General features: G+C 34.9%; 1 pseudogene; it reads right to left on the reverse strand.

The window, feature by feature from the left end:
* Positions 1-72411: 72411 nt before the first annotated feature.
* On the reverse strand, positions 72412-228005 carry LOC150056903 (COP9 signalosome complex subunit 4 pseudogene; annotated as a pseudogene).
* Between the last annotated feature and the right edge of the window lie 60353 nt (positions 228006-288358).

The following is a 288358-nucleotide window of genomic DNA, read 5'->3' on the forward strand; positions in this document are numbered from 1 at the left end:
ATGGTAAGAGTGCTAGCCTTGAGAATGTCCATAGACAGTGCCCAGGCCCTGATTTCAAGCACAGGTCTGGCAAAAATAAATAAATGAATAAAACCCTAAATACAAATCTCCCATAAATTCAGGTATCTAATTCTGGGTACATAGCAAAAGGAAATTAAACAACCATACTATGTTCATTATGGCATAGTGCATGTTAATGTAAAACCAATGAATGTAGCAAATGAATGGATAAAAATATGTACAAATGAAAAGAATGAAACCTGTCATTTGAGGCAAAAAAATGCATGAACTTTATGATTCGTGAAAGAAACCTAGCTACAAGCTCAGGGTAGTAATATTTCATGTTCATATCCCTTTATGAAAGGTTAAAATGTCCTCCTGAAGGTTAAAAATATTACTCCTGATACCAGAAGATAAGATGTTGAAGACGGGAGAAGAATGGCTGGATTTGATCACTTCACTATATGTTGTAAGGAAATATATCACAAGGAACCTGCACATACAAAAGTATGTATTAATCAAAATAAATATATAAGTATAAATAGAATGAATTATCAAAGACATCATGCATATGAGTTTAAGTTAATTTCTGTTTGGAGACAAAGAACAAGAGTGAGGTTTTCAATAAAACTATTTCCTTAGAAATATAATTTAGGGGGTTATGGTATCTTATCAGCACTATCAAGCCTGGGCAGAAGACTAGGGAGCTTCAGGGGAGCTTGGGCTACTTAATAGAATCCCATTTAAAATCAAAACAAGAAGAGAAACAATAAAAGTCCCTTTAGAAGAAGAGGCCATTAATTATCTGTGTAGACCTCTTTCATTTGCAGAAATGATTACAGAAAGATAAAAGTCTGAATCAGGGAACTGTCAAGAGTATTGCTCTATTTGACTTGTTATCTTTACTCATAGTGTCCCACATATTGCAAGAGTGATATAAGTAATATTTTTAAGCTACCTGTTCACTTCTATCACCTTCTTTGGTTGAAATGCCAAGGGGAAAAGTCTTCACTAAAAGAAGAAAGAACTGAGAAACAATACTAGGAAAGAAAATAAATGTAAAAGTTCATTTTTAAAATTATGTTAGTCTAGAGACCGGGAGTGTGGCCTAGTGGTTGAGTGCTTGCCTATCATGCTCAAAGCCCCACGTTCGATTTCTCTGTAGAACATACACAGAAAAGCCAGAAGTGGTGCTGTGCGTCAAGTGACAAAGCGCTAGCCTTGAGTAAGGACATTAAGCTCAAGGAGGGTGACCAGGCCATGAGTTCAAGCCCTGCCAAAATAAATAAATAAATAAATAACTTAGTCCAGTATTCTATTTTAAGTTGAAATAGTATCTATCTATCTATCTTATTATTTGTCTTTCTAATGTCTGATATACATGCTACTTTATAAAACCAAGGGAAACCTATAATCTATCTGGATTTATAGGAGGTAGAAAGAAGAAAAGCCTTGTAGGATTGTGGTAGGGTTAAGGAATCACTCTGAAAGCTCATATTTAGTGATCACATTGACCATGAGAAAGCCAACCCTGAACAAAAATGAAAACCTCTCAGAAATAACACAATTTTTGTTTCAGAATTAATTTATGGGCTATATAAGATTAAAATATTGGGCATTTACTAATCCATCATAGTATACCTGTTTCTTAAATTACTAAATGTGAGAATAATAGGCTTCTAAGTAGTTCAAAAATGTATATTTTCATTAAAAGAATAGGTTGTCATGGGAAGTGTCTGAAACAAATAATAAATATAAAAATAGCTTCTTCAGATTCTACTTGCACAGTTAAGTAATAACACATGTAACTTAGAAAATAAAAACTTGCATTTCCAAAAAATAGAATTAGCTGGAATATTATAGTTTAATATTTGTCCATAATATACATCTCAGTGTAAGCAGTTACTCAAATGCTGAGCATTTTCTCAAAATGTTTAGTATATAATAAGATAGTGTCCTCAGAATTTAAGAAGATATGCATGATTGTTTTACAGATATAAGTATATATGTATATATATGAACATTAACAATAAATTAGATATAACATTCCATTTCCACAAACTGGCAAGGAATAGAAAATCTAAGAAATTAGAAAGTACCTATAAAGTATCTGCTGACTGTTGGGAAAAGAATAGGGATTCTTAGAGTTTATCAGGATTTTTTATTGAGTGAGGAATATTGATAGCCACGTCACTCTATGACTCCATGAAACCTTTTAATTATATAATTGATAGGAATTACTTGATGATATTTATTTTTATTTTTTTATATTTTTATTGTAATTAATAAAAGGGTTACATGATATTTGCCAGATAGAAGGTGCATTAATTCACATTCTAAAGTTGGATTCTTCTTTGTCACCCTGCACTAGAATTAACTCCAAATGGATCAAAGACCTAGAGGTAAAAGCTGACACACTGAAAACTTTACAAGAAGGGATAAGAGATACACTAAGCCTCCTTGGCACAGGTTGAAACTTTCTTAATAAGCACCAAGAATCACAACAAATCAGAGAAAGACTGGATAAGACTGCAGAGAAAGACTGCGGAGCTTTTGTATGGCAAAGGACATAGCTAGTAAATTAATTAGGAAGCCTACAGAATGGGAGAAGATCTTCACCAACCATACAATAGACAAAGGCCTCATATCTAAAATATATCATCAGCTCAAAAAAATTGAATCAATCCAAAACTAATCTCCAAAGTAACAACCATCCCATTCAAAAATGGGCCAAAGACTTAAAGAGAGTCTTCTCTGAAGAAGAAACAAAAATGGCCTATAGACACATGAAGAAATACTTGATGATATTTACTTTAAAGTTCAAGAAGGGTCCCAACAACTTAAGTAGACATTATAATAAGGCAAGGTTCTTCATTCTACAGACATTAAGCATTTTGTGGCCACGGATTGTGTTAACAAATATTGCTGTGATTACAAATGAAGTAGAATGAGTTTAGCATCCATTGAATCATATCAAATTCCTATTCCAACTTAATTATAGGATTAAAAAGTTTCAAATATTTTTGTTTCAGTCCTGGTGCTTAAACTCAAAGCCTGAGCATTGGCATTGGGCTTTCCTCAAGGCTAGTATTCTATCACTTGAGCCACAGCACCACTTCCAGCTTTTTCTGTGTATGTGGTACCAAGGAATTGAATCTAGGGCTTCATGCATGCTAAGCATGCATTCCACCATGAGGCCTCACTCCTGGGCCTTAAACATTTTTATAATAACAAAGAAATGAAAGACTGAAACATGAACAAATCTAAATAGTGTGGCTACCCACCATGACATGACACTGTAGCTGTTGAGAGTGTGTTTTCTTTCAAGTACATCTTTATCCTCAGTAAAACTTGAAGAATCTGACATAAAACTGGCTCCTACTGTTTATAACAATTTTTAAAGTATGGGGAGCTTTTGGAGGTAGTATACAAGCTTGCTGATCCAATTTTATATGTTAGTCATGTACTTTACAAGATAATTAACATTTCAACAATGAACATTCAGGATGGTGTTTGTAAATGGTTACAAATTCAAGCAGTATAAAACATGTATGTAAGTGTACATATATATGCATGTGTGTATATGTGCATATTTCAATCAAGCATATTATCTTCAACAAACTATAATTAAACAAATTGTTTGACAAATTGTTCTGTTCTTACTTTTTAATGAGAAGACTATTTTAATCATGGGGCATATAATATTTTCATTCAGGCTGTTTCTCCATCTGTGTTTAAGTGGCCTTCTTTGTACAATATGTAGCGATGATGGCAGAGAAAATAATAGCTGACAAAAATATCTTCTGTTCACCTTCCACTCAGCTTTGAAGGACTCTGAAATTGTCTGAATTAGAATGGAGAGCAGAAGAGCAAAGCAGAAGTTGCCACTTTCTTTATAACACTCTTCAGGTGTACTTCCAGCAAGAGTATTTCACCAAGTATTTCTTTCTACTTTCTTCCTCCCTCCCTCCCTTCCTCTCTCTCTGCTTGCTTGCTTGCTTCCTCCCTCCCTCCCTGCCTCCCTCCCTCCCTTCCTTCCAATCCTTCCTTCCTTCCTTCCTTCCTTCCTTCCTTCCTTCCTTCCTTCCTTCCTTCCTTCCTTCCTTCCTTCCTTCCTTTCTGTTAGGAAAATGTAAGAGAAAGGAAAGAAACAGGCTGGACTCCATCTTTTACAGGCAAGGACCATTTATTGCCAGTGAGGGATTGGGAAGAACCCTTCTCATATGAAAGAAATCTCAGCTATTGTTTGGGATGACCTATATAACCCATGGGGTTTGGAGAGGAGGTGGAGACTCTGAGGGGTACATGAGAACATGGGACTTTATCATGCTTGGCTAGGATTTATGGCTGCTGCCCAAATTGTAGGTAAGGGCCCAGGCCTAAAGGTCAGGTGTCCCAGGGAAATGCTGATTTAAGGTAAAGAGGTGGAAGCTAGCTACTCACTGTCTTAATCAAAGGGCCTAGTGTTGTTTGTGCAGATAACACACTAAACCATGGGAAATGGGGGCCCTAGCAGGGGGTGGGAGGTCAACCCTTCATATTACAGATTTGAATACTTAAAAAAATGGCCCAATGGACAGGCAAATCCTTTCCTTCCTTTCTTTCTAACTTCCTTCCTTCCTTCCTTTTTTCCTTCCTTCCTTCCTTCGTCACTTCCTTCCTCCCTCCTTCCTTCCCTCCCTCCCTTCCTGTGTCCTTCCCTCCCTCCCTTCTTCCTTTCTTCCCTTCCTTTCAGTCCTATAGAGGACATAACCACAGACACATATTTGGCAGATCTTGAAAGGCTGTACCTCTACTTCCACATTGCACGTTACCTTTAAATAATTCTCATACTTCCCTTTAGACAAAATCCTAGTAAGTTAATTAACTTTACTTAGCTCAATTTTCTGCACTAGTTGGTAAGTATGTGTTTTGTTTATCTGTGAGGCTTAGCAGTCAGAGAATACTTGTGAATATTGCATTTTTTCTTTATATTTTTTTTACTTGGAATTGCTGGGATTTGATTGAATTTAGGAACTGGTACTTGGTAGGCAAATGCTCTTACTAATGAACTAAGTTTCTGATAATGGCTAAGTGCTTTGAAATTGGGTATTGCTTCCTATATGAGTTCATTCCAGGATATAATTTACCCTTGCCATTCTTACTTTTTTACTAGTATAACAGGCATGTAGTGTAGTACCTATATATGGCTATAGTTTAAGGACAAGATTCATGAACCTATTCAATAAATGGTTCTTGAACTTCTTCTCATAATCTTCTTTTGTGTGCACAAAGACTTAAATAACACATAAATCGATAAAGTCAAACATTATGCGAGCTATTCTACTTACAATTTCAATTGAAATGACTTACACAGAGTTGGGTTATTATAAGATTTAGAAAAACTTCAAAAACTGCATTGCTTATTAGGTTTTGTATGAAAGGTAAAAGTTTTGGTATAACAGAATGATCGGAGTCTTCTAAAACTACTCACCAATATTTAGTGTTATCTTTAAATTTTTGCAATGAACTAAATTTCTCTTTATATTTAGCACCACCAAGATTTGGGCAAATTATTTTATAGTCAGATAAGTATCTGGACATATTTGCTGACATGTGTATTAAAGATCAAGGATCACATAGTAATATGCAAGCTGTGAGCTAGGCACAAACTATTATTTTGCATACCATTGAGAAAATATGCATAATTTGACATTGCTTGGCCCCAAGAAGATTCTCCAAATTTAAACAAAACATATATAAACCATTAATCAACACATTTTAATTTCCTTATAAACAGTTGTCCCTCCCTGACTTCTGGTTATCATTGAAAAGAATGACTACACGTGCCCCAATACTGCTGCAATGTGGATTGACCCTGACCAAATCATTCATTTCACATTAGTAGAGGAGTTAGAACTCTTCACTTAGCCACTGTGGCAAGCGGATTTCAAAGTGTTGCAAGAGGATTTTTTCCATATATTTTTTATTGTAATTAATAGAAGAGTTACATTACATTCGCCAGATGGAAGGTGCATTAATTCACATACATTGATACCCTTTCTCATGTCTTGGTCCCCATTTCCCTCCACCCCACCCCCACCCTCATCTTGTTGTCCCCTCTTCCCTATCCAATTTCAAATAACCAAAGATGCATATATCAGATAACAAAGTGAAATACTGTAACAATATGAGATAACCAAGGGACAGCAAAAGAGATGAGAGATAACATAGTACATTAAGGACAACAGTCATTCATTATATGGCTTTTGTTTCGATATCCTAGAGGTCCTTTCATTTAGCGTCATACTATATGGCCTTATGTAACTAGGTTTTGCTCTATTGCAAATCTCTGCTATGAGAGCCTGAGGCTTCTACTGATTATGACAAATGAAACCATTGAGCCTATGTTCCTTTGAATCTGGCTTACTTCACTTAATATGATTTTTCTAAGTCTTTCCATTTCTTTACAAATGGGGAGATGTCATTCTTTCTGACAGCAGAATAGAATTCCATTGTGTATAAATACCATATCTTGTTGATCCACTCATCAACTGAGGAACATCTGGGTTGGTTCCATATCTTTGCTATGGTAAATAGTGCTCCAATGAACATCATTGTGGTAGTGGATTTAGTCTGTCCTTGTTTCAGGATGATTGGGGTAAATGCCAAGAAGTGGAATTGCTGGGTCATAAGGGAGCTCTATGTTTAGTCTTTTGAGGAACTGTTATACTGCTTCCCATAGTGATTGAACAGGTTTGCACTCCCACCTGCAGTATAGTAGTGATCCTTCCTGGCCACATCCCCTCCAGCATCTGTTGTTAGTTTACTTGATCTTGGCCATTCTAACTGGAGTGAGGTGGAATCTTAGAGTTGTTTTGATTTGCATTTCTTTTATGACCAGAGATGTCGAGCATTTCTTCATGTGTCCATAGTCCATTCTTATTTCTTCTTCAGAGAAGACTCCCTTTAAGTCTTTGGCCCATCTTTTGATGGAATGGTTGTTTCTTTGGAGGTTAGTTTTGGAGTGATTCAATTTTTTGAGCTTTTGATATATTTTAGATATGAGGCCTTTGTTCATTGTATGGTTAGTGAAGATCTTCTCCCATTCTGTAGGCTTCCTAATTAATTTACTGGCTATGTCCTTTCCCATACAGAAGCTCTGCAATTTAATGCAGTCCCACTTATCCAGCCTTTCTCTTACTTGCTGTGATTCTTGGTCCTTATTAAGAAAGTTTCGACCTGTGCCAAGGAGGCCTAGTGTATCTCCTATTCCTTCTTAAAGTTTTCAGTGTGTCCCCTTTTACCTCCAGGTCTTTGATCCACTTGGAGTTAATTCTAGTGCAGGGTGACAAAGAAGGATCCAATTTTAGTTTTCTGCAGGTGCTGAACCAGTTCTGCCAGCAACACTTGTTTAAGAGGCTGTCTTTCTTTCATTCTATTTTTTTTTGGCTCCCTTGTCAAAAATTAGCTGGCCATAGGTCTGTGGTTTAATATCTGGGAGGGGTTACAGTTATATACCCCCAATAGAAGGAGCATTACTTCTCACATCTTGATACCCCTTCTTATGTTTTTGTCCCCATTTCCCTCCCCCCACTCCCTCCTAATTACCTTGCTTTCCCCGCTTCCCTTTCGTATTAAAAAAACTAACTAACTAAATATATATATATATATACATATATACATTATATCAGATAACAACATAAGATACTGTAACAACATGAGAATAACCAAGGGACAACAAACTAGATAAGAAATAACATAGTACATTAAGAAAAACATTTACTGATTATGTAGCTCTTGTTTTCATATTCTGGAGGTCCTTTCATTTAGCCTCATCTTATATGCTTTATGTATCTAGGATTTGAGCTACTGTAATCCTCTTCTACGTGAGTCCAAGTTTTGTACTAGTTATTACAAATGAGCCTAACCATTGAGCCTGTGTTTCTTTGGGTCTGGTTTACTTCACTTAATATGATTTTTTCCAAATTTTCCCCTGTCCTTACAAATGGGGTGATGTTGTTCTTTCTGATGGCAGCATAGAATTTCATTGTATATAAATACCACATCTTGTTGATCCACTCATCAACTGGGGGGCATCTAGGTTGGTTCCATATCTTTGCTATAATAAGCAGTGCTGCAATGAACATCATTGTGCTAACAGTTTAGTAAGTCCTTGTTTCTGGACAATTGGGTAAATGCCACGTAGTATAATTGCTGAGACATAGAGGAGCCCTATGATTAGTCTTTTGAGGAAACGCCATACTGCTTTCCTTAATGGTTGAAGGAGTTAACACTCCCACCAAAAGTTTAATAGTGATCCCTCTTGGCCACATCCCTGCCAGCATCTGTTATTATTAGATTTCTTGATCATGGCCATTCTATCTGGAGTGAGGTGTAATCTCAGCTTTGTTTTGATTTGCATTTCTTTTATGGCCAAGATGTCTAGCATTTCTTCATCTGTTTATAGACTATTCTTATTTCTTCTTCAGAGAAGTCTATCTTTAAGTCTTTGGCCCATATTTTAATGGGATCATTGTTTCTTTGCAGATTGGTTTTGTAGTGATTCAATATTTTTAGCAGTGGATATATTTTAGATATGAGGCCTTTGCCTGTTGTATGTTTAGTGAAGATATTCTATCACTCTAGACTTTCTATTTAGTTTGCTAGGTATGTCCTTTGCCATACAGAAGCTCTGCAGTTAAATCAGGAACAAGATAAGGATGTCCACTCTCTCCACTTCTCATTAACATAGTATTAGAATTCCTAGCAAGAGCCATAAGGCAAGAGCCAAGCATAAAGGGGATCCAAATAGGGAACGAGGAATTGAAACTATCCCTCTTTGCAGATGAAATGATTCTGTATTTAAAGAACCCTATAAACTCCACTCGAAATTGCTTGGGCTGATTCGAAACTTTGGCAAGGTAACAGGGTATAAAATTAACCCTCAAAAATCAACCGCTTTCCTTTATGCAAACAATGAGAGGATCAAGGCAGCAACACTTTTTGGAACTACCTCAAAGAAAATAAAGTACCTAGGAATTAAGTATGTAAATTTCCTTTATGTTGAAAACTTTAAAATCCTGAAAAAGGTAATTAAAGCAGAACTGAGGAAATGAACAAACCTCCCATACTCCTAAATTGGAAGAATTAACATCATGAAAATGGCCATCTTGCCAAGGGTTATCTACAAATTCAATGCAATACCCATCAATAACCCAGTGTCATTCTTTAAGAAAATAGAAGAGGCAATCCAAAATTTCATATGGAATAATAAAAGACCACATATAGCAAAAACAATTCTTAGCAGAAAGAATAGCCCAGAAGGAATTTCAATATCAAACTGATGACCCAGATATTAGCCTACAGACCTATGGCCACCTAATCTTTGATAAGGGAGCCAAAAAATAGAATGGAAGAAAGACAGCCTCTTCAACAAGTGGTGCTAGCAAACTGGTTAAGCACCTGCAGAAAACTAAAGTTGGATCCTTCTTTTTCACTCTGCACCAGGATTAACTCCACATAGATCAAAGACCTGGTGGTGAAAGCCAATACACTGAAAACTTTACAAGAAGGAATAGGAGATACAGGTCAAAAATTTCTTGGTAAAGACCCAGAAACTCAACAAATTAAAGCAAATTTGGACAAAAAGTTTTTTTTTTTCCTGACCACCCATTCCAGCTTTTCTCTAATTGGAGGTGGAGATTCTGAACCACTTCTGCATTTGTATTGCATTATTTAAGACTCCATTTGTTAAAAGACTTGTCAATTTTGATTGTTTCTTATTAGGTTTGAGAAAGCCACCAGAAATACCATGTGTGAGAGGGCATGATACCCAGATGAGTTCATATGCAGATCATTCCAACTGAACTGTCCACATCAGAATCCAATATAATCACCATCAATATTACTCATTAGAAATTGCTTCATATATTCTTAGCACTGAGAATTTTCTAATATTTTACTTTTTGTCGTTTACATGTTATCTTTGCTGTCAGTTCCATGAGCCTCAAATTCTATTCATTTGTTTTCTCTCCTATTTTCATTTCTTTTCACATTAAACTTTTATTATCATTAAGTTGTTGTGCAAAGATGTTATTAATACACATTTCTTTTCACAGGTATAATATATCATAGTCAATATCACCCCTTTTAGCATTCTTCTTCATCCCTCAGAACTCAAACATAGGATATGCTTTGAATATAATGACAGCTGAATATTTTGATAATATTTTTTGTTGATGGTAATGTTTCTTTTCTTCTGACTTAGATCTCCAGTTAACTTGGCAAGGAACAAAAGTCAGTTTCAATGAGGTTGTTTTTCCTTAATTATTTTATGAGCTATACCTAGAGTCTATCAAATAACCAAAGATGAAGCTAGCATCTTGAAGGAGATTTTATGAGGCAAATCTTAAGAGTAGAAATCTATGATTATTCACTATGTACCTTTAATCTCCTACTACATTTAGAGGTCAAGAAGATTTAAGAAAAACAAAGAAAACCTGTCTATTTATCATGCATTTGTTGCTTTATTTTTTTTTAACAAATGTTAAGAGGACACATGCCAAAGCAATTTGAGATTAGAATATATTTAAGTAGATCGTTATTATGTATATTACAGGCTATGAAGATGTTTACAAAGGAAGATGACTACATTTCAAAAAAGGAACAACCCCAGCCATAATCAAGAATATAATGTATTTAAAGCATCTAAAACAATGAGCAAATCCAGAACATATAACATTTAGGAATATTAGTTACTTAAAACATAGGAATAGGTTGAAAATATGGTTTCAAGGACCTTCTCAGGCTTGGCTTTGGGAAGGGCTATTTGTTTTTTTTAATTATTTTTATATTATCCTTTCTTCTGATTTGATTTATTCTCAAGTGAAAGAAACTAGTTACAGATAAAGACAAAGAGTGGCTAGATGTCCATACTGTAAGTTTCTAGGACAATTATGAATATCAAATATACACCAGATGTAACATGTTATACTTCCATGGCTACTGCCAATTCAAAATCTTTAACAAAAAATAGAGAAAACACAGAAAAACAAAAAGTATGACAGATATCCCTGTTCCTACTATACATAAATAGAAAGGTTCGCACATGTATACGACTCATATTAAACATCACATACAAAACTTCCCAAAGGACCGCTTACACATCACAAACTCTTCAATTTCATAAATGGTCATGTGTTCAAGTCAAAATATGTCTATGACTAGTTATCATTTAAAAGAACTTTAATTTAATTTAAAAATATTTCTTGAGAGATATATTTTATAACAGCATATTAAATAGCTCTGATGTATTAACTGCATTATTTATCATTTCAATATTAAAGATATATCTATAACTTAAGTGGATCAATAGAAAAAAGTCACTAAAATAAATGATATAAGAGGTACTCAGTCACTCAGAAAAAGAAGTCTTATTAAACTGATAAATATCATATACTATGCTTTCATGGTTGAAAAAGTTTAAAAGCTGAGAGGTCAGAGGAGAATTTACAAGCTAAAACCCTGACATAGAAAGGTATTTTTATGTATCTTAAAGGCCAAAAGTGTTAATGGAAGTCCTAGAGAATGATTTAGACACTACAAGGAGTTGTTCAAGCCAAGAATTTCTTAGGTGCTAGCCAAAAGGACAATTCTCAGTTTCTTCTATAACAATTTCCTAGGCATTACAGGTATTCATGAAATTGCAGACTAACTGAGGAAACTTCATTTAACTGACTGTAATCTATAACCTAATGTCAACAAGCATGAACAAAGATCCTAGAATTTATTAAACCACTCTGAGCCTTGAACATACATGGAATATAAATATTTGTGTACTGTGTTAGTGGAATTTATTTATAATGAGTAAACCAGGTAATTTTTAACGTAAGGCAGATGACATAAAATGCCTATTATCAAATGCTTGTGACAGTATTGTAAAATTATGACCTCATCTTAAATTTCCCATGTTCTTTCTTTACTGTTTAAAAGTTATCTATAATACAATGTCTAGAAGAAACTTTACAAGAAGAAGAAGACAGTTTTAAATAAGTAATATAGGGGCCAGGAGTTTGGCCTAGTGGTAGAGTGTTTGACTAGGATACACGCAGACTCGGGTTATATTCCTTGGTAATATGGGCAGGCAGGCCAACCTTAAGAAAAATGAATCCCTGTGAGTGGATTTGATTCATTATCCATGATTACTTGCAATGTGGGCCTGACTACTAGTAGTATTATGAGTTATAAGGAGCATCTTAGATTCAAAAGTAGACTGTCTATTGCATTGAAGGACATCATTGGAAAACTGAATATATTACCTTTGGAACTGAGAAAACTCACCCCAAATTATGTCACTAAATATGTAAGACAACTGATGGTATTTAGAATGCTGGACACTGGAAATACTTTTCTTACCACATAATTCATAGGAAGACCTTTACTGCTATTTTATATAGAAATCTATAGTGTTTTTGTGTCAGAATTATTTTGAAAATTTTGAGATAATGTACTTCCTATAAAGTAAACATTTCTATCATATATTCTATCACCATTTTTTTTGGTGCCAGTCCTGGGCTTTAGATCAGGACCTGAGCACTGTCCTTGGATTTTCTCAAGGTTAGAGCTCTACCACTTGAGCCTCAGCACCACTTCCAGCTTTTTTTCTATGCATGTGGTACCAAGGAATCGAACCCAGGTCTTTGTGCATGCTAGGCAAGCACTCTACCACTAGGCCAAACTCCCAGGTCCTCTATCACCATTTTTTAAACAGTAGTTATATACTTAGTAGCATTTGATAAACCTATGCCTTTATATAATTTGTCAGTAATATAAATGTAGCCGTATGTTGCAAGCACACCTAATTGCATAATAAATTCTCATCATTTCGAAAAATCTCTAATTTGTAACTATCATTCTCTGAGAGCATTCTTCTCTCTGCTTCTGTTAAACTGAAATTTTCTATTTCATTCTGAGGGATCACAAAGAAAATGGAATTATCTGCAGAGGATTTGTACTCATTGTACATTCACTGTTCTTCCTTCGTAGTTCCCTGCTTATGAGATAAATTATCAGATAAATATTGGTTCCTGTCTTCTTTAAGCACCTTTCATCCTATGCAGTATAATTTTATGTTAAGGTTTAGGGACACCGCAATTGAATTGCATAAATCTAGTCATTATATCATTTAAGTTTTGACTTTATATTGTAGCCTGTGGGAAGAAAGAGTTTTCCCATTTCTGCAGTCCCAATATAAAACCTAGAAATATGACCAGATGCTCTCATTAAGCACTAAATGAATAATATGCATGTACATTATTTCTTTCTTACACATAATATGCCTAGCTACTTTAGATTTAATTAAGTATGGATTTTCTTTTCTACATGGCTCATTCTCTAGACAGCTACACTAACTACAGTAATATTCTTAGTATTCTCCAATGCCATAGAAATTTTATAGTGAGTGTCTCACTGCGAGACCTCTGCAAGAAAGCAATGCCACTTAACTATCTTTCCACACAAACTGAGAACTCCAAAAATGAAGTCGTTTTTCAAATAAAACACTTCAAAGAAACATGTCCAAAATTCACGATTTATGATAGTTATCTCTTATTATGCAGACCAAATAAGATTTTCCATTTGTCTCCTCATAGGTGTAAATTAAATAAATTTCAGTAAGAACATGGTAATCTAAAACTTACTCAACCCTAAGTGTTATCCTTACAGCTTCGAAATAAAATGAACATTCATTCATCCAAGACAGTACAGCCAGTTATTTACTACATCTGAGAACCTGTGGCCCTCAATCAGGAGTCTGAAAATTAAAGAGCCAATATGTAATTCTTTAGTATATAAATCTGTAAAACATATGTATGACCAAAGATCACAATTATTGCCAAAGAAAATGGACATAGGATGTATTTTTAAAGATTCCACACAGGAAACATTTACTGAGTTGTTAGTAAAAACCTATTTTAACTATCACTACAAGATAGGCCAACTGAGAAAGCAGATATTTATACATGTGAGAACAAATTGTCTATAATCCAACGGGAGTGGTCAGCAGCAAAGCCTCATGCATTTCCAGAATAAGTGGAAAAATGTAGTAGCCCAGGATCTTGATGAACAGCACCCAAATTACCTGTGTGGAAGTTGACTTCTTGTCAATTTTAAGGATGCTGTGAACAGAAACTTCTCACCAGAAATAGCAGTGGAGGCCTTGCAGAATGATCCAGGAGCTTCTCCTATTTTCAACTTATGTCAATGTTTAAAAAGTACACATATCTTATTTCTTGACCAGAATTTTATAATTTTATAAACAAAATCTTCCCAGTCAGCTGGAATCATTTTTTTTGGTAAAAAGGGAATCATATTAATATTTCAAAATCTCTTTCACTATGTATAGTGTCTCAGAACTATGAGACCTTAGAATTGTCACATAAGGGTACTTCACCAATCGATTATTATTAATAATATTGTTGTTATTTTACGTTTAAGCTGCACTGTAAAACATGTGGTGATCAGTTCAAAAGGACTATGCATTAGACAAAGTCTTCTTTGTGTGAATATTTGCATGGGCATTAAAAAACACATGGACAGAGAAGCTGTCAAGCAGACTTGCAGGTTAAAAGTCATAGGTTCAGAGAGATAGAGACAGAGATAGAAAGTGGAAAGGAGAAGGGGACAGAAGCAGATAATATGTAATTATTTTTAACATTCACAGAATGTATAATTTCTTTTCCCACTGAATTGGCCTTGAAAAAACATCGAAGTGTTTCTCTACACTTGAAAATATCAAGAAGGTGAGTGAAGACCTTCTCCCACTCTGTAGGCTTTCTAGTTAATTGGCTAGCTATGTCCTTTGCCATACAAAAGCTCTGCAGTTTAATGTAGTCCCACTTATTCAGCCTTTCTCTAATTTTTTTGCTTCTTGGTCCTTATTAAGAAAGTTTCCACCTGTGCCAAGGAGAACTAGTATATCTCATATTCCTTCTTGTAAAGTTTTCAGTGTATCTGCATTCACCTCCAGGTCTTTGATCCATTTGTAGTTAATCCTAGTGCAGGGTGACAAAGAAGGATCCAACTTTAGTTTTCTTCAGGTGCTGAACCAGTTCTTCCTGCACCACTTGTTGAAGAGGCTGTGTTTCCTCCATTCTAATTTTTTGGCTCCCTTATCAAAGATTAGGTGGCTATCAGTCTGTCGGTTAATATCTGGGTCCTCAGTTCTATTCCATTGGTCTTCAGGCCTGTTCTTGTGCCAGTACCAAGCTGTTTTGTTTTGATTATTATAGCTTTGTAATAGAGTCTAAAGTTTGGTATTCAAATTCCTCCTGCGCTGTTCTTTCTGCTAAGAAGTGTTTTTGCTACACCGGGTCTTTTATTATTCCATATGAAATTTTGGATTGCCTCTTCTATTTTTTAAAGAATGACATTGGGCTATTGATGGCTATTGCATTTAATTTGTAGATAGCCCTTGGCAAGATTGCTATTTTCACAATGTTAATTTTACCAATCCGGGAGCTTGGGAGGTTTTTCCATTTCCTCAGTTCAACTTTAATTTCCTTTTTCAAGGTTTTAAAGTTTTCATCAAAAAGGTCCTTTACATTCTTAGTTAAGTTAATTCCTAGGTACTTTATTTTCTTTGAGGCTATTGCAAAAGGAGTTACTTTCCTGATTGTTGCCACGTTCATCTCATTTTTGGCATATAGGAAGGCAGTTGATTTATGAGGGTTAATTTTATACCCAGATACCTTGCTAAAGTCTTGAATCAGCTCAAGGACCTTAGGAGTGGAGTCTATAGGGTTCTTTAAATATAGAATCATGTCATCTGCAAAGAGGGAAAGTTTCACTTCCTCTTTCCCTATTTTGTTCCCTATTATGCTTGCTTCTTACCTTATTGCTCTGGCTAGTATTTCTAACACTATGTTAAAGTGGAGTGGAAAGAATGGGCATCATTATCTCATTCCTGATTTTAGAGGGAATGACTTTTGCTTTCGTCATTAAGTATAGTGCTAGCTGTGGGATGGTCATACACAGCCTTTATTATACTGAGGAATGTTCCATGGATTCCCAGTTTCTCCAGAGCTTTTAGCATAAAGAGGTGTTGGATCTTGTCAAATGCCTTTTCTGCATCTATTGAGACAATCATGTGATTTTTGTTGATGTGTTGAATTATATTAATTGACTTGCATATGTTGAACTAGCTTTGCATCCCTGTGATTAAACCTGTTTGATCATAGAGTATAATTTTTTGATGAGTTGCTGAATACGGTTTGCCAGTATTTTGTTGAGAAGTTTTGCATCAATATTCATCAAAGAAATGGGTCTATAGTTCTCTTTTTTGATGAATCTCTGTCTGGTTTGGGGATGATGGTCATGGTGGCTTCGTAGTATGAGTTTGGCAAAGGTTCTTCGTTATCAATTTTGTGGAAGAGCTTGAGGAGTATTGGTGTGAGCTCTGCTTAGCTGTGAATACGTCTAGCCCTGGGCTTTTTTTAGACGGAAGGTCTCTTATTACCATTTCTATTTCAGTGTTTGAAGTAGGTCTGTTTATTTGGATTAGGTCTTCTTCCTTCAGTGTGTGTATGTTGATATTGACTAGAAATTCATCCATTTCTTCTAGATTCTCAAAATTATTGGCATAAAGGTTTGAGAAATATTCCCTCATGATGCTCTGGATCTTGGTGATGTCTGTCCTGATATTACCATTCTTGTCTGTCGTTTTGTTTATTTGGGTGTGCTCCTTTATTTTTTTTGGTAAGATTTGCTATGGTTTGTCAATATTGTTGATTTAATCAAAGAACCAATTCTTGTTTTATTCATTTTCTCTATAGTTTTTTGGACTCCAATTCATTTAGTTTTGCTTTGATTTTAATAATTTGCTTCTTTCTACTGGTATTAGGATTGGTTTATTGCTCTTTTTCCAGGAGCTTAAGTTGCGACATAAAATTTTTGCTTTGCGATTTTTCCAATTTGTTAATGTGGGCACTCAGAGCTATAAATTTCCTTCTGAGTACTGCCTTTGTTGTATCCCCAAGGAGCTGGTATTTTGTGTGCTCCTTTTCATTATATTTCAACTAACCATACAACAGAAAAAGGTTTCATATCTAAAATATATCAACGACTCAAAAAGTTGAAGCACTCCAAAACTAATCTCCATAGAAACAACCATCCCATTAAAAGATGGGCCAAAGAATTAAAGAGAGTCTTTTCTGAAGAAGAAATAAGAATTTCCTATAGACACATGAAGAAATGCTCGATATTTCTTGCCTTAAAAGAAATACAAATTAAAAGAACTCTAAGATTCACCTCACTCCAGTTATAATGCCCATGATCAAGAAATCTAATAACAGTAGATGCTGGAGGGGATGCAGCCAGGAGGGATCACTACTGCACTGTAGGTGGGAGTGCCAACCTGTTCAACCACTATGGAAAGCAGTATGGCAGTTCCTCAAAAGACTAAACATAGAGCTCCCCTATGACCCAGCAATTCCACTACAGGCATTTACCCAATTGTCCAGAAACAAGCACATACTAAATCCACTAGCACAATGATGTCCTTTGCAGCACTATTTACCATAGCAAAGATATGGATCCAACCCAGATATTCCTCAGTTGATGAGTGGATCAACAAGATTTGATATTTATAAACAATGGAATTCTATGCTGCTGTCAAAAGGAATGACATTGCCCCATTTGTAAGGAAATGGAAAGACTTAGAAAAAAAATCATATTGAGTGAAGTAAGCCAGAATCAAAGGAACTTAGGCTCAGTGGTTTCTCTCATTTGTCATAATCAGTAGAAACCCTGGGCGCTCCTAGCACAGACTTACAATAGAACAAAACCTAGATATACAAGGGAGATAGTATGAAGCTAAATGAACGGACCATCAGGATATCGAAACAAAAGCCATATAATGCGTGATTGTTTTTCGTTGTCCTTAATGTACTTTGTTCTCTCTCATCTCTTTTTCTGTCCCTTGGTTATCTCATATTTTTACAATGTTTCACCTTGTTATTTGATATATTGTATATATGCTTGTTTGGTTAATTGAAATTGGATAGGAAAGGGGGAAACAACATGAGCTGCAGGGGAGGGGGGGAACGGGGAGCATGACATGAGAAATGGTATCAATGTATGTGAATTAATGCACCTTCTATCTGGTGAACATAATGTAACCCTTCTATAAATTACAATAAATATGTGTGGGGAAAAATATCAAGAAAGCATATTGTTTTTTTCTTCAAATAATCACAATTAGAATTATTTTAAGTTTTATTGTGAACTATGCTTAGTTCTTCAAGGAGGTCAATTTATATTTGTACATGTCATCATGCAGTTCTATATGCCTCCCATTCTAAAACAAAACAACTATAAAATATTAAGATTCCCAGTTTGTCCATTTCAGCATTTTGTCTTTCTGTAATCTCTTTTCTTTCTCTTAGCACTTCACAGGAAAGGTGTCAGTGAGACAACGCATAACAATCAGTGACATTTTCCTTTCATATTTGAATTCTCCATATTATGTGCTACCATTACTTCATCTATTTTTTCCATGAATTTTTTTCTTTGGTTTCTGTAACATTAGAATTATTGCCTACTTGTATATAATGGCATGCACTTTATAATTAATTTTATTGAGTCTATGGTCTTTTTATTCCCTCCTGATTCTGAAAAAAAAAAAAAAACAGGAAGAACCCTAAAATTCTTCGTCAGGGTTAATATAAAATCAAGTAGCACCTACCTGTTGATACCAGTTTGCAAGTATACATATCTAGGTTTGAACTAAATTTGAAAAGATTGAAAAGCCCTAATGTAACAAGTTTGTTGTATCACTCCTTGAAATTTATAGAGGCACTAAATGTACATTATTTCATTTGTATCCCATTATATTCCTTGAAAATATGCTAGCTTGTACCACAAGCAAGATACTCAATCCAGTAGAAATGTCTTCCATGAATCTGTTGCAAGTATGATCTGGAATATGCTAGCTTTTTTTGTCAAATATCTCCTCTGTGAGCTGTTAACATTGGGTCTTTCATATTTTACCCAAGACACTTGTTCAAACTGATACTCTCTTGCTTGAAGTCTTTCCAGAAATATAAAGAGAGGTAACCATTTTACAATAGAATAGATGAAAATATATGCTATTTTCCTTTTAGATCATCTGTCTAGAATATCTTCTGGAGCAAAGTAATTTTTAGAAAAGTCTGAAATTCACATACATGCCTCCATTATTAATTATCTATATGGAACAATATTATACAAACACTTTGTGAGGCAAAACTCTCTGAATGAATGAATTTCTATAACACTGACACTAAAGGAAAAGCTAGGGTATAAGAAATCAGTCACAATCCAAAATGAAACCGAGTGACTTAAAATTACTTTAAATTTATACTAGACTTTTAAATCAAGAAAAAATGAATGTGAGAAATTTCAAAAGGAGAAAGAAATGCAGAGTTTAAGAACGATTTTTACAAGATTTATCTTTATTAAAAGTTGTTGATCATCACAGTCTGTTGCTTGAAATTTAATATTAAATTTTATTACATAATGTTTCCAGTTTCATATCACATGTTTTTCTGTTATCTGATACGTTGGGGTTTGTTTACTGCCAACTACACTCGGTGCAATCCTATTGTAATGACAGCTCCTTATACTAATATGTTTTGAAAATTGCAAAAACAAATATGCAAGGAGACAAATTTGATACCCTACCATCCTTCAAAACATTGTGTGCTTAAGCAAAGACAGACAATTAAATTATTTTCTTACAGTGTTTTACAATGAGGCACCAACTCAATGAAGTGACATTTATGTTGCTGAAAGGCTGAGGCACAGTGAGCCTACTTCATTGCCAATAAACTAAAGATCAAAACAATCAACCAAGCTCCACTGGTAATAAATTGAAAGCCAGTGGAGCACAAAATATATTGCTGTTAGAATTAATTTTGGCACAATATGGTTTGTTGAGTTTTCCCCTATTCTTAAGACAAATCAACCCCTAGCAAATAGTTAATAGTCTGTTGAAAGTCAATTCAACAGAATATTCAGAAAAAATTGTTAACACTGCTTTAGTATTAAATTATAATTTAAGTGGTTTTTTGTACTGCATTTAAAATTTCTTCACCAATTTTTCAAAGTTTTCAAATCATTCAAATCATTGTTCATAATAATCTAGATGACTGTTTCACAGATATGTAGGATGTATAACTTATTGTAGAATGGAGATAAGTTAAACAGCTGAGAATATTAGAGCTATCTAATACAAAGTCAAGCAAAGGAAGCAGGGAGGTTCTCAGGATGTTCTGAAAGTGTGATGAGAACCCTCACCTCATACTTTCTCCAATTCTCTCCCACTGTCTCTTTCCTCCCTCTTCTTTCTCTAAACTCTCTCACTCTCTTCAGATTAGACTAGAATTTGAAGTGACCATACACTTATACACTTAAAGGATCTCACTAATATTTCTCTCCATATGTAGAATGTACTTTGATGAAGCTTACCCCATCTGTTAATTCTTTTTCTCAGTTTTAAGTAATTTTCCAGGTTTCATATTCTATGTTCATATATATATGCATATATATATATGTCCACTGGGCCTAGTCTAAATTATTTTATCACTATCACATTTCCTGTCCTCTGCCATACAGGTTTCCTCTCCAATCTGGTTTATGATTTTAAAACCATATTAATTATTTTGTTTAAAAATCTATATTCCTTATAAAGGAGAGAAGATACTACATTTGACTTCCTTAGTCTGATCTATTTCTATTGATGTCATACTATATTCTTATAAATGATATAATTTCATTCTATTTGTGACAAATTAATTTTTGATGCATATGAGCCACATTTTCTTCTTTTAAAATTTTTTTTCAAATATTTTTATTGTAATTAATAGAAGGGTTGCATTATATTCAGCAGATAGAAGGTGCATTGCTTCACAAACATTGATACACTTTCTCATGTCTTGGTCCCATTTCCCTCCCTCCACCCCCACCCCAATCTTGTTAACCCCTTCCCTAATCTATTTCAAATAACCAAATAGGCTTATATACAATATATTAGATAACAAGCTGAAATACTGTAACAATATGTTATAACCAATGGACAGAAAAAGAGATGAGAGATAACATAGTACTTTAGGAAAAGCAACCACTCATTATATGGCTTTTGTTTTGATATCCTGGAGGTCCGTTCACTTCCCACCATAATATATGACCTTATTTATCTAGGTTTTGCTCTATTGTAAACCTCTGCTAGGAGAGCCCAAGGTTTCTACTGATTATGACAAATGAGGGAAACCACTGAGCCTATGTTCCTCTGAGTCTGGCTAACTTCACTTAATATGATTTTTTTCTAAGTCTTTCCATTTCCTTATGATTCAGGCAATGTCATTCTTTCTAACAACAGCATAGAAATCCGTTATGTATAAATACCACATCTTGTTGATCCACTCATCAACAGACAGGCATCTAGTTTGGTTCCATATCTTTGTTATGGTAAATAGTGCTACAATGAACATCACTGTGCTAGTGGATTTAGTCTGTCCTTGTTTCTGGACAATTGGGTAAATGCCAAGTAGTGGAATTGCTGGGTCATAAGGGAGCTCTATGTTTAGTCTTTTGAGGAGCTGCCATACTGCTTTTTCCATACTAGTTAAACAAATTTTCATGCCCAACAACAGTGTAGTAGTGATTCCTGCTGGTCACTTCCCTTCCAGCATCTGTTTTTATTAGAATTCTTTATCCTGGCCTTTCTAACTGGAGCGAGGTGAAAATTCAGAGTTGTTTTGATTTGCATTTTTTCATATATTTTTATTGTAATTAATAGAAGGGTTACATTATATTCGCCAGATGGAAGGTGCATTAATTCACGTGCATTGATACCCTTTCTCATGTCTTGGTACCCATTTCCCTCCCCCCAACCCCACCCCTATGGCCAGAGATGATGAGCATTTCTTCATGTGTCTATTGGCCATTCTTATTTCTTCTTCAGAGAAGACTCTTTAAGTTTTTGGCATATCTTTTAATGATGTGGTTGTTTCTTTAGAGATTAGTTTTGGAGTGATTCAATTTTTTGAGCTGTTGGTACATTTTAGATATGTGGCCTTTGTCCATTGTATGCTTAGTAAAGATCTTCTTCCACTCTGTAAGCTTTCTAGTTAATTTGCTAGCTATGTCCTTTGCCATACAGAAGCTCTGCAGTTTAATGCGGTTCCACTTATCCAGCTTTTCTCTGATTTGTTGTGTTTCTTGGTCCTTATTAAGAAAGTTTCCACCTGTGCCAAGGAGAATTAGTGTATCTCATATTCCTTCTTGTAAAGTTTTCAGTGTATCTGCTTTCACCTCCAGGTCTTTGATCCATTTGTAGTTAATCCTAGTGTAGGGTGACAAAGAAGGATCCATCTTCAGTTTTCTGCAGGTGCTGAACGAGTTCTGCCATCACCACTTGTTGAAGAGGCTGTCTTTCTTCCATTCTATTTTTTGGCTCCCTTATCAAAGATTAGGTGGCCTTAGGTCTGTGGGTTAATATCTGAGTCCTCAGTTCTATTCCATTGGTCTTCAGGCCTGTTCTTGTGCTAGTACTAAGGTGTTTTGATTATTATAGCTTTGTAATAGAGTCTAAAGTTTGGTATTCAAATTCCTCCTGCGCTGTTCTTTCTGCTAAGAAGTGTTTTTGCTATACCAGGTCTTTTATTATTCCATATGAAATTTTGGATTGCCTCTTCTATTTCTTTAAATAATCACATTGGGATATTGATGGTTATTGCATTGAAATTGTAGATAGCCCTTGGCAAGCTTGCTATTTTCACGATGTTAATTTTACCAATCTGGTAGCATGCTAGGTTTTTGCATTTTCTCAGTTCTTCTTTAATTTCCTTTAGCAGAGTTTTAAAGTTTTCATCAAAAAGGTCCTTTACATTCTTAGTTAAGTTAATTCCTAAGTACTTTATTTTCTTTGAGGCTATTGCAAAAGGAGTTGCTTTCCTGATTGCTACCTTGATCCTCTCGTTGTTGGCACAAAGGATGGTGGTTGATTTTTGAGTGTTAGTTTCTTACCTTGCTGCCTTACCAAAGTTTTGAATCAGCTCAAGCAGCTAGGCAGTGGAGTCTATAGGGTTCTTTAAATACAGAATCATGTCATCTGCAAAGAAGGAACGTTTCACTTCTGCTTTCCCTGTTTGGATCCCCTTTATGCTTGCTTCTTACCTTATTGCTGTGGTTAGGATTTCCAATACTATGTTAAAGGGCAGTGGAAAGAATGGGCATCCTTGTCTAATTCCTGATTTTACAGGGAATGGCTTTAGCTTTTCACCATTAAGTATAATGCTAGCTGTGGATTTGTCATACGCAGCCTTTATTATAGTGAGGAAAGTTCCATGGGTTCCTAGTTTCTCCAGAGCTTTTTTGGATCTTGTCAAATGCCTTTTCTGCATCTATTGAGACAATCATGTGATTTTTGTCCTTCCTCCTGTTGATGTGTTGAATTATATTAATTGACTTGCATATGTTTAACCAGCTTTGCATTCCTGTGATTAATCCTGTTTGATCATAGTGTATGATTTTTTTTGATGAGTTGCTGAATACGGTTAGCCTATATTTTGTTGAGAAATTTTTCATCAATATCTATCAAAGAAATGTGTCCATGGTTTTCTTTCATTGATGAATCTATATCTGGTTTCGGGATGATGGTTATGGTTGCTTCCTAGAATGAGTTTGACAAAGAGCCTTCATTTTCAATTTCGTTGAAGAGCTTGAGGAGTATTGGTGTGAGCTCTGCTTTGAAGACCTTATAGAATTCAGCTGTGAATACATCTGGCCCTGGGCTTTTCTTGGATAGGAGGTCTCTTATTGACATTTCAGTGCTTGAAATAGGTCTGTTTAGTTGGATTAGTTCTTCTTGGTTCAGTGTGGGTATGTTAATATTGACTAGAAATTCATCCATTTCTTCTAGATTCTCAAAATTATTGGCATAAAGGTTTGAAAAGTATTCCCTCGTGATGCTCTGGATCTTGGTAATTTCTGTCTGATATTACCATTCTCATCTGTGATTTTGTTTATTTGGGTGTGCTCTCCTTTGGTAAGATTTGTCAAGTTTCCGTCAATTGTGTTAATTTTTCCAAAAAGAACTTGTTGTTTTGTTCATTCTCTCTATAGTTTTTTTGGACTCCAATTCATTTAGTTCTGCTTTGATTTTAATAATTTGCTTCCTTCTACTGGTATTAGGGTTGGTTAATTGCTCATTTTCCATGAGCCTAAGGTGTGAAATAAAATTTTTGGTTTGCAATTTTTCCAATTTGTTAATGTGGACACTCAGAGCTATAAATTTTCCTCTGAGTACAGCCTTTGCTGTGTCCCAAAGGAGCTGGTATCTTGTGTGATACTTTTTGTTAAATTTCATAAACTGTTCAATTTCTATTCTGATCTCCTCAATGACACATTGGTGATTTGACAATATGTTTTTCAATCTCCATGAGTTACAGGGTTTTCATTGGTGGAGATTGGTGTTCAGATCCAATTTGATACCTTTGTGATCTGAGAGAATGCAGGGAATGATTTCAGTTTTTATTCCTTGCATCTCTTGTTTTACATTGTGTATAGACTTCTTCAGCTACTTGATTTCCATGTGAGTGGAGAGCTTTACTCTCTTTGGACATTTATTGGAGTTCGGTCAACTTTTTGTTTGTGGATTTTATGAATTCATCCATTTTTCTTTGTCTATCTTCCTCATGTTCACGAAGCCTCCTTTTTGGCTTCCTCATGTTTATGTATCACCTTCTTCATGGTTTCATCTTGTTTAGATATGACTTCCTCACGTATCTCTGTCTGCATATTTCCAAACTTTTCATTAATCATGTTTATCAATGCATTTGTATAGCACTTAGAGGACTCTCCTCTAGTTTTGCCATTGACAACTCAATTGCCTGTTTATATTGGGTGGGAGATGGTATTCCTTGATTTTTCATGTTTCTTGGGTTTCTTGTTGTGCTCTTTTGAAAATGGGAGCAAGATTAATACTGCACAAGATTAGAATTTTTAAGATATAACCAACTTAGAGTTCTTTAGCTTTCCAGACAATAGAGGGTCACAATTTTATATTGGTATTATCACTTTCTCTCTCTTTTTGTGCACTTACTGATGAATCTAATGCTACCAATGAACAGTGTTTTATGACCAGAAAAAAAACCCTCAATCCAATTTGTATTGTATTTAAGACCCTCTGGACCTACAGTATAATTGAAAACCTAGATATGCAGTATTGCTTAACAACCATCAACTGTAGATCCTTGCATTATAAAAGTTGAAGGATGAAGAGAGGACCAGAGATAGAAAAATAGTATGAAAGACAAGAGGGGACGTAAGAAAAGAGCAATGTAGGAGTGTAAGATTAATATAGTAATGAAGAAAAGGGATAATGTAAGGATAACTGACCTAAGGTGAAAGAAGGGTAAAATAGTTGAATACAAAATTTAGAAAATACAAGATAAAACTTATGAAAATAAAAGAGCAATAAGAAGATTATATACAGAAAAGAGCATGGTATATGTAGGTGAGATCAATGATAAAAATTTTTAAAAAGTAAAAGAATAAAAAAGGTGGGGGGAGATCCCACATAATTGTGAGTTCTTAGACAAGAAATACTAGCGTTAAGATCCAACAGATTAAAAAGCAAGTGACTGTATCAATTAAAATATCATTTGTATCCAGTCTGTACTCAGTGCTGTCACTATGTTTCAAGGAACGACCAAAATGACAGCAGGAAAGCAGAAAAATAAATGGAAATAATCATAACATTAAAAAAAAAGGTGGAGGTCAAATGGCAGAAAAAAAAAATAAGAACACATAAAAATGCAAATGTAGAAAGGTAGAAAAAAAAGGGGGGTATTCTTCAGTTTTTTTTTTTTTTTTTTGGATGGGAGTTACAGGGTATGAAACTTGTGTCTACACTGCTTTTGGGATCCAAACACTTCAAAAATTCTTTTTCTTCTGCAATTTTTCTAATCAGTTTGCTTGATTGGGCAGAAAAAAGAAGTTGATGGACCTGGGAGCAACTTTGTTTACCAGGAGGATGGAATTTCTGCCCTGGAGGAGGCGGAGGAGGAGTCTGGCTAAGCTGCCTCTGGGAAAACCTTTGCCCTTTTGAATGATGGCGCTGCCAGCAACATTTCTCAGGCTCCAGTTGGTTTGGCAGGGTATTTGCCAACAATCAAGGTGGCGCTTTTGTCAGCTGGTGGGAGAGGGGGTTCCTTTCCAGTGGTGTTCCAGGGGCAGAAGTGGAAATGCCCATGGAGATACTTACAAATTGCTGGATTTTCTGATTCTGTGAAGCTGGCAGGTCTGGTATGGCTGGGTGATGGCTCTGGGCTCACACAGGCTCTGCCTGCTGTCTGGAGCCAGCAGGTCTGTGCTGCCAAGAAGAGCTGTCTGCCCAGGTGGCGGAGGGAGGCTTTGTCTTCATGGCAGCTCTGAGTGCCTGGCGCCATGCTGTCTTCTTGCACTGGTTTTCTGCCTTTCTCATCCCTGACTGAAATCTCTGTGGTGCTAAAGCTTACTTAGAATCAATCTTTGGGTATGAACTTTCCCCCTACGATGCTATCTTGGCGAGAGCTCAGATAGACTCACACTCAACCGCCACCATCTTCCGCTGATCTCCCACATTTTCTTTGTCTACCCATCAATGCATAAAAATCTCATGTGACTACATTGTATGGTTATTGTCAGTAGTGCTGACATGAGTATGTTCAACTGCTCAAATGTTTAAGGCTCTATAATCATTTCCTGAAAAATCCAGAACAACTGATAACTGTCTTATCGATGAGATTATAAGTAAACAAGACTATAGGACATTATTACATAGAACTTGGGGATTATAATCAAATATTATATACAAAAGGTATTATCTTTCTTATTCTATCCTTTAAATACAAAGTAGGCATATACTTTTCAAGGACTTTTCATGAAAAGAAAAATTCAAAAGTATATAAGTAAAACAGCTCTCCAGTGAACCCAAATTCCCAAATTCTCCCCAAATTGAATAAGAATAGCAGGGAATGTTAGTACATGACTCTAATTTGGCAAGCAAGAGATTGAGGCTGAAGGACTGCAATTCAAAGCTAACTAGAGCAGAAAAGTCCACCCAACTCCATCTCTAGTAAATCTGAAGAGTGAGTAAGTATAGGTATGGCATAAGTGATAGAGGGATGGCCTTTTGCATGAAAGTAAAGTACATGCTCCTACAAACACACTCAATGACACCCTGAAATTAGAAATGCCTATAATGACTTCATACCACTCTACAACATATATCCAAAGAAATATAAATACAATATTAACATATGAGAGTGAGAGAGAAGTTTGGGGACAGGCTGCGAGGGGCAGGGGGTTGGGAGAGGGGGGGAAAGAGAGACAGACAGAGAGAGAGAAAGAAAGATAGAGAGAAAGAGATTGAGAGAGAGAGATGCTGCTTATTTGCTTGTTTCATCTCTCTTCACAATGACCAGAGTGCACCAGAAAAATACATATATTTGTGTGTGTACATAAAGTATTATTGTATTGTTCAGCTATGAAGAATTAATTTATGTCATCTTCAGGAAAATGGATGGTGAAGAACAACATGTTGAATGAGTTAAGTGAAACTCAATAAAAACAAATACCTCAATTTTTCACTCATTTGGTGAATCCAAGGCCAAACAATAATGATAATAATAAATAATAATAAAAGATTATGAGACATAGGTCATAAAATAATGAGGCAATCTCCAGAGGGAATCATTGTGATGTGAGAGAGAGAAGATGATAAAATTGGGTGAAGGGAGTAAAAAGTATTTTACAAATATATGAAAATGGAATTATGAACTTGGTTCTGAATCCATTATTAGCATCTATGCAATTATCACAATGAAGCTTAGGCTTACTTTTAATTCATATTAATTAAAATATTTTTGAATCAAAGATTTTTAAGACTATAAAAAAGAGAATTAGCCGGAGTGTGATAGCTCACACCTATAATCCTAGCCATTCAGGGGGCTGAGATCTGAGGATCGCAGTTCAAATCCAGCCTGGTCACTAGAATCTGTGAGACTTTTATTGCCAATTAATCACTAGGTAGCTGGAAGTGATGCTGTGGCTTAAGGGATAAGATGGTAGCCTTTTGCTGAAGAGCTCAGGGACAATGCCCAGACCAGAAAAATAAAAAAAAAGAAAAAATGAAAAAAGAAAAAAAATTAATGTGTTCATTTAAAAATAAAAGAGATGTAAGAATGAGCTAAAATTACCAAATGACTTATAGCTCTGAAGACAAAAATTAACTACTGCTAATTTATTAGTTCTTTGATTTTTTTCTCATGAACTCCTCTCTTAAATCCTTAATTACTGTGATCCAATAATTGAAATCTCTTAAAATTATACATTTGTATATATTTCTTGCCACCCAGCACATTTACTCATAAAAATATAAGTTAAATTTAGTTTCCTTATACAAAAGAAAGCATATATCCATCGTTTCTCTGGGTCTGACTTACTTCACTTAATATACATTTTTCCATGATATTCAAGGATTCAATTATTGGTACATTGAAAGTAGGATGTAAGCTAGGAACCAGCATCTCACACTTGTAATCTTAGCTGAGATTTGAGGCAAGAAAATCTTTAAGACTCATATCCAATCACACACACACACACACACACATACACACACACACATACACACACACACACACACACACACACACACACACTTAAAAACCAGAAAAAATATTTCAGCTCAAGTGGTAGAATCCTAGACTTGAGCATGAAAAAAATGAAGGACAGTGCCCAGGCCCTTATTTAAAGTCCCAGAAGGGGAAATTATATATATATATATATATATATATATGCACACACACTTATGTCTTTCCTTTTCTATGTGAACTGCATATCCACTATTCAATATTTCCTATTGGGAACATACACTGCTTATATGATTGCCAACACGAGTAAATATAGATCCAGAAACCACATTCCAATTCCTAGTACCGTAAAATGTCAGCTTGTTATCTGGTTACAAGTATGTTCCTCTTAGAGAGAATTCAAGTATTTCAACTCCGAGTTTCTTGTTTTATGGTATACTACAGCTATGAAATATTTTTTAAAACAAATGATTTGTACTCCAATAAATTATTCCACAGAAGCAAGTCCATTCTCTCTGCATTTTACTTACCTAATTGTGCTCTTCTAGCTCCTCACTGAATACATTCTTAAAGATCAGGGACTGAGTTGTATGCTTCTTATGAATTCTGGGGTCAGATCTTCACTAAAAGAAGTTCATTTAAATCACATTGCAAGATATTATCCAATGTCACACTGAAGTTAAAGATAAAATGCAAAGATTCCAATTAATTCCCACATTTTTCTTTACTCATTCAAAAACCACTATCACTTTTAAACAGCAATTAAAATACCCATAATAGTCCTAGTGCTTTAGTATTTAGAATTTTAAGAGAATTAAAATGCCAGTTTCTTCTTTGTTCATCAGAACAATATTATATATCTGATAGTACTTTAGACAACAAATAAATTCTAGAATTTAAAAAAATTGTCCAACCTCAAGAATAAGTAAATTCAAAAAGATATGAAATTGTAATCTATCTAACAAATTCTAACCACTATTAAGAACCCATATTAAGAACCTTTATTTTATTTTATTTTTTTAATATATTTTTATTGTAATTAATAGAAGGGTTACATTATATTTGCCAGATAGAAGGTGCATTACTTCACATATATTGATACTCTTCCTCATATCTTGGTCCCCATTTCCCTCCCCCCCACCCCTACCCCTCATCTTGTTTCCCCCCTTCCCTATCCAATTTCAAATAACCAAATACAAATATATCCAATGTATCAGATAACAAAGTGAGATACTGTAACAATATGAGATAACCAAGGGACAGCAAAAGAGATGAGAGATAACATAGTACGTTAAGGACAACAATCACTCATTATATGGCTTTTGTTTTTATCTCCTAGAGGTCCTTTCATTTAGCGTCATGCTGTATGGCCTTATGTATCTGGGTTTTGCTATATTGCAAATCTTTGCTAGGAGAGCCCAAGGTTTCTACTGATTATGACAAATGAGGGAAACCATTGAGCCTACGTTCCTTTGATTCTGGATTACTTCACTTAATATGATTTTTTCTAAGTCTTTCCATTTCCTAACAAATGGAGCGATGTCATTCTTTCTGACAGCAGCATAGAATTCCATTGTGTACAAATACCACATCTTGTTGATCCACTCATCAACTGAGGGACATCTGGGTTGGTTCCATATCTTTGCTATGGTAAATAGTGCTGCAATGAACATCGTTGCACTAGTAGATTTAGTATGTCCTTGTTTCTGGACAGTCAGAAGATTCTAAGAACCAATTTTAGTTGTAGGTTGTTTTTAACAGCAAATGCAATTGTTTGCCAAACTTCTTTAAGATTTACTTTTCTGTAAATGCAATGTTTCATCACAAATTACACAAGCATAATAATTTCAAAATGAAAGAACTTTCTGATAGTGATATATATCTATAATAATATCCAGTATAAAATGTATAAGATCCTCCATAGTAAAATTTGTTTGGATAATAGTAAGCACACTTACAACAATAAAATAGGGTAGCAGTACTTAAAAAGAAATGTACTCCCAGAGAAAGAGTATCAATGTTTGTGAAGTAATGCACCTTGCATCTGGTGAATATAATGTAACCCTTCTATTAATTACAATAAAAAATATATGAAAAAAAACAAACTTGCTGAGATTGTTTCAGTAAGGAATAAAGAGAGTGAAGGTAGATGTCAAAGGGCAAAATGAGGTTATCTTACATTTTATGCTTCCTTATATATAAAAGTAAAATTGCCTTGTAAAACTAATAAAAATGTGGGGAAATAATAAAAAAAGAAATGTACTCATTAACTTACTTATGTGACTGTAACCCCTCTGAACATCAGTTTAAAAATTATAAAAAAGAAAATATAGGTCTGATTTGGCCAATTTTTTTATCTTCCTCCCAGGTATGCAGTTATTAAAACATACTTAGAATATAAATAAATAAGAGATAGGCTTGTTCATAATAGAAATACCCTATACATAAAAATCATTTCTACAATCTGTTGGGAGCCAGAGTGGAATCAAACTGTACCTTGACTTGCATCAGACGATGGCTATATTGTCTTATTGCTTTCTGGCCCTATTCTATGTAAATGACCTGAGAATTACCATATGAATGTAACACCTGGAGGTTCCCTGGGAGAGGAGGAGGGAAGAAGGGGGAGGGGAAAATAAACGCGGCAGTCTAGTCAGTCTTTGCCTGGACTGCGGACATCCCGGACCTAGTGTGTCTGTCTCTCTTCTTTTTCTTCCTAGTCCTTGTCCCCTATTTCAGGAACCCCAATCTGCGAACCCTGGTTTGCTGCCGGTTGGCCCCAGCATCTGGCGCCCGAACAGGGACCCTGAAAATCTGGGACGAAGGTGAAGGACCCCTCCCTGTGGTGAGTAACACATCGTAGGACTATTAAGAGAGTATAGTCAGGAGTAAAAATTATGGGTCAAGCTAATAGCCATGGGTTATTTCTACCGATCTTAACAAGCCTATTTGAAGCCCACGGAACGTGGGTGGAAGAGGGGGTGCTTCAGAGCTTCCTACAGTTTCTCAAGGAGGCATGCCCGAGGTCTATAGAGGAGGAATTCCAAAAAGCCTGGCAGCGGATAAGAAAAAGAATTCAAGATTATTATGATGTATATGGCCCCAAAAAGACCCCAGTAGAGGTTACTACTGTATGGAATTTAGTAAGTGAATACATAGATCCTCTACATGAAGATGCTGAACTTAATCTTGAATTAAGGGAACTTTATGAGTTAAAGGACCCTTCTGAAGAACCTGAGGCTGAGCCATATGCCGCAGCCCAAGAGAGTCTAAGTGAGATTTTGAAAAGGGAACAACAACCAGTAGATATTGAGTATCAGAATTCAGGTTTGAATATCAAGGAGGAAAGTTATGATGAGTCAATGGAGGGCCGAATGGCTACGATGGAGAAGAAGTTAGAAGAAATCCTACATTTTCTATCGAAAATGGGGACAGAGCAGAGAGCCCCCCCAGAAGTAGGAAAGAAATATGACCCTCAGGCCACTATGGTGTCTGATTCTAAACCTTACCCCTCACACCCACCGCCTCCGGCTGCAGCCTTACGGCCTCAATCCCTTTCTCAACCTTTAGGCAAGCCTAAAGGCCCTAGCAACAAGTCCCTTTTAACAGGCACTACAACCAGGCACAGTGCATCGCAATTAAACCTGACTCAGGCTGCTAGAGAGAGGGAAGGTATTTCAGGGCCTCGATGCTTCCCTAGTTTAGTTGATCATGATGAACAAGTATACCATCAACCTGTTCCTGTTAAACTATTACAGGATTTAAAAAATGCCTGCTCCCAATATGGGCCAACTGCCCCTTTTACTCAAGTAATATTGGAGGCCGCGTGTGCTGGTATTGCATGCCCAAATGACTGGAAGCGGCTTGCCAGAGCATGCCTTAGTGCAGGAGAGTACTTATTATGGGAGACAGAGTTCACTGCACAGTGTCGGGCTAAAATTGAAACAAATAGGTCTAAGAACCTGCCTTACACTGTTGATCAGTTGTTAGGAGAGGGAACCTATAAAAACACCAAAGATCAATTGGGTTATGCAAAGGAGGCCTATTTACAAATAAATGCTGCGGCGAGAGAGGCTTGGAAAAAGTTACGCAATTCCAATCATACAAAAAATCTAGTAGAAGTTAAACAGGGACCAAATGAGCCTTATCTAGAATTTTTGTCTTGATTAATGGAGACTGCAGACCGCCTAGTACAAGATGAGAATGCAAGTGAGATTATAGTTAGACACATAGCCTATGAAAATGCCAACGCCGCCTGTCAGGCAGCTATCAGACCCCATAGGAATAAGGGAGGAATCACGGACTTTATTTCACTGTGTGCTGATATTGGACCCTCCCATGTACAAGGCCTTACTTTAGCCGCCGCTCCTCAAGGAAAGACTGTTACTGAGTCTCTAAAATATAGAGGTCAGCGGCATTCTCGGGCTGCTAGACCCCCAGGGCGTTGCTTCTCTTGTGGACAAATAGGACATTGGATGACGCAATGCCCACGCCAGGCCAGGCAAAAGAGAGAAAAATCACCTGGCACATGTCCACGCTGTGGTAAAGGGAAGCACTGGGCTAAAGATTGCAGGTCAAGAACAGATCGCAATGGCCGCCCGCTTTCGGGAAACTGGAGGAGGGGCCAGCCCCTGGCCCCGCAAAACCATGGGGCAGTCCCTCCCTCTTCTCGGCCACAAGTGCATCTTCTAACAACCCCCCAAGATCAGTCTCCGGCCTCCTCCGTGCCACCCCAGGAAGTGCAGGATTGGACCTCTGTTCCTCCACCTGCTCAGTATTGACCCTAGAGATGGGGACACAAGCTCTCCCCACGGGGGTCTTCGGCCCCCTTCCCCCGGGAGTGGCTGGATTGCTGTTAGGGCGAAGTAGCTCAGCCCTTAAAGGGATACAGATTACACCTGGCAAAATTGACCAGGATTTTACTGGAGAAATCAAAGTTATGGCCTCTGCCCCGAAACATGTGGTATCGATCCCAGCCGGTCAAACATTAGCACAATTAATACTTGTGCCTTTACCTCCCGGGGAGACTGCTAATTCCCCATGTGGACAGAGAGGATTTAGATCTTCTGATATCTATTGGGTACAAAGCATAAAACAAGAGAGGCCTGAGATGACTATATTTATACAAGAAAAGCCCTTTAAAGGAATATTAGACACTGGAGCAGATGTGTCTGTGATATCTAAAAAACATTGGCCAGCCCAATGGCCCCTGACAACCTCTATGACTTCCCTACAGGGGGTTGGGCAAGCAACTGACCCACAGCAGAGCAGTGCGATCCTTGTTTGGAGAGATGAGGAAGGGCACTCTGGTCATTTTCAGCCATTTGTCTTGGATCATCTGCCAATTAATTTATGGGGTCGTGATATCATGGAAAAAATGGGAGTGTATATGTTTAGTCCTAGTGCTGCGGTCACTAAGCAGTTACTTGATCAAGGCCTCCTCCCCTTTAGGGGACTAGGCCGAGCAGCACAGGGGGAGCTAGAGCCACTCCAACCCCAGTCTCACCCTACGAGACAAGGATTGGGGTATCCCTTGACGGGAGCTGTCGTTTGCCCTCCCCCTCATGCTGATCCCATAAATTGGCTCTCTGAACAACCGGTATGGGTTGAACAGTGGCCTCTTTCACTAGAAAAGATCATTGCAGTACAGCAGCTGGTACAGGAACAGCTGGACTTGGGGCATGTGGCCCCTTCTAACTCTCCATGGAATTCTCCAATTTTTGTTATAAAGAAAAAGTCAGGTAAATGGAGGCTGTTACAGGATTTGAGAAAAATAAATGCCACAATGGAACTGATGGGGGCCCTACAGCCTGGCTTGCCTTCACCCATGGCAATCCCAAAGGATACTTATAAGATTATTATAGATTTGAAGGATTGTTTCTATACTATACCCCTGGCGCCTCAAGACTGTAAGCGCTTTGCCTTCAGCGTCCCCTCTGTTAATTTTAAAGAACCCAGGAAGCGATATCACTGGCTTGTGCTCCCACAGGGCATGGCAAATAGCCCAACTTTATGTCAAAGTTTTGTAGCTAGAGCCATTTCTTCCACTCGTGAAAAATTTCCTTCTGTTTATATTGTTCATTATATGGATGACATCTTGTTGGCTTGTTCTGACCCTATCGTCGTACGACAAGCCTTTGGACAACTAAAGCAAGATCTGAGCCTCTTTGGCCTTATAATAGCAGCTGAAAAGGTTCAGGAACACCCCCCTTTTACATATCTAGGCCATATATTAGGCCCACACTATTTTAAAAGCCAAAAAATACAATTAAAAACTTCCCACTTAAGAACTCTTCATGATTTTCAGCAATTCTTAGGAGATATAAATTGGCTTCGGCCTTATCTAAAGCTCTCCACAGGAGAGTTAAAACCCCTTTTTGATCTCTTAAAAGGAGATACCAACCCTACATCCTTGCGTGAATTAAATCCTGACGCCAGGAGGGCCATCCAAATTGTAGAAAAGGCAATTTCCCAGCAACAAGTGACCTATTGTGACTATTCTAAACCATGGGGAGTTTATATTTTAGCTACTTCTCACTCCCCAACTGCTGTATTGTGGCAGGATGGCCCACTTTTATGGCTTTATCTACCATCAACACCCGGCAAAGTGCTGACCCCCTACTACGAATTGGTAGCTAATCTGATACACATGTGCCGAGTGGATTCCCGTAAATATTTAGGTCAGGAACCTCATTTTATCTGTGTCCCATATAATTTACAACAACAAGATTGGCTATTCGCCCATTGCGATTCTTGGGCCATTGCTTGGGCCAATTATACGGGAAAAATTTTGCATCACTACCCGTCTAACAAACTTCTCCAATTTGCTGCGTGTTATACGTTTCTATTTCCTTCCATAGTACAGGCCTCGCCTTTATCTTCTGCCGCTTTGGTATTTACAGATGGATCCTCAAATGGAACGGCTGCTCTGACCATTAATGGGAAAACTCAATCTTGGGTTACAGGTTTTTCCTCCGCCCAAGAGGTGGAATTAGAGGCTGTTTTACAAGCACTCGTCCTGTTACAAGACGAGCCCTTTAACTTATACTCAGACAGTCAATATGTAATTCGTGCTCTTCAAGTCATAGAAACTGTTCCCTTTATTGGAACTACTAACTCCAATATTCAGACCCAATTTCGCCAAGTACAAACTTTGCTTTGTTCTCGCAACCACCCCAGTTTTTTTGGCTTTGTTCGAGCTCACACTAATCTTCCTGGCCCTTTAAGTGAGGGCAATGCAGTTACTGACTCCGCCACCAGAGTTTACTTAACTCAGGTTGAACTTGCTAAGCAGTCACATGCATCCATCATCAAAACAGTCGAGCCTTGCGCCGACAGTTCAAATTATCTAGAGAAGCCGCGCGGCAAATAGTTAAGACTTGCTCCAACTGTGTCCCTTTTTCACCAGCCCCCCATTTAGGCATAAATCCACGAGGACTGCTTTCTAATCACATTTGGCAGATGGATGTCACACATGTTCCATCATTTGGCCGATTAAAATATGTTCATGTTACTGTAGATACTTATTCTAATTTTATCTTGGCCACCCCCCTTGCTGGGGAAGCCACTAAACATTGTATCTCTCACTGCATTCGATGCTTTGCTGAGATGGGGATTCCCTCGCAAATAAAAACAGAAAATGGCCCTGGCTATGCAAGCCGAGCATTTCAATCCTTCTGCCATTCCTATAATATCACTCATATTACAGGCATTCCTTACAATCCTCAAGGTCAAGGCATCGTGGAGAGAGCTAATGGATTATTAAAACATCAAATTGCTAAAATACAGAAAGGAGAGTCATATCCCGCTACCCCTGTGAATATACTTAATCATGCTTTATTTGTTTTAAATTTTTTGAATTTGGATTCAAATAATTTATCTGCTGCTCAGTGATTCTGGGAAAAAAGAGCGCAGCGTCCTTTTGCCTTAGTAAAATGGAAGGATCCCCTAACTGGTGCTTGGCATGGACCCGATCCTGTTCTAACCTGGGGTCGAGGGCATGTATGTGTTTTTTCACAAGGAGAAAATGACGCCCGCTGGCTGCCAGAACGCTGCGTTCGGATCGTGGAGAGTGACAGTGGCCATCCAAGCAGCGACTCACTGGGCCTACACCCCCAACCCTCCAGTGGTGCATCCTGCGACGTGGGAAGGACCTGAGTTATTTGTGCATGTCAATCGGGACTGCTACTGATCCACTTGTTCCACACATTCATATGAGCTGTGTTTCTCCTCCTTTTACTATTATGTAGGGACCTTTTAACATATTTATTGACTCTACACAATTTAATATGTGACATTATTTTGTCTTTACCAGCCCTCTTCTTAATAACCTTTTTTGTAAAAGATGCCCAGGTGAAAAGCAAAGGCCTCCAGAGGTAAGTAGAAGTCGGCCGACCCCCTTGTATGTCAGCGTTTTATTTTATTTTATTTTATTTTATTTTATTTTATTTTATTTTTGTTTGTTTGTTTGAAAAGGTGCACTGTGGGCCTAAAACAGAGGCCTGGGTGGTCAAGGGACGCCTTGACCCCCCCTCCCCTTCTGAGTTTCTTGTCGATAACAAGGCATACCTGAGAGTCCCACCAGCAAGACATGTCTAAATCTAAAAATAACTGTTTGGTGAAAACATTCATTTGAGCTCATGTTTTTTGTGTTAAGTGTATCTGATTGAGTCCAATTTTCTTGTTATATGTCAATGTCTGATTATTTAAAAGTCTCCGTTTGTCTTGTTCGTGTTACATATTTTTCCTTGTCCAGTTTTGTCTTTAAAATTGGTACCATTTCTAAGTATGGATCCTTATGGTTTTTCTGTGCGTACTCAAGCACACATCCTTGTTATTTATTTGAACATTTCTGGGCCTAGTATGGCCGCTCCCCCATGTCTGCAGTTGTGACAAGCCCTGGAAAAATAAATTCCAGCTAAGTTGCCTTGCAAGAAGTTTTGTTTTGAACCTGGTTCTCACCTGTAAGAGTAAAATTGGCAAAACTCTCTTGAAACAAACTTCCAGAAAACGAACGGCCAATATTAATTTTGCGCACTTTATGATCTTTGAGTATGAATGTGTGTGAATGAGTGAGTGAACATGTTCAAGGTTAAATTGTCAGCATACTGTATAAAACAATGGTTGAACTCATTTGAAACAAAGGTAATTGGGTAAATCTAAGTCTAAACTTCAAGAAAATTATTATGCTTGAATGTTTCCTATGTCTTAAAAGTATTATTGCATTGTTTTAAAGAAAAACTGGTAAAAAGTATTTTTCTAAAGATCCTGAAATCTGCATTTTAAAAAATCTGGTATTGCAATACATACAGCTGTTTACATTGTAAACATTGTATCCTGTTCAGCACAGAGGTGTTAGGGAATTTGGGATTTATTACTTTAAGTTAAAGTTTGGAAACATGTATTAGAAATTTAAATGTAAAATTGTTCATTAACGTCAGAAATTTTGCCTGTCCTTTCTTGCAAACTGACACTAGAAATCTGATGGTAAAATGTGGATAATGTGATTAGTATTTTAAAGGAATGTTTAAAGGTTTATCTCCATGCTTTTGGGTGTATTTTAAAAAAGGAGAGGAAACTAAGTCCAGACTTAGACTTTTGGTGCACTGATGTCTATAGTTCTTGAATTAGGGAAAAACTGTTATTTGAGTTTAAACTGTTGTTGGAGTTCTAGACAGTAATCTAAACTGCAAAAGAGCCCTTTTTTCTAAAAGGCAAGAGGAGTGCCTTGAGCCTTAGAGGGCCTGGAGGCAAAGGGAATTCCTTTAGCCTTAAAGGTTTTTCAAATGCAAATAAAGACCAAAGTGTTAAGAGTTTAAGTTAAAAAGTGTAAAAGTTTTAAAGAAAATTAGAAACCATTTCTGAACAAAATTTAAAAGTAAAGTTGTCCTAAAGCTTTGTTTCAAAAAAAGAAACAAGGAAAATTAGGACTATCAAAATGGTTGCTTAATTGCTATTTCAGCTTACTCTTGTAAGTTACTTTATAGCAATCTCCAGAAGGCCCATGGAGAAGGACAGCAGATCCTCATTCAGATGTAAGTTTGGCCCTCACCAAGTTCCAGGTAAGATCATGCTTAGAGACTATTTCTGTATTGACCACCTTGTTGCTTCTAATTGGAGTAAAGTGGCCTTTTGTAGACTCATTGATCTGAAAGCCACAGTTTTGAGCCTGCCCGGGCAAAGCAAAGTCCCTGTGAGACTGTGGTGTCTAATCTGCCAGCAGGATGCTGGGACAGAGTTGCTTTGGAGCTCGAAGTGGCAGAGTGCTAGCTCTGAGCTGAAAAGCTGGGGGGAAGCACTCAAGCACCAAGCTCGGGACTCACAGTGGCAGGGCGCTAGCCTTGAGCTGGAGAGCTGAGAGACAGCGCCCAGACCCTGAGTTCAAATCCAGCAACCAACAAAGTGAAATGCCAATGGGATGTTTATCCCTGTGTGGAGAGACACTACCGGGACAGGAAAGCCTCTGCTTGGATGGCAGAGTTGGTGTCAGATCCTAGAGTCACACCTGCTTGGCCATTCAAATTAATCAGAGCCGGGAGGTCATAGAATAGTTTGTAAGCATGCCTTACTAATGCCCGTGCCTTTCATAACTGGGCAGGAACTTGTCAATCTTCTGTGATAGTGGGTAGTTTAAAGTCCTAATTGAGCGAATTTTTTTATTTTTGACACCAGCCACAAATTCAGGAAAAGTTTGTGGATCTGAAGCTTGTGTCTCTATTAATCTGTTTAGATCTGACAACTGAAGCATTGTTAAGGTTGCAGAAATTTAGTTCCCCAGACAATCAAGAAAAAGCCTTTGCAAATGGGTGCTAGGTAGGCTGCGCTGTTGTGGCCAAGGATGGTTTGTGCAGTTGTTGAATGTCAAGTATGATTTCTAGTTTGGAGTAGATTGTTGTTCCTGGTGTCTAATCCTTGCAACCCCTTGATAAAACAGGCTAGGCTTCTTAAGGTCCCTGGTCAAGCGTGGAGACGGCGCCCCTGAGTCAGCTTGAAGAAGTCACGGAAGTTGAATCTCCGCCCATCAAATCCCCGTTGGACCAAGGGACCAAAGTCATTTTTGGAAAATGTGACAGGATAAATTAGGGGTATAGAAAAGAGTAAAAATTTCACTTGTGTTTCTTTTAAAATAAAAAACGGGGGACATGTTGGGAGCCAGAGTGGAATCAAACTGTACCTTGACTTGCATCAGACGATGGCTATATTGTCTTATTGCTTTCTGGCCCTATTCTATGTAAATGACCTGAGAATTACCATATGAATGTAACACCTGGAGGTTCCCTGGGAGAGGAGGAGGGAAGAAGGGGGAGGGGAAAATAAACGCGGCAGTCTAGTCAGTCTTTGCCTGGACTGCGGACATCCCGGACCTAGTGTGTCTGTCTCTCTTCTTTTTCTTCCTAGTCCTTGTCCCCTATTTCAGGAACCCCAATCTGCGAACCCTGGTTTGCTGCCGGTTGGCCCCGGCAACAATCTATCAAATAGGCATATTATCAAACTCATTAATAATTTCCAAGTGTTCCAACCTAAAATAAAAGAATGTTTTGGAAAGCAACCCAAATTACAAAATTAAAATGTGCATTTATCACTCTAAATGATTTTTATTCAAAACAGAAAATCATTATAGTATGTTAAAAGGTGACAAAAGAGATTTGCCAATGTGGCTGCCATTTCATTAACCTTTTAATTGTGGTTCAAAGAAGTAAGTTCTCATGGGATAGGAAAGGGGGGAAAACAAGATGGAGGGTTGGGTGTGAGGGGAGGTAAATGGGGACAAAGACATGAAAAATGCTATCAATGTCCGTGAAGTAATGTACCTTCCATCTGGTGAATATAATGTAACCTTTCTATTAATTGCAATAAAAATATATTAAAAAAAGAAGTAAGTTTTCTAAAATTCCTAATTTAAATATTTGAATGACCACATAGTTGCTGTTGCAACTTTCATATTTATAATTTTCCTGAAATGTTAACCAATATTCTGAAAAGTTTTTAACTAGACATGCTGTGTTCTACCAGTTAGTGAAATAATTGTGATGAGGGAGAGAGTGTCTCAGACAGCACTTAACCATAACTTGGCATTTGAAAGAAGTCCTTATCAATTATAACATATGTTAATTCTTAAATGTTCAATGTAAAATGCACAAATTTTATGAGATAGTAAGACAAAGCCACTGTCCTTACATATCTAGCCATAACCAAAGAAATCTATAGCATGAATATTTTTGGTAGAAATTATAAGAAAAGTAAATAATCGTTTGATATCTTGGTGCTTTATCAATATCAAATATTTTGTATATTTTTAAAGAAATGTGAAACATTTTGTTTTTAATCTATGTACATTTAGATGTAGATACATCTAAACATATGCTAATATTTGTTATTTTTCCTGAATGATCTGATTTTTATCATTCCATAAATTTTATTGCCAAATATGTTGGATGGTCATGTTGCAAGTTTTAAGATCCATTGTTTCTCTCCAGTACTGAGAAAAACCATCTACTATACCTGAAATCCATTTCAAACTTGATGAAAATATTGTGGCAAGAAATTGGCAAGTAGATTTCTTCAGATGTCATCATTTTTGAAAGCATGGCCCTAAGTGGACAGAAGCAATTGCAAGCACTCTGGAGGAAAGTAAGCCAAAGAAAAGTTTCAACAGAGAAAATTTTATCTACACCAGTACTTTGCCAAGCTCAAATATTCAACTTTTAATTCTTGTACAAGAGAAAATTTCCATTTTTTAAAAGTTCATTTTGCAAAGAGTAAAGAAAAGTATAAAGTGAAAAAAATTATATCCAATAGCCCTGAAGTCTTAATATGTAATATGATCTAGTATAAGATGAGTTTCTGTCAGAGGATTTTCTATCCCCAAGAGGATTTTTTAGAGTAAATAAATAGCAACAGAATCTACTTGTGACATTGTCTTCCCTTTAACACACTAAAATGAGATACCCTATTCACAGATTTATTAAATATGTTTTTGAGCAAGGATGGTGGAAAAAAATGAATGAAAAATTTAAAAAAATTCCTAACAATTTAAATCATGTACAACAAATAAACAATACAATTGAAGGACAAGTTATTGTCCTTCATCCTGTTTTATTTAAAATTCGTCTGTCTGAATCATCACTTCCTAACCTTTAGTCTTGTAAAAATACTCCTTCACAGAAAGCTTAGATGACCCCAAAAGCAAGGCCAAGAATTGATGTGCTTAATTTAAATGATTAAGCCAAAAAATTAGACTTATTAGGTAGCAAGTTCTTAGCACAAGTGAGAGGATGTTATTAGGTGAATAAATCAAGCTTTGGCAATACAGCATTGAATTAGACACAAAGCAGATATTTTTAAAATTTATAACCTAAAAGACGTATTTATATTTCCAAATAAACTTGATGTCCATGATTGATTCCTCATTCAACAAGTCCCACGACACATTTTAGTTGTTACACATAGTTGACAAAACAAAATATATTCATTTGTTTTGAAAGGGTTAAAGTCATGAGAAATTGTAATGCAACTCATTATTTTCATGACACTTGTGGGTAAGAAGCTGAGATTTCTCTCCTTGGTCATCACCATTCCTGAGGTATTTCAATGAGGCTACAGGATACCTTGGCTGCCAATAATAGAATAGGGACCATTTTTAGGGTGGTGTGGGAACCTTTGAAAAACTGAAGGTGACTTGAAGCAAACTACAAGTTTATCTTCACCCAAGCTCAGAAAATATCCTTGTGATTACATTTACACTGGATGTTTTTGGTTACATTTGCATTGTTTTCGTATCCGCATTTGTTAACATGGCCAGCATTTTGGGTAGCCTTCACCTATTGGAGTCCTCACCTCAGGAGATAACCATACATGAATATTGGGTCTTTACAGAATCAGTTAAGTTTAAAAGTTTGTAGGTATGAATTCTAATCTAATATTATCAATGCTTCTGTGGGGAGAAGAAATTTGGACATAGATATATACAGGAACACAGATATATACACTGTCTTTGTATTTGAGTTGTAATATTAGCATTTCCCTGGGTCTCTGGTCTGCTAGGTTGCCTGCCTGTAGCCTACTATACTTTATAATTATATAAAGCAGTTCCCTAAAAATAGAAAAAAAATATATACTATAAGGAAAACATCTTCATCAACAAAGGAAAAGAGGACATTTTTATATTAGCCCAGACATAGTTTTCTTAATTATACTAGCACCTTCAATGAAGATCTTAGTCTCAGTAGTGGTCTGTTACTACAAAAATATTTGTAAATAATAAATTCTTGAAAACACTAATGCTTGATAAGTGATATCTGCTGCATTTGTTGAACTGGAGCAAAAGAAAAATGTATCCCCATAAATAAAATCAACTTTCTTCTTAAAGGAAGAAAAGGCCAGAAATCCTTACTTACATTGTCAGATATTATAGGCCAAAGATATGCAAGCTCTGTAGCTATTTCCATAAACTCATAAAGAAACATTTAATAGGAGACTGTTTTCCCTAATAAAATCTGTTGCTGTTGAGAAGGCACAGGAGATCATTATGCTAAGTATGTCACTCAAGGAAAGACAGCACAACATTTCATGATCTCATTTTTCTCACTTTGATCTTGTAAAATTATAGTTAACCAGGGCTAAGAGGTGGAACAAATACAGACTTAAGAGTATTCAGTTAGGTTGGAAGATGTTCAAGTGTACTATTTCATACTAAAGTAAGATTATCATAACATGCTATATAATTCAAAGAACATATTTTGAATGTTCCTTTCATACATAAGTGCCTAATGAGACAGTTATGATCCATCAAATTAAACATTATCATGTATGGGGACACATCACATATGGGGACATATCACATGATATCTGATTTGCATATATTATTCTATGAATTAGTCACAAAAAATTAAATTCAAAATACATACACATGAAAACAACACGTTAAATATTGTTTAAAGGAAGAAGCTAAGGGGAATTTTTTTTTTTTTTGCCAGTCCTGGGCTTGGTTGGGCTCAGGGCCTGAGCACTGTCCTTGGACTTTCTCAACGCTAGCACTCTACCACTTGAGCCACAGCACCACTTCCGGCTTTTTCTATGTATGTGGTACAGAGGAATTGAACCCAGGTCTTCATGCATGCTAGGCAAGCACTCTACTACTAGGCCAAACTCCCAGCCCAAAGGGGAATTTTTTAAAAAAGGATATGCACATAAGATGTAAGTGCATGTAAATATAAGCATGTAATATAATATCAAAATAATAGCCTTATATAATTTACACTACTAAAACAGTTTAAACATCCTAACATACTAAGTATATTAAAAATGCAAATCATTTTTTTGGTATTTCATTTTGAAATCAGTTTCTGTGATTATTACTTTTCTTAAAAAACATTCATAGATTCAATATGATCTAGAAGTCATGCTTGTCTGGTTCATGACATCATCCTTTATCGTGTAACTTGTTTTTTGAGATCGTATTGAAAATCCATGATCACCGCAAAGTCTGGCTCCAAGAAACAAATCATTAGAAATCATTATTCTGCATTTATTCCTAAATTTTGTTTTCTCACCCTTTGAAAAATAATTTATTCTGATCTGTTTCATTTATAGGTGAAGGATTTAATGGCTCCATGACAGAAAAATGTGATGTCATGATTGTTATTATTATACTTTTAAGACACAACAGATACATTGGAAATATTTTCATGTATTTTCTAGCTGGCACACCATCATATTATTATGTGCTATTATCTGGTTAATTATACTGTGAGAGACCTTGGCTCACTGGCGCACTGGCAGACCCAATACATCCCATTAACAGAAAAAAAATTATGAACTATATGTAAAATTCACATTTTTATTTCACTTTAAATATATTTGCTTTAACTAATTGAAAGGACCTCTAGGATATTGAAACAAAAGCCATATAATGAATGATTGTTGTCCTTAATGTACTATGTTATCTCTCATCTCTTTTGCTGTCCCTTGGTTATCTCATATTGTTACAGTATCTCACTTTGCTATCTGATATATTGGATATATTTGCATTTGGTTATTTGAAATTGGATAGGGAAGGGGAAAAAACAAGATGGGGGGTGGAGGGGAGAGAAATGGGGACTAAGACATGTGAAAGGGTATCAATGTATGTGAATTAATTCACCTTCTATCTGGCAAATATAATGTAACCCTTTTATTATTTACAATAAAAAATATCCAAAAATAAAATAAAATACATATATTTGCTTTAATTTAAAATAGTAAGGTAACATAAATTCTGCATATCATTATATAAAATCTATGTAATTCTGCCAATGTAGAGCTAATCTATTGAAATAAATATATATTTCTCATATGAATGTACACACACACACTCACTCTGATGTCTTCCTACATCCTTTCATCCCAAAATTTTTCTGAAGATTCTAAAGCTGTTATTATTTTATTTACACATGAAAACCTAATTTGCTTAACTGAGTACATGGAAAAACATTCATCTTTCTGCCTGAATTTTTAAAAATTGCTGTGAAAATGGCATTTTAAAAGAGAACTTATTTTGATAATAAATGCAAAGATTTGCCCTTATTAATAAGCAAGAAGAAAAATCTCTCCTACTTTCCTGATTTGAAAATATGTGCAATACCATTTCTGATTTTTTAATATTCATTCATTGTAAAGCAAATCAAAAACAAAAATAATACAGTCCTATGAATATTTTTCTTTTGAATATACATATATATTCATATTTGTACACCCATGTATGTGTTCATGTATACATATGTACCTATAGCCACTGTTTCATGAGCTAGTCTTTCTTAAATTTGGTTACTAATAATGTCTATGAGAGTACTGATAGTGTTTTAGATAATTACTGATTCAAAGACTTTATAGTACACTGAATACATATATTAAAAACAAAAGGATCAGAAAAGTATTTTGGCATCATTTCAACTAGTTCATTTTTAGGGTTACTTTAATTTACAAAATATTATGGAAATGGTTTTGTTAATCTGTCACAATTTAAACCTCCCAAGAGCATGCAGTTTTAATTATCCTCTTAAGTTCAGTTTATCACAAAATCAAATTGGACAAAAGTGTATCTATTGGAGCTTTATTGAGAGTACAAAATCACAAGCAGTAATAAGGATTTGATGTCATCATGGTAATGTATGTATGATTTAAAGAGCAATTAATCAGCCTGACACTATGGTTCATGCCTGTAATCCTAGTTACTCAGGAGACTGAGATCTGAGAATCATGGTTCACTTTTTTTTTATCTATGTGGAGCCGAATAATTTAATCCAGTGTTTCTTCATGAATGCTAGGTACATACTCTACCACTAGGCCACTCTCCCAGCCAGACTTTCTTGTTTTATCCTGTTTCTGTATGTATACTATCCAGAAGAATATGTTTGAGGGTAATATAGGAAATATTAGTAACATTGGAGAATGAAAGCCTAACAAATTAAGATAATTACTAACAAGTGATAATGGAGCACTTGACGAGAACCTATTACTAACAATCTAAAGAAAGAGACAATATTCAGGAGTAAATAAAGAGTTTAAAATTCTGCCAAGTCAAATATGAACTTTGAACAAATGATACCTCAGATGTTACTGTGTGAAGCTCTTACATCCTTAGTATTTCAGTCTGGGTAAGATGGAGTTGATTATTTACAAAGTCATGGAAGTAGTCATAATCCTGGCAAGTAGGGCTCTGGCTCCAGGGATAGGACCATAGCCTTGAGCTGAAGAGCTCAGGGATAATGCCCAGGCCCAGAGTTCAAGCCCCATGATGTACCAAAAAACATCTTATTCCAATATACATAAGAGAAATAAATAAATGAATGCTTACTATAGATCGAGAAAATACACAGCACAGTTTATCATGTGGTCTGATCATTTTGTTTTTGTGCTATATTTGATCACTGAGAGATGGGGAGGACTTTTTTTTTTTGAGAAAATGATGGCGATAGAGGCAGAGGGATAAATTACCCCAAACCTGCACAGCCACCGAAGAATTCTAATCATTGTAACTAGCACCTTTCCCAGATGGAGATCTAACAAATACTACTGGAGAAATGTGCTGGTCCATTCAGTGAATTCAAGGTTGTTCCATGTTTTCTAGCTTACCTAATTAGACATGGTGCCAGGACTCTCTGCCTTCCTCATTCTCCATCACTGTTTGTCTATTCTAATATTGTAACTAGAAATAGATATATAGCTTCATTATTAAAATCTCTGCCTAACTAAACAATTAGCCAGAGATTTTCAAGTTAAGTCCTTTAAAAGAGCCTAAATTAACATTTGATTTATATATAGAGAAAATGACATTAAAAGACTATCATTGTCATTCCCAATTTATAAAAATTAGTGAAATTGAAGACATTCCTTTTCTGCTTCATAACACATAGATGTAAAATATAAAATGAGGCATAGATACAAAATCAAGCAAAATAATGATCATAATGGTAGAAATGATATATATGCAAAAGTAACAGGTATATATTTTAGGGACAGTTTCCATGAAAATTATAGCATTTTTATTTAACTACAAGAATTTGTATTAAATTGTTTTCCATTACCTTATAGTAAGTGACTAAGGAAAGATTATTTGAGAGAGACTCAAGCTATAATTCAAAGGACTATCATAGTAATGGTATCATTACTATAGAATTGTAGAGATACAACAGGGAAGTGATCTTGTCTTTATTTTGTGGTGAGATAGTGAAGAAAATGCATTTTAATCATGATGTTAATATATATAGAAAAATAACTTTATATCAAATGGAAAATAACAATATTTAGAAATCCATTTAGGAGATATTGTCAAAGAAATATAGGTCATTTTCCAAATAATGTAGTTCAAAATTTTAAGTTTGAACTTTTATGTATTTATTCTAGTTAATCATAATCTAATAAATTTGATAGCAAAGTTTCTTTCTTCCTGTTGTGGGCCTTCAACTTTGGGCCTGGACACTGTCCCTGAGCTCTTCAGCTCAAGGTTAGTGTCACTTCCAGTTTTCTGGTGGTTAACTGGAGATAAGAGTCTCATGGTCTTTTGTGCTGGGGCTGGCTTTGAACAACAGTCCTCAGATATCAGCCTCCTGAGTAGTTAGGTTTCCAGGTGTGAACCATCAGAGCCCAGCTGCAAAGTTTCTTATAACGAAGACTTGAGTATGACGTGCTTTAAATAAAATCAGTGTGTCAACTTTTCTGTTCACATGATACACATTGCATGAGGAAGGTAAATATTCATTTGGATTTACAAGGGAACTTTTGTATGAAATGTTAGATGATAAACATATTTCTACACACTTAAGCACAGAAATGAAAATTTATGCAATTCATGTACTAAATCGGTCCCAGATTACTGTAGTGTTTTCTACTGTGGCCTGACATTTACCAAAACTCCAATATGCTGGGACCAAACATTTATTTTAGAATACCTGCTGCATATAGCACTATAGAAAGCAATATCATAAAAGTCAAATTCCATGTCAAGATATTTACATGTGACTAATGCAAGCAAATACTATTCTCAAAAAACTATAGTTTTCTTAGTAGTTATGAATTTTGAAATTAAATTAACTAAAATGTAGAAATTTTGATGGAGAAAAAGTAAAACAGATTAGCATAAAGACAATAAAAATTGTACTGGAATGAATGAAAAGTATTAAATATAATATTTAGAGAATTATAGAGGATGAAAAATGTCTAACATTTGAGCTACCTGTGAATAGTATAATATAAAATAAAACCATTTAAATATCATTATAAGCATATGGCTTTTAAGATGGCAAAGAAAGTAATATACTTAAGGTATTGAAGAGAGAAAAAATAAACTAGTATTAACTAACCATGTTTCAGATGTCAATACAAAAACACACTCCTTAACAACAGATTTGGAAAATAATCCAAATATTTAAATGCCTTACAAATTGAATTCTATAACTAATTTTAATAATATGTATTACATTTTATTAGACTTATGTGATTACTTACAAAGCTATATAAAAATATAACATAGCTTTAGAAACATTCATTGTAAATGATAATATATATAAAACTCAAGCATGAGAGGAGCTAAAATGATGTATAAAGCATATTATATATTATTTATGACATGATACATTTTATATTATATATATAATGAATACAGAGTGAGTATCTATTAACTATTTGTATTATGCAGCTATAACAAGAATCTTCGTAATAATACTGTCATGAGGAAATTTTTCTTACTCTATAATCAAAGAAACACTTTCCATAGATAGTACTTCAGAAATAATGTACAAATATACTACATTATAGCTTTCAGTTCAAATTCACTTTCCATCCATGTACATGGAGGGAGATTAAAAGCTTGATGGAGCTGGATGTTCATGGCCCTTGCCTGTAATCCTAGCTAGTCAGGAGGCTGAAATCTGAAGACTGCAATTCAAAGTCAGCCAAGGCAGGAGAATATGTGACATTCTTATCTCCAGTTAGATACCAGAAAACTAGATATGGGGCTGTGGCTCAAAATGGTGGAGTGCTATCTTTGAGCAGAAAGAGCTCATGGACAGGATCCAGGCACTGAGTTCAAGTCTTATGACCAAAAAAATGATGATAGACATGTAAACTTAGACACTAGTTTAGATCTGCTAAATTACAGACATTTTTTGCAGTAATAATTTATAATTTCATAAGGTCTTTGTGTCTTGAGGACTTTAAAAATATTCATTTCTCAAAAATTATGGCAATTATTACCTCATAAATATAGCAAATTTAAATATCTAAAGTTTTAATATACATATCATATAAAATATTAACACAAGGAAATACTAAATATATTATCAGATCAGTACATGAAAGTAGAAAACAGAAATAGAACACACACAAATCAAATGAAACACATAATTCCATCCATGTGTAGTTCCCAATGTAAAAATCCCAATGTAGTATTGGCAGATAGTCTGTTTTAGAATCTTAGATAAGTGTACCCATTAAAATAGTGAAACAGTGATATCACTCCATATGTTATTGGTCTTCACGTATTTGAGGATTTCATATTAAAGAGGATATAGATATACTGTGACATGTCAGATTACTAAACTAGGATAAAAGTGACAAAAAAGAGGAGGAGGAAGAGGAAGTGAAGAAAAAGGAAGAAGAGGAGAAGGAGGAGGAGATGTTAGAGACAGACAGGCAGATGGTTATCAATTCTTGATAAGTTAGGAGTTAAAATAGGAGTACTTTTAACTAGAGATATTCAATCCTCTCATATATATATATATATATATATATGTGTGTGTGTGTGTTTGTTTGTTTGTTTAAAAGATATTTTCAGATATTGGAGAAAAGATACATAAGATATTAAACATATAAGATATTAAACATATAGCAAAATCTAAGACTCAATACTGGATTTATGAAATAAAACAATATTCATTTTTGCAATTTAATTTCTCATCATTTAAAAAATATTACTCATTATTTTTAGGAATATTGCCCAATGTAAGATGTTCTTTTTATTGCTTTTTTTGTGGGTCATGGAGCTTGAACTCTGGGCCTGGGTACTGTCCCTAAGCTCTTTGACTCAAAGCTACTGCCCTACCTCTGGGCCTGGGGCTGTCCCTGAGCTAGCTCTTCAGCTCAAAGCTACCCCACACCTCTCGAGCCACAGCATCACTTCCTGTTTTCAAGTGATGTATTGGAGATAAGAGTCTCATCTTCTTTATTGTCCAGGCTGGCATTGAACCATGATCCTCAGATCTCAGCCTCCTGAGTAGCTAGGTTTACAGGCATGAGCCACCACGGCCAGCTTTCTTTTGATATTTTTTAAAATAGAATGAAACTGAAAAGCTTCAGTTATTCTGATATAAATCTATTTCAACTCAGTGGGGTTGGTCTAAAAATTATGTACAGCAGATGAAGAAAGGATTGTTAAAGGAAGTTAATAAATTCACAATCAGCCAGGGAATATTCACATCATTGAGTAGCTTATTTCTCACATGGGTGTTGTAGTTGTTAGTGGTATAGTCTTAGGAAGAGGCCTTGACTCTACCCATTAATCAGTTAAGGAATGTTGGATATGTTCCGTAGTCCCAGTAGGACTCTGTTCTTCCATCTCTGTCTAAAAGCATTGCTCAGGATGATCTCTAAGTCTATTCCATTTCTGTACTACAATTATTTCAGCTACCACATACAATCAAAGAAAGAGGAGAATATAACTTGCTGAGTATGGGTAAACGTATGTTAACACACTTCACTAGCACATCTGCAGTAGTCATTTTTCATATAATCAGTATAGTTGAAAATATAATTTTAAACATTTTGAATGCCATTTTCAGTATTGTTTCTAACCTTTAATGGAAAAAAATATAACTCCCCACATCAAGAGGTTGTGAGCAATGCAAACTTTATGTGAACATATGGATATAAAGTTGCATGTTCTTGACATGATTTTTTTCTAATCCCAGGATAATAAATTCTGCCTTTGTTGATTATACTTGTCATTGAAATTGAGTCTTTTTAGGGATAACTATTTTAAGAGTCCTTGATGTCTACAAGTTTAAAATAAGCTGTTTAAAGATGCCTTAATAGACTTTAATGCTTACACCTTAAAATAAATTGCTATTCTTTATATAGTAATTTAATATTCTTATTATTTTTAAACAGATAAATCAGTTAATAACAATTTAAAAACAATGAGCAAAATGACTTGTGGCATACTCATAAACTTCTTTTGTGCCGATTAGTTTTCCTTAATTTTTCATTGTAAATGAGATGTAAATGTGGGGTTACAGTTATATAAGTCAATTAATGAGTACAATATTTTTTTCCAGAGCCTGAACACAGTCCCTGGGCTTTCTCAAGTCTAGTACTCTACCACTCAAGCCATAACACCACATTTTGCTTTTTCTATGTAGGTGGTACTGAGGAATTGAATCACTCCACCACTAGGCCAAACTCCTGGCCCATGAATACATTTTTTGAACAGTATCACATCTTCCTTCAATCTCTCCCTATTTTTCCTTCAGGAACCCCCTTCCCCACAATTTGTATAGTTCATTTTCAACACAGTATCTAATGAGTATCACTACTGAATTTGTTCACTCTTCATCTTACCATTTCTATGCTCCCCTCACTGTACCCTAAAAATGACACTCACATTAAGATAAGATGTATAGAGAAAAAAAACAAAAAGTGACATAGGAGATAGAGGGACAGAGAGAGACCGGGGGTGGGGGGGAGAAGAAAAATTGTAAGAAACTTCATTTCCATTTCTTGGAGTTCATTACAATAAACCTCATTTTATATCATTATATTACATAGTTATTGTACCTTTATGATCCTCTCCTAAGATTATCCTTGTTTGGACTCATTATGTGAATGTTTAGAGTCCTGTATAATTTATCATGTCCAATGTGTAAACTTTGTCTTTCATCATCCAGTGTATTTACTTGTAGATTTAGATGCACATTCTAATTACCACAAATGATGGAAACCATGCAAACGATAACCAGGGATTTATACTGCAAGACATGTTGCCAATAGACCACAAAGAAGAACACACTAAATATGCCAGCACAACCATGTTCACTGCAGTATTGTTTGCCATAGCAATATATAGAATCAACTTCTATACCCCTCAGTGGACAATTGGATCAAGAAAATGTGATCTGTTTCCATCAGAAAGAATAATATTGCATCTTTGATAATGAAATAAAAACCTTGGAGAAATTTACATTGTGCTGCTTATTTTGGAGATAGTCTAGCATACTTTTGTCTCAGTTTCCTGTGTAGTTTAGGATTACATGCAAGAGCCATTTGCACATGGCTCCAACAATTGTTTTTATTATTCTCATCAGAAGGTGAAAATAAAAATTGACAAGTAGAATTACACCAGATCATGAAGTTTCTGAGTATTAATGGAAAAATTAAAAATCAATATATAATGTCTGCCTCCTTGAATAATGGAAAGTCTTTACAGGCTATGTAATGGATTGAAACTGATGTCCAGAAGATGCAAAGATATTAAAAAAATTAAACAGCAAAAGAATAAAAACATCCTGCAAGTAAATGTATAAATGAATTAAACAGGAAGCTCGCAAAAGAAATACCAAATGACTAATAAATATAGAAAGAAATGTTCAATGTCCTCAGTCATGAAAAAAAAAATACAATTCCACTATGTTCCACCTCACCCTAGTAAAAATGAAAACTATCAAGGAAAGAATTAATGTAGGTGAGGAAAATGTAATTCTTGTATTCAGTGATGATATGATTACTAAATCACTGTGGATATCAGTATGCCGTTTCCTCAACAAAGTAAAATAGATATATCTTATTACCCCACTGTTTGACATATATCCAAGGGAATAGTCATGGGATAAAGAAACTTATCTACCATATTTATTGTAGCTCTGTTCACAATAGTCCCAAAGTGGAATTAGCTTTTGTTCCCAACAACCCATGAATGCATCATCCTAGCTTATCACAAATCAGAAAGATTCATTTATAACTGATGGTTTTGTTCAGTGGAACAAGGTAATGAAAGACACTGAGAAAAAAATGTAAAGACATATTTTTTTTGCTCCCTTAACAAAGATTAGGTGGCCAGAGGTCTGTGGTTTAATATCTAAGTACTCAGTTCTATTCCATTCAAGCCTGTTCTTGTGCCACTACCAAACTGTTTTGGTCACTAGAACTCTGCAATAGAGTGTAAAGTTTGGTATTGAAATTATTCCTGTGCTGTTCTTTCTACTAAGAAGTGTTTTTGCTATACCGGGTCTTTTATTATTACATATGAAAGTTTGGATTGCCTCTTCTATTTCTTTAAAGAATGACATTGGGATATTGATGGGTATTGAGTTGAATTTGTAGACAGACTTTGGCAAGATTGTCATTTTCACAATGTTGATTCTTCCAATCCAGGAGCATGGGATGTTTTTCCATTTCCTCAGTTCTGCTTTAATTTCCTTTTTCAGGGTTTTAAAGTTTTCATCAAAAAGGTCCTTTACATTCTTAGTTAATATAATTCCTAGGTACTTTATTTTCTTTGAGGCTATTGCAAAAGGAGTTGCTTTCCTGATTGTTGCCTCATTTCTCTCACTGTTGGCATAGAGGAAGGCAGTTGATTTTTGAGGGTTAATTTTTTTTGCCAGTACTGGGCTTGAGCTAGGGCTTGAGCACTATCCTTGGACTTTCTTAAGGCTAGCACTCTACCACATGAGCCTCAGCACCACTTCCGGCTTTTTGCTATGTATGTGGGGTACCGAGGAATCAAACATGGGTCTTCGTGCATGCTAGGCAAGCACGCTGCCACTAGGCCAAACTCCCGGTCCCTTGAGGGTTAATTTTATACCCTGCTACCTTTCCAAAGCTTTGAAGCAGCTCAAGGAGCTTAGGAGTGGAGTCCATAGGATTTTTTAAATACAGAATCATGTCATCTGCAAAGAGGGAAAGTTTTACTTCCTCTTTCCCTAATTGGATCCCCTTTATGCTTGCTTCTTACTTTATTGCTCTGGCTAGGAATTCTAATACTATGTTAAAGACAAGAAGAGAGAGTGGGCATCGTTGTCTAGTTCCTGATTTTAGAGGGAATGGCTTTTGCTTTTGTCATTAAGTATAATGCTAGCTGTGGGATGGTCATACACAGCCTTTATTATACTGAGGAATGTTCCATGGATTCCCAGTTTCTCCAGAGCTTTTAGCATAAAGGGGTGTTGGATCTTGTCAAATGCATTTTCTGCATCTATTCAGACAATCATGTGATTTTTGTCCTTGCTCCTGTTGATGTGTTGAATTATATTAATTGACTTGCATATGTTGAACCAGCTTTGCATCCCTGTGATGAATCTTGTTTGATCATAGTGTATAATTTTTTTGATGAGTTGTTGTAGACAGTTGGCCAGTATTTTGTTGAGAAGTTTTGCATCAACATTTATCAAGGAAATGGATCTATACTTCTCTTTCTTTGATGAATCTCTGTCTGGTTTGGGGATGAGGGTTATACTGGCTTCGTAGAATGAGTTTGGCAAACAGGCTTGCTTTCAATTTCATTGAAGAGCTTGAGGAGTATTGGTGTGAGCTTTGCTTTGAAGACCTTAAGGAATTCAGCTGTGAACCCATCTGGCCCTGGGCTTTTCTTAGGTGGAAGGTCTCATTGCCATTTTTATTTCATTGCTTGAAATAGGCCTGTTTAGTTAGTTTAGGTCTTCTTGGTTCAGTGTGGGTATGTTAATATTGGTTAGGAATTCGTCCATTTCTTCTAGATTCTCATGTTTGTTGGCGTAAGGTTTGAGAAGTATTCCCTCATGATGCTCTGTATCTTGGTAATTTCTGTGGTGATATTACCATTTTTGTCTGTGATTTTGTTTATTTCGGTATGCTCCCTTCTTTTTTTTTGATAAGATTTGCCAAGGGTCTGTAAATTTCGTTAATTTTTTCAAAGAACCAACTCCTTGTTTTGTTGATACTTTCTATAGTTTTTTTTGGACTCCAATTCATTTAATTCTGCTTTGATTTTACTAATTTGGTTCCTTCTACTGGGATTAGGATTGGTTTGTTGCTCTTTTTCCGATAGCTTAAGGTGACACATTAAATTGTTGGTTTGCGATTTTTCCAATTTGTTATTGTAGGCACTCAGAGCTATAAATTTTCCTCTGAGTACTGCCTTTGCTGTATCCCAAAGGAGCTGGTAGAAAGACAGCCTCTTCAAAAAATGGTGTTGGCAGAACTGGTTAAACACATGCAGAAAACTAAAGGTGGATCCTTCTTTGTCACCCTGCACTAGGATTAACTCCAAACAGATCAAAGTCCTCGAGGTAAAAGCTGATACACTGAAAACTTTACAAGAAGGAATAAGAGATACACTAGGTCTCCTTGGCACAGGTCGAAACTTACTTAATAAGGACCAAGAAACACAACAAATCAGAGAAAGGCTGGAAAATGTGGGACTGCATTAAACTGCAGAGCTTTTGTATGGCAAAGTCCATAGCTAGAAAATTAACTAGAAAGCCTACAGAGTGGGAGAAGATCTTCATTAACCATACAACTAACAAAGACCTCATATCTAAAATATATCAGCAGCTCAAAAAATTGAATCACTCAACAACTAATCTCCAAAAAAACAAGCATCCCATTAAAAGATGGGCCAAAGACTTAAAGAGGGTCTTCTCTGAAGAAGAAATAAAAATGGCCTATAGACACATGAAGAAATGATCAACATCTCTGGTCATAAAAGAAATGCAAATCAAAACAACTTTAAGATTTCACCTCACTCCAGTTAGAATGCCCATGATCAAGAAATCTAATAACATGTGAAAGGGTATCAATGTATGTGAATTAATGCACCTTCTATCTGGCAAATATCATGTAACCCTTTTACTAATTACAATAAAAAACAAAAAAGGAAAAAAAAAGAAATAGGATAGTGAAGGGGGAAAAACAAGATGAAGGGGGGTGGGAGGAGGGAAATGGGGACCAAGACATGAGAAAGGATATCAATGTTTGTGAAGTAATGCACCTTCTATCTGGTGAATATAATGTAACCCTTCTATTAATTAGAATAAAAATATATGGAAAAGAAAAAAAGAAATCTAATAACAATAGGTGCTGAACGGGTTGCAGACAGGAGGGATCACTACTACACTGTTGGAGTGCAAATTTGTTCAACCTCTATGGAAAGCAGTATGGCAGTTACTCAAAAGACTAAACATAGAGCTCCCCTATGACTCAGCAATTCCACTACTTGGCATTTGCCCAATTGTCCAGAAACAAGGACATACTAAATCTGTTTGAACAATGATGTTCATTGCAACACTGTTTACCATAGCAAAGATATGGAACCAACCCAGATGTCCCTCAGTTGATAAGTGGATCAACAAGATGTGGTATTTATACACAATGGAATTCTATGCTGCTATCAGAAAGAAGGACTTCTCCTCATTTTTAAGGAAATGGAAAGACTTAGAAAAAATCATATTGAGTGAAGTAAGCCAGACTCAAGGAACATAGGCTCAATGGTTTCTCTCATTTTTCCTAATCAGTAGAAACCTTGTGCACTCCTAGCAGAGATTTGCAATGGAACAAAGTCTAGATATGTAAGGATATATTATGATGCTAAATGTAAACATGGACCTCCAGGATATGGAAACAAAAGCCATATAATGAGTGATTGTTTTCCTTAATGTATTATGTTATCTCTCATCTCTTTTGCTATCCCTTGGTTATCTCATATGGTTACAATATTTCACCTTGTTATCTGATATATTTCATATATGCTTAATGGTTATTTGAAATTAGATGGAGAAGGGGGAAATGAAGACGTGCCGGGGGAAGTGGGGAGGGAAATGGGGACCCTTCTATTAATCACAATAAAAATATATGGAAAAAATCTCAGTCATATCTGAATAAAGACATTGCTAATGAAAAGAAAAAATGTAAAGACAGTCACAGAGTAAATATTTTGAAAATTACTTTTCTTTAAATATCTGTAGAAGAAAGTCATCTAAAGAAACTATATTTTATGGAAATCTACATTAAAGATTTTCAGATAAAAAGCTAGAAGTTCATAATCATGGTACCATGGCATCTAAACCTGGCTCTAGAACAGAAATAACAATCATGTGCCAGGACATGTATTTAATAATTACTCTAAGACAGTAAGAGAGACAAGTTTCTTTTTTCTTCTCTTACTGCACAGGAGAGTTGGTTCTAGATATGTAAGATTTTTCTTTTCTTTGGTAATTAGGTGAAGAAAGATAGATCATATTGTGCCTTTAATCTATAGATCTTCAAACTTTGTAACTGAAGAAACAAAGCCAAACTTCTTCTATAGCTAGCCTGACTTACATAATGAGCTGCTAAATCTTGAATTTGGTTCTCATCTGATAGGTCTGAAAGATCTTGGTATTTAGGTAATGGAATCTGATCAATACTCTAATGGTCTTAACATGAATTATAGTAGCATGAAACACGACATTAAATTGTTTAAAATTTCTTTTTCTTCTTCTTTTTCTTCTCCCTCTCCCTCTCCCTCTCCCTCTCCCTCTCCCTCTCCCTCTCCCTCTCCCTCTCCCTCTCCCTCTCCCTCTCCCTCTCCCTCTCCCTCTCCCTCTCCTTCTCCTTCTCCTTCTCCTTCTCCTTCTTCTTCTCCTTCTTCTTCTCCTTCTTCTTCTCCTTCTTCTTCTTCTTCTTCTTCTTCTTCTTCTTCTTCTTCTTCTTCTTCTTCTTCTTCTTCTTCTTCTTCTTCTTCTTCTTCTTCTTCCATTCCTGGGGCCTATACTCAGTGCCTGAGCACTCTACTTGGCTTTCTCAACTCTAGATCTCTATTGAGCCACAGCACTACTTCCAGTTTATTGTATGTATGTGGTACCAAGGAATCCAACCCAGGTCGTTATGTATGCTAGGCAAGCACTGTTACCACTAGGGCAAACTCTCAGCCAAAATTTATCAATTTTGATACTCGTATCTAAACGCTCCTAGAATCTGTGCATAGTTGAGACTGATGGTCTCAAAAAAATAATATACCTTTTGCAAATGTGCACTGGCATAATTCCTCTTGGCATCTTTATACAACACACAGAAGGTCAAAAACTAGGTGCCAATAACAAGGGGTACTTTTTTGAGAATCCCAACTCATCTCAGTCTTTGAGACATACTCATGTTGTGACCAACCCATGGGGTTAATCTCCAGTACAGATCATATTAATCATTATGTCACATGGCCTAGAAATGTTCTGTGCCTGAATAATACTGGGAATTTAGTTATATACACTCAGAGATACTACAGAATTGTCAGAACAATTCTGTCAGTAAGTATTGTAGACTTTTGGACATATGTCTCACAGTAATAAATATTTGGAATATCATACTTTTTAATATAGAAACTTTAACAGATAAAATGAGTAAAGAAGAGTAATGAAGTTATGTGTAGAATGTTGTGTAATTTTCCTTGTGAAAATTGGAATATAACTGTGGAACCATTATCGTATTATTTTTACCACATGTAAGTTTCCTAGTGAGGCACCTTTTACATGTGATGACCCAGCCCCCAATTCTTGAAAATGAATAAATAATTTAATAAGAGGCCAGAATTGTTTTTTTTTTCTTTCTGGTCCAGGTCTGGAAATCAGGGCATGGGCACTGTCCCTGAGCTTCTTTGCACTCAAAGCTTGAGCTCTATTACTTCCACAGCACCATGTCCTGTTTTCAGAGTAGTTTATTGGGGATAAGAGTGTCATGAGGACTTTTCTGCCTGGGCTGGCTTGTTCAAGTTGTAAGAAATAATTTTTGTTTCCAGTGTTAGTTTTTATCTTCCAATTTCTATCCAAATCAAGCTCTCTAGCCCTTCCTAAAATCTGGTTTGATTAGAAAAGAACAATTTATGTATGACAGCTAAAAGGCAATTATGTAACTCTAGTAAATAAGTTGTAAACCAGTTGTGCCAGTATTTTTTAATTTAACCATTTTTGTATGTTTTAAGGTATAATTCTTTCTTTCTAGATTTGAAAATATCTGAAGGTGAGATGTTGAGAAATTAATTTTCTGCTTTAATGTACATGTATTTACAAAGGCTCTCTCTTCAAGTCCCCTTATGATTTAAGTGTAATTAGACTGCTTTTATGCTTCCTTTAAAACAAATATCGGTGTTCTGATAGAGAAATACCTATAATGCAAGCTTTCTCTTGTGATGAACTGAAAAAGTGTTGCCACTGACTGGATGATAGCTTGCCTCCTGGGGAAAAAAAACTGTAATTCTAGATTGGATTCTGATCAAAGACTTAACATCACACAAAATAAATGCAGTATGCATGCCTTCATTTGTAATCATTATCAAATTTACCAAAAGTGTGCTAAATTTGTTTTAAAGTTCCTCACTGAATTCTATTTGGAGTATGTTTGGCTTTAGGCCTGAGTCTGATATAGCCATACACAGTATTTTTTTAACTTCTGAAAATTATCACATACATAGCAGTAGTAATTACACAATATGTATAAACAAATATTACTTTATTACTTTATAATGTAGCTTATAGCAAGCTCCTATCTGCTGACTCCTCTCTAATAGACAGATAACAATTAACCATCTTCCTCAACCGTCCTTCCCTATTACTGACCCAACCATCCTGTCTCCTTCCGGGACCTGAGCTCTGGGTCTGTGCCTGTCTCCGAGCCTTTGTCTGCTTAAAGATAGTGATCCACGATTTGGAGCCTCAGCACCACTTTCAGGTTTCTGATGGTTAATTGGAGAAAAGAGTCTCACAGACTTTTGTTCCTGGGATGACTTTGAACCAGCGATTCTCCCATCTCAGTTTCCTGAATGGTAAGGATTAGTGATGTAAGCCACAGGTGCCTGGCAAAAATTTTGTTTTGACAATGTTCATTGCAGCACTATTTACCATAGCAAAGATATGGAACCTACCAGATGTCCTTCAGTTGATGAGTGGATCAACAAGATGTGGTATTTGTACACAATGGAATTCTATGCTGCTGTCAGAAAGGACATCGCCCCACTTGTTAGGAAATGGAAAGACTTAGAAAAAATCATATTAAGTGAAGTAAGCCAGACTCAAAAGATCATAGGCCCAATAGTCTCCCTCATTTGTCATAATCAGTAGAAACCTTGGGCTCTCCTAGCAGAGATTTGCAATAGAGCAAAACCTAGATACATAAGGCCATACAGCATGACGCTAAATGAAAGGACCTCTAGGATATAGAAACAAAAGCCATATAATGAATGATTGTTGTCCTTAACGTACTATGTTATCTCTCATCTCCTTTGCTGTCCCTTGGTTATCTCATATTGTTATAGTATCTCACTTTGTTATCTGATATATTGGATATATTTGTATTTGGTTATTTGGAATTGGATAGGGAAGGGGGGAAAACAAGATTAGAGGTGGGGTTGGGGGGGAGGGAAATGGGGACCAAGACATGTGAAAGAGTATCAATGTACGTGAATTCATGTACCTTCTATCTGGCAAATATAATGTAACCCTTCTCTTAATTACAGTAAAAAATATTTTAAAAAACAACTCAAAAAATTTTGTTTTGAAGTATAATCACATAAAAACATTCTGTGCCCTGAAAATAAAAGAAAAACATATTTCTGATACAAAATTGGCCAATTGGTACCCTATGGGACAACTGATATTTGTTTTGTATGATAGAAACAAATGGCGCACCATTATGAAAAGCTTGACTAATTTTACTAGTCTAAAATTTTTATGAAAAGAAGATGACCCTTGCTGGATGACCTGTCATTTGCTCAATGAAAATCCCCATGATTGTCCTGCATTAAGGACAATGTAATCTTTTTGATATAATATTATCCACTCCAAATTTACAAATTATCGACAATGATGATTATTAAGGTAATGAGATTTAAATCCAAGGATATGTTTCACCTTGCCACAAAGCAATCAAAATTTCCTAGAATTAGATATGTGCTTCTGAAATCCATGTAAACTTACTGTCATCCAAGTGTGCTGTTCAGTGGTCTCTATTCTAAAGAAAAAGAAAGAAAAATATATATTTGAATTTCAGATTTTCCAGTTGGCAAACCTGTTCACATTTTCAACTGTTGACTGAATATAAGGAGACATGCTACATAAAAAGAACAGAGCAATGAGTAATACAGACTCAGCATTCATTCACCCTTGAAGAAGTTACATTCTAGGCCAGAACAAACACACATTGAATAAATAATAACTGCTAAAAATCCTGTGGGGTACTTTGAAGGAATGTACTAGTATGTGGAAAACAGAAGGAAGCCTTACCATTATTCTCCTCTGAGGAAGTTGCCTGGGGAAATTATACATGACTCCAGGTCTGCAAAGTAATTAAGAATTAATCCACAGTAAGAGTAGTACGATTAGGTCTGTCCAACTTGAGGAAGAAATGCAAAAGCCTACAGTGAAAAGGATTTGAAAAGAAAGCAGTGTTTTAGGAGACTGACTACTCTTCAATAAGAACTTGCTGAGGAACCTGAGATATCATTATTGTGTATTATTTAATACTCAGACATACCAGCTGCATGAACTCTTACTTATCCTTATTTTTCTAGTCTGCAAGACGAAGAAAGGAAGGTATCTGTTTCAGAATTGTAATACACATTAAGCAGTAGATGTTTAAGCAAGGTTTTCACAAAACCTTGTCAGTAAAATACAGTGAGGTATTATTATCATCAGGACAATGAATTTTGTCTGCATTCCTTTTTCTAAACTACAGCTTTTGTAATTTTGCATGTTTTTAACCTATAATATATCAAACGATAAAGTATCAAGAATATTTCCTGTAAATATTTAATTCAATATTGTCATTATTTAAAAATTTAGCATTTGAGAAATGAGTAAATTGCAATTTATATAAGTGTTTATTTGCTATGTATTTCAGGACTGATTTTGCCCATTAAATGTCTTCCATGAAACTTTAAAATTCAAGTTTATGAAAATTGTCTGCTATTGGAGTAAAATTTATTATTTGTTCAAACATTTTCCAATGAAGACTTTAAGGATCAAAAGATACTTTTTTAGTATAAAAGAAAATGCAGACAATTTCGGAGAATTGTACCCATTTGGATCACAACCACACACAAACACACACACACACACACACACACACACACACACACACACGCATACACAAAACAAAAAGAAACTCATAAAACTCTATTAAAAATATGAAGGAAGCAGTATAAGAAAGGCAGTCTATGATAAACCCACAGCTAGTATTATACTTAATGACGAAAAGCTAAAGCCATTCCCTCGAAAATCAGGAAGAAGACAAGGATGCCTAGTCTCTCCACTCCTCTTTAACATAGTATTATAATTCCTAGCCAAAGCAATAAGGCAAGAAGCAAGGATAAAGGGGATCCAAATAGGGACTGAGGAAGTGAAACCTTCCCTCTTTGCAGATGACAAGATTCTGTATTTAAAAAACCCTATAGACTCCACTCCCAAGTTCTTGAGCTGCTTCAAAACTTTGGAAAGGTAGCAGGGTATAAAATTAACCCTCAAAAATCAACTGCCTTCCTCTATGCCAACAGTGAGAGGAATGAGGCAACAATCAGGAAAGCAATTCTTTTTGCAATAGCCTCAAAGAAAATAAAGTACCTAGAAATTAATTTAACTAAGAACGTAAAGGAACTTTGAATGAAAACTTTAAAACCCTGAAAAAGGAAATGGAAGCAGAACTGAGGAAATGGAAAAACCTCCCATGCTCCTGGATTGGAAGAATCAACATCGTGAAAATGACAATCTTGCCAAGGGCTATCTACAATTTCAACTCAATACCCATCAATAGCCCAATGTCATTCTTTAAAGAAATAGAAGAGGCAATCCAAACTTTTATATGGAATAATAAAAGACCCGGTATAGCAAAAACACTTCTTAGCAGAAAGAACAGCACGGGAGGAATTTGAATACCAAACTTTAGACTCTATTACAAAGCTATAATAACCAAAACAGCTTGGTACTGGCACAAGAACAAGCCTGAAGACCAATGAAACAGAACTGAGGACCCAGATATTAAACTACAGACCTATGGCCACCTATTCTTTGACAAGGGAGCCAAAAAAATAGAATGAAAGAAAGACAACCTCCTCAACAAATGCTGCCTGCAGAACTGGTTAAGCACCTGCAGTAAACTAAAGTTGGATCCTTCTTTGTCACCCTGCACTAGAATTAATTCCAAATGGATCAAAGACCTGGAGGTAAAAGCTGACACACTGAAAACTTTACAAGAAGGAATAGGGGACACACTAGACCTCCTTGGCACAGGTGGAAACTTTCTTAATAAAGACCAAGAAACACAACAAATCAGAGAAAAGCTGGATAAGTGGAACTGCATTAAACTGCAGAGCTTTTGTATGGCAAAGTCCATAGCTAGTAAATTAATTAGGAAGCCTACAAAATGGGAGAATATCTTCACTAACCATACAACGGACAAAGGCCTCATATCTAAAATATATCAACAGCTCAAAAATTAAATCACTCCAAAACTAATCTCCAAAGAAACAACCATCCCATCAAAAGATGGGTCAAAGACATAAAGAGAGTCTTCTCTGGAGAAGAAATAAGAATGGCCTATAGACACATGAAGAAATGCTAGACATCTCTGATCATAAAAGAAATGCAAATCAAAACAACTCTAAGATTCCACCTCACTCCAGTTAGAATGGCTAGGATCAAGAAAATAACAACAGATGCTGGAGGGAATGTGGCCAGGAGTGATCACTGCTACACTGCTGGTGGGAGTGCAAACTCATTCAGCCACTATGGAAAGCAGTATGGCAGTTCCTCAAAAGACTAAACATAGAGCTCCCCTATGACCCAGCAATTCTGCTACTTGGCATTTAACCAACCTTCCAGAAACAAGGGCATACTAAATCTGCTTGTATAACGATGTTCATTGCAGCACTATTTACCATAGCAAAGATATGGAGCCAACCAGATGTCCTTCAGTTGATGAGTGGATCAACAAGATGTGGTATTTATACAGAACGGAATTCTATGCTGCTATCAGAAAGAAGGACATCTCCTCATTTGTAAGGAAATGGAAAGACTTAGAAAAAATCATATTAAGTGAAGTAAGCCAGCAAGGAAGATAGGCTCAATGGTTTCTCTCATTTGTCATAATCAGTAGAAAACTTGGATTCTTCTAGCAGAGATTTGCAATAGAGCAAAACCTAGATACATAAGGCCATACAGTATGGCGCTAAATGAAAGGACATCTAGGATATAGAAACAAAAGCCATATAATGAGTCATTGTTTTCCTTATTGTACTATGTTATCTCGCATCTCTTGTTGTCCCTTGGTTATCTCATATTGTTATAGTATTTCACTTTGTTATCTGATATATTGGATAAATGCATATTTGGTTATTTGAAATTGGATGGTAAAGGGGGGAAAACAAGATGAGGGTCCGGGAGAGGGGGGGAGGGAAATAGGGACCAAGACATGAGAAAGGGTATCAATGTATGTGAATTAATGCACCTTCCATCTGGCAAATGTAATGTAACACTTCTATTAATTACAATAAAAATATATGGAAGAAAAAAATATGGAGGAAACAAAGCAATTGGAATGTAATAAACTGGATAATTTGTTCTTAGTATACTGTATATGTCAATAGAATTATCACAATCAATGTCTGCAAAATCAAAATAAATTAGACTGGCCTTATTTTATTAATTTATTATTAATTACCCTTAAAATATCAGAAATGACAGCTGTATGCTATTTGTGGAACACAATGTGTAATAGAAAAGACCAAAGAATCTCCTGGTCTAGTCATGTTTATCATAGCTGTTGGTTAATGTGTAGAAGGATATATTTTGAACAAGTTGGAAAATCACCAGGTCTCTGACACCTTAAGTAATCATTCACTGAACATTTCATTTTCACCTCATTTCAGAAATAAGCACCTAATTAGCCTTTCAGGAGTTTTGTCCAATTCCCTCTGTCCTTATTTTTAAAATGGCAATCCTCTCCAGCAGACTTGTGCTTAAGAAAAATAAGCGCATTAGGAAGGGAAAACTAAATTCTAACCAACCAAGGAGCATTGTCATCTGCAGTTTGCTGATTAGGAGATTGATATCTTGAGTATGACTAGAAGGACCAACAAAAATTACATCAAGAGACGTAATTCTTCCTGATAAAAATTTTCATACAAAGCATGATTCTTCCTACTGAAACTAAAAGAATACCCTATTCAGTTTCTTAGAACTTTTCAGCTGTGAAAATGCCAGTTGTATGTACTTTCTACTCCTTTAAACGAAGTAAGACTACATTCAGTTATAAAGGTTAGGAATCTTTATCCCAAAAACATTTAAGCCATCACTTTGAAATGAAAACATGAAGAGAGACAGCACCCCTATTTCTCTTTTGTTGGAGGGTAGATTGTAGTATGAGTGGGTACTTTACAAAAAGTGTAAGTCATTAAGATACACAAGGACTAATTTTCCTTAAAATTAAGTGAGTTAATGTAGTTGATCATTCTACTTATCAGGTAAATTTCACAAGCACCATGCATGATAAACAACATTGATAAGTCTTCTTACTGAAGACATAGTTATTGTTTGCCTTTTAATGTGTTGTATCTTCCTGGATAGATAAAAGGGAAAGAATTCTTAATGTTTCTGTAATCTTTATCAGGCCATGTGTAGTTTAGATCACATGCTGATTTAATATTATTCAACGTTAATTTTATTTCTCTATTACTTTATAGAGAAAACTTTGGTTTTAAGGAAATTTTTTTAATTTGCAATTATATTTCTTCACTGAAATTATTCAAAGTAAGTGAAATGTGAGGTAATATACCATAAAATTTTATGAACTCAAATTCCCTCAAGTGAAATATGCTTACTACATAAATATTCATACCATTTGTGTATGTGTAAAGAAAAAATTTGTAGTAGTGCGAAATGTATAGTATAGCATAAAAAATCGTCAGCAAGGAAACTAAGCTATATAGATCATGGTTCAGAGTCAGCATGGGAATGAAATTCCATAAGACCCTTATCTCGAATTAACCACCAGGAAACTGGAAGGGGCAATGTAAGCTCAACTAGTTTGGTGCTAGCCTTGAACAAAAGAGCTCAAGACAGCACCTAGGCACTGAGTTCAAGCCCTACCAACCCCCCCACAAAAATACAGAGATTAAAAAAATTATAATTATGAGTGTCTAAAGAAATAGTCATATCTGGATTAATTGAAAGAAAGAAATGAGGATAAATATGATAGAAAAAGTATTTGATCTATGGACCAGAAATAAGATTTCCTATTGTGTTTTCCAAGTGCACAACAGTAATATATTTCAAGAAGATTATTTTCCTTATCTGCATAAAGCATCTTAGCAACATAAAAATGTAAACAAAAACAAGCAAACCATTTTCTATCATTTGTAAGTCAGTGTTTTCATCACTAGACTCTTGTAACAATATTCATTCTGCCCAAAGACTGAAAACCAGGTGAAAGATTCATACATTTTTAACTTTCATATGGATTTGTCTTTGTATTTTTGCTATCAATACAAATAAATTGAAAACACTTAATTCAATCAAATAAAAGCTTATAACATGTTGGATGCTAGTGGCTTATGCCTGTAAATCCCAAATACTTAAAAAACTGACATTTGAAGATTGTGGTTCAAAGAATCCCAGGCAGGAAAATCTGTGAGACGCTAACCTCCAATGAAACACCAAATAGGAAGAGGTTGAGGCCTTGCAAGACATCAGCTTTGCATCTTAAATAAATAAATAAACAAATAAACAAATAAATAAATAAATAAATAAATAAATGTCTGGGTCAGTGTCCGGAGTCTGATTTTTAAGTCTCACTATGAACACAAAACCAATAACCACACACACACACACACACACACACACACACACACGTGATAATCCTTGGTAGCAATGAAGTAAGATAAGGAAGAAACGGAACCTATACAGAATACAAAAAAATGGAGTCTGTTATGATTGCTGGGAATCTCTTGGGAAGTTTGGATGCTGGACTCTTCTGAATAAGCTCATATCTTTCTCATGAATATCCACAGTATATTAAAAGCTTATAAGGCCTTCAATGATATAGAGTAAAGAAAATCAGAGAGAATATAATTATTCTTCTTTTTAAATAATCAGGGTAATTAAAATAAATTTCCAGAAAATCATTCTGGAATCCTTCTGATTGCATAAAAGGTTCTGTGAAATTTAAACTACATGTGGGCAATCTTCTCTAACTCGACCATTGACATAAATGAAGAGAATAGAGCCTGAACCATTCCCATTTAAAAGGATTGGAATGTGTGTTGAAGACATCTACCTATTAACCAGAGAGATCTTTTCTTTTTTCTGTTAATCCTGACCCAGTTCATCCCAAATAATTTTATATTTAGTGTCTGAACAAATTTATTTCCTTCTTACTTTGGGTTAATTTACCAACTTTCTTATAGGAAGTACTAAAAGTTGTCAAAACTCCACGTACATTTTTTTCATTGAAAGCAGAATAAGGCAAGTTGGACTGAATATGTCAACCTTCACATAACAAGTTTAGGAACATAGATGCATTTTTAAGTTAGCTGTATTTGTTTCTTGACATTCCACAAAGCTAGAGTTGCCTCTAGTTTCTGGTTAAAACTGGGCTCTGAATGTTTTAATTGTAATGGAAGGACATTTATAGGGTACCAAAAGACATGAATCTGTCAAAAAGATTGTATCTGCCCTTTTATTCCCTTTGGAATTCAATAAACAGAATATATTTAAATAAAATATACACCATTTTTATCTGTCTGTATGACAGGAAGATATTTCACTTGTCAGAGAATCCTGAACCCCACAGCCTGGCATTGTTTCTTTGTAATTGAGAAATGATAACAAAGACACCCTCCCACATACCATGTGTTTGCAGAAACTGAGCTATGCCTCAAGATACATGGACTTTCATTTTGTATTTCATGGACAAATTATAGCCAAAAGTTCATTTCATCCACAACTTCTACCAATGGACTACTTTTGTTAAATATGCTTAGGCAAAATCTCTTTTTTAAACTCAAAGTCTCCTCAGTTTAGGGAGATAAATATACAGGGTGCATTGGCATGCAATATTTATTTTGTTTTACAACCTGTCTCCTATAAATAAAGATGTGATACCTTTAATTAGAACAATAGCTAAAATTTACTAGTCATTTTTATTCTTTTAGAAAGGATAAGACCATTGCATTGTGGCTGTCAGGGAGATAAAGTCTCAGGATCAATTCCCTAAGGGTTTAGCGTAAACCCAGTTCACAAATAGCTACTTTAGTTCAAGTGATATGCAATGTATCATTGCCAATTATTTCTTTGTCCTCAAACTAGTCCAATTATTTTTACATGAGTTTAAATTGGTCATTCTAAACAAAATTCTGAAGTAAACAGACTTCTACGATTATGCTTATAATCCTCTGACTTATTCTACACATGATTCCTCATAGTATAATTTATCAAGTGTAATATTACAGTGTAATGTAGTTGTTACAAAACTGACAATAGAAGCAAACATTATGCATACCCTAGCTTTCTGCTAAAGGAAAATTAGTCCAATACATAAATAGCTGTAAGATTTCCCTCTAAATGGAGGGAACGGCAAACCATAAAGACCTATGTATGGATGTGCTCAATAAATTTTGAAAATCCCTATTCAAAAGAAGACTAATTGCAGTCATATTTTTATAATTCAAAGAAATAAGAAATAACATCTAGGAATTTGGGTGGCCAACCAATTTTTCTAGTTCAAAATATTTTCTTTATGCATGGAAATGCATGAAGAGTGAAAGATCTTTTTACCTTCTTCCTTTCAGAGGAATTTCATGAGAATTGCATGCTAAAGTAATAAGTGGCTAAGCACATGTGCAGGAAAGCAGAAGATTTTATAGAAGAACTAGGATGGTTTAACTGGAGTTTACCAATGACAATACTGAGAGCGAGACTGTCAATTATGACATGGGAAGTGCTGCTAAATGCCATCAAGAATGTACTTTCCTCTTTAATTTAGGGACATTGGTAAATTATAAATATCATGTAAGCATGTAAGCAACAAGTCTAGAATTATGCATAATGAGTTCAATCTGGCAACAGAAAAATCAAGGAAATGATGGGAAAGCAGAATATGCATTGTACAAAAGTGTACTGGGGCAAAGAGTAATGCCTTAAGGTTCAAGACCACCCCACTCTTCAAAATATGACGTTGCATGGACTACTGAGTTAATCTCAAAATGAAATCAGTGTGAAACTTGTGATCACAGGTCTTAGAAGAAAGTGTAGGAAGAACAAATAACAAAGGAGGTGCTATGATGACGGAGAAAATTTGTGTGATATGTCTGTAAACTGAACAGCTTTCAAGGATTGTTGGCAGCTGTCAAGAACTAGGAGAAGTTAATTCCTAAGAACCATCAGTGGACCAACCTAGATGTCCCTCAGTTGATGAGTGGATCAACAAGTTGTGGTATTTGTACACAATGGAATTCTATGCTGCTGTCAGAAAGAATGACATCGCCCCATTTGTTAGGAAATGGAAAGACTTAGAAAAAATCCTATTAAGTGAAGTAAGCCAGACTCAAAGGAACTTAGGCTCAATGGTTTCCCTCATTCGTCATAATCAGTAGAAATATTGGGCTCTACTAGCAGAGATTTGCAATAGAGCAAAATCTTGATACATAAGGACATACAATGTGAAGCTAATTGAAAGGACCTCCAGGATAGTGAAACAAAAGCCATATAATGAATGATTGTTGTCCTTAATGTAGTATGTTGTCTCTCATCTCCTTTGCTGTCCCTTGGTTATCTCATATTGGTATAGTATCTCACTTTGTTATCTGATAAATTGAATTTATTTGTATTTGGTTATTTGAAATTTGATAGGGAAGGGGGGAAAACCAAGACGGGTGGGGGGTAAGGGGGGGGAGGGAAACGGGTACCAAGACATGTGAAAGGGTATCAATGTATGTGAATTAATGCACCTTCTATCTGGCAAATATCATGTAACCCTTTTACTAATTACAATAAAAATAAATAAATAAAAAATAAAAAAAAAGAACCATCAGTGGGAATTAACCCTACCAACACTTTGAATTTGAACTTCTGGAATCTTACAGTATGAGAGAATAAATTAAGTTATTTTATACTAGTGGGCTTGTGGTGATTTGTTTTGATAACCCTAGGAAATCAGGAGTCAAGGCTACCACCTATATTCAGCTGAAGTATAATGAATATATGACCTAGAGAGGTAAAGAGAAATAAAAAGGAGCAAATAAGCACAAATTGTACTATAAAGCTTAGTAGGGGATCTTTATTGCACAAACTTCTCAAAATCTCAACCAAACTGTGCATAAAATACATGGAAATATTTACATAAAAGACCCAAGTCAGATAATTAAGTTGCTAGTTTTACAAGTCCTACATCAGCTCTCTCTCCATGACATGGAAACAATTGATCTAGTCAAGTAAGTTCTAGAATCAAAACAAGTACTTGACAGTCTTAAAGGGGAGGGGACCACCACAATGATAAACTTAATTCTAAAGGAATTTGGCTTTGACTTTTGAGAATACAAAGATGTTTCCAAACAACTCATGTCTACTTACTTTTCAAGACAGTTCACTGGCTATTTAGCCTGTAGTATGTAGGTTGCTGAGCCCTGGTACTAAAGGAAATAATTATTAGTGAAGCATGGTGTGAGCTATAATAGACTATTTGTATAGTGCAAAGTAGGCACAAAGGTGGGAAAGAGTTGACTGCTGCAGAATATTGCAGACTTTCTACTTTCTATTGTGAATTGTGTCTAAATGGATGCTTACAAGAAAAAAAATATTGACCTGGTTTAAGAACACAAGCACCTCAGAAAATGTTTGGTTTTCATTTTTTAATGTTTATCTCTCATCGTCTTTAGATGCTCATAATTATACTGAGCAGGTCCAACACTTAATGAGATTTCTCTGAAAATAATTGGGAACTGATCACTGAACATAACTGTTAAAGTTATGGTCTTGGTCATAAGGAAAATACAGAGACTGGATTTTGGTAATCAATACAGCTATAATTGCTGCAAGGGCACAGCCCTCGAGTGAGGGAAACATTACTGCAAAGGATAAGACATGAGGGTGAATTTTGAAACACATGACTATCATATTCATTGTGAGAAACACAGAGGCATTTTAGCAATGGCAATTGTAAAGCAAATGAGATACTTTTCATAAATATATCCAATAAGTTTGCAAAGCAAATTCGTATGTGAGTGTGTGTGTCTGTGTGTGTGTGTGTGTGCAAGAGAGAGAGAGAGAGAGAGAGAGAGAGAGAGAGAGAGAGAGAGAGAGAGAGAGAGAGAGAGAGAGAGAGAGGAGAGAGTCTGTCTTTTTCTTTTTTTTTTCTTGTTTGGTCCATCACTTACAGGAAATGTCAAGAGATTCTGAGGACCACCTGGAGTTGCTTTAACTTCAGTCCCCAGAGAAGCCTGTAAAGGTCAAGTATCCTGTCCCACTGGTTCTCAGATTCCTTTACATGATACAGTTCCTAGTTAATCTTCCTTGTCCGTGTGAAACTCACATGTGAGTTTTCTAGATAGAAATGATACGCATTCTTTTCGCTCTGGAAACTGAGATATTTCTTATGGACTCAAGGGGTTCCTCTTACATTTTAAAGATAGAATTTAAATTATTGAAATTAAAAAGATGAAAAGATTAAATTAGCTATTAAAAAATTCTCTGGGAACCCATTATGCTGTAGTACTATACATTGTTTTAAAATATAAGAATTCAGATTATAAAGGAATGTAAGGAATACATTTAAGTGAATTTAAAATTACATATCTACCATGACATCTCAGTGTACAAAAATATATCCATATGCATGAATGTACAGACACAGGAACCCAAGGTCACATAGAAATCAGCTCAAAATATCTTTTTTGTTCATTTCTCCATTTTATTAGAATGACCACATTTGGAGAGGCACAGAGCACTTAAGTTTTACATGACTAGAAAGTTATCACAAATCCCAAACCTTTTATTCACAGATATTTCACCTCTGTTTAAAGAAAAAGCTTTCAAGACATCTGAGTTAGCTTGATACCAGACCCTGAATATATGGGAACTACATGTTTAAATGCTTGGACTTTCTGCTCTATTATCCTCTTTAAACAGAATCCAGCATAAAAGGGAGTGCAATGTGTAAGGTTATGATGCAAATGCTTCAGAGGGACAGCGGAATCAATCTGCACAACATGGAAAGGACATAGTGTGCACACAAGTTCTGCAAGGATTCACTGAGCCATCTGGGCCTCCATGGCTTGTGCTGTTTGTTTGTTCTGGTGCTGTTTGAATAATTTTCTTCAGTAAGTTATTCCCTTGAAAACAAAGTGATTGGATCTGTTTGTCCCATGTTGGCAGGGCTTCTCGGGTTTCAAAATGAACTATTCCATCAATCTGGTCATACGTCCTTCCAATATCATTTGAGATGCTATTTTTTCTGCCTTAGCAGCAGGGATCTCTAAAACAGTTCCAAGTTCTTCAAAGGTAATATTATTATGTAACTTGCTTGCAGACAACAAATTGTGTTCAATAACAGCTCTGTCCAAGATACTAGAACCATCAGCTGTAGTTGCTTTCTGGTGAGACATCAGCATAGTTGCAAATTCTTGAAGTTGATTTCCTCTGATGATTCTATCTAGGTACATTTTCTCTAGAATCCCATATGCAGCCAATTGCTGGCACTTTTCATCCTTGAACAGAGTAGCCAGCATCCTAGAACGCTGCTGTCCTGCTGATGCTAAGACGGTACGGTGCAAAGCATGTTTTAAGGCCTCTAGCCTTTCACTTTCGTGGACTCTTGTCTTGTAAGAGAGCTCATTGTATCTTTGTGCAGCTTCAATGAATTTTCTTCTATAATCAAGAACATGAGCATAACATACCTTATAATGTATCTGCAACTGCTCATTGGTTGATTCATTCTGAAGCAAGGATGCTCGATTTATGCAAGCCTCTGCCTGAACAGGATCATCATCCTCCAGATATAGCCTAGCAATCTTCAAGTAGGCCTCCAGTTTATAATCTACATTGTACTGTTTTTGTCCGGTTTCCAAAGGAATTCCTACCAACAGTTGGGCTGCATTTCTCCAGTCTTCTTCTTCAGTTCAAAATATCTTAATTAATAATAGCAAAGTGTAAAAAAATAATGAAAACAATAAATATTTGATTGGAATGACGTGTTCCAGAGCAATCAATGAGGTAAATTCCTCCTATGTCCGTCTTCTATTCTGTTCGAAATGCTGAGTCCACAAATATGCTAACATCAGCTTTGTGAAGCGAACGAAACTCACTTCATGGAGTTTACTGATATATGGTGATTATCACATTCAGAAATACTGTCACAGATACTCCTAGGACAATGTTTAATCTGGGCGTCTTTTGATCTGTCAAGTTGAAACATGAAATCCATCTACCCAGTAAAGAATCTCACCAGCTTTCCTCAAGGAACAGTTTGTTTTGACAGACAAGAAAAATATTAATCCTGCAATTAATTTATGCATTGGATGTAAAAGTACAGAAGAGAAATTAGGGTAAAGAGTAATTAAGGATTGACTCCCAAGTTGACATAAGGCAAATATGACATTACAGTATTGATTCACAAATGGAAAAAAGGTGCAAGTTCAAAGTCCACAAAAGTCATTTTTGATGGGGCATATTGAAAATCTATGATGAACATGAAACTTTAGTTTCAGTTCCCTACTTGCTCTTCAGTGAAATTAAAATCCAAGTCTACAAATTTTTCTCAGCCTCATATCCATTCTGAATGGATTTTGTAATTTCTTTTTTTCTGAACAATGATAATATTAGTATAGCAGGTAATAATGGAATCAGAAGTATCATGAAGGTCAATATTTATGTCAATGTGCCATATTCAGGACTTCCAATTTGTTCTTCTTACTCAGTTATGCAATTAGTTCTCACAGTTGGCCTTAGTAATTTGCACAATGCTCTTCCTTATATACAAGTTAAGTGCTACCAAAACTTTTTAAAATGCCAACCAAATTCATTTGCTTTGGCTAAACCTTGAAGATTATTTTAGCCAGGACCAGCAAATGATTCTGTGTCAAACACGCCAGAGATCATTTGAACAACAAATAGCTTTAAATGATTTATTTGAACAACAAATAGCCTTATATGATAATACTTTCAAGTAAAGAAGACAAGGGAAAAAAACCTAGGTTTTTAGCATCTCTTGTTCAACTTATAATATAAATTAGGCTGGGTCACTGAATGTCACTGAATACAAGTTGACTTCAAGTCTGTGTTAAAGTTACTATGACTTTCATCCTCTAACTGTATAATACTGCAATATTATAAAACCTAAAAAAAGGAAACTCTGAATGAAATGTGCGGAACTGTAGCACAAACTGCTTTCTTTGGGAAATAAGTAAATTAACTCATTAGCTAAATTAAATCTGAATAAAATGTCAACATACACGCAAAGACACATAAACACACATATATAGAAAGGCTTGTATTTATGAATAGCACACATTATTTCCATGGCTTGATAATTAAAATATTAAACCTTTTCCATGTGAAGACATTATTTATTTTTGGATGCCATCACTCTTAGAAGCAGCACATCTATACAAAATAGATTTGAATAACAATTCACAAAATGAGTACCTTTTATTCCCAGGCTCAAAGGTTTTATTCAAATCTAGTAATTTTGTTAGTTTATCCTATTTTTCCAATAAAATAGGATTATTTAATCAACACCATCAGGTTTCATTCTCTACGTTACTAACAGGAAGTTATTACACAATAATATACTACTATACTAAGAAAGGTGTTTATTGATGGTAGTGGTGGCTCGCAGCCATAATCCTAACTACACAGGAGACTGAGAGTTAAGGACTATGATTCACATTAGCCTGGGCATAAAAGGTTCCCTCTTTAAGTAGCAAAGAAAAAGAGCGGACTGAAGATGTGTCATAACTGGTAGAGTATCACCTATAAGCCGACATTCAGCAATAACACAATCCCATGAATTTAAGCTGTGGTTTAGAAAGAGAGAAAGAGACAGGAATAGAGAGAGAGGAATATAGATAAAGTGGAGAAAAGAAGGGAGGAAATAAGGGAAAGAACTTTTTGATACTCTAAACCTTGTTCCTTGATAGTGAATCTGAAAATCATGATGTCATATGGAATATTAGTTATAAAAATATGCTGTAAGGTTCCAGATAGTTTTAAAAAAGTTATTTTAGGGAGGCAATCACCATTACTTGAAATCAGAGCCTTATGGTTAGCCATGAAAAGACAGCACTTGTGTTGGGAGTTTGGCCTAGTGGTAAAGTGCTTACTTAATAATATGCAGGAAGAACCAGATTCCATTCCTCGGTAGCACATACATTTAAAAAAAAAAAGCACTTTAGTTCATCTTTAATCTTTTAACTGTTAAGTAGAATAACAAAAGCTGGGGGCGGGGAGAAGCATAGAAGCATATACAATTAAACAATTTTAGTCCCAAGTATTTTCAACTAATTTCTGGTGGTCAGAATTGTAGAGGGGATATAGTTTAGGAAGGGCAGGGTGGCCTACACCTAGTGTTTTGGGGTTATACAGGTAAGATTTAGTTATAATGAGTCATTCAGCAAGCAAGTAGTTTAAGGTCTTGTCTACTCCTACACAGGTCCAAAAAGAGAGAATGGTTTAGGGACAAAGAAATAGATACAAAATAGAGGCTGAGACACCAAGCAAGCTTTGTGGTTTAGATAATTTTGTGTCCAAGTAAAGAATCAGTGCTATTCAACAAAAATGTTTAAGTACCTGTTACAAAATCTTGACCATAAAACCAAGTTTTCAACAACTTCTTCACATTCTTAAATAGTTCATAGATCACTTTTATAATTCACATAAACATTTCTCCAGTATGGTACTAGACATACATAAATCTATTTAGAGATATTTGAAGATTACAGTAGACAAATTATTTTCAGAGTAATATTTTATAGCAAGAAAAATAGGAAATAATGTTACAATTGGCAGACACAAATGATAGGTTAATGAAGACTAATCAGTTAAATATTAACAAAAATTTATTCAGCCCTCTTTTAACATTGATATTTCTCCTTATAAGTATTGCCTTACTTTATCAATAATCCTGTTACACAATGTAGAGAGAATGCTTTACCTTTGTATCATATCATCTTTGACAACTGAACAGACTACTCAGCTCTGAATAATTTCTGTGAGCAATACTTTATTACCTTACCTGTCCTCAGGGAGAATCACTTTGCTCTGTTCATAAAACTCCTCCTACCTTTAATGTTTCACATTAGTAATTTTCCATCAGCCAATAGCTTTCCCTACTCTTGGGTTATGAATGTTTGCATGTTATATTAAAATCGTATTCAGGGCTCCACTGGGGACTCTATCATATTTCCCACGTAAAATTTGTTTGCTAATTTATCTATGTTACACTCCAGTATATATATATATATATATATATATATATATATATATATATATTCTTCTTAGCACTGCTCACATGCAGAGATAACACAAGGAAAGGAATGAGTTTTGAGGATAACGACATCATATCTACAGTGTTTTCCCTGCCTACATTAAGAACCTCCTTTGCATGGAAGTGTTTAAAATGAAAATTTGATTCCAAACTGGCAGGAGCATTGCAAAAATTTGGGGGTTTATCAGCCTACATTTGAAAGCACACAATTATTTACTTAACTTCTTCAAAATATCTAAATAGTCAGGCTAAGTAGTGATGGGCTGTGTCTTTTAATATTTGAATGAAAACTATCTGTAGCTCTGAAAATTTACAGAATCAGTCTGCTTTGGTTCCCAAGTACTTAGCAGCTTTGATCAGGTTTTGCTGTAGCTAAAACAATATCCTTATTTTTTGTACACTAGCTTTGATGAGAGGTAAATTTCTTTGGAGAAGAAAAATATGAAAACAGTTTGATCCCCAATCCCATCTCTTCAGTGTAAACCAGTGTTATCATCGATAATGTTCTTATGGCATGAGATTGTATTGTTCAAAACTGCATTTCATGAAGCAGTCATAAGAGATTTTCAAATACCATCAAGTGAACACTTTGAATAGTAAGATAACAAAAGCAGAGTTTATCTCTTTTTGATAATAAGTCTTTTGTGATTTCACTTGTGTACTTAAGAAACCATTTACATTAACTGCAGCAAAATAACAACAACCACAACCCATTTAACAGTAGGAGAAAAATGAGCCCCTCAGAAAGCTAAGCTTGTGACTTGCAGACTCTTTAATTCTTATTATGTAATATAGACTTTTATCATGTACTATAAATGATAAACTTTGCAAGCCAACAGAAGCACATTCACTCCTATCAAAATGCTTTGCTAAAAACCTATGCCACTTCTTTTTCACTGATTAAGGAAATACATTCCACTGCCCACATTCCTACATTAGAGACACTCCCATTATTTTCCATAAGATCTAATAGAGCGTTCTTGATTTCAATCAGGTCAGACATGCTGTCAGAGTCTCATCCTGATGCATCAGTGACAAGGTGCATCAGAGCCGTCAAAAGTTTATAACATGTAATAAAAACGGAACTAAAGTCAAGCATGTTATCCTCTCACAGGCCAAGGGGGACTCTAGGCAACTAGTGATTTGTAGGCTCCATTACATCCCAAATGCTCAATGTATCTGGCCCTTGGCAGGGTGTCAAGGACAAGAAATAATCAGTCTTTAGAGATCACTTTTGAAATGCTATGCACTCAGCTTCCTTCAGGTGAATCATTCTTTCCATGTTGTCAGGATCCACTGATGAAAGCTGACGACTTTCAATCGCCGGTGACAAGTGAAGCATCAGCTCTCCGTATGTAGAAAATGATATTGTGTGCACAGCTCTCACCAGGCGTGCAATGAGTGATGAGCCAGGGATCCTAGTGAACTCCCTTTTCAAAGCCAAAATGAAAAACCAGAAAGATGGATGTGATTCTGTACCCTACCGCCCAGTGGTCCTCAGAAGTATACACAGGAGGACACCTACATTTTTATTTACAGATAGTTTATGTCTACAAGATGTCAGAAGACAAAATTAACTCAACTTTGAGACCTTAATTGGCTATAACTCAGCCACCCTTCATTACATAAAACCTTCATTATAGAAGATATTGCAATGAGCCAAATGAGCAGTGTTTTATCATAGAAAGAAAAGAGCCTATAAAAGGAGAAATAAAGAAAAGTAAGCTGGGAACCAGTGACACCAGCCTGTAATCCTAGGTATTCAGGAGGTTGAGATCTGAAGACAGTAAGAAGCCATAATGCACGTACCTCCAATTAAGAACTAAACTGTTAGAAGTGGAGCTGTGGCACAAGTGGAACAGAATCCAATGCCTAGGCTAGGAACTGGAGTCTTGATACACACACACACACACACATACACACACACACACACACTCACACACACACTCATATTGTTCATTCAAACTTATATTCTTTATAAGGTAGGCTCAGGAGACAGACAGGAGAAAATACATTGAAAATAAAGTAATTAAGACAGGTATAGTAGTAAGTGCCTGTAACACACAATAATCAGGGGGCAAAGGCAAAAGGATTATGAGTTCTTTCTGCTCTAGGTTACAAAATGAGTCTTAAAATAATAATTGGTTAATATCAAATGATATAGGCAAGACTGGCATAAATTGCTTACATTTAGAATTCTAGTTACTCAGAGAGATTGAGATCTGGGGACTGAGGTTTGAAGCTAGCTGGGGTAGGCAAATCCAAGAGGCAAACAGATTATTTTTAACTCATTGACTTGAGATTTGAGCATGAGTGACATCAGGTTGATTCTAACCTAGTATATGGGTCCTGGTGCATGAGTTTAATCATAAGCAATGGGAACTTGTTTATTTTATTTAATAAAAATAAATTGTGTCTTTATGCCTAATTCTTTCTCTGTCCTCTCTCTCTCTCTCTCTCTCTCTCTCTCTCTCTCTCTCTCTCTCTCTCTCTCTCTCTCTCTCTCTCAAAAGGTCAATGGTTTATTTGAAGGTAAAAGGAAATCTATGAAACAAAGAATTAGCAGTATTTGGAGGTGTGGTTCAGTTGGTAGAAAAGTGGCAATTGTGAGAATGTCGCATGTACTTAGTTTGTGTCTAGGTCTTGAATCCCAAGAAGAAAAGAGAAAATAACTAGCAGATTCCTCAAGCAGGTAGAGGATAACCCTGTCAATCCATGAGAAAAATCAGTAACTGAATCTCTTGACTCATAACTATCGATTGATACCAAGTGTCTAAGTCATGTGGAAGGGAATGAAGCAAAGTGGCTTCATTGCATTACCTTGCACTGTGTATAAAATATGAGCTTTAGTCAATTAATTTACACATCCTAAGGAATACTTCTAAACAAACAAGATAAATAAAAAGACTGAGATTTATGCTACTTTACTTTCTAAACTGTGTAACATGGTTTACTTCTAGGACTCTTGACTGGATAACACTGTAGAAAACTGTGTCATCACAATTGTAAGTAATTGAAAGCTTTCCCTTGTTTGAGTCCTGTATCACCTAAATTAACCTGTCAGAAACAACTTATTCTTGTTTGATGATCTCAGGCAATGAGATGCCTTTATTCTTAGTATCCCAAACATCTTATGTTTAAAAGTATGGCAGGTGCTTTTTCATAACTATATATATACAGGTGTTATTGATTTTTTTACCTAGCAGGTTTTTTTTGAGTTCTCATGATAGATTATTTTGGCTCATTAGAATCCCAATCACAATAAAATCAATACTATTTACACCAAAACATATTCTGGAAGAAAGTTCAACATCACAGAAAGCTGAAAATAATTATAAGCTCAGAAAAAGAAATCTATGTGTGTATTAAGAAGCCAAAGAACAGAATTCTTTTAAATAATATTGCAAATGGAAGAAAATGCAATGCTCTCTTTTAAATTCTATTGATCGATATATTGATTGATCAATCAATCTGTCAAAACAGTCAAGATTCAGGATATTGGCAATCTTTCAAAAAAGTAATGAAACTCCAGCAAAGTACTTTCCTGAATCTCCTGACAAAAAAAGGCTTTACTTCTCTCTGGCTGCCCTAAACTTTACACTGTGTCCTTTCTCACTCTGGGTCCCTGACCTCCCTTTGTGTGGAGCAGTTACTTTTTAGAAGTTGTCAATGTGAATTATTTCTTTTCCCCTTGAGAAGTAAATCCTTTCTTAAAAAAATACCAAAGATTTTTACAGCCCAGAAATATCTTTCAAGACTTGAGAATCATCTTCTCAAATATATCCACCAAGCAAAGTAACTCTATCTCTTTTCCTTAGCACGAAACTTTTGCCAAGTTGGGAAAAAATTTTCCTATCATAATTTAGGATGTGAGGAGCACACTTCCTTAAAATGAATCAACCCAGTAAATATTTATTATCTTCCAGTCATTTTGGTCATGTGATCTTTCATTAAGTCAGTCAAGTTAGTTCTCTCTCTCTCTCTCTTTCTCTCTCTCTCTCCCTCTCTCTCTCTCTCTCTCTCTCTCTCTCTCTCTCTCTCTCTCTCTCTCTCTCTCTTCTCTCTCTCTCTCTCTCTCTCTCTCTCTCTCTTTCTCTCTCTCTCTCTCTCTCTCTCTCTCTCTCTCTCTCTCTCTCTCTCTCTCCTCTCTCTCTTTCTCTCTCCCCCTCCCTCCCTCCCTCTCCTTCTCCCTCTTTCTCTTCTTTGCTTCAGTTCAATCTTTCGTTTGTCACCACTACAAAGTTTCTACTTACAAGGTAGAAGGTACAGCATTTTAAAACAGAATGTACATCAGGAAGAAGACAAAGGGAAACCCTTTTCTAATAGTGAAATATACCCCAAATACTATCTTCATGAGAATATGTGGAAGTGAAAGTTAGCATGTAGGCCAGCTCAGACTGCCTCAACAAAATACTATAGACTGGGTGGTTTTAAAATATCAGATATTTATTATTTAAAATTTTGGAGGCTGGACAGTCCAAGATTAAGGTATGGGTAGTTTCCAATGAATATCAGTAAAGGTTGACAGAAATCTTTCAGGAATTTTCCTTTTCACTGTATTCTTTCTGGCAGAAAAAGGGAAAGGAGAACAGAGAATTCAAAAGTAAAAGATAGGAGGAAAAGAAAAGAGGAACGGGGAGAGGGAAGAAGGGAGGGAAGGAATTGAGAAGAGGGAAAGAGGAAGGAGAGAAGCTGGAGAAAAAGAGGGGGGGAAGAGATAAGTGCAGGGGAAGAGATAAAATAATCTGTTCTTCTACCTTTATAAAATTATTCACATCGTGGGAATAACAGGGTCTGACCCTCACAATTTGTTCTAATTATATTTATTTAATTAAATATTTATTTTTCATGCGTATTCATTTCCTGAAAGCATCATATCTAAATATAATCACTTTGCTGGTGAGGACTTACCTTATGAATTAGTTGAAATGGGAGACAAATGTTAAGCTCCAAACTGAAAATATGATTACAAGAGAATCAGACAAGCGGGTAAGTTGGACAGGGGAGAAAGAACACAAGTAGAGCCTGTAGATATACTTAGAATACTAGGAGGAGATGAATATCTCTACTGAACTATTGCTAGGATATTTTGCTATTAAAATATTGCTAAGATGTATAGAAAACTAAGTCCAATTACTTATTCCATTGAAAATTATAACTTAGACATGAAAGAGAATCTGAACGTTAACCCCAGTTGGATGTGCTCTCATTATGACTGTCAGCATTGCAACAAACAGACTCATTTCGTTTACTAGCATGTCAGATGCAGTATCCATATAACATCATTTTGTCATTGGCAAGCTCTTATCACTACCAAGTATTGAATTCTGATAATATATGTGTATATATGTATATATATGTATATATGTTATCAGAATACATATAGATATAGTGGCTTTACCACTGGATCTTCCAAATTACTCTATAGCCATCTGTATATCAACTTTGTTTGCCTTGCTTTTGTCCTAAATGAGCTAGTTTAGGAGTTCAGTCTCACCTTTATGCCCTTTCACTGCACCCCACCACACTCATTCTCAGCAATTCCCCCTCTTACCTCACAGAGACTGGATAACATCAGATCACATCTCTCTTTCATATTCTTCAATCCTGCACCCTCTAATATATCTTAATTGTCGCCAATGCGTCCTCCCTTCTCTCTTCACAGGAGTGTTTGGAAACTAGAACTAGTATATTATTGTTTCCATCTCCTTTATGTGCTGAATTACAGAGCACTATATATGGTAGAGCTCTATTGAATGTACAAATCCCTTAGTGTCCAGAAACACATAATAACACACCACAATGGATCTTAGCTGCTAGGGAAGCTATTAAAAAGATTAATAATAGTATTTCTAATATTTAAGCATTTTTACATGTTGAACATTTTTCCCCAATCAACACAATCATATCATCCTTCACTGCTATTAAGCAACATTGATAAAAACAAAAACAGAACAACTTCTAGCTTTTCACAAGATAATTAAATATTCTTGAGGATATTCATAGGTGGTGATATATATGTCAGCACATTCTGAAATTTAGAATCAGTAGTTCCTCATTTATCCAGTATTAAACTCTGAAGGAAACTAATTGTAGGAACGTGACCCCCCTCAGTTTTCATGGCTCTAGTCAGGCCTTATCTTATTAGTGCTTTTAACATGCTCAAGTTTCTCTCAAGATAAAATATAGCATTTCAGGATTGTCCTTCACAAATTTTCCTTTCATCAAGGTATTATGAATATTTCAGCCCATTTATTTATCTGTGTCTCTTCCATCATCTAATTCTTCTATCATTCCTTCTTCTCTCCATTTTTCATCATCACTATTGCAGTCATCTGACTGATTCCCTGATTACTGGGGCTTGAAAGCAGGGCCTGAGCACTGTCTTTGAGCTTCTTTCCATTCAAGGCTACACTCTACCACTTGAACTACAGAGCCACTTCTGGCCTTTTCTGTTTATGTGCTACTTAGGAATTGCACCCAGGTCTTCATGAATGATAGGCAAGCATTCTACCATTAAGCCACACTCCCAGCACAAGCATATCATTTTCAATGCAGGCAATTTGATCAAACTCTAGATATCTCTCCAGTGTTTTCAGGTATTTCTCCTTATACTGATATCTTTCTGATTTCTTTTTAGACTTATTTTTACAGCTTGAATATGTGTTTTTAGTCTATGGTTAAGTGACTCACTGTTGGATCAGTTACTCATCGCTTCTTTCGAAAAAAAAGAACTTATCAGAGATATACCTAAAAATAAAATAAAAAGCCACACTTCGTGTTATTAATGAGCTATTTCATGCATACACTTCACCTGGGTGGTTTTTGTGTCATCATCCTAGTTGATCAGCACACTAGCATGCAGATGACATGTTTTTCCAACATTTGAAAACGCAACCTGAGTGGAATTCTGTATTTGAACTACAACCAATTTCTTACTTCCATTTATTTATACATTTGATGTTTATTTTTTTTATTTCTGCTTTGATTGTCAAATAGTTTTCCCTTCTGTGAGTTTATAGCTCTGCATCAAGAGTGTGCATTGTTCTAAGATCAGATTTACTTGCTTTTATAGGCAATATAGTAGGAATCCTGTGTTTTGTTCCCCACTATTGCCTTTTCTTTTCTTTTCTTATTATGTCTGACACTGTGAAGAAGATTTGGATTCATACACAGCTTCAGTCAGTCTTAACAACGTGAAACAACATATTGATATGAGGATTGTGGGCGCAATTTACACAAATGTCCTACTTGAAATATTCTAATGGACCTGCTGCTAAAATTAGCATGCTTTGATGAGAAACACTGCTTTTGAGCAGGAAAAAATAAACTAGAAAGTGAAATCCTGGCTTTAATTTACAGTGACACATTGAAAAAAATGATACTTTCTAAATTTTACTAAAGCTTGCATGTGAAAGACCTCTAAAACTTTTTCTACACTCTATTATTATATATGTTGGGACACAATTGATTTTTTAAAGAAATTACAAACCATTCAAAGTTCAAACTATGAAAATTCCTATGTAGAAGAAAAATGCAGATATCTCTCAGATGGATTAGAGATGATGGATATTGACCTATAATGACCAGAGAGTAATATATATTTGCTGAGAAAAAATGGCAATGATTTCAGGTGTAGCTAAACTTAGTCTTATGCTAAAATAACTATGATTTTGTCAGTCAGTATGTTTCAGTGGGTCTAGGAGAAGTGGTGCACAGTATCTAGTAATTAAAATTACTAGATATACTGACAGAAGAGGTTTGTAAATTCCAAGCCTCTGTCTCAAAAACAACTGAATCAACCAACAAATAGGATCGATCACAAGGTTGAAGTGTTTTCTTGACCCTAATTGAACTAGTTGAAGCTGATTTCCGCCTGCTGAAAATACATCTACTTTTGTGGTTCCAACCTCTGTTATTAGTATTCAACCTGTTAAATGGTTTGGGTTTCTGGTTTGGTTTGTTCATTTAACCTCTCCTAAGGTTAACAAGTCTGTTATGTGACTGATTTCAATAAGACTCACATGGCAGTACATATACCAACTATCTCCTTTTGAGCTATGTCTCTTTCCTACACATAATTTAGGTAATTTAAGACAAAAAAATGGTTTCTGTAGGGAAGAAATATCTTTATTGGTTTTCTCTGAGATATATATTTTTCCACTGGAAAGAATTTGGTATGTAAGATTAAGTCCATCAAAATGTTGCTAAATGGATATTCAAAATATATTCTCAGTATTTATCCTTAATCTTCAGTTTTATGTCACCTTTTTTTATTCTACTGTTTTGTCAGTTTTGCACATTTTAAGCAAATAGGATCAAACTTTGTTCCAATGCAGAAAACCCTCCAAGTTTGTGCACTCTTTCTTTTGTTTAGATTCTGCTGACGAATCAGTTTTCTTCTAAATTCATCATTCTTGCAGTATCCTCTCTGGTGCAGCAACCAGAAACAAATCCAGGCTCCATCCACATTGTTTTTCACCTCTTCATTAGTAAATTAAACTCCTTAGTGTATCTCTTTTCTATGTTGTCACAGAAATGGGGACCAAGACATGAGAGTGTATCAATGTATGTGAAGTAATGCACCCTCTATCTGGTGAATATAATGTAACCCTTCTATTAATTGCAATAAAAACTATGAAAAAAAGAAATGTATTCATTATCTGATAGATGTAACTGTAACCCCCTCTACATCATATTTACAATAATAGTAAAATATATTTGAAAAAAGAAAAAAAAACAAAAAAAACTTGTGCTCAGAATCATACATGACAACCTCGCTGACATTCCACTGATCAAAGCTAGCAATTTGACATATCATCTCATATTAAAATTGGAACATCAGCATGTAAATGAAATTTGGATAGAGGTCTTTATAGTTAAAATTAGTGTAAATGATGCCATAAACTTCTTTAATGTTTCTAAATAAAATGACTGGTATCCTTACCTTATTTAGAAGTCATGTTAAGATGGACAGAGAGTCAGTGAAGTGTGGCATATGGGGATTAAAATTGAGATGGAAGAGATTAACCTGAAAACCAAAGAACAAATAGTGTTGTTGCTACGTATCAAAGACTGCAAAGGAGATAGAGGACACTTTCTCCCTTGGGAGCTCCAGAAAGAACTAAACCTATCCCCAAATTGGAATTCTGTCCTTCTAGGATTTTTTTTTCTGAACTACCCAATACCACTTGCTGCTATGGCTTCCCTAGGAAATAAATTTACACAGGATGATGGAATTCATCAGAGTTTGGATAAATAGCCTTCCCATAGATGAGACAATAAAAACAGCCCAAGTTGATATCATAGATTATTTTTATATGAGTGTGACTATAATAAGGAGACTTCAAGCCTATATTTTGAACTGATGGTCCCGATATTTCTTGTTTTCTGATTTCTGAGAAAACTGAATTAAAGTGTCATGATTCAAGTTGATAATCTGACAGACAGGAATAAATGGCATTCACAAAGGCAAAGAGATACTTGAGGAATGACATAACAGCTCTGAGGATTTTTTTTTCTGTGTAATGATACATTTTGTTGCTGAAAGTGAGCTATACAACTTGTGAATAGGGATGGGAGGGAAATACTAGGGGAGAGTGAAGGAAGAGGAGACACGATCCCAAAAGAAATATACTCATTACCTGGCTTATGTAACTATAACCCCTCTGCATATTACATTTATAATAATTATTTTTAACAATGAAAACATTTTAAAACAACAAATCTTACATTATAGGCTACATCTCTAATATTGACCAAATGCATAATGGGGTGTGATATATATTGCTGGCACCTGGTGCCTTTGACTATAAAATATCTCTGACATAAGAGGGATATTAGTCTCACTGGACCTTGAAGGCACTTTCTTTGACCTCTTACCAGTAGCATGAGATTTGCGTAAGTGATATATCTCATAGTTTTACAGGGTAACTGAATGTTGTTGGAAGGTTTTAGGGGATCTTGACAAGGAATACTCCTTTTCTACTTTTGGTTGTTCTGTAATGACTCAGGAGACATGAGCTTGTATTGGCTTCTTCTTTTGGATATGTGTTTCTAAGACCTCTGCTGTTGCATTTTTCCTTCAGGTTTTACCTACCTACCGTTGGTCTTTCTCCTATTACATTTTATACCCTTTGGGTGTCTAGTCATGTGAGAGGTTTATATCTGAACTATATAAACTTGCTAAGATAAAAATCCAGTAAGCACACACAATGCTCTATTGAAAGTTGGCTGTAGAAAAACAAATTCTTTCCAACTCTTAGAATTACTGACCAAGACACAGACAGTGGGCAATGTCTAGAGACACCCCTAGTGGTTACAGCTTTGAGACTGAGTATTAATATCTGATGTATGAATCCTAACATGCTGGTAAACATTCCACAATGCATAGGAGAATCTCAAGGATTGAAGAATAACCCTGTCCAAATGTTAACTCCCAAATTTGAGATGTCCTGTTTTAAAAACATTTCTTTAACAAACTAAAAAAAGCATTTCTTTTCAAATCCATTATGGAATTAAATTTGTACTATTGCTGTTGTTTGGGAATGCCTTGATATATAGGGTCAACTGGCTTTAAATTTCTCCTCCTACCTCAGCCTCCCAAATGGTGGGATTACAGGTGTAACCACTAAATTTTGGTTTACGATGAAATATTGATGTCACTGATTTTTCCCTCTTCATTCTAGCCACAAGTTATGTGGAACTTCAGCTATCTGCCATGTAAGAGCTTTCAAATAAATACCTGAGAATTTCCAATTTTGAAAATGTTTTCTTTATTTTAGTCATTTAGAAATCAAAGTGATATATTTACCATAGCTCAAGGCACTAAAACTGTCTACATCACTTTCAGTCAAGAAAGATTTTTGAAAGCTACTAAATCTTGCCCATCCCATTACATTCCACACAATTACATGCACAAAGGTGGTTTGGGGATTTGGGCTTTATTAACATATCTTTCCTTTTTGAATGCTAATTATAATTTGGCATACATTTTAACATTTATTATTCCAGTATCGTCTGATGTTCTAATTTACACTCTATGTCAGCATCTAAATTGCTGCTAATCTTTCTTAAGAGTTGAGTAAAGATCCTGGCAACTTTGTTTCTTTAAACACTGCTACTGATTTGGGAACTCCCAACATCAAAGAAAAAATTGCCTTGGCAGCTTCTCACTGAGCTGGACACTCTACACCTGTTCACTTACTGCTGGGAAATGTTTACACTCTACTGACACAGACTTTATCTTCCCATCACTGAGGTCTAAAGTAGAGTAGCTGAATATGGATAATTCCTCCTGATGATGTTCCATCCTAACAGAGGAATTTGTCAGTCTTATTCTGCCTTTTCAGAAAACAATGCCTGGGCCAAAAAAGCAGGCAGGTATTGCCTCTAGAACAATCAGCTCATCAAAAGTCAGAGAACAGAAGGTTTCAATTGTACCAAAGCAATCGGCACAGTTGTGGGCATGTTAATTAGGGAGACAAGAGCACTTTCCTCAAGCTGCCCAGACTAGGGGGCCATCTGCATGACAAAATTGTCTCTGATGACATATGCAAACAGAGCTTAGCTAGATATCTCAAGGGAAAGCTCACTGACCTTCCTACTTTAAAGAATACAAAGAATAAATGAAACATTGGATATACTCGTTAACTGAACCTCATTTGTAGTATAATTCTCTGAAATAATTCTCTGAAATATTTCTTATAGTCTTGAATTCCTATAGACTTTGGTTTTGTTATTTATTTAGTAAAACCCATTTCACTGATTCATATTTTATTGATAGTTGTCCTTATTCCTAGTGTATGGATGCCCTGCCACTTCTAATATAATATGCTAGGTATTATGATTAAATTTGTAGATTCTTTCTCCCCCACTTGCGTGAGCTTACTGAAGAGAGCCACTTATGCCTACTGTGTTTAATTTTATGTCCCTCTTTCTTAATACAGATCTGGAAGATTGTGGAATAATGGTGATGATTCTGAAATGTTTTATTTGCTTTTCACAAGGTAAAGCTTTTACCTTCCTCAGGGGGGGAAATATATATATATATATATATATATGTATATATATATACAGCTTTGTAAACAAGCATATCTAAGACTACTTTGTAAATAATGCTTGATTACTTACTATATGTATATCCTAAATGATGTATAATAATAGCAATACCTGAAAACTATGGGCATGCTTTTTCTATTGAAACCAATATGGAAGTATAAATATCAGTCCTGTGTGTTAACAACTGCTTTAATTTTACTTCCTAAAGTTCTATTGTTGCAAACATCATATGTCTGTGTAAGGAAGATATGATAAGGAGCCTCTGGGTTCTGTATGCTTTCCTTGTTTACTGTTCTATCACTATCATAAGAGAATAAATCTTGCTCTCAGGAAATTCTGTGCTCCGTCTGCTCAATACTAAGAGAGACAAACAAATAGAAATAACACAGTTTGTCACTGTTTCCTGGTAACCTCCTTGCTGCTTTCTTGGTAGGCATAGGTGCTTATTTTCAGTGTTATCATATTTTCTGAGCTCTTAAAGTCCCAATCATATGCATGCCTATGTACCCAAAGAAATGGTGAATCTTGAAGCCCAGGGTTCTACTGCATATCTCATTGAATATAAATTAAATGCATATATTCACAATAGCAAAATAACATCATAAAGGCTGCATGCAGAATAATTCTGATTAATCGAACCAGGATGTTTTTCAGAAGACAGTAAGATTGTGTGTGTCACTAAGAAGTCTTGTAGACTTTTTCCAGAATTTTATAGAAATTGCTTTGATTTATTGATTTATTTGCTTTGTAGTTTTTGGAATAAAGCAGGCATTGTGACAAGAACAAAGCAAGCCTCTATAAAATAAGTAGCTGCAACTGAAATAAACTCTAAATCAATTTTTCTATTCTAAATTTGCATAATTAACTTGTCCTTTTAGGAGTCCTTCATTCCTTCTATACCTTTTCAACTATTTAGGAAAAAGAGGAATTCTATAATCACTATTTTGAAATTACATTGGAAAGGTTTAAACTAAAATAAGAAATAGACCTTTCAAATATACGAAAAGAAGAACCAACAATTGTATCAAACAGCAGCCTGAGTATGTATGTGGAAAGCAAAGAAAAATCTATAAACAAACTCTGTGGATTTATCAAGTTTGTGGTATACCTACTTGGTTTGTGATATATATTAAAACTAAATGTTAAAAGAAGAATTTAGCATCACTTTCCAGTTGCATGAAATTGTAGTGTCAATGGCCTAAGAAAGAATCTAGCAAAAAAATGACAAGCAGAGAAATAGGGCTTGAAACATGGTAAGTGGTAGACTGCTTACTGGAACACAAAGAGGAGAAATAACCTGAGTCACTTGTGCTTGCTCCATCTAACTGTAAGCAGTGGTTCAATGTAATCATACTATGCACACTGAAATAACTACAAAAACCTGCATATGAGTTAGCATTAAAATTCAAAGTTCAATTTATCCATCTCACCAAATTATGAAATGTATAGGAAGGGGTGGGTTGAGAGGGATGGATGAATGGGTTGGAAAGGGTAACATAATTCAAGGTTCATTGTATTCATAAACTGCTTTGTTGAATGGAAACTCCTGTGTCCAGCTACTTAAAGTACTTTTTAAAACCATAGAATATCTAAATCTAATGAAGCTCCGAATTTCTGTATGACTCTTAGCAAATTATGTTTTGAATTATCTATGAAGAAATAATTGTGGAGTTGGATAAGAGTAAGCAGAGCAGTGTCTGATAGATGATATTCAAAGAGTTAATACCTTTTTTATAAGATTATAACTCAGATTCAACACCATTTATATTAATACTACAAAATTAAATTAAAATATCCCAAATACTCAAGAGTGATCTATCTCAATTCATCTAATATCATCATCAAATCTTCTAGACTAGTTTAAATGTCATGTAGAATTAGAACACATGAGCACTTATAGATTGTTATATTGTTATAGTATTTACATGTTTTAAAAATCATCATTTTAATATGCCTGTAATTTCTAGTAATATTTCTCAGAAGAAAAAAATTTATATATGTTATACTCATACATTGTTTTATTGAAATAAAATATCATTTTTGGTCTCAGCTATGTCATAAAAATTATTTTTCAAATTCAAAATTGTTTATATTAGAAACATGGTCAAGTTGGTATTTACAGAGTAATATTAGTTTACATTTATAAAACTAGTGAAATAATCAATTAAATGACACCATACTCATAGAAACTAGCATGCTTGCTTTCACTAAATACAGATTTAGTAATTTTGTACTTTAACAATAGTCATCAAGTTCATTGATGTTAGGATAATGCTTTGAAATGCTCAGGAATTAACCCCCCTCCAAAAAAAATCAAAAAAGCAAATAAGAGAGAAAATGTTTCCATGTTAAATTTCTTAGAAAATAGATAAAGACAATACAGTTGGAGGACTAACCAGCAATATCATATGTGAGGATTGAAAGGATTCTTATTTTAAGCATAATAAGAAAAGTATCTCATGAACCAGGTATGGTGGCTCATGCCTGTAATCCTAGCTGCTCAGGAGGCTGAGATCTGAGGATCTCCACTCAAAACCAGCCCAGGCACTAAAGTCCATGAGACTCATCTTTAATTAACCACCTGAAAACCAGAAGTGGCACCGTGGCTCAAATGGTACAGCAGTAGCCTTGAGTTGAAGGGCTCAGGGACAGTGCCCAAGCCCAGAGTTCAATGACTGAGCAAAACAATAACAAAAAACAAAACACAAACAAAACAACAGCAAAAAACAACAAAAAAATTAAAAAAAAAACAGAAAGAAATAAATAGATCTCATGAAAAGAATACTGGATGATTGCCTCGGGTATTTTCAAGGGTAATTGTCAACATATGGGCAACGAAAAAAGTTAAATATCAATTTTTTTAATACAAGAAATAATTGTTGATAACAACCTGTAGGAAAAAGGAGCAAATAAAATCATGGAATACATAGATACGGCCGGATAAAATCCTTACAGTAGAAACACAGGGAGCTAATTAAATTTTCATCTCTTCTCATCTCATTTCCTGGAGTTAAGATAGTTCTGTTGCCCATCAGGTTGAGACAGGGACTGAGCAGATGACGGCTTGAAGTAAATCCAGCTCTGTGATTTCTTTTGTAGTCCTTCAGAGAGTTTATTGTGGTTTAAATTTTAGAGTGCCTAGGTCATTAGAAAACCAGAATTTTGTCAGGGAAGTTAGACTAACAGATGTGTACCCAGCTGCAGTTATGGAAATCATTCGCAGCTGTGTGACTTCTAACGTAATAATTTTACTTTGGATATACTTGTAACATGATTATCTTCCATTTCAAATACAGACATTTTCCAAATATTTTTCAATTTCTGGTTTGATTGTTACCCAAAGGCAGAATCAAAGAAGTGGCTTTTATATTGCTACTTTTAGAAGTGGCTGAAAGATAGACAATAGGATCATTAGCAGTTTTGCCTTCAGCTCTGAACTGCATTTATTTTCATTGGCCTCTTCAATATTTCCCATTGGAAGTGAGCCAAGTGATGCAAAGATTGCCACAGAATCATAATTTGAAGAGAAGTTGGATTCATCCAAATTTTCCTCACATAGTAGGTAGGAAACACAGAAGAGTATTCAGTGAGGTTGAAAACAGAGTCAAAGAAGAATAAATAATGGAAGGGAAAATAGTGGCCAGAGAAGAATACAGGATATGAAAGAAGTCTATATATGTGAGTCAGTGTTTGAGGTGAACAGAGTACACTAATAATTTGCTTGTCTGTGTCAGTCACTGGTAACATTGATGCTGAAAAAGGTGACATTGATAAAGATATATTTTATTCATGAAAGGCATTGTTAAACATCAGCTCCTTTGTACAATCACCTAAACATAATAATAAGGAAAAATGTTCCATCAATACATATATTACATTTATATTATAGGGAACCTGAAAGAAATACTTGCCAGTATTAAGCTTTATGGCTTTGTAATCGATGAAGTGCTTATCTGATTAGTACTTAAGTAACTATGAAATTTAAGATTATATATAACACCTATATGAGAACAAATCAAAATTAGACTACTTGAGTTTAAAGAAGGCAAAATTCTTTGTCTTCTTGCCAGTTTTCCTTCTCCCTTTGGAGAGACCTTTATTATGTAATAAGAGCGTTGAACATTTTGAAAGGAAATACATTGATTGTACATATGTAAATATATATCCGTGTGTATGTATATGTATATATGTATACATATTTATATAATTCCCTTTCTTCGCAAATTTTACCTTTGGTATATTTCTACTTGATTGCAAACAGTGCTAATACTTAGCACTATTTCCCCAATTTTTTTATCATACTATCCCTTTTCTTTTCCTAATATATATGTGTGTGTATGTGTGTGTGTGTGTGTGTGTGTGTATTCCATTACTATTTTCCCAAGTTCATTTAGTAATAACCCACAGACATAGATGTATTTTAAAACAGAAACATCTTTCCAAAACTAATATTTCTGGCTGAAGGAGCTCCTTCGTTTGAAGTCATCTGCTTCCTGCCACTTCAAATGATAATCAACTATCAAAAGACGCCCTCCAAGAATGTTGCCAAGATGAACAGCTAGATATAAAGAATGTTTCAATATCCTTGGAATAACTGATAGACATGATTTTTTTGTTGCTTTGATGACTAAGTGTCATTACAGACCTGAATAAAACATGGGTTTTCTCCTCTCTAGATGAAAGTGGATGTTATGCTACAGAACCCATAATCAAAATAGCTTTCTAGAGAACATAAGCCAGAAAGATACATGATTTTGCTTCAGGTAACATGATCTTTTATGTATATAATTGCAAGATTTTTTTCTGCTTAAAATAGTAACATAAGGACTTCCATCTTTTGTGTTTAGACTGTGGGGAAAGAAACAATTTGGGAAAAAATAAAAATATTGTTTTTACTCAGTGGACGAGCAAAAGATACATCAGAGTTGCTTCTGGGTATGCTATGGAAATGTGGGAAATGCAGAGGAACTATAAAAAAATAATTGAGACTTGCAGAGTAATTCTTAGAGTATCATTCATTGCCACATTTTTCAAAATTGTTCTCTCTACTTGAACTTAAAAGAACTAAGCAAGTTTTCCAGCTTCTCTCAAGGTCATGTTTTCTTTCTCAAGTTCATTTTCAGTCTCAATCTAAAGGAAAATAATGAGGCGTAAGGGATTTGTTTGGTGCTTCTACACTTGGCTATACATTAGATTCATATGGAGACTTCTTTAAAGTAATGCTTCCTAGGTTCTACTCTTAGAAAATCTGATTTAGACAGTTGAGGCATCATTGTATTTTAGATTGCACTTGGTGATCATTAAACACAGCCCTGATTAAGAACTAACTAAATAAAAATAAACCCTTAGAAGCTGAATGCCAGTGGCTTACACCTAGTTAATCAGGAGCCTGGGATCTGAGGATTGGGGTTCAAAGACAGTCCAGGCTCTTAAGACTATGTTGTTCTTAATGTACTATGTTATTTCCCTTCTCTTTTTTTGCCCTTATGATTAATCTCATGTTGTTACTGTATCTGACTTTGGTACCTGGTATATGTTACACACATTTATTTCATTATTTGAAATAGGGAAGGGAAGGGAGAAAACAAGATGATTAGGAGGGGTGGGGAAAGAGAAACGAGGACAAAAATATGAGAAGGGGTATCAATGTGCAAGAAGTAATGTGCCTACTGATAAACAAATGTAATTGTAACCCCTCTATACATTATCTTGCCAATAAAATAAAATTAAAAAAAAACTATTGATCCAGCAAATATCCTGAAATACTTGGGGTGAATTCCTGGGAATAAAATTAAATCTTGTGTACAGCCTATCATATTTGAACTTTACTAATTAAATGAAAATATAACAAGTTCATCATACCTCAGAAAACATGAAAATGACACTCTTGCCAAGGACTATCTACAAATTCAACACAATGCCCATTAATATCCCAATGTCATTCTTTAAAGAAATAGAATTTGCAATCCAAAATTTCATATGGAACAATAAAAGACCTTGTAAGCAGAAACAATTCCTAGCAGAGAGAACAGCACAGGAAGAATTTCAATAACAAACTTTAGACTCTATTTCAGAGCTATAGTGACCAAAACTGCTTGGTACTGGCTTTAGAAGAGGCCCGAGGACCAATGGAATAGAACTGAGGCACCAGATATAAACCCACAGACATATGGACACCTAGATTTTGATAAGGGAGCTGAAAAAAAATAGAATGGAAGAAAGACAGCCTCTTCAACAAGTGGTGCTGGCAGAACTGGTTAAGCACCTGCAGTAAACTAAAGTTGGATCCTTTTTGTCACCCTGCACTAGGATTAATTCCAAATGGATCAAAGACCTGGAGGTAAAAAAAGATACACTGAAAACTTTACAAGAAGGAATAGGAGATACACAAGGTCTCCTTGGCACAGGTCAAAATTTTCTTAGTAAGGACCAAGAAACACAAAAAAATATGAGAAAGTCTGGATATGTGGGACTGCATTAAGCTGCAGAGCTTAATGGCAAAGGACATAGCTAACAAATTAACTAGAAAGCCTACATAGTGGGAGAAAGTCTTCACTATCAATACAAGGGACAAAGGCCTTATATCTAAAGTATATCAACAGCTCCAAAAACTTGACTCACTCCAAAACTAATCTCTGAAGAAACAACCATCATATTAAAAGATGTGCCAATGACTTAAAGAGAGTCTTCTCTGAAGAAGAAACAAAAATGGCCTATAGACACATGAAGAAATGCTCAACAACTCTGGTCATAAAAGAAATGCAAATCAAAACAACTCTAAGATTCTACCTCACTCCAGTTAGAATGGCCAGGATCAAGAAAAGTAATAACAACAAATGCTGGAGAGGATGTGGCCAGGAGGGATCACTACTACACTGTTAGTGGGAGTGCAAACTCGTTCAACCACTATGGAAAGCAGTATGGCAGTTACTCAAAAGACTAAATATAGAGCTCCCCTATGACCCAGCAATTCCACTACTTGGCATTTACCCAATTGTCCAGAAACAAGGACAGACTAAATCCACTAGCATAGCGATGTTCATTGCCCTTCCATTGCTGTGCCCGCTCCTCTGCCAATGACACATAATCAAGGAAGGTAAAAGGAAAAAGCACCTTGGCCATCAGAAATACTTGGGAAAAAACTATATAAATTGAAGCAAGGCAGAGCCAAAGAAACATAGATTTCATGGCTTCCCTCATTTGTGGTAGCTAAAATGTGCTAGTAAAATTACAAGTAAATAGACTAGATGATAAAAAGGACTTGAGAGGTGATGAGAAAAGTACAATGCCTATGTGCACCTGGTCATATAAAGCAATATTTATTAAAATGAACTACAAGAAATGGAAACAAGATTGTTTTTCTGTTATTGTTGTTCAAGTGGTAGAAAGCTCACATTGAGTGATAAAGCAACCATACCATGAATTTAAGCCTGAGAAATGCAACAACAGCAGTGAAAGATATTTATTGGACAATAACAATACTATTTAATGATGAAATCATGGCCTTACATAAATTTCTATACATTTACATATGATAGTGTCATTTTTAGATTATTATGAGTTATTATTTACCTGACATTTAATATTATTTTTATTCTGAATAAATCATTTCTACATATTTACTCGAAAGACAGATTATCACTTCAAATTTCTTCTTTACATAAATCTCAAATATTAGTCATTCATATCATTACATATTATTACAGTTTAATGATAACTCAGGAGCCTGATTCAGGTGGCTTATGCCTGGAATCCTTCCTACTGGACTTGAGAATTGTTGTTTAAAATTAGCCTAGGGAGGAAAGTCTGAGAGACTTTATTGCCAACAAACTGCTCAAAAATGTTGGAAATGAACACAAAGAGGATCAAGAACAGTGCCCAGGTCCTGATTTCAAGCCTCACGATCAGTGGGGTGTGGGGGGAAATTATTTGGAATAAGGCAACTGATAATACAAAGTATCTAGCTGTTTATAGATGAAAATAGAAATGGTATATTTTCATATATTTCTATGCATAAAGAGTTCATCTAGAGGGAGGAGATTTATGGTGAGTCCAGTATCATCAGGAATAAAAAAGACACAGAAAGCCACACTGATAAATTTTCCAAATAATTGTAGACAAAAACAAACTCAAATTATGGGGACAAACATGAGGATTATTTTTGTTTCATTTTAATTTAAGTCAGAGAAGATTAGAGTTGTTCAAGAAGTAATGTACCCACTACCTGATGAATGTAACTGTAAACTCTCTATATATCACCCTGACAATAAAATACAATAGATTTCTAAGGAGCAAGAAAAAAGAAAATAAACCACTACTTTTAAACTTTCAAGGTAATATAATCCCAAATTACTTGATATATCAAGCTGATTCTTCAATCATACATGAGAATAAAATTGAAAAGAAATCAAGTACATACATATAGGATAATTATTTTTGCTGTTCATTATCTTAAAGAAGAAAACATATGAGATACTTTATATAAAAAGTTTATAATGTTCTATAACACAATACTAATCAGGAAGGATGGACCTCATCTCAAAAGAACAGCTGTACAACACACCTGGAAAGCAACTATTCCAGAATGGGAAAAGATCAAAAAAAAGTTCTATTTCTAATAGAATTGATTTTTTTTTGCCAGTCCTGTTCTTGAGCTCAGGGCCTGAGCACTGTTCTTGGACTTTCTCAAGGCTAGAGCTCTACCACTTGAGCCTCAGCACCACTTCCGGCTTCTTCTATATATGTGGTACCAAAGAATCGAACCCGGGTCTTCATGCATGATAGGCAAGCACTTTAACCACTAAGCCAAACTCCCGGCCTCCAGAATTGATTTTTAAAAGTCTAGTAGGTTATTATATTTTATATTTAATTTGTGGGACAGACATTTTTTACTTTCTTTCAAGAATTTTGGGTTGAATACAGACAGTTTTGGGTTGAATAAATGAAGGAAATGATGTCAACTCTTACCCAAGAGTCAAATTAAATAATAAAAAGTCACAAAGTATTGCATAACTTACTATTGAATAAATAATAGCATTATACTAGTAAAACAAACACTAAGCAATTTTAAATGAAAGCTGATGTGGATACATAAATATAAGAGAAAGGAAAATGGAGCAGGTAGAATGTCATGAGTGCTTGCATGGTGGTGATGGAGGGTTGGATGGAAAATTAAATGTAAACCTTTCAGAGAAGGAAATTGGCAGTATACTGCTTTGAAATATAACATTAAAAAAATAAATGACAATCACCAAAATGTTAAAATGACTTGTATATTCCTATATGGTATTGGATAGAGTTGAAAGAAGAAATAATCAACATATTTTTCCTCACCAATCTATTAAAATATTAAGATTTTAAATTTATATATTATTTAAAATTTGTATATTTAAATAATATATTTCATATATATTAATTATATATTACATATACTACATATATAGAGAAAAATGTACTTAACATAATCATGGAAAATCATGACAGGATTTTTTTCACTGAAAGCTCAGTAAAAATTTTTATACTTCACCTAAAGTAGTTATCACTGAAATAAGAATTTAGTAACTAAGAATTGCTTCATGTGCACATGGGCCATGAGATGTTCAAATAGATAGTATTAAACTATTCTGTCTCACCTGCCAATGAAATTCAGTAAGAGCTTTCTAATAATAAATTAATATTGACTTTCAGATTTAATGGTTTCATTACAGTTTTCACATGTGTAATACTGAAATTCACTATGAAATATAAATTTGATTTATGACAGATATTAAATTGTGCAATTAACCAATTTCATAAAGTCCTGCTTACACCAGGTATCTGTTGCAGTTCCCTTTTTTTATAATAAATGCTCACATTTATTTCTTAATGAATTTCATCATGTTTTATTGGAGTGACAGATATGGAATCTTAATTTATCTTCTTAAATACTTTTTTTTACAAATAGCATTATGCTAGTGTTATTCACACATGAATTAAGACACTCAGCTACTGCTTTCCCCAATTTTTCTTCTTTTATTGTAAAGATGATGTGCAGAAGAATTACAATTAAGTAAGTTAATGAGTATATTTCTTGTTGGGATGTCTTCCGTCATTTCCTTCTGCTTTCCTTCCCCACCCCCTCCCACCCCTCCCTCTGAAATTATAAATTTCATCTCCAACATAGTGTTGTCTAGTGAGTATGGCAGTTACATTGGTTCACTCTTTTTCCCACCGGTGATTCCCCTTCCTTTCCCCAAATCATGTATAAAATACAAAGGGAACAAAAATCATAAATAGTGACCACAGGGCATAAACCAGAGGAGCAAAAAGAAGAGAAACAAAAGGAATAACTGCAAATACTACACACATACAAAAGAAAGAAAGAAGGGGATGTGACCAGGAGGGATCACTACTACACTGTTGGTGGGAGTGCAAACTCGTTCAACCACTATGGAAAGCAGTATGGCAGTTCCTCAAAAGATTAAACATAGAGCTCCCCTATGACCCAGCAATTCCACTACTTGGCATTTACCCAATTGTCCAGAAACAAGGACAGACTAAATCCACTAGCCCAGCGATGTTCATTGCAGCACTATTTACCATAGGAAAGATGGAACCAGCCCAGATGTCCTTCAGTTGATAAGTGGATCAACAAGATGTGGTATTTATACACAAGGGAATTCTATGCTGCTGTCAGAAAGAATGACATCACCCCATTTGTAAGGAAATGGAAAGACTTAGAAAAAATCATATTGAGTGAAGTAAGCCAGACTCAAAGGATCATAGGCCCAATATTCTCCCTCATTTGTCATAATCAGTAGAAACTGTGGGCTCTCTTGTCAGAGATTTACAATAGAACAAAATCTAGAGACATAAGGCAAAATAGTATGATAATAAATGTAAGGATCACCAGGATAAGGAAACAGAAGCCATACAATGAGTGATTGTTGTCCTTAAAGTACTATGTTATCTCTCATCTCTTTTGCTAGCCCTTAGTTATCTCATATTGTTAAAATACTCCACTCATCAACTGAGGGACATCTGGGCTGGTTCCATATCTTTCCTATGGTAAATAGTGCTGCAATGAACATTGCTGTGCTAGTGGATTTAGTCTGTCCTTGTTTCTGGACAATTGGGTAAATGCCAAGTAGTGGAATTGCTGGGTCATAGGGGAGCTCTATGTTTAGTCTTTTGAGGTACTGCCATACTGCTTTCCATAGTGGTTGAACGAGTTTGCACTCCCACCAACAGTGTAGTAGTGATCCCTCCTGGCCACATCCCCTCCAGCTCCTGTTGTTATTAGTTTTCTTGATCCTGGCCATTCTAACTGGAGTGGAATCTTAGAGTTGTTTTGATTTGCATTTCTTTTATGACCAGAGTTGTTGAGCATTTCTTCATGTGTCCATAGGCCATTTTTATTTCTTCTTCAGAGAAGACTCTCTTTACGTCTTTGGCCTATCTTTTAATGGGATGGTTGTTACTTTGGAGATTAGTTTTGGAGTGATTCAACTTTTTTGAGCTGTTGGTATATTTTAGATATGAGGCCTTTGTCCATTATATGGTTGGTGAAGATCTTCTCCCATTCTGTAGGCTTCCTAATTAATTTACTAGCTCTGTCCTTTGCCATACAAAAGCTCTACAGTTTAATGCAGTCCCAGTTATTCAGCCTTTCTCTGATTTGTTGTGATTCTTGGTTCTTATTAAGAAAGTTTTGACCTGTGCCAAGGAGGCCTAGTGTATCTCCTATTCCTTCTTGTAAAGTTTTCTGTGTGTCGGCTTTTACCTCGAGGTCTTTTTGAAGTGTTTGGATCCCGAATTTAGTGGAGACACAAGTTTCCTATCCTGCTCCCCCCCAAAAAACCTGAAGAATACCTTTTTATTGTTCTTCTCCTTTTCATTTGCAAAGAACATTTTTTATGCATGTTGTTAATTAAAAAGCATAATCAAACAAGAAAGAAAAAGGTGAAAATATTTTCTTCTATCTAGTCTCTCACAGAAATATTTGCCTACATTTTAAGTATTTATGTAAGAAGAAAAAAATAAAAGTTCTTTTCCTGCAATACAATCAAAACAGACTTAATAATTGGATTTTATCACTGTCAAATCTATGTTTCTGCAAAGATCACAGAGAAAGACAGTACTGTCCCTTTTTGAAGGGATTGTCACATAGTGACCATTAAGCATGGCTTTGGCAAACATCATTGCCAACTCCTTTTGTTCTGGAAGAATTCCAAAAGAGGCACTTGAAAAAAACATCCTTCAAATTATTTCAATTTGTTAGCACTCTGAAATTTCACCTCATTACTTTGAAAACTAAGCAATTAATTAATAAGGAGATTTGTAAGAAGAAACGAGCCCTTCCTGATTTTGGCAAGGCCCCAAAGCAACATAGTCTAGTAGTGTTAAGAATTACAGCAGGGGTGTAAGGAAATTAAGTCAGTTTAAGCCATTACAAGTTATTATACCCTAAGTAATGAGGCCCAGTGTAGGCGTCCCATTAAGGCTGACACATGGGGCTGTGCCAGTTGCCACTGTACAAAGATGCCTGGCTGAGAATCTGCACAAACTGGCCCAACCAGATCTGTAAGATTCTTAACTTTGTATTCTAAAATGTGCTGCACCCTCTGGAAGAACGGATGTGCTCTCTATTTCATCTGCCCAAAGAGGCTGCGTTTTCTGCTGAGACCAAAGGACTCTGTATACGCTAAGAGTAGGTCCTAGCTTACATCCACAACAACACGGCCTCATTGAAATCAGAGTAGGGTATGATATCTCATCCGTTTTACCTGAACTACTAAGGAAGCAGAGATTGGAAAGTTTATGGCTCAAGGCCAGGTTAGACAAAACATGTACAGACCCTATCTGAAAAAAAAATCCCTAACAAACTTTATCCCCAAAATGTCAAAGAGAAGAAAAGGCAAGGAGAGGGGAAGGGAAATACCAAATATTAAAAGTATACCTGTAGAATTTGCTCCAGTTTACTTTGGGAATCTAAATCTCATAAACATTAGCACTGAAAATGGTTGAATGTAAGAATATGGGATAATGCAACCCTAGAGTGGGGGTTCTTATGACTTCATAGAACAGGAAGGAATAAGAAAAGGTTTAGCTATGCATATTGGAGTAGAAACACTTCCCAGCCCCTTTGAATCTCTGGTGGGCTATTATGCTTTGGAATGACTACCTGTCATACACGAGTCTCTTATCCAAGGATCCATCCTTGTCCTCTGTACTTGTTTGACATTTCCAAAGCTTGTGCCTCAATCTTATGTCCAAGGCTTATGATTACATGATAAATGGTAAAAATAAAATTTCAAATTGGATTTATTATGCATAATGTCTTTTAATGTGTATATAGGTATATATATATTTATGTATGTGTTTGTACCTCATACACATATACACTGCACAAACAGGGTTAATATATTGACATATAATCCCATGCATATGTATTTGTGTACACATGCATGTATGTAGGTTTATGCCTAGAAAATGTGTTTCTCTTTCTGTATGTGTCATTTATTCTTAGCTTATCCTCTAAGTAGAAACTGATGTTAGAGAAAATAATGTTCATAGTAAAATGCAATGACTTTTCAGTATCTCATTAAGAATTATCCTTGAAACAAGTAGTCAAATTGTATTTACCATGGAAGCTTGCAGAACAGAATTTTAACATATATGTGTTCATGTATGTAACAATTTGCTTTCATTGGAAATATATGTGGACTGACAATTTCTTCAATCATGGAGAGACAAACTTGTGTTTAAAGTGAGATATAATATGTATTTTAATAAAAAATTAATCTTAACTTTGGTGAGAATTAGTTATAAGTAATTATAATTATTGAGGACCAAAGATATTTAAAAACAAATTTTATTTTCATGACCACAATCTTCATAACCTATTAAGGAGTATCCTGTTATAAATATAATATTAAAAGAACAAAGAATCCAAGTTTTATGTAACTTTTCAGGCTGAATCATGATTCATTTTGTTGACACACATTGCTCCAATCTTTCTAATTGTGATCTTGTGAATCTCATTATCTGAATGTATTATATAACATGTTACATTCCCATTTTTTCCATTGGTAAGAAATAGTGTGTTTATATTTTTAACTTCAGGCAAAATATTTGTTCTATGAAAAATAGTGAAATAATGTCAATCTGCTAATATTGAAATTTTGAGGGACTTGATGCCTAAAACAATATCCAAATAAAATCCTACCCAATCATGCATAAGCTAAACCTGCTGCAGTCATTGGTGAGTGTTAAATGTCAACTGTGATGGATATTTATACAGAAAACTAAGAAAAGGTGGAACAGTGGCATTATGGATCAAAGTTTTTCCAAGTGACATTGATATGTTATGACAGATGAGAGAAATAGCAAAATACTTTACAAGAGATTATAAAGTTAAAAAATAAGGGAAGGAATTTGCACCATGATCTTTAGGCAACTGCCTGAAGGCTAACAGTTACTTATTTATGAATAAAAATTATTTGTCAATTATATAGTATATTGCTTTCCAAGTAGGTTATCAACAGAACCCATGGGTAATCCTGGAGATAAAATACTGTTTCAAAACAGCCAACCATTCTGCAAATTTAGTTGATCATGTAGAAGAGAAATCATTCATTTTTGACAACCCAGTGGACAAAATTTTTAAATATAGCTATTCCTTCGGTTGAAGTGATTTTATCCCCTTATAAAGAATGTAAAACCTTTATAAAATAGAGATTATATGTAAATACAAAGCCACATATGATTCAAAGTTCTAAAAGTGACATGTAATCATGACATTAATGATGTTCAGTTTACTGTAAACAGACCTTTGATCACAATAACAACATTATACTTTACAATATTTCACTCTGACCAGAAAAGGACACCATCTGGGAGATAAATTAAATATGCTTACTAATAATATTAATCTGAGTAACTTCAGGTCTTTTAATGAACAGTGCAGGTCAAGTGTCCCTATCATATTTGCTAATAAAATCATATCTGGTGAGTAAGAATTCCCACACAGACACATGTACATATGTTCAAGTATCAAACAGTAGTCCTTTCGAAATCAGAACACTTCTCTAGTTCTAGGAGTTGCAAGCATCATTCCATAGCCTGTGTATCAGCCAGTAATAGTGGTTAAGATGGCACTGGTGATCCAGAAATATTTCCTAAATAACTCAGAAAGGTTTATCAACCCATTCCATTTTCCTTTTACTCTGAGAATAACCCGGTTAAGTCACATATTCAGAGGCATCAAAGAGAATGCATACTCATTTTCCATGGTTATACAAGTCTCTGTGAGTTTGTTGGCACGGGAGGACAGCAGTCTGTGCATATGTATTGCACTTAAAATCATCCCCACAGAGGTAGTAACAAAAGCAATCACCAGGTTCTTTTCTAAGATAATGATATATTCTTATCTGGTTATAGAATGGAGCAGGAACTTAATGAAACAAATCAGTTTTCCAGATGCTTTTCTCTTTTGCTAAATATATATTATGACAGATTTAAGATACTGATGAGATTTCTGTGCTCCAAAACAGTCAACTATCTTATTAGTTTCATGGATCTCCTAGAAACTTTATAGTCTTTTATGACCCAGGAAAAAGATAGTGTTTCATTATATCTATCATTGGACCAGTCAAGGTAAGTGATGGCAGCTTTGACAAGAAACTTGAGTATGGCTACTTAACTCAGAGACTCTGCTGTGTGAGGAAATAAAATCAAAGATAACCACCTTTCCTTAAAAGAAATACTACTTTGTTTGCATCACCCATTCTAGTTCTGGAGATGTGTCAGTTTTAGCTGACAGAAACAGTGAAATTGAATGTATATCCAAAGACCCTGGAATGTACTGGAAAAGAATATAAGAATACACACACACACACACAGACACACACACACACAGGGAGGTGCAACAATTTGTGAATGGGCTACTTCTTAGTCACACCTATAACATGAAGAGGAACTATATTTTAACTTTGAAATATTTGTCATGAAAGGTATTGACAAAATTTTTCTTTTCAAATATAATTTTCTTTTCCTTTTCTTCTTTTCCTTTTGTCCCTTTTATTTTCTTCTTGTTACTGGAAGTGGAAATCAAAGCCTAGGAAAATATGATGATATCATTTGAATCATAATCCCAAGTCCCATTATTTTGCAACGGGAAAAATCTTGGACAGGAGTCTTCCTATTTGTATGTATCCTAGGTAGCTAGGGCTACAAGCATACACAGTCATATCTAATATATGCTCATTCATTCTTAATCACACAATAATTTACAACTATACATTATTTTGTGAAAAATTAATTATAAGTTTAGTATTATCCAAAATCAAACAGATGGACATAGGAAAAATGGATGCTATTATCTAATGTCAAGCTATTATATTACATAAACTCTTCAATTATATAATGTTTTTATATTATATAAATTCTGAAAGAATATCATGTAAATTTAGTACCAATAAATTAGTGCTATAACAGTTCTAACTAAGCTGATAGGTTCATGAGTTATAATAGTTATAAATGCTGGATTTTATCAGTAAATGAGTTACTCTACCCTTCTTCATCTATATTTATCAGTCAAAACACAAGCAATAGAATAGATCAGTATCACAGCGTAGGCTGTTACTAGTAACAAATAACAAATAAACAGAAAAGGTGAAGATTTGCATACAAAATGTAAGCAAAGCCAAGATCCAGTGGATTGTTTCTAGAGTTCTTTGCTTTTTCTGAAGCTTAAAGATGGTAAACCTAGGTGTAGATTTGAGTATTCTGCCTTCATGGCATTTTCTTAGCTTTTATTATCTGTAGTTTGAAGTCATATTGAAATTTGGGGAAAATATTATCAATTTAACTCTTGTTTTCTTTCTTAATTTTAGGAAAGATATATGATCATTTCTTAATTTTGAAAACAATCAATTGCTATTTTAAATTTCTAATTTGGGGAAATCTATTGTTTCAATTTTCTTTCTAACTTCCTTCCTTCCTTCTTTCCTTCCTTCCTTCCTTCCTTCCTTCCTTCCTTCCTTCCTTCCTTCCGTCCTTCCTTCCTTCCTTCCTTCTTTCCTTCCTCTCTTCCTTTTTTTCTTCCTTCCCTCCTCTCTCTCTCTTTCTTTCTCTCTCTCTTTCTTTCTCTCTTTCTTTCTTTCTTTCTTTCTCTTTCTTCTTTTCTTTTTCTCTCTTTCTCTTTGTTTCTATTCTAGCAGTCCCATTTTGTATTTGTTATAAATAAAACATCTGCCTTTTGATTTCTGGTTATTCAACTCTGTTTCTAGATTTTTCTCTGCTTGATTTTTAGTTTCAGCTTTTTCTATTTAAATTATTTTAAAAGTAAGAGATCCTCTCCTTGTGTTTGTGAAGTCTACTAATAAATTCATCAAATAGTCATTATTTCTCTTGTATTATTATTTATTTCTGCCATTTATTTTTGGTTCGTAGAGTTTCCATCTGTCTGCTTACACCTGCCATCTGTTCTTGCATGCTGTCTACTTTATCCATTAGAGCCCTTAGCATATTACTCATACGTCTTTTAAACTCTCAGGCTGATACTTTTAACATCTTTGCCCTATTTGAGTAGGATATGATTCCATTGCTTGCACTATACCTTAAAACTATGCTTCTTGGATTTTAGCATACATTTATTATTTTTCTTACATACCTGGACACACCATAACGGTTAGGAGAACTATTATACATTGGTCTTTATAACTGCTGGTAAGGTACAGAGAGAAAGAGAAACATACTATATTACTATGATGAGATTTTATACTTCTCTTGTGCCTTAAGTCTCTGGGCAAAGAACTTCAAAGCTGCTTCTCAGCGCACACACACACCTTACTTGGATAAGACAGGATAGCCACAATGCATTGGAATTGAGTATTATCCTTCCCCTGAATCAGTAAGGCTCTGATAAAAATCCCAGCACCTTAGGATCTCAATAAATGATTTTTCCTCAGATAAAGTCTGGTTAAGAAAAAAAAAATGTATTGGGCGAGGCACAGGTGGCTCATACCTGTAAGCTTAGCTACTTAAGAGACTGAGATCTGAGACTTGGGGTTCTAAGCCAGCTGGAGCATGAAAGTTCATGGAACTTTCATCTCCAATTAACTATTAGAAAACTGGAGATGGTGCTATGGCTCAAGTGTCACTAAGCTCTTCAGGCCTAGATTCAAGGCCTGAAAAAAAAGAAAGAAAAAAAAAAGTTTTGATCTATTCCAAAATCATCCCAGTCTCTTTTCTACCTGCCAGATACAGGACATTTTTCTCCAATAGAAACTATTGTGCTCTTGGAGCTAAAATTCTTACAAGAGGACTGGGAAAAAAGGTCTTCTGATGACTGGGTTTTTCTGGAACCTTAACATCTCATGTTAGTTCACACTGTTTCCAGTAATATCTCTACAATAGTTTTAGTTCCTCTACTTTGACACTGGCTCCCATTAAAGTTGTAATAAGTTTGGCTCTAATCAGTGCCTCTGTTAATTTTTGTTGACTTTGTCTCAGCAAAATACATTTCACATTATCAGCAGTAAACATATTCCCTTAGTTTTTATGTTTTTAATTTTTAAATTATTTTTACATATTTGTACAAATGAGCTGCCATTCACTGAAGCAGTTTATGAATACAGTATCACATCTTTCAGCATTCTCATCTACTACTCCCAACCCACCCCTTCCCTTACTTATCTTAATTTTAAGTTCCATATTAAATATTTTGCATTTAGCAAAGATATTTGTGTGTACAATCTATGTCCCACTTCAGTATCTTCCTTCTCTTTAACCTATCCCTTCATTTATGTTGCTCAATAAAACCTTGCCCAACTTTTCCCTTCCCCCTTTCATTCTTTTTCCCCTCTCCACTTGGCCCCAGCCTCTTTTCTTGTAAGTGCCCATATCCTGAAACTTCCTTTGTTTGGCCTTGAATTAAACTTTTTAAATAATCATACTATTTTTATTTTTCATAGAGTCTATTACACTTCATTTAATTTAGTTATAATTCTTGCTTACCACCCACTGTGTTTTCTTGTAGATTTGTAACTACTTTGTAGCTACCACAAATGATGGAAACTATGGCTTACATTGTTTAAAATAAAATTTCCAAGTCTTTCTATTTCCTTACAAATATTGCGATAAATTCTGATAATTCTAAGTGAAATTTTGTGTCCTGGTAAAAATCACCATGTAGTGATTATTGCTAAATATCTGGAAAACTTTGAAGTGCCTTTTATCTTGGTATGTGTGAAAGAACAAAGAGGCATTTCGTATTTTGAATCAGACATGCTATTGTCCCTGTGATATATAATCTTATCAACAGGAATAAGGATAAGAGGAGGTAGCTGTCCTCTATGCCTGGCTGGTTTAATGTTGGACGGAACTGGTATTTTATCACCACTCTAAGAAAGTGTCATCATCTAGGTGTAGAAGAATTACTCAGGTAAACTTCAGTATAGTCAAGGCTTGGAGACTTGCACATTCTATAAATCAATCAAGAAGTCTTTACCATTCCTTTAGCTTCTCCTTGAGATGAAAAAAAATTAAAAGCAATATGCTCAGGTGAAATGAAAAGAGACAGTTGACTGATGATAGTGAATCCAGTTCTCACCAATAAATTTTATCTTGACTTATTTCATAATGATTTTTCTTCCTATGTATATCTATTGACAGTTGAATACAGCTCTTGCTCTGTTTATCATCAAAGCACTGAATATGTTAAGAAAACTATCTCAGACAAGCAGGATTCTAAATTTTTTTTTGGGGGGGAAAGATCTTTTTAAGAGAAGACAACATTTTTGAACCTAAGCTTTTGCTGTCAATGCATTGACAACAAGTGAAAATACAACTCACACTTGTTTTATGAAACAAAGATCATTGTTAGTCCAAGAAAGACCCATTTAGCATGATGAGCAAGGAAGTATTAAAGAGGGTAGAAAATAGAAGTTACTGTCTGTCTAAACTTACCTAAAGAGAAAATAATTTATTTGAGTAATAGCAGCATTTGTTCAAAATTGCATTTTAACAAGGAAACAAGAGCTTTATCTTGAGTGATTGTTGTTCTTAATGTAGTTATTTTTCTTCTCCTAGGTTGCCCTTTGGTTAATCATATTGTTACTGTATCTGTCTTTGTTACTTGGTATATTGTATATATGTTTATTTGAAATAGAAAAGGGAAGGGGAAAAAACAAGATGATTGGAGGGTGGGGGAGGGAAATGGGGACACAAACATGAGAAAGTGTATCAATGTGTGAGAAGTAATGCATCTACTATCTGGTGAATGTAACTGTAACCCTTCAATACCCCAATAATAAAAAATAAAATAAAAAAGTACCATGTTTAATAAAATATTTGAATAAAATGTTAACAATATTGCTGCTTAAGAAAAAAATAACATTATTTTTCTTTTATAAAAGTATGACTAATAAACAATGAATAGTAACTAATATGAATGAAAGTATTAGAAATGAGTTGATAATTTATATAGATATCTGTTAAGCACTAGTAGATGCATATTTTAGCATTTATCATATAGTAGCTGCAAATGTGTTTGGGTGAATGATCGTTATTGTGTATCCAGTAGAATTATATTCTTTTATATTCCTGATATTGAATGATTAATTTGCTTTCAAATACTCAAGATAAATTCTATAACTCATTTACACTTAATTAATAGAACTGTCATGGCCAAATATTACAGTCTGAGAATCTTAGAACCCAAAAGGTATTCTTTTCCCTTCCATTTAACTATTCTCCTTTGATTCTCATTTATTTTTTCTGTCTCATTATTTTGTAATTATCTTTTCTTCACCATAGCTTTAACACAGGTCCTTGCTTGGCTTATTTCCTTAGTTTGATATTATCTTCCTTTAAAATTATGTATGGAATATTCATGTGTGTATCTTCATAAGGATTGCATGAGGAGTACAGAACTCAAGCTAAAAAGGGAGAAAAGTGCAAAGGTGTGGTTCACTAGACTGGAAATTGTGCTATACAATGAGTTGATGGAGACTACAGGGATGGACAGGGAGAGAATGAGGGAACAGGAGACACTTTATGAAAGGTAATGTACTCATTCCCTGACTCATGTATTTGAAATTCCTCTATACATCACAATGATTACATTTATGAGAATATCTGGGTAAAGGAACGTCAACTAAATAATGCATATACAATTAGGAAAAGTCTAAAACTAAATTGAGGTAATGCAATGATCTCCAAGAACTAACAACCAAATCATTACTGCTCCCCCCTCCCCAAAATGAAATTTATTACAATGTGACTAAACCTTTTATATATGGAGAACATATATGTGAATACCCCTACACAAACATCTTATCTTCGGTTATTGTTAATTTGGAAAATATTGATGTACTGAGCTAGACAGATCATCCAAATACTGAAACACAAAGTGTTAAACCAGTTAAACTCCCATCAATTAATATGATAACAAAACCCATCAGAAAAGTGATGGACAACTGGAAAGCTATCAAGTTCACAACAGAGGATATAAATCTTCTAAGCTTCTGAGTGTTGCTTGAAAGCTTGAATTTGATGAACAGCAACAAATATTATCAGTTGTTTTCCTTAAATTGACAGGCTCACTTCATTTTTAATATATTTTTTGTAATTAATAGAAAGGTTATATTTTATTCACCAAATAGAAGGTGCATTAATTCATATACATTGATACCCTTTCTCATATTTGGTCTCCATTACCCTCCCCCCACGACGCCCCTCATCTTTTTTTCCTCCCTTCCCTATTCAACTTCAAGTAACCAAATATGGATATGTACAATATATCAGATAACAAGGTGAAATACTATAACAATATGAGATAATCAAGGGACAGCAAAAAAGATGAGGGATAACATAGTATATTAAGGACAACAACCACTCATTATGTGGCTTCTGTTTCTATATCATGGAGGTCCTTTCATTTAGCATCATTCTACATGGCCTTATATATCTAGGTTTTGTTCTATGCTGCTGACAGAAAGAATGACATCGCCCCATTTGTAAGGAAATGGAAAGATTTAGAAAAAATCATATTAAGTGAAGTAAGCCAGGCTCAAAGAAACAAAGGCTCAATGGTTCCCGCATTCGTCATAATCAGTAGAAACCATGGGCTCCCCTAGCAGAGATGTACAATAGGTTCACTTAATTTTTGAGAAAATGTCTGCCGAATTCCCAAGTCTAATTAAACATAATTTGTCATTGGTTATTTTTTCATATATTTTATTGTAATTAATAGAAGGGTTACATTAATTCACCACATAGAAGGTGCATTACTTTACAGACATTGATACCCTTTGTCATGTATTGTTCCCCATTTTCGTTCCCCCACACCTGCCCTACATCCTGTTCTCCCCCTTCCCCTGTCTGATTCAAATAAGCCAATAAGCATATATACATTATATCAGATAACAAGGTGAAATACTATAACAATGTGAAATAACCAAGGGACAGCAAAAAGATGAGAGATAACATAGTACATTAAGGACAAAAATCATTCATTATATGTCTTTTTTTTCTATATCCTGGAGGTCCTTTCATTTAGCTTCATATTGTATGACCTTTTGTATCTAGGTTTCATTCTATTTTAAATCTCTGCTAGGAGAACACAAGGTTTCCACTGATTATGAGAAATGAGTGAAACCATTGAATCTATATGTTCCTTTGAGTCTGGCTTAACTCACTTAATATGATTTTTTCTGAGTCTTTCCATTTCCTTACAAATGGGGCAATGTCATTCTTTCTGACAGAAGCATAGAATTCTATTGTGTATAAATACCACATCTTGTTGATCCACTCATCAACTGAGGGGCATCTGGGTTGGTTCCATATCTTTACTATGGTAAATAGTGCTGCTAGTTGTGCTAGTTGATTTAGTATGTCCGTGTTTCTGGACGATTGGGTAAATGCCAAGTAATGGAATTGCTGAGTCATAGGGAAGCCCTATGTTTAGTCTTTTGCTGAACTGCCACACTGCTTTCCAAAGTGGTTGAACGAGATTGCACTCCCATCAACAGAGTAGTAGTGATCCCTCCTGGCCACATCCCCTCCAGCACCTGTTGTTATCAAATTTCTTTATCATGGCCATTGTAACTGGATTTGATTTGCATTTTTTGTATGGCCAGAGACGTCAAGCATTTCTTCATGTGTCTATATGCCATTGTTGTTTCTTCTTCAGAGAAGGCTCTATTTAATTCTATGGCCCATCTTTTAATGGGATGGTTGTTTCTTCGGAGATTAGTTTTGGAGTGATTCAATTTTTTTAGCTGTTGATATATTTTAGATATGAGGCCTCTTTCTGTTGTATGCTTAGTGAAGACCTTCTCCCACTCTGTAGGCTTTCTATTTAGTTTGCTAGCTATGTCCTTTACCATGCAGTATCTCTGAAGTTTAATGCAGTCCCACATATCCAGACTTTCTCATATTTGTTGTGTTTCTTGCTCCTTATTAAGGAAGTTTCAACCTGTGCCAAGGAGACCTAGTGTATCACCTATTCCTTCTTATAAAGTGTTCAGTGTATCTGAAATCTGCTTTTACCTCAAGGTGTTTGATCCATTTAGAGTTAATCATGGTGCAGGGTGACAAAGAAGGATCCAACTTTAGTTTACTTCAGGTGCTTAACCAGTTCTTTCAGCACCACTGTTGAAGAGGCTGTCTTTCTTCCATTCTATATTTTTGGCTCCCTTAACAAAGATTAGGTTGTCAGAGGTCTGTGGGCTCATATGTGGGTCTTCAGTTCTATTCCATTGGTCTTCAGGCCTGTTCTTGTGCCACTACCATCCTGTTTTGGTCACTATAGCTCTGTAATAGAGTCTAAAGATTGGTATTGAAATTCCTCCCATGCTGTTCTTTCTGGTAAAAATTGTTTTTGCTGTACAAGGTCTTTTATTATTCCATATGAAATTTTGGATTGCCTCTTCTATTTCTGTAAAGAATGACTTTGGGACATTGACATGTATTGTTTTGAATTTATAGATAGCCCTTGGTAAGATTGCAATTTTCATGATGTTAATTCTTCCTATCTAGGAGCATTGCAGATTTTTCAATTTCATCAGTTCTGCTTTATTTTCCTTTTTCAGGGTTTTAAAGTTTTCCTCAAAAAGGTCCTTTACATTCTTAGTTAAGTTAATTTCTTGGTACTTAGCTGGTATGATTTTTTTAGGTGCTATTTCTTTGTCAGTATCACATTTGTGTTGGTATTCAATGCGTAGAACATCTTTCAGAATTTTCTGTAATGCTGGTTTGGTTGCTACTTAATGTTGCAATTTTCCTTGGAATGGAAAGTTTTTATTGTTCCCTCAGTTATGAATGAGAGCTTAGCTGGGTACAGTATTCTTGGTTGGTAGTTATTTGACCTCAGGACATGACATATATTCTTCTAATCTCTGCTTGCTTGCATGGTCTCTGCTGAGACATCTGGGGTTATTCTGATTGGTTTGCCTTTATAGGTGATTGTTCTCGTCTCCCTGGCTGCTTTTAGGATCCTTTCTTCGGTCTCTATGGATCCTGTATGGATTATAATGTGGCGGTGTGATGTCCTTTTCTGGTCAGGTCTGTTTGGGGTTCTAAAAGCTTCTTGTATCTGGATGGGCCTGCCCTTCTGGATATTTGGGAAGTTCTCTGAGATGATTCCCTGAAGTATATTTCCAATACCATTGACCTCTTTCTTCAGGCCCTCCTCAATACCAATTAGCCTTAAATTAGGCTTCCTAATTCTATCTTGGACCTCTTGAAGTGTTCTCTCATATTTCCTAGGTTTGGTTTGACCCATTTTTTGTTCTTTCTCTATAACAACTAGATTATCTTCAACCCAGGAGATTCTGTCATTTGCATTGTCTAACCCTGCTATCAACACTTTCTACTTTATTCATCTCCCTCCTTCACATTGCTCATTTTTGATGTCTTGCATCTCTTGTTTTAGATTGTGTATGGACTTCTGTAACTACTTGATTTCCATCTGTGTGTTTAGGTCAGCAGCTTTTTTCTCGTTGGCATTGTTGGAGTTCGTTCAGCTTTTTGTTTGTGGATTCTATGAATTGCACCATTTTCTTTGTTTAGTTTCCTCATGTTCACATAAATCTTTATTATGGCCTCCTTTATGGCTTCCTCACATTCACATATCACCTTCTTTATGGTTTCATCTCATTTAGATATGTCTTCTTCATGTGTCTCTTTCTGTATGTTTTCAAACTTTTCATTAATTATGTTTATCAATTGCAATTGTATAGCATTTAAGGACTCTCCTCTAGTTTTGCTATTGACTGCTCCATTGCCTGTTTATATTGGGTGGGAGATGATATTTCTGGATTTGCCATTTTTCTTGAGTTTCTTGTTCTGCCCATTTGAAAATAGGAGCAAGATTAATACTGCACAAGATTACAATTTTTTCTATTTATTTTTTCTATTATTTATTGTAAAGATGATGAACGGTTACATAAGCAACGTGATGAGTGTATTTCTTTTTGGACAATGTTTCTCCCTTCTTCATTTTCCCCTGCTTTCTCTCTCCCCATTTCCCTTGCCCCAAGTTGTAAAGTTCATTTCTAACTTGTATCTATTATCATTGTTTCATTAGTTCAATTTTTAAGATATAACCAACCTAGAGCTCTTTAGCTGGCCAGACAATAGATGTTCTCAATTTTAGATTGGTATTATCACCCTGTCTTTCTCTTTGTGCACTTACAGAAAAATCTAATACCACCACTGGTCACCGTTTTATGACCAAAAAAATAAACCCCTCAATCCAATTTCTCTTGTATTTAAGTCCCTCTAGACCTACAGTATTATTGAACACCGAGATATACATTATTGCTCAACAATCATAAACTGTAGATCCATGCATTGTAAAAGTTGATGGATGAACAGAAGAACAGAGATAGAAAAATAGTATGAAAAACAAGCAGGGATGTAAGATATGAGTAATGTAGGAGTGTAAAATTAATATAGTACTGAAGAAAAGAAATAATGTAAGGATAACTGACCTAAGGTGATGGGAAGCTAAAATAGTTGAGTACAAAATTTAGAAAAAAAAAGATAAAACTTATGAAAATAAGAAGAGTAAGTAGAAGAATATTAAAAGAATATATACAGAAAAGAAGAAGGTATTTATAGGAGAAATCAATGATAAAAATTTAGAAAAGTAAAAATAAACAAAAAAAGAAAAAAAATGTGCGGGAGATCCCCCACTATTGTGAGTCTTAAACAAGAAACACTAGGGTTAAGAACCATCAGATTAAAAATCAAGTTAGTATATCAATAAATATATCATTGTATCCAGTCTGTACCCAGGGCTGTCACTATGTATCTAGGAACTACCACAATGACAGAAAGAATGTGGAAAAAAAATGGCTCGAATCATAACATGAAAAAAATAAGGGGTGGAGGTAAAATGGAAAAAAAAATAAGAACACATGATAATGTACATGAAAAAAGGTAGAAAACAGAAAGAGGGTATTCTTCAGTTTGTATGTTTGTTTTTTTGGGGGGGATAGGTTATGAAATTTGTGTCTCCAATAAATTCAGGATCCAAACACTTCAAAAAGTCTTTTTTCTCCTGGGATTTGGCTTTTGCGGTTTTTCTGATCAGTTTGCTTGATTGGGCAGAAAAAAAAAAAAAGCCAGTGGAACTGCAAGGGGTTTTGTTTACCAGGAATGAGGCCTCACCCAAGAGGAGGAAATTCTGCTAGTTCCGGGTGGACAGCCGGCTAAGCTGCCTCTGGGAAAACCTTTCCTCTTTTAAATGAAGGTGCTGCCAGCACCACTTCTCAGGCTCCATTTGGTTTGGCAAGGACTTTGCCAGTAGTCAAGATGGCAGTTCTCTTGGCTGGTGGGCCAGTGGATTCCTTCCCAATGCTGTTCAGCAAGCAGAAGTGGAAACATCCACATACATACTCGCAAATTGCTGGATTTTCTGGTTCCGTGAAACTGGAGGGTCCGCACCACAGCCAGTTGACTGCTCTGGGCTCGTGCAGGCTCTGTCTGCTGTCTGGAGCTGGCAGGTCTGCACTGCCAACAAGTGCTGTCTGCTCAGGTGCTAGAGGTTGTCTTTGTCTCTGCTGCATCTTGGAGCAGCTGGCACTGCTCCATGCTGTCTTCTTGCACTGGTTTTCTGCCTTTCTCTTCTCTGACTGAGATCTCTGTGGTGCTAAAGTTTACTTAGGATGGATCTTTGGGTATGAACTTTCCGCTACGGTGCCAGAACTGGTATCTTGGCGAGAGCTCAGAAAGATTTACTCAACTGCGGACTTCTTCCCAAATATTTTCTTTAAGAATTTATCTTCAGTTTTGTTTTCTGTAGTTTTAGTTAATGAGTCAACTTCAGTAGTGTTTAAATAAAGGAGTTCAGAAAAAAAAAAGAATTAAGTTTACATCCCATCTCCCTACATATAAGCACATAGTTTTATTGTTTATTTATTTATTTATTTGCCCATCCTGGACTTCATATCAGGGCCTGAGTACTGTCCTTGGACTTTCTCAAGGCTACAGCTCTACCACTTGAGCTTCAGAACCACCTCCAGCTTTTTTCTATATATGTGGTACCGAGGAATTAAGCCTAGGTCTTCATGCATGCAAAGCAAGCACTCTACCACTAGGCCAAACTCCCAGCCCACACACATATTTATTTTGATGGTAGGGATGGAACTCAAGGCCTTTGCATTGTCCCTGAGCACTGCTCAAGGCTAGTGCTCTGCCCCTTTGAGCCACAGTCCCACTTCTAATTTCTCTAGTGGTCAGTTGGAGATAAGAGCCTCATGTACTTTTCTGACCTGACTCGATTTGAACCCTGATCCTCAGATCTCAGCCTCTTCAATAGCAAGGATTATATGTGAGAGCCACCAGCCCTGCAAATACCCTTTTAATCAGCATAAAATTCATTATCACCCACTGTATCTAACCAGGAAGTAAGTCCTCTTTTATTTAATACATGCACATTTAGTAGCTTCTTACCTCACAATCATTTAGAAAATGTCTCAATTATGCAGTCAACTGTTGGTTTCTAGTAACACTTATTCTACTTAATATTGACCCTAAAGTTCAAGCATCATCATACAATTCAGAGATGGCAATACAAGTATGCCAGACAGAAACTGCAATCTCTTTCATTGAAAATTTGAAAAAATACTTTAAATTAGAACAAAACAAGTGTGTGCTATATTTGCTTACATTCATGGTAAGACTGGCTCTCCTAAGCTATGAAATTGTGAAGAAAATTTTATAACTTATGCTATTGTAACTCAAACTGAAGAAAATTATGAGTGGCATTCAGATCAATTTTAATGCTCTATTTCATTATAATATATTTTATTGTTTTTAACCTCTTCCTGTTTCTCACTTATAATTAAATTCTGTCATAGGTACAAGCACTACGGAGAAACTTAGTAAATACAGTGTTCAGAATTATCTGCATTTTCCAGGCATTTACCTGGAATCTGGAATGCATCCCCTAGGAGTAATAGGAAAATATCATTTTAAAACTTCAATTTCATTTTTTTTTCCTTTAGGTTAAAGTCAGGGACTCAAATTTGGTACCTGATCCTTTGATCATTGGCTGGAGCTCTACCATGTGAATTACACCACCCATCCTCAAATGGCCTAGATGCATATGTAAAACCCATCTTCATCAGTAACTCACCCCATTCATATTCTCTCCATCTCTCCTAAGCTCTTCATTTTCTCTATGACTCCATTTTCATACACACACACACACACACACACGCACACACAGAGACAGAGAGAGAGAGAGAGAGAGAGAGAGAGAGAGAGAGAGAGAGAGAGAGAGAGAGAGAGAGAGAGACTTTCCTACCCTTTCTGTCACAACTGATTAGGAAAAGTTTAAAGCTAAACTGAAGCAATGTAGTCCTATCCATTACCTCTCTTTAAAAAAAAACTATTATAATGGAATTATACAGATAGGTGACAGTTACAAAAGGAAGGTACATTTCTTCTTGAACAGTTATACCTTCCCTTATTTTCTCCCATTTACACTCCCACCCAACACAATTTATAAAGTTCAATTACAATAGTGTCTAATGAGTATCACTGTTGCATTGATTCACAGATCGCCCCATGGTTTCTGGGACTCCTCTTCCCCTCCTCAAACCAGATAAAATTATATACAAGACAAAGTGTATAGAAATAAAAAGCAGTGACAACTGTGAATAAATAAAAGAAGAAAGGAGAAGAGGAAAAAGTAATTAACTATAACCAGTACATAAAAACTTCTTGTTTCCAGTTCTTGGAGTTCATTTCAATAAGCATCATTTTATACGGTCATATGTGCATAGCTATTGAGCTATTGTGAGTTATCACAAATGAGAAAAATTGTGCAGCCTATGTTTCTTTGGGTCTGGCTTGCTTGGCTTAATGTAATTTTTTCCATGTCTTTCCATTTCATTATGCATGGGACAATGCCATTATTTGTGATGGAAGCATAGATTTAGTTCCAATGTGCATATATACCACATTTTCTTGATACATTCATCTACTGAAGAGCATCTGGGTTGATCCCATATCTTAGCTATGGTAAGGTAAATAAGGTCCTTTTGACACTACTCCACCCAATTCACCAAAGTTCCAGCAACCTGGCATTCACTTTTGTAAACTCAAAAATCAGTAGTTTAAAGGGATTACAGCATTGTAATCCTGCCCTGCACATACCATGCTTAGTGGATATATATTTCAGTATATATATATACATATATATATATAATATATACATGCATTTAATCTTTGCACGAATTCTTTTTAATACTACCACATGTGTAAATTTAGCATTTCTCTTTAAACACAAATCTAGATATTCACATATACATGAATATTTAGAGGGCTTTTCATTGCTTAGGGAGCCAATATTAGACAACATCTTCAGGTACCAAAATCCTCTAAATCATTCAATTTTGTCTCCAGTCTCAATCCCTAAGTATATCTCAAATTAAGACTTAGAAGAAAGAAAAGCTCTTCCCAAGTTCCCTCGTGATATTTCCTCTACTTTATGCTTTTTACTGATAATTGAATCTCTACTGATGTTTTAAACACAAATGCTTCTATTTCTACTTACAGGTAAATATTCAGTAAAAAAAATCATAGCTTCTTATCTTTTGTGCATATCATAACTTACTCATAATGCTTCTGCATTTCCCTGTATCTTATGTTATGCATATGAATATATTTATTTTCACTTGTGTATGAAAAGCCAGCACTTAAAAGAGGGAAACTATGCTTTCATAATTCTGAAACAAATCTCTCTTCTTATCCCTACCTCTTGATCTCCTTCCTTGAATAGTATAAGTGTATGTTCATTGAGCATGGGCTAAATTTGAATAAAACTTTAAATAACTTCATGAAATTTGCTTACCAATTTCATTTTAAATTCCTATTGTTCATCCTTATTTATGTAGTCATTAATTGTATGAAAGCCGAACTTACTGATGTATTTAGTAGTAACTAAATTGAGTAGATAGCTAAATAATTTCAGGTTAAATAAGACATTGAAGCTGGCGCTGTGGCTCATGCCTGTAATACTAGCTACTCTGGAGGCAGAGATCTGAGGATCAAGGCTCAAAGAAAGCCCAGGTACAAAGGACCTAAGATTCTTATCTCCAATTAACCTCTAGAAAATGAGAAGTGGGGCTTGTCTTTATTGAGGGTGGTAGCCTTGAGCTGAAGAGCTCAGGGACAGCTCAGGGAAACAGTGAGAAATACAATTTTTGAAGAGCTCGTCTTACATCAGGCAATTGTATTAAATATAAGTGATATTCTTTGAGTAGATACTTATTTTATTGCATATTTCCCTTGGAAAAAAATGCATTAAAAAGTTTAAAGAGTTTTCCTACTGTTAAAGCTCCTCTTCCCACTCAGAAAGCCTATTTTCTTGCATTTGAGTCACTTACTCAAAGGAATATGAGGAGAAGACAAGGGGACTCTTTTGAAATAGAGAAAGCAAATTTTATGGGCGAGTTGAACTTAAAACAATTCTGGGAGACAAAGGCTCTCTGAATCAGAGCAGACAGCACTTCTTGGCACCACAGACCCACCGGATGCAGACAGAGCCACACAGAACCTGCGCAAGCCCAGAGCCGACACCCGGCCGTGCATGGACCTGCCAGAATCATGAACAATCCAGCAATTTGCGAGTACCTCCAAGGAGAAGTTTCCATCTCTTCTCTTGGAACAGCATTGGGAGGGAGCTACTCCCCCTCCAGCTGACAGCAGCACCATCTTGACTGCTGGCAAAGACCCGGCCAAAGCCATTGGAGCCTGAGAGGTGTTGCTTACAGTGCCATCTTTCTAACTGGCAAATGACTTCCCAGAGATTCCTTAGCAGAAAACCTGGCCCCAGCGCTGCTGAAGTCGGTCCTCTGCGCCGGCCACAGACCTGTTAAACAAAGCCACCCGCAAAGCCAAATCAAAAGAGAAAAAGAGTTTGTGAAGTGTTTAGATCCTGAATTTAGTGGAGACACAAGTTTCCTATCCTGCCCCCCCCACAAAAAAACAAAACTGAAGAATACTCTTTTTTCTTCTACCCCATTCCATTTGCATTTTAGATGTTCTTATTTTTCTCTTTGCCACTTAACCTACACCTTTTTTTTCTAATGTTATGATTCATTACTTTTTTTTTCTCCTCTCTCTTCCCGCAAACCTGCTGTCACTGTGGTTGTTCCTAGAAACACAGTCACAGCTCTGGGTACAGTCTGAATAAAAGCGATATCCATATTGATACAGTCACTTGCTTTTTAAACTCCTTGTTCTCAACCCTAGTATTTCTTGGGTAAGAGAACAGTGAGAAATACCACCCAACCTGTTCTTTTTTTATTTATTTTTTGTTTTGTTTTGTTTTTTGTCTCTGTTTTTGTTTTTGTTTGTGTGTGTGTTCTGTTTTCTTTTATTTTGTTGTTGTTTTGTTTCCTTTTTTCTTTTTAAAATTTGTATCATGGAAATCTCCTATATCTATTTCCCTCTTTTCTCTATATATGCTTCTTATTACTCTTCTTATTTTCATAAGTTTTATCTAAGTTCATCTAAACTTTCTACTCAAATACTCTACCTGTTTATCACCTTAGGTCAGTTATCCTTACACGATACCTTTTCTTCATTACTATAATAATCTTACATTCCTGTATTATTCTTTCCCTAACTACCTTCTCATCTTTCATATTATTTTTCTATCTCTGGTCCTCTGTTCATCCTTCAACTCTTATAATAATGCATGGATCTACATTTGATGGCTGTTGAGCAATGCTGTGTATCTAGGGGTTCAATTGTACTCTGGGTCCCGAGGAACTTAAATATAATAGAACTTGGATTGAGGGGCTTATTGTTTTGGTCATAAATTGGTCATCGGCGATTGCATTAGATTTGTATGTAAGTGCACAAAAAGAAAGAGAAAGTGATATTACCAATCTAAAAGAGCGAACATCTATTGTCAGCCAACTAAAAAGAACTAGGTTGGTTATATCTGAAAAATTATAATCTTGCTCCCATGTTAAAATGGGAGAAAAAGAAACTCAAGAAAAAATTCAAATCAAGGAATAGCATCTCCTACCCAACATAAACAGGCAATGTAGCAATCAGTGGCAAATCTAGAGGGGAGCCTTCCAAGTGCTATACAAATGCAATTGATAAAAATCATTAAGGAAAAGTGGGAAAATACAAAGAAAGAGAAAAGGGAGGAAGCCACAGTTAAACAAGAGGAAACCATAAACAAGGTGATATGTGAAAAAGGGGAAGCCAGAAAGGAAGCCATAATAAAGGTTTTTTCAAAGAAAAATGGATGAATTCATAGAATCCACAAACAAAAAGGTGACTGAACCCCAAAAAATGTCCAAAGAGAATAAAGCTGCTGAGCTAACCACTCAAATGGAAATCAAGGAGCTAAAGAAAGCCATACATGAATTAAAACAAGAGATGCAAGGCATCAAAAATGAGCAAATAGAAGCAAGGGAGATGAAGAATAAAGTAGATAGCTTTGATGCAAAGTTAGACAATGCAGAAGAGAGAATTTCAAGGGTTGAAGATAATTTAGTTGTTATAGAGAAAGAACAGACAATGAGTCAATTCAAATCCAGGAAATATGAGAGAGCGCTTCAGGAGGTCCAAGATACAATTAGGAAGCCTAAATTAAGGCTAATTGGTATTGAAGAGCATCTGGAGAAAGAGGTCAATGGTATTGGAAATATACTTCAGGGAATCATCTCAGAGAACATCCCAAATATCCAGAAGGGCAGGCCCATCCAGATACAAGAAGCTTTTAGAACCCGAAACAGACCTGACCGGAAAAGGGCATCACACCGCCACATTATAATCTGAACTGTATCAATAGAGACCAAAGATAGGATCTAAAAGCAGCCAGGGAGAAGAGAACAATCACCTATAAAGGCAAACCAATCAGAATAACCCCAGATGTCTCAGCAGAGACCATGCAAGCAAGCAGAGATTGGAAGGATATATGTCATGTCCTGAAGTCAAATAACTACCAACCAAGAATACTGTACCCAGCTAAGCTCTCATTCATAACTGAGGGAACAATAAAAACATTCCATTGCAGGGAAAAGCTTTAATATTATGCAGCAACCAAACCAATATTACAGAAAATTCTCAAAGATGTTCTACACATAGAAAACCAACACAAATGTAATACAGAGAAAGACATGGCACCTAAAACTCATAACATCTAAGCACCACAAATACTATCAAGACACAGGCCTTAATGAAAGCTTGTAAAAATGTCAGGAACTAATAAATATTTCTCAATCCTGACTCTCAATATCAATGGACTTAACTCTCCAATTAAATGACATAGATTATCTAGTTGGATCATAAAGCAAGATCCATTGTTCTGCTGTCTTCAAGAGACACATCTAACCCAAAAAAACAAACAGTTTTTGAAAGTGAGAGGTTGGAATAAACTCTATCAAGCTAACAGCCCCCATAAACAGGCTGGAGTTGCCATCCTCATTTCAGATAAAATAGACTCAAACTAAAATTAGTGAGAAAAGACAAAGAAGGTTACTACATACTGCTAAAGGGATCTTTCCTCCAGGAGGACATAGCCATCCTAAATATCTACAAACCTAATCCCGGAGCTCCTGAACTTCATCAAGCAAACTTTACTTTCACTGAAACCATATATAGATCGAAACACGGTGATTGTTGGTGACTTTAACACATCACTCTCACCTGTGGACAGATCAACCAGGCAAAAACTCAACAGAGAAACCTTAGATTTGAACAACTATATAGATCAACTAGATCTAACAGACATTTGCAGATTATTCCACCCAGCAAGAACAAAATATACATTTTTTTCAGCAGCACATAGAACATTTTCCAAAATAGACCACATTTCAGGCCATAAAACAAACCTGGACAGATTCAGAAACACTGAAGTTATTCCCTGCATGCTCTCAGACCACAAAGGCATCAAATTGGAACTGAACACAAATCTCCACCAACGAAAACCCTGTAACTCATGGAGATTGAACAACACATTGTTGAATCACCAATGGGTCATAGAAGAGTTCAGAACAGAAATCCAACAGTTTATGAAATTTAACAAAAAGGAGGACACAAAATACCAGCACCTTTGGACATAGCAAAGGCAATACTCAGAGGAAAATTTATAGCTCTGAGTGCCTACAATAACAAATTGGAAAAAACACGAACCAACAATTTAATATGATACCTTCAGCTCCTGTAAAAAGAGCAACAAACCAACCCTAATCCCACTAGAAGGAAGCAAATCATTAAAATCAAAGCAGAATTAAATGAATTGGAATCCAAAAAAACTATAGAAAGAATCAACAACACTGAAAACTTTACAAGAAGGAATTAGGAGATACACTAGGCCTCCTTGGCACAGGTCAAAACTTTCTTAATAAGGACCAAGAATCACAACAAGTCAGAGAAAGGGTGAGTAAGTGGGACTGCATTAATCTGCAGAGCTTTTGTATGGCAAAGGACATAGCTAGTATATTAATTAGGAAGTCTACAGAGTGAGAGAAGATCTTCATCAACCATACAACAGACAAAGGCCTCATATCTAAAATATATCAACAGCTCAAAAAATTGAATCACTCCAAAACCAATCTCCAAAGAAACAACCATCCAATTAAAAGATGGACCAAAGTCTTAAAGAGAGTCTTCTCTGAAGAAGAAAGTAAAATGGCCTATGGACACATGAAGAAATGCTCAACATCTCTGGTCATAAAAGAAATGCAAATCAAAACAACTCTAAGATTCCACCTCACTCCAGTTAAATGGCCAAGATCAAGAAAACTAATAACAACAGGTGCTGGAGGGAACGTGGCCAGGAGGGATCACTACTACACTGTTGATGGGAGTGCAAACTCATTCAACCTCTATGGAAAACAGTATGGCAGTTCCTCAAAAGACTAAACATAGAGCTCCCTTATGACCCAGCAATTCCACTACTTGGCATTTACCCAATCATCCAGAAACAAGGACATACTAAATCCACTAGCACAACAATGTTCAATGCAGCACTATTACCATAGCAAAGCTGTGGAACCAACCTAGATGTCCCTCAGTTGATGAATGGATCAACAAGATGTGGTATTTGTATACAATGGAATTCTATCCTGCTGTCAGAAAGAACAATATCACCCCATTTGTTAGGACATGGAAAGACTTAGAAAAAAATCATATTAAGTGAAGTAAGCCAAACTCAAAGGAACTTAGGCTCAATGGTTTCCCTCTTATTTCATAATCTGTAGAAACCTTGGGCTCTCCTAGCAGAGATTTGCCATAGAGCAATACCTTGATACATAAGGCCATATAGTATGAAGCTAAATGAAAGGACCTCTCAGATATACAAACAAAAGCCATATAATGAATGATTGTTATCCTTAATGTACTATGTTATCTCTCATGTCTTTTGCTGTCCCTTGGTTATCTCATATTGTTACCGTATCTCACTTTATTACCTGATATATTGGATTATATTTGTATTTGGTTATTTGAAATTGATTAGGGAAGAGGGGAAACAAGATGAGTGGTGTGGGTGGGGGCGAGGGAAATGGGGATCAAGACATGTGAAAGGGTATCAATGTATGTGAATTAATGCACCTTCTATCTGGCAAATATAATGTAACCCTTCTATTAATTACAATAAAAATATATGAAAAAATTCTGACTATGGGTACATGAGTTTGAAAATACAAAAGGAAATTTTCCTAATTTAGGAGAGTGTGGTTATTAGTAGATGGGCTTATGTTCTTCCAATCTCTTCTTTTCCCAATAGACAAATTTACTTCTCTGGTGAAATATAAAGCACATTCTGTACATCTATATTTTACAATATCAATCTCTACGACCTACTTGCATATTGGAAGTTGTAGTCTGAGAGGCACTTCTTTGGGCTCACATTTCACTGTAATTGAAGATGACTATTCCTCAATGAAGGACTGACTTCCATCCTGTTTTTACCAGGTGCATACAAATACCAGGCAAGCCAGCAAAGGCAAGCCACCAAGGCCTGATGCCAGCAGGGGAATCTCCCTAAGCCTAGCTGCAAATTGTTTGCCCAACCTGTAAGCCCCCACCTCCCTTGACCCAGTGACTTTTGCATTAACTTCTGCCCCATTTGTTTAGAGCTCAAAAAACCTAGGTCCTATCTCAGCTCAGAAGCACAACCTGTAATCCTGTGGGAAGATCTATGGCCCCTAGCTGTTCCTCAATAAGCAGTCCTCGTCCACTGATGATTGAATCCAGCCTATTCCTTTTCTGTTCTCTTCCATTTTTGTTTCAATAGACCTCACTGTGAAGAAAATGGCAGATTTTTTTATTTTAAATTAATTCAATCAGACTCCCAAGTCTAAAACTTTAGGATTACTTTGAGAGGGAGGCTCAGAATCAACAAGGTTCCATGACCTTTTTTGAACCTTTTTTTTCAGTATATCCCTTTACACATCTTGATTTTTTTTTAATTTTAAATTTGTTATTTATTATCAGAGTGGTGTATAGAGTGGTTACAGTTACATTTGTAAGGTAGTGAGATTCTTTTTTTTTTGCATTTTTATTATAATTAGTAAAAGGGTTACATGATATTTGCCAGATAGAAGGTGCATTAATTCACGTACATTGATACCCTTTCACATGTCTTGGTACCCATTTCCCTCCCCCCCCACACCCCCCGTATTTGGTTATTTGAAATTTGATAGGGAAGGGGGGAAAACCTTTACACATCTTTAATTCTTAAACTTTAACTAATAAAGAGTAATAGATCCATTACCTCTGCCTTACTGAGTTTAATACATTATTCTGATTTGGCCAGAGATTGTAGTCTGTTAAATTGTTATTCAGCTACTACTTCAGACTTGATGAACTTTTTCAAAATAATTGCTAAGGAAAAGATTCTCTGGAAGAACGGGCAGAGGCGCCAGAATTGTCCCTCCTGTCCCACCCCCACCTGAAACAAATCCCTGTTTATTGAAGATAACTGTTTCCCAGAAAACTAATCCAATGGTTTTTCCGTATATCATTTATTTGCTCTATTATCTTCTTTCTACAAAAGATTTCTTTGCAAGTAACTAGGACACAATCAGCTAGGATGTCCTTCCTGTATTACTGGTTTGGTTAAGTTTTAGTAGGCATCCATTTCATGACTAAAGTCTGAATCTTTCTATAGCACCTGGATTTCATCCTTTCCAACTGTAATCTGCAGCAAAGATGGTACTCTGGTCTCTCAGTATCTGTGTGTGAGTTCGGAGGTTAACTTCAGGGGAATGAATTGGTAAACACAGATAACCAATCACTTCGTCAATCTTCTCAGAATTCTCCAGTGTATTTTCTGTTATTTTACTTATTGTAGTGTAAAAAATCCTTTCACCTTTTGTTCCCACAAAGTTGAGTTGAATCTCTCTCTCCTATTGCAATAGCTTCAACCCCTATCACAATAGTCTTCAAGAAACTCCTCTGGCTGTTTAAATATGTGCTGTGCAGGTTTTTTTTCCTTGACACTAACAAAATAAGGAAAAACAAAAATGGATCAGTGTTCTAAATATTTTATGGAAAAATGGAAGAAAGAATTTTTTATGAAAATAAAAACTATTTCCACATAGGCATACATCTGCATTCACATTGACTTTGGGTGGAGAAAGTTAAATCCCAGGCTGCTTTGTTCACTTAGGTGCCTGCCTCACTCTATTGGTATTTGAATTTGTGACCTCTGGTTTATATTTTTACAAAAGCCAGAAGGAGGTTATTTTCAAGTAGCTTATGCTTTAGGCCCTGAAAGGCCCCTGAGGCAAAGAAACACAAAGGCCTGCTTAGAACAGAAAGAAAAATGCAGAGCATAAAACACAGTGAACTCTCATTCTTTCTGATTGTTCTTAGGCAGAGCAAACAAAACACACATACATTTTACAGTAAATTATCCTGCCACACATTATTAGTGAAGTGTCCTATTTTTTTTACTCACCTTCCCCATTTCTGTCCCCATCTGTGAATAAGTTTCCAAACAAAGTTCCTAAGTAGCATTCTTTCTATGTTGTAGGGTTTTTTTGTTTTGTTTTAATAAAGTTAGAGGACACTTTTTTGGTAACTTTTGATCTGTAGGATTTAAATTACAATAAACATGTTTCATGTTTGAAAGTCAACTTGAAATATGTCTAAATGTACTGAGATTCTCCTCAATGGAAGGAAGTAGATAAATTCTAATTCATTCTAAACTACTTGACACTTGAGCTCCTTCTGTGGTTGTTAAAATGCCTCCTGTCTTTATTGTTTATCTCTCTGGGATGCTGCATACTGCTTTCCACTAATCTGCTCTGTAATGTCATCTTAACTTACATTTGCTGCAGGTGAAGCCACTGCTCAGGAAGGAGTCATAAATCAAACAGGCACTCGTTCACACATCATTCTCATTTTTCAACATCAGTTTACTCACTGCATCTTCAACGCTGGGAATTTGTACTAATTAGAAATTTTAAAGCTGGTGAAACAGTGCATAATATAATAACCTTGTGATTCTTAAAAGAAATGAAACAATGGAGTTACAAATATAGGCCTGCCGTTTGGTTCTCTAAAAGTCTTTCACTACAGTGATTCATCCTTTTCTTCCAAAGGAAGTTGAAGATCATGCACAAAGTACAGTCTCTCATAATCGCTGTGTTTCCATTTTTTTGTTGTTGTTTGATGTATTTGTTTTGGTTTTAAATTTAAGCATTCCTTTCACACTCAGGAAGATGGAAAGATATTGCCTGAAACGTAATACAGCATAATTCTGAGAGACTTGCAAAGACTGTATGGCTCTATCTGATCTCTACTCATCTTAGGTTATTAATTAATATTTATACACATAGGCATCTCAGGTACATAAACAATCCAGAACCCCTATACAAATAAAACCTGCTGTATTCATGTGGCTTTAAATTGTGATTGTCTAGATATGATTGTACAGCATTTGGAATAGGGAAGAAAATTCACTTAGCCAACCCTGCCTACAATAATTTGTCTCAGTTTATTTCATTTGCAATAACACTTACAAGAGAAAATATATTTCTGTCTGAGTTCAGGAGGCTTACAGGTCTACAGGTACCAATGTCTCTCCCAAAGGCCAGCTAACATGACAGACGAGCCCAGAAAGGAAATACATGTCAAAAAGAGAATGGATTGGCCTTGTTTGATTAAAATCTACTCCAGTGATAACTGAGTCATCAGCTTAGGATAGGTGCTGAACTCTTTTGATCATCTAAACACCTCTTACCAGGCTGGAACTCCCCTACTCTCAATGTCCAATGACCCAACAATGGCTTCCTTCTTTAGAGATTATACCCCCTCTTTATAATAGTTTAATGGGCACAAATAATGTTTTTAATACATCAGCTTTTGAGGAAAGTTCTAGATTGCATGGTAACATACAGTTGTAGGGATAATCCTATAGCTGAGCTTCTAAATAATGTACAGGGTTCAGAAACAAGTCCTTACTGCTAAGATTTGGTCAAGAAATTAATCTTTCTCCCTCTCTGCCTTCCTCATCATCATGAACATAGTCAAACATCCTGAAAGTTTCTTCTGTGTTGTGCTGCTTGTTTGCCTTTTTATTTTACTATGGTGATTCTTAATTTGAGTTAACTAGAAGATTTACTGTGGAAACAAATTTTTTTCATCCTTGTAGTTCTTGAATATTTGTGCAAAGTAGAGTTTAAGGTTCTAGTCAGAATACCAGATATATTGATAAGAATATGTGAATATAAGATATTAAAACTGGAATGATTGTAGGTCAGCATTTCAGCCTCAGGTTTTCTTTTGATGTTATTCTTTCTTTTTTAAAAATAAATGGGTCATGTATGTTTTCACATTGATGTCATTATTTCTAGTACGGATTATATTCTTGCTGCTGTTTTTCCAAATATCAGATACATCAAAATATAATCAGACATACTTGAATATATTTCACTTTAGTAAGTTCATTTAGAAATAAGTGTGTAATATGTGTGTATGTGCATGTGTGTGCCTACTGAGTAAACAATAAGGGGTTTGCTTCATTTCTGAAAGCAGCTGTAAACTCTTTCAGATTTATTGGAAATAGTGAATGTAGAATAATTGGTCTTAAGTGTATTAACCAGATAAGTACATTCTTAGACTCAAAAATAACCAAACCTGTTAGACTGTAGCTTGTAATTCGGCTCCTAGCTACTTGCAATCTAGCTCCTAGCTAGATGGATTGTGGTTCAAATACCTGTGTGACAGATTCTTATCTAATGTCTAGGTGATGGCACATACCTTTCATCCCAGCTACAATGGAGTCTGAGATCAGAAGGATATTAGTTCTAGAATAGACTAGACAAAAATTTTGTGTACCTCTATCTCAATGAAAGCAGCGGCATCAGTAGCCCACATCTGTTATTGCATCTGCAACAAGTAGATAATAGAATTGTGGTCCACTTACAGGTCTAGGCATAAAAGCAAGACTCTTTCTCAGAATAACAAATGCATCTAATAGCATCACGAATAGCTCATCCATCTAGCCAACCTAAGACATTGACTGAGTTCAAATCCAATGCTACCTAAAAAAAGAAAAATAGAAAAAGATTACAAAACACATTGTGCTTATTTTTTGTAAGTGAAATCTCAAAATTCTCTTTTTCACTCTTAGCTATTTCTTCCTGCTTAGTCTCACAAGAATCAGTTTCAGACATTGGTCCTTGTATGTGATGCTTTCACTAATCTTTCTGTGAAAAGTCACGATACTTCAAGTGTATTCATTTTGGGACAAAAAAAGTGAATTTCAAGACATTTAAAATTCATCTCTGGATTGGGGTATTAGCTGACTGAAAGAGCACTTACCTGGCAAGTGCAAAGGCCCAAGTTCAGTGCTCAGCTCTGGAAAATAAAATAGCAATCACAGTAAGAAGGTTATAGGAAACATCTAAACAGAGAAACTTATTTTAAAATATCATCATATTGTGCCCAAAACTCACACTCAATTGTAACTAAGACACAGACACTAAGCTCAATTCTATCCACATTCTAATTATGGCCTTCTTGATTATTTAAACCCAAACTTAGAAATTTATAAGTAGTGCCTGAATTTAAAGGAAGTTAGAAGGCATTGACTGTCATCTGGTGAAATATACGCATTAGTGAAATGTCCTAGGCCTTCATGACAGGTAAAAAGCCACAACACAACTTCCAGATTTTTTTGTCCCCAATTATGTAAAACAAAATATTTTAGGCAGATTATATTTATGTTGATATTAAAAATACCCAAACTGACTTTGATCTTCACAAACTAGAAAAATCAGGAGAGAGGTAAAATATGGAAAGGTTGATTGACAAGTACTAGTTACATCAACCTGGACATAAGAAGGTTTGGAATGCAAATGTTCTAAAGGATGACTATAGATAATGACATATATTACAAAGAAAGCCTCTTAAGTCATTTAAGTTGTTTTATTAATTTTAGTAGGCTCAGAAATTAACAACTGTGCTACATGTTAGTAAGCATTGTTATATCTGACAAGGAGAAAGTTATTTGTTCCAGATATTTTGACATTGTGATTCATGAAGCAAATTTTAATAGATATTTCAAGCAAGGCTTGATTATAAAACAGTCTACAAACTATTCAGCAATCTCACTGTGAGGTTCAACCAAATGAAGTAGAAAGAGAGAATTGCCTGAAACTATAGGTTATTGGAAAACTATTGATAGGCAAGTCAAAAACATGAATGTTTATCTGTTCAACAGTAACTAAGAGGGGAATACTTCCTTTTGATTTATTTTGCTATGGCATTATGGAGTGAATCCACTGATTTTTTTTGAAGTATGTGAAACCACATCTGAGAAAGTCACTGAGAAATATCAGATTACTGACAACTTAAATTTGTACTACTTAAAATGTGGTTTGCAGCACTCTAAATTAAAATTTTATTTTGTTTCATTCTAATTCCTATCCTTCACTAGAATATTTCATTCATCACTCTCTATCTATTCTCTGAGTCTTTTGTTTTTTTCCTGTAAAATTGCTTAGTGCTGTTTATCTGGGCAGCTGGTTTCTCAGTCAATCTGCCATAGGGGTAGCCTGTCCTGATGAGATCAGAATAGCCATGCTTGCAGGTGCCTTGCAAAGAGCATCTTTGCAAGGTGCTAGGCCTACAAAGGGCTCTGTTTTTTAGCCACTCACATCCTGGCCACTCTCGGAAAGACATAATATTTTTATCTTTTATTTTTATGCTCCTGGAGCTTGTACCAAGATTCTGGAAGCTCTCCCTGAACGTCTTTTTGTTCAAGATTAGTGTTCTACTTCTTGAGCCACAGCACCACTCCCAATTTTTTCTGAGTAGTTTAATGTTGATAAGACTTTCCTGCCTGGACTGGCTTCAAACTGTGATACTCAGATCTCAGCTTCCTGAGCACCCAGGATTAAAAGCATGACACCTGAGAACCAGTTAATACCAGTTTTAAATGCACTAGTGTCAAAGTTATTTGGTTATATTTTTATGTGTTGAGTTATTGATTGAAATTGGTAAACATGTATTATTTGTGAAATTTTCCAATATGACAGATATACTTAAAATAGGTATGTTTCTCTTTAAGAATACACTGATACTTTGAGTCCCTTTGTGACATCTGGTATTTCAGATAATCATCCATATATTTGAGTGTTCTGCATATAAACATGATACTTTGTAGCTCTCACAGTTTCAAAGTGGTTCTCAAGAATATCCTGCACTACCATACTTCATGGCATCAATGAGACCTTCTAATAATTATAATTATAATTGTGATAACAAATTGATCAGTGTCCCAGTTGGAGAACAGATGGAACACTGAAATACTTGAGTAGGGTTTAATAAAGGTATGGTTTACAAAAGCATGAACTGTCATACAAAAATCCACTTAAAGCATTTAAGCATACATAAGACATGATAGAGAGGTGACACCATTAAAAGTCAAGAAAGGATTAGCAAACCAAGATCACTACCTTGTTTTTTCTGTGGAGATAGGTGAAGATGAGATGAAGATAGCTATATTTTGTAAATATGGTGCTCACTGTTATTTCTGAATGGGTCATTTACATAACTTAAATATTTCTTGGTTATATTGATTCAATTTTCAAAACAGCAGTTCAAGTCCTCATAAGATTTTATAAGGATAAAACAAAATTGGGAAAGGCTAAAGTCTTCGAAAGGTAGTCAAATGTCAGTAGCTCATTCCTGCAAGTCTTTCTACTAAGGAGGCTAAGATCTGAAGATTGTACTTCAAGGCTCGTCCCAAAGTCCTTGTAATTCTTTTCCCTGAGTGAACATCAAGTGATAGAGCGCAAACCTTGAGTGCAAAAGTCCAGAGACAACACCCAAGCCTGTAGTTCAGTCCAAGAAATGGCACACACACACACACACACACACACAGACACACACAGACACACACACAGACACACACACAAAATGTGAATGAATGGTAAGAAAACAAAAATGTTAGGAAAAGTACTTAAAGATTATCTAAAAGCTAACAACAATGAAAATGCTCCTTTCTTAAGTGTGTATTCTACTTTTGGCCTAATAAATACATATTTTCTTTCAAAATATGTTGACTTCAGAAAGTTAGTAAGCTTTAGAATGGAGAGAAAAGATAAGTAAATTGAAATGGAATAGAACAGTGAGTGAAACACACTGAAAACAGTTTTATTTATAGTTTCCAGCACAAAACACAAAATCACTGTGAATGTATTATAAAAGTGAATAAGTAAGGGACATTCGTGGTTATTGCCTGATGTTTTTGTATATGACAAATGAATAATTTGTTTAGTAATTGCCAAATCACATACTTCATGAAATTCATAGCATATTCTTAGGAAGACATATTTACTTGTAAATTTATGAATATTTCAAAGCACATATATATGTACATACTTTGAAATATGTATACATATACATATACATATATATATATATACACACACACACATATGGTCTTTCTAAATTCTATTCCAGAGAATGACATTGTGAGATAGCTTGCATCTTTCCATGTTATTTTGTACATGCTACATGCTTAAGTTTGTGTGTGTGTGTGTGTGTGTGTGTGTGTATGTATGTGTGTATTTTTGTTAAGGGGGTCAAGGAGGTGTCCAAGGGCTTGGGCACTTTTCATGAATTATTTTTGCTCAAGCCATGCTCTACTATTTGAACCACAGTTCCAATTCTGGATTTTTGCTGATTAATTAGAAATAAGAGATTCATTGATTTTCCTGCCTGGGTTGCATTTGAAGTATAATCCTAAAAGCTCAGCCTCTCCAGTTACAAGGTACATACACTTGGCTTCATGGTTAGTTGTTTCTATGTTTCAGAGTTTATATGATATACAGTCTATTATATACTACTAAGAACTAATTTTGGGTTTGCTTTCTCATCCTATTATTCAGGAGTTTGAATTCAAGAAGTTTAAGCTCACTTACTTGGCCCTATGATTGCCAAATATATATTTGATTGAACCTAGAGACATGACTTCATGATACTTTATCCACAGTTTTAGGGCAAGTATCAGCTAACACTTCGCCAGCTTAATGAATACAAAATTTTAGCCAAAGTGAGGGATCTAAAACCAAGAGTAAAAGACCAATTTGCTTTCTAAATTGTTGCATTTTCTGGAGATGTGTTTTATTCACAGTTAATTATGATGACAGAAATATATTTTATAAAATATATTTATTGTAATTAATAGAAGGGTTGCATTATATTTGCCAGATAGAAGGCCTATTACTTCACAAACATTGCTACCCTTTCTCACGTTTTTGTCCCCATTTCCCTCCTCCCATGCCCCTCCTCTCATCTTGTTTTACCCTTGTCCCTATCCTATTTCAAATAAACAAAAAAACATATATACAATGTATCAGATAGCAAGGTAAGACACTGTAACAATATGAGATAACCAAGGGACAACAAATTGAGTAAGGGGCTAAGGTTCTATGTAACAACGTGAGAGCAAGGTATTATGAAGGAATGTTTACCATTGCTCTGTTTTATTCTTGTAATACAATCTCTCAACACTACCTCAGGGAATAAACTTGTATTTCTTTTTGGAATTTAGGCAAGCAGGAAAAATTCTCTTTGGAATGATTTATTGGACTTCCAAATATAAATTAGGCACATGCTAAGAAATGTATTGCTCAATTTTTGTCTTTCAAGATAAATCTTAAAATATAATTTTTTATCAGAATCCATTGTAATATTTGGTCAGCTCACTAAATTTCAGGCTTTTGCTTTTTTATATATTTTTATTCTAATTAATAGAAGGGTTACATTATATTCTCTAGGTAGAAGGTGCATTATTTCACAAACATTGATACTCTTTCTTTTGTGTTGGTCCCCATTTCCTGCCCCACCCATCCATCTTGCTTTCCTCCCAGTTTCTATGCTTCTTCGCATAGTTCTGACAAGATATTTAATTACATTGTAAGCCACATATTCACCCTTTCCCAAATTCTAACACTGCCATAAATTCTTAGAGCATATATATATATATATATATATATGTGTGTGTGTATATATATAATCTTTAGAGAGTTTTAGACATTATGATTCATCTTTCTTCAAGTCTCTACCCTTTTCTAGAAAGAATGGAAATAAATATAGAGTTTATCATTTAGGTAATACGTAAGGATGTAACTAAATATTTTTTATACTCAATGATTTTCTATATATTTTAGATATGGTCCTATGCATGTGAATGTCTCAAAAATGGCTACTGAATTGTTAAAATTTGGGACAGTGATTTTTCAGACTGTCAAAGTTGCCCCTATTGTAGATCAGGACTAACTTTTCCTAGAATGAGCACTTATGCTGACAATGATAAAAGAATCTGCTCTTAATAATACCCAGGTTTCCTCCTTATCTTTTTCATTAATTAGCTGTGAAAAATAATTGAGTTCTTAGTATGTATACTACATATACTTCTATTTTATGAAATCAAACAAGGAACCAATGCATAAAAACAAATGACATGGAATACTGAAAAAGGAAACAAAATTGCAACATCATAAACCTAGTATGCAAATATTAAATGCTGTAGGAAAGTTCAAGAAGGTCTAGAAAATGATCAAGAGCAGCAGAAGCAAAGAGAAGAGACAGCTAGACTAGGAAGAAACAATAAAGCAAAAAGTTAAGAAAAGCTTGCCTTTTGGGAAAATATAGAGAATATGATATAAATCTTATGATATAGCTTCACTTCTTGTGATCTGAGTGTGATCTAGACTAAGATTCTATATCAATCCAGCCACTATACACATCTATGAAAGAAAAAATTTTCCTTTGTTCAGTCTCTCACAGCATGTCACTTAAGTCTTTCATAGACAGAGAAGAATTAAACATAATTTGATTTAAATATCCTTATTAAAACCTACAATGACCAACTTTCTACTAGAGTGAATGACCACATAATCAAAAGGGGTGAGGCAACCTAAAAATTGCATATAAATAGCAGGATCCATTCAGGGGCATACCCTTATTATGCTATGCTATCTTACTATCTTTTTAGCCTCCTTCGAACACAATGAACAAAAAGTACATCACACTTACTTTTATATTTTGTAATTGAACATTATTTACCAGTACAAATATTTGTATTCATATATGAAGTTTTTTCAACTTGTAATGTCTTGTAGCATTGTAGAACCAAAGTTTAAAAATGCAGTAATTCTTTCTGAATGACATTTCCTCATTTATAAGGAAATTGAAAAATTTGGCAAAAAAATCATATTAAATAAAGTAAGCCAGACCCAAAGATATGTAGGCTCCATGGTTTCCCTCATGTGCAAAAATTAATACACATCTACAGTTCTCCTAGTAGAGGATCACAGTAGCTCAAAAGCTATGTGCATATGGCCATATAAGATGAGGCTAAGCAAAATGAACTCCAGGATAGGGAAGCAAGAGGTTTATCTTTGTGACTGTTGTTCTTAATGTAGTATGTGAAGTTATTTCTTTTCTCTATTTCCTCCTTATGATTTATCTCATGTGGTTAATGTATCTGACTTTGTTACCTGATATATTGTATATACATTTATTTAGTTAGTTGAAATAGGGAAGAGAAGGGAAAAATAAGATGATTGGGAGGGTATGGAGCAGGGAAAGTGGAAGAGAAATATGAGAAGGGGTATCAATATTAAGAAGCAATGTACCCACTACCTGACAAATGTAACTTTAACCCCTTTTTTACATTACCACGACAATAAAATCATATATTCATATACCACATAGTAAATGTCATATTAACTGTGAGTTTTAAGGTTATTTTACCAAGACTTTGTAGCCATCTTAGTTGATCCAGTTGCACTCCATGATGTTTCCAAGATGAAAAACTCATCCAATCATATCCCTTCAAAAATAATCCTTGATTTTAATACCAAGAAATAGTAACTTAACTCGTTTACCTCAATTTTGATGTGGGTACTATACTCCTGTTGGTCAAGCTTTGCAGAGATCCAGCTTCATGACTCAAATCACAATGTCTTTTCCTGGTGGTCTCATTCAGCTACTCTTGCTAAAGGAGTCCAGAGATTTTTGGAGATAGTATTCAAAGCCATACTATTAAAATAAAAAAGCACACTCTTTATATGTGGAGAAGTATCTACTATGTATAACAAATTATTTATCTGTCCAGAAAAAATCAATTGAATAAAATCACTGATATACATGCATAAATATTACACGAAGCTCCAACAGCTAACCTATACTTTAATAATAATGAATTTTAAGAAGGTGAGTATTTCCTGTCTGGGACTTTGGTACTACTTTGTGTATACAGAAGGAGGGGCAAGGACTAGCAAACATAGCAAACAGAGAGGTTGAAGGAAGGAGGGACAATATGACCCATGTATAAGATTGTGTGAAAATGGAAACCTGAAGTTTGGTTTGGGAAAATGAATAGCAGAGGAGGAAAAGTGATGGAGTGAGTCTGGCTAAGATATATGCATGCATAAATGAACATGTCAAAATAAAACCATCTTTTACAAGCAAATGACATTAATGAAAACAGCAAAAAAATCCATCTATATGTTTTTAAGTCTGGTATATTATTTATAAGATGGAAAATGGGTTTTATTAAATGACTCAATAATGGTTAATAGGAAAGTATTCTTAGAAGGTTCTAAGGTGAATCAAACCCAGGCTCTCAGAACCTGCATCCCTCTTCTGTTTCTCCATTACTCTAGGTAATGAGTTTTCTCTTGCCATGTAGTTCTGTCATGATATTCCATCATAACACTTACCCTAAAGCAGTTTGAAACTTCTGAAAATGCAAGTCAAAAAATAAAAATTTAAGCCAGACACAGTGGCTCATGCCTGTAACCCTAAATATTCAAGAGGCAGAAATCTGAGGATCGTGGTTCAAAGCCATCCTGGGCACTAAAGAATATGAGACTCTTATCTTTTCCCTTGCCATGTAGTTCTGTCATGATAAAGAGTATTAGTTGCATACTGGGATTTTAATAATGGCTAAAATAATGGGTAAAAAGATTGTGAGAGCAATAAGGAATGAGAGAATAGAGGGAGAGATAAGGAGAGGGGAGGGAAAGAGAGACAGAGAAGGTGGGAAGGAAAGGGTTAAGGAAAGAAAAAGAAAAGATATTTTTTAAAGTTAATTTTGTTTATTCCTAGGCATAAAATAAATTAGGACCCTAGTCACATAGAAGTCGAATCTGATACAAATTAATATATTTTTAACTCTCACTAATGAATAACCAAGATAAAAACTCCCATGAATATATATATATACATATATATATACTGAACAATATGTCGGGGATAAATATAAAATATCTCTTCATGATCCATCTGCAACAAGAACCCACTGAATGTGGACTTGAACATAAAACTATCATGACTTTCTGTTGGATTATGATCTCCTCAGCCAAGTTTCAATTTGAAACCTATGATTCATTGTGACAGGTTTTTACAAAGTTATTTCTTTTAATTGGGTGTGCTCGCATATAGGCTCTCCTATCTCTGAACTTATCACGGAAGACTTTCATAATCGTCCTTCAAAATTAATGAATCAAACACTTGTGAACACATGGATTTCTAAAGCACATTTTAAAATGATGCAGAGGGCTTAGAAGTCAAAGATGATAAGAAAGAGGATCAACTAAGTGCTACAGCCAATAATCTAACTCACTTCTCACTGGCTTTGAATTTCAAATTCGAAGTGTTTCACTACACCTGAATTATTTGAATTACTTCGGCTCAGTAAGTAATTCCAATTGATCAACCCTAGAGATAATCTTCCAACTTTAAATTTAGACTCACTGAAATGCCTGCTCTCATCAAAATATCATTTTACACCTTGAGAATGTTGTCCTATGAAGATCTAAGGAGCTTTATGATGAAAAACACATTAGGCAGATTACATTGCATGCATAATATAAGCTTGACTCACTTCTCAAAGTTTCACACCTTTATCAAGTTATGCAGTTGAAATACAATTCAAGGAACTCCTCATTATACTTACATCTCTCTAAAGGGAAATGGCAGAAATAATAGTTATTGTAGTGATACACTGCTGAAGAAGACTAATTAACTTTGGTCAAAGGATATAAAAACAGAATACAAAGTAGTTAGTCAGATGAAGGAATGGATTCTAAGAAGGAGGAAACCAGAAAAATAAAACTCAGGTTTGGATATATTCTTCATGCATTAAAAGAAATGAAGAATAAGTAGTAAGGACTTTCCATAAATCTAGCCATGTATCTAATCACTTCCCAATGGCATGTCATATTTGCCATGTCCAGAAATTACTAGAGAAGCTGAACACAACCATAGCAACAATGAAAAAGTGAAAAATGATTTTGATGAACAAATGGACAGTAAATCAGACAAGCCAGTCAGGTTCCACATAAGGAAACACAGATGATACAGTATAGTAGCAGAAGCAATATGGTCACATATTGAAAAAAAGGATTACAGGTAGTTCTTCCTTGGCCCATAGGTTATTTGCAAGCACCTTCCTTAATCAAGTAGTTCTCCTGTTCTGAAAGGTAGACTTTTTTCTTCCTTTTCTTTTTAAATTTCATTCCTCAACTGAAGGTTTTTTCCATGACTAGGGAAAGTGCATAGTCTGAAAAACTCATTTGATATCATTATTAATCCTAGGCCAATATATCATCCCACTTAAAAATGCATCCCATTGTAATATTGGATAAGTGTAGATTATGGAATTATCTCAAAGGGTAGAGTAGTGAGTGAAATTTAGACATTGTAATCTATTACAAAGGGTAAAGTTAGAAGATGATTCGTTTGTTTTTCTATAGACTTTTAATGTGCAAGATAAAATAAAATGGATACTAACATTTTGCTTTAAATCCTTGTTATATACATACAAACCTTTGAGTTCATCTGTGTATCGCCTCTGAAATTGTTAGTTAATCCTAGGAATGATTGAGATACTAAGCAACAATTATTAATGTTTTCCAGAGGACTATTATCCTCAAAAGCCACCTGAATAATTAATCTCTGTAATACATACTTAATGAAAATAACTTCAACTTTGAAAAGTTCAAGTTTACATCTGTAGGATTTATGGGGTTAATGCCTACTAATGGTTGTTTTAAGATACCAAATAATTGTGAATATGAATACTTTTTAAATTAAAGAAATAAATCAGTTCTCAACAGGCAATGATCTAAGGATTGCAGTTTGAGGACAGCCCAACCAATCTTATATCTAATTAATCATCCCCAAACTGAGAAGTGATACTGTGTCTCATGTGGCACAGTGTCCATCTTGGGAGGAAAAACTAATCCAGGATCCAAGTTCAAGTCTCCATACTAGCCATGGGAGGAAAAGCTATTCCTCGATCTAAGTTCAAGTCCCAGTATAAACACACAAATGCAGACTCATCAACTGTATTGCTCTTTCCATAAGCGGTCTTTTCTTTGATTTATGAGATGAGGCAATATGTCTAGAGATCTAGGATCTGGAACTTAGAGCCGTAGAGATTAACAAAATACTGAGGGCAATTTGAAAGTAATCAAATGAACACTGAAAGAATTCTAATGAAAGTAATACCCCTGCTATTATGATCAACTTTAAAAATAATTAAAAGATACCATCTGGTGAATATTATACTAAAAATATATTGTACAAGTGATACAAATATATTTAAAGGCTATCTTTTCAATAAAATTCCTAAAGTCATACTGAATACAGTCTCTTACTAGAAAGTGCTCAGCAAATAGATACAAACTAAAAATTCTTAGAAGAGTCTTAGAACTTTTAGGACATCGACTTAGCAGGAGTGGCCATGCTGTTTTAGGCCTAAATTCACTTGCATTGCAAATTTTCTGCATTGTATTCTTGACAGATCTTGAAAACAACTATTTAAAAGAAAGTAGATGAAAATAGTTCATTGATAATCATGCATTTACACCAAAACAACTGATAACCTTATATGAAATGTAAGGTATTTCAAGTGAAATAGTGTTTTACATGAAAAACAAAAGGCTTTTTAAATCTTATGGGTTTTTCTGTTTTTGTTTTGTTGTTGTTGTTGTTGTTGTCTTTTTGCCAGTCTTGGGGCTTGAACTCACAGCCTAGCATGTCCTTGGATAATTTTTGCTCAAGGCTAGCTCTCTGCCACTTAAGCCACAGTGCCACCTCCAGCTTTTTCTGTGTATGTGGTAACAGGGAATCAAACTCAGGGCTTCATATATGCTAGGCAAGCATGCTACCACTAGGCCACGTTCCTGGTCCCTAAATTTAATAGTTTGAATTAATGTTGTAGTTGTTCTTAATTTCTATGCTACAAATGTTAATTGTATCGAACCAAAAAATCAATATTTAAAAAAATACTATATGAAAACAGATGACTCTGATGAATTTTACTGACATAGCATTGGTATGGCCATTGAACTTCTGAAAGTATGTCCTGTAAATATTACTAGCTAGGAAAAATGGCATTTTAAAACTCATCATGTTTAAATCAATAGTACTAACAAAAATATTTTTCTGATCAAAAATCTAAATGAAATTCCACCTCCTATATGAGTTGTAATAAAAAATAAATATATAGTTCAACCTTGAAGAACAATATAATGAACATTTTTAAAATATGCTTAATCTTAAAACTAAACTCCAATTTTTAGATTCCAACTGAAACGATGATAGAATTTAAATATTAGCCTTTGCTTTTTCATTTGTCTTTAATTTACATTATGCTCTCATAGTTTGAGACTGAGAAAGAATACCATAAAACATCATAAATATCAATTATTTTCAAAGTGAAAATAAAATTAAAATTATACTATTATGCAAACAATACTATAAGGACTAAGAAGATTTTAATGATAACATATCAGATACTAATCTAAAATACTTCAAATATATTTAAGGAATATGCTTGAAAGTTCATTAAAGAAAAATATTTCAAAACACATTTTTTGACTACAGCTGAGGAATGGTCATCACAACAAATCATCATCAATTAGATTCCCTTCTTGAATCCTTGTCTGTTAAACATGACATTTGAAATTTTATGAAAAACGTCAGTATCAATAAAATCTTTAATAAAAATAAAACAAGAAACAAAATGCATCTAAATATAAATTTCCTCTTTGATTGTTAGTAAAAAAGGAAAGTTTTACTAGATGACTTAGGTTATTTTTTCTTTCCTTGTAACCCTACAGGAAGAACTGCAAAGAAATAACACACACACACACACACACACACACACACACACACACATGACTTTTCCAAAGTTCCAAATATTATCAGAAATAATAATGAGTGATTACTTTGGGGACAGTATTCAGTGCACATGACTGTTTCAGGATGATAAAATGAAGAAGTAAGCCAAAGATGGTCAATGAAAGGTCATTTATACAGTAGGATGTTCAGCCAGATTAAAGTTTTCTACTTCTGTATTTGTAACACATTGGATTTCTCTGAAATACAAATTTAATGCAGTGATATATTTATTGTACCAGTGCTACTCCCGTGGCAGTTATAGAAGTACAATTGGAAGACATGAATGACATATCACTGCTCAGGTAGGATAATGACCAGGGACAAGGATCATTTATCATGCTTTAACCAGCATTTAAATGATGATGAAAGTGTGCTGAGACTCAATTCTGCTGATTTCATTAGAATGTTGTCATATCCTCCTGAGGCAGGCATTTCAGTTCACGTTCCCCCTTTGGCAACTTAGCAACATTACAGGACGACAAAATGAGCCATGAATGATGAGAAGGGTATTGAAAATACTAGAAAATACTGGAAGCTAAAATAGGCTTTATTATCTTGCTTGTTTAAAAGTGATAAGGGCAAGTACATGCATTGTTTCATTTGTTTTAATTGATAAAATGTTTTCCGGTTATTAAACACAGTCTGTGCATCTAAGTTTGTGACCTAAATAACTCAATCACAAAATGGATTTGGCAAAAGAAAAAGACTTCAGGATTTTATTGGTGTCCTGTACTTAATCCTTCAGTATTATGGAGCAGACAGAGTAACACATGCATAGCCCTCCTATTCAAATTTCCCACTTCAGTTGAGGCTGAACCATGTGGCACATAGTATATGAAATACCAAATAGGTTACAACAAATAAGATTGCATTTCAGGCACTAATGTTTGAAGCAGATGAAATTGATTGAGATACAGGTAAGGATAGTCTCTGGGAATCTATTGTACACTGGGTCCCAGGAAAAGTCATTTTGTATTTGTATTAAAAGCTTTTTTGCCAGTTCTGGGGCTTAAACTCAGGACCTGAGCACTGTCCTTGAGCTTACTCAAGGTTAGTGCTCTACCTCTTGAGCCACAGCACTACCTCTGTACTTTCTGTATGTATGGTATTAAGGAATCGAACCCAGGGCTTTGTGCTTGTTAGACAAGCACTCTAATAATAGGCCATGTTCCAGGTCCCCAAAGACTTATTTTTTGATAGTAGTTTTACATTGGTATCAAAATTAAGAGAAATCTATAACTATGTCCTACATGTTCCTTCTCTGTGCATGCACAGCATTCTGCATCACAATATCCTCCATAAAATCCAGAGCAGCATCTTTGTTGACTGAAATTGATGAACCTGAAATGAGACATCATAATTAATATTCATTGTTACTAGGGTATATTTTGTGCATTTGAAGCAGTGTGTGATAGGCATCCATCAGTTAAGTAACACAAACTATATTCTCTTTTTAAAAATATTTTTATTATCTTCAAGTAGTTATACGAAAAAGTCATCAATGACTCTAAACTTCGGGCTTCTATTTATTCCCCCTATCTGTCCCTCATCCCTAAAAATCGGTAATTAGTTACCTGAGATTTTTTTTACTTTCTCCATAGTTTTTAAGTTAAAAGGTGTCAGTGAATTTAGCTTTATTTGGATTTTTAAAATTAGTAGAATGCATTTATGGCAATAATTTAATAGCTTATTGTTTGTGTGTCTGTGTGTGTTGAATAATATTCCAAGCTCTTGGCATACCACTGTTTATCTATACAGAGTGAAGAATATCTTCCATGTCTTGATCATTATAAATAAAATTCACATAAATATTCATATGAAGATGTATACGTGATGAATTTTCATCCACTCCCTCAAGTAAACATCAATATCCACTGTTACGGACATGATAATGGAAATATAAACATAACTATATAGATAAAAAACCTATGACTATAGAAAAAAAAGGCTGATTACTGGAATGTATGGTTACATTCTGCTTTGTATTATAAGAAACCATTTACTTCTCCTAAATTTTACCATTGTACATTCAGATTCCCAATGACTGCTATTCCAGAATTAATTACTCTAATAAGGATGTTATACTATTTTATTGCTACATTATCTTGCATTTCCCCAATAACAAGAAATGTTGAGTCTAGCATCATGTATTGATTGTCATTGCAGTCTTGGTTGTTTTTATTAGGTTTGGGGCCTACATTTTAATCAGGCTATTTATACCTAATATTGAGTTTACATAACTCTTTGTGTATTTTGGATAGCATTTCTTTATCTGAAATAACTTTTAACAAGTTATTTCTTCTCTTCTGGAACTATTTTTTCATTCTCAGAGCAGAAGTTTTCAATAGCAATAAAGCCCAGTTTTCAAGTTCATTCATAGATCATATCTTTTAAAATATATCTAAAATCATCAACATAGGGTCAATATATTACTTTGTCTCCTGAAATGTGTAAAAATATTAGTATGTTCTTAGAAAAAATTCTATTCAAAAGTTATTTTTATTACTGGATATACTTAAATTCCTTTTTCCTATTTCTACACTACATAGGACTCCTTGTATTGAAAAGGAGATACAGTAAGAATCATCCTTGCCTTCCTCTCTTCTTCCTCTTAAATTTAATAGGATATTACCACTGGAATTTTTAGACATGTTCTGTAGGTTGAAATTTACCTCTAGTCCTACTTTACTGGGAGTTTTCTTTTGTTCCTAATTATGAACAGGTATTGGGATTGTCAAATTCCTTTTCTGTATCTATTCCTGTCTCTATTCCTATTCTGTAACCATTGGTAATAATTTCATTTTTTGTAACCTGTTGATGGGATAGATTCCTTTTATTTTTTAAAATATTAACCCATTTTTATATCATTTGATGTAATAAATCTTAGTTGTTCTTTTTATATAAGAAAACATTCTACCTCACTCCAGTTAGAATGGCTAGGATCAAGAAATCTAATAACAACAGATGCTGGAGGGGATGTGGCCAGGAGGGATCACTATTACATTGTTGGTGGGAGTGCAAATTCATTCAGCCACTATGGAAAGCAGTATGGCAATTCCTCAAAAGACTAAACATAGAGCTCCCCTATGACCCAGCAATTTCACTACTTGGACCATTTACCCAATGGTCCAGAAACAAGGACAGACTAAACCCACTAGCACAACGATGTACATTGCAGAACTATTTAACATAGCAAAGATATGGAATCAACCCAGATGCCCCTGAGTTGATGAGTGGATCAAGATGTGGTATTTATACACAATGGAATTCTATGCTGCTGTCAGAAAGAACTACATTTCCCCATTTGTAAGAAAATGGAAAGTCTTAGAAAAAATCATATTAAGAGAAGTAAAGCCAGACTCAAAGGAACATAGGCTCAATGGTTTCCCTCATTGTTCACAATCAGTAGAAACCTTGGGCTCTTCTAGCAGAGATTTACAATAGAACAAAACCTAGATATATAAGGCCATACAGTATGACACTAAATAAAAGGACCTCCAGTATATAGGGGAAACAAAAGCCATATAAGTGATTGTTGTCCTTAATGTACTGTGTTATCTCTCATCTCTTTAACTGCGTCTTGGTTATCACATATGGTTATAGTATTTTACCTTGTTATCAGATATATTTTATATATGCTTATTTGATTATTTAAAATCGGATAGGGAAGGGGGAAAAAAAGATGAGGGGTGGAGGGAGGGAAATGGGGACCAAGACATGAGAAATGGTATCAAAGTATGTGACGAAATGTGCCTTCTATCTGGTGAATATAATGTAACCCTTCTATTAATTACAATAAAAATATATGGAAAAGATGTCTAAATAACTAATAATGATTATGCAGTCTTTTAAACATACCAAAGTTTGACATACAAAATAGGAATTACAACCAATATTAAGATTTGGTAATATTTGATAATAAAGGAAGATATTATGGACCTTTAAAAATACTGATTAAATAAATCAACACAATTTCAGCACTCATTTTTCACTTTGCACTGTGGAAATATATATGCTCACTGACTTATTCTCACAAAGGAAGCAAGACTATACTAAAAGTAAACTTGTAAATAAGTATTAATTACTAAGTAAAATGGAATAAAAAATTATGCCTTATAATTATTCAGGGAACTGTGATGGGTCTAAATTTCAATAACATGATGCTGTTCTGTAAATATTTAATGTGCAGTAAAGTTAGTTAATAATTCTGAAAATAACTGAATGTGCTTAACTGCTTATTTTGATTCATGATAGCTTTTATCAGAATGTCTTGAAGAAGCTTTACTTAGTACACCTCTCCTGAGTCTGAAACTGAAATAAAACCTATTTCTGTCTGTCTCATGGAGACACATTGCTCATATTTCTTTGATAATGCAAGTTCAAGAAACATAATTGGGCTACATTCATTCTTTTAAATTTCATGGCATTATCACCTGATAGATTATGAATGTTATTTATCTATGTCACTTCAGCCACAGTGAAACAAGAAAGAAAGCATTCAAATTGGACTCTTAAAATTAGTACCTTTAATGATCTTCCTCACTAAACATAAACTCATATCATCAATGCTATTAAGGATATTAGCTCTTTATTACTAACCTTTAAGACTGCAAAGAAGCTATATTTATCTTTTGCACCTCTGAAAACTCATCATTTGTTGTGGGGTACCCGTTATATTTTTGGAAAATCAATAGATATTTGCTGAATGACTATTGAACAAATTATTTGAAACAATAAAACAGTATCTTATTTCAAAAGTAAACAAGCAAACATTTTTGGGGGGATTTTATCATTAGTATTTTCTTTTTTTCTATATTTTATTGTAGTTAACAGAAGGGTTACATTATATTCACCAGATAGAAGGTGCATTACTAAACAAACATTGCTATCCTTTCTCATGTCTTGGTCGGCATTTCCCTCCTCCCACCCACCCCTATCTTCTATTCCCCACTTCCCTATTGGAATTAATATGTCCTTGTTTCTGGATGCTTGGGTAAATGCCAAGTATTGGAATTTTTGGGTCATAGGGGAGGTCTATGTTTATTCTTTTGAGGAACCGCTATACTGCTTTCTATAATGGTTGAACAAGTTTGCCCTCCCATCAATAGTACAAAAGTGATCCCTCGAGGCCACATCCCCACCAGCATCTGTTCTTATTAGATTTCTTGATCACTGGAGTGAGGTAGAAACAGAGTTGTTTTGATTTGCATTTCTTTTATGGCCAGAGATGTCGAGCATTTCGTCATGTGTCTATAGGACATTCTTATTTTTTCTTCAGAGAAGACTCTAAGTCTTTGGCCCATCTTTTAATGGGATAGTTGTTACTTTCAAGATTAGTTTTGGAGTGATTAAATTGTTTGCGCTGTTGATATATTTTAGATATGAGGCCTCTTTCTGTTGTATGGTTAGTGAAGACCTTCTCCCACTCTGTAGGCTTTCTAGTATGTTTGCTAGCTATGTTCTTTGCCATACAGAATCTCTGCAGTTTAATGCAGTCCCACTTTTCCAGACTTTCTCTGATTTGTTATGTATCTGGATCCTTATTAAGAAAGTTTTGACCTGTGCCAAGGAGGTTTAGTGTATCTCCTATTCCTTCTTGTAAAGTTTTCAGTGTATCTGCTTTTACCTCCAGGTCTTTGATCCATTTGGAGTTAATCTTAGTGCAGGGTGACAAAGAAGGATCCAACTTTAGTTTTCTGCAGGTGCTTAACCAGTTCTGCCAGCACCACTTGTTGAAGAGGCTGTCTTTCTTCCATTCTATTTTTTTGGCTCCCTTATCAAAAATTAGGTGGCCATAGGTCTGTGGTTTAATATCTGGGTCCTCAGTTCTATTCCAATGTTCCTTCTGCTAAGAATTGTTTTTGATATACAGGGTCTTTTATTATTCCTTATGAAATTTTGAATTGCCTCTTCTATTTCTTTAAAGAATGACATTGGGATATTGATGGGTATTGTGTTGAATTTATAGATAGCCCTTGGCAAGATTGCCATTTTCATGATGTTATTTCATCCAGTCCTGGAGCATGGGAGGTTTTTCCATTTCCTCAGTTCTGTTTTAATTTGTTTTTTCAGGGTTTTAATGTTTTTCTCAAAAAGGCCCTTTACATCCTTAGTGAAGTTAATTCCTAGGTACTTTATTTTCTTTGAAGCAGTTCCAAAAGGAGTTGCTTTGGTAATTGTTGCCTCATTCCTCTCATTTTTGGCATATAGGAAGGCAGTTGATTTTGAGGGTTAATTTTATACCCTGCTACCTTGCCAAAGTTTTGAATCAGCTCAAGCAACTTGGGAGTGGAGTCTCTAGAGTTCTTTAAATAAAGAATCATGTTATCTCCAAGTAAACGTTTTCATTTATTTTTAATTAATAATTTAATAACATTGAATTTTACATCATATTTCAAATGTCATGATTAACAAATATTCAAGAAGGGAATCTATATACAATTACTGGCACTTAGATTTTAATACATAATTAAAATTAAGCTGAGGGTTTGCATGTCATAGGTACATATTAATGTATGTAATAAAACATTATGTCTATAGCGATCTATTTTTATGTCTATGTAGTTATATTTATATGTCCATGACCATGTCCATGACACTGCGTACCCAAATAATGAGTCATCACTCTTGTATTGTTTGGATCTAATATTCATGTATTAAGGATTCCATGTGCCTTTTGTTCCTTTGGTCTTGACTTATGTCACTCAACATTATTCTCTCTAGATTCATCCACTTCCCAGCAAATGCCATTATTTTATCTTGTCTATTGGCTATATAGAATTCAAACTTTTTGTGTCCATTCATGTGCAGTAGGGCACATGGGTTGTTTCCGTCTCTTGGCTATTTGTGAATAGTGCAGAGATGAACATAGCAGAGCAGGTGTCCTTATCATATCCTGGGTTATGATGTTTTGGACTGATGCCCAGGAGTGTATGGCAGGTTTGTATGGAAGGTCTATTTTCAGTTCTTTAAGAAACCTCTAAACTGCTTTTCAGAGTGGTTGAACTTTTTTATATTCCCACCAGCAGTGCAACAGGGTTCTTCTTTCTCCACAACCTCACCAGTATTTGTCCTTGTCTGAGTTCACAATATTGGCCATTCTAATTGGGGTAAGGTGGTATCTTAGGGTTGCTTTTTTTGCATTTCCTTAATGACCATGAATGATGAGCATTTTCTCATAAGCTTTTCTGCCATTTTAAACTTTTCTTTTGATAAGTATCTCTTTAGTTCCCTTGCCCATTTAGTGATTGGTTTGTTGGGTTGGGGGGGGGATTAGTTTCTTGAATTCCCTATAGATACTGGATATTAAGCATTTGTCTTATGTAACATTAGTATATATCTTTTCCCAGTTGGTTAGTTGTCTTTCTACTTTAGTAGCTATGCTTTTATCTGTGCAGAAACTTTTTATTTGTTTTACCTTAGGTGCTAATAACTGAACTTACTTTCTGATTAAACAATGTTCTTTTGTAAATGTGGTAAATTACAAGATATCTTTCTTCGATCTTTGAGGCTCTATTTTCATTGTGTTTGTTTATATTATCTATTAGGTGGGATTGTGATAATTTAAGAAGACAAGGCCCCAGAACTTCACATCACAATCACTATAACAAGGAAGCAATACAATTCATGATTATAAACTGTGGTGAGGGTAATGAGAGAAGAATAAGTTCTTAAACAAGTTCACAGGCTGAGCAAACAACATTGTTTAAAAACCCAGACCTGTAGAAGAAATTCTATTCAGAATAAGAACTGAAACATTAATGAATTGGACTGAGAAGAAGGTAGAAGATGAAGATGAAGCATGCTGTGGCAGGAAAGATTTCCATAGGGATAAGATGCAAAAATACCAGAGAATTGTAGAAAGTGAATTAAAAAGGAGTATATATAGCCAGTATTCACTGCCACTAAACACACTCGGTCCAAATACAATTTATTCCAGTTACTTTTTACTTTAAAATATAGCCAAATAAAATAACAATTCATTCTAGTAAATCTTCCTCTTTATCATGTATTTTACTGTTACTTAAGCGTTTCTTTCATCAAGTCCTATCAACAACACACTGTTCCCAGGATTGTTTTTTTGTTTGCTTGTTTGTGTGTTTGTTTTTGTTTCTTTCTTATTTTGCTGGTTATTTTCAAGACAGAGTCAGACTTTTGTGCTAACTTCGAACTGAGATCCTCACTATAACATCCTAGGATTCATTATCCTAGGATAATGAGAGTAAAACTTCAGCACTATTAAGTTTTACAAATTTTGAAATTGCTACACCTTCATTATTCAATTTTTCTATTTCTAAGTATGTATTACTTTATGTTCCACGCATAGAATGAGTGGAAGGCTCAATTATTGTCTAACTACAAGTCATGTCTATGTATACATGCATGTATATTTAATCTTCATGATTACATTTTATGTATTAGTGATCGCTTCATTTTTACAATATCAATTGTGTTGTTGCCATTAATAGCTTTCCTAAAAAACTAAATTTATATGCATTATTTTTACCAAATTCAGTATGATTTTGATTTTGATGATTTATGTATTTTTACAGTTTAGGAAATTTCTCTGAATGTCCCTTAAAACTGCCTCTCACATACTAGATTCTCTCATCTTCTATTATAAAATAGTTTTAAAATCAATCAGCTTTCTATTTCTTACCTTTATTTCTCTTAACCTGCCTCTGTATTTTCAAAAATCTCCCTTTTATTTAGTCATTATTCTTTATTTCCCCAAAGTAACTCCATTTGTGTTACTTTTTACCTTCATGTTCTAAACATTTCGATCTTAAAAGCTGTGCTGTTGTGTACTTTTTCAAATTGTCCCAATGCTTTGCTAAAAAATAAGAGTTGTTTTTATTTTAGTTTATCATAAAAATATTATATGGCTTTATACTTGTGGTATTTGAATGAACTTGACAGCATGTACTCATTTTGAAATCAAGGCCACCCACCTTAGTCATGTAGTATAGATTTCTTACATGTCTTTGAAATTACTAAAACCAAAAACTCACCAATTTTTACTTTCTAATGAAATTTAATATAATGATATAATTTTTATGAAGATTACCAATTCAAATAAGGAGCAGTTAAGCAATGTAAATAAACAAAAGTAAACAAATAATATAGAAAACCCTCACAGTCTATAAAATAATCTGGTAATTCTTTTGATATGGGTATTGTTATTTCCTGCAACCATCATTTGAAAGAGTTATCACTAATCAAGATATATCATATCCATATACTGCTTTGTTAAATGGCCATTCCTTTGTACAGCCACTTAAAGATAATACAGGCTGGGCTAGGTGCCTCATGCCTGTAATCCCAGCTACTCAGCTAGGATAATCCTTTGTCCTTTGTCTCATCAAGTTCTTTTTCCCTTTCCTTCCCTTCCCCTGATTCAAATAAACAAATAAATGTATATACAGTAAACCAGGTACTGAAGTCAGATACAACAGGGGATAAAGTTTAAGGGGGAAAGTAAAACAATAACAGAAAAAAATAGAGTAAGGAAAAAAACTTCCCATAGCACATAGTACATTAAAAAGAACAACCACCAGAATAAATCCCATTTATCAATCCTAGAGTGAATTTTGATTAGCCTCATCTATATGGCCATATGCACATAGCTTTTGTGCTATAATGGTCCTCTGCTAGGAGAATCCAAGATGTGTACTATTTATTGCAAAAGAGGAAAACTATGGAACCTACTTTAGTTCTGCCTTACATCATTAGATGTGATTTTTTTTCAAGTCTTTCCATTTCTTTATGAATAGAGAAATGCCATCCTTTCTGATGCTCATATAGAATTCCAAGAAATGTTTGTGAGCGTTGGTCATAAAACAAATGTGAATCAAACCAACTTTGAGATTCTGCCTCACCCCAGTTAGAATGGCCATTATCGAGACATCTAATAACAGATGCTGGTGGGGATGTGGCCAGGAGGGATCACTACTACACTGTTGGTGGAAAGTAAACTTGTTCAACCACTCTAGAAACCAGTGTGGTGTTTTTTCAAAAAACACTAAACATAAATATCCATTCTGACCAGCAATTCCACTCCTAGGAATTTACCCAAATGTCCACAAACAAGGTCATACTAAACATATCAGCACAACCATGTTCATTGCAGCATTATTTACCATAGTTAAGATATAGAAGCAACCCAGATGCCCCTCAGTAGATGAATGGATCAAGAAGATGTGGTATAAATCCACAATGATAATTTGATGTTCTTATAAACTTAATGACTTACCTTTCTTTTAATTTAAATTAGACAATATCACAGAATATCAAAAAACTTAGCAAATATCTAGTTGTAAATAACAGTAGAGGAATGACAGGGACAAAACTCAGATTTAAAAGTATTCACTGTCAGGCTGGGAGTTTAGTCTAGTGGTAGAGTGCTTGCCTAGCATGCACAAAGACCCAGGTTCAATTCCTCAGTACCACATATACAGAAAAAAGCTAGAAATGGTGTTGTGGCTCATGTGGTATAGCTCTAGCCTTAAGAAAGCCCAAGGACAGTGCCGAGGCCCCGAGTTCAAAGCCCAGGACTGGCCAAAAAGAAAAATATTCACTGTCAACAACAGAAAACATTAGGTTTATAGAGAATCTTTTAAGCGTTTTGATCATGTGGATGTTGTAATAAAAATTTCTATTTCAATAAATTAAAAATATTTTGTGAAGAGACTGACACATATTTATATTATTTGTTAAATATCATAATATTCTAATCACATGTCTGTATATCTATCTATCTATCTATCTATCTATCTATCTATCTATCTATCTGTAGTGATGCTTCTGGGTGGAATATTCTGTAGATGTCTCATAAGACTATATGGTCAAGAAGATATTTATACAGGTAATTCTATTAAAACTCTAAGAAACTGCCAGGTGCAGTGGCTCACGCCTGTAATCCTAGCTACTCAGGAGGCTGAGAACTGAGAATTCAAAGCCAGCCCAGATATTAAAGAAGGTGAGATACTTCTCCAACTAACCACTAGGAAACAAGAAGTGGCACTGTGGCTCAAAGGGAAAGGTGGTAGCCTTGAGCAGAAAAGCTCAGGGACAACTCCCAGGCTCAGAGTTCAAGCCAGATGGCTTAAAAAAAAAAACCTAAGAAAATCAGAATAATTACACATATAAAGAAAAAGGATTACAGATATGTGGCCAGAAGAACTCAAAATAAACATATATAAACAAGTAATTGAGACAAAGCAGCCAATGTAAGATAGGAAATAGAAAGTTAATGTTCAGAAATACTAACAAAAAGAACAAAATTCACTGAAAGTTTAGAGATAAAAACTTCAGTGATAAGCATCTCCAGGAGAATACATAGACAGAATGCAGAATTATAGATAGGACTTTGATAACATAAAACTTGTAGAAAATTCAGAAAAAAATTAATGAAACAGCTCCCTCTAACCAGCCAAACAGTTTTTTTCTTTAATATTTTTAATGGCAACATTCTAGAAGCAGTTACATCTGAATTATTCTTTGCTTAGAAATAGAATGGGATGTCTCTGGAGACTAAATTCAAACCTCATGTTAATTATTGGAAATCCAATTTGTTGTCTACATATCATTAGAAATGTAAGGTATGTGGTATATAATATTCATATGAGAGTAATTTAATTGCCAGTGCTGCTAAACCATTGTTTAAGGAATTCTTAACAATTTGAAAGGCAGACAGTTGGAAGGCTATAATTAAATTTCGTATTTGTTTTGTAGTTTTCTTCACCATTACATCGTATATGTAGGATTATGAGAGTATTAACTTCTTAATTCTGTTAAAAAGCAGGATATTTTTCATAATGAAATGTCTGAATTGCAGAGGTACTTGGAAAAGAGAGAAAACTTATTTTGAAAGCATACTTGCAATTAAGTTAAAGAGTAATTATCATGCTATGCTATACAATAAAGCAGAGACCTGTAAAACAAAATGAATGCTTTTCCACTAAATTATACTATACTAACACTCAAGAGCATTATGGTAGGCATAGTAAAAAAAAAACAGCAATTACAGAGAAATTGAAATAGTTGCTTATAAATAAATTAATAAATTACAATCCTAACATTTAAACAACTGCATCAGGGTACACATCTTATATTCTAAGTAATGCTACAATTTATAATCAACCATGTCTTTAAATCTATTATAATATCTTAAAAAAATCACTTGGAAAAACATTGAATTAAAGCGTAAATTTCCATTTGAAGAAAGTTGTTTAACTCAATGATTTTAGAGATTAAAAAGCAAAAGATAATATAGAATGGATATATCCACACTTAACATTTATTATGCATCTAAAATATAAACAACTTTAATACATTTTGCTATTTTGAATCTTCAAAATATTATGTAAAAAGATTCTTACTGAAAGTTTAATCATTGCTGTGAAAGTTGATATGGAAAAAGCATTAATGAGCCACATTTTACATGTGTGTACAAACAATAAAAGCTTAATAAACTCCCTCTAAAATAAAGAAAAAACGTAAGTACTCTCCTGATTTGGTGGATGAATTTCTAATAAACAACCCTACTAATCATTCTGTAAATATTGAAAAGTTAGAAACACAACAATAAAATCAGTTAGATTGTTTGCTGAATATGAATAAAAAGAATCTGATGTGTTTAATAAAGCATATTATTCTCAGTACATTTGAGGTGCAGTAAATTTTCTTCTGTAGTAACAAATGAAAGTTTCTAATTATCAAACAATATTAGATAACATGAGGCATACAAGCTTCGAACCAGAATAGAGTCCCTGGCTATATTCAATATCTATTATTTAAAATAATTATTTATACCTTATCTATAATGATGCAATTCCTTTCTACATAACACAGTGGAAAAACCATGTTTATTGTAATCAAAGGTGCTCATATATATAGTCTCACAAGATGCCTCAAGTGTCTGAAATTTTTATATTATCCCCAACACTAATTTTCTATCTGGCTACAAGGAATTTAGGTCACATGTAGTAGTGGGCATTCTTGTTTCTGCTTGTTGGCAACTCTGCCTGCATTCTTCATGCAATAGTAAATGCAAGAGGGATGTATCACATAAGCTCAGGTTGTTGATTTTCAAAATGCTCCCCAGTTCCAAATCTGACCAGAGACATAAAGATGGGGACACTGACAAAGCTGAATGAACAGAAGTTTTCCACTCCTATAAGCATACTAGAAGGAAGAGAGATCAGCCTCTTCTCCCATTGACTGGGGATCTCCAGACTGTTAGAAGGCCAAGTCCACTGAAGATATGCTACTGGTATTGATCCAGGTGCATTGTACTCATGGATTGACATGTTAAACTGAAATCTTTTTTTTTTTTTTGCTAGTTCTGGGCTTGTGCTCAGGGCTTGAGCACTGTCCTTGGGCTTTCTCAAGGCTAGAGCTCTACCACTTGCGCTACAGCACCACTTCAGGATTTTTTTCTATATATGTGGTACTGAGAAATCGAACCCAGGTCTTCGTGCACACTAGGCAAGCACTCTACCACTAGGCCAAACTCCCAGTCCGAAAAAACTGAAATCTTTTTGTATAACAACAGCATAATCTTAAAAATGAAGTATAAAAACTAAAGCAAATCTATTATGAATGAAAGAGACATTTTAAGGCCACTTTCACATAATCCTAATAGCCCTGTTTCTTCAATTGTATGTCCACAGTTTTCCTTTTCAAAATCAAACCAGCCAGGAATGGATTAGCAACTCACAGCTAGATTTGAAGTAATATTCCTTTCTTGAAAGATGTTTTTGCAGATAAGAGCAGGGGGTGAATTATACACTAAGAACATTGTAAATTAAGGCTATTATTCTTTGACTTATTTTTTTCACTTCATAGAGATTATCATTAAATTGATTCAGGTTGGTCCCAAGAATCAAAGTAAAATTAAAAAGCTATTTTATAATACAGGATAAAGCTAGATGACAATCTATGGGATTACTACTTCCTTATTACTTAGTTGATATTATTACTGTGTCATCCAAATTGTATTGATTGCTCAGTGCTTCTGACACTGTAAAGAGCTTTGTTTTTGTTTCATCTCATTCAACTTCACAGGATTGATTAGAGTTGTATTCATTTCACTATTATCTGAAGTTATAAAGGAGAACAATACATTGATCAGATTTAGAGATATCATCCAACTTCCACATTTCTCTATTTTCTGTGTGTGTGCAAAGGCGGAACGAATCAAAATGGCAAGGCTTCTGGACATTTCAAGTGGATCCAGGAAAAAAGTACCAAGCTGTAACATGAATGCTAGCCCTGTGCAAGAGAAAAGAAATCATAGTTGATTTTACTGATTTACTTTTAATACATTGTATGTGTTTTACAACAATGTAGTGGGTATCACTTAGATATTTAGGATTTATAAAATAATAAAGGAAGAACTGGCATATCATGTTTGCAATCTAATATGACAATATTTACCATAAAAATTCATTTAATAAATTTGTGTGCTAAGAAAAATAGAAGTTATCATAAATTCATGTGATGCTATGACAATAAAATTCTTTGACAGAATTAAAGGGATATACTGGTTCTCAAAGAATTAAGAAAATGGCAAGATAGAGTGATTCTCTTCACCTGCTATATAGCCAGTTTTCAAATACTCCTTATCTGCTTTTAGTTCTAAATTTGGACATAGCTTTTGCAGGTGAATTTCTTATTTGTTTATTTGTTTTGGGGTCAGTTCTAAAGAGATACATAGATAGATAGATTGATTATATAGTTATATGTTCTGCATCTTATAGATATTTAATAAATAAAAGATAAATATACACACATATTTATACATATACATATGGATGTTTATATATTTTTTGGAAAAAATTTAAAACTGTATTCTGGGGAAAAGCTATATTCTCCTTCTGTTCTGGCTGTCAAGATGATTTAAAGTGTGACCTCTCAATCAATGGACACAGGCTACTGTGTGTCTAAATTACTTTTTCATTCTGAATCTCTTTTGTCTTTTGTTCCCTAATGTGCCTTCTGAAGCAAAGTCTTTGAGTTGTTCAAAATTGGCCCATTTCTTGAATTGTCTTCCCCTTTCAAACTTTCAGTTAATGTTTCTTTAATGGTTACTGTCAGAATCCTTGCCAAAAAAGGTATGCCTATGAGTTTATGTCCTCACTAATGCACATAATCTTGAATATTTAATAATACAATTCTTTGAAAGGATGCAGTTTTATCTAATTGCAGGCTCATTTTCTTGTCCTTCTTGCTGTGAAATTTCTGTTGGTACTTTTTAATCTTAATTTTGACTTCATAATATAAAAAATACTTGGGAGACATTCTTTTTTGAATGTCAAACATAATTTTACTTTCAATAAGTACTGAATGCAGATGAGGGAAATGCAAAACTATCTAACATTTATTGACTGTTCTGCTAACTTTTTCCCTATGCTAGCTAGCATATTACTTGATTTCGTTTGGATTCCGAGTTTATACAATTTGAAATCTGAGTAACAAAGTTAATAATACACTAAGTTTTCATGAGAAAAGAGAAGTTTAAATCTTTTGGAAACTGTTCTTGAAAATGAGAAATATTTTACACATGTTATTTGTGGTTTAAATATTCCATTTGTTCTCCTGTAGATTGTGGAAACAACAGTGCAAAGTACTCATATTTTTGCTTTAAGACTCTATTCACCCCAAGTTTACCTAAGAAATATTTTTTTCAGAATACTGCTGTTTTTTTGTTCAGGCTCATGTTTACTGTGAACCAATTTTTCATTTTTAAAAGTATTATATTTTCTACTATTGTTTCAATGTCTACCATTGTTTATATGTGTGTGTATGTTTGCTAAAAATTGCATCTTAATCCAGTTCATCTTTCCAAATAAACCTTTAGATATGCAACACCAAGTTGAGAGGGGGTGGGGAAGACCACACATAATCAGCCCCTTTGTATATTGCTTATGAAAATGAGTTTACAGAAATTATCCTCAGAATTACCCTATAATGTGGCAATTGCTATCCCATATATTTGACCAATATAAAAGGAATTCAGACAAAATGTGCATACAAATGTGCATAAGCTGCAGAAACATTTGCTAGGTGAAAAATACAAAAAAATCATATATTGTATATAATATCTAGAAAAATCCCATCTGTGTATATGGAAAGCAAGTAATATTTGGAACAGAGTTTAGCTACAAATGAGCATGCAGAATATTTAATAGTGATAAAAGTATTCTAAAACTGGATATGGCTGCTCAACTCTACATTCTACTGTGTGTGTGCTTGTGTGTGAATATATGTATTCTCTCTTTCTGCTCCAGCTAATTACAAGAACCTACTTAGGTAGCTTCAAATGTCACAGAATAGTCACTTAAAATTTCTCTAGTTTCAAATTCCAAACCCGTAGAAACTCACTAGGCTAAAATAAACACCATGCAGTGTTTCTTTCTGGAGATTTATGAAGATAGAATTTTATTGTTCTTCACGTATTACCAGAATTCAGCTTCATGCAGATGGAAAACTGGGAGGTGTTTCCCCAGAGACCAGATCTTCCATCTTTGAAAACAGCCTCTGCAGCTCTAAACCATCAACAGCTTAGGAGATACTCTGGCTGCCATCTGCATGATCTACCCCAGGTCACAACATCCCTTTTGTTCCAACCAGAAAAGGTCCTAAGGTTTTGAAGGCTTATTACGCTAGACAGGGTCTTCATCACCTCCTTGTTATTAAACTTAAAATACATACATGTAAATTTTCTTTTGCCATGATATGTAATTTCTGTCATTTCAGTGGTTAGGATATGATGCATTCAGAGCTGCATTTTTCTGCTATCAAAAAAGGGAAGGGTAGCAAAGAAAATGAATGAGTGGGGGGGAAAAAACCTTCAGAGTTTTGGATCAAGATACATGTATCATATTATTGTTTTTACCATTGGAAAAAATGCGATTCAAAAGATGAATGAACATATTAAGTTAAAGAGTAAAAATTAAACTAGTATATATTTCCATGCAATGGTTTAAACTATAGTCCATGTATAGAAAATTCTTTACATATGGAAAATATATTTCATCTATGAATATCCATCTCCAGATGAGGTGTGCTTAATTTCTTCTGATATCTAAATCCTTACTTTTTATTTTCTCATCTCATTTACCCCAAGCCTTTAAGAATTTACCTACTGTCCCCAATTGAACATGCCAGAATTATCTTGATTCTTCTATTTTTTTTCCCTTTAGTTCCACATGAAATTGCTCCATGGGTCCTAACAGCTACATCAAGACATGTTTAGAAACAGCACAGTTCTCCATATATTTTCAAAAAAGAATTTCATTGACAAATCAGATAATAAAGTATGTGGCTTGCTTTATGGCCTTCTTTAGAGATCTGTTCACTTGTCATTTTACCTACTCTCTTTACCTAGTCTATTTTTCTTCTAATAGTTTGAGTAATCACTTAAAATCATGATTAAAAGAGTTCAATATTAATAATTCTCCCCACACAATCATACAGCCACTGCCGACACATATCAAATTGTAGGAGGTAATGAATAAGCCAATTAAAATAGATTCTGGTAATCATATTTCTGTATATGTCAAACAGTCTCCGTGTATCAAAACACCACAGTAAACACTGTACATGTATACAATTTTTATTTGCCAATGATGTCTCAAAAAAGCAGTAGAAAAATTAAAAATAAAATGTGTAAATATCAGTATTCATCAGAGTATTTAATAACTGTAGTTTTACCAATTGAATGAAAATATTATTATAAATGCATTTAGATTGGTTTTCTTTTCATATGAACCCTAATGAAGTAGGTTTTATTATAGTACTTATACTTGCCTATTCAGCCATTTAAATCATCGAATTAATTTAGTTTTCACTGGAGAAGCCATCCAGGAAGTTCAATAACCTTGATTTGCAGATAAGGCCATTATTCCAAAGCTTATTGTACTCATCCTCTTTGTTAAAAGGGGTCACTCTGGTCTAGATGCATTGTATTCATGAAGTGTGTTGTTAAATGGCAACTACTTTAGACAACTACTTAAAGACAGAAAAGAAACCGTTGTACCTCCGTATCATTGCATCAAGGGCCTCGCGGAAAGCAAGGAGAGAAGTGCCTAGCTTCCCTTCCACAATGCTAAACAACAAGCAGGTCTTTGACTGTGGTGCTGCTGTAAGGAGAGATTGCCTGCTGTTTCTCAGCTGGGTAAGTGCCAAGTGGTGGATTTGTGCCTTTCTTGGCAGGGGAAAAACAATCAATTTAAATGTCCAGAAACTGGTATTCCTACTGTTTGACAGTTACAATGACAGTATGGTTGACACTCCCCCCCCCCAAAAAAAAAAATGAAAAGAGGTGTGAGGGGAAGGAGCTGATTAGAAATTTGGTCCGTGGGGAGGACTTAAAGTCTTCTAATGAAGTCACATGCAAAAAGGTCAGCGGTACAGTGCCTGCCACCTAGTGGCAGTGATCTCTATCAGTGCTGGTCAGATAAGCACCAAGAATCATCAGAAAGGATCCAAACCCCAAAGATACTGATAAACTACCATTTGTCGTTTTCTCTACTCCTACCCAAATCTCTTAACATTGTGGAGGAGTTACATTTTAACAGAGAGAGAATTGAATACCCAACTTCCATCATGAAACAAATCAGTTTTGAATCAAATGTGTCAAGAAGGGCATCTCTGAGGAATAAAAATAGAACATCATTTGAAGAACATGACTTACATTCTTAAACCTTCAGATACAATATTTTATAGTTACCTTCAACTATGATATTTTATTCCATAATTAATTGCTTATTAAAGCCTCAAAGGCTTGGGAGATCAGACTCACACGTTAGCACTAAACATACAACTAATCATTGTACAACCTCAGGGACTTTTACACAGGCATTTCACAGGTTTTCCTCCTATTCATGTTTCATAACTTAGCTGTTACATTTTCAAAACAGCTTTTTTTTTCTGAGAATTCTCTCTATAAGTTGTTCCTCCTTTGACCCAAAGTCCATGTTGTTTTTATCAACCTATGTTGGTTTATTGTATTCATTGTTGTTTCTATTTAGAGCATTCAGATCCCCTCCCCCAAAATTAAGTACATTAGCACTTCCATCCATGCCTAGACCCTGACTCCAGGTTTTTTAGGAACTTGGAAATCAATGACTGAAATTGATGCTTCTCTATTAGCAGCCTTATGCTTTCAAAAGTCAGACACACAGAAATTGCATGATATTCTGGCATGAAGTCATCTATTCTTTAGATTCCTCTCCTGAATCTTATAATCACTTTGTAAAAGATTCCAAATTCTGTACACCTCTGCCATGAAATACACATTTCCTTCTATTTTCTTCCATTTCCCAATTGTATTTCTCATCCATTTGCTCAGATATAAGAAATGAAATGTTGCATCCCTGGGGAAGTAAAAAAAAAAAAGAAGTAAAGTTTTGTTGCTGTAAATCAAGGTTAAATTGTGACTGTATCATTGATATATTTGGTGCTGAAAAATCTGTTGCACTATGAGATTTGGCTCACTGAGAAGATTTTCCTTTCCAAGTCAAATGTTAAGCATGGTGATTTAAAAATATTTGCACACTGTAGCATGGTACAGCAACAGTTTTTGATTAGCTCTTATGTGCATGACCTAGGCGTTTAATTCCACCATTCCAGCCATCTGCTTTTTAGAAATGTACTATTTTCCGTCTGCATTGAAGAACAAATGTGGCTTTTGAAACATGTCCACTGCTCTATTTTATTAAATAGAATGGGTGGTGAATGTGACAGTAAGTCTCTTTAAGGATTCACTCCAGCATGGCAAATGTCATAAATGTGAGTTAACATTCTGGAGACCAGCCTTTCACAGACAGAGGATATGCAGAGTGAAATAGTATGCATCTGCTGGAGGCGTACCCACCGTCCTATCAAACCAGAAAAAGACAGAATCATTATTCTTCTGCAAAGTGAATACCTAGAAAGGAGCCCTGGTGTGCATATTCAATTCCTGGTAAATATCTTCTTCATACACTAATCACTTAACACATCTCTATCTAAAGACCAATCTCTCTCATTAAAAACTAAAGAACCATGCTTAGTCCCCTGATTCTGTTTAGTTAGAAAATTGAATTACTTTATGCTTTAATTCGTCATTTGTCATTAGCAATTCATAGCCAAAGGCAGAAATAAATGATACTGTAGAAATGTATAACTGTTGTGGCATTTATAATATCCAATAAGAACAATTAAGATGTAAGGTGGAAGTAGTTAATTATGGGAAATAATGTTTCACTAAATATCAAGACAGGTTCCCTCCCAGAGACATTTATTTTTAGATTATTTTTTCATTAGCATATATTCATTGTACAAAGGGGTTTTATTATTAAAATTTCATGCATGCAGATAATGTACTTTGATTATATTTTTCCTAATACATAGAGACATCCAACAATGTTTCAGTTAGTGATACTTAGTGGTGCACATGAAAAGAGATGAAATAGTCATGATGATTTATATTTCATGATATGATATGGAAGCCATTAAAAGCATCATCATTTTCATCTTGAGAGTAATCATATGGGATACATATTATCATCCAATTTATAGATATAGAAAGGAAAGCCTAGAGAGGCTAAGTGACCTACCCAGAGTCCCAAAGGTGACAATGAAGATAAGGAACTGAATTCATCTTGGACTGTGATCAGTAACACTAACTCTATATTCACCCGCATAAGACGAGAGAATAGTACACGTTATGATTCTTTACAAAAGAGAAGGTAAGTTGGATGCCCATGTCTATAATCCTAGATACTGAGGACCACAGTTTCAAACCAGACTGAGAAGAAAAGTCTTATCTCCAACTAGTCTCCACAAAAGTCAGGAAGTGGAACTGTGGCTCCAGTGGTAGAATGTTAGCCTTGAGCACCAAAGTTCAGAGATAGCATCTATGCCCTGAGTTCAAGTCCCAGGTCTAGCACACATGCACACACAAAAGCAGGGGTTAGGAAAAAGGATGGGGTGAATTATAATAAAGCATTAACATGTGTGAAAATACTACATTCAAAACCCTCTATACAATTAATGTATACTAGAAAAAAGAAACATGTAATTGAATAACTACTATTGATTTTATAACCTGAGTCTTATTTCTAAGAAATACAAATATAGATAAGACACAAATTATATATGTACAAATGAAACAAGGAACAGAAATGAAACATCAATGAAAGTGAATTAATGAATGGTGGCTATTGTTTAGAGAGCTGAGGTGATATCTACAATACCTTAGTCTGAAGAATAAGCTCCACATATATAGTGAGTCAAGTTCAGGCTCAGTTGCAAGCAAACATTAATGTATAATATACAACCACTACTTCTGCACATGGAGCCAAGGGTGGGATGTTCAAAATGAAAGCTGTGGCCTTTTAGATTGGATAAAAACAGTTTCACATGCAGCTCATTTCTTATAAACAATAAAAATCTTCAGTGTATTTTTCTCCCAACATCATGTTTACTCTTTCAGACAACAATTTCTCAAGACATAGTACCAACTTAAGACTAATTTAATCTCCAAAAATATGCAAAGCCCTGCAGGAGAGAATATCATTATCAGAAAGGCAATGCAGATTCTTTTACTTCTTCATTGTGTTTTCATTTTTTTATTACCTTGCCTTAGTTCATGCCATGCTTTTTTCTCATGCTGACTTATAAGAAGCTGAAAAAAGAGCTTTTAAAAAAGAAAGAAAAAAAATAACCCATTCACAAGGCAAGAAATGTGGTACCTGCTGATTTTATAGAGAAATAATCAAAACATTTAGATATCTGCCTGTTGACTGTTTAAAGGAGTGAACATCAAAATAAGAGTCACTCAGGTATTTGAAGAAGTTTGCTTCTGTGCTTCTGAAAGTTGTAGGCCATGATCAATTCACTGCTGATGCTTTTATATTGTCACAATCTACAGCTAGGCATGCCCACAAAGCTCCTGTGCTTAGTTCAGTAGCCCTTTAGGAAGTACCCCATAACCACAGTCCTTCTCCACCCACATGCATTTAGCCCAGTTCAGATTATCACCTGCCAGCTGTTCCGGTACCCTGCTGTCATCCATCCTCCACGTGTATCCAGCCCAATGGAGCTACATTAAAGTGAGCAGGGCTTGACTGCTGGGAGACTGGCTGCTGGCCAAGACTTCATTATTAGCGATCTTTCATACCTCTCATGTTTCATAGGCTCTTCAGTGACACTGAATCAGGTTTGTGAGAAATTCAGTGGAAAGTTGTGGCAAGCCCACATTTCACTGCCTCCTCTCCTGAGATGCCAAGCATGACTGGTGATGGGTATATCCCTGTCGGTAACCTGGAGTTTCTAATTCTGTATATACTAACGTGATTTGGCAAGGGGAATGGTTAAGTACACCTGGCTTAGCACAAAACTACCTCATCACAATCCTGAGTGATTTTAGGTTTAACTACTCTGATATTGAAGGGTAGCTTTTTACTGCTATTTGCCAAAAGTGTTTATCTGATTTCTGAGTTGCTTTGACTGTGGAAGTTTCCTTTCTTTGTATAGCAAGGTCCATTGCGGGCTATCGAAATGACTGAGGAGGAAAGTTTTCATTTGATCTAGATGAGCTACATTTGTAGGTCTTTGCAAGCTCCTAAACTGAAGAGTGATCCCTGTACATATCTGTGAAAAGGGGGACAAATAGACAGTTCTGCACTGGCCTGGAAAGAACTGACAGATCTAGTTGCTTTCTTGTCTTCTCTCAGTAATTACAAAACGCTGTCCAGTATTTTTCAGTCTCTATAGATAAGGAGGGTGTGCAAGTTTCATGACTCTTGTGTGCTGATTTGCATCTTCAGTATTTACAGCACACCTACTAGGATGAAATTTCCAGAAGCCAGGACTCTGTGCTTTTGAGTCCAGTAGGACCATTCACATTTCTCTCAGCAAGTAGATGCTGGGGGAGGGATACTTCTATCTTTTATACAGTTTGGGGAATAGAGCTTGATCTTGTCCAGCAGTCAGCCTATGATACCACAATTTTACATACCTTCTCAGATCCCTGGGATTGTTACTACTGTCAGTTAAATTCCTTGTTCTTATCTTTATGCTTTCAGTCTTGACAGAGGACAAGCTGTTAGATAACATCGGGTTTTAGATCAATACTCTTTCAGTGACTCATGCCTGTGGGCAGAATTGAGCAGGAACCAAACTCCCCAACCTCCTGAGAAAAGTCAGAGAGGCCAAATCTCGTCTTCACACAGGGTCTGTCTCTGTGCTTTCATATTCAAGGCTAGCACTGTACCACAGATGTCCGTCCTTCCTCCCTCCCTCCCCCCCCCTCCCTCCCTCCCTCCCTCCCTCCCTCCCTCCCTCCCTCCCTTCCTTCCTTCCTTCCTTCCTTCCTTCCTTCCTTCCTTCCTTCCTTCCTTCCTTCCTTCCTTCTTTCCTCCCCTCCCTCCCTCCCTCCCACCCTTCCTCCCTCTCCCTCTCTCTCTTTCTCATCCATATATTTAATCATCCACTGGGTAACTGTGCTCAAGTGAGAAGTCAATGTTTTTGTAGCAAAAACACCTGTTAGAGATTAGCTTGAAAGATGATATTCAGAACTGAGTTTTAGCTGATTGTATTTGTTTTCTGATATATGGTATCACTCAGCAGAAATGAAATTATTCTTTTCAAGGTACAGCTTCATAAATAATGATGTTTCACTTCTGCCTACACCTTCACATGTTTAAAGTATTTCCCCACATCTTTATCATCTGTTCCTCATGTTTCAATCATAGTATGCAAGTCCTCTGTCTCTCTCCTTCCCTTCCTTCCTTCCTTCCTTCCTTTCTTCCTTCCTTCCTTCCTTCCTTCCTTCCTTCCTTCCTTCCTTCCTTCCTTCCTTCCTTCCTTCCTTCCTTTCTGGTAGTTAATTAGAGGTATGTGTCTCAGCTTTCTTGCTCAGGCTCACGCTGGTTTTCAGCTATGATCCTTAGATATCAACCACCTGATTAGCTAGAATTACAGGTGTGAGCCAACAGCCTCTTACCCAAAAAGCAATTTTTTTAAATCTACACATATGCTATTAAGAATACTGTAGACAAGACTGCTTACATTAACATAAAATTCAAAGACATTTGTGTGTTTCATTCATATGCCCAATCCCTGTGAGGAATGGACAATCTCCAATGTTAGTTTCCACCCTTTTTAAAGATGTTTTTTTAGATAAAGACTATTTCAGTGACTCTTAATAAATAATGAAAAATTTTCTCACATTGACCTTTTAGAAACTATATCAAATACACTAAATTACTTGTCAATTTCTGGCATAGTGTATCACCACTGAATTGATAAATATAACCACTGTTTCTACTGACGTGCTTAGCAATGCTTGAGTTGTCATTAAATAAATATTTTTGTGTAGTCTGAAAAATTCTATTGTGATTATGATTTATATTCTCTGTGAATGCCATTGAAAATCCATGTGAAACTCAGATACACTGTTTTCCAACAGTTCACAAACAGTGACATGGTTAAAACATCTTGAAAAAGATGAGGAAACAATAATGCATGTTAGATGACCTCAGAGGAAATCAGTTCTAAACATTTCAGAAAATGTATGGTCCAAATTATAAACTAAAATATATGACTCATATTATAAATCATCGATCATTCTTATTAGCATATGGACAACGTAGGGGCTAGATGCTAGAAAACCTGATATACATCAAGAAAGGTTTCTGTGTATATTTATCATGCATATGACTATACTTTGACATTCAGTACCTGTATGTTTTCTGAATAACTGTCAAGATGTTCTCTAAATAATATGTATTCCAGGATGTCCTCATTTTGTTGTTAAAAACCAGACACATGATTAAAGGAAAGAATGTACTAAATTTATTGTGGGTCCAGGTCCCAAACACAGCCCTCCATATGATAGTGCCTAGATAGTGTCAAGTCACAGGAATACTTCTTTTTGTTTTTTTGTTTTGGTGGTACTAAAAGTTGAACTCAGGGCCTTGAGTTTGCAAGGTAGGTACATTCCAATTAATCTAATCCTCCAGTCCCCTTTCTGGGTTGATGATCTTGAAGATAGAGTTTCACTATTTCATGCAAAGGCTGACCTGGGCTCTGAACCCATTACTTGTGTTTCTCTGTGTTGAGATACCAAGCACATACCACTGCTTTCAATCACCATGATTCTCATAGCTGGGATAGCAGAGGAGTATCACCACACTCAACTGTTGAGTCAGATGAGGTATGGCAAATTTTCATGGAAGGACTAGCCTGAAACTGTGAACCCCCAATCTGTGTCATTTTTTATTTTGGATAATATGCTTGATCTACAGAGCTCAAGAAACATTATGGGTAGCATGAATTAACAACAGACAAGTATGCTGATTTTCTGATAATTTCCATCATAGGAAAAAGTTATTCCTTCCAGGGCATAGATGGCTGATGTGCCATGCCGTATCTTAAGAATGAAACAGAGATGATGAAGAAGTGGTGTAGGGGAATATGGAGAATATGATGAAGAATAAGGGTCATGGTAGGATGGAAAGGGATGCTGGTGGGAATCAAAGCAGAAGTTTTGGTTATTGGCCTTGCCTATGTGGTCCACCTACAAGGAAGAGGCTAGCTATGACTGCTGGAGAGAATCTTTTCAAACTTGGATGACCAACTTGTATGGATGCTCGTGATCAAAACAGCAGTAGTATCATCAGAAGCCTCATATGCAAAGCACAGAAATAAGCTGCAATCCTCATGGAGAATAATGTTTGTCTTTCCCCTTCTTTGTGTATGAAGAAACCCACATTTACAGTGCTTGTTATGCTGACCATAACAAGAACACAAGTTTGAAGACCAAAGAGACTGAGTTTCACCAGACTCTTTGATTGTATTCAGTATATATCAAAGCTTTTAACCATTTCAGAGCACCAATCTACTGAGTAATAATGAGTTTAATATGTCACACTGCTGAATTCAGCTTGGCAACTCAGAGATGGCCAGGGCAGATTATTCATGATGCTCTAATAGAAAGAAAGTTTCTTGAGGCAGCAGTAAGGTGCAAAGATATTTGAAGCCCAACTAAATTGACCAGTAACTCATAGCAAAAGTAAGTTAAGCGATGACAAGATTTTGAGGATTGTAATGATCATGTAAAGAGAAGGCAAATTATGTACAAACTCTTTCAAAAAATTACTTATTATAAATTCATGTCTTTTTAAAGCACTGGTATTTCTAAAACTAATGATAAATTTTAAAGCACTAATGTTTGTTACATTAGATATCCTCTCACGTTTTCTCAAATTGTCTAAATACAGAGGTTTATTTATATACTACAATACAGGATAGTGAACAAGTATGAATTTCCAAGGAAGAGTATGAAATATAATACTGGTCAAGTGTTACCTAGATAACATTCATAAAATTGCCAATTACCATTTTATGCCTAAAAGGTCATTAAAGCATTTAGAAGTGCCTGTAATGCTACTTCTATTCATATGACTTCAGTATTTCCAATATTTTAGCAGAGTACATTACAATTCAGTATTAGTTTAAAACTGATTTGATGGAGAAAGGTTCTAGGGAAAACCGTTTGATGAGAAGTAGCCATTTGCAAATATGACTTTCATGACTGCACTGAGAGGTCTTGTGTAAATGTTGATGTAAAATTGGCTTGTGTTGCAGTTCTATTTGTTTTGAAAAATATAATTTGAACACTCTAAAACAGATTTCATTTGCTAAAGAACTATGACCTTGGTAATTGACATTGTCCCCAGTATTTTTTACCCTACTCTTTTGAACATTTTAAGCACTTTTTAAAAAAATGTTCTTCACATTAAGTCATTTTCTTTCCATATTTTTACAAGAAATATAACTTTTATGTTATTGTATATATGGAAAAATAATCATCTTTTATTTGATTTTCAAGTTAGCAAGATTCACCAGAATTGGAAAATTATAAGCTCCAAGAACATCTACTCTACCAAATCTCTCATGAAATCTTCATAAGTTTGCATGTGATTAGAGAAACTCACTTCCTGTTTTCCATTGTCTGATTTCTTATGAAGAAAGAAGGAATTTTCAGTTTCCAAATAGAAGTGATGCTTCGTAGAGAAGATTATATTTAGTATAGATTAAATAAAGCATAAATGCATCTGTTTTCTCATAGATATTAATTTCTCTATATATCACTTGCAGTAGCTTTTAATGTATTCCTGATTTACAAGTATAATCTTTACTTAAATCATAAGTATAATTTTATATGGCATCTCTCACTTAATTTTTCCCTGCATTGACAATCTAATCAGCAGATAAAATATGATATTATTAGCACCAAGAATCATGTGAGCATTAGAAAATAATATACTACCTAATGATGAAATACATGAGGTTTACAACTGTTACTTCCTTTTCCAATTTCTTAAGAACTAGTAATATATTAGCTTGAGGTGGCATGCCACAGACAGCTGTTGAATAGTCAAGAATCGAGGTGATTATTAGCAGCCTAAAATCCAACAGGATGGAGGAAAGTTTAATACATCAATCCTGTATATGTTTTTATTGAATTGCTTTAGCAGCATGCCAATGCTAAGCAAGATTGCTAAAGGTTACATCTTTGAAATGTACATCTCTAAAATTCCTTATTTATTACCAACATGATTTTTTTCATTCCTGTCTTACCTACAAGTGTTATCATTTCTGGCCAATCACATTAACTCCTAGACTTTCGCCATATTTTCTTTCCTCCTTAACTACTCTTTCATTCACTGTTCTTGAATTACCTTTCATCTTAATCAGCTTGGACTATAATAACACAATGCCATAGGTTTTCTGCCTTAAGCTACACATGTTTTTCACATAATACTTGAGAGTGTAACTTAAAGACAGTTTCCCTAGATAGATCTGAGTAAGGTCTCTCTTCCAAGTTGTAGTCCATCATATTCCCTTTGCATCTTATCACACAGAAAAAAAAGAAGAGCTAGCTATTTGGCCTCTTCTTCTGAGAACATAACCCACTTCAGGAAATCTTCATTCTCATGAGCAAATAGTTTCCAAGTTCCACATCAAAATGCCATTAAATGGTAGATTAAACTTCCCCACGTTAATTTTTTCCAAGTGCACAAACAAGTGTGCTCCAGTTGCATAGCTGAACACTGAGGAAATATCTGGCGTTATTCACCTTTATTAGATTGGGTCTCCCCAGTGAGTGGTGCCTCATTTACTTCCAGTCATCTCTCTGACTGACCATGAGAATGATGTTGCCCTTTCAAAGTTAGGAAAGAGTAGTTTTTAGGACCTGCACCCTCGTGAGGGTATATTTTTAAGTATGGTCTTGCATCTCATTTTGCAAGATGGTTTTGCTATCAAATAGTTTTCTTTTTTATGTTTTTTTTCCAGTTCTTTTTATTTATTTGTAATGTATTAGCTTTAAGTAGATGAATAAAAGAGACACCATTTAACAAAGAAATTTATGAATACAATGCATCATGATCTATGTTTCCCTTCAACATTCTCATCTTCCCTTACTTTCTTTGCTTTATTTTATTTTATTTTTTTTAAATTTGATTTTGTTTAATTGTAAAGATAATGCATAGAGGGGTTACAGTTACATAAGTCAGGTAATGAGTACATTTCTTGTCAGGTAATGCTACCCAACTCCTTTACTTTCCCTCTCCTCTAGCCTTCCTGCCACCGCCCCTCCCTACAACTTGTAAAGTTCAGTTCTAACATAATGTTTTATGGATACTGTTACTTTGTCCTTTGTCTCACCATTTTGTTATTTCTCCTCCCTTCCCCAAATCAGATAAACATATTCAAGACACGTAGTACCAAAATACAAAATGGTGACAAACAGAAGATAAACCGAAGGTAGAAAAAAGAAACAACTTCACATAATACGTTAAACAAAAGGAAATCTCTTGTTTTCATATTTTGAAATTCATTTCAAATAGCAGAATTTTATACTCATCCTTCCCTTATTTTCTTAATTTTGTGTGATATACTTCAATTTTTGTTGCATTCTTTTCACTTCTTCTATTTATTAATCTATACCTCTCCCACCCCTTGGTACCACCACACCACCTTGAAATTACCTTTGTTATTGTGCATTTTACCTCAGCCCCAAGGATTTTTGGAGTTCTTCTTTTCTCTTTCTACTAAACCACTTGGAAACTGTTATTAAATTTTCACATGAAACTTTCTCTCTTAATAAATGATGTCATTTCTCTATTACCATGGAAGATAATCTAGTCAGTTAAAAATGACTGAGAGAAAATGTTCAATTGTTTTTTCATTATACATCATTACCCATTAGAGAAAAGCAAAACTTATGAGATGCTGCTGTTCATCTGCTACAATGGATAGTATCAAAAATGATTCCCATTCTGACAGGAAATAAATGCATTTATTAGTGATGATAATCTAGAGGGTCAACAATGTTAAGGACATAGTTGGAGTTTGCTTCCATGTTACCATGCTACCAGGAAACGCTTTCACTTTGAAATATCTAATGTATACACAAATTTATTTGTGAAAAATACAGAGAAGCATTGGATATTGATTGTTTCAATCTAGTAATAACCAAGACATCCACAGACAGCAGTGTATTGATTTAATGCAATTGCCATTGCCAATAAATAAATTAGAATGAAGTTATAATGTATCAGTCTCTATAATAATATACAGTGCAAAAGTAGCCAAACATAAAAGAACACTGCTTTGTAATTCCATTTAATAATGAATAAGAAAATCATAATGAATGAAATGGTAATGAAATTGGGGTGAGAGCACTTATTTTAAAAGGATATGGAAACTTTCTATGCTCTAACATTTCTTTAGCTGGTCTCAAAATCATTTAAAACTCCCAGCCTTGCTTTTTAAGTAACTGAGATTACAGCTGTTCACCATTACATCTGAACAATTCCTATATGTTTTCAATTTAATTTATAACTTATGACTGCCTGTGAAGTAGTAAACTTTCCTGTACATGCTAGAAAACAAAAATTTAGAACTGACCATGTATCATTAGTGAGTGTATATAATTTGGACAAAATTTATATGAAAAGCTGTTTTTAAGGCTATTATAGGTGAAATTGAAATACTACAAGTTCTAAATTAGCTAGTGTGGCTCAAATTCCAAATGAGAATTCACATCCACAAGTGAAGACTTCCTACTTTCCATATCTATGGCCATGTTAATTAATGGTCTGTTTCATTTTAAGCAGATTGCTGCATTATCCATCTCCAATGGTCCATTAGAGAATTAAACAAAATTTTCTCGTTGTATACTGAAAGTGCTAATGTGCACAGCCACCTATGAAGATAGCTGGCCCCAAGACATAAAGCCATACAAAAATGTATTTGAAAACATAAATGGAAGAAGAGCAATGTGCAAAAGAAAATTTGGACTGGCAGATTTTCCTTCTAGCAGACATCAATACAGAAATCAGCATGGCAGCTCTCACCATGAGCATATCTCTGTAGAATGTTTGGCTTTGCCTGTACTGTATGCCATCTACTAAGCAATGTTTTTCTTAAACTCAGAAAGTCAAAAGTGAAACTCTTAGTTCACTTTTGTTTTCTAAATACAAATATGCTACATACTCATTAAGGTCTCTCTTTGGTTAAATTTCTCAATCATTTTTAAAAATGGTTATTTCTATGCATGTCAACCAAGGATCAAAATAATGTTTCTTTAAGTAATATCTTACCTATTTGTGTATTCTACTCACTCTTACTAATTTAGTTGATATTTGCTGAGTCCTAATGACTTCAAGTTAAAATAATAAACTTAAACCAGAGATGTCTCACAAAACAAGCATATAATGAAGCAGTTATACAAAATACATAAGAGCACTTACTAAATGAATAGTATGTGACACTAAAATAAAAAAAAACTAGGAGTTCAAAGGAGAACTATCTTTGCTTATGATGGGTTAGTAGGGTCACAGAAAAATGGAGAAATTCTTACACTTTGACTGACATTATTCTTTTGGAATAGCAGCTAACACAAAGCATGTACACTGAGTAGTGGTTCTTCCTGATGATTAACACCCTGCCTTGTAAAACACTTATTTTAAGATGAATGAACTTTGGATGGGCTTGAGAAGCTCAATGGAAAGTAGTTATTTAATACCATCTTCAACAAATAAAATATCAGGAAGTTCCCTAGCTTCTGTACACACATACACACCCCTCAGGAAATGATCAAAATACACATCAGATAGGAAGAAATATCAGCCTTCCCTCAACTACATGTTTACTTCTTAGTTCAGTTAATACTTGAATCTGACATTCCAAGTTCAGAATGGTATGCATTTTACGATTACTCCTAAAACATGTAGAAATAAAAATCAATATTCCTGTACTTCAAGGGTATGTTAAGATAAATGTCATGTGCCATGTACTTGTATTCACTATCCCAAAATGAACTTGGTGTGATGGTATATACCTTTAATCCTAGAACTCAGGAGGTGGGAGTATCCCAAGTTCAAGGTTCATTATGTATCCTTGGCTACGTAATGCAATTCAATAGCACTGGAACTACATAATAAGATCTATCCATAAATAAAATAACAAACAAAAAACTTAGCAAGTACTTTGGGAGCACTTGATAAAATATTTTGTTCTCAATAAGTCAATGAGAACAAAATAAAATAAAATTATATAATAAAATTAAAACACTATAAACAAACTTTTGAGCAAATGATCAAATTATTTAATCAGTATTTAATATTTACATATTTGTGCAGTTTACAGTGGGAAGGAGGCATTCAATTCAACATGTCATTTCATGAGTGTAATGCATCAGTCAATGTCATGACTTCCAACATTCCCCTAACTGACCCCAATCCCATCCATATCCTCCAATTACCTGATTCCATTTTATATGTACATTGAATCTTGTGGCTGCCCAAAGATGTCTTATTCCTACATCATCACTTAATAGTTTCATACCGAACAGGCTCCACTGAAACTACAAGTTTCCTTCCTTCTCCCCACTCACAAAATATTCAGATCTTTGTTGGTTTAAATGTGAGTTCAATTTGATAAAAATTAAGTGATGTTCCATGCTTTCTATGATTTTTTCTTAAAATATTCAATATAGGCTCCACGGCCTGCATTGCTGGAAATATTCCAATGTGCATAAAATTCATCATGCGGTAATTTTTGAAGTCTTACCACCTTGATTTCCTAATTTGTAATTCTGAGTTTATTGCTATCATTCAGCTACATGTTGATGGTGGAGAGTTATGCTGTCATTGCTTTAAGACAAATTCTCATAAGGAACATGTGTTTCATTCACCTCTGGAGAGACTGCATCTGATTTGCCCTTTGGTATTAATACTTGTTTAATGACAATAGGGCACAGAAATTTTCAAAGAACCCTTTTAAGTAAATACTTTTTTTTTTGCCAGTCCTGGGCTTGAGCTTGGGGCCTGAGCACTGTCCTTGGACTTTCTCAAGGCTGGAGCTCTACCACTTGAGCCTCAGCACCACTTCTGGCTTTTTTCTATGTATGTAGTACAGAAGAATCGAACCTGGGTCTTCGTGTATGGTAGGCAAGAACTTTACCACTAGGCCAAACTCCCAGCCCCCCAAGTAAGTATTTTAAATCTTGCTTTAAGAATGGTGCTGTCATTCGGATAATGTATATTTTCTTTAAATAGTAAGATTATAGAAAGCTTGGTGAGACGCTCTGGAAAACTCCATGCAGCTCCATATAATTATCGATATGTCCTAGGATAAATTTCCAGCTGTGTATTTTTTCTTTTAAATCAGTTAAATATAGCTTATAACTGTCTTTGTGATTCTGACTTTTCAAATCTTCAAAGGCTATAATTTGGAGTTCCAGATAAGCTTTTAATGTGTTTAATTTGGTTAGTAATCTAAATTTCTATTGGAGTTTGCCATGACAATGCAATAATGGGGTCACAGAACACAGCTCCATTTAGCCTCCATTTAAGAGGTTTGAAGAAATTGCTTGAAAATTATTACCCAAGTTAATAACTATGATGTGATCATACATATACTTTCTATTAATGCAATTTGACAACATTTTACTGTTTCTAGGATTACATGTGACAAACATAGACATATTCAAAGTACAAACAGCAATATGAACTCAGAATCTAGAAACTATGCACTGGGAGCCCTTCATATATTTTATTTGAATTTCCAGAATGCCTTAGTTATTTTACTCCCTTTTACTTAATACATGCACACTTTTAATGTTATGGAATATATGTTTTGCACATATGTATTTTTGTGTACATAATACCCTTTATAATTGTCTTATGATTACAAATGAACACTCCACTTTCTTAGCTGTAGTTTATGTTTAAAAATAGGAAGGTAAACTGGGCACAGATGGCTCATGCCTATAATCCCAGCTACTGCGGAGGATAAGTTCTAAGGATAGCCATTAGAAGACAGCTTGGGATGACACATCTGTGTGAAATTGATGTCCAGCAAACCTGCAAAGAGATGGAAGTAGAGATGGAGCTCATTTGGGAGGAAGGTCAATCTAGTGTGAAGAAATCGAGTGGTGAGTTCGAGTCATGGTCTGTTCCAAAAACAAAACAAACAGTAGTGACATACATGACTATATTTCAGTTTTTTAGAGACAGGGCATCTAAGAACAAGTGGCATTAATCCAGTACAAGGGAACTATTTCCATGAAATTGCAGCTATATGCCTTTCCCCAACAATGAAAGTCTTTGAGCCCCCAGCTCTTAAGCTTTCATGTTTAATGCTTCTTTTTGACCCTAAACAGTATTTTCAACTCCCCCATGTTTCTAAATGATTTTAGTGTGTTCATCTTATCCTTTCATTTGTTCCAAAATTTCACACATCATGCACAATATCTTGTGGCAGTGGAAATTCAATAAACTTTTAAAAAATTATTTATTTGACTTCAATAGGGGAAGCTAAGCATTGAAATTTCCACATCGATCTGGAGAATAATTGAAAATATTATGTCAAGAACCCTCAACACTCTCCCCAGAGTGGATAATTTGGTAGAAAGAGGGACAGGAATTTTTAAACCTGTTAACTTACATTTGTGACATGGACACATTAGGATGGGCATGAGAAAATGACAGGAGCGGAAGAGGCAGGGGGAAGGCAAAAATGAAAGCTTTAATGGCCCCCTTCCAGCTGTGTCAGAGGACTCACTTCATTTTCCTAGCAACAATATGAGAAAATGGGTGTAATGTGTTGCGAAGCACAAAGGTCATTCAGTCTGGTGTTGGAGGTTTTATCTGGAATGTGTCATAGGCAGGCACTCCATTACCAGACTCCATTACTCAGACTTCAGACTCCTCTCAGCCTTCTTTCTCTAACCCCCTAATCTCTCACCCTGTTTGCTCTCCACCTTCCCTATATCCTGAAGAATAACAGATGTACACAATCAATCATTTAGTATAAACTCAGGGTCTCCTGAAGTCTTTGTTGTCCAAAATTATTCTACTTAGACTTTCACAACTACAAGGTTTATATGCAGAACTTCCACAAATTATCTCAAGCCCCCACAAAGCAGATTATCTTCTGATGGTGCAGTGTTCCCACAATCCCAATCTGCTCAACAATTCAGTGTGGTGTCCTAACACATTCACACCTTGAACAATTTAAAATTATATGAGGAAAATATTGAAATTATTGGCCCATCCTTTCCCAGTTCCTCATAACACAGTAAACCTTTTGTAATGCATTCTTGAGATATATATGCTCATTCTCTCTGGTATGCTAACATGTAGATTGCTCACTGCCTTATTTTTAATAAGCAATTTGTTTTAGAGAGTTTTCCATATAAATGCATAAATGAAATAACATTTAGTGATACCACAAATGTTCTCTCTATGCATATATGTATATTATATAATGATATTAAATATGTGTTATAATACTAAACATGTTTAAGGAGTTTTCAAATTTTGCAATATAATAATGTTATGTAGATATTTTGCATGCACTATATATATACTATGTTTAAGTAGCTTTTAATAGTTTGTTTCAGAAATCAGATTCCATGTTACATTATAGACAAGAACATTTGAAAGGAGACTACGGGGTAGAATGTCATCAGTTTATATTTCTCCAGATTGGAAATTGTGATTTGATTTTGATAGATATCTCCAAATGAACTTTTATCAGAGTTTGCTAATTTATACTCAACCATGTTCTAATTATGATGACATTAAATCATCAAGGATGGGTTAATTATAAATTTCTAAATGCCAGCAACATTTTAAGCCATAAATTTGAAGCATCAGACCTCAGACTGGGGCAAGCAGCATTTACCAATGCCAGTGTAACATAGCAGCAAGTATAGTACTGAGAGAGAAAGAATTCAAGTGCCACACTTGGATTTTCATTGTGTTGTTTTCCTTGTTGAATCCTGTTCTTTATTATAGATATATTTGACAATGAGGTCCACAGATCTTTATCTTTTACATTTCTGTGACACATACAAATAAATGGTTCAACCAAAATAAGATAACATCAAGTAAGACTTTAAATCACTGTGAATTTCAGATCTGACTGTAGTCTCAGTTGTCATTTGGATTATAAAGATTTCAGGTTCTTAAAACTGCACAGTTTCCTATGAGGAAAATCATTTTTTTCTAAAATAAAACTTTTAGAGATGAAATATTTTTAGATTTTTCTCTAAATATAACTAGAGAATAGAATTGCTATTTTAAATAGAGCAGAAACACATTTTCAACTAATTTTATCTAGAGTGTGAGGAAAACACTTCAGTAAGTAAACTCATATTGTCTTCATTCCCATGACAATACTTGACCGTGCTGTACAAACTCCTAACACTTTTCTACTTACATTGGATTCCTAGCTTTTCCTTGCCATTGTCATTTCCGACACAAGAACAAGACCTCAGCATTCTAATACCATTTATATATTTTCTGTGATTCTGGCTAAGCAAAATTGCCAGCAGGCTATATTATTGTAATTCTGTCTTTGTGAGTCCTGTGGCTGCAAGTTTTCTCATTCATGACAAGTTACATGAACATATCTCTCCTAGTTGGAGCTTCTTGTGAACAGACTGACTACCTGTGGCAGGTAGAAATATTAAAAGAGTATCTTCAAAGAAATCACTTACAAGCTTTTATACTTTGAGAAATTTCTGTGCTGGTGATCTGCATATATGAAATCTTTGTCCCTTTAGCTTTCTGAATTATAGAGTGTTTTTCTACAGCAAGTAATTTATTTGTTGTATGTACTACCCACAGATTGAAGAACTATCAAAATTTTCACATGTCCAGAGTCAGATATTTTATTCAATAAATTATATTGGATTTTTATTTCTTTATTTAAATAAAATAGAAGCATATTATTATTGTTGATGTAAATTATAGATGGACATGAATTATTGATCATTTAAAAGTGTATTACTTTGTGCTCTGCAAACAAGATTAGTTTTCATTTTATTTTTCAATAATATTTTACTGAATGACGCTGAGGGAATAGATATTGAGAGGAACGGCTTTTATTCTTTTTGAATCACAAGATAGGAAAGGATCTATGAAGATCTTTCACTGAAACTAAGAGCGTTAAATAAAGGTCTCCATCACTTAATGGGGAAAGAATTCTTATAATCTTTCATTGGCTTTGACACATGATATCATAGTGGCACACTCCTTGAGTCATTTGTTTTCTTTTTTTTCCCTGAATTTTTAACATTTGTAAACTTCCCAAAGTATAGATTAATGCTCCTCAAATGAAGATGTTTCATAAACTTTACAATTAATTGTTCACACATGTGCTTGTACACTGAAAAGCATTGAACACACAAATCTAAAATGTATTGAAGCTAAAAGATCATTTCATCCATCATAGCTTGGACTCTGAGCCTGGGAGCTGTTCCTGAGCTCTTCAGCTCAAGGCCACTCCCTATCCCTTGGAGCCACAGCTTTACTTCTGATTTTCTAGTGATTAATTGGAGATAAGAGTCTCAAGGTCTTTAGTTCCTGGGCTGGCTCAGATCTCAGCCTCCTGAGTAGTTAGGAGGCATGAGTAGTTAGGTGGAGTGAGCCACCATGCCTGGCTCTTTCTTCATTTTTAACTGTATTTGTATTACCTTACCTGGTGAACATGTACCTTACTGTCACATCCCTAATTCCAAACTTAAAAAAAAAGCATACTTCCAAACTCTGCTTGAGTTTTTGTCCTTATTCTATAAAATAATTCCATGCATGCTATTTCCTCATCACTCTGGAAAAAGTAACTACTGAAAATGTCAGAAAGTAGATCTTTGTTAACATAGAAGTTCCATGCACATGCTAAATTAGCCCAAGGGACATAAATAGTCAGGATATGTTCTTAACAAAGAGTAATACATTTAAGTAAACAATGAACTGAATTCTGTATAGTATTTTAGATATATTTGTACACGGAGTCTATACATCTTGATCTCTTACATTCCTGTGATACATACAAATATAGTATTAGTTCTACCCAAATAAGATAATTCCAAACAAGAATTCCCTTAGTGCTTAGCCAGGTATCAACAAATTTCCAAAGGAAGCCCTTCTGAGAGCAAGAATTTTTATTAATTCTTTTCAATTGTAGTTCACAGTAAGGAGAGAAAACAAAGGATTTTATTCTTCATTGGCTACTGATTGGATCTTAATGGTATCCAGAATAAAAATGAAGAACCACTGTATTTGGTTATGAGTGTTAAATCAGCATGCAATGGTTAGGAGCTAGGCCCTCTAGTTCATACCTTAATCTCAGCATTCCTGAGGTAAAGGTAAGAGGATTGTAGGATCACAGAACTTGAGAAATGCCTGTTTTGTATAGCAAGTACTTTCCTCAAAAAATCAAAAAGAAAATTAAGGAGAAAAATGATTTAAATAAAACACTTACAAAATCTGGGCAGGAATAACCATTTGCTTTAAATAGCCACTCCCCAAATTCACTTTTGTCATTAGTTATTGATACCGCAGTATCTACTTTAAGGTGAACTTTACAAGCCTCTGGGAAAGGTAGTTTGAGAAAGAGCTGGGGTTTTGAAAAGTGAAGAACTGCAAGGAATTCAACTTTGCACTTATATAATAACTGCTTTTTAAAATAATTTTTATTGTGATTAATAGAAGGCTTACATGATATTCACCAGATGGAAGTTGCATAACTTCACAAACATTGATACCTTTCTCATGACATGGTCCCCATTTCCCTCCCACTTATCTTGATTTCCCCCCTTCCCTATCCAATTTCAAATAACCAAATAAGCACATATAAAATATATCAGATAACAAAGTGAGATACTGTAACAATATGAGATAACCAAGGGAAAGCAAAAGAGATGAGAGATAACATAGTACATTAAGGACAACAATCACTCATTATATGGCTTTTGTTTCTATATCCTAGAGGTCCTTTCATTTAGCATCATACTATATGGCCTTATGTATCAAGGTTTTGCTCTATTGTAAATCTCTACTAGGAGAGCCCAAGGTTTCTACTGATTATGACAAATGAGGGAGAATATTGGGCCTATGTTCCTTTGAGTCTGGCTTACTTCCCTTAATATGATTTTTTCTAAGTCTTTCCATTTCCTAACAAATGGGGCAATGTCATTCTTTCTGACAGCAGCATAGAATTCCATTGTGTATAAATACCACATCTTGTTGATCCACTCATCAACTGAGGGACATCTGGGTTGGTTCCATATCTTTGCTATGGTAAATAGTGCTGCAATGAATATCATTGTGCTAGTGGATTTAGTATGTCCTTGTTTCTGGAAGATTGGGTAAATGCCAAGTAGTGGAATTTCTGGGTTATAAGGGAGCTCTATGTTTAGTCTTTTGAGGAACTTCCATATTGCTTTCCATAGTGGTTGAATGAGTTTGCACTCCCACCAACAGTGTAGTAGGGATCCCTCCTGGCCACATCCCCTCCAGAATCTATTGTTATTAGTTTTCTTGATCCTAGCCATTCTAACTGGAGTGAGGTGGAATCTTAGAGTTGTTTTGATTTGCATTTCTTTTATGACCAGAGATGTCGAGCATTTGTTCATGTGTTTATAGGCCATTTTTGTTTCTTCTTCAGAGAAGACTCTCTTTAAGTCTTTGGCCCATCTTTTAATGGGATGGTTGAATAACTGCTTTTTAATTAACACTTCTTACTACAAGCCAACTTCTATGGGCTGAAATGTAGCTCAGGAGTGCAACACTCAGCTAGCATACAGGTCTTCAGTTCCATCAACCAACACTTCAAAGCATTACAACATCAAAAATATTATATGTATATATACATTTAGATATGCACACGTATGCATTCATCTATGAATGCACATATACACGTAGTTTCATCTATATGTACATACATATAATCAGTCTCTAAAACATTTTTACAAGAAAGGATATATTTACTTATAGTATATATACTTAGAAATGTATTTATATTCTTACATAATATAAATATAATATAAATGATATATATTTTACAAATAAGCATGTACATATATAATCATTCTCTAAAACATCTTAACAAGAAATTACTCTATGTACAAGGATGTAGGAAAATTGAGCCCAATGTTTTCCTGCATTTAATTTTTTCTTTTGAATATTCTAAGATTTCAAGTGCTTTCAGAAGCTTCCATACCATTATTCTTCCTCTGGTATTATTATTAGAGGATGAACCTTCTATCTTCCCTCAAAATTTTTTAAACAGGACAGAAAAGTTTTCTTTAAAGAATCTTTACTAAGAAGGGCCAACCTATTCTAAAATAGCTACACTGACAGCCCCACACCTTTTCAGAACTAAACTTAAGCTGTGTCTTCTCCCTCTCTCTTTTAAGGTACTGAAATAATTGGAAGAATATTTTTATTGTACCATCTATCTGGAAAAGGAAGAGTGGGATACTATGAGAAGGGCCATTCTTTGTTGTGGTATTTTTGGCTGTGACTCGAGGTGGAATGTTTGATATGTCATGAGAAAGATGGCCCTCATTAGATTTCCAGCCCATTTGCACAGGCACCAGAAGAGCTCAAAGGAGCAAGATCAACATTTCATCAGTAACCTACAAAATTTCTGCCTTTGACTTTTGGCTCGCACTTTTTCTTATGCCAGAATCTTTTTTCTTCTCTGTGAGTATTCTTTTGTCTTTTTTAAAAAGCTCTTTCCCTGTGTCTTTCTCTCATTTTCTTTTTTTTTCCTGTGCTGCTTTTTACCCTGAGTCTCTTACTAGTCTAACCACATGCCCAGGACCATGTGGCACTTTATAATAATAGTAATAATGCATTCTTATGCAGGATGGTTCCCTCTGGAGCTCTAAGAACTCCATAGATGCCATCCTGTTCAAACTGGTAACTTCCCTGATGGATGTGGTTGTAACACCTCCTAGGTTCCCCAGTGGAAACCTGAGATGTTCAGAAATGTGTACATGTTTATTCGCATCAATATTATGGTTGGTTTATTGTACAAAAATGGGATATGACAAAGAATCCCGTGAACTCACTAATATGACCAAGTTAACTATAAAATTGGTCTCTTTTGTTAGTTTGACACTCATTTGGACAGAATCTAATGTCACTTTGCCTAGCTAATTGGAAGTATTGGATTCTTCTCATCAAGTATCATCTATCTATAATTAGAACATGATTTTCCCTGGATAAATGTTTCTTTTTCCTTGCAATAATTTTAAGTGACAGTAATATATATATACACATATATAAGTATATATGAAACTTTAGCAGAACCCAAGATGGTTAGTGTATTTGATATAAACTCTCAAGTAGGCTTATAATTCTTGTAAAAATACTAGTCAGTGTCAACCAGATGATATATTCAGGTTTTTCTGTTGCTCACATAGGTACCTATCTGAGGAATTCTGAAAGCTCTATATAAAATCATACTACTTATACTTGAAGGAAACATTAGATTGTTCAGTGAAATATTTCTTTTCATAACAAAATTACCATTCTAGGACTTATACATATGGCTGCACTAGTGGATCTTGGTAGAAGAGAGAACAAAGACATTATTTTTAAATCCACACATAGATTTAGAGATTATTAACCAATGTTATAGCCCAGCTGGACTATGAAAATAGCCTTACTAATTTATTCTGAACAACTTATAAAGATTTTTATATCACCGAGATCAAGTTGTCACAGTTTGCACACTAAAGAGCTTGGATTTGCAATGTCCTTTAATACTCATATGTAGAAGGCTCTGAATCCTGCTGGTGGCATTAGTGAGTAGAATAGTGAGAAGATGGGGTCTAGATGGATGAAGGAAGTCACTAAGGATATGGTGTTAAGGGTATAATTTGACCCCTGTTCCTTTCTGTCTCAGTTTCCCAGATGCCATGAAGTAAACAGATTTTTCCTTGCCAGTACCTTTCCACAAACTTGAAAGAAATGAAACTCAAAAACCATTGAAAGAATTTTACATAAACCATGAGCCAAAATAGACCTTGCCTTTAAAAAAATTATTCTTCTTGGGAATATTGGCATGACAGATGAGAAGCCGCATTAAAACTGTCCTCGTATGGCAGAAGGCAGCAGAGCAAAAGGCCTGAATACATAAGAAGCCTTTTTATCACATTCAGAAGGGGGATTCCTCATGATCTACTTGGTTCTTAAATATTGACTTTTTAAGTGTGTGTGTGTGTGTGTGTGTGTGTGTGTGTGTGTGTGTGTGTGTGTATTTGGAAGGGTGCACAGTCAAACTTTAGCACCGAAATACTTATCAACCTAGGTACTAGTTTCTGAAAAGAATTAAAAATGAACAAATTGGGCCAGGAGTGTGTCCTAGTGGTACAGTACTTGCCTAGCATGCAGGAAGCCTGGACTTGATTCCTTGATATCACATACACAGAAAAAGCTGGAATTGGTGCTGTGGCTCCAGGGTAAAGCATTAGCATTGAGAATACTCAAGGAAAACCCCCAGGCCCTGAATTCAAGCCCCAGGACTGGTACCAAGAAAAAAGTTAAAAAAAATAAAACAAATTAACTGAAGAGTAGATTTCAGAAAACGTACTCGCTGTTAGGTTCATCTTCTTCTATCTGTGTGTGTAGAGGGGTCTGGAATTATTGAACTTTAGAAGTTTCAAGGCACAACTCTGCAAGCCAAAAATTTATAGTGCTAAATAAAGGCTCCAACGTGGTCTTGCTGATGTCCTTCAGTTCCAAGGGGACACATCTCCTCTCCATGGAGCTCATAGACTGCTGGCCTCATGCTGATATGGTGGGGGTGAAACATAAAAGGTGACTGGTATAATAGCTAGCCTGGCTGGTAGATATTAGAAGTGACAAATGACCAACTTCTATCAGTCTCTATTTTATTTCCTAGGTATACAAAATGACACAACCTTTTCCATTGCTCTTTTAGCCTTCGTTCCCTTCACACTTCATGGTTTCTATATCTTAGGTCCCATCTTGACTCCTGTTTCTAATGCCATGGAAAATTTCAAAAGCAGATTTTAATTTCTTTCTTCTATTTTCACCACTATGGGATGAGGAACCATAACTTGAACTGTGTCCTACCCTAGGAGAAAGTAACTACTACTAAATGAAAACACAACTCCAGGGTCCACACTTCTGACAACAGTCACCTACTCTCAGAAATATTTCAAGGTTTTTTTTTCAAGGATAGTAATTCATAGTCTTCATAGTTTTCTCAGTCTGACCTGGTGGATAGTCAGTAGGCAAAATCTGTCACTCCAAAAAGAGGTTTATTCATTGACAATTTCCTCTCAAGCTGGTGAACTTGCTGTGTGTAACCCATGATGAAATTTTTGTTACTTCCACTCAAGGTCCTATATACCCTCATTTTAACTACAAACATTGGATCCAAAGATGGGACACACATTCAGACCTAGATCTATTCCAATAAGTTCTAGATTTTCCCAGATTTTATTCCGTATGCCAACTGCATTAGCATTTCTAGGAAGCTTGTGGGAGAAGCTGATTTCAAGATCCACTTCCGTATCTCTTGAAAAAGAATCTGCATTTATTGTAAGCATTCTCCACGTGAGGATCCTCATTATTCCTTGAGAAGCTAAGATGTTTTCCCAAACTCTGTTTTATTCAGCTTGGTAAATTACAACTTCACTGAAAAAAGCCTGTCCTTGCACATTTCTACACTGTGACTTTTTGGAAGTAAGTGATCTTTGATGATGGTAGTTAAATTCAAACTCAGACAGACAACTTGGTCACCCACATGAGAAGTTGATTATTTGTAGCTTCTTTTATAAACTAGAGTATTTCTTATATATAAATGGTAACATTACAGACTAAACTCTATGATCAAAAAATAAACAAAACAAAGCAGATGCCAAGACTGCCAGTATTCAATCTTTCCATTCAAACAAAAATGTCTCTAATTGCCCCTAAACATAATAACAGCATGGCATCTTTCTAACAAAGAGAAATGCATGACTAATAGACCTTCTCTAGACTCTTTCTTAGACTAAATTCACTAAATGTTGTATTATATCACGTTAGACATTTGGTTACAAATTTAATGTGAAAATTATGTTTCAAATGGAAATCAGAGTGAATGTTATACGTGTACAGAATTTATTTTCATATTCTGTGTTTTTGAAGTATTGCTTCTCATTAGTTCATAATTTTACACATTCTCTTTTAATTTGTGTTCATTCTTCATTTGGGTGTATAAGTATGGCTGGAATGAATAAAGACATGCACAGCACTGCTTTCATTGCTTTAATATGAGATTAGTTGAAATTCCTACTGAAATGTTCTGTCTTGCAAAGACCTAATTACTATCCTAAAGGCTTAAAAGGGAAAACTTTTGAATTGTTACTCTTAAAAGTATTGAGCGCCCTTTTCTAATTTGAGAGCCAATGAAATTAGTGTTCTTAGATTATATTTTTTTCTGAAACATAAACTAAATATGGCTAAATGACACAGCACATTTTTGTTATTAACTAGGTTAAATGTAGCCTTTGTGTGAGGCATGTGAAAACACAGGCATTCGCAAAACAGGAAGCTTTTCAGGCATAGAGAAGACCTGTTAGGTTTTTCTTGACACTCTATGTGTTTTGTAAGCCTATTATATGGTAAAATTTTAGTTGAGTTCCTGCTTGTACTATACTCATTTTAATCTCATTACCGTTATGCAAAATAAAAGAAATAGGCATAACACTTCAAAATACTGTTCATTTTATGTTCTATAAAAGACAAGCTTACATAAAGGTTGCTATAAGTTTTTCAAGCACTGAAATGTGCTTTTATGACATGGGGAATTAAAACTCAGAGAACTTTCCTTTCATTGAAATGCCCCTTAGAAGCTGTGTTTTCATAAGAAAAGCAATTCATTTTTGATCTGCACAGAAAATAGGCATTGATTTGTACACAAAATGTTTATGATGTAGCTACTATGAGCTACCTTTGTGCATTCTACTAGCAAAAGCATTGGGCTCAACATCGTGAATAATGAACTGCCATGAAGGAAGGAAAACAACCAGTACATCCTTAAAATATGATTTCAAAAATATGGTGAACAGAAAAGGACAAGTAAATACCTAATTTTCTTAGACGACTCCAGTTAATTAGAGAGATAAGAACTTAAGAAACTTTTGAAAACCTGAGGGAACTTGAGGGGCATATGGAAGAGAATTATAGAATTTCAAGTTTATGAATAACAGAATTTATAATACAGGTCCATGCATACTGTCCCGAGCATGGATATTGAGGTTTGTATCTAAAGAACAATTTACAGGGATCAAAGTTGCATGACAGGAAATTATTGAAATTGTTTTTGTTCTTTTAATTTTTTCTATTGAGGAGTTTTACAAATGGGTTTAATACCATAGGTCAGTTAATAAGTATAATGTTTCTTAGACAATGTCACTCTTTCCTTCACTTTCCCACATTTTCCTCTTCCCTTTTTTGACTGTAAGTTACTTAGTTCATTTTCTATGTCATGTATATTGAATACCATGTCTGCATTTAAAAAGTTCATAGCAATGGACATTAGATAGAAATAGAAAAAAAATTAATAGTCATTAGACTTCTTCTTGGCTAGTACATAGGACATATAAAATAGCTTTAACGAATGAGCTCATCAAATTGGTGTCTTCTTTTCCTTACTCAATACGAAGATTTGGATGCAGAATTGTCATTAATAATGCATAAATTCCACCTACTTACCAACAACACTTTTCTACTTACAATATAGGTTTGTTTGTTTTTGTTTTTGTTTTTGTTTTTGCCAGTCCTTGGCTTAAGCTCAAGGCCTGAGCACTGTCTTTGGACTTTCTTTTCTTTTTCTTCCATATATTTTTATTGTAATTCATAGAAAGGTTACATTATATTCACCAGATAGAAGGTGCATTACTTCACAAATATTGATAGCCTTTCTCACGTCTTTGTTCCCATTTCCTGCCCCCCACTCCCTCCTCTCCTCTTGTTTCCCCCCTTCCCTTGGACTTTCTAAAGGCTAGAGCTCTACCACTTGAGCCCCAGCATCACTTCCGGGCTTTTTTCTATGTATGTAGTACCATGGCATCAAACCCGGGTTTTCATGCATGCTAGGCAAGCACTCTACCACTAGGCCAAACTCCCGGATCTACAATATAGGTTTTTGAATTTTAGCCATTTACTATTTTCAAATGCAAGTAATATTCAAGATTTTATTGAAGGAATCAAGAAGTTATTTGCAACGATGTTGGGGATATTCTTATAAACAGAGGGAAATTTAACAAACTCAGCTTAGGAAGACTCTTAGAACTTACAAAATTAGAGCAGGAACCTTCACACACCAAGGTATTATGGCTAGATAAAAACTCAATCGCATTTTCTACTTTCATACTGTTTGCTTAGAATTCAGTATCCCAGGATAGAAGATCTGATTATATATTCCTTTGTTTTATCTCTTTGCTGCTTCAAGGGAAAGAACTTCTTAAAAACTTGCGGAGGATCTGTTATATTTCATGGTGAGAACTGATAATATTCCTTAAATTACAGTCAAACTCTCACTGCATGAAACAGGGAAGAGATAGTTCTCCAAAGGGAGACAGATGCTGAGTAACTACCAATCTAAAAATAGTCTATAAAATATCTATGAAATAAGCCTGCTGATTTAAATGCAGGGGGAGAGGGTATCTGGCTTTGATGTTTCAATACTAATTTGAAGACATTTCTTTTATTTCCTCCATGGAATGGAATCTAGAATAGATTCCATAAATATAAGGTGGTATTAATTGCAGTACATTTAAGAAGGTGGTGTATTTAGCTGATGGAATGTAACTAAAAGTGATGACAATATTAAACTCTGATTTTCACCTAGGACCAGTGTTTCTTGAATATTTGGTTGAATCCTAATAGTGGTTTGATAAATCCCCTTAGAGAATAATCTTCAATCACTTTTATTTTTTACCTCATTTATGCCAAACGTCTGTTCAGTCCAATTCCTCTGTTAAGTCATACTAGAACTACCATTGTCTTTAATCTATTGAACAATTTTTTACATATTTTACAAATGCTGAAAAAGAAAACTGTTGCTAAGTGAGAAATTAGTAGATGAGCAAAGAGAAAGAGAAATAATTCCATCGCAAAGAATGCTGTTGAAGACTTCTATAAGGTAACATTTAAAAGTTAGCATCTAATACAGTAAACTGCTTGTTTCTTGTGAAAGAATAAACTGTACTCTGAATTTTTCCCATTGGCTATATGGTAACTTGGGGATTACTTTTCCTTATGTTTGATGTTCTGTTAAATATTTGTTAAGGAGTATTTCTCTCCTTTGTGGGAGTTTAATTAAATTTACTATAAATGTAGCACATATTAATGTTGTAGGCATAATAAGATTTTAGGAGTACAGTTGCAGAGAAACGGTAACATAGAATTATTGGAAGCAATATTACATAGTGACTATCAGCCATGGTATTGCAAATATTAGTTTGGATCTTGTTTCCTTCACTTATTTGTGTGTGTCCTTTGCAAATAATATTCTCAGTCATACTGTTTACATATGTAGAATGAATGTTAAAAAAACAGAATTACTTTTTGGGAGTCAGGTTTAGTCAAGTATCTAATAATCTAGTCAAGTATCTAATAATTGGCATCAATGATGATGATGATGACAATGACGATGACGATGTTGGCGGTTATGATGATTATATGAAGGGGCATGATAAGACTAGAAGAACATCCTACTGTAGTGTCATGAATGGAACAAGAATCAAAATTGAAAAAGAAGCAGAAATTCATGTAGAATCATTAATGAAATAGCAGCCTGCCTCAGAAAATTCAGCCTGTCAGTTAATAACTAAATTTTAAAAAACTTGACAAAGTTAATTGTATTCCATAGTATTAACTTTCTTCCTTCAAGCAAACTTATTAAGGCAGGTGACAGGATTGCTGGTCAGGGAAAGTTATCAGTGCAGCACTGGACTGTTAGTAACCAAAGCAATCCCAGGAGAATACACAAATGGTTGTTTTTTCTCCCTAGTGAATTTAACAGCATGAAATCTCAGATAGTCTTTCCTGCCATATCCAACTTCTTTAAAAATAAAATAAAGTAAGATTACAGGCTGCCTATTTAATGAGAGAGCAAGGATGCTATCCATATCGCAGCATAATTCTTGTCAGGCAGTAATGCTGGGTATAATTTTCTACATAAATGGGAAAAACTAATCTTATCTCCAGCATATCCCTCTTTTGAGTTATGCCAGTTTAGCCAGGTGAAAGTTGTTGACAGAAAATTCAGCACTTGGATGAAAAACAAAGATGAGAAGAGGTATTGCAACCTTGATGGAAAAGCTTTATATAATGAGACAAATCTCAGCACCTCTGGGAACTCATTCTGTATGGAAACCATTTCATGTTTCTTTCATTGTGGGGATGATACACTGTCTATTAAAAGTATAGAAGTGAGATTGTCTAGACAGTTATTTTAATAGGGTGACTAGCTCTGCATCTTCATTTGGTTTTGCAGATGACAGTGCTCAAGCCTATTTTTCCCCAGCACCATGCTTCAAACAAGTCCAATCTATCATAGTATGGTGGAGTTAGCACCTCTTATTATATAAACTTGTCAGGGCATTACAACATAAACAACACATTCTGCCCAGCTGCAAAACACTTATTCAAGGAGTCCATTTAGTTTCATAAACTTTTCCGAAGTCTCTGACACCTTCAGCAAACTATGACAGGCATTTATATTGTATGCCAAATAAGAATAATTCTCCATGTAACATGTAGCTAGTGACTAACTACAAAAGAAAAGTATATGAGATAAAATAAAACTCAGGGGGGAGGGGATAAAATCAGACATATTAATTCCTAGGAGAATACTCACTTTATTTCGTGTCACCAAAGCATACCATGACAGAGGGTAAAATTTAGCTTACACAGAGCAATCTCTTCTGAATTTGGTTCTACACATTTTTCTTCTCTTGGTAGTGATATCATGCTGATGTAAATATATATCCGCCGATTCTGTGACTGAAAAATATGTGTAAAAATGTGCATTTGCTTAAAAAAAACTGGCAGCTTTTTCTTCCTCTGGGGTGTGTGTGTGGGGGGGTGTTTAAAATAGCAGAGTAATGAATCAAGACATACTATCCTGGACTCACATATACGTTTTCTGTAGAGTAATTACTCTTCGCTAAACTGAATTTCCTATCTGAAATATGCCTTAAGGCAATTCTGTATCATAACAGCTCCCAAATTTTCCAAACCATACCATTTAGACTCTCTCTCCAAGTATTGACAAGAATGAGCCAAAACTGTTCACAGAGGATAGCAAGCTTATATGAAGAAAGACAAGCACACTTTCAAGGGACTAAGATTTGAAATATTGATATAGTCACATTAATTGAATTTTTGCCTTGAGAAGTGATTACAAAAATGTTGCTCCAATATTAATTTGTATCTGCTTTGGATAAGATTAACATTAATTTCTTCACCGGTCCCCATTCCTCTTTTATTATTCATTAACATCTCTCTTTGCATGTGTAAGAGACCTTGATGAAGCATGTTTATTCATAGACTAACCTTTTTAAATAATTCTAACAGCTCTCTAACAGTAACCTTCCTGGCATGCTGAATATCTTGTCTTTGTTTCATTATTCAATGCTTGCACCCTCTCCTCCATTTGAGATGCGAGACATGAATCATGTTCCTGTGCCTATTGCTCTCTTCCTCCCACGAAAATGTCCTCTGCAGCTCATTCCCACAGGAGAGAGAGAGAGAGAGCTCAGAGCTCTGTTCACAAATACTGCAGCAGAATGGTGTCCTAGTGGAACAGGGAACAGTGTGATTTCCACACATAAGGAGTGTAATTTCTGATTTATTTCTTTTTTTGCTCATTACATATTTGTTACACCATTTCCATACATTGTTCATTTAGCTTTTGTTAGAAGAGAGTTTGCCTTTGACGAAAGCTCTCTGGAGGTGACATTTTATCTTTTGAGTGTGTGTAGTTAAGCTCCCAGGCTTATTTTTTTTTTTTACCTGAGCAGATAAAATGGGCAAAGCCGTGAAAATGAACAGGAAAGAAAAAAAAAACAGAAGGAGGAAAGTGGACTAAGTGAAATAATTAGATTTTTTCTTGAGGCTGTGATAGCATTGTCATTATCTGAACCTCAGAAATCTGAGTACTTGAAAATGAACAAGTCATATTTTCATTTCAATTTCAGGCTTAATACTATAACCAATGTTTAAATAAAACCTAAGACTATAAAATTAATATTATAAAATTTCTTTTTTTGAACTCAAATATATTTTAAAATTGTGCAAAAGACCAAAGTATCTACATTAACATTTCTAACTGGAAATCTTTTAAAATGACATTTTCAAAGGATAGCATATAAATTTTACCTGGGAAAATAAAATCCTTAGTTATTTTTTTTTGCCAGTCCTGGGCTTGAACTTACAGCCTAAGCATTGTCCTTGGACATTCTCAATGCTAGAGCTCTACCACTTGAGCCTCAACACCACTTTCGGGTTTTTTCTATGTGTATGGTACTGGGGAAACAAACCTGGGTCTTCATGCATGCTAGGCAAGCACTCTACCACTAGGCCAAACTCCCGACCCCCTGTAATACTTATTTTAATGCTTGTTACTCCATTTAAAGAAATTATATGACTCTCCTGTAATTACTGAAATAAATATTCCCATAGTTTCTTCTACTTTGTCATAACATAGAAATTTAAAAAAAAGAAATTAAAAAAGAAGATATAGACATAATGTTTTATTACATAGATTAATATGTATCATGACATACAAACCCTCAACCTAATTTTAATTATGTTCTAAAATCTAAGTGCCACTGATTGTATATAGGGATTCCCTTCTTGAATACTTGTTTGTTAAATATGTCATTTGAAATATGATGTAAAAATCAATGTTAATAAATTCTTTAATAAAAAAGTAGTGATGATAAGATTCTTCTGGCATTTCACAGTCTAGAAAATTTTGCTATATTAATTTCACTATTTTTAAGGGATGTGCCCAGTATAAGCCTAATTTGGAAACATTACGCTTAACAAAATATGTCTGGTTAATTTATATTATTAAGAATTGTTTGGCTAGGTGTAGTGGCACACGGCCTGTAATCCTAGCTACTCAAGAGGCTGAGATCTGAGGATTGTGTTTCAAAACAACCCCAGGCACTAAAGTCCATAAGACTTCAGTCTTACCACCACCAGAAAACTGGAGGTGAAACTGTGGTTCAAGGGGTAGGGTGGTAGCCTTGAGCTGAAGAAAGTCAAGGACAGTGCCCAGGCCCAGAGGTCAAGGCCCTGACTGACAAAACAACAACAACAACAACAACAACAACAACAACAAAAACAGAACTGCTTGTTTTATGAGCTTCATTTATTATTCTAAGAGAGTGCTGAATTACCTACTGTTAAATGATTCTAGCATGAGTGGTATATTTCAAATAAGACTGTGATTCACCAAACTATTATAGTACAAGTCCTCCAACCAAGACTATTGGGGCTGCAGGGTACCAGCTTTCCTAGATTTGCCATAACCTTCAAAATCAAATAGAAAGTTTTTACAAATTTATTATGATCATTTAAATGTATTCAACTTATTGAATTTATACCACTCAATTACAACAGAGTGTTATAGGTTTTAAGCTAAGTAACATATGCTATAACAAACAAATCAGGAAAGAAAAAAAAACCATGCAAGTAAGTGCCAATGATATGATACCTTACTGTACAAGGCAAAGTACATATAGCAAAATAGAGCAAAACCAATTAAGGGAATATCATCCCTCTCTGAGAAGAAAGACTTCAGCCCAATGGCCTCTGTGGGGTAGAAGCTTATATTAGAAGTTTGATATCTTCTTTTATTATAACAAAGACATGGGAAACTATATATATATATATATATCAGCATGGTTCACATGTAAAAGAACAAAAGTCCCAATTATATAACATTTAAATGGAGGAGAAAAATGTGTTGACTATAGTTTTAAGCTCCTTAAGAAATTACAGAAACAAATTGTTATAAGTATATATCAATTTATAGATATGATACAAATTATGTATTATATATTCACATTTACCATCATATATATCAGATATGTACCATGTATGTATATGAAAATACATCATTGAAATACATGTACATAAATATATGTAAACACACACTTATTCACTGACAGTTTCAGCCATAAGAATAAATCTTTGTAACATCTATGGATTAGGAAATTAAAGAAGACAGAAAAATGTCAGTGACCATTGCATTCATACAAAATGTGTATTTTTTTGCCAGTGCTCGGCTTGAACTCAGTGCCTGAGCACTGTCCTTGGGCTTTTTCAAGGCTAGAGCTCTACCACTTGAACCACAGCACCACTTCCAGCTTTTCCATGTAGTACCAGGAATCGAACCTGGGTCTTCATACATACTTGGCAAGCACCCTACCATTAGGCCAAAAATCCTGGCCTCCAATATGTGTACCTTTAACACCTACTCATAAACTTATCCAGGAAATTAATCTCAAGTAACATTGTTCACAGCATTTTTTTTGGATTAGGTTTTCTAAATTTTCTTTTTTTATTTTTTCTTTTCTTTTTTTGGTGGGGAGGAGGTAGGGAGTGGGGTCATGGGGCTTGAATTTGGCCTGGGAGCTGTCCTTGAGCTCTTCAAGCTCAAGGCTACCACCCTACCCTTGAGTCAAGATCCTTTTTTTTTTGCCAGTCCTGGGCATGGGCTCAGGGCCTGAGCACTGTCCTTGGACTTTCTCAAGGCTAGCACTCTACCACTTGAACCTCAGTATCACTTCTGGCTTTTTGCTATGTATGTGGGGTACGGAGGAATCGAACCCGGGTCTTCGTGCATGCTAGGCAAGCACTCTACCACTAGGCCAAACTCCCGGCCCCGCCAAGGTCCTTTTGTGCCCCGGCTTGCGTTGAACCTTGATCCTCAGATCTCAGCCTCCTGAGTAGTTAGGATTTCAGGCATGAGCCACTGCGCTCAGCTCTTGGTCATAGTTTTTAAATATCAATAATTACCTAACATTAATTTTCCCTACATTTTTGAGTGCAGGGTTAGTTGTAAATGTGAGGATTTTGTGTATATTTACATATGCATGTAATCTACTTTGAACATATATACCACCCCAATTTTGTTACTTGTAAATTTTGCTACAAGGTAGTGTGCATGTGTGTGTGTGTGTGTGTGTGTTTTACATTGTTATCACACATGCTTTTTTGCATTCTCTGTAATTTGTTTGGTGTACATATGTATGAATATGTATGAATAATCTTTCAGGACTACCTACTGTTTTTTTTTGTTTGTTTTGTTTTGTTTTGTTTTCTGGCACTGAGGCTTGAACTCAATGCTTTAAGATATCACTTAGTGTTTTTGCTCTAGGTTGGCATTTTAACACAGAGCCACATCCCAATTCTGTTTTTCTGTTTTTGGGTTTTTGTTTTTTTTTTTTTTTTTTTTGCTGGCTTTTGTACATAAGAATCTCTCAGATTTGTCTGCGTGGGCTTGCTTCACAGTCTGATCCTCAGATCTCTGGGTGGCTAAGATATCAGGCATGAAACATCAGAGCCTGCCTCATCTTAATTTGTTGATGCCATCACAACTCCACTACTTACTTCTCTTTTATGTTTGTTGACTATTCTAACACCCCATTTTTTTTTCAGGGTAAAACTTAGGATAAACTTTTCACTTTCATTTTAATAACAATTGTTATTGATTTTTATTTAATAATAGAGTTCCACACCATTTAAAATATAGTATATTAGAGAAACTTCATAAACCTTTCCTACTTTTAAGTACGATTTGGACCCATATGACATATGGGTCATATATATATATATATATATATATATATATACGCACACATGCACACATACATGTGGGACTAATTATTTTTAATAAAATGTAAAGTGAAGTATATTATCATTCTTTCAATCAGATGTAATTGTTACTGATTACCTTCTTTAAATTCAGAAAATTAATAGTGTATGTTCTTTTTAAATGCTTATTTTAGTCAACTTTTTTAATTTACAAGATTTTCAACTAATAATCTTAAAGACAATTCTGAAAATTTAAAAATTATAGTTTTCTGGGTTTTTCCCCTAATCCTTGCTAATTAGTAATTTACTTAGTTTCAACTTTCTTACATTTTTTCTTCAATAGTGTTTTCCATATTGTGGAAGGGAAAGCTATCCCATTTCTTTCAAAGTGCAGTGGCATTATTTTGCCTTTGTAGATAAAGTACTGAATTTTAAATTTCTGGAAGTAATAACTTTCTGCGTTCTACATGGTATTAATTTGTGTGCTGTTTAACGGTGACTTGTTCTGTCAGTGCTTTGTTTTGAAAGTCTGTATTAATATTTTACTTAAACATTGTGTTAGTAATTAGTTTCAGATATTTAGCTTTACTTACTTTTATTTATTTCCATGCTAAGGATATATTATTTATTCCTAAGTTTACTAAATATTATTTCATAGGATTTGTGAATTCAATTAATTCTCAATTTGTGTGATTTTTGCTTTTGGAGTTTAAGGATTTAAGAATGACATTGACAGACTTCTGAATTGAGACATAGCCTACATTTTACATAAAAATTCCACATTCTAATAAATTGAAAATCCATTCTAAATTATTTAAGAATTGGGTTTTTCTGAAGAATTTATTTCTGATACATGTATTTTGTTTTAATTTTTCTTACAATTAAAATGCTGACTACATCTCTATATTAAGAGATGAATCTTCCTCTTCAGGTTCCTACTCACACTTGCCGTTCTAGGTATCTGAGATATGGAAATCACTGAAGCTAGTTAGGGAAAGGAAGTATATGAGACTCTTAAGTCTAATAAACTGGACATGGAATTGTGTCTCAAATGATCGAATGCCATCCCTGAGCAAAATAAACTAAGGAACAGTTCTCAGGTCCTAGGTCAATACCATTATTGGCACAAAAAAAAGATTCCTCCAGAAATTTTTCAGGTTCTTTTCTTTGAGTGCATTTTGCCTCTTGAAAACTTTATAGACTCTTTTCACGAAGGAAACAAGGCCACTTGTTGAGAATAAATAGTTTTCTTTAAATTTTATTGCCAGGGTGATATATAGAGGGGTTACAGCTATATTTATAAGGTAGTGAGTATATTACTTCTTGAACATTGTTACCCCTTCCCATGTTTTTCTCCCACTTTTCCTCCCCTACCCACTCCCAAGTTGTAAAGTTCATTTCCAATAAATATATTGTGAATATCACTATAACATAGGTTTATCCTTTGTCTCCTCATTTTGTTTTTCCCTTACATTCCCTGATTCAAATGAACAAATAAATGTATACACAGTATGCCAGGTACCAAAGTCAGATCATTCTCATTGAGTATTTTATCACTGAGTTATTCTCCTTTATTAATTTTAAGTTTGTTTTTAAAGATTTTATTAACATTGATTTTTACATCATATTTCAAATGTCATGTTTAACAAACAAGCATTCAAGAAGGGATTCTCTATAAGGGATTCTCCTAAGTTTGTTGTTTTTTTTTTTTTGCTCTCTTTTTTTTCTTTTTTTTATTGTAATTAATAAAAGGTTTACATGATATTTGCCATATAGAAGGTGCATTAATTCACATACATTGATACCCTTTCACATGTCTTGGTATTTTGCTAAGAATATTACAAAATTGTTAGTATGTGATCTAACAATTCAATTCAGTGCTGTTTTCCATTTATTGTCATAAAATATATCTCATAAAATTCAGTTTCTTATATAGAAAAAAACGTTGATCCAATCAACTGAGAGGCATCTGGGTTGGTTCCATATCTTCGCTCTAGTAAATAGTGTTGCAGTAAGTATCATTGTGCTAGTGGATTTAGTATGTCCTCGTTTCTGGACGAATGGGTAAATGCTGGGAAGTGGAATTCCTGGGTCATAGGGGAGCTCTATGTTTAGTCTTTTGAGGAATAGCCATACTGCTTTCCATAGTGTGTTGAACCACTTTAGATTTTAATCTAGAAAATTACAACTTTCTATTCAGCCAGCTCAGCCTTTCCAGGAAGTCCATGATCAATAGATAAAACTCTGGAAATCATCAAATATCTGGAACAATAAAACCAAAGAGTAGCTGGGCACTATTGGCTCATGCCTGTAATCCTAGCTACTCAGGAAACTGGCAGTTTGAAGCCAGTCCAAGCAGAAAAGTCTGTGAGACATGTCTGTTGCTGTGGTTTTGAGAATCATCTTGCTCACTAAATGCAAGCGCCCTGGTTTAACTGGGTTGAGAGAAGCAAATATCCTTCTTTGATTTTCTGCTGAAATATTACTGATTTCAGTGACATGTGTCCAATTTAAAATGTACAATATTTTTAGTCTCACCTTCTGGAGTAAATTTTCTAATTTGAAGTCCTGAAAACAGATATTAGGACATTTTTATCTTGACACTTTTTCTTTGAGCCACTATTCAATTTCAGACAATTTATAATGGTGAAAGCCAATCAGGTTTACCCTGCATATCTACCTACCATGTAAAGATTTCTAATCAGTTTAATTGATCCTCTTAGGCTAGCTTTCCCTTAGATAAAATCTGCTCCAGTATCATGGAGGATCAGTTATCCTTATGTCATGGAGATGAAATATTTGAGGATTTTTTTTGCTACTTTATTGGGTTTGAAACCATCCTAAAGCCTGGATGAGGAAATGAACTTAAGTGTGTAGGATTTGGCTAGAAGCAAGTATGTCATTCTTGCTTCTCAGTGTTTGATTCTGAATGCTGCAGAGGCAACTCCCATTGTTTATCTCACAACAAAACATAAAGTTAAGCTAAAAGATCATACCAAAAGGCCTTAGATAGCTGTTTCTGCCTTATCTAAAAAAAGCCTTTACAGTACTTTCTACTCTGTAGATGCCTAATAAAATTTAGCATTGAAGAAATTGAGGCCCTAATTTGAGAAAGAGGAAAACAGTAAACAAGAAACCAAACTGTCAGTCAGATCAACACATACTGCCTTTTAAAACAGGAGTATAATTTTTCTTTTCTCTGAAATTTGTTTCAACCCCTAAAGTTAAGATGCCACAGAATTAGCATAGCCATCAACACTATTCAGCACTTACTTGCAGAAAAATTTTAGTTATATTTGTAAGCTGAAACGAATTTCTAACATGCTGAGCGATGTGATCTGTCATATTAGTCTAGATGTCAGGTGCCTAAACTTTCTCTGTGAGAAGTATTTACTGAGTTTTGCTGGAGAAGTCATAAGGGATACATTGGGAGATGATTGGTATTTAAGTGAGTAAATTATAACTATTGTTAACTTCCTTGTAATATAAGAAACCTTGCACCAATTAGTCATTATTTTGTATCAAAGTGATTGTTTCCAAACCACATTTGCTCTAATCAGATAGCTGTTTGTTACAGAGATATGGCAAGCTGTCAAATGACTGAGATGTCTTTTTCTAATCCTGACTTATTAGTATAATTTTTCCCTTCAAGATAGGTAGCACAAAAATATCCACGGGGGCTATAATTGGCTATGGAATGAGACAGTTGCCTCTGGCAATGGAGGGTAAGAAATAGGTTGGCAGTGGAGCTGTTAAGATCCTGTTTCTCATAGTTAGCTCTTGCTCCTCCCTCTTTCCCTACACTTCTGGTGAAGGTTATCCACACAGTTCTACATTGTGAGGTACCAAGATTATCTGACCATGAATTTAAATTTTCTTCTGTTCATATTGATGCTGTAAAGGTCCTCCAAACTTCTAAACATTTGACCATAAGTCAAAGACAGTATCATCATTTTTGTTCAAGTGACCAAGGAGCTGAATTATAGTGTAAATAATGTGCCTTGCAGCCTATAATTATGAAATAAGAGTCAGTGTTGAGTACCAGGAATTACTATAGACTGAGAAACACCAGTTTAGTTAATTTGAAGTGGCCAAAAGAACCCAATCCACATTTCCTGGGCACGACCATGCTTATTGGATGGGGAAAAAATGTCAATTTTAGACCAGGGTAAAATTTTTATATTAAGCTACCACTCTAGAATGTGGAAGGTTGATAAAGGAAGTGCTGACAAATCTTTGCTGTCCTCTGAATGTAATGCACTTCTTAAGGAACCATAGTTGCAAGGTAAGCTGTTTACTCTTTTCTGCTAAGGAGGCAATTATATAGGCCTGTTGGAAAAGTTTATAATATGATTAAATAGTCAACATTAAATCAAATCATGATTGAATCCCCACAAGGAAGCTTACCTTCACCATACTTTTTAGTTACTGAATTATAGTTACAAATGCATCTCACTGGACTAAGGAGAAACAATTGCCAACATTGTAAAAAGAGTATTAAATGAATTGATAAAGGGATGCTTTAAAAGTAATTTCCTACTGCTCATATGTTCTAAATGAGAGATAATGCTTCTATTTGTATTTTTTGAAAATCTTAATAGAACTAAGAAACTAGCCCAGACAATCTATGGAATGTTAGCTTTTGTTTATTTGTATCATATTTATATTTGATATGCAACAAAAATTTTGTGCTAAAAGTGTCCATATAACAATGACTTAGTTTTCACTCTTTTCCATACTGCTATTTGATATTTATTTATGATATGCTAAATATTAGTAATTTTACACATACTAAAATACATTGAATATATTATAAAGGAAGAGTTTGTGCATAATACATTCACAAAATAAAATTCTGATATACTAACCAGTCTATAAATAATATAGTTTTTATGTTTAACTTTGGAATTGAGTTATGCACTGTCACTATGTCTGCAGTAATATGTTTGGTCTTCTATCCTCTGACACATTAAAAACCAATTAAACAAATTTACATTAAAATATTAAAATATATAATAGAAAACATGTTCTACTCAAAAGCAGATCTTGCTTGGAATTTGGGAGATTATATAGCTATCCAAAGCCTCAATTTAGCCAGGATAAGCTGATAATAAATAAAGGTCAAATTAATCATAATGAAGAATTCTTTACATTTTAACATAAACGATCACAATTCTTTTCATGATAATCAACAGGGAGATGTTTACTTATGAAGTAGTAGAAAGTGGTGGTAAAAACCTGAATCATTAGATCCTGTGTATTCAGAAGCTCCTCTAGAACAACTCAGTATATGATCTGGTAAATCACGTAGTCTCTCCATGCTTTGCTTTTCCAGTTGTCCCAAACAGGAAGTTAATACCAGGTGGTAAGTTATTACTGAAGATTGAACGAATTTGTATATGTAAAATGTATCAAACTAGTTCAAAGCCAGCCCAGGCACAAAAGGACCTGAGACTCTATATCCAATTAACCTCCAGAAAACGGGAAATGTGACTTGGCTCAAGGGGTTATACTGTAGCCTTGAGCTGAAGAGCTCAGGGACAATGACCAGGCCAAGGGTTCAAGCCCCATGACCAACAATAACACAAAAAGAATTCATCAAACTATTCTTAGAAAACAGCATTGAATTGTTAGATATATTTAATGTATAGATATATGTATATACACATGTACATATTCATGGATTTGAAAGCCTACTTTTCGAGAACTTGTAAATGTTATAGTAGTTGCAGTAATTAAAGAATTTTAACTTGCTCCTACTTTTACGGTAGCAGGTATAACCTAGGAAAGTAGGTAGAATCTAGGAATGAAGAATGAGTTTTGAGGGACCGGGAGTTTGGCCTAGTGGTTAAAGTGCTTGCCTAGCATGTATGAAGACCCGGGTTCGATTCCTCGGTACCACATACATAGAAAAAAGCCAGAAGTGGTGCTGAGGCTCAAGTGGTAGAGCTCTAGCCTTGAGAAAGTCCAAGGACAGTGCTCAGGCCCTGAGCTCAAGCCCAGGACTGGCAAAAAAAAAAAAAAAAAAGAATGAGTTTTGAGTCAGTAGGCATGTTTGTTGAACTTTCCACAAGTTTAGCACCTGTGTGAATTATGTTGATGACTTAACACATGGATTTCTATGTCCAGCTGCTGCAGATTCTGATTCTCTGTATTGACAAGACCTGAAAAAATAGACTTTGATGTTTTTATTTTTGAAGAGACCACTCTGAAAAATCTCTGTTCATTATAATAATTTTGACAGAAAGAGAAGCATTTGAATAGAGAAATTCTCTTTGTTTTTCTATATACATAAGCAACTACAAGAGATTCTTTTTGTTGACATTGCTTGACAAACTAATGTGTAAAAGATATTTAATCTAAAGATTAAGTACCTACTTCATATGAAATCTCTTCTTTGCAAGACAGTATAATTTGGAAATATATTTAATGAAATTAGGGACAACACTGCTCAACATTTGTGTAGCAAAAGATAACTAATGGAGAAGCATTGAATAAAATATTGAGTTGACAAATACTGTTATTTCACTTCAAAGTCCTAAGCATAAGACAACCAGTTTCCGAGGCTCGATCAGAATATCTGATTCAAGGAATGTCATGTAAGTATTATTTTAGGAAGATTACTTTTGTGATAGAAAAGAAATAGAGAATATGTGCAAGCCATTCTCATAGAACATTTGTGGGTAGTGACAACAATGAAAAAAAGATGAAAGGAGAATATATATAGAGAGAAAAATAAGAACACCTATTTGCTGACATTGTGTGGAGAGAAGTGATATTTCAAGCTTGGTTTCTTGAACAAAGCTTGCCCTTAACAGAAGGGATAAGAGAACTGAAAAGTGTTTTATAATCATATTTGATTGAGTTTCTAATTGTAAATCAACATAGGTTGACATAAAGGCAGGAGGGTTTTTCTTTTCTTATTTGTTTATGTGTTTGTTTTTCTATGTATCAACCTGGAGACCAAAAGCAGTAGTGGTATTCATGCTTCCAAAGAAAATTCACTTTCAGTGATTATTTCAATAAGACTCACATTGTAACCTCCTTCTGTTCAGTGTCTGTCAAGGTTTCTTCTCTGTTCAGCTTCTACTGTTAATTTCTTCTTTATTCTCCCATTCATCCAACCCATATGAAAATACTGGGTAATACCAAAACAAATTGAAGACAAATGTTACATCACTGTGCTTCATTATTAACTTTGTCTCACCCAAACTGGAAATAAGAAATGGAAGAAAGAACATTGCATATTTGTAACTGGGCGTGGTGGTTCACACTTATAATCCTAGCTATTCAGGAGGCTGAGATCTGAAGATCGTGGTTCAAAGCCTGCCAGTGGAACTAAAAAGCCGGTGAGACTCTTATCTCCAATTAATCACCAGAAAACAGGAGTGAGGCTGAGGCTCCAGGGATAGGGCCATAGCCTTGAGCTGAAGAGTTCAGGGATAACACCCAGTCCTAGAGTTCATGTCCCACGACCCACAAAAAAAAAAAGAATATTGTATATACGTTTATTTGAAAATTGGAAGGTAAGGGGAAAAACAAGATGAATGGGAAGGGGTGGGGGAAGGGAAAGTGGGAGAAAAACATGGGAAGGGGTAACAATGTTCAAGAAGTAATGTACCCACTACCTAAAGAAGGTAACTGTAACCACTCTATACATCACCCAAACAATAAAATAAAAATTTAAAAAATGGAAAAAATAATGGAAATAATATATATGCATATAAATATGCGTATATAGTTTTTAACTTCAATTCATTTATTTTATTAATTTTTATATTTATATTGTTTTAATTATAAAATATGAGGTTGTTCGATAATTCAACAAGTATGTAAGGTTTATAATGACCAACTTAAGATAATGAATCTTTCCATCTCTTTATGTATATATATATATATATACATACACATATATATTTAACATCTTTGATGAACTCAATCGTTGTGCATATTAATGGAATCCAGGGTAAAAATTAAATGCACATGAAGACTTTTAAGAGTGCTGTCTAAGGCACAATGACTGGTTTATCATTATATTTGGAATCCTCTGATCCAGTTATAATAAATTCTTTACTGCTCTATTTGGAAGTATAAAGTCAAAATCAGGGAGCAGAGTGGATAAGCTTTAAGGGTGGAGGAGGAAAGAGCAGATATCTAGGATATAGTGAGGAGAGAGAAAAGTACTCAGTATGAATGGTTGGTATTCCCTAGTTTATTACTTAGGCAGATAGTGAAAATGATATAGGAAAGTACTGAAGTAACCAAAGATATCATTTTATGATTTCCAGGGCATATTTCTATGGTTGTCAAGGTGAAGGAAGCAGTTCCATTACATGAGTTTTATGTACACATTTCAGTGAATAGGGCAATTTAAAAGTGAGATGATGTAGTTATACTGATTGTTTAGCATCTAAAACTTCAGTATATTGAGTAGTGTACTACATATATGACTCTTAGTTGCTTTTGTTGCCAGTAAACAACATGAAAACAAAGCACAAAGCACACACATAGAGAAATTCTGAGAGAGGAAATGATACCTTTTACATAGAGATGTCAAAAGCATAACAAATGTAATGAATCTGGAGATATTTTGTACTTTAACTGGGGAATTCTACTCTCCCCAAATTTGAGAAATAATTTTATAATGAGCACAGCATTTAATATCTATCATATATCAGAACATATCTAAATAACAAAATATTTTTAGGGGTATGTCTCTATGACACAGTCTTCATTGCTGATGGCTTGATACCATTTAGTGCAAGAGTATTTTGAGTGTCAATAACAAATGCATTTTATTTATTTTTAATGAAATATACTCACATTTTAATATACCACACATAAACATTGCATGTTATTTTACATACATGCATGCATATATATAATATATCAATATGTATATATTTTAAAACACAAATTGTATGTGGAGATGTTATAATTCATTTAAATTTCTTCATGAAATAAATAAATATATCATAAGGTAATTTATGAGAAGAAACTATGCCACAAAATCAAAGAAATGTGTAAATATTACCTACTATTTATTAACATGAATGCCAAAAATTTTACTAAGTATTTACTTCAAATCCTGGCCTCTTTTTTCTTTTTAATTGTATTTAAATTCACCTTCTATCTGGCAAATATAATGTAACCCTTCTATTAATTACCAAATGCATTTTAATACTATGTCTGAGTGCTTGAAGAAAAGATTTGAATGGAAAGATTTAAAGATAGTATTCTGTCCAAATTTCAGTGCAAATTAGTAGCATTGTAGCTAAAAGTTGGCACCATGTGTAGGTGAGGGATACACAGGAATTTGGTCCTTGGCTTGGGAGCCCTACCTGGTAGTAGAAGAATCCATCACTTTGTTCTGTAAAATATTTTCTGCCTGCTCTAGTTTGTCTTACAGACTAAGAACATGGAATAGAAAAATACACTTGAAAAAATATTTATGACTTCGATCCTGATAAAAATGTATCAAGAATTGGTATGTAGTTGATTCCTGAGTCTTCCACCGCGGGGCCCACATTGTACAAAACAGTGCATGTGGAGGAACAATGGAAGTGTGTGTAGTAAGACAAAACTACTTACTGCATTAGCATTCAGAAAGGCAGTATCTGTGTATCTAGATGTAACCCACTGAAGTAGTCCAGTACCAGCATTCAGGGTGAACTCTGACAGCACTGTTTCAAATTAAGCTCAATTTCCTATGCTTTTGTCATGTGTTCTTCTCTGATCTGGCTAATTAAACACATGAAATATGAATCTCTCCAATTAATCTACCCCAGGAGAAGTTAGAAGCACAATGAAATATTAAGGAAACTCTGCTACAACCTAAATATGGAAGCAGTATAGTAACAAACCAGTTGCTATTCAGGCATGTATTATATGCCAGACAAGATACCATATTCTCACAAATATTCCCTTTAATGTTTCTAATTTCCCCAGTGAAAAATAATATTATTGTGTATACCCATTTAACAGATATAAAAAGACACAAGAGCTCCATAGCTACTAAGGTTATTTTCTTGATTGTTTTGTTATATCTTTATTCTCATCCAAATTTGAAAGAAGCTTTCTGTATTATCTTACCAGAAATCATAGATTGTTCTTCAAAAGTTGGTGCCTTTAACTTATTTTCTCTCATATTCTCTCTTTTCACCTGCAAAATTTTCTGTACACGTATGAACTCAATGATCGTTGGTGATCCAAAACTCATATTTCTGATAATGTCTCGAGTTAATGAATCAATGATGAATAACTCTTCATCATTCCTGATCAGTATTATTTATCAATGTTAGTACTTATAGATATTTGTCAAAATTATTATCATAGAAATTATCATGGATATTTATAAATAATTGTCTAGCCTCACTATGTTATTTCCTAGAGCATTGCACATTTATGTTAGAGATGTGCTGAAGGTAATTCATCATCATTTCTGTTCACTTTTTCCTGAAATTATGAGATACAAATATTCTATCTGATGAGTGAGGAAACTGAGATTTGGAAAACTTAAAAATTGTCCTTTGCCAGTCAGCTAGCAAAGGTAGAACTGGAATTAAAAGCTATGTATGTCGACTCCAGACCCTGAGATCTTAAACATTATATAACACTGGTCTCCACAATTGTAAATCATAAATTATATTTTCATCGATGTCTAATTTCCTTGAGCCCTTTATCCTTTTGGGTCTGCATACTAACCAGTTGGACTATATGGCTTTTGACTGTAAATTAGGGAAAATGTTTAGAATTTCATCAGTATTATCTTTTAAAAATAATATAAAATTTAAGTCCTGGGAGCATGGCTCAAATGATAGAGTGAGTTTCTAGGACTTCTTATGAGTTCTAGAGTTCAAACCCTGGGAATAAAAATAAGGTATAATTGTAAATTTTCAGTATTATAGTATTTGCTCAACTGATTGCATTAGAATTCAATGTTAAAGAATATTTGTATTTGGTTATTTGAAATTGGATAGGGAACAGGGGAAAACAAGATGAGGGGTAGGGGTGGGGGGGAGGGAAATGGGGACCAAGACATACGAAAGGGTATCAATGTATGGGAATTAATGCACCATCTATCTGGCAAATATCATGTAACCCTTCTATTACTTACAATAAAAAATATATGAAAAAAAGAATATGGTATTTACAAAGAGGCTGGCAAGTATCCTTCTCTATAGAGCATTATTTTCCAGATGTTTCTCAGTGAGAATGAAGAGAAAAGAAATAAAATAAATAAGAGCAAAAATATCATAAGCATATTTTCAAACTTTTGTAATGTGATTGTAACCTATTAAGAGTGGGTTATTTTTAGCTATAGTTTTACAATAATAATTTACAACATATACTACCAAATAAAAGTAAAGTAAGTTAGGAACTACTTAGATACTTTGTCTTGGCTGGGAGTTTGGCCTAGAAGTAGAGTGCTTGTCTAACATGCACGAAGGTCCAGGTTCAATTCCTTGGTACCATATACGTAGAAAAAACTGGAAGTGGTGCTGTGGCTTAAGTGGTAGAGCTCTAGCCTTGAGAAAAGTCCAAGGACAGTGCGCAGGCCCTGTGTTCAAGCACCACGTCTGGCAAAAAAAAAAAAAAATACTTTGTCTTTCTTCTCCCTTAGACTCAAACTAAGGACAAGATGTAATTTAGCTCTCATGAATGAAAATAGATTACTAAGAAAATATCTGAATAATTATTTGGTATTATAAATAAAGAAAAGCAAGACCCCTGGAATCTGCCTGAATTTATTTCTCCTGAGAAGTAGAGAAGGTGCGTATCTTTAGGGATATGAGGCCAAGAACAAATACTTTTCCATTTGAAAATGGCTAAGAGTAACATTGCATTGAACTTTCAGATTTTATAGACCTTATAAAATTTGTGGCATAATGTTACTAAAGTTTCTTCATTCCATTTTCATAATACTCCACCAAAGTTTTGTCAATAAAGGAGAAAATTGCACTCTCTGGGAAATATAAGACATTGGCTTAAAAATAAAAATGTACACTAAGAAGAAATGTGTGAAATGAATACTAAAAGCACCATGAGTCATTCAGCTGTGTGAACTAACCTGCATGAATGCAGTGGGCAGGAGGAGAGAGGTGAAACACAGGAGTGAGTATAACTAAACACATAACTACAAAATCATTTGAAAGAAGACAAGTTTCAGGGGGAGGGGCAGAGGAGGAGGTAATTCCAGTATTTCAATGAATACCAACAATATCATATGAAAACTGAATATGAAAATATAATGCTAGGATTAGACTAATAATCCTAGAGAACGAGAAGGATTTCAGCTAAGATCTAAAATCAAGCAGGTCAGGGTTCCAGATTCCCATTAGTATATACGTTTGTATACTATTAGGAAGGTTATGGTCCTTTGCTCATATGGCATATACCTAATTATGTCTTAATGTGTTCATAAGGTCATATTAGAATCAATACATGTTCTGCAAAGAAAGAAGCCTTTCATTGAAATCCTAGTTCCATTTTCTTTTGATTATTATTTAGGCAGTAAACACATTTTCTACTTGAATGTTGAGTAAGAAATGATTCAAATTGTATTTAATATAACTTTGGTGGACAACTTTTAGTGAGAATAATTTAATAACCAAAACAATGGACGATTATCTAAAGTTATGATTTTTTTAACAAGAAAACAGAAGTTAAGAAAAACAATTAGTTTTTAATATGCTTATGTATGGATTCAAATCTGCAATCGACACTTCAATTAAACAGAATTGGCTTTAGTTACATGCTCTCAGTCTGCATATTAAAAGGCAAAAAAATACTGAATCTTATATTCAGGTGTGTAGAACATTCTTGTTTACTAAAATAAGAAAAGACATTTATGCAAATAGTGTAATGCATATCATTAAAAATAGCCTAAAGTTATAATCTTGATAAAACATAATGAAATATATGATTGATCAAAATTTTTATTCTTTGAAAGATACCAGTTCCGGATAAAATATGCTTTTCTCAGAAACAGATTGATATAAAAATACATGCATGGCATAAAAGCACAAAGACAAACTCTGTTCTAAAACATTAACATTTTTATATTCACACATTTGGCTATTTGTGCAAACAAACATTCAGAGCAATCTAACAAGCTGTCCCAAACCTGCACAGTCCTTTCAACAGATGCCAAAGAAGAAAGTGATAGCCTTTAGAACCCATCATCACTGCATCCTTCCAAGCACTCATTGTTCAAACTGAAAGCAAAGTATGATTGAAAAACAAAAGGAATAATGATTCTTAATTTTTGTAATGTAATGCATGCCACTTTGTTATGTAATATACATTTGCTTCTATCAACCTGCCCCACATAATTAAATCAACTGTTTTATGTTGATTCAATACAGGTTGTTTTCAAATCGGTTAAAATCTGTGTGAGCAGGCTGTTTTATTTCCTTGAGTACCGATGCATCAGGATAATCATGAGAAAAGGAAAAGTTATGTGAAGCAGGATTTAGCAGATCCAAATTACTTTCCCCATTTAAATTTGCGTTTAAGTGGTTTGCCAGTTTTTGATGCTCAAAATAAAGAATGGTAGGATTAATTTTCCTTTAAGCTTTTTGATTCTGCATCCACTCATTCCTGTACTGCTCTCCATAAGGCCAGAGTAAGCAACCCAGGGGAATATGATCGTGACTGTACCGTTCTCTAAGAATTAAAGAATTCCTTGCTCATTCATGTTTCTTACAGTCCGACTTTTGACATCATTAATGCAAAACTCCCATGGAGTTCACAGGCATAGAAAGGAGTCTAGAATGAAATGAATAGCAGTACTCAAGTAGCAATTTGCAATCACTGAGTTCTTAGACAAGGTAACTTACCACCAGTAATTTATGAGGAAAATCATCCAGTGTGTGAAGTGTTAGGCTTTTTATTCTTGCCTAGTGCAGATGAAAAGCATTTTTTATACCATACTCCCTTTTATAATTGGTTTACTGAGTCACAACTTAAATCTACCCAAAAAGGTGAGGTTAAAATTCATTCTGAAACCATGTCTACATCTATGCATCAACAGTTATTTTTATGAATTTTTGCATACATTCACTACAATTTGCAACAGTTATTTTTAAGAAATTTCTTAGCAAATATTCACTACGATTTGCTTATCTTTTCACTCTTTCGTGGATATTTAAGCTGTTTAGAATGGGGGGTTATAAATAAGCCTGTTATATAAAATTGTGTATAAGATTTTTTTCAGAATATATTCTGGTTTAAATACCTACATAGGAGCAAGCCACTGAGCAAATAAGAATTTAAATAATACTTGAGAATTTCAGTTCCACCAAATCCTTGACAAATTTTGGCATTGTCAATGAGATTTATTTCTCTCTTTTTAAATTTGTTGCATCATAAAATGTATACATTACTATACTATTTTGGTGTTAGTATATTTTTCTTTTTTCCTATATATTTTTATTGAAAAAAAAGAAGGGTTACATACTATTCACCAGAATGAGGGTGCATTACTGCACATACAGCGATACCATTTCCAACGTCTTGGTCCCCATTTCCTTCCCCCCATCCCTGCCCCTCATCTTGTTTTCCCTCCTTTCCTATCCATTTTCAAATAACCAAATACACATATATCAAATGTATCAGATAGCAAGGTGAAATACTGTAACAATATGAGATAACCAAGGGACAGCAAAAGAGATGAGAGATTAGTACATTATGGACAATAATCACTCATTATATGGCTTTTGTTTCTGCATACTGGAGTTCCTTTCATTTAGTGTCATACTATATGCCCTTATGTATCTGGGTTTTGTTCTATTGTAAATCCTTAATAGGAGAGCCCAAAGTTTCTACTAATTACGACAAATGAGGGAAATCATTGAGCCTATGATCCTTTGGGTCTGGCTTACTTCACTTAATATGACTTTTTTCTAAGTCTTTCCATTTCCTTACAAATGGTGCGTTGTCATTCTTTCTGACAGCAGCATAGAATTCCATTGTGTATAAATACTACATCTTACGATCCACTCATCAACTGAGGGGCATCTGGGTGGGTTCCATATCTTTGCTATGGTAAATAGTGTGGCCACGAACATCATTGTGCTAGTGGATTTACTATATCCTGGTTTCTGGACAATTGGTTAGAAGACAAGTAATGGAATTGCTGGGTCATAGGGGAGCTCTAGGTTTAGTCTTTTGAGGAACTGCCATACTGCTTTCCATAGTGGTTGAACGAGTTTGCACTCCCACCAGCAGTGTAGTATTGATCCCTCCTGGCCACATGCCCACTAGCATCTGTTATTAGATTGCTTGATCATGTCCAATCTAACTGGAGTGCGGTGGAATCTTAGAGTTGTTTTGATTTGCATATCTTTTATGGCCAGAGATGTCGAGCATTTCTTCATGTATCTATAGGCCATTCTTATTTCTTCTTCAGAGAAGACTCTCTTTAAGGCTTTGTCCCATCTTTTAATGGGATGGTTCCTTGAAGATTAGGTTTGGAGTGATTCAATTTTTTGAGCTGTTGATATATTTTACATATGAGGCCTTTGTCCTTTGTATCGTTAGTGAAGATCTTCTCCCACTTTCTTGGCTTTCTACTTAATTTGCTAGCTATGTCCTTTGCCATACAGAAGCTCTGCAGTTTAACGCAATCCCACTTATCCAGATTTGTTGTGTTTCTTTGTCCTTACTAACCTGTGCCAAGGAGACCTAGTGCATCTCTTATTCTTGTAAATTTTCTGTGTACCTGATTTTACCTCCAGGTCTTTGATCCATTTGGAGTTAATCCTGGTGCAGGGTGACAAAGAAGGATCCAACTTTACATTTCCTCAAGTGCTTAACCAGTTCTGCCAGCACCACTTGTTGAAGAGGCTGTCTTTCTTCCATTCTATTTTTTTTGGCTCCCTTATCAAAGATTAGGTCTCCATAGGTCTGTGGTTTGATATCTGGGTCCTTAGTTCTACTTCATTGTCTTCAGGCCTCTTCTGTTGCCAGTACCAAACTGTTTTGTCACTATAGCTCTGTAATAGGGTCTGAACTTTAGTATTGAAATTCCTCCTGCGCTGTTCTTTCTGCTAAGAATTGCTTTTGCTCTAAGGAGTCTTATTATTCCATATGAAATTTTGGATTGCATCTTCTATTTCTTTAAAGAATGACATCGGGATATTAATGGCTATTGTGTTGAATTTGTAGATAGCCCTTGGCAAGATTGCCATTTTCACAATGTTAATTCTTGCAATTCAAGAACATGAGGGGGGTTATCCATTTCCTCAGTTCTGCTTTAATTTCCTTTGTCAGGGTTTTAAAGTTTTCATCATAAAGGTCCTTTTCATTCTTAGTTAAATTAATTCCTAGGTACTTTATTTTCTTTGAGGCTATTGCAAAAGGAGTTGCTTTAATGATTGTTGCCTCATTCCTCTCATTGTTGGTGTATAGGAAGGAGGGTGATTTTTGAGGGATAATTTTATACCCAGCTACATTGCCAAAGTTTTGAATCAGCTCCAAAATCTCTGGATCGGTGTCTATAGAGTGCTTTAAATACATAATTATGTCAGCTGCAAAGAGGGAAAGTTTAACTTCTTCTTTCCCTATTTGGATCCCCTTAGTGATTGCCTCTTGCCTTATTGCTTATTGGCTTATTGCTTATTGCCTTATTTTGTTGAAGAGCTTGAGGAGTATTGTGTGAGCTCTGCTTTGAAGACCTTATAGAATTCAGCTGTGATCCATCTGACCCTATGCTTTTGATAGATGGAAGGACTTTTATTGCCATTTCTATTTCAGTGTTTGAAATAGGTCTATTTATCTGGATTAGGTCTTCTTGGTTAAGTGTGGTTATGTTAATATTGGCTAGAAATTCTTCCATTTTTTTCTAGATTCTCAAATTTGTTGGCATAAAGTTTTGAAAAATATTCCTTCATGATGCTCTGGATCTTGGTAATTTCTGTCGTGAAATTACCCTTCTCATCTGTGATTTTGTTTACTTGGAGAGCTAAGTCCATTGATATTGAGAGTAAGGATTGAAAAATATTTACTAGTTCCTGCCAGTTTTAGAAGCTTTCCTAATGGCCTGTGGCTTGACAGTTCTTGTGGTACTTACGAGGTATGATTTTTAGGTGCCATTTCTTTGTCAGTATCATGTTTGTGTTGGTATTCAATGTGTAGAACATCTTTGAGAATTTTCTATAATGTTGGTTTGATTGCTACATAATGTTGCAACTTTTCCTTGGAATGGAAGGTTTTTATTGTTCTCTCAGTTATGAATGAGAGGTTAGCTGGGTACAGTAATCTTGGTTGGTAGTTATTTGTCTTAAGGGCATGATATATATCCTTCCAATCTCTTCTTGCTTGCATGGTCTCTGCTGAGAAATCTGGGGTTATTCTGATTGGTTTTCCATTGTAGGTGATTGTTCTCGTTTCCCTGGCTGCTTTTAAGATCCTTTCTTTGGTCTCTATGGATCCTGTATGGATTATAATGTGATGGAGGGATGTCCTTTTCTAGTCAGGTCTGTTTGGCGTTCTAAAAGGTTCTTGTATCTGTATTGATGTGCCCTTCTGGATATTTGGGAAGTTCTCTGAAATGATTCCCTGAAGTATATTTCCAATACCATTGTCCTCTTTCTCCAGGCCCTGTTCAATACCAATTAGCCTTAAATTAGGCTTCCTAATTGTATCTTGGACCTCCTGAAGTGTTCTCTCATATTTCCTAGATTTTGTTTGGCTCATTTTCTGTTCTTTCTCTTTACAGATTATCTTCAACTCCAGAAATTCTCTCTTCTGCATTGTCTAACCTGCTATCAATACTTTCTACTTTATTCTTCATCTTACTCCTTCCCATTGCTCATTTTTATGCCTTTCATCTCTTGTTTTAGATTGTGTATGGACTTCTTTAACTGCTTGATTTCCACCTGTGTCTTTAGCTAAGCATCTTTACTCTCATTGGACATTTGTTGGAGTTCGGTCATCTTTTTGTTTGTTGATTCTATGAATTTGTCCATTTTTCTTTGTAAGTTCTTTATTATGGCCTCCTTTTTGGCTTCCTTAGGTTCATGTATCACCTTCTTTATGGTTTCGTCTTGATTAGATACAGCTTCCTCACGTATCTCCTTCTGTATGTTTTCAAACTTTTCATTAATCATGTTTATCAATTGCATTTGTATAGCATTTAGAGGTCTCTCCTCTAGTTTTGCCATTGACTGCTCCATTTCCTGTTTGTATTGGGTGAGAGATGCTATTCCTTGATTTGCCATTTTTCTCAAGTTTCTTGTTCTGCCCATTTGAAAATGGGAGCAAGATTAATACTGCACAAGATTACAATTTTTAAGATATAACTAACCTAGAGTTCTTTAGCTGGCCAGACAATAGATGTTCACAATTTTAGATTGGTATTATTACCCTCTCTCTCTTTTTGTGCACTTACAAACAAATCTAACATAACACCACTGGTCACCATTTTATGACCAAAAAAAAAAACCCTCAATCCAATCTCTATTGTTTTTAAGTCCCTTTGCACCTACTGTATAATTGAACTCCTAGATTTACAGTATTTCTCAACAACCATCAACTGTAGATTATGCATTCTGAAAGTTGAGGGATGAACAGAGGATCATAGTTAGAAAAATAGTATGAAAGACAACAGGGAAGGTAGGAAAAGAGTAAAGGAGGAGTGTAAGATTAATACAGTAATGAAGAAAAGGGATAGTGTTAAGGATGACTGTCCTAAGGGTAGAAATTTAAAATAGTTGAGTACAAAATTTAGAAAAAATAAGATAAAACTTATGAAAAGAAGAAGAGTAATAACAAGAATATATAAAGAAAAGAGGAAGGTATATATAAGAGAGTTCAATGTTAAAAATTTTAAAACAGTAAAAATAAACAAACCAACAAACAAAAGAAAAACAAGAAAAAAGGTGGGGCGAGATCCCACAAAATTGTGAGTTTTCAGACAAGAAATATTAGGGCTAAGAACCCAAAGATTAAAAAGCAGGTGACTGTAGCAATATAAATGTAATTTGTATTCAGTCTGTACCCAGTGCTGTCACTATGTTTCTAGGAACGACTATAATAACAGAAGAAAAGCAGGGGGGCAGGAGAGGGGAAAGGAAAGAATCATAACTTTTAAAAAAAGCAAAAAAATTTTAAAAAATAGCAAAAAAAAAAAAGAACTCAAAAATGCAATTGAAAGAAAGTAGAAAAAAATAGGGGGTATTCTTCTGGTTTTGTGTGTGTGGGGGGGGGGGACAGGATAGGAAACTGTGTCTCCACTAAATTTGGGATCCAACACTTCAAAAAGTCTTTTTCGCTTGAGATTTGGCTTTGCAGTTTTTCTGATAAGTTTGATTGATTGGCCTCCCCCCCAAAAATGGTAGAGTTATAAGTGGTTTTTTTACCAGGAGGGTGGCCCCGCCCAGGGGGAGGAACTTCTGCTAGCACCCCACGTGGTCATTGGCTAAGCTGCCTCTGGGAAAACCTTTGCTCTTTTCAATGATGGTGCTGCCTACACCAGTTCTCAGGCTCCAGTTGGTTTGGCAAGGTCTTTGACAGCAGTCAAGATGGTGCTGCTGTCAGCTGGTGGGGAAGGGGATTCCTTCCCAATACAGTTCCAGGAGCAGAAGTTGAAACGTCCATGGAGGTACTCACAAATTGCTGGATTTTCTGGTTCCTTGACGCTGGCAGGTCCACGCCACAGCGGGGTGATGGCTCTGGGTTCGCACAGGCTCTGTGTGGCTCTGTCTGGAGCTGGCAGGTCTGCGATGTCAAGAGGCCTGCTCAGGTGCAGGAGGGAGGCTTTGTCTCCACTGTGTCTCAGAGTGGCTGGTGCTGCTCCACACTGTCTTCTTGCTCTGGTTTCCTGCCTTTCTCCTCTCTGACTGAGATCTCTGTGGTGCTAAAGCTTACTTAGGATGGATCTTTGGGTAGAAACTTTCCCCTACGATGCTAGAACTGGTATGTTGGTGAGAGCTCAGAAAGACTCACATTGAACTGCCGCCATCTTCTGCCAGTCTCCTGGTGTTAGCATATTTTTCTTTTTCTTTTTTTTTATTGTAATTAGTAAAAGGGTTACATGATATTTGCCAGATAGAAGGTGCATTAATTCACATACATTGATACCCTTTCACATGTCTTGGTACCCGTTTCCCTCCCCCCCCACACCCCCCACCCGTCTTGGTTTTCCCCCCTTCCCTATCAAATTTCAAATATCCAAATACAAATAAAAACTGATTTTGCTTTTTCTATTATGCAATCATTTGCCATTTTTATTTTATTTCTGCTTAAAATCTCACATTTAATTTTAATGGTTTCATTACTGAATTTTTATAGTTGTTCAAGTATTCTACAGTTTCATACCATCTGTAACTGGGGTGATGCTTCTTTCCAATTTTTTATGTTCTGATTAGAAATGAAATTTATTGGTTTTATTTGAAGACAATATATTGTTTGGAGATAATTATGTACAATATTTTTATTTAAGGTATTTAACCATTTTAATGTTATTGCATTATTTCACAAATAAGTAATGTATTTTGTCTTACCTTGTAAAACTAGAAATTTTTTCAAAGTTGAATTCCTATGGATAGTTGAGGAAAAAGAATATCAAATCAAATAGTAATATAATTCTTAAGCAAGAACATGATTTCATAAAACCTTCAGCTCAATTACCATGATAACCTGACTGTCAAATTGATCTGTGAATCACCTCTAGTTCCACGTGACTATTTTTGCATTAATTTGCGTTGCTTAATTCACTTTAATAAAAATAGAAGGGTAATCTCTGAAATTCTTGCAAGAAACTTGCTTAACTTTTTTGAAGAGTCTGAATCAAGTTGAATTGCTTGTGAGAGAAAGGAATTACACTTCACATTTTTTACAAGATAATCTAGATGAAACAACAGAGGAATTTCTTTAGGGACTGCATAGTGGCTCTTGGACCTGAGCAAGTGAGTTGGAGCATTTGAAAATTATGACTCCTTTTTGAGAACAGGGTTTGTTGAGTGTGAGCTACATTAGAAACAGAAGAGAATGATGGTTTAAAGCCAGTCTGGAAAGAAAAGTCTAGATGATCCTAGTTTTAGGAAAAAATACAGCTGTGGGCCAGGAGTTTTGCCCAGTGGTAGAGTGCTTGCCTATCATGCACAAAACTCTGGATTCAATTCCTCTGTATCACATACACAGAAAAAGCCAGAAGTGATGTTATAGCTCAAGTGCCACAGCACTAGACTTGAGCAAAAAGTGTCCAAGGACAGTGCCCAAGCCTTGAGTTCAAGCCCCAGGACTGGCAAGAATAAATTAATAAGTAAATAGCTGTTATAGCAAAAGTATAGTCAAGAAACCACACCCATATCATCTCCATAATTCTACCACTTGATAAATCTCACGTTTACCACATGAACTATATACTTCATCCCCACTTAGCAAGAAGTGTTTTTTTTCTTTAATTAAAACCTCAGTAACAGAAAAAGAAAAGAAAGGAAGGAGGGAGGGAAGGAAAATGAAAGGAAGGAAGGAAGGAAATAAGGAAAAAGGAAATAAGGAAGAAAGGAAATAAGGAAGAAAGGAAATAAGGAAGGAAGGAAGGAAGGAAGGAAGGAAGGAAGGAAGGAAGGAAGGAAGGAAGGGAGGAAGGAAAGAAGGAAGGAAGGTGAGAGGACCTTTTTTCCACAGACCTGTCAATATATAAACATATTTGTGATATGACAGATGTTGATGTGGAATTATGAGGTTGAGTGATTGTGCAATAACTCCTATGTAAGGGCAATGAGAGAAATATTAACTTTTTCACATGTAACATTTTCTCTTTTCCTTCTTCATGCATCAAACTTTTTGAAGTGATAATGATAGTATGTCTACATCTTTTAGAAAGAAAGCAGGCAGTAAGCAGAAAATAAATATTAATAAAAATTTAAGTCCTAGCTTTTATATATAAACTACCCAGACAAACAGGTAGACTTAGAACAATGAAGAGAATTATTAGAAAATGTTCTGAAGCTTGTACAGTTATCTGGATAATGTTAAGGAGCACTATGGAAAATAATATGTAAATAGGCAATACTCCAACAATGATGAGACACACAACATAAACTATTAAAAACAGGGCATGATCTTTCACAGCCTAAGAACTTCCAAACAGAATGAAATTTGACAGATTTGTGTATATGTGTGAGAGTTTTAAAATATAGCTTAAAATATGAATGGTGAATTTTATTTATGGTCCTGGCATTCAAATTGGCTAAAGTGAACTATATTTCATAAGAAACACTCTGCATCTAATTGGAATTGTCTTTCTTAAATTTCTTTTTCTTTTTCATAAAGGAGAACTTTATGAGAAGTAGCGGTATTGCCTTTTCCCATACAAAATAATCAGAAGTGCGATCAGAAAACAAATCAGTTACATTAACACCTTCATACTTCACTTCCATACTCAATATCGTATTAAAATATACTGTATATTGGGCTGGGATGTAGTTCAGTGGCAAAGCGCTTGCCTAGGAAGTGCAATGTCCTGGGTTCGATCCCCAGTGCCAAAAAGAAAAGACAAAAAAATAGTTAAAAAATATACATATATATACTGTATTGTGTAACTATAAAAGAAATGAAACGAGCTCAAAATTCTCAAGTGTAAATATGACAGTAAATCTGAAAAAAAAACAAAAGAAAACGAAAGTCTAATATGTTCCCTCAAATAAACTCCTCATGATACTGAACACAAAATTAGGAGGGAAAGTAATGACAAACTTTCCTGATTGCACATTACGAAACACTCTCTCTCTGTCTCTCTCTCTCTCTCTCTCTCTTCCTCATTCTCTCTCTTTATATAGATACACATAACTATCTATATAGATACACATACGAATCAATATCGATATAGATATAAATATGGATTATTTTAAAGTTCATGGATGAACAATCTTCTGAATATTTAATTATTCAGATGATATATTCTGTCATCCATATATTCTGTCTTTCTGACCCATTAGTTAGAACTTCTCAATTCTCAGTCTCTGCAAGACAACTTGCAGTGATTATACTTCTAGGCATGGTTGAATTATATCTGGAGACACACATTTTATCTGCCATGTTATTCTTATATGTGAATTGCAGTTCTTTGCTGTTATCAAAGTGAAAATTCCATCTGTTACTTGCTGTATGCAAATGCTGAGCAAAAACCGCAGACCTTTAAAAATGCTTATTTGTTACAAGAAAATACATTTTCAGATTCCTCAAATATTGAACCAGAGAGATTATAGAAAACTCTGTGCCAGCAAGAGCCAGTTGAGATTACATGCATTATACTGAGGGGAAAACAGAAGTATGGTGAATATCCCTATTGAGTAAACTGCCTCATTATATGGTATAAAACACAGCTTAAATTTTGCCCTCTATTTTCTCTGATATAATTTCAAAGTCAGGAAGATAATTGGAAAGTGGGAGATAAACAGTGCATAGTGTACATGGCAGGGGCATATGAAACTGAAGAGGCAGGGCAAGGCATAAATTAGTTTTTAAGATTTTATGCTTTTTAGAAAAGAATGATGGCAATGTTTGACATAAGAGTCAGTTATCCACACCTCCAGAACTTCAAAAATTCAAGCAGTTCACATAGCATTGAAAATATTAAAGACAAGTTGTCAGTTGCTTTTTAGGAAAGTCATTTTAGCCTGTCCTCTGTGTAATTTGCAAAAATTTAATGTGAAATTATTTCACATTGCATCCAAGTTTTATTGACCATTTTGTTTACTTTCTAACACAGTGCATACATAAGTTAGCATGAACTGCAATTGCTTCATAAATTGTTGTGATTATTGTTCAGATATTTAGGATACTTCAGTGTGAAGAAACATTTATAATGGTACTACCATGAGAACATTATTATTTACCCATACAGTAACTATACTTTGATTTCTGCTTTTACCTTTTTGTTAATTTCCTTTTTATTTTTTGCCAGTGCTGGGCCTTGAACTCAGGGCCTGAGCATTGTCCTTGCACGTTTCTCAAGGCTAGAGCCACTTGAGCATCCGTACCACTTCTGGCTTTTTCTTATGTGTGTGGTACTCGCTAGGCAAGCACTGTACCACTACACCAAACTCCTAGCCTTGTTTGTTAATTTTCTACTAATTATTGTTATCCTATTCATACAGCTTATGAACTTTAAGAGCTTTCCATGAGAAAAAGCTACTTTCATTTGTCCTTGCTTGTTTTCATTGCTAGTTTTTTTTCCAAGTTGATTTTTTACTAGCCCCAAAGGTATGCATTGTTGGAATAATTTAATAATATCCCAAGGCTAGTCAACTGTAAACAAGTCTGCTCTATGAAAAATCTGCTTCAAAAATTGTTGCTCAACATCTTAGGTTATGAAAAGCAACTGACTGAGCATATATTTTATAGTATGGGCCCCTCAATTCACATTGTAACTCAACATTCATTACTGGATTTATGAGTACAAAGAAGAATCTGGATTATGGACTAATTCCATTTAAATCTTTATTTAATGATAAAAGCATTCTATAATTTTACGAAGGAAATTATAGTCGTGTGTGTGTGTGTGTGTGTGTGTGTGTGTGTGTGTGTGTGTGTTTGAATGCATATGTTGTGTGCTGGTATGATTACTTGAGCTTGATTTTTTCACTCAAAGTTATCATACCTCTACTTCTGGCTTTTTGCTGGTTAATTAGAGAAAGAGTCTCAAATACTCTTCTGTTCAGGCTGGCTTTGAATTGTAATCTTCTGAATTTATCCTCCTATATAACCAGTATTTTTTGGTGCGAGCCACTAGCGAGCCCCTGCTACAACCTTTGAAAAAGTTCTTAACCAATAATTCCCCAAAGTTTACCCAGTTTTCTTTGTTTATTTAGAGAGTGGAATGTGTTTGAGTCTGAGGCCATTTCACACCACTTAATTGGCCACTTTGAAGTAAAATTCACATGAATCAATCCAGAGTTTGGAATCCTTATTTCTATGGAAGCCATAGACTAAATATTTTTTTTTACTATTCTGCAACTGTCACAGCTACCAAACTTGGCTGTAGTGCAACAAAGCTTGGTTTATAAAACAGTAGATGTATTTGTCCTTTAAACTACAGTTTGTGATTATTTCAAAACATTTAATCATTAATTCCAATGTACATCAAGGATCTTGCATAACTCTTCATGAGAATGGCTGTTTCATTTCAGACATATCTAGAATATCGCAACTACTCTTTTATTACATTCTCAACAAATCCATTTCTTATTGAATTGATAGCTTGAAATGGTTCTTGGTGAGTTATAAAACATGGGAAATTTTATCTCTTGCATGCTTTCTACATGTTACTACTACTACAGATTACTGAATTACTTACTGTTATCAGACAGAGCAATTCAGTTTTCTTGTACCTTCCAGTGATTTCCTTGGTCAGTAAGCAGTTCACTATAAATCTCAATGGAACTGAGCCCACACTTGGTCTTTAAAAACATTCTGTAAATTATTTAAATACTGATGCAAACAGAACGAGCTGTTAAACTAAACCTCACACCTCATGAAAGTATAACAGTGAGGTTAATTTAAGTGATAGCCCGTGAAAAATAATTTTGCAAACAAAATCTTTATCCTTTACCTATACCTCTGAGCTATATCTTCATTTGTATTCATGACAGTACATTACCAACAACATGTTGCCTTTAACGCCTCTGTCCGTTTCTGTTCTCTCTTGATATTTCAGCAGAGAGAAGTGCTTTTGATGTGTCTCTTGGCTGCATGCAATCTCTGTTTAGAATGTTTTCCTTGAGTTAGCTGAGTGCTCTGAGATGATGGAATATTGCAGCTTGAACAGATTCTTATGCAGACTGTAATAATACTTTCTCTACTTCATCATCTTGTTACCTATGCATTACTTTACTTACTTTACTTACTTTATGTGAATGGAAACCCATTCTCTCCTTTCAGTAACAATGGAAAAACAGATCTATTAAAATATTACAGGTATTAAAAGGGACATTGCCGTATTTACCTAGAAGTATAAATGACTCTCTTCCCGGATAATTTGGACTCTCCTTTGTACTCTATGTCTTTTTCCTTTCCAGATGTTGGCAAGCAGATATTTGGAAGAGTACTTTATATGCTTCATTCACATTAAATGTCTCCTGTATCCAATCTTGACATTCACCCCAACATCATTTGGTTTATACCTCGTTGATTAATTACGAGTCTAATGGAAAAGACAAAGAACCCATCACAACTGAACAACACAAAGTACATATTTTCTTAATCAAGGAGAAATTACTAAATCGTATTCATCACAGGTGTGTAGGGTGATATTATCAGCATCTGCTGTGAATCACATGAAGTTATTATTTTCATTCTGAAGCACCAATGGATGTTTATGAAAATAACTGTACACTATACAATTTTGATTGCACAGAGAGGAAAAATAGTTATTTGGGATGCAATTTGGACTGCAATATTTCTTTTCCTTTGCCTCTCATTTGGCAGCTTATCCTACTCAGATATTATCATCAATATGCCATACATAAACTTGCATTCATCACTAGTACTTAAGCTTATTAACTAAACAGCAATTACATTATCAAAGGAGGATTGTGGGAATGCATGCAATCACATGTGCTATACTTGCTTCTTTAAACACATTGTGTTTTTTTACTTGGGATTGTAAATAACAAATCATAATATAAACTATCTGTCTGAAAGCATGAAATGTGTCACTGATAGCCAAAGAAGCATTCTTAAGTATGCCCATTTACAGACATTCCTTTATAACATTTAGCAACTCTGCCCTTTTGAACGTTAAGGTAATTGAGCACAAATTTCACAATGGTTTAATTGTAATTTCAGTTCTATAAATTAATTAAATCCTGATATTTATGAAAAGTCACCAAGAAGAGAATTTGAACCTACTCTGTATATCAAAAAGAAGTATAAGCTCAGCACCATCTGCTATTCTAGATACTCAGGAGGGTGAAATCTGAGGATTGAGGTTCAAAGTCAGTTCAGCAGAAAGTCCATGAAAGTCTTCTCTCTCTCTGTCTCTACACACACACACACACACACACACACACACACACACACACACACACACATCAGGAAATGGAATGGTGGCTCAAGTGTCAGAGTACTAGCCTCAATCTAAAAAAGCTCAGGGAATGTTTCCAAGCCCTAAATTCAAACCCAAGATCAAAAAAAAAAGAATTTGTTTTTCAAGTTACCAATTTCTGCTAACACAGCTTGTGATTTCCTTTATAAGGGAATAGTTTCTTTTTGCACACCTAGCCAATCCTTAATCTCTCAGGAGAAACTTTATCAGACAGGACTCAGCCTTTGAAAGTCCAAAAGAGTGGCAATATTGTGTGCCATGAGGAAACACATGCTTGCATAAGACATAAGAGAGCTCATTGTTCTCTTTTGCCTTCTTCCTGAAAAACAGTTCAGAGGACTATGTACTTCTGATACCCACAGGTTAATTCAATGGGTTTGTTGTGGGGCTCCATCACTGAAGTATGTCTACAGGGATAAATACAGTAGGGTACTGAAGGCTTAAAAATGCTGCTGGTATTGGGACTGGGAGTTTGGCCTAGTGGTGGAGTGCTTGCCTACATGCACAAAGACCCAGGTTTGATTCCTTGGTACCACATACATAGAAAAATGCCAGAAATGGTGCTGTGGTTCAAGTGGTAGAGCTCTAGCCTTGAGAAAGTCCAAGGACAGTTTTCAGGCCCTGAGCTGAAGCCCAGGACTGGCAAAAAATAAAAAATAAAAAAAAATGCTGGTGGTGTCTGTACTTTAATCTTACATTATTTTTCAAGAATTAAAGTAAAAAAACATTAAATCCTGAAAGATATATGGGATAGAAACATACAAAAAATGTTTCCCTCCTTGCTAGAAATCACATAGTTAATATTTTTAAATGGGTAGACATAGAGAAAGAAATGCATTTACCAGGAATACTAAAAATAATTATCAAGAGGTGACATTGTCCAAAAAGTAAGGTAATCTTGACCTGGCTTACATAACTATAACCCTTCTATACATGACCTTTATTATAACAATAAAAATACCTATTATTATTAGCTTCTGCCATGTTTGAGCAAAATTAATTGTGATTTCTGAAGTAACAAAAGTTTCATTAAATACTTTGTGAGAATTTAGTATATTAGTATAATCATAGTTTGATTTTACTTTGTATATATTAAAAAAAGATTTTGAATTCAGACAGTAATAACTTTATTAATAGTAAACTATATAGTAAACTATAGTGGTTGGACAAGATATCAGACCAGGCCAATAAGAATCTGAAGAGACTTCCTGAGTATAAATGAACTGTATCCATGTCTTCTATCCCAGTCTAACTGCCTTGTTCCTGTAACTCCTCAGTGATGAAGTGTCTAAGGTCAGATCTCAAAAAATTCCTGGAATTATTTTTTAAAAAAAAGAAAAGAGGGCCAGGAATTGGTCTAGTGGTAGAGTGCTACCCAGCATGAACAAAGACCCGGTTCAATTCCTCTGTACCACATACATAGAAAAAAGCCAGAAGTGGTGCTGAAGCTCAAGTGGTAGATCTCTAGTCTAGAAAAATTCCAAGGACAGTGCTCAGGCCCTGAGCTCAAACCTGACTGGCAAAAAAAAAAAAAAAAAAAAAGGAACTGGGCATGGTAGGTCACACCTGTAATCCTAGCAAATCAGGAAGCTGAGATCTGAGGATCACAGTTCAAAGCCAGCCTGGGCACTAAAGTCCATAAGGTTCTTACCTCCAATTAGCCACTAGAAAACCAGAAATGGCATTGTACCTCAAGGGGTAGGGCAGTAGACCTGAGCTGAAGAGCTCAGGGACAAAGCTCAGGCCCAGAGTTCAAGTTCCATGACCGACAAAGAAAGAAAGAAAAGAATGTTAAATAAATTAATGATGGTGCTGTAATATCTCTTTCTATACATAAAATGTGGAATACAAACTTGCATTTTCTTTTTAAAACTCATCCATGCTGTGTGGCCCAGATGTTGGGGTGACATTCCCACTATTAGCAAAGAATGATTCAATCCTTACATGTGATATTACAATTCTTATTCTATTTACTCTTTGGAGGTTTGCAACAATCTTGCTGATTTTTCACACTTTCTGAATAAAGAGAATCACATACGTGAAAAAAAATTATCACATTTTTAGACAGAATTCTGAGCAATGTTTCAAAATATATATTAAATGGAATGACTTTTCCGTGACTTGTTAGGCTGGCTTGTCTCAAGATTTGCAAGAACATGATTCATTTATTTTTGTAATTAAATAAATTGGTTGAAAGAAGACTTTTTAAACAAACAGATTGTTGAGCTTTTTGATCCTATTACATATTATTTAGCAATTTTATATTACTTTCTAAAAAGAGATTGCTATTCATGAATATTTTTGGAAAAATTTCTATTTCCTTATTTTTGTCAGAGCGTTGAATATAAGGCAAGGGATAATTTAATTATTGACTATGTAAGAGATAGTGACTATGTAGGAGATACTGACTTTATTTTCAGAGGAAATATCTGCATTAGAAAGGAGAATTATTCACTTCAGGTGTTTTTATAATTATCTCCACTTTATAAATAAGAATAATAGGGCAGATGATAGTTAAGTAATCTGCTAAGTCTGTACAACTTATGGTTTGTAAAGATTATAGTAAAACCATATTGCTCCAAAGTCATTGTATTACCCATCTACTATATTTATTGTCACTGAATGGTATGACCCTGAAAGAATAGAATATAGTGATGCCAGTGTAGGAAGAGAACACTGGGAAAGAGATAAGGAAGCACACATTTACTTTGGAACAGATTAGATTTAAGGAGTGTTGTAAAAATCTGGTTACAAGGCCGGAAGTATGGCCTAGTGGTAGAATGCTTGCATAGGATGCAGGAAGACCCGGGTTTGATTTCTTGGTACCACGTACATAGAAAAAAGCCGGAAGTGGTGCTGAGGTTTAAGTGGTAGAGTTCCCTTTTCTTGAGAAAATTCAAGGACAGTGTTCAGGCTCTGAGCTCAAGCCCCAGGACTGATTTGGTTATAATTGTATGCTCTAGAAGCCTTAACTTGTCATATCTGTGCTTGTAAATGTGCTAAGAGGTATTTTTGATCAATTTCAGATGAGGTTATCCAGATAACCTTAATTGTGGTATATTTGGCCCCATCAATAAAGGAAATTTGAACATAGACACACAGGGAGAATGCCAAGAAGTGAAGAAAGCAGAGGCTAAGATGTTGGACCTGTAAGAAAATCACTGCCAAGCATTGTAGGAAAACTACATGAAGCAAGGAGAAGTGTGTGTGTGACAGATTTCCTTTTGCAGGCCTCAAATGAATTACCTCCACACAGTGATCTGGAATTTATAAGCTCTCCAAGTTTGAGATGATAAATCCCTGATATGTTTGCCACTCAAATAGAACATCATTACAGCAGCTCTAGAGTTAATAGAGATTTTTGAACGTATCAATGGGAATGAGTAAAATAGCTACTTGCATATGTAGATCTACTTTTAAAAAAACCTGGGTGTTGCACTGTTTGCCTACAATACATTCATATAAAACTGAACAAAATGTTGCTGTACTCACCTAAGAGATGTAAATTTATTACCTACTTTCATGAAATCTGCTTTTTAATTACAAAGTGACTGTTTTATATAAACATTAGTCAATTTGAAATAGTTATTTACATATCATAAAAGGCCTGCTAGATGCTAGCTTCATTTTGTCTTAGCCCATATCTCTGTCAATATTATTCTCATGTAAAAGCAACATAAGTACTTGCTTAAAGCCATTTAATATGCAATTATGAGGAAGTGGTATTCAATGGACTTTCATTACATGCCAAGAGCTGTGTTCTGCATGTTGAAGGATTTATATTTTTCTTAATTATATAATATTCATAGGTAGCAATAGATATCTCTGAGACTTTGCAGCTAGTCAAGTTTTAATCAGGTAAAGATGACAAAATTTTCATATATGTGATATGATGGTGTTTGATTTATGTTACATTCCCTACCCATATAGCAGGATTATTCACTATAAAAGCTCTTGCATTTATGGATGGTATAAAAATAGATTAGAAATGTGATATGTTCAGAAGTACTGCTGTGTGCATATTTATGTACTAATTTTCCCACTGCTAATAAACAAGTAAATTTTCTCTAATGTCCACAGAAAAGGAACTCTTGAAAAACTAACTGTAGAGCTACAATAATCAATGAGAGACATTTGGAGTCAGATGGATGGCATATGTGGAACCAGGTTCAACTCACCAAACTACATGCTGAATTCATCTGCTAAGGATACTATTCACAAACTTACCAGGTGGCATGGCAGCCAACTTGAGAAAGTTGAATCTGCCAAATTTTAACACTGATCCATAGTTCATGGTAGCAGTTTTTATGTCAAAGGCAACACCAATATCACAGACTAGCAGAAAAAAATATCATGTACCCTGATATCTCTAATACAAGAAGTCTGAGATGCTTTGATATAATTTACAACCTGCCACTATGAATTTCTCTCTTAGAGAATCATCTCTTGCTTACCATTAGATCTTTATAGTAACCTATAACGATATAGACAAACAAGATGAAACATTGTCATATCTACTACAATGTTACAAAATGTTTCATCTTTCTATCTCAACACTCAATCAAATATTTAATATAGTAGGCTCTTAATTGAATTAAGCCAAATACTAGTGAACATTCATAATGATGCTAAGCAGGATTTACTTTTATCATTTATTGAAACTTTAAAGTTCTCAATTTTGAAACCACATCAATTTCATAGATGGACTTATTCCATTATCTATTCTGTTTAACTGAATATGGGCCAGCAACATAGATACATATATATATATATATTCAGATATGCAAAGGTTTAGTTCATTTAATGAATAATTGTGGCAAATTCATTTGAAATATGCTACTCCCTGCCCCCTGAAGCAATAATTTCTCATTTGAATTCAGTTGACAGGAAGATAAGGATAAAGTAAAATCTATGTAGCATCATTCACTTGGGATAGAAAGTCATTAATAAATAGATCTGGGAAAATGGTTTGGACAAACACTCCAAAGAACTAACCAATTAACATAGCATCTCACTTCTGGTTTCTACACACCTTTCATTCATTATTCAACATAAATTTATTGAGGAGTTAGTGGCACTTGCCAAGCATACTCTTGGAGCTGAGGATATTTCCTACATACAAAATGTAAAACAGCATCACATCCCCCATCTCAGAGGGGGAAAGAATGGAGAAGTCTTATTTCCAAACAAATTCTATTTCAATTCTAAAATGTAGCACTAATCAGGAAGGTTTTATTATTGTTTATTTGTTTTTGGCCTAAATTACCATACATTTTTCTATGTCATTCTGATATAATTGTCAAGTACTCTTTGTCTCACTGCTCTTTGCCATATCCTTTCTCTGGCATTTCCTCACAATTGTGTGTCTCCTCCTGTTTGTGGTTTTCTATTTCTGTCTCAAAAAAAAGATACCATTCTGCCTGCTGTGCTCTAAACTGAGTAAGGAAATGATATACATCAAAGTTATCTCTTGGCATCATTCTACCTGTTAATATTTGACATGTTACTCATTTTTAGGTAAATAGAATGTCTTTGTTTGTGTTTTTCACTACTATTTGGAGCTTTCAAACTGTGGCACCACTAAAAAGGAAAGAAAAGCTAATCTATCCTTTGTCTTCTTTTCTTCTGGGGATAGGTAAGTTAGAACATTTATCTTTGGGCCCACAGGCCCATTAGTTAAAAATTGCCCTCAAAGGCATTAACTTCCTTTACAAACTGCACTTCTACATGTCCACAGGATAAAGGGTCAGAGAATTTAGGGGGAATAAAGTGAACAGACTTCAGCTGTTCTTCTTGAGGTAAGATGCCATCTGCACAAGTCATGTCGGAACTCATATGGAGCTACTTTTCAAAGATACATCTGAAGTCAGAGGTAGGCCAAGGGGAGGTCAAATACAAATGCCATTACATCTTTTCATGTAGCAGCCAATTTAGTCTTTCCATCCAAGTAACAGCTGATTTTGTCAACCCTGCCTCTTTGTTAGCTAGCTAGGCATGGGACTGCAGTTGGATTATCCATTGGGACAAGAACAATGAGTTTGAGCAGAGCTACCTTCATGTACAACACTTTACAAGTTCTGAAGCACTAAAAGTCCACCTAAACAAAAATATCCTTAGTAGTATCAGTTATTGACTTACAGATGTTTGCCACCTGCCACATTTAGTGTTTTGTTTTCATCTGTAGTCCAAGGCCTAAATACTGTCTGTTCCCCAACTCTATAGGATGGAGGTTAACAGTGGGCTGCAGTTTAAAATTGTGATTATCTGAGCCATGAAAATCTTAATCCAAACTCTTTACCTGTCTAATACTTTCATGAAATCAGCAGTTCTTTATCTTAATGAACTAGATAGGCTAAGACTGTGCCAAACCAGGTAGAGGAATGGGAGCTACCCAGCTCTAACTAAGCACTGAAAGTGAGGACAAATTTGAAATCATATTTAGCTAAAACTAAAATTTTATTTTTTTCTAATTTAAAAAATGTTGGATGATAATTTTTAAATAATTTAAATATGTGAAACAAAACACATGTACAAGCCAGGCTCATAAGTGCTGAGAATGGATATATTAACTTAAACCAAACAAGTGAGATGTGGCTAAATTTTCTATTTTTAGTAGTTGAGTATATTTACTATTCTAATATTTAAGAGAAATGTTGATATTTCTTTAATACATTCCATCAGGTAATAGATATTCCATCAATTACTTCACCTTGAAAGTTTTTTTATGTGTGTTTGTTTTGTATTTGATACGGATTCAAAGTATGCCTTAAACTCACAAGCCTCCTTCATCTATTCTCAAGTACCAAGAGTCCAAGGTGCACTTTGTGTCCAGCTTCCTCTGAGAGTTAAGACTGTGTTAGGACTACTGAGGGGTAGGAATTCTACAATTGTGTTCTCCTTCAAGGTTCTTTATCACCATCTTAAAACCCAGCATCTACAATTCTTTAAGTCATTTAATGTAAAAGAACAAAAAAGACAATTGCTAGACTGTATATCAAGAGTAAGTTCACAACACCAGTTTGTAAAGGTATCTGATCTCAATTCAATTCAATCCAATTAATTTGATTCAAGAACATTCTCAATCAAGAAGTAACTTTTCACTCATCAGAACACATAGACATTTAGATGTCTATGATTTCCTTGGAATCTATAATATAGGCAAAAGCCTGCTTTAAAAATGATAAGCATGTCAATAGATGACCATCCGAACAGTGCTGGAATATTATTGCTTGCTCATGTAAATTTCAGTTCATAGGAAGACCTTAAATTAATTTACAGTATAACCTTATTGGTGCTGATTCTTTGTTGTATGACATAGCCCCAGACATTTTAAATCCTTCTCTATAATAATTTTGAAGACAATTACATGATTAGCCATTTTTTTCTGAATAAAAAGTATACTCATTAAGTTTTTCCTATTAGCATCTTCAAGGGGAAATTTAATGATGAATGTGACAATGACAAAAAATTCCATATTGACTACATTGCTAACTGGTTAAAGATCAGCAACTTACTATCTCAGGTCTGGCTCTGAAAGAAATTACATACAGGTGCAACCACTATCTGGCTTAGAAGACCTATTGGATTTAAACCCCCCAAATTTTTTTTCTGCAGATTCTTCTTTGAATTATGATGTAATTGCCTAATTCAATTTGGAAAATGTGTTTCTCTTTCTGAAATCAAGAAGCCTTGAATGTGTGGCTTGTGTTCTCTATGCAGTGTCAATCTAATCTTATTAAATAATGAATGATAATGGTAACAAAACAAAATGTGATGCCTTTTCTACAAGTTTGCTGTTTCTGAAAATGCATAATATATTTTCTATGTCTCATGCTTTATGTATTTTTATTTGGGGGCAAGATTTAATGTGTTTGTACTGAATATAAATATACATATATATGTATATATTAAGGTTTCCTTAAAGAACTAAATACTTAGTAACCTATTTCTACTATTAATGGCCAAATAGTTAAATGTGTATGGTTTGGTATGTAATTCTAAACAATTAAAATTTCATAGACAGTATTATTTTCAAATATATCCTTTTCTTTTCACCTACAACAGATTTTTAATTTGAAATTTAAGTATGACACTAAATGAAAAGACCTCCAGAATATAGAAACAAAAGCCATATAATGAGTGATTGTTGTCCTTAATGGACTATGTTATCTCTCATCTCTTTTTGCTGTCCCTTGGTTACCTCATATTGTTACAGTATTTTACCTTGTTATCTGATATATTGTATATATGTTTATTTGAAATAGGATAGGGAAGGGGGAAACAAGATGAGGGGCCGGGGAGAGGGGAGGGAAATGGGGACCAAAACATGAGAAAGGGTATCAATGTTTCTGAAGTAATGCACCTTCTACCTGGTGAATATAATGTAGCCCTTCTATTAATTACAATAAAAATGTATGGGAAAAAGTTGAAATTTATAATGTAACATTTCTGAGAATTTCCTCCTGAAATTTGATCTCCAAGGCAGTTTTCTTTATATTCTGATTATTGCTCTTTATTTGGTCATCTACAGATTATCTACCTATTGAAATTCCTAGTGAAGCTTTTAAAAAATGATGATGTTGCTGGGCACAGTGGCTCACACCTATAATCCTAGCTACTCAGGAGGCTGAGATCTGAGGATCGTGGTTCAAAGCCAGCCTGGCACTAAAGACCATGGGACTCTCATCTCCAATTAACCACTAGAAAAGCGGAAGTGGTGCTGTGTCTCAAGGGGTAGAGTACTAGTCTTGAGCTGAATAGTTCAAGGACAGCACCCACGCCCAGATTTCAAGCCCCATGACCGACCAAATAAAAAACAAGATGATGATGTTTCGGCTCACAAGAGATTATGATTCAATCAATTTGGCCTGTTTCTTGTAAGTTGAAATTTCTTTTAGTTCTTGGTGCAGGAATGAGCCTGTAACTGCAGCTCAGGAGGTAATTGCTTAATTAAGAGGTAAAGTTCGGAATTAATGAGACTCACTCTCAAACACAAAATATAATGAATGGAACTAAAGCCATATAATGAATGATTGTTGTCCTTAATGTACTATGTTGTCTCTCATCTCCTTTGCTGTCCCTTGGTTATCTCATATTGGTATAGTATCTCACTTTGTCATCTGATATATTGAATTTATTTGTATTTGGATATTTGAAATTTGATAGGTAAGGAGGGAAAACCAAGACGGGTGGGGAGTGTGGGGGGGGAGGGAAATGGGTACCAAGACATGTGAAAGGGTATCAATGTATGTGAATTAATGCACCTTCTATCTGGCAAATATCATGTAACCCTTTTACTAATTACAATAAAAAATTAAAAAAATATATAATGAATGGGCAGGGGCTTGCTTCAAGTGGTAGTGGTTTGTCTATCAATATAAGTCTTGGATTCAACCTTGAGTACAAAATACACATATATACCTTACATGCATACATACATACATACACACATACATATATACATATATAAAAAGACTCTTAGGATATCCTAATGGGTAGATATATTTGCGAACCAATTATAAGGTTAATGTCTTCTATCTTTTGTGACTAATTCCTGTATATGGACACCCTTGCTTAGAGCTTATATCTCAGAGAAAATATAAAGTATACATACATATTTTAGTATCTACTTTTCCTAAAACCACATGTCCAAAATGGGGTTCATAAGAACAGAAATGAACAGAATATGCATAAACAAAAGTGACCCATATGTAACAGGGATGGTTCTCAGAGATGATGCCAAAGAAATGCTTTGTTCCAATGAAATGGAAGCCATAAGCATCTCTTCCATCTGGATGGAGTTCATCCACAGCATTGTAAGAATAAAACACTATTTCCACTGGACCAATTAAGCACCAGATTTGGAGAAAATGTAGATAATAGTTCTCAAAAGATATACAGTATTTATGAGAGCATTTTACTTAATGGTATTTAATTTAGATGGCTGTCTACAAAGAAGGTGATAATTGCATTGGTGCTTAATGTAGTGGCAAGCACATTATAGCAATCCTATATAAGAAAGAAAGTATTGAAAGAAACAGCTTTTTATGCGATATAAGGTAAATGAATATTTTATTGTGCACCCGCGGGTGCCTGATAAAAACAGAAATCTTTTTGGTTATCATTAGTTCAATCCAAGAATAATGTAATAAGTACTTGTGGGCGTCATGTCTCAATTGTCTCTTTTTCTTCTACACAGCTTGAAGCTCAGTAAGGACACAGCTGCTAACAAAGAAAGTGCTTGATATTTATTCATCATCTGCCACAATTTCACTGGCACTTGAACTAGATAAATTATGAGGGGTGTTTTAACAACTTATATTTCAACTAGTAATCAGAACACTTACATTTCAGGCCAGAAACACATACACAAACGTCACTTTAAATGGAACAGTCTTTCAAAATAGCTAGTCTGAGATCCAAATTTTAAACTTTAGAAAGCATATGTACATTTATTTATACATTTTAAATTTGATGAAAAAAAAGCACAGAGAAAAATAGTTTGCAATTTTAGTGCTATGTTTGACGTTAACTTTCTGAGTGGACTTAATAATGAATGTAATTTTCAAGGGATCTACTTCTGGGTCCTATCATAAATTTATGAGTATAAAATTTAATTTATTAACTTAAGCTATACTGTATTTATGAGATGCATATTGATTCATTATATAAGTTGGTAAAACATTTCAGATGGTGGTAGGGTCTGAAATCTGATACACATTCAAAATAATTTGTAAAGCTAATGAAAACGTTGAAGGAACCAGAGATAAAATCTGTTTCTTTTTTCAGTTTAATTTTATTGTCAAGGTATCACAATTACATAGGCAAGGCAATGAGTAAATTTTTAAAGCATGGTTACCCCTTCCACATTTTCTAATCTGTTTATTTTGTTTATATGTTAATATACTATATAATAGTTCATGGAATATATTTATGCAAATATTGTTAAGTTGGATGCAGAAACTGAGACAGAGGCATGGGGTGTGCAACCACAGGCAGTTCTAGGGCAAAACTGGAACAAACTGCAACAATAGTTGGACTTTGGTAAGCATCTACTTACTTTAAACCTTCACTTCTTTCCAACCAACTTCATGTCCCATCTAACAATTTTTAATGAAAAATTAGAACATGTGATACAACTGAAATGATTTTAAAGTGAGTAATATTACGCCCTCTATGTCAGTTCACATTTTGTGGAATTACTTTATCTCATAAATACCTACCAGCCATGTCTCCATTAATTATCATCCAAACTTATTTTTACATAATTTTAATGGCAATACTAGAGTTTGAACTCATCACACTGCCCTTGCTACTCAGGTGCTCTCTTCCCTAAACCATGCTTGTAGCTCTTCAATAATATGTTTTCAACTACATGACAGACCTCAGTAAACCAAACATATTAGCAGTCTAGTACAAAGGCAGAAATCTTTCTCTGGAAGACCAAATCCTGAATTCCAGCAGTTTCTTTTCAATAAAGTTTCATCAAAACTCAGATAGGTGTTTGTGGTCAATGGCTTTTTTGGCTCTCTCCCTGTGTGTATGTGTAATGTAATGTAAATGTGAGGTGTGTGTGTGTGTGTGTGTGTGTGTGTGTGTGTGTGTGTGTTTTAGGTATATATGTTAGGGGGATGGATGAATCTAGGGCCCCAAGTTCTCACTCAACTTATTGATTCTTACTTTTGGATTTTTGATGGTTAACTGGATATCAAGTCTCTCAAATTTGTCTGCCTGGACTGACTTTGAATCTTGATTCTCAGATCTTAGTTCCTAAGTAGTGTGGATTTTATATTTGAGCCCAAAAAACCAACCAGTGTTTCTGGCTTACATTGTCCTCTTTAATAGCACTGAGTTATCAGAATATAAATTCTTGGGTCCACAAAGCCTGAATTTTCAATCTTACTTTTACAGAAAGCATCTTTTACATGCTGTTCTACAAAAGCTCTCATGATCCTCCCAAGAATTTCACACAGAGAAATCATAGGCATTCTGTATGTAAGATTTCTTTTTTTTTGCTCTTTATTTTTTTAATATTTTTTATTGTATTTAATAAAAAGGTTACATGATATTTGCCAGATAGAAGGTGCACTAATTCACATACGTTGATACCCTTCCACATGTCTTGGTCCCCATTACCCTACCCCCCTCTTGATTTTCCCCCCTTGATTTCTATCATTTTTTTTTTACCTTTTGGTGATATATTTAGTTCATTGAACATTTCTGAATTTTATTTCCTTTTATTGATATGTAGTATTCCAATGCATAAGTATACCTCAGTTTGATTTCCTTTATTGATAATATCTAGTTTCTTGCTAGTTTGCACTCTTACGAAGAAAAGAGCCATGAACCACCTAATTTTTAGGCAAATGCATGGATTCTGAAAAACCACCACAAAAAGTAGACATGTGTGTGTGTGTGTGTGTGTGTGTGTGTGTGTGTGTTTGAACATAACAGACTGCTTCTCAGGGTGAACATAAAATTTTACATCTCTCACTATAATGTACATGAACACCAAGGGATCAAATTCCTTAAGCACTATGATTGGTCACTTTAGCTTATTTGTTTGGCTTTTCTGTTAAAGGTAGTTTTATATTAAGGGCCATATGGAAATGGAAGTCACTGGTTTCATACATTTCTATTGATTTCATTATTATAAAAGTAACCAAATATCTTGGATTATAGTAAATTTAGTGGAAAAATTAGCCCTGAACTTTTTATTATGTAGATTCAAGGTTGGAATTAAAGGCTATATTTTACACAGTTCTCTATTTCACTGAATCAGGAATTAACTCTTTACTAATTTTTCATGTGCTTGGGAACTCTTATTTATTTACTTTGAATATTTTCATCATGTTTTTACACTACAGTAAAACCTAACCTCAAACTTATGCAGCTTAGGCTACCCCATTCTGTTTTCTCAACCTCTCCATTGAGTGGTCTGTACGTATACACTACTATCTCCATTACTGAGCAGTTTTAAATATCTTGCTATTTGGTTTGATTATTTTTATGCTGCTCTAAGATGTAGGATAACCATAGCAAATAAACTAGAAAAAGTCCTTGCATTTCAAGAGTTTACCATGTAGAAAACAGAGATAGGTATCAAATATGTAGTTACATCTTTAAACAAATAAAATTTTATTGAAAATGCAGAATAGTGAAGAGAATAAGGTAAATTTAGGGTACTGAGAACTGGGTGTTCCATTGGACAAAAATAATCACATTTATACTGAACTCTAGTGTTAGAATGGTACTTTATTAGGCACAGTGGTTCATATGTATAGTCATAGCAATTCAAAAGATTGTTATCTGGAAAATTATGGTCCAAAATGAGTTGAGGTTGAAAAAATCTAACCCACTCTACTTTCAGTGCATCAACAGGCATATTAGAAGGCGTATCATAAGAGCCAACACCCCTTTATGCGAAAAGCTCTGGAGAAACTAGGAATCCATGGAACATTCCTCAGTATAATAAAGGCAGTCTATGACAAACCCACAGCTAATACTATACTTAATGGTGAAAAGCTAAAGCCATTCCTCTAAAATCAGGAATGAAGCAAGGATGCCAACTCTCTCCACTCCTCTTTAACATAGTATTAGAATTCCTAGCCAGAGCAAGAAGGCAAGAAGTAAGCATAAAGGGTATCCAAATAGGGAACGAGGAAGTGAAACTCTTCCTCTTTGCAGATGACAAGATTCTGTATTTAAAGAACCCTATAGACTCCACTCCCAAGCTCCTTGAGCTGATTCAAAACTTTGGCAAGGTAGCAGGGTATAAAATTAACCCTGAAAAATCATTGCCTTCCTCTATGCCATCAGTGAGAGGAATGAGGCAACAATCAGGAAAGCAACTCCTTTTGCAATAGCCTCAAAGAAAATAAACTACCTAGGAAATAACTTAACTAAGAATGAAAAGGACCTTTTTGATGAAAAGTTTAAAACCCTGAAAAAGGAAATTAAAGCAGAACTGAGGAAATGGAAAAACCTCCCATGCTTCTGGATTGGAAGAATCAATATTGTGAAAATGATAATCTTGCCAAGAGCCATCTACAAATTCAATGCAATACCCATCAACATCCCAATGTCATTCTTTAAGGAAATTGAAGAGGCAATCCAAAATTTCATATGGAATAATAAAAGTCCCCATATAGCAAAAACACTTCTTAGCAGAAAGAACAGCACAGGAGGAATTTCAATACCAAACTTTAGACTCTATTACAGAGCTATAATAATCAAAACAGCCTGGTACTGGCACAAGAACAGGCCTGAAGACCAATGGAATAGAACTGAGGACCCAGATATTAAGCCACAGACCTATGGCCACCTAATCTTTGACAAAGGAGCCAAAAAAATAGAATGGAAGAAAGACAACCTCTTCCACAAGTGGTGCTGGCAGAACTGGTTAAGCATCTGCAGAAAACTAAAGTTGGATCCTTCTTTGTCACCCTGCACTAGAATTAACTCCAAATGGATCAAAGACCTGGAGGTAAAAGTTGACACACTGAAAACTTTACAAGAGGGAATAGGAGACACACTAGGCCTCCTTGGCACAGGTGGAAACTTTCTTAATAAGGACCAAGAAACACAACAAATCAGAGAAAGGCTGGATAAGTGGGACTGCATTAAACTGCAGAGCTTCTGTATGGCAAAGGACATAGCTAGTAAATTAATTAGGAAGCCTACGGAATGAGAGAAGATCTTCACTAACCAAACAATGGACAAAGGCTTCATATCAACAGCTCAAAAAATTGAATCACTCCAAAACTAATCTCCAAAGAAACAGTCATCTGATCAAAAGATGGGCCAAAGACTTAAAGAGAGTCTTCTCTGAAGAAGAAAGAAGAATGGCCTATAGACACATGAAGAAATGCTCAACATCTCTGATCATAAAAGAAATGCAAATCAAAACAACTCTAAGATTCCACCTCACTCCAGTTAGAATGGCCAGGATCAAGAAAACTAATAACAACAGATGCTGGAGGGGATGTGGCCAGGAGGGATCATTATTACACTGCTGGTGGGAGTGCAAACTCGTTCAATCACTTTGGAAAGCAGTATGGCAGTTCCTCAAAAGACTAAATATAGAGCTCCCTTATAGCCCAGAAATTCCACTACTCGGCAATTACCCAATTATCCAGAAACAAGGGCATACTAAATCCATTAGCACAACGATGTTCATTGCAGCACTATTTACCATAGCAAAGATATGGAGCCAACCTAGATGTCCCTCAGTTGATGAGTGGATCAACAAGATGTGGTATTTATACACAATGGAATTCTATGCTGCTGTCAGAAAGAACGACATCTCCCACTTTGTAAGGAAATGGAAAGATTTAGAAAAAAATCATATTAAGTGAAGTAAGCCAGACTCAAAGGAACATAGGCTCAATGGTTTCCCTCATTTGCCTTAATCAGTGGAAGCCTTGGGCTCTCATAGCAGAGATTTGCAATAGAGCAAAACCTAGGTACATAAGGCCATACAGTATGATGCTAAATGAAAGGACCTCTAGGATATAGAAACAAAAGCCATATAATGAGTGATTGTTGTCCTTAATGCACTATGTTATCTCTCATCTCTTTTGCTTTCCCTTGGTTATCTCATATTGTTACAGTATTTCACTTTGTTATCTGATATATTGGATAAATGCATATTTGGTTATTTGAAATTGGATAGGAAAGGGTGGAAAACAAGATGAGGGAGGGTGGGGTGGGAGGGAAATGGGGGCCAAGACCTGAGAAAGGGTATCAATGCATGTGAAGTAATGCACCTTCCATCTGGCCAATGTAATGTAACCCTTCTATTAATTACAATAAAAATTATATGGAAAAAACATAGAAGGTCTATCCTGAGCAAGGAAGCTCAGAAAGCATGAGGACTTGAATTCAAGGAATGGTAGGAGAAACAAAAAAATAGATGTTAGAGGATTTTCTCATCTCTTCTGTTCTTCTTCACTGCACCTCATTAGTTTAGACCTTCTCCTTGCATTTGTTAGGCAAGCATGGCCACCCCTGGTTGATATGACATAGTTGATTACTGTGAATACATCTGATAAAGGAGATGTTAGGGAATTTTCAGCCTAATTCTTTCCAAATCTTTAATAAAAACCTTGTATCTTTAGAGAAAATCCTTCATCATGAGCCATTCAGCACACAGTGGGATCAAGTGGCACCTACCTCTGCCTTCCAGAAAGTCTCAAAAACTGATGATGGATGTTTTCAGTGTCATGGCCCATTTAAAGATGGGTATTATTTTATCTGAACTGCAAATTCTGAAGCATCTCTAGTAGCAATAAATACCTACATATTAGACTTTCTTTAAATAATAAATATATTGTGAAAAGGAAGCACACCAGGCAAATCATATAACAAGGGGGAAAATTTTATATTGAGAAGTAACTATAGTTGAAAGACAGCATGAAGTAGCATAATGTGACAGGTGTCCAGCTCCTAAGATAAATTTTGGAAACAATAGGAAAATTTTTCAGAAAGTTGTCTTTAAAGTTTCAGGCAGTCGTTCTCTAAATAATGACAAATTCACCTGTGGAACAATATAAATAAGTTATCCAGTTACACTCTTGTAAAGTAAAAAAAGTACCCAGTGTTATGGGATAAAAACAAAGGATAAAGTGATAATTTATTCTAAATGCACTTTACTAAACTAGAATATCAATTTCCCTGGATTGATAAGATAAATTGCTTTGAGAGGCCATTGACCACATGAATTAATGGCTTTGTGGTGAGATCTTGGGAATAAGAATTTAATACTTGCTTATGAGTACTTGCAAAATTTAGAAAAATGTCATATTTAATCAAATTTGTAGCTAGGAGCCCTGATAAATATTTTGTTAAAGAATTTGAAGTAATAATAGTTTATTCATAGGCAGATAAAACTCAGTTTTCCTGTTTTAATCTATTGTTCAGACTATAACTTGTAGAAATTATTTATTTAATATAGTCACACTCCCTTCTATGTTGCCCTTCACCAGGATTAACTCCAAGTGGTTCAAAGACCTTGAGGTAAAAGCAGATACACTGAAAACTTTACAAGAAGGAACAGAAGAAACAATAGGTCTCTTTGCCATAGGTGGAAACTTTCTTAAGACCCAGAAGCACAACAAATCAAAGGAAGTCTGGTTAAGTGAGGCTGCATTAAAATGCAGAGCTTCTGTATGGCAAAGGACATAACTAGCAAGTTAAGCAGAAAGCCCACAGAGTGGGAGAAGATCTTCACTAACCATGTAACAGACAAAGGCCTCATATGTAAAATATAACAACAGCTATAAAGTTGAATCACTCCAAAACTAATCTCCAAAGAAACAACCATCCCATTAAAAGATGGGCCACAGACTTAAAGAGAGTCTTCTCTGAAGAAGAAATAAAAAAGACCTATAGACACATGAAGAAATGCTCGACATTTCTGGCCATAAAAGAAATGCAAATCAAAACAACTCTGAGATTCCACCTCATTCCAGTTAGAATGGCCATGATCAAGAAATCTAATGACAACAGATGCTGGAGGGGATGTGGCCAGGAGGGATCACTACTACACTGTTGATGGGAGCGCAAACTCGTTCAACCACTATGGAAAGCAGTATGGCAGTGCCTCAAAAGACTAAACACAGAGCTTCCCTATGACCCAGCAATTCCACTTCCTGGCATTTACCCAGTGGTCCAGAAACAAGGACATACTAAATCCACTAGCACAATGATGTTCATTGCAGCACTATTTACCATAGCAAAGATATGGAACCAACCCAGATGCCCCTCAGTAGATGATTGGATTGTGAAGATGTAGTATTTATACACAGTGGAATTCTATGCTGCTGTCAGAAAGAACGACATCTCCCCATGTGTAAGGAAAGACTTGGAAAAAATCATATTAAGTGAAGTAAGCCGGACTCAAAGGAACATAGGCTAAATGGTTTCCCTCATTTGTAATAATTAGTACAAACCTTGGAGTCTCAGAGGATTACAATAGCTCAAACCAAGATACACTAGGTCATATAGAATGAGGCTAAATGAAATGTCTTCTAGGATATGGAAAGAGAGCCTTAAAATGTGTGATTGTTATTCTTAATATACTAGGTTCTTTCTCATCTCTTTTATTGTCCTTTGGTTATGCTCAGATTGTTACATATTTTACCTTATCTGGTATATTGTATTTCCAGTATTTGAAATAGGATAGGGGGCCAGGAGTTTGGCCTAGTGGTAGAGTGCTTGCCTAGCATACACAAATACCCAGCTAAGATTCCTCGGTACCACATACATAGAAAAAAGCTGGAAGTGGTGTTGAGGCACAAGTGGTAGAGTGCTAGCCCTGAGAAAGTCCAAGGACCAGTGCTCAGGCCCTGGGCCCAAGCCAAGGACTTGCAAAAAAAAAAAATAGGAAAGGGAGTGGGGAGAAACAAGATGAGGAGAGGGGTTGATGGGAGGGAAATCGGGACAAAAACATGAGAAGGGGTATGAATGTATGTGAAGTAATGCACCTTGTATCTGGTGAATATAATGTAATCCTCTATTAATTACAATAAAAATATGTACCTTAAAATTGATAAAGACACTACCTCTTTTGTACTTAGTTTTAATTTAATCATTTATAATACTAATCTCACTAGTAGTATGGGTGACTTCCATAATTGTTATTCAGTGTAATAATCAACAATTAAAAATTGAAGTGAAGAATACTAAATCCCAAAACTAATGAAGTCAATTAATATTATATGTAGAAGAAAACATATAATTTTAAAGCTGAATTTTTAAAAGTTGAAACACAATCAACCAACTTGGAATTTGGTTAAAACTGAATCATGTATTATCAAATAATATATAATATGTAAAACTATTTTAGAATAAAATCTTAGTCATATAAAGATTTATCACAAAGGCAAATGTAAGTCAACACTCAAAATACATTTGTACAGTCTATAAACACATATGCAGCTAAGTAAAATAGTCATTAAGTTTAGGTTATGATATTCTATTCTCACTTTATCTTTCTCCTTTCGAAAGGATCCTTTATAAAATTTGCATTTACTCATGTAAAGCTCATGATTAAACAAATGACTTTACATTTGAGCACCTTGAAATATAAGAATAGTGTCTTAGGGAATTTAGATAAAAATCTCTTGTTTTTTAAAGAGACACTGAAGCAATTTAAGTATTCAAAATCTAATATTATTTTGTATTAGACTGAGTGGAGATACTCACTTGATTCAACAAATAGTTTTGAGATCTAATGTGTGCCAAGCATTATGTTGAATGCATGGAATGCTTGCAACTTTTATTCTCTAGGAAGTGAGAATATAGTGAAAAGCATACCTAGTCAATGAGAAAAAAATTGATAAATTCTATAAATGCAGAAGGTAGATGTTTGGAATGAATGAGCATGATTCCCTTGCCCAGTTTGGCAATCAGAAGGCAAGCATGTAAGTCAAAGATAATTAAGTCATTCATCTTATGGTAAGTATAGGAGATGGTTGAATCTGTCACCTACATCAAGTCAGCTTTTTTTGTCTAAATAAAACCAGATGGTCTGAATAATCTTTACCTGGCAGCCACTTTTTTTACCTCTGAATAATGCTATATGTGGAAATAGCCAGCTGCTATTTCATAGTAGCTCTCAAAGGTACCCTACCACCAGTTTAAGAATAAGTTATTCCTTCTTCATACATTTTTTGGTTGATTGCTCTAAGTTGCAGTTGACAGAGTTGGCTCAAAGTGTAGATTAGTTCCTGCTCTCTTACATTCTTTGAATATTAGCTGTACTGGAGACATGATTCCATGGAGTTCAGTAGAAGCACCAGAGGATGAACCCAATCACACAGAAGTCACGACACTTGTTATACTGCAGAGAGTTAGATATGCTCATAAGAGTGAACAGACCAGACTCTCAAAGAAAACCAAGTATCATACCAACAAATCTTAGAAATAAGAGTCATGACATGTAAACAAGGGTTTATATGTAGAAGTCTTATTGTGTTCAGAAGGTAGAAAGTTAGAGCAAGAGAGAGCCATGGTAAGGCCCTTATTTGGCTTTCCATTGAAATGGAAGTATATGCTTAGACCTTTTCCTATAGTTATTTTTGGATAAAATATATACATGTATATATACTATATATATATGTATATATATATATATAATTTTTTGGCCTAGGGCTGGTTTTAGACCATAGTCCTCCTGATCTCAACTGATAAGTAGCTGAGAGCAAATGTGCTGACATTAAGACTTAAACAATAGCTACTAGGTTGTATACAACAGTATCTTCTTATTTCATCATCTCTTCCATTTCTTTGTTCTTCAACTTCTTATTCTTCTGGTGTCTGAACATATCACATACATATACACAAATAAAATAAAACAGCAAAGACAAAGGCAAATGTGAGAATCATTGTATCAACATATTCAAGACAGATGACAAAAACATTGACTATTTATACCCCAAAAGAGTTGGGTACATCTATTATAGACAGCACTCCAAGGAGACTGTACCTTTGTGACATGTGATACACATTTTATTTTTTATATATGACTGGCATTCACAGAATTGTATTTGGGTTATAATTTGAGAATTTTTCTCCAATTATTTTGTTAAAACAGATTTTATTGAATTTTGGATACATAAATAAGCTTTTGGTCTTTCATAATTAATAGACAAAAATTTAAAAATACTAGCTTAAGAAATCTTGAGTCCATCTTATCTAGTTAGGAAAATATAAACTAAGAAACAGTTTTCTGTAAGAATGTGAACCATGTAGATGTTCTACGTGTTTTCCGGGGTACATCAAGAGCCCTGTTTTGAGTGATTGGACATGCTGTTACTTACTAAAACTAAATTCATGATAAATACAAAATGCATCATATTTTGTGTAGTGATACAAAAAGAAAAACATTTTTATTTTATCACTGACTGTAACATTCATTATGATATTCAGAATGCTAAAATTTGGGAAAATGTGTCATAGAATTTATGCATTATGTTCGTTCAATGTGCTTTGATTACATAGTTGAAAATTGGTGATGGGAAAATTTTTATGCTTATAAAAATGTAATATTTGCAGTATAAAAAACAGATATGTAGGCATTGATCTGGAATAAAAATTGAAGGGGGTCATAAAGCTTGAGCTTGGGAAGTAATACAGTGAGAGATAATGATGACTTTGAATCATGTAGAATTGGTGAGTAGTGAACAGATTTTAAGTTCATAGAGGAAATAGTGTCAATGTCAGGGCCAGGCCAAAATATCTACTCATTCTATATTCAGTAAACCTTTATCAACAACATCTAGAAGTAGAATGGTGGTTCATTGTGGTAGAACACTAACCTTGAGTAAAAGAGCCAGCCCTGAGTTCAATCCTAAGGGCTGAATAACAAAAAGATAAAAATTAAAACAAGATCTAGCTATTAATAAAAAACAGATCAACTAAAATATAATCATGTTACTTGTGAAGCTCTTATTTTGCCGAACCAAGCTGGTCCTTTCTGAAAGGTCCTCTTGATGTCATATGAATGTAGGCAAATGGCTTTAAGATCTTGACATCTTATAGTGTGTAATGTGAATATTAGGGCCTAAAAATCACTATAATTTTCTCTACAGCAATTCTTCTTCAAGCTAACACTGTCTTGTAGCCCTCTCCTACGAAAAGAATGAAAGCCTAAAGCTGCTGTTTCTATGATAACCTTGTACTTAAAAGGTAACATAAGAGAAATAGGAACATTCCACAAATCCTAACTCAGTTCTGGACTAAAACTAGCAGTAGATTTTGAAGCATGGATTCACTCAATCTCTCTTCTTTCTTTATTTTTTTTACTGCAACCACCAATGTTATTGCTATATTTGCACTGGAAGTAAACGATGATGCTAGAGTGAAGAAACGGACTAAAAATTGCATCTCCGACACGATTAAAATACTCAGTTGATTTCATCAATTTTGTTTTTCCAGATGGGATGGGAAAAGGTGGAGCTGAGTTAGTTTGCAATAAAAATTTTGCTGTTCAAGATGAGGAGAATAAAATAATTTGTTATTATTCCCTACTGTGTTTTCCTGAGGTGTCTGCAGTTAAAGGGGAAGAGAAGCAGCTGCTGTGCAAGCAGCAACAATCTTTCTTTCAGATAAATCGAAGCATCTTTCAAATACGGACCCCCCCATTCACCACATGTTCCATCAAATCACCAGCAACCCACCTGCTCCAAAGCCGCTGATCTTGCAAGTTTAGGCCTGCAAACCTCAAAGGTAAAAGAAAAAAAAATGACAAAGAGAATAGAAGCGATTAATAAGAGAATAAAGCAAAAAATCTCATATGGTGTGCTTCCCTGCATCTGTTTGCATATGTGGAGGCAGCAAAGGACTCTGATTGATATGTCATTCTCAAGGGTTTGTTCAGCATTTCCCAGCACATCTATAGGTGTCTCATTTCCACTGAGGGAAAGAGGGTGCCCTGTGGGAGCGAGGTCATATTGTGCCTACTTCCCACAGGATGATTCTGTGTCCATGTTGTTTCCTACCTTAAAATAATCACATGGTACTTGAGTTAGTGAAAAGTCACCCTCAAAACATATTGCCTCTTTGCCAGTCCAACTCAATGAAGGGGAACACAGTAAAATTATCGTGTCTCACTTATTAAATAGTTTAAGAAATGAGTTAAAATTTAAAAAAATAATGAATAAAACAGAAAAATGTGGTAGACCAATATACGATGCAAATACCGTTTCGAGAATGTTATGTGAAATATGCAATTCACCAAAGGCTCCAAGATTTTTCTGCCTAGACTTTTGTTTCCTTCTCCCTAATAATCCTTGGAAATTTTTATTCATACTTCCAAAGCCCAGCTAAAATATTCCTTTCTACGTCTGTCAACATCTTTTTAAAATACATCTGAAGGCATTGTATGTAGTATTTCACAGACTTTCATAACCAGGTTGGTTTTGAACCACAGTCCCCAGATCTCAGCTTTCTTTCTTTCTGTTTTTTTTCACTACTATCTTAAATAGTTGTACAAGGGATTTGCCATTTAACAAAGCAGTTGATAAATAAAATAAATCTTGACCAATATCACCCACCCCTTTCAGTATTCACTCTTCCCTGACCTCTTCCCTCATACTTCTTAATTTTGTAGACTGTATATTGGATTCTTGACTACATTATTCTATCTTTTCCTCTTCATTTGTCCACCACCTTTCCCTTTGACCCCCGCCCCACCTCGGTGGTGTTTTATTTTGCTGAACTTTGACTTTGCCATTCTAAGAAATTCCACTATTTAAAATTTCCCTTGAACAACCATATTTCAGTTAATATATGGTTATAAACTTACATATCACATTTACTTATAAATGCAATTAGAGGCCATTTAAAATCTTTCATTAAAACGGTGATTAAAATATTGCCTAGTTATTACAAAATGTGAAAGGACAACAGAAAGAGATCAACTAGCTGATGTGCTACATATTTCACAGAGACCCATGTGAGGAGAGTAACCAAACAGAGAAAAGACAGACCTCCACAGAATCTATATGTGGTGGAAAGATGATTAAAGGTGATGTAAATTATGAGAAGTGTTTCTGTGTGAGCTATTTGCTTATTTTGTATTGACATGCTGAAAGCATACTGTAAGTACATAGGGCTTCCATGCACAAGATGTCATTGTGAATCTTGAGAGCCCTAATGCAGCACACTGGATGAGCAGAGGTGATTTAAATGAGTAGCAAATGGACAAAATGGGTCACAGAGCAAAATATCATGATATTTAATGTATTCTGCAAAGAATGACATTTTTATGTCATCCAGTCTGAGGCAGACTGCAACCAAGTAGAAAAAAAAAGAAGACTTTCCTTAAAACAAAAGAGCATTCTTGAGAGGCAGAGGTGAGAGGCTGTGGGTGGTGCAGAAAACAACATTGCCTATTTGGGTTCAGAAGTAAGTAAGAAGTGTGCCCTCAGGTACCTGAGGAAAAGAGGAACAGTTGCGAATGAGTCTAAACAGAAAGATAAATTGGAGAAAGAAGAATGGTTATGTGGAAAATAAATAAGAAAGTTTGATTAATACACATTTGGTCTTTTCCTCTTTCCCTGAAGAAAAATTCAGGAAGACCAACCTAGAGAAATATTTGCCAGAAAGTATGCCATTAAAGAAATAATGCAACATACAAAAAAAAAGGAAATAATGCATGCCAGTAAGAGTGAGAACAAAAATTCTTAATATGGTTGGGCCAGTATCCTTAACTCTATTATTATTTCTGAATTATCTTTAATATTAGAAGTCTGTCATTCTAATAATAAAATGAAACTTAGTGCCTGCATATCAGAAGAAAATCTGAGATACTTTCATAGCACTTTTATTTTAGGAATGGAAGTTTATATGCTGCAGTTTATTTGTTTTTAGCATAGTGTTACCAGGGGAATGAGTCTGGAAGCCTAAGGGCAAAACATCTTTAAAATGTCCTTTCCTTTCATTAACTGCAATCTTCTAGGGGGGAAAAAAACCTCTCAATGTTTCTGTTCATTATCCTTATGATACAAGAAGAAAATATTGAGAATAGTCCCTGAATTTGTTTTTGTTTGAGGTCCATAAACTGGGACCAAGCATATCCAAGCATGTCCAACTTACCCTTCTGAAAAATCACCTTAAACTGAGCATGCTCAGGAATTCTCCCACCTGCAAAATGGGATCGTATATGAACATGTATTTGAGGAATTTTGGACATGAAAATTTGAACTATTTCAAATGTTTAAATGTTGCCAGGTTGGCATTTAATCAGAAATAGATATTTTGTAAAACTAAATATGACCAGACTTTCATTCTGTCACAAGTGATTCAATCTGAGGAATTGGTTAAAAAAATAGAAATTACATACTTAACACACATTATACTTCAGAGGGGAGGAATACTTTTGTAATTCATTGTAAGTTCAGAGCTGAGGTCATATAACAAAAGGCCTATAAACAGGTGAAAAATGAATGATTTCTTTCATATACATTAAATATGTGTTCGTGTGTGTGTACAGCATAACCACACATCTTAAGAGATAGTTAAACATAAATATATGTATATGTTTATAATAAATTTGAGGAAGACTAGTCATGAAAAATATGATGGGACAAAAGTGTATAATTTAATAATCATAATTAAATGGGAATATGCTGTCTTATATAGACAAATTCCTATGATACTTTTCTTCAAATATGGGGACCAAGACATGAGAAAAGGGTATCAATGTATCTGAAGCAATGCACCTTCCATCTGTCGAATGTAATGTAACCCTTCTATTGATTACAATAAAAATTATATGAAAAAAAGAATGCTTTCTATTTATTCATTTTTAATTTTTTATTTAAGAAAGCCTTTTTTCCTTTAAACACTATGGAAGTATCCTACAAATGAGTATCATAAGTTTTGTTCTGTGGGGAGGTCAGAAAATTCTTCCTACCTTTTATAACCTCCTACAGAAAAAAGGGAATGCAGATGACATTATACTTCCATTGTTATTCGCAATTGTTATAGTGTCTATGAGAGCATTTTATCTCCAGTTACTAAAAATACTTTTTCTAAATATCAGTTTCTCCATATTTAAATGATAACATACCAGAAATAGTTTGAAGTAGTATTCTTGTTATATTCTTCCTAAACTTTTCACTTTATTATTCAATGCTGTTTTCTTTCTGAGTAACAGCTTTGAGAAATGCTCACAAACCTAAGAAACTTACAAAAATAGCACTAGCAGTATGCAGCACCATATACAAAGTGAACTTTAAAGAATTTTACATTTATACTTTAGGTTTACAATCAATCTCTTAGAGATCTTATGGAAAGAACTGCTAATACCTCCATGTAACTGATGCTTTAACTGAAACAACCTATTCTTTCTATTCAAAGGTAGGGCAACAGCACCCTGTACTTATGGAAGGGTCTGTGAGGATCATAAAATACAGATGATTCCCAAGCAGTCCTGTGATAGCTCATTATTTAGTCTAAATGTATCCAGAACAGAGAGGATGGACGAGAGCGAATGTGGTTGAAGTACTTTATATGCATCTATAAACTTGTTGAAACACTTTTGAGAAGGGTAAAGACAAATAAGTGGTAAAGATAGAAGGAGCGAGTTTTATTGAATCGCATAATATACAAGTGTGGAAAGGACACTGTAATGCACCTTGTACATCAAATACATGCTTATACAACCATATGGATTAAAAGAACAACTATAGACCAACACACCTGAAACATGTGAAATAAATTGAGTTTAGCCATTCAACTGAACTCACTGAATCATGATGTAACTGCACAGTTATTTGGGGCTGTTAGAGATTTCTATCCAGGAGTGTAAAACCAAGATTACCAACTACTCAATGTTGTCTGAGTCCTAAGGTAGAGAGTAACAATCTTGCCTTGTTAAGCACATGTAAGATGTACCCTTCCTGGCTCCTCCTCCTCCTCCTCCTCCTTCTACTTTCTTAGGGATAAAATTAGCCAGGTGAAGGATTATGTTGTAATGTGTAGAGACAATGGAATAATATATGTTGTGATCCATTATTTCACAGACTTCTCTTAAAACACAAAGAAACCATTTTTTTAAAAAAAAGAATTGCATGCTTGTGAATAGTAACAAACAGTCAAGCTAGGCACACATGCTTTCTCCCTCTAGCTTTCATTCTTTATTTCTTGCTGTCAATCTACTTTCTGCCTCCCACTATCTCTGTCTTCCTCATTTCCATTCATTCTCAACTCCATCCCTCTTGTTACTGCAAAGCCTTCATAAAAACGTTCCTCTGAGTTTATCCTCTGCTTCCTTTTCAGTATTAGGGAGACAATTGTCCATATCCACGGACATGTCTCTTACCATAAATGAATCTTGACCTAGCTAATAAAACACCACTCAGTATCACCAAAGCTTAGTTGCATTTCAGAGGGAGAAACTGATAGGTGCTTCAGGATCTTTTTTTTGTGAAAGTGTATTTAAAGTGCTTAGTACATTCTCAGTAGATGGAAGTGATTTTCCTGATCATTATTAGGTACTCTGAAAGGCGCAGAAGAAGTCTTAAGGTTCCATTAGCTGCTGATGTCATAAAGAGAGAAACAAAGAAAGCTAAAAGGATTCATAAACAGGCAGGAGCAAACTATTAGAGGAAATGAAAGACAGGAAGCAACATATTTATAATAGAAGGATTATCATTGCTAGGTATGTATTTAGAGATTCTTCATATTTATCTCTGAGTAAAGTTTGTTCATTAAAAATGCTCATAAATAGGCTCAATGATTTCTCTCATTTGTAATATTAAGTACACACCTAGCAGTCTCCTAGCAGAGGATTACAGTAGCCCAAAACCTAGATTCATAAGGTCATACAAGATGAGACTTAATGAAACAATCTCTAGGATATGGAAACAAGAGCTTTATCTTGTGTGGTTGCTGTTCTTAATGTATTATGTTATTTCTCTTCTCCTTTGTTGCCCTTTGGTTAATCTCTTATTGTTACTGTATCTGGCTTTGTTACCTGGTATATTGTAGATACGTTTATTTGTTTATTTGAAATAGGAGAGGGAGGGGAGAAAACAAGATGGGAGGGGGTAGTGGGAGGGAAATGGGGAAAAAAACATAAGAAGGGGTACCAATGTGTAAGAAGTAATGCACCTACTATCTGGCGAATGTAACTGTAACCCCTCTATACATTACCTCCATAATAAAAACATAAACTGAAAAAGATTAATATAGTTTTTTAAAATAAAATTTTCTATTTCTTTGATCAAGAAATAAATGTTCATAAGCATTTAGCAGGGCATACATTATGCCCAATGGAAACCTTCAAACAGTTCAGTTACATTTGACTAGTAGTCATTTATTTTAATTACTTATATCTACTTTAATTTTCATAGTTTAATATGTCTTCTAAAGAATGCATAGATAAGTATTTTAATGAAACAGTTAGTTCATTTTAATCCTAAATTAGATTTGTACACTTTGTTGTATAGAGCTTGATGGTCTGTCTTACAACAAAAAGAAAAAGAAAGAAAAACGAGAAAAAGCATATAGATGAGTCATTAATCTCATCACAATAATTTTACTGAAAAGCATTTGCAAAGACACAGTAAATAAAATATAGAATTTTGAAGCTGAAGATCATTGATCATTAATCATTTAAATTTAATTTATAATTTATTTAAAACATAACTTTAAAGTCAAAGATGCCAGGGATACTAAAGTACTGGCCTGAGAGAAGCCCTGAAGGGAACAAAAAAAATGATCTTTTTTGGAAGCAGATCAAATAAATTACCCCAGAAGTACTTTCTCATCTAGAATCCAAGCTGTACCTACTCTCACAGAAGATGGACATTTCACAACAGCTTCCCCATGGCAAATCCTGTGAACTAATAATTGATCCTGTTAACTACTAACGTGCTTGAAGTAGGAATACAGATTTATGAGTCTATATTTACCTTTGCAAATTTGTTGTTTATGGATTCTAGTTAAAATGAAATAGAAAAGTACGTCAAGGAGAACAAAACTCAATCTCTGGAAGAAGGTGGCCCGGTAGAGATGGATCAAGCTACAGGTCAAAGTTCTGTAGCTTTATGAAATGATGCTGGTAAAAACTATGCAAGAATTGGAGGTCATATTTTCTTTTTTCCACAAATAGCTACTCTATAAAAGAAATTGTAAGAGAAATTCAAAGAATTGTTTAAAATCCAATTATTATTACTTTTTTACCCACTACAAAGTATAGTTTTGAAAACCGTACAGTGAATGCAAATATGTTGTTCTCCTGAAGTTTACTCAAAGCAGAGTAAGCAAAGAAGGGCACATATACAGATCTACCTTAACTGTGAAGGGAAATTACATGATGCTCTTCACGGAGGTTTACAGAAAGCTCTTTCGGAAGTGACCTACTGGTGCAGAGTCACTGGTCAGGAAGCTCTAGGTAGGAAGTGACCTCACAGCAGATACACCTAGGACACAGAGCAAAGAAAATTGTGTGGTGTAGTAAAAATCCCTGTCATAGGAACATGGAGGAGGCACCTACCAAAGGCAAAAGGAGGAACATGATCAAGATGGCCTGAAGAAGAGAGGGGAAGCTTCCTGGGGATAAGAATGGAGACAATACAGAGAACACTAGAGCCCAGGGATGCTTCAATAGTTTCAAATATGGGATCGAGTTCATGTTTCCCTTTTGAAAGCTTTGCTCCGCATGCAGGAGGACACATCCCTGGAAGATGTGAAGGGGTCTAAGGAAAAGTGATATGCCATGGCCCTCACATATTTTTCCAACAGAACAATTTCCAATGAAGTATATCTTCCCTGTACTGTCTAATCTGGTAGCCAGTGACAACAGTATGCTTACTCAACACCTCATTATAGCTAATACAGAGAGAAAAGGAAATTTAAATTCATCTGATACTAATCACTTTAGATTTACCTTTAAAAAGCTAGAATTCGAATCTAAATAATCTATTTTCCAAACTTGCTTCTCTTTCTTTGTTGTTTCTTTCTTGGTGCTTTTGTTGTTCTGTAAGGGGGCAAAATGGGCTGGCTAATGTCGAGAAAAAGGGACTAAGAGACTGAAAAGGACAAGTGGAATGAATATGATCCGAGTACTTTATAGGCAATTTTGTATGTAGAATAATGATATTTGTTAAACATTTTACAGGGAAGTGTGAGGAGGCTAAAAGGTAATAGAAGTGGGTGAATAAGATCAAAGAATGTAGGATGTATATGGGAATATATATGGAAATATTATACTGAAATTTCTGATTAATATATGCTAGTAAAGTTTTTAATTTATAAAAAAATTCAAAAACTTATGTTCACAGAGAAGAAATTTGAACTAACCTTACCACTGATTAGTGGGACCAAGACTTAGGTTCTATATAAATAATGGCTTTCCTGGGGCAGTTTGGTTTACACTAGTTATCCTAACATAATATTAATGATATCACCTCATACTCCCAGTAGTGTCCTAGTTCAGATGATAAATTATATGGGGATCCTAGCCAACTTCTTCTGAAGATGTGAAACTTTTTTGCACAGATTTATCTGCCAAGATAAGTAAAAAGAGATGAAATATAACATCGAATTTCTTGGTTAAAGTATTCACTAGAAAGTTTTAAAACATTTGATAAAAAGTTAAGTACAAACTTAATTATATTAAATGTTAGTGCACAGCATTGTATGAAATTAATGACTTCTAAAACAAGTTGAGTGATTAAGTTTTGTCAGGTTTTCTTTAGTGATGTGACATGTGTGTATTATATTAATTCCTATTTGCCTCACTTTTTTGTAAATAACTTATTAACCACCCACAACTTCTTCTCTGACTGATTAAATGGTATAATTGTTAAGAAAAACAACATGAATGACATAAATGCCAAGAATCATTTGAAATGTGAAAATATATTTAATGCTGTGATTCTGTTTATGACTCCTAGAAACAATCTTAAGGAAGCATATCACATCAGTAATTAACTAGGATGGATATAAAATCATTTTTTAATTTTTATTCTGTCATCTTTTTATCAGAAGCTTCATAAAGGAAAAGTACTGGGTCAAATGAAGAAAGAAAAGGACCAAATACCACTGAAGCAACTTGGCTAATAAATGTCCCAGTGTCAAAGATGATTAGAGAATTAAGATAATTCAGAGACTTGGTTTAGGAGCCTGCCCATGACTTCGAAATGAATAATGTGGAAACTGGGAAACTGTGACTAGGTTGCCCATTCTAAGCTTGTTTGTAGTTAAGGCTCTTTCCCATTGAATATGGGTGGTATTTTTCACAGTGGTAGAAAACATGACTCAGTGAAGATACTTTGATCATTTTTGTACAAATGAATTGCTTCTATGACAAAGCTGAGTTTAACATTTACATTCTTATTTGGTATGTTACTTGGAGACACTTGCATTAACATACAACAATTAGTTATCTTTGTTTCAAAATCATGATGGTGAGACAAATAGCAAAAGGCCAATAAGCCTTTAACAGATAATTTAATTCATGAGTGTATCCACTGGGAGTTGCATTAAATGAATGCACTTAAAGTGAATGAATTAAAAGATGTAACTATGAGAGAAAAAGCTCTCATTAAGTGAAGGATAATTTCCCAGGAATCGACCAGATTGTAAGTAATTTTCCTACATATATTTTCATGAACTAAATCTCCATGAAATATGCAATTCCTCTTTGCACTCTACTTACCTACACAAACTAGCATTGAATCAAAGAGTTCATTTCATTCCTTGTCCAAGAGTTTTGCAAAAGCACACCAGCTCAGGAGCAGCTCCAACAGTTCCTAGATTAATGAAAAGCATTTGAGTCTGATATATTGGGTAAAGACCGAGAAAGTGTAAATTTTCTGCTCTCAAACAGGATTTACTACAAAAAAAGTGAGAATTATAGCTTAATGTGAGACAGAGAAGAGGGTCTGCCACAAATTACTTGTTTTAGAAGTCATTAACTTCATACAATGTTGTGCTCTAATGTTTAAGAAATATAATTGTTTTCACTTAAGGTTTTCTTTTTAAGCTTGGTTCTCAAGCCCTCTGTGAAATGTACCCAGTAGTGGATTCCGCTACTTAGAAAATATATGCATATATAATATTTTATATAAAATATAATATATATAGCATATTATGTATTAATATGCATATATTTTCTCTCTTTGAAAAAATATATTCCTGAGAAAATCAGAGTAAATAGGCAGAATTTCTTAAAGGCTTCTTTCTGAGCAATGCACATTCCTGTTACAATGTACAATATGTGACCAATACACCATGCCAAAAGGTTCCCTTAAGACTTGGGATAACTGATTTGAGGGTAAAGAAATGCTATTGAAAAGTTAATGAAAACATTTCTGATAGCTAACATATATAGCATGAATCAATATAACATTAAAGTTATCTTGACTAACTTCTTGAATCACAGGACAATAGAAGTCAAGAGGATATGTAAGTACAATTAAAGTCAGAAATTACTTAGTTCAAAGAGTGAAATTGTCATAAACTTTCAAGAAAATGAAAAAGCATAATTGGAGATTCAAATAGTATTCTGAGATGATCCTAAAGCACTCGCAGAATTTTGACAGCTTGATATAAAGTAGAATAGTATTTCATGTGAAGGAAATAGCAACTTGGAGATGAGAAAGTACATACAATGTCAAGTTGTCAAACTGTATAAAAGCATGGAAATATATTATGGAAGAGTGAATAAGAATGGCAGACTATGGTATAGAAGTACTTGATTCCTATGTTTACACACATGGATTCCTTTTTTCATATATTTTTATTGTAATTAATAGAAGTATTACATTATGTTCTCCAGATAGAAGGTATATTACTTCACATACATTGATATCCTTTCTCATGTCTTGGTTTCTTTAGTTAATACTATGAATTAATTTTTCTTGATGTAATAGGTGTACTTTAAAATAGGTATGCTTTAGAATGGATTGGAATGGACAAATAAAAGTTGGACTAGAAGCTGTAGATCAGTCATGGAATGCTGGTTCAGCATACACACAGACCTGGGTATAATGACAAGCATTTCAGTAAGAAAGATAAGGAGAATGGAAGATGGAAAGAGAAAGAGACAGAGAGAAAGGAAGAAAGAAAAAGGAAGTGGGAGAAAGGGACAGAAAGAAAGGAGGGAAGGAAGGAGGGATAAAGAGAGGAAGAGAGGAAGGGGTAAGGGAGGGACAAGGGGACATACAAGAAAAAAATGTAAGAAATGAAGCAAAGGAAGAAGTAATTGGAAAGTGTATTCTTGAACCTAAAAATGAGTTGTGAAAAACATAAAGTGTTTTGGATGTCACATAGAGTGCTTTGTTGATATACGAACAACTAAGTCCAGCCCCAAATATTACCTTGAATGATAGTATTACTAACCTTTCAGAGCCTGTTTCCTAAATGGAAACAAAAGTGATTAAATTTGTTGTTTCCTGTGAATCATTTCTCTGAGGAACCTCATATTTTTCCCACCAGTGAGCAGAGATACTGAAAGTTTCTGTTAACACTCTATTGGGGGAAAGAGAATCCTTCAAAGATAAGAATGCTTTCCCTCTCCAGAATATCTGTCAGCCACACTTTCTACCCATCAAGAGGTCTGTTAATCTCTACATTCATGATTTCATCCTGATATTTCATATTATTTTGATAGCAGCTATCATCTAGCACTCTTTATTCTGAGAATAAGGTTTTGGTTAACTCTCTCTCTCTCCCTCTCTCTCTCTCTCTCCCTCTCTCTCTATCTCTCCCTTTCTCTCTTTCTCTCTCTCTGTCTCTCCCTCTCTCTCTGTCTCTTCCTCTCTCTCTCTCTCTCTCTCTCTCTCTCTCTCTCTCTCTCTCTCTCTCTCTCTCTCTCTCTCTCTCTCTCACACACACACACACACACACACACACACAAAACCTGACTATAGCTGTTTATATGCACAGTATTTATAAACTCTTGCAGGGATTTATGAGCCTCCATCCTTCAACTCCTCAAAACTTTACACCTATACAGTCAGCTCAGGCAAGCATTGGCTAACATCATGATTTTTGCTAGGGTTACTGATTTAATTAACTCCTTTCAGTAACTTGGCCTCATTGACCTCCTAAAAGCATTGCTCTGGAAACTTCTACTGCAATTCTAACTAGGAACAGGTTAAGACCTTAGAGAAACTGAGTAGCAAGAAAAATCTCCACATCTGTGCCTAACATGAAAACAGTCATAAACAGCAATAGATTTTCTTAAATGTCTATTAAATAATACAGCTTCACTTATCCTAAACCCAGACCTCAAGTATGAGTTATGTTCATTCTTGACCATCTATATTTTTCCTTCACCCCAATTTTCTTACCTCTATTCCAGCTTGCTGTAATATCAAGGTGCCTCTCTCTTGTCATGTTTATCTGAAGCTGTGCCTTATGTGTAGCCAATGATCTGAACTTTCAACTCTTAACCACCTAAATGTGCACTGTGCTACGGCATCCACGATGGTGATGAATTTACAGCATGACACACATCACATTGTATGATTCAAGGCTCATCATTCAAGAAAATAAGTTAATGCTAGTAACTATACTTCAGGCAGGTGCCAGCTCAGATATGTGCTCTGACAATTATAGTGTTACCCAGGTGTCATTTGGCCCCTAATTATATGCTACCAGTGTTATATTGAAAAATGAAAATTATTTATGCAAAAATTTTCAGGTTTTCTAGTATCCATTCACCACTCCATGATAAGTCCATGCTATAATTATCATCACTAAGATATATGAAAGAAAATAAAACAACTAAATTTGAAGAAATTTACAAGGTAACTTTAAAAGTGAGGAAGGGTGAGATAAAAAAAAAACAGATTTCTTAATAACCTTTGGTGTGAGATGGGAAAGAAAAATGAGGAACTACTTCTCATTTGTAAATGGCTAATAAATATTTCAATGTTGTAATTAAAAGACAGATTAAAAGTATATTAATCAAGTCCTTGATGTGTATTATTGCCTGAATAAGAACAGAAAAAAATGGTTTAAATTTCCACACTCAATTATTACAGTAGGATACTTGATAGAACTTCTGTATCTTCCTTCTCTCCTTCCTTTCTTTCCTTCCTTCCTCCTTCTTTCTTCCTTTCTTCTTCCTTCCTTCCCTCTCTCTTTCCATCCTTCCTGCTACATCCTTCTCTCTTTCTCCTTTCCTACTATCCTTCTCTCCATCCCACCTTCCTTCTCTTGCTTTCTTGTCTTCTTTTTATTCTTCCCTTCTGTTCTTCTGTTTTCCCTCATCAGTGATTTTCTTCACTTTTGGATCTTTTAATATTTCTGTAAATTTCAGACTAAATGAAATGAATGCTTATTTTCTCCTTTCATCCCTTAATCTCATTCAAGTTTTACATGAAGGTACTTCATAGATAGCATTCTTAAAACTGCTACAATTTTGTTTTGAGTTTCATATTTGGCATATTGCACAAGTTCTTTCTTGCAGTTCTCTGCCATGACACTTCCATGCAATTTCATTCCCAATGCAATTAGGATTTCTGTATCTACATGAAATATTTCCCTTTCTTCCTGCATTGGTATTGTCTCTAGCAGCCATAATGGGTTTGAAATGGCAACCAGGCAGGGTACTTCAGTTTGTCATTAAAACCTAACTTTTCACATTACTACAAAATCTCCCCCAAATCATTAAAGCCGGATTCAATTATCTCTTCCAAAGTGGGTCAAGAATCCGAGAGATAGCTTTCATTTTCTATCTCTTGCACCATGTACATGTGATCCATGCAGAGCAAGAAGGCACAGCCCCATGACTGGTTCAGGGATTATTCCAACAGGCCTCCTGGTCTTTGGCTAGGCTTATGATCAATGTGTCTCAAGAGTTTTAGAAGGAAATAGAAAAGACACTAGTCTGGATCTCCTTCATATGATCTTGACTTATTCACATGAACCAAATGATATTATGTGGGTTGTATTTTGGGCATTTCAGGAAAGTTCCATGAAAATGGAGCTGTTTTATTCTGCACTGCCTCACTGTACTTCCAAGATTTTGCTGTTGCTTGTTCTGTTTTAATTTATTTATTATTTGCTACAGGCTGTGTGTATTGCTTGTAGTTCTAGTCATTTGCTTGAATTACTACCTTATGGCCTTAAGATACATGAAACCACTTTTTTCTTCACAGGAAAATAATATTAGCATCCTTTCAGAAGAGTCCTTTACAAACTCAGCAAATCCATAGCTTTGGTTCCATTGAAGAGGACCTTAAAAATATTTTCTCAGTCTCTATGTAGCCTCAAAAGCCTGCCTTGTAAAGACCCACACCTTTAGGTAGCAGACAGACAAAGGTCATAAGAAGAGGAGGGAATGAGCAATCTGCAGCATCACTACTGAGCAACAAAGCCCCCATCGATAACCACCCCCCAAGAGTCACAAACTCACTTACTATTCTAGTGCTTTATGTCGCAGTAGGGCTTCATTTTTTTTTAATGTGTAATGCCACCCTGCCTACTTTTGATGAAGTTCTATCCTCATAAAAGAGTCAATTCTGTGTTATTTTAAATCCCAAATTCTCTGCTAAAAAATTTACTTAGAACAGCTGACAGAATACTTGTGATGGTATGGACCCAGCTCTGCTTCATTAACTCTGTGATCTTCAATGAATCAAGCAGCTACCTTGACCTTAATTTACTTCCTCAAAGGAAAGCTGAAGGGAGAGGAATCCAGCCACTTGAAAATAAATACATTGTGCTGGGTGCCAGAGGCTAACACCTATAACCCTAGCTTCTGAGGACGCAGAAAACCAGAAGTGGCACTATGGATCAAAGTGGTAGAGCATTAGCCTTGAGCTAAAGAGCTCAGGGACAGTGCCCCGGCCAAGAGTTTAAGTGCCAAGACCAACAAAAAATGTAAAAAATAAATAAACAGATTGCATTCTTCCAAACACTGTTAGTGGTACACACACACACACACACACACACACACACACACACACACACACACACACACAAACATCTTAATTTAATTACATTGCTGTCAAGTTATCTGTCTTAAAAGTCGACAATATATCCGGGCCATTCCCCATGGCTGATTGTACCCATCAACTCACATCTTCTAACTCCAAATATTTCCAGCTGGTATCTCTTCTTGCTGCTCTCCTGGCCAGGTGCTATTACACACTGTCCAAAATTTTAAATGCAATTCATATGGTACCAGAAACTTTTCTAAAATCCTTCCAGTTTCCCATTTTTCTCCATGTGAAGTCTACACTTCCATGATTGAAGGCTATTTATGGCTGGAACTCTACTGCCCTCTTCAGGCCTGTCTAAATCATTCATGATCAAAGGCCATTGGCACCACTATGAGGGCAGGGAAAAAGGTTATTCCAGATAGAAGAAGTGCTTGTCAAAGCTGTAGAAAATATATGTCAGTGGGCTTGCAGGTCCATGAAGCAAATTCAAGACCAAACGAGAATAGATGAAGAGACAAAAATGACAAGATACCTCAGGCCAGAGTCTGAAGTCTTGGATCTTCTCAGTAAGAATTATGGATTGGCTTTCAGGAGGTTTTTGCTAGAATAATGCCGAGATTACAAATGCATTTATAATGCTAATGCTAGAATCTGGAGAGAATGCATACATGAAGGTAGAGGTTCAGATTTGCAAGAGGAATGGTTCATAAATTTCTGTGGAATGATCAAAGAGGAAATGGAGAGAAAGTTAAAGACACATACCGAGCATTTGGGAAATCTATTAGGAAAGATTAATAGTGATAATAAGGTTACCATTTTTTAAAATATTTTTCTTAGAATTTTATTTTTGGGTGGTAGATGGAGGGGTTACAATTATATTCATCAGGTAGTGGGTACATTATTTCTTGAACATTGTTACCCCTTCCCATGTTTTGTTCCCACTTTCCCTCTCCCCACCTCCTCCCACTCATCATGTTTTTCCCTTGTTTTCCCTTTTTTAAATAAGCAAATAAACGTCTTAACAACTCTTTAAGTTTAGAAAACTTAAAAATACCTTAAAAATCAACTGAAAAATATAGCAGCATCATAAGGAGGATCAAATAATGGTCATTACTCCTAGCAACTGAAGCTTTTTCTCACAGGGAGTCATTATATTAGGCAAACATATCTTCAGAGTAGAAGGAAGAGAAGCCTTCCATGGCAGCCACCCCACTTCCTGTCCCATTATTAGGGGCTGGCTCTCAGAAGGAAGAGAATCAGCCTTTAAATGTAAGTACACACAGGGATGCATCTGTAAACAAGCTAGCTGATTTCAAAGATGGAAAATGCAAGTAGTCTGTTGATTAGATCCATTTATTCACCAAAAAACTTGTTCTTAACTTCATTTACAGTGGAATGAGTGAAGCTGTTAAAATGCGAATCCCACAGTATGAACAAAAGTAGGCCACACATTCTATATTCTGACATAATGCTCTTTTTAGAAATACTAGTAATCTTCTCTAGTGATCTCTCTTTTGGAGATAGATTAATATCCTCTTCTCAATTTTCCAGTTATATACAGGAAGTATATACTTTCTTTGCTTTCTGTAGGAAAAGAGAAATGTATATTGTTAAGGTTATTTTCTTCTGCATAATAAATTCACCAAAATCAGTGGTTTAAATAAGTGATCATTTATATGTTCATAATTTTGTGGATTATCAACTTGGACGAGACTTCTCTGGGGTAGTTCCTCTGTGTGTCACTGCCTTAGTTGTTCATTTTTGTGAGTTGTATTGTTATCTTGAAGTAGGATTTTCCTGAGTAGCCTCCCACATATACCTGGTAGAGCTTTGTGGCTGTTAATTGAATAACTCTGACTCTACTTTATGTGATTTCTCTTCTCACAGTAGTTGCAGCTGATCTCTTTCCATCTTTTTAGGGTTACCATTTTGTGACATTAAGTAGATAAGAATATTGGTAATAAATGTGAGAAGTAGGATTTTGCAGATATTAGATGAGAATATTTTTTAAAGCATTCTAAATTCTGTGAATACCGTACTGTAAAAAATATCATAATTATTACTAAGTAGTGCCATGTTAATGATACTTTGGGTCTCCAGTTCACATAATACACCCACCATTCCTTGTATTTGAATGAAACTGTATCTCACCAAGTCCAGATGGACTCTCCTGGTCCTCTTTTTTTTTTTTTTTGACAGTCCTGGGGCTTGAACTCAGGGCCTGGGCACTGTCCTTGGACTTTATTTTGCTCAAGGCTACCACTCTGCCACTTGAGCCACAGCACTACTTCTGACTTTTCTATGTATATATTACCAGGAATCGAACCCAGGGCTTCATGCATGCTAGGCAAGCACTTTACCACTAAGCCAAACTCTGGCACTCTATTAAAATTGAGGGATGAACGGTAACAAACCTGAAAAGGACCTCCTCCTTTAACATTGCACCCTTCCAGATATTTCATCTATGGTGTCATTTCCTTGATATGTTACAGAGTATTTGGAGACAGTACCTTTTCTTTTTATTGTTTTATTTGTTCATTTATGTTTTTGTAGCTTTACATAATTGAACTAAGAGTTTTCAATCCATCCTGTCACTGTATAATACAATGAATCTTGATCAGTGTTTAGGGAGTACTTAAGGACATATATAAAATTTTAACACATGCAATTCTTCAAGTCCTGAGCCAATGAATTGTTATGAGTTGGTGTGTACTAAATTTCTTTATGGGTAAGCCAAATGCAAGACCTGTAGAAAAGGAACTTGAGCTTTGGCTCTTATTTCTCCTGGTAATACTTTATATTACTCGTTATGAATCCTATGTTGTTGAACAACTGGAAGTTAAAAAGGAGACAATTAAAAATAGACTTATGAGAACATTATGATATAGCAGAATCATTCATCTTAAAGCTCTGTAAATTTAAATATAGGCCAAAAAGTCCACGTCATCTTTTTGATCACTGAAGATATAAAGAAACAGTCCTGCCTAACTTTTCAATATCTGTTTTCACAAGAATCTTGCATTCACTTTTATCTTTGCACTTTAGTCTGGGATGTATCTGAGTAAGCTACGAGGGCTCCAAATTCATCAGACAATCACAAAAGCCTTTGTAAACCTCTTGCTAAGATACCCATGCAATAAGGCCATAGTGTTTTCTTTCTTTTTCTCATTCTGTTTTGTTCCTTTTTAATTTTCTATTTAAATTTTATTATCAGAGTGATGTATAGAGATAGAGGGGTTACAGTTACATTACAGTTTTGTTCTTTCCTGTGTGGCTTTGCCCTTTTTTTCCTTTCTTTCGGTCTGTCTCTATCTGTCTCTCTTTCTCTTGTTCTCTCTCTCTTTCTAAATAAATGTGTGTGTGTGTGTGTGTGTGTGTGTGTGTGTGTGTGTGTGTGTGTGTGTGTCTCAATGTCTGTCTCTCTGTAACTGCTTCCTCTCAGGCCTTTCACATGTATATACATGAACCCAAATTATCTTTAATTGTTTTTTTTTTCCAGTCCTGGGCTTGAGCTCAGGGCCTGAGCACTGTCCTTGGACTTTTTCAAGGCTAGAGCTCTACCACCTGAGCCTCAGCACCACTTCCAGCTTTTTCTGTATGTGTGGTACCAAGGAATCGAACCCGGGTCTTCATGCATGCTAGGCAAGCATTTTAACCACTAGGCCAAACTCCCGGCCCCTTTTTAATTGTTGTTTATTTCCTTTAAGACAGGATAAATATTTCAATTAATGTGGTAGACTTTATGCTAAAATAGCTCACCCACTGGGTGAAATATTCAGTTGTAAAGACTTACTTCAATCAATATGTAGAAGCTACTCATTTTAAGGGAATAATTGACTAATGAAAACCAAACCACAAAAGGGGAGTGAAAATCAAGAGTCTTCTCTCCTTTCTATTGGGTTGAAATACAGAATGCCATCAGTGAACATCATATGGATGATTAAAATTGCACCTACTAAGTTCTAGGAAGACTGATTAATTTGAAGCCACTGTTTGAAATTATTATTATTATTAATAATAATAATATTATTATGGTCAGTATCATTATTATTGTACTGATATAAGAACACTGATAATTTTTAATATTCTTTAAAAAGAATTTTATAGCTGGGCTGTGTTGGGTCATGCCTGTAATCCAAGTTAGTCATAAAGGTGAGATCTGAGAATGGAAGCTCGAAGTTAGCCCAGACAGAAAAGTCTATGAGACTCTTACTCTGTAATAAAATACTCAAAAAGCCCAGTAATGGTGCTGTTGCTCAAGTAATAAAGAGCTAGACTTGAGCACAAAGAGGCTCAGGGACAGTTCCCAATCTCTGAAGTCAAGCTCTAGGACTAGTAAAAAATTAAAATTAAAAACAAAAACAAAAACAGTTTTAAAGTTAGAAAAGTACTTCTTAAACCAGTTGAAACCTTGGGCTCTCCTAGCAGAGATTTACAATAGAATAAAATCTAGAGACATAAGAGGCCGGGAGTTTGGCCTAGTGGTTAAGGTGCTTGCCTAGCATGCATGAAGACCAGGGCTCGATTCCTTGGTACCACATACATAGAAAAAAAAAAACGGAAGTGGTGCTGAGGCTCAAGTGGTAGAGCTCTAGCCCTGAGAAAATCCAAGGACAGTGCTCAGGCCCTGAGCTCAAGCCCAGGACTGGCAAAAAAAAAAAATCTAGAGACATAAAGCCAAATAGTATGACACTAAATGTAAGGACCTCCAAGATAAGGAAACAAAAGCCATATAATGAGTGACTGCAGTCCTTAATGTACTATGATAACTCTCATCTCTTTTGCTATCTCTTGGTTATCTTATATTGTTACAATATTTCACCTTGTTATCTGATATATTTTATATGTGCTTAATTGGTTATTTGAAATTGGATAGGGAAGGGGGAAATCAAGATGAGCGGGAAATGGGGACCATGTCACGAGAAAGGGTATTAATGTTAGTGAAGTAATGCACCTCCTATCTGGTGAATATAATGTAACCCTTCTATTAATCACAATAAAAAATCTAAAAAAAAAGAAAAGTACTTGCTTTACAAAAGTCTTTTCTTGTCTATAACTTGCACACTTGAATAGTCATCTAGTTTGACATTCCTTTCATTGGGTATAACAAGCATCAGTAGAACTTTTATTAACTAGTCTACTATAAGTAATAACACTTAAGCTGAAGGAAGATTACATCAATTTTACCTTTTCCAGAACCCCCTAAGAAAGGTTCATACATTGTCACATTTCATTTGCAGGTAAACTTGTATTCATCATAGGTTAAATGGTTACAACTACTCATTTTCACCTAACGTTTCCATAATTTTTTTCTTTATAAAGTAGTGTCTACATTTATTCTAGAATGAATCATTTGTTGCTGTTTGAATTTTCACAGCTCACAGATAACTAATGAATATCCAAATTGTATTTGCATTACCCTATATACAATAATATCTAAGGACCAAAATTTTCATTTTACATATATAGTTGAGTGACCTATTTCTGCACTGATAGAAAATTTATTCTTCACTTATTCATTGAGGTACTCACAAAGAATTTATACTTGCCATTTTAATTCAGCCTCTTTGAATCCAGGATTTCACTACTCTGTGAGAGATAAAAGAAAATATAGTGGATTACAAACTCCCACATATGCCGAATATTTTCATCTTGCTTATGTAAATAAATCTATAGATAGTTTTCTGCAAGTAAAAGTTAGAAATTTTCAGAAAAGCTTTACTGTTCTATGAATGAGACAGTACAGTATATCAACTCCTACATTATTCCAGACTTACAGAATGAAATAATATAGGCATTAAAATGGGATGAAACCATCACTCATGTATTCAAAATTTCTGAAGAACTACGAAGTGAGATTGCATAAAAAAACAAAAAGAAATTTGACAAAACAAATATGAAATCACTAAATGATAGTAAGAAAGGGAAATAGATCTAGTTAGGTTTTTAAACTATTAAGGTCTGGCAGATGACATCCATGCATCAAGTATTAACTAACATTCTGGGAGAAAAGTTGTATATTATATAGTGCCAGAGGTCAGTTTTGTGCTGCCACACAGCATTCATTTCTAAAACATTATCCACATAATTTATTCATATTCAAGTAACTTTCTGAAATCATATACCCATATGAAATAACATAATGCTATATTAAATTCATGAACAACCTCATACATGAAAGCATGAAGTTGTGAGAATATCATCTCAATCTTATTCACTGTAGTATTAACGTATTGAAATAATTTTATGATGTTTTTCATGAAATACTCTCATGTACTTGCATGCATTTGTGTGTGTTTTGAAACAAAACATGTAATATTGGAGCCACACATTTTTTTTTACATTTTTTTATTGTAATTAGTAAAAGGGTTACATGATATTTGCCAGATAGAAGGTGCATTAATTCACATACATTGATACCCTTTCACATGTCTTGGTACCCGTTTCCCTCCCCCCCACATCCCCCACCCGTCTTGGTTTTCCACCCTTCCCTATCAAATTTCAAATATCCAAATACAAATAAGTTCGATATATCAGATAACAAAGTGAGATACTATACCAATATGAGATAACCAAGGGACAGCAAAGGAGGTGAGAGACAACATAATACATTAAGGACAACAATCATTCATTATATGAGCCACACATTTTTTGGCCCTTGTGTAACAGTGATATTCATAAGACTGTAAGTTGGAAACATACTCACAAGACTGTATGTTGGAAACATACTCTACAATTGGGAGGGGGTGGAGGGAGGGAAATTGGGAGAAAAACATGGAAGGAAGTAACAATATTCAAGAATTAATGTACTCACTGTTAGGTCTGCCTGGGAGAAATAATTCCTTCCCTTGGCGTTCTGTGCACCCTGGAAATCCCCGCCCAGACTGTAACCCTGGCAACTGTCATGTCCCCCAGTGGGAGGTCCCCCAGTCTGAAGTATTTCTTCATCCTCTGAGGTCACATCCGCTTCTGCTATGGCTACACTCCTCCCCCCTATATAATGTCTCACTTCTGGCCATAGCTCTCTTTCTTCTGCCTGACTCTATCTTGTGTGTCTGTATGTGTTTTCTCTCTTTCTCTCTCTCAATAAACCTTCACCTCTTCAACTGCGCAGAGTTTCCTTTTGACAAGCCTTACACTCACTACCTTAGGAATATAACTGTAACCCCTCCATAAGTTACTCTGATAATAAAATAGAAAATCAGTGGACAAATGCAACGTGTATATATTCAAAATACACAATATGACTTTGAAATAGTATATGAATCATCAAATTTGCTACCAAAAATATTTTTTGCACTGTTCTTAGATTATTTACAAAATTTCTATTCAATTGTATGGCGGTTTCTGTTTTTAATGACAATAACATCAGTTTTCAATCCTCATCTTTCTTTCTACCTCTTTCTATGATGGAAATGTTGTGGGAGAACCGTGATGGAATATTTTGTTGCTGCCCTCTCAAGAGGAAAAGCAACAGGAGAATGACTGGCCTTTTGTTCTTTCCCGTTTATCCTACTCAGAGAATAACAGAATCAAATCTTAATAGTAAGTACTTACCTTGCACTAAACAGATCAATCTTTTCCATTAGACTTGTCACATGAGACTTGAACTTGACTGTAATTGATTTCCAAGTCATGTGGTACAACAGTCTCTATAGTATTTTCCCTATGATAGTCTCAATCAATAGGGCTAGCAGCTTAACAAAAATAATTACATCAACATATCTGCTTTCATGACACCATTTTGTTTTTAGGTGTTAGAAACAGTCTGGCATTAGAAGAAATCGAATAACTTAGAAACTGGAAGGCTAAAAGTCCAGGGAACTAAGTATCTGCCCCTCCTGGTTTGCAATGATACCAATTCCTTCATTTTCTCAGTCTTTTCACGGCTCCCAGCACAATCCATCAGTCTTGAAAGCAGTTCTAATAGTTCCTGGATTTGGAATTTGAGTCAGGCTTTGTATGAGCAGACGCTTATATAAAAGCTAAAATAGGTGGGTATTAAAAGGATTAAATGATTCAGTAGAGTTTCTCAGCCAGCCATAATTCAAGACACAATAGTTCAAATCTTTCATTGCTGTTTTCTTTGATAAAATGTAGGTTTTAACCTTTTGGGAAGTCTTTTTTTCTCCAATGTCAGCAGCAACTCCAGACTTGTCAACTCAACAATACTTTACAACTAATGCCTTTCACAATGTCTGGGGTAGAAAAAGGAATTACAATAATAATGCTTAAGAATCTACTCGATTGAAAATGTGGTAGCATATATTGGCTAGTTACTTTGTGTGTAGAAATAGGTGATTTGACAATGACACGAGGGAACAAATATACCTACAGCTGAAAAGCAAGTTAGAAGGAAGAATAAAGTTATTCTAATCAAGATGTCAAAGACAAATGCACACTATGTCTGAATTAAAATTATCAACTATTACCCTGTCATTTTAGGGCTTATCTGGAGAGTTTCCAAAGACTAACTTTTGTTTTTATCAAAGAGTAATATTAATTTAGTCATTTAAAGGTTGGTGGTTGACATTTCTGTGTATCCTGGTTATTTATTCATCTTTAGATGATAATTTCTTCTGCTAACAGGATAAGATTTAAACATCAATTAGCTTCAATTTTATCTTTTTCCCATTGTGAACATTGAATTCTATATTTATTTTCTCCATATAATTTTATTAACCAAAATGAGGCGACTTTCCTAAAAAAAGTATGCTATATTTAGCATTCCTTCATCTTTGAGGACTAGCCATATATTACTCACTCAAACAGCAATCACTTACTGAGTAAATTCTGTTTTCTTCTATTATTTAGACAATTGGGGAGCAAGTACACATTACTTTCTTCTCAGATATGATGGCAGAAATAATTTAAAACTGAAAAATAAATAGAGATCCTTGCCCTAGCATTGATACAAAGACAAGTAAAGTGAATATTCTAGCTACAACAACAAGACTATGAAAAGGTAAAGGAAAACAATTTAGCCTAGGTAATTTCACTTAAGTTACTATTAGGCTAAGTCTACCTGAATTCAGTTTTCAGTTAATTATTTCAATTTTTCAAATTTATTGTGTGATTTGTAAGTCTCCAGAGGACTGTATTCTTTCTTTCTATCTTTCTTTCTATCTATCTATCTATCTATCTATCTATCTATCTATCTATCTATCTATCTCTCTCTCTATCTATCTATCTATTATCTATCTTCTATAGAATGCCCATACTTCAAATGTCATATACAACTGTTAGAATCATAGCTAACTGTGTAACAATGCAAATTTATCAAGAGAACAAAGATAAAAATACTACCAATGATTTCCCTCTTCTGAATTTTCCTAGGATGGTTTAATTACAGTGAACTGAAGTAAGAGCATAGTTTTAAATGGAGAGACCCACATTTAGATGATGGGATTGCTGAGAAGGTCCAACCTGAGGCAGTCCTCATTGCTGGACTGGCTCAAACCTGTAAAATGTGGGGTTCCAAATTCATAGAGGAAAATACATCTGCCCTTCTATTAAGATATAATAGTCAAAATTAGACTCATAATTAGATCTATTACTAGATATATTTAAAAATGTTATTCTAGAATAACACAAGGATCAATTTTAGGTAATTTCCTCTATGGGAACTATAATGCAATTAAAGAACATTCATGGAGACAGAAGAGAGAAAGAGAAAGTGGAAGTGTTTCTATGAGATAATTAGCAACATTATTCTCATAACACCTAAAGGAAAGAGATATGGCAGATACCTGACTATACCAGATAGTAAGTAAATAAAAGAAGAAAACTTTTTGTAATACTGTGTTCCTTTATCATAATACATACTTCTGTCTCATACTCTTCTGTACCGCATTTTCTCTTGCATTATCATTTTTATATCATCATAGTTGGTGACAGTATAAATTTCTCCTCTTCTTTCTCCTCTTTTTCTTCTTCCTGATGTTTATTTTCTGTTTTCAATTACAAATAACTACTGTGTGAGGGAAAACTTGGGATTCTTCAAATAGATTATTCTTATCAAATAGTCATTAAATATTGGATTAGATACTGAGTTAATTTATAAATAAAATTGCTTTAAAATACATTTTGTGTCTGGAGTTGGTGGCTTACACCAGTAATTCTAGACAATCAGGAGGCTGAGGATCATTATTTAAAGCCAACTAGGGCAGGAAAGACCATGAGACATTTACCTCCAAGTAACAACCCCAAAGGGCAGAAGTGGAACCATGCCTTAGGAAGTAAAAGGCCAACTTTGAGCAAACAAGCTCAGGGACAGTGTCCAACCTGAGCTCAGTCCCCCCCCCCACACACACAATATTGTGGAGTATTGCATTAATATCAAATTTTTCAGAAATACATTTTAAAGAATGTTTAGATTCATAATTGTGTATTTTAAGTTTAAACTGCTCTGTCTCAAAAAGTTATCAGTAAAGCTTAGTCCAGATTAAAAAATGAAATTCATGAAGATATTAGCTAGGAATCTCTTTCTAGGACAGTTGTACAATTTCTAAAATAGACAATGCCATTGTCATGTGCAAGATATAGATGAAGAATTCTGCTCTGTGCATCATTGTCTTCAGGAACCATTATAGCTCCACAATTAGGTAAAATATAATACTTCTCACATATTTGGACAATCTTGAATTTATATATCTAAAAATTGATTATGTCACTCACGTTTATAAGACATCGATTTTTTTAGATTAACTTTCTTTAACTTTAGCCATCTTATTTTGTAATTTAGCATTCTTATTTTATAATTAACTCTAATGATTAGTAACACACACACAAATATCACTTATTTTCTTGATTACAGGACTTTTTATATGTTATCTTGCTCTATTTTGACAGTATGTTTATGATATTATTAAAATATATAACTGAAACACAACGATATTATTAAAATATATAACTGAAACACAAATTTAGCATAACAAAAAGTATTTATTTGTTTTATTCAAATATATATATACATATATATATTCCGCCCCCACAAAGGTAAGATAAGGATGGAATGTGTACTTTTTACTTAAATTGTATTATAAGTGATGTATAGAAGGGTTATTGTCACATAAGATAGTAAGTATTTACTTCTTGAACACTGTTACCCCTTTCCATATTTTTCTCCACTTTCCTTTCTCCACCCTCTCCCAATTTATTTTTTTATTTTATTTATTTATTTTTTTTTTGCCAGTCCTGGGCTTGAGATCAGGGCCTCAGCACTGTCCCTTGGACTTTCTCAAGGCTAGAGCTCTACCACTTGAGCCTCAGCACCACTTCCGGCTTTTTTCTATGTATGTGGTACCGAGGAATCGAACCCGGGTCTTCATGCTTGCTAGGCAAGCACTTTAACCACTAGGCCAAACTCCCGGCCCCATTTGTTTTTATTTTTTTTAATCCTTATAGCTCTTCATTGTTGAATGTACCTTATGCTAGACTTAAGATGTATTATGTGCATTCCATGTCTGGTTAGTATCCTAAACATACCTTAAGGCAGACATTACCAACATTTTTTCATATATTTTATTGTAATTAATAGAAGGGTTACATTATATTCATCAGCTAGAAGATGCATTAGTTCACATACATTGATACCCTTTCTCATGTTTTGGTCCCCATTTCCCTCCTCCCACCCCCACCTCTCATCTTGTTTTCCCACTCCCTATCTGATTTCAAATAACCAAATATGCATATATACAATATATCAGATAACAAGATGAGATATGAGATAATCAAGGGACAGCAAAAGAGATGAAAGATAACATAGTACATTAAGAACAACAATCACTCATTATAAGGCTTTTGTTTCTATATCCTGGAGGTCCTTTCCTTTAGCATCATCCTATATGGCCTTATGTATCTAGGTTTTGCTCTATTCAACATAGAACTTCTATCACTTGGATACCTTGGATTATTAGAAATGGAACCTCACTGCTAAGAGAAGGCACCAGGAATGAAACAGTGTGACTTTGGGGTTTGTTTGTTTTCACAGCATATCGTAGCCAAAGCTAATTTAAACAGATGTCAGTGTGCTTTCACAGGTAAAATGTCATTTCTTTCTGGAAGATACCTCCCCCAATTTATAAAGATCATTCCAACATATTGTGTTGTGGCTATCACTGTTACACTGGTTCATTCTGTGTCATTTGTCTCATCATCTTGTTTTTCCCTTAATCTTCCCTGGTTCAAATAAACAAATAAATGTGTATACACTAAAGCAGGTACCAAAGTCAGATATAGCAACAACAAAAGATTAAACATAGGGGAAAAAAGAAAAAGAGAAAAAAAGAATAAAGAAAAATGTTCACATAGTACATTAAAAATAACAACCACAGGATAACTCTCTTTTTTCCCTATCCTGGGGTTCATTTCATTTAGCCTCATTCTTTATGGCCCTTGACATATAGCTTTTGAACTATTGCCCTTCCCTGCAAGAAAAATCCTAGATGCATACTAATTATTAAAAATGAGAGGAACCGTGGAGCCTATGTTCCTTTGGTTCTGGCTTCCTTCACTTAACATGTTTTTTCCAAGTCTTTCCATTTCCTTGCAAATCTCATTCTTTCTTATGGCAACATAGAATTCCATAAATACTATAAATATTATATCTTCTTGATCCATCCCTCTCCTGAGGCGCATCTTGGTTGGTTCCATATCTTAGCTTTGGTAAATAATGCTGCAGTAAACACTGTTCACTTTGGTATGTCCTTGTTTCTAAACATTTGGGTAAATGCCCATGAGTGGGACTGCTGGCCATAGAGGAGCTCTATGTTTAGTCTTGTGAGGAATCATCACACTGCTTTCCAGAGTGATTGAACAAGTATACATTCCCAATAGTAGTTCCCTTCTGGCTATATCCCTGACAACATCTGTTGTTATTACATTTCTTAATAATGTAGAGTAAGGTAGAATCTCAAAGTTGTTTTGATTTAAATTCATTTTATGGCCAGTGATATTGAACATTTCTTAATGGGTCCATTGTCCATTCTTACCATGCTCCTGTATTGGGAAGATTAATCCTGTGAAAAAGGCAATCCTGCCAAAGGCTATCTATAAATTCAATGCAATATCCATCAATATCCCAACCTCAGTCTTCAATGGAATAGATGAAACAATCAAAAAATCGTATGAAATAATAAAAGACCCATGTAGCAAAGACAATGCTTAGCAGAAAGAATAGTACTGGAGGAATATCAATACCAAATTCAGACTCTATTACAGAGATATAGTCAAATAAACAAACAAACATCAAAAACAGCTTAGTACTGGCACAAGAACAGGCTTGAGGACCAATGGGATACAACCAAAAACCCAGAAATTAACTTGCAGACCTATGCCCACCTAACCTTTGATAAGATAGGCAAAAAAATAGCGTGGAAGAAAGACAGTCTCTTTAAAAAATGGTGCTGGCACTACTTGGCATTTACCCAATCGTCCAGAAACAAGGAAATATTAAATCCACTAGCACAATGTTGTTCATGGCAGCACTATTGACCATAGCAAAGATATGGAACCAACTCAGATGCCCCTCAGTTGATGAGTGGATAAAGATGTGGTATTTATACACAATGGAAATCTATGATACTGTCAGAAAGAATGACATCTTCTCATTTGCAAGGAAATGGAAAGACTTAGAAAAAATCATATTAAGTGAAGTAAGCCAGACTCAAAGGAACATAGGCTCAATGGTTTCCCTCAGTTGTCATAATCAATAGAAACCTTAGGCTCTCCTAGCAGAGATTTGCAATAGAGCAAAACCTAGATACATAAGGCCATATAGTATGAAGCTAAATGAAAGGACCTCTAGGATATAGAAACAAAAGCCATATAATGAGTGATTGTTGTCCTTAATGTACTATGTTATCTCTCATCTCCTTTGCTATCCATTGGTTAACTCATATTATTACGGTATTTCACCTTGTTATCTGATATATTGTATATATGTGTATTTGGTTATTTGAAATTGGATAGGGAAGAAGGAAAAACAAGATAAAGGGAGGAAAATGGGGACCAAGATATGAGAAAGGGTATCAATGTTTTTGAAGTAATGCACCTTCTATCTGGTGAAAATAATGTAACCCTTCTATTAATTACAATAAAGCATATAAGAAAACAAATGGTGCTGGCAAAAGTGATTAAGCACTTGTATAAAACTAAAGTTGGATCCTTATTTGTTACCCTTACTTTCACCGGAGTCCACTCCAAATGGATCCAAGGACCTTGAGGTAACAGTAGATACAATAAAAAAAAAAAGTTTACAGGAAGGAACAGGAGATAGAGTAGGGCTCTTTGGCATGGATTGAAACTTTCTCAGTAAAGGCCCAGACACAGAACAAATCAAAGAAAGTTTGGACAAATGGGATTGCATTAGACTACAGAGCTTCTATATGGCAAATGATATATCTAGCAAGATAAATAGAAAGCCCACCAAGTGGGAGAAGATCTTCACTAGCCATGCAATAGACAAGGGACTCATATCTAAAATATACCTACAGTTCAAAAAATTGAATCCCTCAAAAAAAAATCCTAAAAAAACAATAATCCCATTAAAAGTTGAGCTAAAGACTTAAAGAGAAACTTCTCTGAAGAGTGAGTGTGTACTTTTCTAATAGACATGGGCAACAGGTTCCACTGAGTGGCTGATTTCTCCATAAGAATGTGAAAATAAAAAAGGTCTAGGGCCTATCGTGGTGGCTTCTGCCTATGGGGAATTCTAGCTACTCAGGAGGCTGAGATCTGAAGATCAAGGTTCAAAACCAGCCCAGGCACAAAAGGACTTGAGAGTCTTATCTCCAATTAACCTCTAGAAAATGGGAAGTGGGGCTTGGCTCAAGGGTAGGGCTGTACTATTGAGCTGAAGAGCTTAGGGACAGCGCCCAGGCCAAGTTCAAGCTCCATGACTCCCCCTCCCCCAAAAAGGGCCTAGGGCTCATTTGTAGGTCAATATTTTTTGCATTATTTTCATATCTCTTTAGTTTTGTATATGTAGTATAGATGAAGGTTGCATCTAAAAAAGTTTATTGCACACATTACAGTACCATCTTTTTATTGTTTTGGTTTTTTCTGTACCCGGCTTACTCAAAGTTTTCTGCTTTCTTGCTTACAGCTGAATCTCTACCTCCAGTCTAGATTTTTGCTAATTGTTTTGTGGATGAACTCTCATGGATTTTTCAGAGCAATTGGCTCTGAAACTTAAACACCCAAATTTTAGTCTCCTGAGTAGACCACATTACAGAGATAAAAACACCAAATCCCAGCTTAATCTTTACTACTTCCTGTCCAAATCATAAAGTAAATAATAATAGGAGCCAGGAGTTTGGCCTAGTGGTAGAGTGCATGACTCACATTCATGAAGCCCTAAGTACCACATACACAGAAAAAAATAGAAGTGTTGCTGTGGCTCGAGTGGTAGAGTGCTAGCCTTGAAAAAGCTCGGGGGCAGTGCCCAGGTCCTGAGGTCAAGCCCCAGGACTCGTAAAATACTATTACTACTACTAGTAATACTATGGTAAAGACTTGGTGGTACTGCAGTTTTGAACATAGGGTTTCATAACTGTTATACTACTATTCTACTCTTTGAGCCATATCTGGTGATTTTTTTTTGCTTGTTATTTTGAAGATGTAGTATAGTGAACTATTTTTTTCTGAGTCAATTTCTATCTATGATCCTCCAGATCTCACCTTCCCATGTAGCTAGGAATGTTGAGCCAAGACCACCTGGCACTTCTATTTACTCTTGTTTTGAGGAGCATGCATGTTCATTTTAGCCTAATGATCATTATAGTTTACATGCAATGTGGATCAATGGATCTTTCTGATATCAGAATCCCTCAGGGTTTGTCTGTATTCTGAACCTCAGACAGAGAAAATATATGACTGTTGAACTGATATTTCATTTATCTACAGTTTGACCCTTGCTATTGCTTCATCACAATGCCCACAACAAAGTACCATGACTTCTTTCCTCTTGACATATAATCAATAGTAAGGGCATTAGTCACATTTCTAAGACAAAAGTTCCTAAGTTCACCACAAATCCCAGAGAACCTTCATGCAGACTAGACCCGAGCCTTTTCATTAAAACTACCCCCTGTTAAAATATTTAATGTAAGTGCATTTCTTCAGGGTGTCCTGGTCCAAAAATGTCAAAATAAGTTTTCTGAGAAATATATTTTTAAAAGAAATTCTAAAAAAATTCCTCCTTTGGGGTCCTAAAGGCAAAGATGTTGTTAATCAGTTCTGAAAGAAGAGATAAATGAATGGGCGGTACGAAATCATCTCATCACTTTGCAAGGTTATACTAATAAAAGATAAAGAACTGCAGTCCACAAAGTCTATAATTTGACTGGCTCTAAATTATAAATGCCAATTCTTATTGTACAAATGCAAACTCATGGAGGAAATATCAATGGAAAACAATTACTGGGTGAATTTTTTGTGCTCTGGTTTCACAAAATAAAATAGTTTTAGTGTTTTCTAATCAATGCTGGAGGAAATGTCAAGGCAGGGGTACCATTTATTCATTTTGCAGAGGTGTCCAAAGCTATTAACTTTCTGCACTTTAATTAGAAAAGCAATGCAAAAGTATTCTCTCACTCAATTGTAGGAAATTCAAGACATTTAGTATTGAGAGAAAGTCATGAATTTGTGAATTCTTATACATCTAACATATTTTTAGTCTAATGACAATGGCTACTAAAAAGGTGTTTCTATTTTTATGGCCATAGCTCGATTTTCTAAGCATAAACCCAAGGCATACAAAGATAATGGATATTAAATGAGGAAGGTAATTATAGGAAAATTGGGATGGTTAACTAGCTTCAAAAATAGGATAAGTTTTTTTTCACATAATGTATAAAACTGTATGATTTTAAACATAGCTGTAACTAGCAATTGTTAGGGCCAGTGTGTAATTTCTTGTAGGTCATCATTGACAGACTGAGGGTTTTACCTGTTTACTTAAGTTATAGTTTCTTGCATGTACAATTACGTAAGGAAAAATATTTGCTCTAATGTTAAGTAAATCATATTGGAGTATATAGTATGGCCTTTGCCTTAAGCCTAAGAAATTTGCCAACACTGTCAATAATCAGGTTGAAATATATAGGAAAGGGGGAATGGAATATAGATGTTTCATACTAATTCACATTTCTTTATTCAAAACTATATTTTCACATAGCTGAGAAATACTAATAAGTGGAAAACTAAAAATAGAAGAGAAAACAATAGAAGAAAATAGTACTCTCAATATCTGATTCCTGTGGAAGTTCTTAAGAAAAATTTCAAATACCACAGAATAGAAAACTACTGCTCAAACACTCACATTTTAAGAATTATTTTCAGACTATTATATAATTATTATCAAATTATTATAATTTGAGAATTATTATTAGGTCTGACTTGCCATTGTATGAGATAGAACTAGGGGATCTCTACATGCATCCTCTTGAAAAATAACTATTGAGTTGAAGATAAATAAAAATACTCTCCAAATTCTAGCTATGAGTGGACATTGAGTTGGAAAAGTGAAGTACAACAGAGCCCCTTTATTAAAAAAGATTAACAGCAATATTTTCTTTTATTTCTGTAGGATGGTTGATTTGGTTAGAAGTTAAGCAGTTCATGGAATTCAAAGCTGAATTTTAATACTTGAAGTTAAATGAGACAAATATGGCCTTCAGAATTATAAGAGCCTTAGAATTTTACCTACTCTCTCATTATATCCATTTCCCTGTCCATTGAAAACAGTGACTGAACATGCTGACCTTTACAAAGCCTTGTCTGTAATATTTGTATTTCTTTTGTTTTAATTATCACAATAGCTATTGCAAAAATATAAGTCAAAAAATAAAATCATTAAGATTTTATTCATGCCTGTAATCCTAGCTTCTCAGGAGACTGAGATCTGAGGATCACAGTTCAAAGGCAGCCTGTGGCTCAAGTGGTAGAACGCTAGCCTTGAGCTGAAGAGCTCAAGGACAGCACCCAGGCCCAGAGTTCAAGCCCTAGGACTGACCAATAACTAAATAAATACAAACAACATGAGAAGTCTTTGTCACTGTTGTCACACTGTACAATTCTACTGCTAACTGTTCATTTTGATAAGAGAATCATACATATTTCTTCTTATCAATAAAAGTAGCCTGTGATATGAAATGAAGATGTTTACTTTTCAGTATTTTTCACTTAAAATGTATCAGTATCCCTTCAAAATAAAAAAGAACACAGAACTAAAGGAGTGGCTCAAAAGGTAAAGCACTACCTATGATTGAAAAACTCAAAAAGACATGAAACTAGGAGAATAACTCTCAGTATCAGGAAAAAAGAAAAAAAGAAAAGAAAAGGAGGAGGAGGAAGAGGAGGAAGAGCTGGAGAGGAGGAAAGGGGAAAGGAGGGAAGGAGAAATGATAGGAAGGAAAGGAGGAAGGAAGGAAGGAAGGAAGGAAGGAAGGAAGGAAGGAAGGAAGGAAGGAAGGAAGGAAGGAAGGAAGGAAGGAAGGAAGGAAGGAAAGAGGAAGAGGAAGAGGAAAAGGAAGAAAAAGTTTAAGTTTGATACATTCTGTGTTCTGAATGATAGTATGTAATACTCTTCAATATTAATGTTGAAGGGCTAGGAGTTTGGCCTAGTGTTGAGTGCTTGCCTAGCACATACATAGAAAAAAAAAGCCAGAAGTGGTGCTGAGGCTCAAGTGGTAGAGCTCTAGCTTTGGAAAGTCCAAGGACAGTGCCCAGTCTCTGAGTTCAAGCCCGAGACTGGCAAGATAAAAAACAATTAATGTTAAAATTTGATTTCCAATGTAGCATTAAATATTGTGGCTTTGAGAAACTAAGTCATGAAAAGGCTGATGTTATTCATGGGAATAAAATAAAGAGCCCAAAGGAAATCTGTATTTATTTGACCCTTCCTTCTATGTGAATCTACAAAATTTGTTCCTTTAGTCCTCCATATGAGAACACAGGCAAATAACTTTCCGCTATGGTCTTGGAATTTCTGTCTCTAGAGCCACTAGAAGTAATTTTCTATGTAAATCACCCAATCCCATGAATTTCTATAGCAGTACAAATGGACTAAGTCAGTATATATTCTATTCAACATAGAAATATTCTATTCCATTACAACATAGAAATGTATGGATATATTATTTAAAACAGAATTCTCTATAAATACTTGGAATAGTAGACTCATAGGCAAGCTTTCATAAGCTTGTGATAAATATACAACTATCTTTTGGTCTAAGAGAGTTGAAATACCTAGTTTAGGAACAGCCTACATTCAAACAACTATTCCACTTATTAACTAATTTGGGGGCATGTGCTTCAGCTTTCTTTCTCTCTGCATCTCTTCAAACTAAATTATTCATGACAGCTGTTTCATAATGTTATTGAGTGATAAATAAGTGAAAACAATTGTTGAATGTCAGCCATTATTTTCTCTATTAAAATTGAATTCATAAGATTAACTGTAGCTAACATTAAAAAGAATAGCACAAAAAAATTTTCTACTCTCCAGGGTCTGTAAGAGAAAAGAAAAACATTGACTTTGGAAAATATGTCTTTAGGCAAAAGAACAGGATTAAAATAGGTGAACAGATTCATATGTAAAACATAGTACCTGACCTATGAGGATATTCATAAAAGTTAAGCTTAATGTAAAAAGTAGAATTAGTTCCTTAAGCATTTTACTACACCTTTGGATATATTTATTTTTAAATTATTTAAGAAAAGTTATAAATAAAATTATGTTCAATATCTGGATAGTATTTCTTTTGAAGGACTTTCACAATATCCTCCTGTTGTGCAAAGTTCATTTATAATATTTTATAGTTTTATCAGCATACCCATTTTTCCTTTCAGACTAAATCGGGCAGCTGAATCCCTTACTATTTCTTGCAACAATGATAAACTAAACCAACAATATAATGACAAAAATCAATCTAAAATTGTAGACAATATGGACACAATAATTTTGTGTCTCTGAACAGCCACAGTTGTTTTTTTAAGATAAGGGATTATTTACTACTTAGAACATAGCAGCAGTCACAACTGAATACAAAGATAAAAACAGTGTCCCAGGTTCTCAACCTACAATCATCCTTCATGTCTCATAAATCTTTTTCACACATAAGCATAAAATAATCTTTTTTGATTGCTAAACTAAAAACATGAAATAAAAAGCAAAATCAGCAGGATCTGAAAGCTGAATTTTAAAAAGACTTATTAATTAAAATATAAAGACAAACACCACTTTTACTGTTACATTTTATTTTTGTATACAAGGGCCTATAGAATCTAGGCAGCTGGGTCAGATCCTCCACGTGCTTCTTCAAGGTGTGTGAGTTTCAAATAAATCACTTGGTTATTCTGTGTGTTAGCTGTTTTGTGTAATTTGTTGAAAGAGGATTTTCCTAGAGCCTTTTAGATAGACATCTGTCTTAAGAATTCAAAATGTGAGAACACATAAAGCACTCATGTTACAAGTTCCAGTGCACAAAGTTCCTTAAAATTAGCATTTTTGTTATGGTTTTCATTCCTATGAAACAGTACCTTGATTTTTAAAAGTTGATGACATAGATTCTTGGCTTATTGCACCCTGAATTTAAAAGCCCCCAGCCAACAGTTAGGATCCATCAATGTTCAGATAATTAATGACATCTTCAATCTATCTGTGAATAGTATCCATGATTATTAACCTTGAAAATCATACTATGAAATCAACTTGCTGAAAGTTTGGTTCTTCTGTTAAAGTATAACTTTTTGTCTTAGCCAACATCCTATTTTACTCAACTCTTTTTAATAAAGAATATTCTTTGGGAGTTATGATTATGCTGGGAAAAATGTTAGACATGAAGTACATAAGATCACTTAGCTTTTCAAAGGAAGGAAGGTAATCAATATTGCATTTGAATCACTGAAATTAAAATCATAAGTCTGGGAATTATGTGCCCAGTCATTCAGTTACCTTAATTTTCGTTAACCTAGGCCTACTTTGTTACCTTAGGCCAACCCTGCTAGGGGTCATAAGTTTACCACATATAATCCATGGAAATGGGGATCTAGAGTTCAAAAATTACAATAGATCAACAACCATGACGCTTCTAGACCTATTTTCAAGAGATTATTAAGAGCAATGTATAAGACTTGATATATATGATCATGTTTTATATATATCTAACATTTTTCTTAAAGAATTTATTACTATTGATTTTTTTTTTTTTGCCAGTTCTGGGCTTGAGCTCAGGGCCTGAGCACTGTCCTTGGGTTTTCTCAAGGCTAGAGCTCTACCACTTGAGCCTCAGCACCACCTCTGGCTTTTTTCTATGTATGTGGTACCGAGGAATCGAACCCGGGTCTTCATGCATGCAAGGCAAGCACTTTAACCACTAGGCCAAACTCCCGGCCTTACTATTGATTTTTACAACATATTTCAAACATCATGTTTAACCATCAAGTATTCAAGAAGGGAATCATTTCCATAGTGTTCTCATCATTGTTTATCTGGAAAAACTTACCCATACAATAATGTACAAGGCCCTATATGGCCTGCCCTCACCCCTTACCTCAACTGAATTAATCTGATTAACTGTTTTTCTAAACCATTATTTCACAACACACAATAGGGCTTATGTTATCTGTCAATCTATCTATCTATTTATATGGATATATGTGTGTATATATTTGAATGTTTTCAATCTAGATTAATGCTGTAATTTCTGTACAGAAGGAAAATTATGAGTTTCATTCGCTTTTTAATTCTTAGCTCTAAATTGTGTGTCTAGCACAAAATAAATATGCAAATACGGTATTTGAAAATAGAATAAACTATAAGAGTTTTCAAAGTGAAATGCTAAGTTGATATACCATAGCGATTTAGTTCAAGCTCAAGAATCTCAAACTTTCACGTTTGCTTTTCCTAATATCTGCTAAAATATTTATGAAAGAGTCCCATAGGAACCTCCAACTAAACCATTTACAACTAAATTTATAATCAATTCTTCTATCATGTCCTTGTTCATATATTAACTTTAGTTGGGGTCACCACTACCAGACCAAGAAAGAGCTGTAATGACCATTTTGTTCTTGCTTGTCTCAGCCCTCATACTGAAAATAAAAATAAATTTAAAATATTTATTGTGACTGTGATGTATCATTTATTGAGTAAGATGGTTTGATGGGAAAAATAGATATAAAGTCTTCAAAAAATTAAAAATCAGAGATCAGGGAAGCAAAGGCCTCTGTGTTCTGTCTGCAATCCATGATCATGGAGGTTAACCAATGGATGTAGAGAACTTGAGAGGGAGGTGCTTGAGGGGAAGGAGAAACACCAGGGCTTGTTGAAGTAGACGTTGGCCAAGGACTACAAAAGAAACTTAAGGACACAGAATCATTTAATATTTGCAGAACATTTTCTATACACCACATGTTTCAAAATATTAGGTTACTTTTCATTGTAATTAACCACTATGTTCTCCATAATTTAACTAATTTGGTTCATTACAATAGATTATTCTGAGATACTAGTATTTTGATGAGACTTCAATCGTGCGATAATATTTTTAAACAACCAAATGAACAAAGAAACAAATTGATATTGGTCAAGAAAGCAGAGATTTATTGAGATTATGTATTCCACTAAGGTTTTTGTAGCCACTATAATATTTTTAATTTTTTTCATATATTTTTATAGTAATTAACAGAAGGGTTACATTATATTTGCCAGATAGAAGGTACATTAATTCACATATATTGATACCCTTTCTCAGGCCTTCATCCCCATTTCCCTCCCCCCGCCCCCACCCCTCATCTTGTTTCCCCCCTTCCCTACCCAATTTCAAATAACCAAATACAAATATATCCAATATATCAGATAACAAAGTAAGATACTGTAACAATATGAGATAATCAAGGGATAGCAAAATAGATGAGAGATATCATGAAGGACAACAATCACTCATGTGGCTTTTGTTTCTATATCCTAGAGGTCCTTTCATTTAGTGTCATACTATATGGCCTTATGTATCTAGGTTTTGCTCTATTGCAAATCTCTGCTAGGAAAGCCCAAGGTTTCTACTGATTATTACAAATGAGGGAAACCATTGAGCCTACCTTCCTTTGAGTCTGGCTTTCTTCACTTAATATGTTTTTTCTAAGTCTTTCCATTTCCTAACAAATGGGGCGATATTATTCTTTCTGACAGCAGCATAGAATTCCATTGTGTACAAATACCACATCTTGTTGATCCACTCATCAACTGAGGGACATCTAGGTTGGTTCCATATCTTTGCTATGGTAAATAGTGCTTCAATGAACATCATTGTGCTAGTGGGTTTAGTCTCTCCTTGTTTCTGGACAATTGGGTAAATGCCTAGTAGTGGAATTGCTGGGTTGTCGGGAGCAAGAATGGAACCAAACTGTACTTTGATTTGCATCAGATAATTGCTTGATTGTCTTATTGTTTTTTGGCCTTCTCCTGTTCAATTGATCTGAGATTTACCATATGAATGTAACCCCCAACAGTTTCCTGATTAACCATCTGGATGTAACACCTGGCAGTGCCCTGGTCTCAAAAAGGGATATAAACTTTGAGTTGAGAATAAACGGGTGCTGCAGTTTTTGCCTGGGCTGCAGACCTCCCGGACCCGATGTGTTTGTCTCTCTTCTAATTTTTCCAGTCCCTGCCCCCTATTTCAGGAACCCCAATTTGCTGCCGGTAGGCCCCGGCTCTGGGTAATAGGGGAGCTCTAAGTTTAGTCTTTTGAGGAACTGCAATACTGCTTTCCATAGTGGTTGAACAAATTTGCACTCCCACCAGCAGTGTAGTAGTGATCCCTCCTGGCCACATCCCCTCCAACATCTGTTGTTAATAGTTTTCTTGATCCTGGCCATTCTAACTGGAGTGAGGTGGAACCTCAGAGTTGTTTTGATTTGCATTTCTTTTATGACCTGAGATGTTGAGCATTTCTTCATGTGTCTATAGGCCATTTTTGTTTCTTCTTCAGAGAAGACTCTCTTTAGGTCTTTGGCCCATCTTTTAATGGGATGGTTGTTACTTTGGAGATTAGTTTTGGAGTGATTTAATTTTTTGAGCTATTGATATATTTTAGATATGAGGCCTGTGTCACCTTAAGCTCCTGGAACAAGAGCAACAAACCAACCCTAATCCCACTAGACGAAGCAAATTATTAAAATCAAAGCAGAATTAAATGATTTGGAGTCTAAAAAAACTATAGAAACAATCAACAAAACAAGGAGTTGGTTCTTTGAAAGAATTAACAAAATTGGTAAATCTTACCAAAGAAAGAAGAGAGCATACCAAAATAAACAAAATCGCAGACGAAAACGGTAATATCATGAGAGAAATTACCAAGATCCAGAATATCATGAGGGAATACTTCTCAAACCTTTACACCAACAAATTTGAGAATCTAGAAGAAATGGATGAACTCCTAGCCAATATTAACATACCCACACTGAACCAAGAAGAACTAACCCAACTAAACAAGTACTAAAATAGAAATGGCAATAGGAGACCTTCCACCTAAGAAAAGCCAAGGGCCAGATGGATTCACAGCTGAATTCTATAAGGTCTTCAAAGCAGAGCGCACACCAATACTCCTTAAGCTCTTCAACGAAATTGAAAATGAAGGTTCTTTACCAAACTCATTCTATGAAGCCAGTATAACCCTCATACCCAAACCAAACAGAGATTAATCAAAGAAAGAGAACTATAGACACATTTCTTTGATGAACATCAATGCAAAACTTCTCAACAAAATACTGGCCAACCGTCTACAACAACTTATCAAAAAGATTATACACTGTGATCAAACAGGATTCATCACAGGGAGGCAGAGCTGGTTCAACATACGCAAATCAATTAATGTAATTCAACACATCAACAGGAGCAGGGACAAAAATCACATGATTGTCTCAATAGATGTGGAAAAGGCATTTGACAAGATCCAACACCCCTTTATGTTAAAAGCTCTGGAGAAACTAGGAATCCATGGAACATTCCTCAGTGTAATAAAGGCTGTGTATGACAAACCCACAGCTAGTATTATACTTAATGGCGAAAAGCTAAAGCCATTCCTCTAAAATCCGAAACAAGACAAGGATGCCCACTCTCTCCACACGTCTTTAACATAGTATTAGAATTCCTAGCCAGTGCAATAAGTCAGGAAGCAAGCATAAACGGGATCCAAATAGGGACAGAGGAAGTTAAACTTTCCCTCTTTGCAGATGAAATGGTTCTGTATTTAAAGAATCCTATAGACTCTACTCCCAAGCTCCTTGAGCTGATTCAAAACTTTGGAAGGGTAGCAGGGTATAAAATTAACCCTCAAAAATCAACTGCCTTCCTCTACGCCAACAGTGAGAGGAATGAGGCAACAATCAGGAAACAACTCCTTTTGCAATAGCTTCAAAGAAAATAAAGTACCTAGGAATTAACTAAGAATGTAAAGGACCTTTTTGATGAAAACTTTAAAACCCTGAAAAAGGAAATTAAAGCACAACTGAGGAAATGGAAAAACCTCCCATGTTCCTGGATTGGAAGAATCAACATTGTGAAAATGACAATCTTGCCAAGGGCTATCTACAAATTCAACGAAATACCCATCAACGTCCCAATGGCATTCTTTAAAGAAATAGAAGAGGCAATTCAAAATTTCATGTGGAATAATTTCATGTGGAACCAACCTAGATGTCCCTCAGTTGATGAGTGGATCAACAAGTTGTGGTATTTGTACACAATGGAATTCTATGCTGCTGTCAGAAAGAATGACATCGCCCCATTTGTTAGGAAATGGAAAGACTTAGAAAAAATCCTATTAAGTGAAGTAAGCCAGACTCAAAGGAACTTAGGCTCAGTGGTTTCCCTCATTCGTCATAATCAGTAGAAACCTTGGGATCTACTAGCAGAGATTTGCAATAGAGCAAAATCTTGATACATAAGGACATATAATGTGAAGCTAATTGAAAGGACCTCCAGGATAGTGAAACAAAAGCCATATAATGAATGATTGTTGTCCTTAATGTACTATGTTGTCTCTCATCTCCTTTGCTGTCCCTTGGTTATCTCATACTGGTACAGTATCTCACTTTGTTATCTGATATATTGAATTTATTTGTATTTGGATATTTGAAATTTGATAGGGAAGGGGGGAAAACCAAGACGGGTGGGGGGTGTGGGGGGGGAGGGAAACGGGTACCAAGACATGTGAAAGGGTATCAATGTATGTGAATTAATGCACCTTCTATCTGGCAAATATCATGTAACCCTTTTACTAATTACAATAAAAAAAATTTTAAAAAAACAAAAAAAATAATAAAAACACTTCTAAGCAGAAAGAACAGCACAGGAGGAATTTCAATACCAAACTTTAGACCCTATTACAGAGCTATAATTATCAAAACAGCTTGGTACTGGCACAAGAACAGGCCTGAAGACCACTAGAATAGAACTGAGGACCCAGATATTCCACCACAGACCTATGGCCACCTAATCTTTGATAAGGAAGAAAAAAAATAGAATGGGAGAAAGGCAGACTCTTCAACAGGTAGTGCTGGCAGAACTGGTTAAGCACCTGCAGAAAACTAAAGTTGGATCCTTCTTTGTCACCCCGCACTAGAATTAACTCCAAATGGATCAAAGATCTGGAGGTAAAAGCTGACACACTGAAAACTTTAAGAAGGAATAGGAGATACACTAGGCCTCCTTGGCACAGGTCGAAACTTTCTTAGTAAGGACATAGAATCACAACAAATCAGAGAAAGGCTGGATGAGTGGGACTGGATAAAACTGCAGAGCTTTTGTATGTCAAAGGACATACCTAGTAAATTAATTAGGAAGCCTACAGAATGGGAGAGGATCTTCACTAACCAAACAATGGACAAAGGCCTCATATCTAAAATATATCAACAACTCAAAAAATTGAATTACCCCAAAACTAATCTCCAAAGAAACAACCATCCCATTAAAAGATGGGCCAAAGACTTAAAGAGAGTCTTCTCTGAAGAAGAAACAAAAATGGCCTATAGATACATGAAGAAATGCTCAACATCTCTGGTCATAAAAGAAATGCAATTTTTCTAACTTGTTGATCTCTTTGATGACCCATTGGTGATTCAACAATGTGTTGTTCAGTCTCCACGAGTTACAGGGTTTTCGTTGGTGGAGATGTGTGTTCAGTTCCAATTTGATGCCTTTGTGGTCTGAGAGCGTGCATGGAATAATTTCAGTGTTTCTGAATCTGTCCAGGTTTGTTTTATGGCCTAAGATGTGGTCTATTTTGGAAAATGTTCCATGTGCTGCTGAGAAAAACGTATATTGTGTTGTTGCTGGGTGGAATATTCTGAAGATGTCTGTTAGATCTAGTTGGTCTATATAGTTGTTCAGTTCTAAGGCTTCTCTGTTGAGTTTTTGCCTTGTTGATTTGTCCATAGGTGAGAGTGGTGTGTTAAAGTCACCAACAATCACTGTGGTTCGATCTATGTATGGTTTCAGCGTAAGTAAAGTTTGCTTGATGAAGTTTGGAGCTCCGGGATTGGGTGTGTAAATATTTAGGATCATTATGTCTTCCTGGAGGAAAGATCCTTTTAGTGGTATGTAGTAACCTTCTTTGTCTTTTCTTACTAATTTTAGTTTGAAGTCTATTTTATGAAATTTTGGATTGCCTCTTCTATTTCTTTAAAATGCCATTGGGATGTTGATGGGTATTGCGTTGAATTTGTAGATAGCCCTTGGCAAGATTGTCATTTTCACGATGTTGATTCTTCCAATCCAGGAGCATGGGAGGTTTTTCCATTTCCTTAGTTCTGCTTTAATTTCCTTTTTTAGGGTTTCAAAGTTTTCATCAAAAAGGTACTTTACATTCTTAGTTAAGCTAATTCCTAGGTACTTTATTTTCTTTGAGGCTTTTGTGAAAGGAGTTGCTTTCCTGATTATTGTCTCGTTCCTCTCACTGTTGGCGTAAAGGAAGGCAGTTGATTTTTGAGGGTTAATTTTATACCTGCTACCCTTCCAAACTCTTGAATCAGCTCAAGGAGCTTGGGAGTAGAGTCTATAGGATTCTTTAAATACAGAATCATGTCATCTGAAAAGAGGGATAGTTTTACTTCCTCTTTCAAAAGATGATTGTTTTTGGGGGGTAAGATGTGTCTCTTGAAGACAGCAGAACGATGGCTCTTGCTTTTTGATCCAACTAGACAGCCTATGCCGTTTAATTGGAGAGTTAAGTCCATTGAAATTGAGAATTAGGATTGAGAGATATTTATTAGTTCCTCCCATTTTTAAATGCTTTTATTAGGGCCTGTGTCTTGACAGTTCTTGTGGTCCTTACATGGTATGCTGTTTAGGTGCCATTCCTTTCCCTATATTGCATTTATTTTGGTTTTCTATGTATAGAACATCTTTGAGAATTCTCTGTAGTGTTGGTTTTGTTGCTGCATATTGTTACAGCTTTTCCCTGGAATGGAATGTTTTTATTGTTCCCTCAGTAATGAATGAGAGCTTAGCTGGGTACAGTATTATTGGTTGGTAGTTATTTGACTTAAGGGCATGACATATATTCTTCCAGTCACTTCTTCATTGCATGGTCTCTGCTGAGAAATCTGGGGTTATTCTTATTGGTTTGCCTTTATAGGTTATTGATCCCTTTTCCCTGGCTGCCTTTAGGATCCTTTCTTTGGTTTCTATTGATCCAGTTCTGATTACGATGTGGCAGTGGGATGTTCTTTTCTGGTCAAGTCTGTTTGGGGTTCTAAAAGCTTCTTGTATCTGGATGGGCCTGTCCTTCTGGATATTTGGGAAATTCTCTGAGATGATTCCCTGAAGTATATTTCCAATACCATTGACCTCTTTCTCCAGACCCTCCTCAATACCAATTAGCCTTAAATTAGGCTTCCTAATTGTATCTTGGACCTCCTGAAGCTCTGTCTCATATTTCCTAGATTTGGATTGACTCATTTTCTGTTCTTTCTCTATAATAACTAAATTATCTTCAGCCCTGGAAATTCTCTCCTCTGCATTGTCTAACCTGCTATCAAAGCTATCTACTTTATTTTTCATCTTTCTTGCTTCTAATTGCTCATTTCTGATGCCTTGCATCTCTTCTTTTAGATCATGTACGGATTTCTTTAGCTCCTTGATTTCCATTTGAGTGGTTAGCTCAGTAGCTTTATTTTCTTTGGACATTTGCTGGAGTTCGGTCACCTTTTTATTTGTGGATTCTATGAATTCATCCATCTTTCTTTGAAAAACCTTTATTATGGCCGCCTTTATGGCTTCTTCTTTTTCACTTATCACCTTGTTTATGGTTTCCTCTTGTTTATCTATGGCTTCTTCCCTTATCTCTTTCTTTGTATTTTCACATTTTTCGTTAATGATATTCATCAATTGCAGTTGTATAGCACTTGGAAGACTCTCCTCTAGGTTTGCCAGTGACTGTTCCATTGTCTGTTTACATTGGGTGGGGGATGTTGTTTCTTGATTTGACATTTGTCTTGAGTTTCTTGTTCTGCCCATTTGAAAATGGGAGCAAGATTAATACTAAACACAATTATATTTTTTCCGATATAACCAAGCTAGACCTCTGTAGCTGGCAGACACTAGATGTTCACAATTTTTGATTGATATTATCACTCTTTCTTTTTGTGCACTTACAGAACAGTTTAATACAACCACTGATAAGCGACTTATACCCCCAAAAATAAGCCTCTCAATTCAATTTCTATTGTCTTTACATCCCTCTGAGGCTAGAGAAT

This window comes from Megascapheus bottae, chromosome 11, assembly GCF_031878675.1.
Source record: "Megascapheus bottae isolate mThoBot1 chromosome 11, mThoBot2.hap1, whole genome shotgun sequence".
Classification (NCBI taxonomy): domain Eukaryota; kingdom Metazoa; phylum Chordata; class Mammalia; order Rodentia; family Geomyidae; genus Megascapheus; species Megascapheus bottae.